Here is a 284,429-nt window from a genome sequence, read left to right on the forward strand (position 1 = left end):
GGTTTGACTGTAGACAGTGTTTAGTGCCTAATCCTTCTGTGCAATTTCCACTGGGAGCCGTCCCACATAAATATTTTTATTAAGCTATCCAAATTTAAAATCAAGACCTTAAAAATAAAATAGTTACTGACCTTTCAGCTCATTTATAATTAAAATCTGTTCTAATGTTGTTCACATAAATAATAGATAGCTGTTTTCACAGATCAATGCCTTCTCTTGCTTTATAAGAAACATTTTGAAGTAAAATTACTGTGCCTTTAAGTTTAATAGGAAAATTTGATGTGTTAGCAACTATGGGCTGATCTCTGCACATTTTTCAACTGTAAATTTCACTTTAAAATACAAACAATTATTAATATTGATTTGGACTAAAATAATATTGAATTTCAATATATTTTTGGCTCTTTTATGAATTACCCTGCACAGTCAGTGTGATTATGATGAAAGAGTATTTGCACGCTCAATTTCTTTTCAGCAAGAAACCTTGAAGAGTGCTAGTTGTGTTCAGGCTGATAATGATAAACACATGCATTCAAGGAAAATCAGACTACCTTAAAAATTTCAACCGAAGCATAATAAATTAATATTTCATCCTATATATGCAGTTCTTATATCAAGCTAGCTGCACTTTCATTATTAACAAATACTGAGCATTTGGTTAGAATGCAGCTCACTGCCTGAGCTCTGTTTTGGTTGTGCATCGCATGCAATTACAAAATGATGTCAATCCATCACTGCAATTTCCTACGACTAAGCAAAGAGATGAATATATTCATGTCCTAGGATGCTGTAAAACACCAATATATTTAAGTGCCATTAAACCCATGTTTCTGTGCTGTGGTTGGAATAAACATTTCATAGCTCCGGTGATAGAGGGATTGAAGCTTTTCTTCTGATCTCAGCTCTAATTTCAAGGCTGGTTTGTTAATTGCTTACTCAGCTACCTCAGCACCTCTGCAGAGGCCTCACCTCTGGGTCAGCCCTTCCCCATGGCCATGGCTGTGGCCAGCAGGGTCACTCAGCCACGTGTCCTCGTCACACCCACAGCAGTGGTGGCAGGGGGGTCTCTGAGAGCCTGTGATGCGTGGGCAGAACCATCTTGGAAACAGAAACTCTGTTCCCCAGGGAAAGCAGGTGTATTGAACTAGGACAAAATGTCAAAGTGACATTTTTGTAGAAATGGATTTTCAGAAAAATTTAATTTCTTGGGCCCTGAAGTAGTGTTTTCATTGTGGGTGGCTGCTATAACCTGGAGTGCTGTGCAGCAAGCCTGGGAACTGGCAAAGATTCACCAGGAATGTGGAGGGCTCTAATCCTCCCTAGTTTGTCCTGCTCCTCTCCCTGTGCAGCTGGCACATGCCAGGAGGACAGAGAGATGGGACTGTTCACCTCCAGCAGCCTGCCTGGGAAGCAGCAGTTAAACTCACTTTTTGCTCAAAGTGGAACTGGGGAGTGTGTAGCAGGCAGCAGCTGGGCCAGCCTTTGGTTTTGATTCTCCTAGGGAAAAATGTATTTTTAAAAATTTTCTTTTTCCACATAGAAAACACTGGTTGTGCGAAAAGGGCATTTTCTTGCTGAAAAACCTTCTGCTGGAGAATTCCCCAACCAGCTCTTTTTCTGGAACTTACTCCCACAGACTGAAAATAACCCAAACTTGGTACCTTTCCAGTCATGTTACAAAAGCTAATGTTTTGCTAGAGTCCCTGGAGACAACAGAGTTGTGCTACTTATATTAAGAAAGGGGTAGCAGCAGCTAGCAAGTGCCTGCAGGACTGGTTTGAATGCTGCTGGCCCTTAATTCAATCACAGGTAATGAAAGATTAATAATAAGGCACTTAACCTTAAATAGTGTTGCAATTACTTTGATTATGGAATAAAAACCAGAAAGCATTTATGACATTTGCTATTTTTAAACCTCATTATTTTGGAGAGTGTCATTCAAGAATTTTGAACACTTGAAATCAGTAAAAATGAAATGCCACTGATTTTACTTTACCTGGCTCAGGTGCTCTCTAGTGTGATTTCTCCCTTCTATGGGTAGAGCAGTAGGTAGGTGACAGAAAATGCCCTTGAGTCCCTTCATTTGAGAGGTCATATTGTTTCACCAATTTATGCTCAGATGCCCACAAAAGTGTAGTCACCTCTCTGTTATTTTATATTGTGTTTTATATAGTTTTGTGGTTTTGATTAGAGCAAGTCCATTTTCTTGGCCAAAATGGCTTTTTAATAAAATGATACCTTTTTCAAAATGTATTTTTACGTCATAATTTTGTGATATAAGGGATGCTTTCCTCCATAAAGATAAATTCTGTGTCCTATATTGCCAAAAGGAATATTGTGAATATTACTATAATTTCATAATACATACATGTTGCATGATAAATATATTGATACAAAACACTCTTAAGGGCACCAAAATAAATTGATACAGGACCCTCTAAAGAGCTCCACCCTCCAGGAAAAAACTTGGAGCTGTATCATGTTGCCACAATAATTGCACACCATAAAACCTCTCAGCAGAGAGAAGTCTGGTTTTTAAGAAGGAAGAGAATCCTTCCTTAAATTTGCTTTAGTTTGGTGCAGATCCTGCCCAGCCACTCCACCCCTTTTAGCTAGACTAAGTTAGAATCCACAGCATATTTTGTGTATTTTAATCTCAGCAAGAACGGCCGACAGAGCCAATTCTGGCCTGCCTGACAGGGGTTGGGGTTAAAGAAGAGTGACTGTGTGGGCTCTGCTCACACAGAGAGAGGGGCTGCTGACAGCAACATAGCTCAGCTTTTCTGGGGTGCATTCCCCAAGGAAGTCCTATCACTGGCCTGGTTTTCCTCAAGTTCACTGAAAGCAACTTCTGTCTCCTTAGTAACTTTCTTTTCAGACCAATGCCTCTACTCATCCTGGCAAGATGAAAACATCCAGAGCCTGAAATCCTGAAATCTTTACCTTTTCTGTTCTGCTGCCTCATCATGACTTCATGGTTTGCGTGACTCCGAGAGAGGAAAAACAGTGTAGGATTTGAGGAAAATACACTTTTTTTAAAGTCAAGTCAGGCTGCACATTATTTCTACCCCACTTGCAATTAGCAGTGTGTGGGCTGATCACTAGCACTAAGCAGTGATTAGAACAAAAACTTCACTGTGCTGTTCTGGGTGTCACATCTTGCTGTAAAAGTTTAATTTAACAAAGTGCAGAAGCCAGCAGAGGAACTCCTGTGGTTCCAGATAGCAATGTTGCAGCTCTGCAGCCCTCTTCAGGGCTAACAGTGACTAGAGTTTATGTACATGCACCACAGGGAAAAAGACAGCTTTGCCCAAATACTGTCTTGCTGTGTGTGCTTAAGAGTGGCTGGACCAGTGTCAGATCCCCAAAATACTCTGGTGTAACAGGGATGTTAAGTGCACTATTTCAGATTTTATTCAGGCTTTTCCCAGCTTCCAATCCCTTAATTTTTCTTCCAAATTTTTTATTGATTCAAATGTTATTGATTGTTCCTACAGGTGAATTTTGCACCCTTTTAAAGTAGCATCATGACTATATTATTGCTAAATGTTGACTGCAAAACAAGCAGGACCTGACACCTCTTCAAACCCTTAGTTCTGGTTTAAACACACTTGCAGTACGCACTGTGTGTCAAGAACACTTTAGAGCCTCTTTCCCACTAAACTGTAGCTACAAAATCATAATTGTGTGTAAAATATTGGAGATCAGTAAAACAAAGTAAATTGAGAGCACTGAGACTAACATAAGCAAACTGTGCATCTTATGGCTAATGGTTGTGATGCATTTGTGTTTCAAGGACCTGTTCAAACATAAAAAGAGCTATTTTGGTTTGAACCATTAGTGCTACCTTCTTTGTCACCTCCATTTATCTTTTATCCATCTTGCTTCATCTTTTTTTTCTGTTCTGTATATTGAGCAACTGTTCAGGTGTTTAATGTCAAAGCCATTAAAGGGATAACCCAGGGGACATAGGAGACAATGCAAACAGCAAGTGTAGGTAGTGAGCAGCAGCTGTGTGGTGGAGGAATTCTCAAACTGAATTCTCTCATTCTTCTGAGTGTGTATATGGACTATTTCTAAACTGTTCTAAAAATTATCTTAAAAAACAGCCTTATTGCCATAGACTTATTTATCTGTAGAGCTATGCAGGCCCTCAAACAAAAAATTAGGAGTCTCTTGCTTAGGAAAATAAAAAACCCCCCTAACTGAAGACCCATCTGATGTGTTAAAACGGTTGAGCCATGCCAGCAGCATCACCTGACCCTCCCTCCTGCAGCTCTTCCCAGTTAAGCTGCAGGAAAACATGAAGTTGGTCAAACAGATTGCTTACTGCTAAATGTGGCTTGTATTACACACTTGCATGAGTGGTCACTACTGACTGAACCAGTCACTCCTAACGATCAACACTGTCTCTTCCCCTCTCACTTAGAACAAGTGCTGAACCCAAACAACCCTATCAGAGAATACACAAGCTTACAGATGAGATGCTAAAGCATAGGGTAGCACAGAGTGCAACTAGAGCATGGTCCTCTCTGAACTGGGTGCTTGTTGTTTGGCTGAGGTGCCTGGCAATAACTGGAGGCTGCACCTCGCAGAATGGGAAGAAAAGAACTAGCAACTGTTTTCTTGTGCCTTTGTGCCTCTTGTGCCTGTGGATTTGCTGCCCTTCCAAATGTTATGACTAATGCATAAAGCATTGCTCCTCTCTAGACACTCAACTTTTCAGTAGCTCAAGACTTAAAACAAGCCATGAATCTGTCTGCTGCTGCAGGTCTCCAGGCATGTAACCTTTACTGGATATGCCATGCTGGCATTCGCTGTCTCGCCTGCGCTGTTTATCAGCCTCACTTACTTGCTGGAGTATTGCAGGCTTGCAGTCTCTGAGAACCTTCTGGGTTTACTCTTTGCCATCCTCCCTCATAGCTACAAATTAAATGGGAAAAGGATCTCTTGGAGAAACAGTCCAAAAGAGCCTAGCAATATTTTGTGCTGAATTTCTCTCCTTGGACCTTTATATATCATTGGTGTATCTTGCAAGACACCTCTGGGGTTTTGAAACTAATTTTCCATCATCATTAGCGAGAAACCTACCCTCAGCTTCTTTTCATTAATGTCTAACACAAGACTGAGAAGAAGTTCTGAATGTGTGCACTCTTTTTAACTTGATGATGCCGTATGCAAATAACTAAACAAGGCATAGCAGCAATGGTTAAAAATACTACAAAACTTCCTCATTAAGCTAAGCAATTATCTGCCAGAAGAGAGACATCTGAACCCTCTCACTCCACACACGTGATAAAATCTCTACATCTTGCAGCTGTTTAATTTTTCCCCAAGAGGAGAAAAAAATCACATTTAATTACCATCAAGGGTGAGGACAACATGGTGGGTGCATAGATGGTGACACTCAGTTTGTATCCATCAGTGAGGTGGCTGTGACTGCACGTGATCTGTCTGATATTGTATGCCAGGGCACAGATCTGTGACAATGCAGTGGAAACATTAATTGAGTTCCAGCTATGTCATGTGCTACTGTGCAAAAGAAATGACTCCTGAAACTCTAGGGCTATGATTTGCTGTTTGGTGGTGGTTCAACTCAAGAAGTTAATACTTGGAGCCATGTCATCCTGTGTGTTGCATGACATTGGCATAGTGTCTTTAAGCTGTCTTCTCACCATATTTTGGGTAGTGAAGTGAAGTGAGGAAATGGATTCAACAAAGGAACAGTGCATCAAAACAGAATGGCACTGAAATAAAGTCATATTCACGGAGATACATATATTTTCAAAGCACTAAACCAGATTAAATGCCTCCATGTTCTGTTCTTACAGTATAGTTTATCTATTCCATCACCTGCACCGTTCCTGTCACTGTAATAGCTGAGATTTTCACAATCTTTAGATGTTAAAACAATGCTGTTGCTGCCTTTTACAGAGGGAAAGCTGGGGCAGAGGAAACTGAAGAACTTGCCCGCAGAAGTGGGAAATTTGTGGACAAAAAGAACATGTACTTGGACCTTCCACAGTTCTGGTTAGTTTTCCAGCTACTGAATCATCCTCCTTTTCCTCAGGTACAAGAGAATAGTGAAAAAAATAGAATGTTTATCTTGTTTATTTTTGTATAAGAAAATTTGAATATGCAAATTGGAAAATGGGAATAGATTTTTTTTTTTAAACTTACGACCAGAAGGTGTTTAAATCTGCCAAGAACTTCAGTCAAGCAACTGTTTTGTGCTAGCTGGGCATGTAGGTTAGTGGTTTTAGCAAATACACAGATAATTAACTGAAACTCCTTTTGTTCTAATCAACAACATAAAAGCAATGAGAAAAAGGAAAAAAATCACAGGGGAGTTCTGTGCAAGGTTTCCAGTGCAATATACATAGAATTACACTGATGAGCTTTTCCAGTGCTAATGAGGGGATGCCAGACTGACAACACCAAAATCTGATGGTTTTGCTGAAAAGGAACAATATGAGAAGGAGCAGCAAAAATTCCCTTTTCCAGGAACCAGTGAACAGTTGTGAAGGGAAGGCCACAGACACTGAGTCCTTCTTTCCCTTTCAGCAGTGGCATGGCCTGCAGCACTGGGAGCCTGAGGTGGCCAAGGCAGAGGCTTCTCAGGGGTTACCAAGGCTGTGACACAGAAAAGCAGTTTGTAAGGAAGGGAATCTAAGCTGGGTAACTGCAATGTCTAGCACTGTATTAACATTACATATTATCTGCAATATATGACACATAATAGTTATGTATTACATGCAATATATAGCAAGAATATCCTGGACATCTCTCTGGAATGTTCCTGCAGGTGTAAATGTGTAGGAAGGGTCTCTGGTCAGTGAGGAGTGTGAGGTGAAGGGTCTTACCAATTTGTAAACTCCTCTCTTCCTCACTCCCTCCAACAGTTGGTAATGGATTACTAAAACACAGTATTAATTTAGTGCAATACTGAAACTTGTGGTCAGCAAGATGTGAATTAATGAGGAATCTCCCAGAAAGTAAGAAGAATCTTAACCCAGCTTCCCCAGAGAGCACATTGAATCATATCAGGTTATTAGTAAAATTATCATTGTCCTAATTGTAATGGCAAAGCCAAAAGACATTTCTTTAACAAGAGGTTTTATAACAGAAGAAGCAGTGGCCAGTCTGTGAGGTGCCCAGCAACCCTTTTAGGTGAGCTCCTGAGAGGTGTTTTATGTTTAGGAAGGTTAGCATGGCAGGGTAGACATGGTGCTGAAACTTCTGGAGAGGGTTGGGAGGTGGAGGTAAGGTGTGTTTAACAGGCAGCAGCAAAAATACAAAACCACCTCTGGCAAAGGAACTTGCTGAGTTATCTTGCTGCAGCCTTGTTTGCCAAAGAAGTTGTCTGTAAACCTTGCCATCATTAAAATTCTTCATGGTGATAACAGCACTTTCCCCAGAACACTTTGTTGAAGCTTGCAAATGGAATTATCTGCTATGACTGCTCTTTTGAGCAGTGTAAATCTTCAACAACAATCCTAAATAAACCTGTGATATACAGTGCATGGAACACCTATTTTTATAAATATCTCTGCAGAGGAATGCTAGAGATAGGAAGAATAAATTACAAGCAAGAAAATGGCAATTTAAAACATGCTCTAACCCCGTTTGCTCCTTGGCACTGCTCTACATTAACTTGGCTCCAGCCCCTGGAAAGGCAAAAGTCACAGATTTTATTTACATAACTCAGAGCTTCTAAATAAGAAACAACAAAGAAGTGAAGCTTTGCAGGAAAAAAAAAACATATAAGGTATGAACAAGAAATACTGCTTTAGCCTCTGTGGCCAGAAAGATACTGGTGTTGGGAGTATTGTGCCATTTTAACAGAGATACAAACATTATGACCCGAGTGCAGTACAAATACCAGGCTCCCCACTGGGGAAATCGTATCTCTTTTCAGGTGAGGGACACCAAATGACTCCCTGGCACCTTGTTAGGAGCCCAGTGCTCAGCACCTCACCATGCACAGGACAGCTGCCTTTCTGCTTTAGGCTGTGACTGCTCCTCAGGGATCTGAACTTCCCTGAATTTGGGTGTAATCCTAAGCATGAGGTACTTAATCTAATCCTAAACCACTACTGCATGTAAATGTCCAGAACTGAAATCTCTGCCTGGAAAGCAAAGAAAATATTTAGCAATGGCTCTTTAAACACTCTGTCTTATACTTTATAGCCTGGCCTCAGCTCAGTGGAATCTGGGCTGTTTAGAAAGGACCAGAAAGTTTTGCCATGTCCTATTGCTGTAACTCAGAAGACTCTGCTTCATCTTGCAGCATGTACAGGAACTGGAAATTATTGTTCCTCTTCCATTTCACCCCAGCCAGCTCTTCTCATTCTAATGCTGTTCATTCTGGTGAGTTCTAGGATGAGCCAATTTGGGCAGGCAAAAGAACCTATAAAGTTGGCCTGGGATAATGATGGTCCAGGTGTCTTCTTATAGAGCAGGTGACAAAAATAATAGATCTTGTCCAGAAGGAAAAGTTGCATTGTGCTGTCTAAAGGAGATTCATAACTACAGCTCAGCAGAGAGGCTGTGATACTGTTACACTGAGTTAGCCAGTACAACTTTCTGTGCTCTGCTATTGTACCTTCAAATTAGTGCAGAGCAGGTATGATCAATCCAGTCATGTGCCACAGAGCTCGTATCATTTTCTACCTGTCTGGGAGATGACTTTTGTCACCCTGGTTATATAACTCCTACACAGCTCTGTGCCTGCTAGATGTGCTGCTGGCAAGGGAAAACACACATATCTTTAGGCATTGGCCGTGCTGGAGGATGATTGGGATGAAATATAGAATTCTTTTTCAGGATCTCCTTCTATTTGCAGCAAATAAGCAGCACCCACGGATGTTTTAATTTTTCACACTATACTGCTGTCCTGTGTGGCCCAGGCTTTGGAACTACTGTCAACTCAAATGTCAGCTGCTATTTATTACACCAGAACCAGAGCAAGGAATTCCTAAAGACCTTAAGGAAAGCATATTTAGTTTCTCATGCTCAAGAGAAATTTTGGAATAATTCCAGGTGAGGAAAGAAGATAGAGTAAAAAATTTTAACTTTCAATGAGCCATATCTGCACATACACATTTCCTGTGCTAGAAGGACATTTGAAGCGGATGGGATGTGACCAACCCCAAATTCCCAGAGATGTAGCAGAGCTCTGACTCTCTTCTGCAATTCAGGGCTATAGCAATAATACTTGTATTGTGTGCTCAGTTAAATTGCCCTTCCCAGAGGCAGTGCTCCGGCCTGCTCCGATGGCACCAGCCGCCTGAGAGGGAGCAGGTGAAACACATTCAGGTCCACTGCTTCCCTCCTAGCAGCTGGTGGGTATTGCTGTTACTGAGAGCATTCAGAGCCCTTGCAAGGGCTGGGGTGAGCTGATCCCTTGTGTGCTGCAGCCCGTTCCCAGCCATGGGGGGCCCACTGCTGAGGCCTCGGGCATGGCCGGGGCTGCTGAGGGCATGAGGGAGGGCGTGAGGGCGTGAGGGAGGGTGTGAGGGCATGAGGACAGAGGGAGGGCGTGAGGGAAGGCGTGAGGGTGTGAGGGCATGAGGGCGTGAGGGAGGGTGTGAGGGCATGAGGACATGAGGGAGGGCGTGAGGGTGTGAGGGAGGGAGGGTGTGAGGGAGAGTGTGAGGGCATGAGGGAGGGTGTGAGGGCATGAGGGAGGGAGAGCGTGAGGGAGGGTGTGAGGGCATGAGGACATGAGGGAGGGCGTGAGGGAGGGCGTGAGGGTGTGAGGGCATGAGGGCGTGAGGGAGGACGTGAGGGTGTGAGGGAGGGAGGGTGTGAGGGAGAGTGTGAGGGCATGAGGGAGGGCGTGAGGGCATGAGGGAGGGAGAGCGTGAGGGAGGGTGTGAGGGCATGAGGACATGAGGGAGGGTGTGAGGGTGTGAGGGAGTGAGGGTGTGAGGGAGAGTGTGAGGGCGTGAGGGAGGGAGGTGGTGAGGGCGTGAGGGAGGGAGGGCATGAGGGCGTGACGGCATGAGGGAGGGTGTGAGGGATGGCGCGAGGGAGGGTGGGCATGAGGGCGGGCCGGGCCTGGGAGCACCCTGGGCTGTGGCCCGCAGTGTTGGCTGCACGGGCAGCTGCACCCCGTGGAAACAGCAAAAGCACGGAGGTGAAAGGCTGAGATTTAAAAAAGGAAAGAGAACCCGAGGTAAGGGAATAGTGCCCAGACAGTAAAGCTAGTGAGGGAGCAAACCAAGACTAGGGGATGTTCTAAGCAGGAGACTGCAGTGGTAGGAAGGCAAGGGGAGGGAAAGCTGTGGATATTGCATCCTGGCTGTGGATATTGTATCCTGACTTTGTCTCCCCAGATCAATCCCATTCCAGCTCTTTTTTTCTCTCTCTGGTGTGTGGAGTGTGATAGGGCAGGCTCAGCTCCCGGCCGGTGCTGAGGGCTCTGCACTGGCCGTGGGCAGCCTGTGCCTCCAGGGCTGGGCCTTCCTGCCATGGAGGGTTGTGGGGGTCCCAGTTTTGGTTTCTCTGGCTCTGGATTGAAGGCACTCCAGACAGCAGTTCATGTTCACACTCAGGTGTTTATTATTTCTTATCAGTAAAACAGTCTCACTACTGTGAGTTCAGCAGCTTTTCATTAGAAGGCACAAAATGGCCAACAATCTCTTGTTCCAAGGGCTTTTAAGACTAAACTATCCAATTAAGAGCTGACACCTGGATTATTTTCCCTTTTAACCCAATAACTGATCCCACAGAGCTGCAATGGGGACTTTGCTGCCCAATTACAAAATGCCACCCAAACCCATGGAGAAGGAGGAAGAAGCAGCATGAAGAAGAAACCCAGGACCACACCCTGTGCCCTCCATCTTGCTTCCATCCACAACACACTGAAAATCCCAAACCCTCAATTTCTCACCCAGTGACACACCCACACTGCTCTCTAGAATCTATTTCACACTTTTGTGGGTTCCAGTCTATCTTGAAATCTGGGAAACTTTCTCCATGAGTGAGGGTCAGAGTCAGTGCTGCCCCGGGGGTCAGGGCACCCCAGAGCAGACAGAGAAATATTCCCTGTGCCCAGAGGTTTTCATAGAGGATGAGCTCTGCTAACTGCCAGTCATGTTTTTGAAACATTTTTTAGTCTTTTGGACTGAAATGTGCAACACTGTATAATTCTCTGCTAGAAAGACATATCCAAGCAGGAGTCAATAACACAGCCCCAACACAATTGCCTCTTGTGTGGGAGACCCTTGAATCCTTCCCAGTGTTTATAAAGTGTGTGCAAATTAATAAATGGATTCGTTACTAATAATGACACAAACATATTAAAAACTTTAAACTAAATACTTGAAAGAGTACTAAGCCTACTGCCAGAATGAAGTCCAAGGGTTCTCTGCAGCAAAGTGCAGTAGAAAATTGTGGCTGAAAGGAACAGATGTTTAAAATGAATGCTTTCAGTGTGCTGAACTAAAATATAATTTAAACACGTACAGAAGACATATAGACTGGCTTTCAGCAGCACAACCCCCTGAAACACCTATACAAGTAACCTTGTTTTGGATCAGCAAGGCTTTTCTATTTATTAAATCAATAAGTGTAAAGCCCATAGACCATTTTAGTTATCAACCTTTTCCAAATGAATATCCCAAGCATTTCTAATCACAACCAACTGATTTTCATTATTTTGACCTCCTTCTTCTTTGACTGGATCAATAATGTCTGATGTAATAATTCATCAAATTATACTGGGAAAATTATTGATTCTTCTTGTACACATTAGCTGGAAGAAAAATATGTCAGGCTCTCACTTTAGCCTAAATGGCTTCCAAGATTTAAATTAAACTGCATTTGGTATTTGTGTGAAGGATATTAGCACTGCATGTAAAACAAATCACTGGAGCCAAAATGGATGTTTTACTTGCCCCAGTTCCCCTGACGCTTTTATGGCACCCATCACTGCAGTGTGTTTTTCATACCCTAATTGCTTTGTGAGATCTCTGCTCTGCCTCTGCCTCCCACCCCGTGCACTGGTGCAGCATTCAGCAGGGCTGTCTGACACTCCTCCTCCTGCCTCTTGGGGAGGCTCAACTCGAGGCCAACTGGAGATTTTATTTAGTTGAGAGATGTAGTATAGAAGTAGAAATTTTTAATGTAAATCCTGGGTGTTCACAAAAGGATCAAAAGCTTATGTGTATATGATGGTATGGGGCAGGATTAATATTTAGCCATGCCACGTTTTTTAGGTGTTTAGGGGTTTATTAGTGAAAGTAGTATTTGAAAGAAGACAGTGAAGAAAACTGTATGTTACAATACGCTGTATTTTCTAACAGTACTGAGCCCGTGAACTATCAGTGGCAATTCATTTACAAATATCAAACTTGTGGAAATGTAGCCAATTATATTTCTTAATACCTCTGTACTGATAATTTTGGGGGGGGAGGGATGTGAAGATAAAAATACTAATGTGCTGAGTCATTAAGCAGAATGAACCATCTGCAGCTGTAATCTGTCACCATATCACTTACCTATTGCATGTGTTGGAATAGCCAGCCATAGTTTCTTTTTCACCTTTTGTTTCAGATGAAGAGACTTAAAAATTGCAAATGTTTCTCCCCTTAGATGCAAGAGCATAAATCACAAGTAATACTGAGCTCTCTGCCTCATATTGATTCTTTCGTGAACTAAGCCAGATGGGTTCAGATATGAGCATGATCTAATATTCCCCTTAGCTTGATTTATAGATTTCTTTGTGCATTACCTGACCATAAATGAGTCTTGCATTATTTCTTGTGTGCCTGTCAAATTAAAGAAAAATACTCTCATTGACCTTTCAACCTGGGAGAAAAAAAATTAGTCAGAGACATTTTACTGCATGTATTACAGGGATCTTGGTGCTTACATGCCAATTAAGAGTGTGTGATTATGAAAGAGGTCTAGCAATTTGTGTTGTGTGTAATGATTTCATTTTCCTGTAAAGCACGGAGTGGATGTACTGACAGTAGCATAAGCTACATTGCAAATAACCCTAGAAGAGAGGAGAAGAAGAGGAGAACAATTTGGCACAATTCATTCCTTAATTTACAGAAACAAGCACTGATTGCAAGAACTGAAATGTTTTTCTGGAAGAAAATAATGTTCTTTAAAATGTGGGCCCAGCGAGCAGAATTGCTGAGCGGCCGCCGCAGCCGCGTTAATGCCAGTGAAGGGAACAGGAATCGGCGGCTGCTGACCCCAGAGACCTCTTCTGGGAGCAAAATGAGCTTAATATGTATGAAAAATAATGAGCAGTGTACCATGAGCTTATCATTAGGACACAACCTTGGGCTCTGGGCTTGCAACCAACTTGAATGGGAGACACTGAGCTTTGTCTGAGCAAAGGGCTCCTGCTTAACCTGCAGGGACTGACCTCAGTGACCCCTCACATCCTCCCACTGTTCTCAAGCATGTTTCTACAGCCTAATAAGCCTATTATCTTCTCTGTATTTATTTGCAAATAATGTTCAAATCTAGAAAAACTAGGCATTAAAAAAAGAAAATATTTCCATCTTTGCCATTCTTCAGTTTTTTGACCAGATGAAGTGTGGTAAACATCCTCTGAAACTGCTCAGCAGACCAAATCCCTGTCATGTTCCTTTTCAGGTTGTATCTCTATTCTGTATCAGGAGATGACATTTTCAGTAAGAATAAAATTTTAGCTTCTGCCTTCTAAGAAATAGAAATTTTTAAACAAGTCTTTCTTTGCTATGTGAGCATGCCACAAAACCTGTCTGGTAGCCCTGGTTCTGGAAACAGGCAGACCTGTTTGTGTCCTCAGCTCTATTTCCAGGTACCCCACCCCCATATGTCTGTGTCACCAGAAAAATCCTTTTTTCCCCCCCTATTCTTCTCCAGCTCAAATAGGTTTAGACTAGCCAACCTGCTCCTGCAAATAGAAATAGATGTTCAGGAATATTAATGTTCCTTTCCAAACCCTTTTTAAGGTCATTGAAACATGAACTACCCCATTTCCTAGACTACGGTCTTTATTTTATTCTTACGTGGCTCTGCTGTAGCAAGAAAGCTTTTCTTAACACATCCAATTGTCCAAACAATGAAGTGTTTTACATCTGCCCAGGGATGCAGCTGAGCAGTGCATCTGTTCTGGGGGCCAGCATATTCATGAGAGAAGGTCATAAGTATAGATTTTCTTTGGTTTGGATACTTTATTTTAATTCCCGTGGCTGATCACATTTGTTTACTTTTATTACCCTAAGCTTCCAGTCCCTGAGAATGGGATCTGTGGTGCTAAAGACACTTTTATTATATATGAGACTTCAAGTGATAGTCTTTGCCCCGAGGAGCTCACAATAAAAATAAGCAGGCAGAGAGATAAAAGACATGATTCAGCATCAGATGTAATTTGCTGTATGAAGCTGATCCAATTGTATTTGAAGGATTTATTTTACACATGAAGAAACTTAGGCACAATGAAATTAAATGACTGGCAGAAAATACCACAGAAGTCCATGGCAAAGTAAGAACTAAACTCTGATTGCCCCATAGCTCCCAGGACAGCCCTTCTCTTTGAAGCAGAGGGAACTATTTAAGCATTAAATTTATACAACTATACATGCTTTACACCCCAGTTTGTAGAATTTTTACTGGTCTACACAGTTCTGCCACCCAGCAGGTTTTTTTTGTGTTTTTTTTTTCTTTAATCCCTCTGCTGTGCATAAGGCTGGCACCATCTCTTCTTTGTGAGCTGTTCTAATTCAGAGATACTCTTGACATCTAGCACAAATGGTGCTTCAAAGAGATGTTTACTGCATAAAGATACAGAAAATACATGTAAATTTCCTATTCTGGTCAGTATATTTATATGAAAAGTATTGTGGTGATAGATCAAAATGCAGTGATTGCTATTCCCCTTCACATGGTGATTTATAATTGTGGATTTACATCTGACTAAAAGACTGTTCAGACTGTCTGGCTTGCATGGTAATAACAACAGGCTCTGCTCAATATCCTTTCAGTATGGCAAAGCCCCTTCACTTTAAACAATTCCATGAACACACAAAAGGAAAGTTAAAAACCTCTTGCAAAATATAAAAATAATAAAGCACAATCAGTGAAATCCTAAATCATGACAACTTTATCCAGTGTCAGCTACAGACACTCACTGACTACAATGTTTTAAGAGAAGCATTTCTATATCTGGTAAGCAAACCAAACAACAAACAAACAACAAAAAACCAAAACAAAAAAAATGAAAAAGGGAAAAGAGGCAGGAGAAGAATATTCAAGAATTTCTTAATAGAATTGAGGGACTAACAGCAGAAGAAAACTATTGACCTTGTGATACTAGGGAGTTTTATTTTACAGAAAAAAAATAGGATGCTGTAGGCTCAAAACATCCTTTTCCCTTGAATAACATTTCTCAGTCTGGGAAGTGTAAACATCCACGAGTCACCTTCATGTCTGTATACTATAAACAATTATCTTTGGTTCCCTTTGTTAAACCCACTAAAGGGTTTTTTTCTTCAGTTGCCTGGAAAAACAAATGTACAAGGCTGAGGGCTGGTACCTCGCTGATGTTATAAGCTGGACTATGGCATTCTTATTTAAAAAGTGAAACAACAGACTGACCTGTGAGACCTTTACTGTATAATGAAGAGGACCTTAGAAACAGACTGCTTCATGGAGGAGTTTTCTGCTGGCATCAGGACTGCAAATTTCTTCCTGTTTTGAGGTCATGGACAGGCTGTGAATGTGGTTCAGGCTTCTAGGGAAGGGAAAAGCTGTAATCCATGCATTTCCCCAGGACTCTCCTCCCTACTTCAGTATTCCTAGAGCTTTCTTAGAACACAAGTCCTAAGAATTTGTTCTAGAATGAAATATGTCCAAGAAAGGCTGAAAACAAAGAAAGCCAACATTTGCCTCAAGTTCCAGCTGATATTCAAGACCTGAGCCATCCACATCAAGAATCCTTGCCATCTGTGACACCCTTCAGGGGGAATATGCTGTGCTCTCCAGGTTGTCCCTGCACAGCAGCAAAATATCCTTTTTTTTGCTGGTCACACACTGCCCTTATGAGGAGATAACCTGAGCTGAGCTTTTTTGGAAGCCTCCATCACTGCAGTCCAAGCAATAAATCCTTCTCCTTGTCCAGCAGTTTATTCCATAGTAGAGACATAGATAGTGACAGAGAAAATCACTTGGATCATCTAGTTTATGCCTTGCTGGGATAAAGATGGCTTCTTGCATTCATTGTCTTTGCAGACAATACCTCACCTAAAATTATCACCTGACCTAAAGGCTGACAGAGAAATGGAATATTACTAAGACAATCTCTGCTTGGGTGCCTGGTTTATTGCTTGTGTAGCAGCAGACAATGAGTACAGTTCATAAGATAAAAAAGGGGGGAAGAACTGTAAACCTTTCTCCTTCCCAAGGATACCATTTCAGGGGAGTTGCTGAGGGAAGGGGAAAACAGAGCATTATGTGTCTGTGAGCAGAACTGTCCTGAGGGGGCACTAATCTGTGAGAATTGCTGGAAATCACTAGAGAAGAGTAAGCGTAGTGGTGGTATCTAGGAGGGTCCTAAAGGACTCCCCTTTCCCTAATCCAGGGGATTCTCTGAGAAAGGACAGGGAGGCCTTCCCCATCTCTTCCCCCATAGCACTCCCTATAAAGAGAAGAAGTCAAAAAAGTGTTACTGTATTTTCTTTTAAAAATTATAAAGAGGATGATGCCTCTCAAGGCTCTGTACAACACCTGGAAGCCCCAGTTGCTCCTTAGGACCAGACCCACTAAAACAAGATTTTGCAATGTCAGTGGTTTTTTAGGGCTTCCCATGTGCTCTTATACCACAAGTTCCAATTTCATTTCCAGGTGTTTGCTTTCATAACATTCAAGGTGACTCAAGGACAAGACCTAGAGCAGTGAGAGGGAAAAGCAAGGCTTTGCCATTCTTTGCCTGATTCAAGGTCCAGCCTGTGGGAGATTCATCCTGTCTCTGCCACTGGGAATTGCTGTGAACTGTTCCCATCCTCCTTGGTGCCCTTGAAAGGACACTTTAACAGCCAGGCAGCCTTCTGTTCTCCATGAATCCCTTGGAGCATGGATGCCAGCTCCCATTTCAGCTCATCTGGCTTCTTACTCCTATATTTGAGTCTTGAATTTATAGCTTCCTCTTGTACCCTTTTACCCCTTTGCCTCATATCTGTTGCCTCACCAGGGCCCCTGGACAGCCCAGATCCCTCTTTTCTTGCCTTAAGCAGGTGCATGGGCTGCTGTCTGCCTGATTTTATTTAGTGCATTTTGCAGTCAGTGTGGGGGCTGGGGAGGGATATGCTGAGAGCAATGTCAGAGACAGGAGGTCAGGAGAGGCAAAAGCAGTTAATGGATTGGTGTCTCACCATGGGCTATGTGAGAGGCTCCTCAGCCTCTCCCTGCCCTCTTCCACCCTGCCTTGCCCTCCTGCTCCTTCAGCACAGAGCACAGTCTGTTCCCTGGGCTGTGCACCAGGGCTCATGCTGAGGGCCCAGACAGGATAAGCCATTCCTGTCATCTGCTGAAGGATGGCAAAGACCTTTGTGCTCCTATTGCATCAACAACTGGGTTGGGATGGTCAACCTTTTAAACAATCAACTAAAAAGGTGGTATTTTGGCCCAAATAGGGTGGAGAAGGAGATGAGAGGCTCTTGCTCTTGGGACAGACACGAAATACAGCTTTCCAAATCAGTTTATTTTGCTTATGATTCACCACAGGATTTACCTTCCCTCTCAGAATGTTGTCAGCACACATGGACAACAGACATGGTATTTTGGTACACTGTGGTATTTAGAGAAGCCACAAAATATTAGAATCCAAATCACATCCAACTGTCATGTGATTATATGGCAAACATGCATAGCAGGAGATCCTCTGTGCCATGCTCAGCCCTTGACAGAGCTCTCACAAGCAATGTAAGTGATGAGCTCCTATTTAGGAACTGACAATCCACACAAATTTATGTGGATCAATGATTATTGAAAAGAAAATGTCATTAAAGAGGACAGTTTGGTGCAGTATCATCCAGGAACTGTCAATGTCTCTTCCGGGAAAATTAAAATAATCTTACAACACATATTTCAAGTATTTTGAATTTAATAATTAACTAAAAGACAGATGCAACAGCCCATTTCCAAAGTGCATTTCAGTGTCCATTAAAAACACTGATCCTCTAAAAGGCAATTACTTCATTGTAATTTTTGCTGAGGCTTGCTGGGATCTTTCATTTATTAAGCGTTTTATGAACTATTTGTTGGGTTTGATTTTTTTTTTTTTTGTTAATGAGGGTAGCAACTAATTAAACATGAGAAACTTTATTCTGAACTTAAAGATCCAAATGTTCTGTTTTGATACTTATAAGAAAAAAAGTAATTTTTGTATTGGAAGTAAGTTTTAATTTTGAAGATTTCTGTTTCAGTGATAAAAACTAAACACTTGAGTTGCCTTTAGGACAACTGAAGCAATTCTTCCCCTTACTGATTTTGGTTCAACCTCTGAAAATAAAAATTATTCAGAGGCCAATTCTTCTGGTAGGAAGGGGCTCTGCAGATGTTACTTTTTCACTTGGTATTGTCCTGTGAAGCTGTCATGGCTCTGCTGGCACAGTATGAGGTGAAGTGCCAGTGAAATCAGCAGCATTATTACAAATAAATATTTATAGAGTACAAAGATAGGAGATATTTTAGAAAGTTTGCCCTGTCCTTTATGTCAGCAGTCCTCCTGTGCATTGCCATTAATAGTTATTGGAGAGGTTTATTTCAGTAAGTCAATGTAGAACTATGGATTAGTTATTTTAAAAACAGTATTATTACAGGTATTCTTTCTCTCATGATTTTTTCAGAACTGAGACCCTCATTGCAAACCCATTACAAGCCCAGGACAAGAAGAGCCAGTGGTTTCACAGAATAAAGGAGTAAGCAAACCAAGGGACAGGTTACAAGTGCTGGGGGAGTCCAAGGCAGAGGTTGGGAAAGCAGTGCTGCTTGCTGGGTTCTTGTGTCTGATGAGGGACACCATGGGAATGGCACATGAGCAGAAATCCAATCCCAAACAAGTCCCCAGAGCCCAGTGTGCTACAGTGCAGGAGGCTGTTTCCAACTTTCAGATCTTTGGCATTGCTATAAATTTTAATATGGCCTCATTTTACAAATTTAGGTTCAAATTTCTCCCTTCTTCTCAACCTCCCTGTTGCTCTGGGGAGCTGCAATTCTTTCCCCATACAAAGATCTCACTCCCAGGCATGATCTCCTTTTCTATGATGGGATACAACCTTTTCCTGAGGCTCTTTGCATTTCACATTTGTCAGGTGTAGATTTGTTATCTAGGGAAAGCAACAGGGTAAGAGAGGCAGTGCTGGGTGGTGGAAGCTGGCTGAGCCCTGGGGTCTGCTAGGCAGAGCTCAGGGCAGGGTGGGCTGGGACTGGCAGCTCCTGTGGGAGCTGAGACAAGGGGAGGTTCATCAGTACAGCCAAATCATAGTACCCAGGCTGGATCAAAATCATCTAGGTGGAGCATTTCTGCTTTCACCAACCTGAATTTCCTTCCCAAGAATTTTGTATTTCGTGACAAGTTTTAAAACGGAGATTTTTTTAATCTTAAAGAAAACCCCAAACTTAGAACTTCCCATAGGACACAAATTCATATTTTGGTGATAAATCAGGAAATTATGTTACTGGAGAAACTGAATATCTGGGGAAGGTAGCTGATAGTACTTTCCAAAATGGCAGAGAGCCTTACACATGGCACAGGGATAAACCAGAGGACAGTCCTGCCTCTGTTACCTGTGCAGAAACTGCACTGAATTCCCACAAAGATTGTACTTAGGAGCCTCTATAACCAGTTGCCTTCTTTAGTCTTACTGCTTTCTGTTGGTACCTTGGCAGCAAAATGGAGAGTTGTTTCATACATTTTCATTTGCAAAATTAAATTTGGAGAGGAGAGAGATAATTTCATAAAGTAAACCAACATAAACAAAAATAGCCCTTCTGGGTAAGAAAATACAGCTAACTGTGGGAAGTGCATGTAAGTCAGTGCAAATAACAGCCATCTAAGAGCATGATGCTCTGTATTTCTGGCAACCAAACTTCAAAAGAAAATGAAAACAAAGCAGGACAATGGCATGTAGATTAGAGAACATAACATGTGGTGAGGCTGAGAAAGCCAAATTCAGAGTCCAATGAAAGAGATGGCTCAGGGTGACCATGACCACAGTCTAATATCAAAGGAACAACAGACATGAAGAAGTTATTCACAGTCTCAGAAAATTGTAGGCCAGGGAGCAATGGCCTGAAGCTAAGAAAGAAAAAGTTTAGGTGAGATATTAGAGGGGAAAAGAAGCACTGAGAAAAGAAAGTAACAGGGCAGTTGAACAGCCAGACAGGGAAGGTCCCAGTGTGGCATAACTGCCAGGCTTGTGCAGCCAGTGAGATGGTCTATGGCTGGAAAAAGCAGAGGGGCTTTGATCAGACACACAGGAGCCAGCTCAGATGGAAGGAGGATTTCTTGGTCTCACAGGCTCTGCTCCAGGTAATGGCACACAGTGATGCATGGAATTACAGGGCAGAGCTGCTTCTTTGAATGAGCCCAGCTGCTTCCTCTGATGCTCTCTCACATACCTCCTTTATCCATCATGCACCCTCCCTTCCCATCCAAATGTGGATGAATTCCACATCATCCCCTCTTACTGAGCTCAGCTTTCTGTCCTGCTGACAAGAGGTGTCAGGAGAACTGCTGGGAGAAGAAGCAGTTGTTACTAAGGCAAGGCCAGCCAAGAGGGCTGCTGATATGATGGATTATAGAAGGAAGTCTCAAAGTCACTTAAGGATGAGGAGCTGGAGGTGTGCATGAATAATGCCAATGGTCATACAAAAAACTCTGCAACGCTGAAAAGCTGGAAGAAACCACTGCCTCTGCTCAGAGCACTGCAAAAGCCAACACTGACTGGTCTCCACTGAAAAAATGAGGAGATCCTCAGGGCTGAGCAGGACTTTGCAAAGGGAAGACATTTCCTGGAGGAAATGATGAGCTCTGGTGGTGGGTTCCCTCTGCACAAGCTCTACCCACTACTTCTTTGCCCTAGAATTGCATGGGAATGGGGTCAGCTGGGTTGGAGAGAGGCTGATATTAATTCTCTAACATGTGAGAGAAAGGTATCTCTGATACACACCTCACACTTCACAGTGTGCTAATAATAAACAAGAGCAGTTTATAGCCCAGAAGACACCCTGGAGATGGGATCTGGTTGCTCAGAGAGTGTGGGAGGAAGCAGGAAGGCTGTTGCTACCCACGGGCATGAGGCTCCTGTGGCGAAATGATGCACCATTATCACAGAGCTCAGTGTTGGCTGGCTTCTAGTCAAACTCCTGGGCACACAGCAACCAGCACCCAGCGTGGTTTACAGCACAATTAGATCTACTGCCAGAATAAATACTCAGTGTAGAGCACAGAAACCTTTAGCACAGAAACCTGCCATCAATACTGCCGGTTGTCCTTTCCCATCAGGGCTCTGCTGCAAAGGTCTCTGCCCACACAGCACCACTGCCTTGGGGCCTTGCACACACCTCACCTCTGAGCACTGCCCACAGGTGTAATCATTGCACTGGAGTTGGGTCACAAGTGAAGAAAAAAAGCCAAACATATTTCTGCTGAAGTTCTCCAGTGGAGTGCCACCATTTTTAGACTGGTCCAGGGAGGGGATGAATGTTTTGCCAGTGGTGTCTTGGTGATGAGCACCTAGCAAAGGGAGTTTCTTGGGTTTGCTGGTTTATTGTTTACAAAGAACTACTTAACATAATTATTCTCTTATGTCTTCACATCAGGTAATAGAAGAAGCACTTCAAAACAGATACAACTGAGATACAACTAGGTTACAGAGAAGGTTCATTTAGGTAAGTACCAATCACAAAAAATGTCAGGTGCAATAGTTTGAAGACCAAATGAAAAAATGAAGAGTTGTTTTTCTTAGGTTTCAAAGCTACATCCATATCACTTGGTTTGCAGACAATCCATGGCAATTACTGGTGAAATAAAGTGTCTAAGAGACTTCTCTCATGATTTTAAAATTTTAAAAAATAATTTTAAAAATCATTATTTTAAAAGTCATCCTTTTTTTATTTTAAAATTATTCCCCATCCTAAGGAATCCAAATAGGTAAGCACAACAAATACTTTCAGAAGATATGTCCTTGAAAAATCTGGAAAGAATAAAGAAACAAAAGAGCTGCACGAGTCTACAGTACCTTCCTCTAAATTGCTTTCCCTCAGTAACTCTGCTAAAACAATTGCAGCCACGTCCATGAGCTCAAACACTGGTATTTCTGAATAGCTCTTTAACTGAAGGGAACTGCAGCCATTCTGAAGACATATCTCTTTACAATCTATAATGAATGTAATCTTCAAGGGGCAATAATTTCTCTCAATTACACAATTTTTCTGTTAAAAGTGGCATGTGTTACAATCTGGGTTGTCAGTTCCTCTGGCCATGGACACACACATTTCTCAGAAAAGCCTCTTAGGCACCCCCTGTATGCTATCAATAAGATCAGTATTTGTGTTAAAACTTTTTTTAAATTTAATTGCATGTTAACATAATCTTCCAAGTTATTTTTTCAATATAAATACATGGGGCACAACAGCTGTTTGGAGATCTCAAATTAGAGCTGTTTTGTGGCTGTCTCTGCAGAAAACGCTTTTGGCTAATATAATTTAAATCTCTTCTGTGAATGAATTCCATGCTTTGAAGCTACCTAATAATTTCTGTCATTTAAGAACAACGTTCCATGATTTGCTCCTAATAGTAAAAAAGAGGAAATGAGCACTCCCCTGCCCTGCTGCTCCCACCTGCCCTTGTGCTCCTGGATGTCCCAGGAGCTGCCCTGGGCTGCCTGGGAAGGGGGTGAGGGCTCTGGGACGGTGCTTTAGCAAAATGTGGGAGAACTTCCCTGTGCAGTCCCAAGGTCACAGCCAGAACTCAGAAGGAGAACTATAAATTACAAAGTGCTGGACTGCAGCCAAGCCCATGGGAAGCTGCATTTAGCATATCATTCTCTAAGCAGCAGGATGAAACCTTAACTCCCTTTCAGAGAGCATTTGAATGGAATTTGTTATAAGAGCACTGTGATTGAAATATCACTGACTGACTTTCCACCACAACTTGGAAATGGGCTGCAATCGTGGGGGGATCCTCTTCCAACCAGCCCAAAATGATGATGAGGATGATAGAGCCCCATCAAATATTTATGAAAACCAGATGAATTTCTGTGCTAGCAACACATGCTGCTACTATAACAGAGACCTCAGATAATCTCCTGACATTATCCTGAGCTGAGGTTTCTCCCAGTGTAAACTAAAGGTAGAATAACAAGCTGATTCTAGTATTTTGAAGTAAAAGTGCTGCAACAGAGGTTAATAATGTATCAGAAGAACACAGTGCAGGCAGGTGTGATGATTTGTTATTTATAGGTATTATGTACTGGCTGCTATCAGTGCAGTAGCCCTCCTGTGTAAGGTACAGAACAGAAGAGCTTTATGTGAGCTGCAGACTTGCATGTGTTAGGAGCATATACAACATCTAATGCTGTGGGGAGACACTAAAACCAGCAGGAGTGACAGCATGCACAAAACAATATGGGCAGTGCTATTCCAAAGCATTAGACAATTACAGTGTTTATGAGAAAAGGATTAAATAGAATAATTAATTAATTCAAGGATTCAAAAGTAACTTTAGATTTTAAATGTTGAAATAAAAAAAAAGAAATTGCTCACATAAATTCTCTGTGTCGTAAAATCTCTGCACACCTTGCTGTCACACCAAGAACTCCAAGACTGGTATTTAAAGATGTGAGATAATACTACTGCCAGTCTCAGTGGGAGAGTGGCATTTTGAAAGGAAATCCCTTCCCCCTAGTCTGCAAAGGAATACTGGCATTAAGTGCTGAAACAGCTGCCATCCTTTGTTTTGGCACTAAGTTAGGTGATAGAAAGCAGGGAAGAGATACTGGAGAGTTTGGGGAGCACTGTGTGAAGGCAGACAGTTCAGTAATTTATTGGACAGCAGCTTCCTTGGGTGGATCCCACAGCCATAACTAACAGGCAGATGTGAATTACTTTGCTAGTAAGTTATAAGTGACTCTTTAAAACATTGTCACAGGGCTTTGGTATTATTGGAAGAAACACTAACAATGGGATCTGAATAATGATTGAGAAGAAAAGCCAGAAAAGTAATAAATTAGCTTCTGTAGTTGAAGAGGGAGGTTTTTGAATGTGAGTGTGATAAAATCTGCTTTTGGGGAAAGATGGAAAAAAGCATGTAAGTGTTTGTATATCTTAGAGATGCAGGGAAGGAACTTTCCCTAGAACTGGTGGATGTGGAAATCTGTGTTGGATGGAATAAGTTCTGGACTGAGGGACGGAAGGATGAAATAATAGCTGGTCATGCTCTACCTTGCACCCAGTGCTGTGATAGCCCCCAGATGAAGGGGTTTTCATCACTGCAGATTAGGAGGGGATCCTCTCTTCTCTCTTCTCTCACAGACAAATACATTTCTGCTACAAGAAAGGGGCTGCATTCTGCCCGTTCACCCTTCTCTGAGCCTTTGGCATCTGCTCAGATGAAGAAAATAACTCCTCTTCTGAACTGCAGCACAAAGGGGAGATTCATGGCATCATCCTGTCTGTGTGCCTGCAGACTCACATGCTTTACTGACCAGGATGTCACTTGCACAATTTCTTTCTTTATTTCCTAGATCTTTTCACAAATGGATTTTGTGATTCCTGAGAAATGAGGAGTCTAAAGGTCCACAGAAAAACTCAATCTGTCTGCTTTTTGCCAATGAAAGAGCAACTTAGCTTTTAGCTCTTTTTATGCACCAGTCTAACTTCTGATGTACTCTTTAGAATTTTGAACTTATTTTACTAATACAGCTCATACTGATTTATATGCTCTAAGCAGATCAAGCAGCTCATGCAAAAAAACCTGTTAAAGTATATTAAATAATAATTTATGTAACATTTTCCATTAAAGAACTTAAAAGCAACACAAAAATTAATTGATCTTCTTTGAGCTAAGTAGTATCCCCATTTCAGGACATAAAAATGAAGGCATATTAAACCACATATTCAAATGTAGGTGCCTCAAGTCAGTCATCTTAATATACATGTGACCAGCTAACTACTGCTGTGATTCTCCCAGCTCTGAAGAGGATTGGGTCTGTATTTGAGGACCACACTGAATAGAAAGAGAAACCAACCTCTCTCCAAGTGTTTCTTTGCAGGTATTAAAGGAACCCAGATTTAAAGACCAGGATCTCTTGCAGCTTTGGCTAAATTAGCAACTATTAAAAAATAAAGCAACTTTTATTTAGCTCCTAGCTTTAAGTGGATGTCAGATGACAGGCAGTCAGGTTCAAAAAAGAACTCAGGAAGTTCATGCAGCTGATCCAGCCACCTTCCCCAAGGTGAGTAATTAGCGCTCTCTCCAGGATTACCGTTGACTTAACATTTCCTGACTTTTTCCTGGTTGGTTGCTGTATGAATGAATGGTGGTCAGCAGATCAGGCCCTAGCAGACCTTAACGTGGCTGTGCTTCTCTGTGGCAGCACTGCAGGGAGCATCAGGCCTCTCCTGCATCCTGTCTTCATCCCAAGCACAGCCACCAGCCCCCTCTCCCAGGACACTGACTTGCACTTTCAAGAGAGGGAGGCTTCACTCTGATGAAGACTGAAAGACCATTTGTGGGTGCTCTGATACACATTTCAAATTAAGTATTTTAAGGGTGGTGAAATAATTGCCAGGTTTGCATATTTAATGGACCTTGAGATATAAGCATTTCCCAAAAATGCCTAGTTAATACTGGTTTGACAATAATTGGCACAGTGCTGAGCTCCAATACATCAAATTAGCATTGATTTGCAAAATGTAACTGAAAGATCTCTTAAAACCTGCCAGGTTCCAAAATCAGTGTAGGAGAAGAGGGTCTCTCACCCTGACTGCCTTCTTAAAAGTCCTTTCCAGTTCCTTACCAGGGCTCCAAGGGCATTCCTTTCAAAATGCTTTAGAAACGATAATTCTTTTCAAACTTTGTATTTGCATCCTTGTACACGAGTGATCAATCCCTCCTGGGGTCTTTCTTCATGTTACAACTGGAAATCCTGTCGTGCTGGGTGAGGAGTGGAGCTGTGGCCGAGCAGTGCAGGTGGGCTGGGCAGTGGAGGTGCAGCTGGACTCTGCACAGAGGGTGAGTGTTGGATAATCTGCCGTGCAGGTGCTCTGCCACCCCTCGCGGATGGCTCAGGAGTTCCAGGTGGGATCTGAAGGAACTGGCACTGCCCCATTACGTTCCTCTATGGCTTCAGTCCTGGCAACTTCAGCAGCTTCCCCTGTCCCTGCACAATATTAACACAGCTGCGCTCAGCGGAGCCGACGGTGCTGGAACGGCCTCAATGAGCAGCGGGAAGCTGCCAGGCTCTGCTCCCTGAAGGGCTCCCGGCTCCCGGCTCCGCCTGCCAGCTCGGGCTGTGTTAACCCCCCTGGCACGGCTCTGCTCGGGGCTGCCGGGGCACTGCCCCTGCCTGGCCGCAGCCTGCCACCGGCAGCAGTATCAATTAGGTTTATGCTGCCAGAGGAGGAATTCTCCAGGGTAGTCTTGTCCTGGTTGGGATTAGCTCACTTTGCTTCCATTTTGCTCTATGGATTCTCAGTAGCTATGAAAATACAGTGTACATTGAAACAAAAGTATTAAGATATAATGGTGACATTTTTCTCCAAAATTTTTATCTTCACCTAACCAGGGATACAAGTGCTAGGGTAACGTTCTATTATGTGTTAACAGACATTTCCCTGAAAGTGTGCTGTCACATCTATTAAAATGTTTTACCAGCAAAAGTCATGCAACACCACCTGTGACAGAGGCTTGTGACACTGGTTTTGATCCCCTGAAAGAATAGAAAATGTGAATAGACTGTTTAATGGTTGTTTTCTATTAGAGATGCATACTGTGGTGTGGTTACTATGAGGTGGCACATGCCAGCACCTAGTGGCTATAAAAATGGCACTGTCAGACCTGGAAGGTCATCTCCAGCATGGCAGGGAGTGCGCTGCAACAGTGTCCCCCCTCGTTCCAACCTTTCTCAGCTGTCTTCCCTTTCTGCTCTTCACCTGTGGGGTCATGCTGTGAAGATGAGCTCCTGCTGGTCCTGCTGCCAGAACTCCAAGGTTTCAGTGGTGGCACCGGGAGCAGAGCCTGTGCCTGCAGAACATCTCCCACGGCTCCAGCTGCCATGGCTGTACCTCACAGAAACAGAAAACTCCAGCGAACATCTGTGGGATCTTGTTTGTGATTGTCCCCACCAGCTCCCACTCAGCTTCAAAAACTGGAGGCTGAAGGGTGCTCCTGTGGCTCAGCTGAAGCCAGAGACAAATGTCGGCTGCTGTATGATGACTAAGTCTCACATGCTTATTGCTCCTATCAGTTAGAGCTCTTAATCACTTTGTGCTGTTTCATCCTATAACGTGAATTCACTTCAAGCTGTGAAATTCACCGTTTTTGCCATGACTAATTTGTGAAATCTGCCACCTTTCTTTGTGGTTCACGTTGTGCCCTAGTTAGGCATCATCTGTCTGATTAGGGAAGCCTGTGATTTGTTTCTTGCAGTTGAGGCAATACAATTTCATTCCCCTCATTTCTTCTCTCTGCCCTCCACTGCAATTTTACTGTCACCCGTGCCCTTGGATGCACTGAGGCTGGAGTGGTGTGGAGGCCACCTCTGCTGGGGCTGGCACACAGGAGTCCTGGCTCTCCTCCTCCACAGAACACATGCATAGGGCTCAGCCTGGGCTTTAACCCTGGCTTTGCTTGAAGCTATCTAGGTCTGTTTTGTTTACCATCTTCCTAGATTTCTCCCAGCCTGGTTGCCGCAATATTTTGGAAATAATTTCCCACCTGCCTTGCCAGTGCCTTGTTTCACGATACATTCATCTGTTACTCTTTACATTGAATGTTGCTGGCATTACTAAATGCTATAAATATACCCAGTATTCCATAAAAACACACAAGCAGATGACTGGTCTTGCCTACAAGAAATACGATGAATTTTTCATTTTTTTCACATGCTCTGAGCAAAATTCAGAGGGTGCTTGAGGAATATCTCATAACCGAATCGGGTCCTAAATTCCTATTTTCTCACTAATTAGTTATTTCCTAAAAATATTTTCCCACACTCTTAATGTCTTAATTTTTCCTTGAAGACGTTGCCAGCTCATCCATCCTTTTTCACACCCTTTTATAAGCCCAGTGAAACATTATTTTAGTATTTCTGTCTCTGAAACACAGTGATAAATGGTCTTCTTTTAAAATCAGTGGGAACAGAATAATGGATGTGCAGGAGAACTTATTGACTTGCTCTTGCCAAAATGGAGTCCTGCCATGAAGTTCAGAAGGATCACAAGATGCCTTGGATATTCCTCATGCTCCTGTTTCCTTGATGGTAAAGCTGGTGGGTTTGGGCTACACGAAAAGCTTCACAAGCTAATGATGGAAAAGCAAAGGAAACTTTCTATTCCAACTCTTATTTTATCCATAACTTTCTTTTCCATCTCTCTTCCTATGTTCTTTTTTCTACCAGTTTCACTCAAAGTTAATCACCTCCCTGCCTGAAAAACAGTCATGTGAATAAGATCAATAGCACGATTCCTCTTAACAGATAAATAAATGGACAAATCTCTGAGAACCCCTGGCTGTAATTAACCCTTTATCAAAATCCCAGAAGAGGAGGTTAAGGAACAGCCCAAGTGCATGCTCATTACTTTGTCCAGCTATCAGAAAACCTAATGGGCCTGATCCTGCTTCTGCCCACAGAGTTGATAACATTTCCCTGAATGACCCTGAGAGCAGGATTGTGGCTGGTGCTCAGCATCCCATGCCCTTCTCTGTGTTGGCTGCATCCAGCACAGCAATCTCGCAGCCCTGCTGGCCCAAGCCACTTACCCACCCCACTGCAGCCTAATCAGATGGCAATAAAAGCTTTTACTGTGCCATCCTGTTTGTGCTCAGCAGAAACATAAAAAGCATATTAGAAAATTGATTTTCGGCATTAATTGTGAGCAAAGAACATTATACTGAGTAGAGACAGGGTGTTTTTTTTCAGGCAGAAAAATTCTATTTTAGTCTTCTAAAAGTGACTGTGGAAGATGCTGAGCTAAGCCCCATGGACACTCTTTTCAAATACCATAAGGCAAAGAGTAGTTACTGAATCTCCTCAGTCTTATTAGCTTACATAAACATAAAAATTTGAATAATGTTTAAAAAGCTAAATTCTCCAGATAATCCATAATCAGTAAATGTTCATTACTGAGATGTAGGAAATATGCATGAGATTTCCCCGGTGGTATTTTGGTTGCACGATCTAAAAGGTGTAGAAAACCCTCCTCCAAGTGGGGCTGGGCAAAAACTTCTATGGGCTCCTGAGGCCATTTGGCCACAGGGTGGACCTTCCTGGTCCCTTCAGGAAGGAGCAGGAGGAAATCAGAATTCACTGTCTTGTGTTACAGCTCTGGTGATTTATAAATAAATCATCCCCACAGGATGATTGATGTCTCCATATAAATAATTAAGTCTTGACCTTATGTTATGACACCTGCTAAATTTTTCGGCGCTTGAAACCAGTGCTCAGGAGAGATCCTTGACTGTGGATAAATGCCTTGACTGGATAAATGAAGGTGGGACTGCATTCAAGGGGGAGGGGGAGACAGGTTTTTGTTTACCCTCATTTTATTCTGTTTGATTCCATCAGCTAATTGATGATGATTATTAATCTCTGTTGCCATCTACTCTATGGATTTAATTCCTGCCTGTGATTGCTGTTAGAAAGTTAGCTCCATTAGAAGCAGACTTTGATTGGATTTCCAGTAGCCAGAGTTTCCCAGATGTCCCCCAAATCATTGTGTTACCTAGTCTAGGCACCTTAAAATTATTTTTGGTTGCAATTTACTTTGTTTGATAGCAGAGCTCCAGTAGCCTGGGTGACACTGTCATGATGCTCAGCCAGGCTAGGTAGCAGGTGTCAGCAAAAGTTTAATTTGGAAGCTCATGAATTCAAAAGAAGAGCTTAACAGTTATCCCCAACACAGAGAGCTGCTGTGGCCTGAGCCTGGAAAAGAGAAAATCCCAGGGACATGAAAGGAATTGATGAGACACCAGGCATCTGACAAAATGAAATCTTCTTGGGATAAACTGAGGATAGCTTTCTTGTCAAATGGTGAGCATCCTTGATAAACAAAACAGATTTAGTGGCAGCATTTCCAATTCTCATTTCTGAGACTGCTCAGGTTTGCTATTCACCCTCTCTCTCTGGTACTGTAGATACAGCCTATTCTCTTAATAGCTGGAACTTTTAAATCTTGCAATAAAATACAAGAATTTTCTATGCAGGTGTCTAACATTAAAAAAAAAAGAGCATCTTTGGGTTTTTAAAAATATGTCAATCTACATGCAACATCAGTCAGCTACAGACAGAAAGCAATATTATAACACAATTACAATAAGGGGTTTTCCTAATCCCTGAAAAATCTTAAAAAAACAATGACACAGCTACGACCAGGTATCACATCATTCCTAACTACTTCAACCAGCACCCGGGAATCCCAGACGTCAGCAGGGTGCTGTCCGGTTGCCCATCACCAGCACCCCGGGGCGAACATACTTGTACAAATCATTCTTTGCTGTATGCTTGCCGTGGTTTGAACACAGCAGTTCTGGAGGGCTGGGTGATGTGTAAAGGGGGCATTGCAAGGTCCGAGCTGCCGGTGTGGCCGAGCAGGGGCAGGGCAATCGGGACGTGCTGAAAAGCACTCCTGCGGGAGAGCAGCGCCCAAAGAAACCCCCAGTTCTCTAAAGATAGCTCCAGAAATTAGAAAGTGCCTCCGAGTCCCGTCATACCGCTCCTGCTCGCATAGACTGAACTCCGCGTGAACTGGGTTTCCAGTCTAGGGAGATGCCGGCATTTATCAACTAGTTTGCTTTGGACCCGTTATTTTCGTTACAGAAACCAACCCGCGAGCGTTCAGCCCGTCGAAGCCGGCTGCTCCATCCTCCCCTGGAGATGGGTCCCGGTGCCGGTGTCCCCGTGCCCGAGCGGGGCTGGGCCGGCCCCTCCCGGCAGCGAAGGGAGCGGAGCGGGCTGGGGCGGAGGGGACGCGCCGCAGCCCGGGGCGACCCGCACCGCGCCCGGCCCCGAGCGCCCGCTGCCCCTGCACCCGCAATTACCGGCACCGGGAATTACAGCGCCGAGAACGGGGAGAGCAGCCCCGAGGTCAGGGGGTCGCGCCGCCGGGATGAGGAGGGGACACGGGACGAGGGGCCCCAGCGCAGCCCCGCCGCAAGTTTGGTCACTTTCCCGAAGTGGTGCGGGGAAAAGTTGGGGAGCGGCCGGGGGATGCGGGGATCCGGGTGGCGAAGCGCGTCCCGGGCTCGGGGACGGGGGGGTCTCGCCACTGACCTGCGCCGCGGCCGCGCCGCCTCCCGCGCTCGCTCAGCGCATCCTCCGCGCCGCTCCCGCCGCCGCCCTGCGCGCCGCAGCCGCGGCTCCGCGCCCGCGATCCTCGGCGGGGAGGAGAGAGTGAAGCGGGACAGCCCGCCCGAGACGGGAGGCCGCCGCCCCCCTCCCCGCCTCCCGCCTCCCGCCCCGCCGGCCCCGGCCCCGCTGGCGGCCGCGGCCGCCGCCCCGCGCCCAGCGCGCACCTCCGGGAGCAGGTGCGGCGGCCTCCGGCGGGGAGCGCTCCCGGTCCTGCCGCGCCCCGGCGCATCTTCCCTCGCCGCGGCGCGGGCGGGGCCGGCCGGGGCCGCCGCCTTTCCTGGGGTGCTCTCGCCTCAAGTTTGACACGTTCTGGCGGCGCCGGTCGCTCCCCGCCGCGGCCGCCGGATCGTGCATTGTCTGCAGGGCAGTTCCAGCGGAGCGGGGCGCTGCGGGCCGAGCCTGTGACCGCCCTGCGCGCTCCCGGCTCCCGCATCCCGAGCCCGCGCGGCTCCCGGCCGAATATTGCAGCCCCCGAAGGGCTCGTTGCGGGGAGGGAGGAAAGAAAGGTCCCGGGCAGGGTGCGGGGGAAGCCTGTGCGCCCCTGCTGCCGGGTGTCGTCTGGGAAGAAAGGAGAAGGGAGGTTCCTCCATATCCTCTGTGTGGATACAAGCAGCCTGCCGGGCGTCTCCTCCGGGCTGCAATTTGTAGAATATAGATGTATTTTGAGACTGCTTGGGAAGATGGGTGGCCCATACTTGCTCCCAAAAGACGGTTGTGAACACACACCTCAAGGGCAGACACAGAAGTAATTGGAAGAGAATTGAAGTGATGGTGTCCTCGAAGAACAAACTGGAGCAGACACACTGTAGCCAGGGCATGGTGGGCACCAAGGTGCCTTATCTGGAGCCTGCATATGGACTGTGGAGTAACAGCACAGAAGGGGCCTCTTGCACTCTCTGCTGGCTATTTTCCACCCTAAAATACAGAGAGGCTTTTCCCACATAACTGTGCAGCAGAATAAAGAGTCTCATGAGAGCAGAACCGGGGCATGGCTGTAATCCCGGCTGTAATCCCCAAGAATGGCCTTGGTGGCATGCCTGGCTATTGCTGGTGTAATGAAGTGGCCGTTTAATCAGACTGAATAATGTCCCCAGAGCCTGCCATCAAGGGGTACACTGTGCTCTGCACCCACTCCTCAGTTTGGAGTGTGGGTCCCGGGAGCTGCCCCTGCTGCCAGGGAGCCACGGAGCTGAGCTTTGGCAGCCTGGGGGCAGTGGGAGCTTGCCAAAAAGCAACACCAGACATGCTGCCTTGAGTGCCCACCACCCACCTCCACCTGACACTGTGCCGTGTGAAATGTGTGTCAAGATGGATCCTATCCACAGCCCTCAGAATAATTTCAGGTGTGTCTTATAAATAAACTATGACATTTATCCTGTGACTAGATTAGCAGAAATATATTACACTTAGTCTGCTCCCTAGCAATCAATTGTTCTAAGTAGGTGTTATTTATTAAAGCATTGATTAGGGACCCAAGTCTGGAGCCCTTAAGCAAGCCAGCTCATTGGTGGTAGGATGGAATATTTAAATGAGAGTTTTGAGATCGGACTTTGTGTAATTCTATTGTCATAGGAAAAGAAGGTGCACGTGACAGCTTTCCAGGGGAAGATGCATTCATGCCACTTGGAGTTCAAAGGAAGAATAACATGTGAAAACTGCACTCATTGCTTTACCTGAGCACCTTTTGTCCTGCTCTCTGTGGTGCAGGGTGCATAAGCTGTCAGAGCAAAATAATAAGTCTGTAATTGGGCAAAGTGAGTTGCATACTATAAATGTAAAACATTGCTTGATGTCTGTTGCTATGGCAGGTGACCGGGGAGAAAATGTCCTCCAAGCAAGGGCCATCCCCTGGCATAAGGAACCTTTCCTGCCACATCTGTGGTGGGTGCCTTTGTGAGCAGGGTGAGCAGAGTGTGGCTCTGTATTCTTTATTCAGGTTGTGTTATGAAAAATGCTTTAAATGGATGACCTTGAAAACAAAGCCCAAACAAGAGTCCTGGCACTGGGTCCATTGACAGCGAGTTCTCTGCCCTGCTGCCTGCAGAACTCACAATTATGTTTTCCTCCAATTTTGGCTCCATTACTTACAAAAAATTCCTGATAATTTGAAAAATAAGGTATCTTAAACCACTGATTTCTGGGGGTTATTTTTGTGTTTGGAGGATTGATTTTTCTTTTTTTTTCTTCTCTGTCTCCAGTGGAACAGAAGGCAATGTGAATCCCTTTTGTTTACTTCTTTGTTTCTGCTCCTGACTGCTTATTAGCAGATATGTGTGTGGCTCTGCTGTGGTCTGGGGCTGCTTAGTGACTATTACAAAGTTAGGAGGAAGAGCAACAGCCACAAAACCTTGGTTTTGAGAGGGTGGAATGAAGAGGAAAAAAAAAAGGAAATATTTATCTAGGAAAACAATATACTTGGTAAATGCATATGCTAGAACAGTAAAAGATTTTTATTCTGTTATTTCTAGTAAATGAGATTTCCAATTATTTTGATATTAAAACATGTTAAAGCAAAGGCAATATTGATTGAAGGGTTTATTACCTGTTTTATTAGTTGCACGGACTCAGACACTCAGGGTGCAAAGAAACACCCCAGCATATAATCTAGTATTGTGATCTGGTGATGCTAGTACTGTGCTTATAATCAGGATTTCTGATTCCCATGCATTGCACACAGTCACTTAGAGCCCTATACAGAATCTAGTTTCTTTTAAGACTGGAAGGAATTGTTTACCTTTGCTTAGTCATCAGCAAATGCAACGTATATTTTCCAAATGTTTGCTGTGGAAAGATGGAGAACATTTGGGGGTGAGTGGAATTAATTGTAAAATTGTTTCTGGTGCCTGGATACATGTAAAATGTTTCTGGTGGAAAAGACTGGAAATTATTTATCTTGATGATTTGGAGCCTGATATTTATAGCAATACTGTTTGAATGCTTTAGGAAAAAGATCATTTCTCCCATCCTGCCAATTATTTGGGAAAAAAGGTCATTTTTTTTAAAATTCTATATATAGGAAAGCTTATCTTATACTGAGTCTTTATTCATCTCTCAGAAAATAGCACAGAGAAAAATGAAGAGAACATATGGTGTCTTCTATCAGTCAGTCATCATTACTGCTTCTTCACACTATGTCATCACCCCACAAATAGCAAATGAGTGTGAATTTCTCCCTGCTGAAAGAGAAAAGAAAAAACTGGTTAGTACAACCAGTAAAAATAAAAAAATATTACACTAGCATCAACTGGAACATTATATAAAATATTAATGACAATGAGAATGCAGAGGGAAAACCCTCTAAACTGTCAAACAATAGTATCAAACCTGAAAATGTTGAGCTGGAGCAGAACTCATGAATTTCTCTTGATTTGATAACCAAGCTTGAAATATTGATGGGACACAGTCTCTCTTGCCCATTTTTTATGAATGATTCCGTGCTACTTGAGGTGCTCAAACAGACAGAACTCAAATAAGAACAGCAAGGAATGTAATGTAATAGTTTGTCTCTGGGGCATCCATAAAATCTTGAATTTCCTTTTTAAGCAGACATCTAGGAAAAATATAATTTTATTAAATTCCCTGATGTTCCTATTACACTTTAGTATAAAGGTTGCAATTGAAATGCTTATCTGCAAAGCCCCTCTGCCATTCTTGGTCTCTTGCAAAGAAATGTATGACAAAGCAGCTTTGGAAATAGCTGCCACATGAACTTAATAAACCCCAACGCTGGAAACATCTGTCCCAGCTTTGGAAGGGATATTTCAAAACCATCCTTCTTGAGAAGCAGCAAAAGCAGTTGGGGTTTATGGGGAAAAAATGTATAAATATGTGTGTGTGTGTGTGTGTGTGTGTGTGTGTGTGTATGTAGTGCAACAAAGCAGCAAATTAAGAGCCTCATTGGAATGTCTAAAGCAGATCTGGGCCATGCTGTCTCTGAGATCTCTAATCCTTCATTTCCTTTGGATCCTTCCCTCAAAAAGCAGCTCATAACAGGGTGCTAATGCACCTGGAATCGAGCCCCACATGTAAACTACATGGCAGCAAGCTCATTTGCAGACTCCACTGACCCTGGCACCCAGCTGAAATAAACATGTGCAAGGTGCTTGGTAAAGCCCTGCCTCAAACATCTGCCCATGTAGGCTCCTGGGCTAGGGTAAAGTTTCTCCTATGGCCAGTTCCAGGATCTGATTGTGTTACTGATGCTGCTTTAGGGTTACCAGACCTGGCTGGGGGAACAGAGCTTTTCTCTGAAGGCCATTTTCTTAAAATTGCTTACACACAACGAGCCAGTCAGGATAAGCTGGGCAGGCTGGGGTCTGGGACAGAGCCAGTGAGGGTCAAGGAAGAGGGGAAAGCACAGAGTAATGCTAGGGATAGAAGAAAGTGGAGTGAATTTTCTGGGAGCTAACCAAAATTAAGAAAATATTAAATAATTCCATGCACTCTGCCCATGGAGCAATGCTTCTGCATAGGTATATCTGGCAAGGTTTCTATGGAGAGGCAGTGTCTTTTTCAGACCAAGAAATATCCATGGGACAAATTGTAGGGTACACAAACCATTCTTTAGGAACAAAATAAAAATCTCTGGAAAGATTATAGAAACCTCAAAAGACAGAACTGGAAGAGATGTATTAGATCATATGGTTCCTTGTTGGTAGAAGCAGTAATAAATTGCCCCCTGGAGATAGAGAACATCAGTTATTTCATAAAATATAGCCAAAGGGCCCAGAAGGAACAATATGGTTTAGACAGGGAAGCCTGAGAAACATTTGATTTAGTCTTAAGTGAGAGCAGCCTGGCAGACTCAGATTCCAAAAATGGCATTCAAAACTACTCTTTGGAAACTCCATCAATAACTTGGAGTAACTGGGAGCTGGAGCTGGTGTGCTCCTTACTGGGTAGGTGTGGGAAGGGGTTCTTTCCACTTGCAAAGATGTGTGTGTTGAAATATTCCCCAGAGCAACATATAAGGCTGCAGGGGTTTGGAGTATTTTACTGCTCCTGTTTGTTGTCCATCCTGGAAAAATGGTGGTTAAGATGGATGAATTGCTGATGCTTTTCCAAACCAATCCTGAAGGTGATGTTGTAATCTAAGGACTAACTTGTTGCAGGTGATACAAGGTGCTGTTCTAAGTTTGGGTCTTTAGGGGGTCTATTCAAATCTTATCCATGCTGGCATTTGGGGCTTGGGACTCTTTTGGATTGGCTTCATTGTCCTGGATGGATTTGCTTTGTCATTTCCTGAGACAGTAAAGCTCAGGGACAGAATTTGCATGTGCCTTGTATGCAGCTCCCTGTCTGTGTTTGGGCAAGAAATGAAACCATGATCTATCAATATAGTGATGGACTGTGCTGTGCAGCTGTTGTGATGGTGCTGAGCATGTTTTTCCAAGTGGCTGTGTGGAATAAATCACACTGGAAAGATGAATTGGAGAAAAATATGCTCAATATTGGCCAGTAAAAGTGATCCTAGTGGGATCATTCCATCACTGAAGGAATGTGTCACAGCTCTTTCATAGGTGGCATAAACAAGTTCCTTTTTAGGCTGCTGGGAACAGGGGCAGATCTCCTGACACTTGCATTCATTCTTCTCAATTTTATGTGTTTTGTAAGTTGGTGGTATGAGTCAGCAGAGAGGGAGCACTGTGCAGGCATTAAGCCTGCTTCTGAACCACTGTTCTGAGGACCAACCAAAGCAAAATAACTACAAAGTGAGGCTTTTCCCAGCCTCCTGTTAGGCCTGGCTCCTGATCCCTTATCATGGACCTTCCCTCTCTTCAGCATCTCTTGCCTTCTGCTTCTCTATCCCTGGGGTGCCCCTCTGCATCATCCGTCCCACCCACCTGCTGCCAAAACAAACCTGTCTTTGACCAGACCTCCCTGCCACCTCTTTTTTTCCTTTCCTGCCTCTGTCATTTTCCTCTCATGTTACTGTTAGCAGTTCAACTCTTTTTTTAACATATAATGTGAAGAATTGATTTTGTGTGTGGTTTGTGCAGAGGGAGCTGAGCCTGTGAATGAAGCCGATGTTTCTTTTCCTTTATTCTCCCTTAGTTTTGCATCTGTTATGCTGTTTTCAATAAACAATTAAAATAAGTACAAGTATTGTGGTCAACTGGGATTTCACCTAGTCTGCTTGCTTGAATACCCCCCTGTGAAATGGGAATGCCATACTCTGGAGCTGCTCTGTGATCCATGGTTTCATTATGTGGCACCACTCCTTGTTCCTCCTGCACTCTCACTGTTTGAAATACTGAGAGGAGCAAACCAGGGCCAAAGGGGAAGCCATAGATTTAGGCCTGGCTTTGCATGACCTCATCTGCTGGGTTTTGTTTGCAAACCCACGGGTGCTTGAGATTCAGGTCATTCCTCTGAATCCCCCTGCAGTGGTAGGCGTGTGTGAATGCATCAGAGAGGAGACATAAATGACTCACACTATGATCCATCTTTATTTCAAACAGTCCTCAGCAAAAGTGAGAGGCTGGCTTTTCTGCTGCAAAATCATGTTGATTTAATTTTTATTTTGCCAAGCTGGGTGTGGTTTGGGAAGAGATACTTTGTATCTTATCATCTATCTATCTATCTATCTATCTATCTATCTATCTCTCTATCTATCTATCTATCTATCTATGTATTATTTATCTATTATCTATCTGTCTATCTATCTATCTATCTATCTATCTATCTATCTATCTATCTATCTATCTTCTATCTATCTATCTATTATCTATCTATTATCTATCTATCTATCTATCTATCTATCTATCTATCTATCTATCTATCTCTCTATCTATCTATCTATCTAGTATCTATCTATCTATCTATCTATCTATCTATCTCTCTATCTATCTATCTAGTATCTATCTATCTATCTATCTATCTATCTATCTATCTATCTATCTATCTAATCTATCTATCTCCTAGAGGGTAAGAGCAGCACAGACCTGTGATTTTGTTTGGCCAGCTTCTCAGAGGAAAGCAGATCTGTTTAGAGGAAAAAAAAGTAAACTACCTTCGTCCTGTAGACTTCCCCCTGTTGTTTTCATTTCTGAACAGGCATTGCCATCTTGTCTCATTAGAGGTAACACAAGCTGAAGGTTAAGAAGGAAAAAATCCAGCTATTGACATATGTGATGCAAACCAGCTCTTATTTCCTTTGTAAGTCAGGAATTGTGGGAAACTCTAGCAGATGTCTTGTCAACTGGGGAATCTGCTGTTGTCCTTTAAAAGGCAGCTGCTGCCTAGGTGAGCTGGTTTTCCTTAGAGCTAGAGCTCTGATGCTTCCAGAGTCAGGCTTTCAGCCTTTGAATTTTGAATCACTAAAGCACCTGCAAGGTCACTTCCTGGAATACCTTTGGATTTTCATCACTTTGGGCCATCTGGACTAGATGAGCAAGGTGATGTCAGTGAACTCCTTTGTGAGCAACTATCTGTATGGCAAAGGGAAGAATGTGAACAGGGGAGGCAAAAATCTCAGGGCAGACTCAGGATTTCAGGTTCATTTTGAACCAAGAAATGTAACCTTTCAAATTCATAAATTCATAAATTCATTGTCAGTTCTTGTAATCCTTTATTAGTCTGCTTGGGTTTGATTTCTGTTTGTATTTTTACTATCTAGGGAAAAACAGATTTTGGCATCCTTTAATCTGAACGTTGTCAACTGTCATTGTAGGAATAGGGCAAGTAAGAATTCCTTATGTAAGCAAGATTTAATTGACTGGGCACTTCAGGAGAAGAAAAAAGGAGCAAAAAGAAAAAGGATGAGCTGTAGTTTGATTCAGGTACCCTGTCCGTTCTGGAAAGAAAGGAAAAGAGAACATAAGCTGCTACATTTGTGTGATTGCACTAAAATAGCAGCTTGTGTTTACATTTTAACTTTCCATTACAAGGCTGCTGGCTGTGTAGCTGTTAGCACAGATTTGGGATGTGGTGAGTACCTGTTTGGTGGGCTCTGTTACAGTGCCCCAAACAGCCAACACACAAATATTATCCTTTTGACATCAGTGCCAGCTTCTGAGGCCAAGACTTATGACACTGGGGATTTCAGAGTGTCCTTGCAAGTCCCATAAAATGACACCATGGAGAAAAAAAGGACACAGATTATGTTTGCTCTGTCTCTCTCATACTGATTTTCATTGTACAGTTAAAGTGCTCAGTGACTCTTTATGCTACTGTTAATTCAACACTGCAGTGAAATTCTCCCTTGGGTCATCCAGGGCCAGGCTCTGCCCCCAGGTCCATTTTGAGGGGTTTCTTGATATGTCAAGTGCCTCGTTAGGCTCCAAGTGTGATAAAACACAAAGCAGTATTTTAGAGCATGTCAGACCTGGAGCACCAGTTGCAATGTTAATGCTCTCACATGTTTGTATCTGATTCACTCACACTGATCCCTAATGTAGGTGATTCCCTGGATGGCTTCCCCAAATCCTGACAGCAGAACCACAGCCATATGCTGGGGGGGCCAATGGCCTTTCCTTTGTAATAATTCTTATTCTAGTTCCAAAGCTGTTCTCAGGGCTGAAGGAAATACCCTCCTTCCCCTCCCCTCTCCGTAGGCTTTTGGAGAGATGGAATAAAGACCTGACTTTTGGCTGTCACTTTGCAAATCAAGCTGTTTTCCAATCTCCACACAGTTATTTGCCCTTCTGTCCCTTGAAAAGCAGTGCTGGAGATCCCTGCCATGAATTCAGTGATGACATGTGAACACTTTCTCATTAAGCAAGCCAATTTGCACTGGAGGCTCGCTGTTCCTGCAGCTCTCAGAATGCAGAAAACTTTTTGTTTAATCCCACAGGGCCCTTGAAGATAATTTCATTACAGACTATAATATCTCCTAATGGCAACTAGGTAACAGACGTACCAAGAACTAGCAAACAGGAGATTTTGTGCCAAAAGAGAATTCAATTTTAATTAATCTTTTCAGAGTAATTCAATTGAGTCTTCAGGAGGAACCTATTTCTGCTTTTCCCTACAGTTCCCTACACTGATTCTGTGTATTTCAGTAGTCCAAGAGTATAGCTAAATAAACAGCAAAAGATACATATTAGACCACAAGCTGGGAAATTTGTTTGTATACAAGGATTGGGTCTTTTCCTTTTATCAGGACTCGTGTGTTTTGGTGAGAACTGTAAGATCTTTATGGTTTTCCTGTCTCATTCTCCCTTTCCCCCCCCCACAGTGCCTGCACAGGTGTATGTGTATCCACATCCAACTGTGTAAATATTCTGTTGTTTATCACTAATAAAAACACTTATCTTTTCTGACTCTTAATTTAAATATGAGCATTTCTTTGTCACTTCCTCTGCATCCCTTCAGCAGTGCCAGAGCCCTGTGTCAGCAGGACAGGTGCAGTATTTGTGTGTTTAGTCTCTGCCTGGATCTACAACCTCTAGAGCCAGATGTCAAAATTCACATGAGAGTCAGCCACTCTAGAAATTATTCTCTTTAAAATGGAAAGAAAATACATGGAATGTATAAACATGTAGCCCTTCTAGCTAGTTCTCTCCTGACCTCTGAACAACTAATTTCTCAGTTTTGATTTTGATTTTGTTTAAGGCTGAAAAAAAGAATTTCTTGCCATCCCTCTGATTTTTGATTGCTTTCAATTAAAGCACTTTTATTTCTTAGATGATATGCCATTGGCCATGAAGGGAACACATCACCCAGATGTGCTCTGCCCCCATCCAGCTGGGGAGGGCCTGTCCAAAAAGGATGTGGTTAGAAGGTAGCTTGGGATTCACTTGCTGTAAGTGTAAAAAGTACAAAATCACATCATCCCAGAGCAGTAGCTATTTCCTGACACCCATTTTATGCAGAGGTATTTGAGGATTAACCACAAAATGTTGGCCAAGAGTGTGCTGGGAGGCCCCACATCACAGCTCTGAGCACAGAGCCAATGCAGAACGTGCTCCCTCTCCCTCTCTGATTTCTGCTCTAGCCTGTAATAGAAAATAAATTAATGTACCCATTTTAATTTTAGGCAAGGGAGAGTGACATATATTGCTTATCTGGCAGTGCAGGGTGTCCATATCATCTCTGGCAGAGTGGGGAACATGCCAGCAAACAGAGACTGCTCTGCAGAGTGGGGGCCTGATGGAAGGTGTGCACTGCAGTTATTGAAGTGAGAGGAGCTGAGTGCTGCAAACCAGGCTTTAAATGCCCAATTTATTTCTCATTTAATTCTCCCCTTAGCTTTATTTAAAATTGTTTTGATAATGGGAGGCATTTGGCTCTGGGAATTTAGCATGGGGAGATGAGAACACTAAGAGTTTGATGTGCTGTTTCTGTAAGTATATCTGGTATTGCTGTAGTTGTACAGTGCAGCTTGAATTCAGATGCACTGCTTCCCCTCAGCACAGTGGGTAATACATCTAGCCAGAAAGTGTCACTAGAATGGGGCAGGGAGAAAAAAGAGAAGCAAAGAGCTGAAGGGAAGAGGGTAAAAAGAAAAATGGATCAATAAAAAATGAGGAAAAATAGGAAAGGGGGTAAGAGTGGTAAACACAAATGAAGGGATAGGGGATATGTTAGAAAAAGAACAGAAAAATGTGAAGTAGCTTGAGGATGCTGGGAAATCTCATCCTTTCAAAAAATGAGACTCTGGGAACCTGAGTAAGGCTTGATGTTAGAGCATTCCCTCACAGGCTGAGCAATGGCAGGGGGGAGAAGCCTGAACAGAAACTGAGGAGAAGGAAGAGAGAGTGTTTTTGACAGTGGAGGCTGTTGGTAACAAGAAGGCAGGTGGTGCTGCTTTCTCCTGAGGTGCAGAGATGCTGATTGTCCTGCTGGGGGTTGTGAGGGATGCAGATACAGCTGGACCTACCATGAGAACTCCCTGTTTTCCAAGAAACAGGGAGAAGTTCTTGGAAGAACTTGACTTTATTGTATTTCAGGGCTATTTATTTGACCTGCTGTAGAAACTTGCTTTTCATTAAGGGAAAAGGTGAATCTGAGGTAATAGCCTAATTTATAAAAGAAAGTATCTTTCCCTCAGCATTTTTAACAAAGGAGTCAAATGGAAGCAGAGAGGGCTGCAGGAGGAAGCCCCGTGTGTCCACTGAGCCAGCAAATAGTTTGACCCAGCAGCTATTAGTGTTTATTTTGGGGCACTTTGGAAATGTTTGTTTCAAGGCACAAGTCTGCAGCAGCAGGGGCTGCCCAAGCTCCCAGCAATGGCTGGCTGTGGTGGTTTTGCATGGGAGGTATTTATGGGAGTGATGCAAAGCTCCTAGCTACTGCAAAAGCTGCATTTGTTCTGTGAAAAACACATGTTAAAGATGAAAGAAACCCAGGAACTTTTTTCACTATTCATGAAGGGAAACACAAGAGAACTGTTTTCTTGTAGAGAAGTCTCCATAATATTAACAAGAGAGACTTCTCTCCCTAAGTGAACCAAAGAAAGACTGTTCTAGATGTAGTAAACTGACTAAAATTTCAACTTTTATTTCTTTACATTGTCATTGAGAAATAAAAGGTTGTAAGGGGAAGAGAAGTATTCTAAAAGTTTTGTTCTGATTCTTATTACTCTTTCTTTTAGTTACTGTTAATAAACTTTTCTTTATACCCTTTTAAAGTTTTAAGCCTGCTTTACCTTTCTCCTGGTCTTACCTGACAGCAAAAAATAGGTAAGTACATCCTAGTGAGTGCACTGGTGAGTAGCCAGCACTGAACCCACCACACTTATTAGAAATCTCAAATTAACCAACCAAAACTGTGGGAATCCTTCAAATCAGAGGGTTTTGGGAAAGCTTCAAAAGGCAGGCCTCAGAGAAGCAGAATTGTGATTGGAGCCAAGCAGTGGCCATGAGATTGGTCAGCAGAAAAGTTATATAAGAAGTAAAAAAGTAAGGATAAATAGAACAGTGGTCTGTGTATTAACACTTGTCTAGAAAAACTCCCTAAGCTGCAGAAAAATATATCTAGTGAGATATTGGGAAGTTCTAAGCTTAATAATGGAGCTCTGTGCATTGGGTTTAAGGCTCACAAGCAGGTGTTGTATTCTAAATAAGCCAGCATTGTTTAACCAAAGGTACCTGTGCTCATGGTAGTTGGAGGGAACCACTGTCAGTGTGCTTTGGCTTTGTGGGATTGGTCAAAAAACTTTAAAAGTAAGTTGTAATATAAAGTTCTAGATCTGCTGTCAGGGATGTGAGCTGCTGGCATCTTCCCATTGTCATGGCCATGTAACGAGGCTGATGCTGGAAAATAAAAGAGCTCAAGGCACGTTCCCATCAGTCCTGTCCTCTTGGTGGTTTGTACACAGACCCCAGCCAGCAACACAGAACCCCTACCCTGGCAGTGAGCCACAGAGTCACTGCTGGAGCTGTCCCAGCAGGCACCCATGGTGGGGAGTGTCCCCACAGTCCCTGCACAGCAGGACACCCTGGCACCCAGCAGGCTGTGGCAGCTCACGGTGCAGCACCAGGGACAGGCTCCTGGGGTGGGCCTGGGCACTGCTGTGCTGGTAGAGGCTGAAATTGGGTTTGTCAAGGCCTTGGGCTTGCCCAGGGCTCCTGTGGGCCCTGGTGTGAAAAGGAAGTGAGTTTTTTGGGAGGCTGTGGTCAAACCAATGGGCACTCAGATTTGAATACCTGACAAACCTGGTGTCAAACCATGGCACCAGGGAACCTATAGTAACATGCAGGGTGCCCCCAGCACAGGGAATGACTGGCATCTGGCTCCATGGATTCAGAAGGCTGAACAATGGCTTTATTAAACTATATTAAAGAGATAAATACTGTACTGTACAAAGATACAAACTAAAGAAAAACCCGTGACTGTCTTGAGACAGCCAGGACACAACTTTGAGCCAACTGGCCAAGGAAACAAAACAATCCTCAGCAGAATCCAATTGCCAAATCCCTTCAGGTAAACAATCTCCATAACACTTTCCACATGTGCAAAACAACAGGAGCAGCAAGTAGAGATAAGAATTGTTTTTTCTTTCCCTGAGGTTCCTCACTGTAATTCCCAGGAAATATCCTTGGGAAGTTGTGCCTGGAACCTGGCTGCCCTGTCTGTGCTCACGTGTGTGTGGGCACATCAAGCCTCACTTTCTGTCTTGGTACCACAGGGAGCTCAGCTAATGACTGCACAAGGAGTGAGGAGGATGGGGTGTGGTGTGCAGCAAACACCTGGGGTTGTCTCTTTTGACCACACAAAGAGCTGCATCTCTTGAAAACAAGACAGATCAACAAAGGTAAGGATTCTGTGTTCAGTTGCTTTAATTCCTGTGGGGATGCTTGGATTGAGGAAAACTCAGTAAAAGTATAAAAACTTGGAAATATCCCTGAATATTTCTCCAGAAATGTGCTTATTAAATTAGATAAATTACAGGGAACCCAAAGGAAGACCACAGCAGTGTTCAGAGCACTCCATGACAGGTTGCAAATAGGAGCCATCTTTTTCTTAAATCAAAGTGATGGAGAAATATTAGGAAAATCTGTATAGATTTGGTGCCATTGTAGGGTATGGCTAGCATCTCATCTGCTACCTGTTAAGGAGCAATGTTTAGTTACAGCTTCCTATTTACTGCCATCCTTTTCTATTTGAGCATGTGTAATTTAAAATCATTTGAAAAACTAGCCGAGTGAAACAAACTGACTGAAGCACACAAGGTTATTTCCTTAGAATTTGGGCTTTTATGGCATGCAGAAAGGGGCTTGCTTGATTTCCCACAGGCAGTCTTTGATTCTGCATGGCTCCTTTGAGTCCAGTTTCATATGAAATTGTCTTAGGAAGGTAAAAGGAATCCCAGTTCCTAGGAGGAGAGGGGCAAGTCCCCTTCTGTGTACCCCAGGGACAGGGGGGTGGCACCAGCACTGCATCTGGTGGCCCTGTTTGGGAAGGAACATATCTGAAGGTGCTGTGTGTACTGAGCAGGGATGAAATGAAGAACCATGTCAGTCCTGTAATTTTTGCAGAATAAAGAGGCTTTCCCTTCCCTCCACCCCCATCTCACAAGCATTTGGCTTAAAATGTGCTCTGACTCAGTAGCCAGGTGGCTGGTAGGAAGTACAGAGCTCACATCTCTGCCAGGGAGGGAGGCTGCTGCTCAGAGCCCTTTCTGTGAGTGCACAGAGCCTGGTGCAGGGCTGGGATTTGATGCTCTGGGATCTTCCCTCTCTCTGCCACAGACTTTGCCTGGTGTGCCATGCCTGTTTGAAAAACCTCTGGGTTGTTTTTTTATGTTTCTTGTTGCAGTGTGAACCACCAGCCTCATGCCTTGGCTTCCTGCTGAAGCTGTTAAACCAAATTCCTGACTTGTGCAAAATACCCTTTTCTCTCCATCTGATGCAGGGCTTAGCAACACACAGCTGTCCCAGGTGACTTTCTGAGAGGATGAGCAATCTCCTAATCCACTTTCCATCAGCATCCTGCAGTGTTGGTCATACAGCTGAAAGGCATCTGAATGTCACTGGTAAGGTGACGTGTCAGGTGCAATCTGCTGTACAGCCTTTGGCAAATGCACTGGTAGGATCAAAGACCTAAAGCTCTGGTAAACAGGACATAGCAAAGATAAATGGGCTTAAATAAAATGCTCTAACTCAGATTTTGTGGATGGGCTCATCCTCATCCTTACTTCAGGATTAGGTTTTTTCTTGCTCCCTTTATTCCCTTGTTTTTCAGCTGGCTTTGCTATGGGTTTTCAGGAACATTATTTCTGTTTAGGAGGTATGAAATAAGCAATTAAAACCCTTAGTCCTGTAATTTGCTGTGTCTTGGCAGAGCCTGCCAGTGTCCCCACTGAAGGCATTGCTGGCTCTCCAGTGCACATGCAGCTGGCAGAGACAGGGCTCTTGGGTGGGAACATAATGCTGGTAATGCTGGTGAGCTTAAAACTTGGATTTAACTCTTCTGAAAGTTGAATTTACTCTTCAGACTTCTCTGAACCTGGACCTTCCTGAAGGTGCCCCAGTAGCTCCAAGGGTGCCATTAGCCCAGGGCATGGATCATTTCACCCCACAGATCTGGTGTGTGTCCTCCCCAAAGGCTCTGACCCCACAGCAGCTGGAGGAGCTGTGCAGCACAGGCACTGTGTAACTGCAATAAGCTGCATGAAAGTAGGAAATAGGAAGAGAGATTTTATTTCCTTTGGTTTTTATTTTCAATAGCCTTCAGAATAACAGAAGTTATTTGTCTCAAGCTGTCAAGGAAAAAATATTGTGTTGAAGCAGAGACTGAGCTTAAGGCAACTTGGGTGGAGCAGGAGCATTCAGCAGTTCCTTCCCCATGTGCAAGCACCTACTCAGGCTCTTGGCTCTGCCTGCCCTGTGTTCCAGGCAGGTTTTGTCCAGGAGCTGAGTGTGCCCAGGCAGAAGAGGACTGGGACACCTGCACATCAGGAGCTGTTGGGAAGGGATCAGGGATCTGGACAAGCACTGCTCCATCACCTGGCAGTCCGTGGTGCCTGGGAGCAGAATGTGAGTATTTCTCCTTTCATGTCTCTGCTCAAGGAGCAGCAGGGAGGCACCAAAAGCTGTGAACTCACTACTGAGCAGTGTTCTGCACTTCTGCAGCAGCAACAAACACTGAGTAAGGTTCAGCTGAGGTTGGGCCTCCAGGGATTAGTTCCACTGTGGGAACAGAGGGACCCAAAAGTTCTGTCATTATAGCAAAAGGAAAGAAAGTGATGTGAGGACAGATGTTTGCATGATTTTGTATTTTGGAAAGTACAAAGGATCTGTAAACCTGCCAAGGAAAAGGGTTAAGCTGGGTTTTGCATCTTTCTTTGAGGCAAGCAGGCAGCGTGCATGGAAGCCTGCTTGGAAGCACACTTCAGATGGAAATGGCATCACTACCACTTGGCAGTGGCTGATCTTGTCCCTGTAACACACTGCAGTCACAGCCAGGCAGTGCTTCACGGCAGGATGGCAAACACAGCCCTGATTTCGTGTGAGAGGGATGGGGAGAGCAGGCACTGGGAGTGCCCCGAGCTGGGGCTGTGTCCTGGGGCTCCCCGAGGGCAGCTCTGCCCCAAGCTCGGGCCTGGCTTCAGTCAGATGCTGTTGTCTATCTGACGTGGGAAATATCTGAGTACAGTGCTAACAACTGGCATGTTAACAGCCCATTTGGAATCTCCAGGGAAAACAGAGCCTTTGGAGCTGATACAGCATGGGGTGGGGAGCACAGGGACATGCTCAGGGTTTTTATGGCTCCCAGTTCTCCTGTACCCTCCTACCTGCCAGTTTCTCAGTGCAGCACCATGCTGGAACGTGGTTGTAGCTCTTGATGACAATGTGGTTTGCTGGAACCTGAGGGGTTTATTAAAAACTGCTCTGTTTCACATTTTGTCTCCCCATATCTATATTTTGCTAAAAAAGCGACATGTGAAATGCAGATTTGGATATTTCAGAACTGCCTAGTCTCAAAAGCCTTGACTGAGATGTGAATGCCTGAATTTCATCACTCTTGAGGATACCTTCCTGAACACAGACACTGGAGAAAGTTAAACACAAAGAAGAAATAATTTCTTACTTCAAATGCTGCCAAGTGATGAATACTTAACAATGCATGGGGCTAAACAGACATCAATATTTTTCTAGCCATGTTTTATAGCTGGTATTCTTGAGACTGATCATAGTCTGAGGGACACGTATGACAAATCTCCTTGGTAAAAAACATAAGAAACTTTGGAGTTTGAAATAACTCTGAGTGTCTGCCCATTCCCTTGTCCATTTCCCCACCTTGTCCATCCCTGGCCTGGCCAGCCAGAGAGGAGCAGCATCTGGGATGGCAAAGGAAGAAGCACCTTCCTTGGTGCTAGGAGACTGAGTCTTAGTGCTCTGCTTTGGAACAGGTGAATGAGGAGCTTGCTGAGGAAGGATGAACACCCCAGGACTGTCAGAGTACCCAGCAATCCCCAGGAAAAGCCTGCCCAGGTGAAAGGAGCTGCAGTGTCAGCAGGGATGCCATGGCCATGTCCTGCTCTGAGTGGGACCTAGCAAGAAGTCAGCAGATCCTCCAGACTGGCATCAGCAAAATCACAGATGGATTTGTATTTTCTGAAATTTTTGAAGGAGAGTACAGCTCTGCCAGCAGAGTGAATGCAGTCAGATCCAGCCCAGCAAAAGTGGGGCTGGGACACCATTTTATTCTTTTTCAGTTTTTAATAATTCTGGGCTTTAGCACTCCCACTTATTATTGCAGTGGCTGACAGGGGACCTACGGGAAAATCCAGTTTTATTGAAATTGAAAAGGTCAGTTTTGTTGAGCATTTCCATGGTGAAAACAGGGAGTTCAATGCATTCAGGCTTCTCTAGCTACTCAGCTCCATGGTTGGACTGACCAACTGGAAGATTTTCCCTGCGAGCTATTGTAATAGTATCTCATTGCACAGCTTTTGTGGGGGGGGGTGGACTTGAGGTTTTTGTCAGAAAAATAAAAATTGCTGGCCAAATTCTTCAGCCTTTGCAGTGCTGTTCATGGCCAGACTGCTGCCAGGAATCTTGTGACAGGCTCTGAAGGCAATGGGAAGGCAGTTTTTCAGTGTTTCCATTTCTGTATCACCTGGGACTTCTGCTGACTGCCCCTTTAAAGGTTGTTTTGTGCAAACATTCCTTCATCTGTCTCTGGCAAATGTCACCTGTGACTCTGCTGTTCCCCTGAGGTCAGTGAGGTCTTTGCTCTGTGTGGGTTAGTCCATAACAGGATACATTTTATTAGGGCCCAGGCTGATTTTGATTGATTGTTCAGGCAAGTGTGATCTCTCTATCATTCCCTGAACATTGGATGGCATTCACAGCTCCATCCTCAGGAGATGCAGGCCTCCTTCTCTGAGGTGTTGCTACACCTTGAAATGTTCCTTTTCCTGCCTGCAAACCTGCAGGAATCCCAGCCCCAGCAAAGGCACACTGGAGCTGAAGAGGCTTCTCTCTGTGCAGTGACTCCTTGGAGGGAGCAGGAACACATTTCTTGTTCAGTCATTGTAACTAAATGCCCAGTCCTGCTCTATGAATTTTCAAATAATTCATCAGTCTCATATACTTTCTTTATTTCTTCTTCTGCTTGTTACTTAGGTGCCATGGGCATAAAATTGGAGATCTTCCTTTTTAAAAAGTTCATCTGCTCCTGCCACTCCCTGCTAATTAGTTCTTTCTTCCCACAATTTTCATAAAGCTCTCTCAGCAGCCAGGCATGGTGGTACCTCCTTCAGGGTTTCTTACCTTCTGTGGTGTAGCTGTCCCTGTGTGACCCCTCCAATGATGACAGGAAGGGGGTCCTGTCACCTCCCCTGGCTGTTTTGTAGACATCATCATACATGTGAATGATCAGAAAGGTGCAGAGAAGCAGTTGCACTGGGAAGGGAGTGCTCTCCTTCACAGCCAGCCTACAAACCCTGCCCCAGGGTCTGACCCCGTGGGTGGCAGCTGGGATTCTACCAAAGCCCTGAGTGTCTTGTGCTGGATTTCAGCTCAGAGGCTGTCTGACAGCACAGAGGAGGGGCTGGCAGTGGCCTGCCAGGCTGGTGGCATTGGTGGCTGTCCCCAGGGGAAGCTTGGGCAGCAGTGGGGCAGTGTGAGACTGCTGCCCCCCAGTCCCACTACCCCACTCCCTGGATGAAGGGCAGGGAGAACACGTCAGTCAGAGATTCCCTGCGAAGATAAAACAAAATTATTTTATTTTATAACTTTTTGCATGGATATTTGTACCTTGAGATTATCCCTGAGCAGGTGAGGCACTGCTTGGCTGAGCTCTGGGGCCCTGCTCATGCTTGTGGATTTTGGATGTTGCCAGACTGGCCTGTGCAGTTTGTACAGGCAGCAGACCCTCGAGAAACAATTGTCATGTTAATGGGAGACCTGCCTGGGGTTTCTAACCTTGGATCCATGCCCTTCACTCCCTGCTACCCCTGGCTCTTTATCACAGCTTCTCCTTCTGCTCTGTGCTCACCCCTGTGCCAATCAAGCAGCTTTTCCCTTGGTATAGCAAGAAGCTGGGAAGAGCTGAATCTTGTATTTTACTTGCAAGACACAACTGTATGTAAATTGAGTGAATTAGCTTTGGTTGGGTTTTTTTCTTTCTTTTTCCCCTTTCTTTCTTATTTTTCTTTCTTTCTGCCCACAGTGGACTGCAATATGGATACCAGGGTAATCCTTGTATAATATCCTCAGGGTTTTTATGGCTCCCAGTTCTCCTGTACCCTCATACCTGCCAGTTTCTCAGTGCAGCACCATCCACCATGCAGAGTGTGTAGCTGCTGGGAGGCTGGGCAGTGCTCCTGGCCTCCCCTCCATCCCCACACTCCACCACAGCTGCTGTTCCACAGTCCTCTCTCAGTAGGTTTTCCCCATGTTGCACATGGTTTTAAAATCCTGGCCTAATGCTTTTTAGCCATTGCAGCTGATTTCAGAGGGGATCTTCAGCCTATACATGTAAGAGCTGTTTATTTTGCATTCAATGTAACATAAATTGAAGAATGAAGGCCTGGAAAATCAGTAGATTACAAACTTTGCTTACTTTCATTTTGGTTTGCATACACATGCACATTCTTGCTTACTTGCAAGGGTTTGGCTGTTTATTTCTCAGGCCAGGTAGTTTTGCTATTAAAATCTGCAGAAGTTTTTTGGTTTTGAAAACAGATGAGCACTGACAAGCTGGTGTGCATGACTGTTCTCCCAGGGATGGAGGTTTAAATGCAGTCAGCAAACCTGGAAGAGGCCAAACTTCCTTAACATCAGTTTCTCAGTGAATATGGAGGGAGGGAGGGAGGGAGGGAGGAAGGAAGGAAGGAAGGAAGGAAGGAAGGAAGGAAGGAAGGAAGGAAGGAAGCTCAAAAATTAATATTACAAATCCTTGTTTTGTTTGCAGCTGGCCTGGGGCATCTCCTTTCACATGGGAGCTGTGCATGCTCACAGAAAGATGGCACAGCCCAGGACAGGGAGGGAAGGAGAGGAATGTCCCCATTGTGAGGGTAGAGATGAGAGAACAGGGACATTGAGGATGGAAGTCAGGATGAAGCAAGGAATCTGGCAGAGCTGGAGCTCACTGCAGAGTCCCAGCACACCAGTGCCTTATCTGGAAGATTGTTTTTCCCCTTGTTAATAGTGAATGTGATCTTTCAAATAAGATTTTATGTTTGTTTACATTTAATAGCTCATCCTTCAGGAAGGACTCAATCCTGTTTGGTAGTACATGAGTTTGGGCTGATTTAGATCTGTTGGGAGCTAAGGATGCTCCTCTTTTCCTAAACCAAGCCCTTCAAGAAGCTGATGCTATTGACAGATTACCATTTATAGCTCTTTATTGCTTACTGTAGGTTTATTGCAAACTCCTTTCCTGCTTAGTTTTCCTTTCCTCTCTCAGAGCAAACATAATGTACAGCCTATGTAAATATAAAGCATTAAGCAATTACTGGGTTATTTCAGATGCAGCACTAATAATATATCATTTCTGGAAAGCACAGCTTCCCATGTTGTCTGTTCAGTACTCCCTGAAAGGGAGCTCAGCCATTACTGCTGCATCCCTGAGCTATTACTCACCCACCCCAGGAAACAAAGGGGAGTCCCAGAGGTTAATGTGGTTAGTAAAGCAATTTGAGCAAGATGAGCTCGAATCTGCTTACACAGTGCACAGAAGATATTTAAAGAGCAGACTTCCATCTCCTGCTCTGCAGCTCCTGCATCTCTGTGCCTTCTGCAGGGAGTGCCAGGCTGCTGCTGGAAGGAGGAGCAGCACCTCTGAGAATCTGCTGTGTCTGAGATCCCCCAGGCAAATTGCCTGGCACCAGCTTTAAGAGGCTCTGTGTGGGTTCTTGCTGAAAATGAAGAGTTCTCAGTCTGCATGGTGTTGTGTGCTTCTGCCCTGCTCAGCCCTGGGACACAGCCTGGAGTGGCCTGGTCAGTGCCAGGTGAGGGAGAGGGCAGCAGGGCCAGGGCAGGAGGGGCAGCTGCCAGCTGAGCACCCAGCCCGCTTCCCTCTGCAGTGCACACCCTCTCTGGAAGGTGTTAAATATTTTAGCAGGTGCCAAAGGCACATTGGTCAGGCAGGCTCAGCAAAGTTTGTGCTGCCTGCATTGTGGCTGTTCAGTGGGTAAACAGCAGAGTGAATCTCCAGAGCTGTCAATCCTCCATCTCCACTGGCACTGCAGTGCCTAACAAAGATGTTTTTAGAGAAAGGTACAGATGCACTGTGCTTCCTTGGAATAGACAGTTGAAAAAAAGCTAGGATGTGCTTAAAAGCCTGTCTTCTTTTCTGTAGTCTTCTTTTTTCCACCTAAAAAATCCCCCTTCTGAACTTCTAAAGCTCATTTGGTAAAATATTGAAATGAATGCATGGTGGCTCCCTGCTGGAGGAGGCTCCGAGTGGCTCAGGACACACACTCACCTCTGAGCCCTGCAGATCCCCGTGCCCTGTGCTCTTCTTTCTGCTTTAACAGGTTTTGTTTTGAATGGGAGTGGGGCTGTTTCCAGCTCCCTGCTGAGCCCCCAGCCCCTGCTCTGGAGCCTGGCCCTGGCAGAGAGGGGCTGGCCAGCCCTGCCCGTGCCAGCCTGGTTTCTCCTTTAGCACTGAAAAATGAGCTGTTACTGATGGATTTTTGGCTGGCCTTTTCCAGGCATTTGGCTCACAGCTGAGCTAGCTGTCATGGCAGTGATGGGACTGCCCATGATCCTGATAAGGGGTTCATTTGCTGAGGATTATCTTGCCCTTTCCTTTTGCACTTGGGATATGAAGCACGTGCTTATGTTTTCTTAAGATATCTGATCCATAATTCCAGTTTGGGAACCATGGTTTATGGGTGTGCCTAGATATGAAGGTGTGGTAAGACAGAGAGACAAATCACAGTAGTGGGGCTGAGCTTTTTATCTTTGAGTCTTGTTCAATTTGGAGCACTGTAGGGCAGATCTTTGGTGCAGTGTCCAGATTTAATTTGTATTTGTGTAGGAATAAGCAGTGCTCACTTATCTCTGCAGCATTTGCCAATTACATAAACAAGGTTTATAATTATGATTCATTTATTTAGATTTTCTCTTTTGGGATTTCCACAAGCACAGAGAATTAGAGAGAATTAAAATAATGTGGCTAGATTACTAGCAAGGCATTATTTCAGGCTCGCTCTGGCTGTATATCATTCCCACTTGATTCAGTGGGTGAGTGCAATGGCCACAGTGTAATTCTTTATGGACATAATAAAAATCTCCCAAGCTGAACATTAATTGACAGCCTGTTTGGATGACCTGATTATAACCTGCAAGAGGACCAAGGCAGGTTTTGTTTCTGGGGAAAATGACTCAACTTGGGGCACTATGAGCAATTCCCCACTAGCCATCCCATAATGTGCTTGTCTTGGGAACATGGAGAAATTTCCATTGCCGGGCTCGTGCTTTTGTTAAATTCAGAATTTCAGTGCATTGAAGCAGAAGTGATCAATAGTTTTACACATCTTTCTCTCTTTTTGATGTGCAGGATATGCTGAGCAGGGCTGAAAGGCACAGTTGCTATTCATTCCTTTGGGAAACACTGGCCTGCTTTGGTAAAATGATTTTTGTTTGGAAGAAAATTTTTGATTTCTTGTAGAAGCCTTAGAAGATGCAAAAATAAATATTTTTAGTTCAGAACTGGAGAAAATGAAAATGTTTTCAACATTTCCTTAAAAAGCAGACTGCTTCAGTAGGAAACCCCCCCACATTCTGCCATTCCCTGTTCTGTGGTCTGTTCCTTGAACATCCTTCACAAAAATCCCCCAACGCATTCATAAAAGAAAATTAGAAGGAAAAATTTCAAGCAGCCTTGATATTTACAAAGGGAATTTTTATCAGCTCACAGTTTCCAGAAGAAAATCTCATTCCTGCAGAGGCAGGAACCCAGACATATCTCCTCTAATGAATTTCAGCCAGGAGCATCAGTGTGTGATGGATTGACCCAAGCCTGAGCAGGGAGTGGGATGCTGATAGTGCTGTGAGCAGGGCAGATTGGCAGATAGCCTTTCTCAGGTCCTGCAGAGGAAATGACAAACCCCTATTATTTACTAGCCTTAAATAACTTGCCACAGCCCAAAGCTCCCCTCTGTACTTGGCCAAAGCTCCCAGTGAGTTACAGAATTCCAGTGGGTTAACTGAGAGTGTTAGGGCTGAGCCTCGTGCCAGGACACCACCATTAAGCATCCAGTCCTGATGGTTTGTAACTAAGCCTGGAGAGGAGACATCTTTCTAATTTGCTGCTCTTCCAAGGGTGGCAGAACCACTGGGCTGCCCCTGTGGGCTCTTGGGGCCACTAAATGGTTAATTATTCTGCAGACAGCACACATGGGAGAAATGGGAGGCTGGGAGAGTTCCTGGAAAGAAGAGTGCCCACATCTTCTGGTCTGATTTCTGCTGGGAGTTAGGCAGGAAAGGAGCCTGCTTTGGCCATGCTGGCAGTCAGACACTTTTCAGGGAGCATTTTCATGACATAGATAAAGTTTCCTTTTTGGGGGAAAGTTGATTCATTGACATTTTCTGACAGAACATGTTCTGTCAGAAAACCCCTACCTATTCTGAAGTAGAGGACTGGTTCTGGCCTCTGTGCTTCAGGCTGATGTTTGGATATCAGATAGTGAATTTTTACCAGTGTGAGCAATTGCCTAAAATTCACTTTAGTATTCTGGCAGTTTGTGAGATGGGGAAAAAATTTTAAAAATGCTTAGGGGCAAATTTTCTGTGTGGTGTACAGGGAATTTTAACACATAATAACTGCAGCTAGGTGGGTAGCTCACTAGGCTGGAAATTTACTTCTTCATACCTTGAGATTATAAGTCAGGGGGTTTCTTTGTGTCAGCCTTGGGGATTTTGCCTTTTTTAGATCTCAGCTTTGTAACTAAGTGGAAGCAGATGAAGTTTGTAATGCACAGAGAAGGGAAATTTGCACTGCTCCTTAAATCAAACTGGGCTGAAACAGCTTGGGAGGGCTTCTGTGAGTCAGCAATGCTGCCCTTCCCTAAAAACCAAATGTAATGGTTGTGCTGGGAGCTGAATGCATTTCAAATGGAAATTAGACCTATGGAATGAAGATAGTGGGGCACAATTATGGCTCTTCATAACTGAGATTGATAGATTTGCATGATACTCTGACTTTCAAGGCATCTGCAACATTCCTCCCCTGTGACCTTAAGAAACTTTCCAATGATTTGGGACAGAGGTGTAGGAAGGGAGGCCTTTGGCACAGTGCTTAGGTAGGGCAGTGCTGTGATTTGGGTGGTGCCTAGTGTTGAACAGGACACTGGGCACTGAACTGCACCATGGACCAGGAAATTATTTTAGAGAGCACCTCTAAAATAGCTTTTTCCCTTTAGGAAGTTTTGATTTCCTGAGGAAAGATCAAGAACAATGTAATCCAAATGAAACCCACGATCCCCACATGGTGGAGATGTGAAGGGTCTTGGCACCTGCTGCTTTGCTCTCCCACTCCAGCTGAGCTTGCTCATGGAGTCCCTGCTGGAGGCATCAGCAGGACTGCCTCCCTTTGTGCTGCTCTAGCCCTGGGTAGCTCTTCCAGGGGGAGCAAAAACATCTGGAGGCTGCTCTGAGTGTTTCTGGTGGATGGCAGCCTCCAGAAGAGTACCACCACAAAGGACAGCAGGGCCTAGGAATGGGGACCAGGGACCTGGAGGGAAAACTGCAAAGCTTGAAGAAAAGCTGAGAGAAAATGTAGGTGCTATGCTACCAAGATTAGGAGGAATGAAATCCTGTCAGCAAAATGCTCTTAACTGGAGCTGACTGTAAGATCTGACATTTTTTAGAGGTTTTGATAGTGACTGAGACATGGATAATTTGGGGTGAGAGCTTTTGCTGACTTTGACTTCCAGATTGCTCTTAGCAATAGGAGCAAGCATGTGGGATGACTTATATAGTTCTAAAGGCTTAGATAGTTTATGTATAGTTTTGAAAGTTATCAGATTTCCACAATTTTTTACCATATTTTTAAGTTTCCTCCTCTTCATCATATCTTAACTTGAATACAGAAGCTGTAATAACATAAAGATTTCCTTAGCTCTTACACCACTCTAATCTGACAAAACAAATAGATCCACATTATTACACTCAAGATGTAAGGGAAAGCCAAAAACCCCAATTAGCCTTTCTCAATCACTCCTAAGTTGACATGGGAGGGATGAAGATAATACTAAAAAAAATGTTAGTTTTAAAAACCTTGTGTGAGCTGGAGAAATTGTTCTTAGCCAGCACTTGCAGAATACAATGCCAATGTCAAAAGAGTCTCTGCACAGAAAATTGTGCAAGAACAGAGAAGCAGAACTAAACATTACCAGCAGATCTCTGCAAAATGCATGTTTCACTTCGAAGCAGCTGCTGCAATAATTTGCTTCTGATTTTGACCTTTGTGAATTTAACATTACAAAGCTGTAGCTGTAGCTTTGGATTCAGGTGAGGACAAAAACCTAAAAATAAACCTAATTTGTTCCAAGACAGAAAACTGAGGTCTGAGTAACTTCAGTGTGCAATTACAGGTGTGCTGATGTTCACTTGACTAGTTCCTGTAGAGAATCAGTTGAGAACACTTGCAGTGTTAATTTAGAGCTAGTAGCAGAACTTGCCAGAAGACAAATCAGGCAGGTTTCCTGCAGCTTTATATTGCTCCAGAAGACTTCTTCCAAATGAGTAGTTTTCTCCTCCTGCTCATTCATTAATTCTGCAGTGCTGTGCCTACTGTCAGGATGAGATGTGGGGGTTTGTCAGGGGATATTATTATGGCTCTGAGCATGAAGAGCAGGGTGGCTGTGAGCCAGGCACTGGGGTGGGCTGCTGGCAAAGAGCTGTGCCGTGGTTGTGTCCTGCTGTCCCTCTCCATGCTGGTGGTGCCTGTGCTGGGTCCCAGCAGGCTGCAGGGCCAAGGGCTGGCTCCAGAGGGGTCCTGGTGCCTGCAGGGCTGTGCTGCTGTGTTTCAGATGAAGAGGCATTACTCACAAAGGGGTTTGCAGGAGTTGGAGGGTTTGGGATGGCAATGAAGGGCTCCTTGCCACTGCCTGTGCTTGAAGGAGCTTCCTTCTGGAGGTTTTGGAGTAGTCTCCGTGCAGCTAACACAAAAGCAGTGCCCAAGAAACATGGCTAGACAGTCAGAGGTGAGGTTGGGCAGGATAAAGGTCCAGGAAGGGAGCATTTTCAGGACAATTACACAAGCCTGTTTGATCTTAAATTTCAATTAGGAACAAATAAAATTATACTGCTGGGCAGTCAGAGATTTCTCTGATCACTTTAAGGCATTGCCTAAGGCAATCTATGAATATTCAATGTGATGACCTTTCTTTTAGTATTGCAATCACCTGAAAATACAAATCATGGAGGTTTTTTATCCTTGAAGTAGGATTTGAGCTACATTTTTTATTTTCAACTTGATTGACTGGCACACCTTGAACTCAAGTACTCAGTGGTTAACATTCCTTGATCATTGTATGTTGATCTTGACTATGCCTTTCTCATCATAGCATTGATTATTGAAGTAGCTGTGTGAGCCCTTGCTAACCTGGTTTCAGATTTTTCCAGTGGGTTTGAAGGTTTTTTCCCCTCTAATAAAACCCCTCATCTGCAGTGTCTGCACAAACTGGCTCTGATGCCTCTTTTTGTGCAGGGCTGGGGATGCTGGCTTCCACACTGCTTCCTATTCCATCAGCTGTGGACAAAGAAACCATTTGATTCCTTGTGTCTCTTCACCAGAGCTAGCTAGCTAGCTTTTATTTTGCATGAGGCTAGATGAAAATCCTCATTCACAGTTCCATGTGGGCCTGTTTTCTAGGCTTTGACCTTTCCCACTGTTCTCCTTCAGACCCTTCCTAAGTGGTGCAGGTCCCTCCTGAAGGACAGTGCCCCCCACTGCTAAGCTTCCCCAACAAACTGCACAACCTGCAGCCTATCCCTTTATTTATGCATGCCTGTCTCTTTCAGAATTGTGGCATTCCTGATTGCCACCCAGTATAATTTACTATAATTCTTAGATACTTTCCTAAAGAACTTCCAACTAACCAATTCTCCCATATCTTGTATTTCTGCAGTGGAGTATTTTTGCAGGCTCTTATTGAAATGCACCCTCTTGTTTGTGCTAGTTCCCCAGCTTGTTGGGGCCATTTGCAATTCTGATGCTGTCCTCCCACACATTTGCAGTCCCTTCTGGCTGGGGGTCATTTGTAAATGTACTGAGAATACTCTGTGTCCCACCTTCCAGGTCACAGGGATGTGGCACTGAGCAGAGCTGGCTCAGGACAAATCCCCAGGCAATTCCTTGGTTTTGTGCATCCTTCCATTTTGAACAGTAAACAATCAATAACTCCTCCCCAGCTTAAGTCACCCTGTCTTTCTTGCTTCCTCCTACAGAAGTTTAATCTACATTGTATATCTGTAGCTCATATAAAAATATGAGAAACAGTGTCAGACTCTTAGTAGGTTAAGTATGAGGTTTGCCCTTCTCCCTGCAGCACAAGGTCTGCTACCTTGTTGCAAAATGCAACGATTTTGTTTTGATATTATTTTTACATGACAGATTCATGCACAGGGCTGTTCATCTCCTTCATGTCCTCCCTGGCCTTACAAATCACTTGTTTATTTGTTCCAGCATTCTCAACTGGCCTTTCATTCCTCACTCTGCCATCCTCCCCCGTGCTCAGCATGGGCACTGTCACTTTCCAATTGTTTTGTGCCTCTCCATGACTTCTCCAAGGTGAATTCCCAGTGATGTCCCTGACTCGTTCTGTGTAATGCCCTATGAGCTATTTACCTCAGGAACTAATTGGCTGAGGCAATCACAGAGACCAGACTTACTCGAGCACCCTTGAAACTCAGTTGCTGTGTGTTTTCTTTCCCTCCATGCAGTTACTTTCATCATAGGTCCTGCTTGTTGTCCACCTACTGTGGACCTGTTAATGGAGATTATTGTTCACAAGAAAGCCTGGAAATCATCAGCACTCACCTCTGCCATACAGAGAGGTGTGGCACTCCTGGTTTTCCTCCAGTTTCCTCAGTTATGAGGGTTCTTAGGTCATTCCTTAGCTGACCTTCCAGCCCACTTTGCAGGGTGACAATGGCTGCCCTGGCAGGGCTGGGCACACCAGGTGACACAGCCCAGCTGGGAGCACAGCAGGGGACTCTGGGGTGGGCACACCAGGGCTTTGCTGCTGCAAACAGGCAGAGCTTTGCTGCCCTCCTGCTTGCCCAGGGTTGCTCAGTGATCACACAGAAATAAGCCTGTCTTAAGTCACCTCCATCCCTGGTTCTCAGTCTGTACTGAGTTAGTGCAAACTAATTACATCACAGAATCACAGAGCATCCTGGGTTGGAAGAGACCCACAGGGATCATGCAGTCCATGGACTCTCAGATGACCTGGCCTTCATTTTCCTTTTAGGAGGCAGAAGGCAGCTGGTGAATGTCACAGAGGGCCCCTGTCCTCCTGCTGAGCTGCTCTGCTGCATTTCTGTCACAAACACCCGTGGGCAGCACAGCCAAAGCACCACAGCTGGGAGGAAATTACACACAATGAAAGTCCTCTGGCCCAGCCAGTCTTTGTGAAATATGAAAGAATTGTGTTAATTTATATAAAGTGGCTTTTGCTAAGGCTGCTTCTACTTGAATTTGATTTTGAAAAGAAGAAATTATTCTGCCTGCTTAATGCAGACTTTGTAATGCTTATTGTATTCTTCGTTCAGGTCACTCGGTACCTGAAGGATCCCACTGCTTTCCTCCTGCAGATAAAATGGAGCCTTTTGTTTCCCCTCGCTCAGGCTTGACCTCTCCTCTTGCCCTGCCATCCACATCTCTCTGATGTCTCAATTTTTGTGGGCTTAACTGGTGCATGAGGAAGCCTTTGTGGAGCATTTCAAGGAGACCATCTTGTAGGTCCTGACATTCCCCCTTCTAGTTTCAGCCCTGGCCTCTCCCAGCTCCAGCAGGATCCTTCCTCCAGTGTCCCAGTTCAGTCTGATTCATCTTCCTTCCAGCAAATTTGCCATGGGAGGCTCCTAATCCTCTGGTTGGGGAATTTGCATTTCCCAGAGGGCACAGGACCAATGCCAGCTTTCCTGGCCAGCTGATGTGCTCTCCTGTCTGCTACTCAAAGCATGAGCTGAAAAATCTAATAACTTTCACAACTAATAAAGCATTGCTAGTCTCACCTGCTTTTCTCCCTGTACCTCTTTTGTATCTTCCCTTACTTATAAACCTGACACCTCATTTTCTTTCTCATCATTCTTCTCATGCTTGTCACTCGCCCATTTTAAGGTTTTTCTGTACCTGGTAGATCTGGTAAATGAGAATTGGATTGTTAATGATTAGATAAATTTCTGTGTGAAGACAGGGTTAGAAGGTCAGGATTAGCTAGTTAGGAAGAAAACTAGTTGGAGTTGATGTAGAAATCTGAATTTCAAGTCAAATTTCTTCCTAATTGCTGGTTTAAAAAATAAAAGGACATGAAAATATTAAATTGACAAGAGAAAGACAACAATTCAAAAACTAGTCAGTTTTTAAACATACAAGTGCCTGGAACTTGCTACTTTTTGTCTATCAACATATAGTAATGTTCATGAGAAAAGGCATTTGTTTATGTGGCTAATCAGAATTCACACAATTAGAGAAGATTGAATTAAGAGAAGAAATTTTCATAAGATGTATGCTTGAAGTATGCTCAGAGGTGTGTGAGTCCATTGAAAGAACCCCCCTGGCTTCAGAGCAGACAGCAGCCACTCATGGGAGAGTTTTGTCATAACAGAGGGGCCCTGCCCCAGCAGCTCCCCAGGCACCCAGCAGAGTTTCCTGGCTCAGGAAAGAGCAGGAATTTCAGACAGTCTGGCTGCACATGGTTTTCTACAGGATGGGTGAAGTGGCATCTGTGTTTCAGAAAAGTGTGATGAGATCTTTTACAAGAACACAGTTAGATGGACTTCAGTTTTCTACAGCTTTCAGATACAAATAAAAATACACAGAATATGGCTCTGAAGGAGTCTGTGCTCTTTGCATTCCCAGGGCACACCAGAGCCCTTCTGCATGGGAGAGATCACACCTGGCAGACCTTCACTGACCACACACCTTAACACATCTCTCTCCCTGAGATGAATGCACATGGATATGAGTATACATGAGCCCTAACAAGCATTTTTCCTACTGCCTTTTTTGAATATTAATGATCAATATTTTTGTCATCATTTTGCTTTTCATTACCTCTTTAAAGCTGATGTTAAGTAACAAATTAGACTGAAAACCAATCACAGAGAGCTGTCACTGGCTGAGGTATTTGATTGAAAACAACCACAACTATGGCAGCAATGGTATTGGAACTGGCAATAGAGTTATAAAGCCAGGCACATCTCCAGAGGGCTCTATATTCTGAATGATCTAAGACTTGGATATCTTTTGTTGTGCAGCAAAATACCAGTATAACTCACTCACCACAGACAGGCTAGGGCAGACAGTGTGAGTCAGGCCCCAAAAGTTGAAAAGCACTCTCTTCAGCTGCAGCAAAGAGCTCCTGTGGGTGTGATTTGTGTCCAGTGCCACTCTCTGGTGCCATGCTGGGCATTCCCTGCACTGGAGTGCACAGAGCAGGAGGGGACATCCCACCTGAGGTGACTGAAGGGACCTACAAGCACAGCTGGGGTGGAGGGGGGTGAGTGACCCTGCTGCTCAGCCCTGCTGCTGCTCCACAGCCTGAGCTTTGTCACCTCCCAGCAGTGCAGCCAGCCTGGGGTTTGGCTGTGCAGGCAAGCACATCAATAATGCTGCAGGAATAGGTATTACTGTAGGTCTTTGATAAATAGCTACAGCAAATAAGGGGCAGATAAGATGCTGTAATAAAAAGACAAATAGGTTACATGAGATAAGCTAGGAAGAAAACAAGTTAGATAGCTTTATAAATCACATCAAGGAGTTATGAGACATACAAGTTTGATCTTTGCTAGAGAGGCTAATGGGGAAGTATGAGCAGTATCTACAGACAGGAGAGCTGGACCCTGGTAAATGAGAGATGCTTGCAGGATTACAGGAAATGATCTTTCTATCATTACACTATTTAGATCTGGCAGCTTAGGTACATCTGTACTCACATCTATCCAGCTTTTATCAATGACTTTAGCTAAAAGAATAGCAAAAATGTTCACAAAGGCCTTGAGGTCTCCTCAGAAACTGCAAGTGATGTCAGTAGTCCTGGGAGCAGACCCAGTGTTTTGTTTCCCTTTGCTGTTGAAGTTCCATGTGCTTCCTGGTCCCTCTCAGTCTGGGATCACACCTCACACCATCAGGAAGCAGGGTCAGGGATTTCCTCCAGTGCCAAAGGATGTACTGCACAGCTCCATCCACATGGCAGCAGAGTAGAACTCTTACTAGGATCCTTTTTTGTGGGGATGTGGGGGCAGGTGAGCCATGAGCCAAGTGGGGGTGTTGTCAGAGTTCTGAAAGTCCCTCTGCAGCTGATGTGCTTCATCCCTTTTTATAATCTCCTTGAGCTAAATGACACATTGATAAACTGTCTAGGATAAATAGTGTTTTCCAGACATTACCAGACAGTGGGGACTTTTTCAATGATCCTTTGTCACCGTTTAAGATCAAAAAGGTTTGTACCCAATGAAATGGGAGGAAGAAAAAGCTTCTTGATATTGCAGCGAGTGTTTAAGTATCCTATTGTTTAGTTAACATGTTTTGACAGATTTGGTTTCAAGATGCATAAAAGTGTAAAAAAAACACTGTTATACAGCCCTCATCAGTCAAGGATTGAAATTTAGATTTACTTCTTACTGAACAGGGCTATTGTGTTCTACCATGGAGCTAGTGAAAATGCATAGCCATAACAGTGCTGGGATTTAAAACACAATATACCAGGTGGGCTCACGTGGAGTGATCAGAATACTAAGTGTCACTGGTGGGTTGCAATGAGCCTGAGAGATTATTTGTTTTAGGAAGAAAGATGAGTAGGCTTGCTGTAAAAGTGTGAGGAATCTCTGATTGGGGTACACAGGGTAGACAGGCCAAACATCTCTCACTATGATTAAGTGCTATCAGACACTGAAGCTGGATTGCTTGTTCTGGTGATGCTGTTGCTCCCTGTGTGCCACGGCAAGTTAATCTGGTTCAGCAGTAGCTGGGGGATGAATTTTGGCATTTGGAGTATGTTTTATCACCTGTTCCCCTTCTCTGATTTCTCTATTTGAAGTAAGGTCTGTGTGTGAGAGCAGTCCCTCTGAGCTTTGATCTGCTTCAGGCTTTGCCCTGATGTCACTGCAATCTCTAGCACACAGAACAGAATGCTTTGAACCAGAGCATGGCACAACCTTCACCAATTTTGAGCTGGGTTTGTACTGCTGTTTGATTTTCCACATTCTGCACGTTTCCACATGACCTGTACCGAGCACCTGCTGTGTCAGGGCTTCAGAGGGGAGTCTCAGGGGACCCTGCTGACTACTGGAACTCCAGCCTCTGATCTGGTCCTTGCCTTGCTCCCAGCAAAACAAAGGTGATGTGTGAGCAGGCCACGTAAACATGTCACTTGCACAGGAATTCATCATTCTGAGCCTTTCCCGTGCAGTGCAGACTTCCTAGCCTACAATGAGGAGATACAATAACAGCAATGCTAAACAATAATGTTTCCAAAATGGCAGGCTTTGGCTAACCCAGCTTCCCAGAGCTGTCCCTCCTTGCTGGCAGCAGTATCTCCTGGAAGGTTGGCCAGCCTTGGCTGCAGGGACATGCTGCTGGAATACACAGTTGGCAGAAAAGCCTACTGGGAAAAGCAGGCACAGCTACTGATTTGGATGGAGCTACACTTGTTTACACTTGAACTGAGCTCCATGCCCAGCTCTGCAGTAGTATTTAGATTCCTGGTGCTTTGCTGTGTCTGCCATTTGCTCAGGCCACCTACACACAGAGGCAGTGCTGCAGCTCCTCAGGGCTCACAGCAATCTTGTTAGTTAGGGTTCTGTACAGGGCTTGCCTTTTCCCCCCAAAATGTATTTAAACAAGTAGTACCACTATGTTCTGCTTTTTTACTGAGCCAGTAGCAAAAGAACAAGCACAATAAGAACAGCAGGAGAAATACAGCAAAGATGTGGGGGATTAAACAACAGGCATCTTCTCATCTTACCAGCAAAGCTTTTACTGAAAGATCTTTACAGAAAGAATTTGAATGGTTCTGATTTTACACACAGTGACATTAAAAATAAATGCAATCTTTTAAGCATTGTAAAATTTCTCTTACTGGACTACTTCAGGCTCTGGCAATAGGCAAGACTACACACTTTCTCTTGTTTGCAAGACTGTGGCAGTGGTTTGGGTACTCCTAGGGTAAAAGGGGAATGGTCCTGATGGATGGAGGCAGGGTTGCCACTGGTGTGCTGTAAGTCCTCTCGTAGCTGCTAATGAAGAGGTTCTTGCTGCTGTTGTTTGTAACCAAGAAGGATGAGGGCTCCCTGAGGCTCTGATTCTTGTGCTCCTGGCCATCCATAACTCTCAGTGTAGCAGCATGACATGAGCAAGAAAATGAAAAGGAAAACACATTGGTTGTCTATCAGCAACTTTGAAAAATTGATCCAATAAAATGTTCAATGAATATATTCACAAGTAATCTATGCAGCTCTATGAGTGGAAAATAAACACGGGGAAGAGGAAGGTCAATCATTATATACCTTGTTCCAAATAAATCAAATAAGCTGTCTGATCAATTATTTGTCAAATATGAATCGAGCAATTCTTGGTCTCCTCTAGTAGTATGTCAAAGAACCACATAATTAGCATTAGCCTGGCTCCCCAGTGATGTTGACTTGGCCTTGAAATTCTGTAGGCCACGTAATTAAGCTGCTCAGACTCTTCATGAATTTGTTTGTTTGGTTTGGCTGTGCATTGCCAGATGTCCAAATAGATGTATGTCATTGCTGGTTTGCTCTTCCAGAGTTCCATTTCACCTTCTGCCCTTGGCAGATCCTTCACAGCAAACTGCTGTGAACACCTTCTCATTTGCTTCCATTTGCTGTAGCTGATGCCTTGAGGATTTCTGTTCCTTGGTCTCCTTGTTACCCTATTTGATTCACTGATTAGCCTGTAAATGTCCCTGGGAACTTAGAACTCTTGCCTAGATGGACCAGTGACTCATGAATAATAGAAATACCTTTTGAGAACTCATTTGTATGTTTTGTTGGTGGGTTCTCCTCTATTCTTAAGAGTTCATGTCTGCTCTAATTTGAGAAAAGACTTTGATTCTTAATTTTGTGCTCAGGACTGGGATGCTAACTGACAGCACCTCTTTGCTTTTCTTCCCATTTTAATATACACAGCATTTAAAGCCAAATCAGGAAAAGTCACTGGCTGTTTAAGCTATGACTTCAGCATAAGCTTTGCCAAAAGAAGATGAAAGGTTTGGGCCAGTTACCAGTTTCAGTGCTACAGAAATACTGGAAGGCCTCATACTGTATGTCTCATGCCTTAGACAAGCACAATGGGGGACAAAAGACTGCCCAAAGGACAAGATACCAGGGAGTTTCATGAGCAGGGGTGGCAAAGAGGCTGCAGGATATGGGAAGGGAGGGCACACAGACTTGGGAAGGAAATCTGAGGACAGAAGTAGAAAGGAGACTTTGAACAAATGGAAAATCTCTCTAATTCCCAGCGCCCACAGTGGCAGCTTCTCATTTCAGTTGACTTTCTCAGAACTTAGACTCATGTACATGTAATATTTGATGACTTAGGCAGAAATAGGTCTATTTTCAAAGCTGATCTTTGCATTACATATTGAATCCATTATAGATTCTCTTCTACTTTAATGAAAAGCCTGCACGAATGGCTTAAAAAATGAAAAGAACTCACATCATAAATCGGACTGAGGCACTTGCTTGAGAATTAGCATGAACATGGAAAAACTTCCCCAATCAAATAAATGGTAATAGTAGAACTATTCCAATATCTCAGCATAAATAAAAGAGATGTAAGTGCACTCTGCATTCTGTGGCATTTTGTGCATCTTTGTCAGAGGTAATATTTCCATAGTATTTAAAGGACACATTCTGTCTTTTTATGCAGGGATGAGACATGAGAGCAAGTTCTGATTAAGCTGACTATTTGGATCAAGAATTTATGGCTTGTGTTCAACAACATTTGAAAAAGTAGTCCTGTGGAGGAGATCTGGATGTCCATGGAGCTCTCCATGACTCGTCAGCAAATGCACGGCAGCACATGCTGCAGTGTACTGTGTGCTCACAAGGAATTGTCCAAAGGATGCCTCACAGCAGCAGAGGGGATGAAAAAGTGGCATCATCCTGCTCTTGGGCAGTTTTTTCACTCCAGACTGTGGCTCTGTATTGTTGTTTTCAGCCATTCAAGGGAAAGATCACCAAGCAGAATGAAATAATTGGGTCAGAACTGTGATTACAGTGTAGTTCTGTTTTGCTAGTTAAGCTAGTATTTTACCCAAAAGATTTAAGAATTTTGGATTGATAACAGAAATGAACAGACAGAATGAGAATAGCAAACAAATTAAACTTGGAGCCACTCAATTTTCCTGTTTTATTTTCTTTCCTGGGGCTTGCTGGGCAGTACAAATGTTGCCTTGTTGACAGTCCTATAGCCAATAGCACCTTTTCTGTGCTTGATAAGGGAACAAGTCTTTTCCACTTACCTGGGAGAACAGCACACTCAAAGTAAAACTATTATTTATTTATAGAACAAATGGGAAGGTACTTAGAGAGGATCAAGCATGTAGAATGAAATGCCAAGGTTTTCTTTTACATCACAAATGGAAGTGATTTGCTGTCATCCCTCATTTGGAAGATCCTCATCATTGTGGATGTTCTAACCCATCCATCCCCATGCAGAATATCCAGGCCTCTGTGTGCTGGGTTGTCATGGGTACCTGTGTGTGTCCATGAACTCTCTTCAGATGGAGCCTAAACAATCACATTCCTACACAAAGAAAAATTCTCTTTTCATCAAAAGAGCTGGATTTGGGCTCATGCTTCTCTCTGTCTCTCCACAGAAGCTTGTTTTTTACTCAAAAGCAGCGAAATAGAAAACATTTACAAAAACGTCAGCATAGCTGCAGCTTTGGAGTGGGGCTGGGGGAGAGGAGGGTTTTTTCCCCAGAGGAGGGGTAGAATGACTGTTTTGATCTCATGACCTTGGAGAAATGAAGGACCTTCAGAAAATTTTGGAGTTAGGTCCTGCCTGTCGACTACTCCAGCATTTCTGGTTGTAGCCAAAGGCCTGACTGAGTGCCTAGCCCAGCTGCCATCTCCTCTCCCTCTCCTAGGAGCAGGGGAAGCAGCAGATTGGAAGTAAATCACCACAAAATGCAGTAGCAAGTAAGGATTCAAGCTTTCTGCCCCCTGTTCCACCTACTCTGGAGATATTTCCCAGCCTGTGGCCCATGGGTTCCCAATTTTGATGGAAAACACAGGCTGATTTTGAAATGTGACAGCGATTCAGAGGGAGGGAGGAGAGACTGCCAGATGGCTCTGCTTTGCACCTTCTTCAGTTTGCAGGATAACACTTTGTGATTTGCCATAAATTTATCATTTTCTTCTGTGCTGTGGAATGAAGCTAAACTTTTGGCCTCTTGGCTCCATCTTTCCACCTCAGACGAAAATGATGCAGTGTGGTGGAGGGAGGAGGAAGAATGTCCGCTCTGTGTGTGCACAGGGAATAAAAGGGGGTGTGCTATGGAAGGAAAGAGAAGCAGCTCAGGAAGAATGGAACCAGCAGAGCTGGAAACAGCCCCTCAGTGCCCACAGGGAGTGCCCACTTCTCATTCCTCTGAGAGTCTGGCTGGAGCTGTCTTAGATCCATGTGACCAGAAGGAACTGCTTACTGACATGATCATAATCTGAGGTGGAATTATAGCCTGAATTGATGAACTTTTGGAGGTATACTTGTTACTGTACAAATCCAAATATCACTTTCTTTGCTAAGATTTTTTGCTCTCCTCCTGCTGGTGCAGGAGAAAATGGTGAAGAATTCCAGTGGGGCATGGTGGCCACTAATCTTCACACCAAGTGACAGCGGGATGTGCTGTGCTTTCAGATCTGTGCTTCAGTGTCCTCCTTTGTCCTTCTGGCCTCTCTTCAGAGCTTCCATGGAGAACATTTTAACCATGTTCTAATTCACTTTCACACTGTAACTAGTAGGAGTGTGATCATATCACATTACATGATTATTTTTGGTAGTTTCTACCAGGGACTAAAGAGTAATAAGACTATAAATACTCATTGCATGACCTTAATACAAACCTTCTAGTTTATGAAAATGTCAATTTTCTTTTATGATAATTTTAACAAATATAGCATATAGAGCAGAAACTTGCAGTTGGGAGCTCTGATTTTTTTTTAAGTTCAAGAGAGAATTCAGTACAGAAAACTTGTCAATAGGAGGGGTTTGGAGCATGTGTCAACATTTGCAGAGAAACTAAGTTTATGCATGTAATTTCCATATTCTGATTGAATTCTCAACCAGACTTTTAAAATTACAGTCCTCAAATTTGCAGTGAGGTTCAGTCTCCTCCAGGTTCAAATCAAATCATGTGCATGCACTGGGTTGTTTGGCAGGACAGTGTGGCTCTATCATCCACACACAGAATGAAGAGCTTCCTACAGCTTGCCCCCCTCCATTTTGTGTCTGTTGCCAGCAGGAGTCTTCTCGTGCAACTGGTGGAAGGAGGAGCTCAGCCCAGGAGACACCTCTGGTCATCAGCTCCCTCAGTGCCCTGCTGCAGCTGAGGAAGGATGCATGGCCCTGCATGCCCCCATGCAAGCACCCCTGTGTCACTTCAGGGCAGTCACCCCCAAATCCTACAGGTCCTTGTGTCTCCCCTGTCTGTGCCTTTCCCATATTTTTGCTGCCTCAGCAGCAGCACATGAAGTGTTCTGTCCCCAAGGAGGAGGAGCTTTTGCAGAGCCCATTTTTCTGTCCATCTCCCAAGCTCAGGGGTGAGCTGCTCTGTGAGCACATCTCCTTCAGCCATGCCAGTCAGGCAGGCTGGAGCAGAGGCTGCATACTGGCAATGGTACGAGCACTGAGCTACACTTAATAGCTTGCATGTGATCTAGATGCATTTTATAATTAAGTAAAAGTGTAAACATCTGCTGGTTTTGCACTCTGGTGTCTATGCACCTTTCCAGTACAATGTTACCTAAGTGGCTCCTTCAGAGCAGCTGCCTGCAGCCACTTGCCCTGTGATAAGGCATTAAGTCCCAGAACCTAATGGCTGCTATCATTTCTGCCTTGTTCAGGGACAGCCAAACTTAGGTTTAGCTATCAATTTACTGTAAATGTGCAAGCAATTTAACTTCTACTCAGAAATGTATCTAAAGCATTAGCTTGCAAACAACTGTATGTGCAGAAGTTTGGTTTTCTCAAGAGAGCAATGTGCAAATGTTCTGAGATAAGATTAATTAAATCCTTTCTATCTGCTCCTGTTTTAAAATTTCTTCAATGCTGCTGCAATGGCTAGAATCACAAATCTGCCTTTTCTGTGGAACATATCTAAATGGAAATAAAGATAGCTACAAGTAAGTATATGTGCTGTGCTGCACATATGAGCTCCGGTCAGGATAATGTCTTTAATGTAAGAATTCATACTTTTTTGATAGCACCTGCTGTATTTTTGGTACTCCAATAGGGAATTCCAGACTTCTAGAATAAATCCTTTCTCGTTTCAAACCCTATTCAAATGAAATTTGTAATTTAGACACAATGACATGATTTAAAATAATCTGAGTAGGTTGTAGCAAGAGTCTGTCCTTAATAAAACATTGATCTCAGACTTATTTGTCACCTTTAACAAGGTTTTTCTTGCAAAGGAAGAACTGTCTCCAGAAGGTCTAGTTTAAACAATAAAGCAGGATGAAGAGGCTCCCTGTTTTCCAGACTTAGTTTGTTTTATGGAAGTAAATTCTATTAAGTCTGAATTTAAACAGAAACTCATCAGGAAAACAAGTATCAGTTTCAATCATCTAAGATTTTAGTTTGCTTGGGGGTTTTTGGAGGTTTGTTTTATTATGAGACTTGGTGGCAAATCCACTAGGACTAAACATTGGCAGGTTTTGTAAAAAACAAGCTCGATTTCTTTGAACTCTGTCTCAAAAGTGGTTTCAGGTCTTGGAGTGAATTAAGATGGGTCATTTAAAGCAGGAGGTCTTCTGATTGCTCTTTTCATAGTTCTGAGCAGTCTGTCATGGGAATCATCCCAAGTGTGCTTGGCACTGGGCAAGTCAGGAGTTTCCCAGGAGTCTCCTGCCACGTGTGGCTGACAAATCCCCAGCAGGGATGGTCCTGATCCCTTCTGGCAAGGGCCCCATGGAGCCTCAGCCCCTGGGCCTTGGACACAGACAAGCAATGCACACACTGGTGCCACTCCCCTTGGGCTGGGGTCAGAGCTCTGTGGTGCCAGGGTGTGATCTGGCAGTCTCAACACACTGACTTTGGAGAGGTTCTCCTGATGAACACCTGGGGCTGGAGCCCTTCCTCAGGGTGTCTCCGTGCTTGGAAAACTACACAAGAATTCACTTCCAACTGAGATGCTGCTAAAATATTTGCAGCAGAACGGACTGGTTTCAGGAGAGATGGGCATTTAGGCAGGATTTTCAGGCAGGTTGTCTCAACATGGGCCCTGGTTTCTTACTACAAAGATAGACAAGGCAGAGAGAGGAGGCCAGGATTGCACAGGTCTCCCCTGCTGCCATGAGTTGTCCCACAACAAATACATTCTTTTTTTATTTTTTTTTTTATCTGGTGATGGTTAGAAGGCAAGGGACTTCTTCACCCCAGAAAGGCTTTGAACTCACATTTCCCACATTCAAGAGGTTCAGCTGAGGCCTGTAAGATTAGGATCATAGTTTGAGCTGCTGTTCTCCAGATAGCTTTCTCTCAGTAGGTTCCATGTTTGTCCACAAGTGAACAAATAAATGTTGTGCTTCAATCCAAACCCCCAAAGCTCCCATGTGTGAAAGAAGCTGCTCTTACTGCTACACAAGCCCTTGGCTACTGCACTGCTGTGCCACCAGTTTGTCAGGATATATGATCATTTATATAATATAAATAGCAAGGAGCTTTCCTGTTTTGCAAATGCCAAGGGTAGGGGGAGGCTTGGAAATCACACAGCATTTTTGTGACAAAGAGATTGAGATTTAATACTTCTTAACCATTGTTGCATGTGAACAAAAGGACTTTATTTTATAGATTAAACAAATTCTGGTGAGTGGCATCTGTTTCCTGTTGGCCCTCAGGGCTGGTCCAACACTGCTTTTCCTTAAGCTTTCGCAGCACTGCTCTGTTGCAGTAATTCTGGATAATACTACACCCAATATTGATTGTTCCAGGACTACAAAAGGTAGTAGCTGTTGCAAATACTTTGATCATCTCAGTTCTCCATTGAATATATGCTACCTTCATGAAGGCTTTAAAAAATCCCAAATAAATAGTTCTAATCAAAGGAACACAGGTGAGAGTCAACCATGGTTATGTATGAGTAGGCAAGAGCAGAAATCTTGCACCTGGTATGGGCAGGCTTGAGCATTCATAGCACTCAGCCTGTCTGTTTATCAATATTATGATCACTTCAGAAAAACTGCATTTCTAAACTCTTAGTTTTGATTTTCATTGTTTTGTCAGCAATTTCCATATGATTGGCAGAACCTTGGATATAAAAGCCTACTTTAAGCACAGAAACATTAGATCAATCAAGAGATTTTATAGCTATTGCAGTTGTATCCTTTTCACTTGCCACTGAATGCTGAAACACTGGGGATTCCCATTTTCAACTTGTCTAGAAAACACAGCAGAAGACTTGCACAGATTTGTGTCGTTGCTGTACATTTTGTGATAACCTGGTACACACAGTCACCATGAGGAGCTCGAGGCCTACCTGAACCCTTGAATGAGTGAGTCCATGAATATTTTCAGCCAGCTGAGTTCCCCAGCTCAGCTGGTGTGTTGTGCTGGCAGTACCTGGAGAGTTGTGCAGCTCAGCCATGACTCCCTGTGTGGAACAGCCTTTTTTACTGTTGATTTTTCCAAGTGATAGCAGAGATTTTACACTGTGTGTCTGAGCACATCCTTAATTATATTACTCTTTCTCTGCTTGCTACTGGTACAGTGAAAATATATTTTCATTTCAGTGATTGAAGTCTCTGTGACATCTAACCAGTCCCTCACAAAATAAAACTGTCGCTCCCTTTATCTCTCCATTATTCCTTTAGCAATCTGATTGTCCATTTTTTCATTTCATATGTACATTGGCTGAAAACCTTAACAATATTGCACTGGAAGTTTTATCTTTTTTTATGAGGTAGATTGCTCCAGTGCCTTTCCAAATAATAGTTATTTCTTCTGCAAGTTCTTTGCTTGAAGACTTAAAAGTCTTTGTGTATCTACAATTACCACCTATTAATCCATGAGTATAATCAATCTAACGCCTCCATGGTATTAGAAATGGTTTGGATGTTTTCTCTAATTTAATCTCATCTGCAAAATTTGAAATGTGAATTTCAAGCCCATAAATCATACCATTTTTATACATGATAGTACAGTGGGAAGACTGAGTTCAAATGTTCAGTGTGGAACTTGTTTCTAAGGTCTTTTTGGGTTACATGTTATTAATGTTTCTACTTGGAGCCCCTCTTCGTTATGTTTGATACCTTGGAATTCCATTCTGCTGGATTTTTAGCTCTTCTGGTATCTTTTTTTTTAATAAAAGAAAATAATTCTTTTCCATCATAGTAACAGAAGAAATTAGGGTAAAAGGGTCAACCAAAGCCCTGGATCAGCTGAAGTCTTTCAATGAACCTCACTGAGTTTGAGATCTGTCCTTGAGAAAGGGGGATAAAACAGGTGGCAGCTCATTGCTCTCAGCAGCCAGGACTGAAGAAGGCTGAAAAAAATTGGCTCAAATCATCTATCTTTTATTTATTTTTCTAATCTGAATTTAAGTTTCTCTTTTTAGTGGGTTTTTTTTTAAGGTCAAACTGCTGCTGCCCTTGTAATGAGCATAAGTTTGAGAGGAAACATCTGTTCTTATGTTTGGATTAATAACAACCCTGAGGATATTAGGCAACCCTGTCACCCCCGGTACCTGCCTGTGGGCACCCACACAATGCTTGCTACTTCTTGCCTGGCTTTTTAAGGAAAGACCTATTGGTCAGATTGGTTTGGCTTAGATCACACAGCTTCAGCCAGAAAAGCAATGATATTCATGTTCTGTTCCCCAGGAGCAGCTGGAAATGCCTGTTTGAACAGAGAATACTGTCTGTACAAAAGCTGCCTCCAGCACAGGGTTGGCTGGGAGCAATTGCTGCTCTCAAATGCTCACAAGGAGATGGGAAGGAAAGGGGCACTGCTGCCTGTTTGGTGTCTGTGCAGCTGGGCTGAGGGAGAGGCCTGGGGAAGAGGGGAATAGAGATCCTTAAACTGATGAGGAGTTGAGCCTGCATTTGATAGTGTAGAGATTAAAGGTTATGTCTCTACATTCCCACTGATTTTACTGAGGTCACTGGAACCTCTCAGGGACTCAGCTGTCTGCCCAGGCACAACTAATTGCAGGATTGAACCCAGCTGATTATATTTGAAATTTATAATGGTTACTCCATTTTCTGAAGCTCTGTCATGTTAGTAGAAATCTAGCATTTTTACTAAATCTATATTTTGTGTGATCTTGGATTCAGAAGAGAGCTTGTTAAACTTCTATTTGTACTGTTCATCCCATTGAGGTTGCTTACCATTGTTGCACAAGAAAAGGAAACATATCAAATAAAAGAAATCCGTTTTATAGTTGGCAAATGCCTGTATTTTGTCTTTGTATGATGTGTTGTCATTCATCATCTAACCTTGGGGAAATCATGGGCACTCTAACAATGTAAGAGGCCAATAAAAAAGAAAATGATTTCAGTAAAATTTGAGCTAGGGATATGTAAAAGAGAAATGCCCCTGGGTAATAAAAATTACCCATGCATAATGGCAGTGGCTGTCTCAAGCAGGCATGCTGTGTGTACCCACGGCAGCTCAGCTGCAGCTGTCCCTGCTCACCAGGCTCAGGTGTACAGAGATGATGGGAGAGCTGGGAGAACAGGAGGTCAGGCAGGAAGCAAAGGACCGGGCAGCCAAGTGCTCGGTGAGTGCTCGCGTGTCTTCGCCCATCTCTGCTGCCTCTTTGTTAGAGCTGTCTCCTTTGATCTTGCCTTGCTCATTATTACTCTGCTACAGGATTTGGGCTCAGTTCCAAGGTTGAGGCCTGCTCTGCTGAACGTCTCCCATATCCTTTGCCTGTTAGTCAGCCTGTCTCATTAGAGCCTGCAAGGCTTGTGCTGTGCTGCAGCAATGGCATTGCTCTCTCTTGCTTTGGTGCACTGTAGGGGCTGTGCTTCTCTCCATTCAACAGCTGGGAACATTTTCTACTGTCATCCCCTTTGGACTTGGCTGGCATAGCTTTAGGAGGCTTCTTAACGTGCAGCTCCTTAGAGTTCACTTGCAGTTTTGTGAGGACCTAGCCCCAGTCTGTGCCTTAGCCAGGCCCTTAATGTTCTGAACAAGAAAGGAGCTTTTTCCAAGAAACCGCTTTGCCAGCAAGTCCTCTTCTGACAGACTGCAATCCCAGCAAATAGTGTGGCTCCTGCTGGGGATCTGAAGTTTTACTGGACATTTCCATTTTAAATTTTGCATTTTTTTTTTAATTGTACTTTTTATTCTCGCTGTTGCTCAAGCTGGCAAGGGGCATAAATCTCAGGTTAGGGCTAGGTCAATAGGTTATTGGGTGATTGGGCCATGTCCTTCCTCTTGGCCAGAGGTTACCACACATTTGACTGCCTTGGGCTATTTCTTGCCTGTCTGACCAGCCCCTAACAGGCAAGAGTCACATGCATAAAACAAGTCACTGTTACAAAGAAATTATTACAAAGGGGTGGTTCTGCCAGCTAGCACTGGGAATGTACCAAAGGCCCCTGAACTTTGACACTGGAGTTAGAAAAGTCTTCCAGAAGCAGTAAATCAGAGCTCTTGTAGCACATAAAGCTCCTTGCAGATAAGTCTAGACACAATCTCTCCTCTTCTAGTGCACATTACCCCAATGACTCCTTATTAATAGGAGCCTCCTTCATTTCCATGTGTCATTTTCCATTTGCAGTGACACAGAGGACTCACAGTGAAGGCCAGACCCTTCTCCACAGCAGGTTCTGTATTTACTGGCCCATGCCCCACCTTGTTGTTCACTATGGCAAATTCAATTTTTTATCTTCTTGTCTTCATCAATGTAGCCTGTCATAGCTCCTAGTGTGAGCAACTGTGTGTTTTCTCTTTGAATCAGACTGTTGCTGAATCAAGTCCTTTTATCTCCTTTTTCTCATTTTAAAAGGGTTTAGTTAGTCCTGCTGGCACCAATATTTGAGCCAAAAAGCTGGGTAAATGAATCTATGATGAACTCTGTGCTACTGTAACTGCTTTCCTCCAGTAACAAGCTAGTTGCTTTAAAAATAGCTGGGGTACCAGTGTGCTCCAGCACAGTCATTTCTGTGCCTGGAGCAGAGACATGCCTGAAGAATCTAAATCAGGAACAACTTGGCTGACTTGATTCCAGCTGCACCAGCTGTTTGTTTAGGTAGACAGCCAAACAGCAAACACCCACAAAGCTGTTAACTCTGCAAATCTTCAGGAAGTATTTCCTAAACTACTGCTGACAAATTTCTGATGGGACCTTAATCTCCATAAAATCTACTGAATGATGTCAAAGCACCATTAGTCACCATGTCACTGGGCCTGCTTTTCAGTGTGGCTCAGTGATTTGTTTTCCCATTCTTACTGCAGAAAAGTCAAACTGGGAAGACTTTACCCAGCAAGGGAGATGGGCACAGCCTACAGCAGTGATGAGCTGGTGGATGGTGCCCCAAGGTGTGCTTTCAGAAAGAAGCCTGACCCTGAAGAGGTTTTTCCTTCTCTGTTTTTTATGTCTTTGGAAACAAGAGAAAATTACCTCTTTACAGTCTTGGGAAAGCAACATTATTCCTTTTCTGCCCTTACTCATACAAGAGCAAGGATGGTATCACCAAAGGGATGCTGCACAGCTAGATGTGCAGTCAGCAGAAAGTAAATGCACAAAGCCATGTCCTAAATGAGCACTGTTAGATCAAGTTTAATATTGGAACTGTTCTGGTTTATACCTGCTTTAGACCTCGTGATACTCAGCATAAAGCCCTGAGAGTTATCACTGAGAAGAAGCTGAGGCTGGAGGGGAGCAGGCTGCCACAACAGCATCCCAGGGTGAAGCCTGCACTTTATTGCTGCTTGGCATCTCCCCAGTTCTGGGACTCAGTGAGAACCCACACAATTTTCTGAAGCTGAATCCTTTTTCTCTGGCCATCATAAAACATCAGCCTGGACTAGAGAAGTTATTGCTGTCAACAGTAATAGACAGAAAAAAGTTACCACTTTTTCTGAAAATGAAAACAAAACCAAACCAAAATAACCCACCACCTCTCCTGCCAGCCTACAAAACCAGGCAACAGTTCAAACAGGGCCCTTGCATACAAACAAAGATGCCTGACAGGGCTTGAAGCAGAAAAAATGGCACAGCTGTACCACCACATCAGTGAAATTGTATGAGCCTTTTTATTCTCAAGGATGCAGACAGATGCCACCTGAAACACAGTTAAACCACACACATTCTTTGAGCTTCCCTTCTGAATCTCCTCTGCACAAATGGCATTAACTCTGCTAGTGCTGACAGGAGCCAAGAGAAGCTGTCCTCACAAAAGCTTAAACTTGTACAGAACCAAAGAGTGGCTTAGCAAAAAGTTTTTTTGAGATGGCAAATAATAATTTCTTAGAAATCACCTTATATTCATGACTGCAAAATTAAAAACAGACAATGAGATTTGAATTTAGAGGCTAGGCAGCAGAAGATGTGACTGTAGATATTATTTTTGCTGCCCAAGTTGACTCTATTGAGCCTAATTTTCATGCATGCATCCAAATCACCTTGTAGATACCTGTGCCCAGTGTGACATGTGCAAGGAGGTGCCAGCTTCTACCCCTGAAGAAACACTCTGCAATAAGGGCTGTCTCTGCAATAAACTGAGTCACACTCTCATCAAACTGATAGTCTTTGAAAAATGCCTGGAAATGTGACCTGTTTTTAAAATAAATGTTAGTCAGTTGATTCATTAAAAGGCAAAGAGGCAGATAACATCCTTAGTGAACTTTGTGTTTTTGGCACAGTTTCCACTGCCTGGAGAGAGGCTGTGTAATGTCTTTAGGGGAGAGAGTGGTTGTGTAAAACAGGCATTTTTTCCAGTTCAGAAGATAATTGAACTCTCTGATTCACAAGCTCTAGTTTTTTATCCTTTCTGTCCTCTAGTATGTTATTGCACAGTCCTCCTGGTCCTTCCTAAGCTCCCAGGTTAAAGCTGGCTCATGAGAGGGGCCTTTGGACACTGGGTAGTGTAAGTGGTCTGACCAAACTGAAAAAGTGCTGAAGTCCCAGGACACAGACTGTGATGAGATAATCTGCTGGCCAGTTCCTTATCACTTGGGGGTTTTTAGGTTTAAATTGAAGGCAGGAGCCAGCTGGGTTAAATTTCCACTCAGATGCAGAGGAGATTAGATGAGTGGTTTGCAGGAAAAGGAAGTAATTTATCTCATCATCTGCAGTTGGCACGGAGGGCCAGCGCTGGGAGGTGCTTTGGGGCAGCAGCACTGATGACTTTTGGCCGGGAAGGGCTGAGTTCACGCCGCGGCAGCCGCGGCTCCATGGCAACCTTGCTGTCATTGCTGGACTGACTGTTGCCACTCCGCAGAGCAGCACAAGAAAGGAAAAGCTACAGGAGCGGTGGTTCCTGGCATTAGAGGGCAGCACCAGGAGATGCCCTTCTTCCCTAGCAAGGAGGGTAGGACTGCTCCAAGCAGAAAAAGAAATGCTGCCCATGCAAAGCCTGAAAGAACTCATTTCAGACAATTCTAATATGGCTGTGTAACAAACAGCAATTTCTTCATCATCAACAAATACAGATCTTGCTAAACCAGTGGCTTACAATTTTATTGTAAGATTTCAGAGTGGAAAATACCTTCCAGATAAACAATATTTAAAGAGGATTTTCCTACCAAAAAAAGTGAGAAATCTGACTTTAAATTGGTGTGAAGATATGGATCTTAATCTGCAAAAACCTGAAGGCAATAATCTTTTGAGAAAATATTTACATACGCATATTATAAGCTTGTTTGGGGATTTGTTATGCACTGGGTGGAGAGTATATTATGCAGACACTAATGAAAGAAAAAGTAAGCTTTGTAAACATGTTCTGTATTAAAACTGTACAATATATTGCAAGGGTGCAGGTAAGTTCAAGGTACCACAGGGAACTTGCAAGAGAAGTGGTGCTTTCCCATTGTACAAATGGCACATGTTCCTATGTGCAGGCCAGACAAATTCTCTGCAACACAGGGCAGAAGCTTCAGCAGCCTCTTCCCATGCTTCTGCTGGAGAAGGTGCTGCAAAGCTCCTTTGGTTGTGCCCTCATTGTAGAAAGAGGCTGTGCTTTTCAAAGTGAGAGATGCTGCAGGAACAGACCATGAGTAATGTGAAGGAATTTTGTTCTCAGATGTGGTGTCTGCTGTAACTTTGGTGATGATGTTGGGGTAATGGCTTCAGTGATACTGACTACATTCATGTCCCATACCACTGTTACAAAATTTCACTACAGGATGTTTGTTAAAGCTTACTTAGAATAAACAAAAACGTTCATCAATCATGCTGACTAGTATCAGTTATAAAAAAGGAGATACAGGTTAGTGGCTCATCTCTTATACCTTAATGGCTCATCTCTTATACCTGGCAATTAGCCATGACTGAAATGCACACATGTCACATTTTTAATGCAGTACAAGTACACCTGACCTCTTTAAAAACTAGAAAGGAGCCATGGTGCTGGGCACTAGGCAAAGGACACATGACAAACATAAACTGTGCCTTCCTGGCCTGTGGGTTAGCAAAAAAACATAATATATGAGCAAACAGACTGAAAAATCATTGGGACGTCTCCTTTTATTGAAACAAAGCAATATGTTGCAATATACAAAAATTGATTCTTTCAAGCTTCCAGAGATATTAGAGAAGCATCACAGAGAACATCACATTTGCTACTAATTCTTAAAAAATCCTGACAACTCAAACCTCTAAAAAAGAAAGCCTTTGAAGCAGTTTTCCTAGTGCTGTTTTAATACATTTTGATGAGATAGGACTTTCCGTGGCAGCGATTTATAAATAGTGGTGGGCAGATTGATTGAAATGAAACAATTACAGTCTATACTAATGGACCTAAGGAAAAAAAAATCATACATTTTTCTGAAGATCAAACAATAGATGGAGAAGCTACCTTAGACTGTCATCCTTGATGGGCACATTTTGAATATACTAAATTTTCTTATTCTTAACTGAAAGTCAATGGTGAGAGTAATGAGGTAATGTAATGATTTACCTTTCTTGTCTCTATAATAATTTAGTTCAAGCAAGCTTTAGGAAAATCACACTTTTATTTCAAGATCCAAAAGATCAATACAGCAGTATACATTTAGTGCTTCAGGGAAATTTACTAAAAGTCGTTTCATGATGAAAATGCCAAAGGCAGATGCTTTTGTTCAATCTGTTGCTTTGAAGGGACCTTGTAATCTTAATTCCACATTAAAGACTCATGGCCATTATATCAAACAAAGGCAGTAGGGGTCCCTGCAGAATGATTCTATTAAAAAAAAAACCCTCACAGTATTAAGACATTTTAGCCTAGCAGTCTGCATAATTACTTTGGACTAACAGCTGATCCTATAATGTATGAAAGACTTTGACTCAAATACATTCAAAATCTAATCTGTTGATCTTTGCCTAGCCAGTGTTCCCCCATCCAAGTGAAGAGGGTCACAGAGTGTTTCAGCCAGCAATGTTCTACCTTCCAAAGTTTTGGAGGAATAATCAGCAGAAAAGCAGATCAAGCTGAACTCAGAAAAACAAATCAAGAGGAACTTAGAACAATTCCTGTGCTGAAAAATCAGCATTTCCCATTTCTGTTTTCGTGGTGGCATGTATGATATGGAAGCTTTCTGGATATTTAGAAAATTGGTTGAAACTTGTGTTGAAATCATATATCAAGTAAGGGTTTACTAGGGAGGTGACCTTAGTCACTGGGCCTTAGACCCTGTTCCCCACTTCGTGTCATGGTACTGGCAGCTCAATACCTCCTACTGTGGTACCACATTCTCAGTGTGGCTCTGTGACCCTTCACAGCAGCCCCAGATGATTTGGTCTCTCAACAACTGCATTTTCCCAAAGCACCAAAGAAGTTCAGGCACTGCAGCAGACAGAGTATTTAGCTCCAGGATTTGACACCACTCTAGGCTGGAGGGCAGAAGGAGAATTGATGCTCCCCAAGCACATGCTGTGACTACAGCTGCAGCATCCTTCCTTTTCCACTGGTACATATTTGGACTGCATTTGCCCTTGTTAACTTTGGATTTTCATCTGTTGTACTCTAAAACCAGGAGCAAATGCCTTGACCTGTATTCACAACAGTTGTGTAATTTTCATGTCATAAAAGGAAGTCTATTAACCTAACATTATTTCTTTTCAGCTGAGATAACAGAAGCAATCAGCACTGAGGTGCTGAACTCTAAGATCCTGCCTGGACAGCAGTATGAGCCGTTGAAATAGAGAGGGCTAGTGCAGAATCCCATCACATGTTGCAGTTTTGCATCTCTTGTACATCCAAACTGCTACACTGGGAATTCTGAAGCTGCCTGAATTGCAAAATCAGGACTTCAGTACGAGAGAGGATGTTCTTGCTCACAGAGAGAGTCCTGCTGGGAGATAAGTGACAGTGATGGTCAGTCAAACCTTGGTGTGGAGGGAAGTGTTCTAAACTCAGCCTCTCAGATATTAATGTTTACTCCTCTCAGGTGCTGAGTCAGTTGCAGCTTAGAGACAATCAGAATTGTCTATGTGTGCAATAAAGCTGGGCTTGCTCCCAGTCTGGCAGCCAGTGCCATTTCTGTGGCTGCCATTTCAAGTACAGCCACCTTGCACATGAGTTTTCGTTGTGCACAGTGTAGCAGTTTCATTCTTTCAAATCCTGAGACAGAAGAACAGGATATTTATTTTTTCCCCTAATGAATGTAGTCTTAATTCCTGCTGAGATTTAATATACTGCAGGTAACTTATAGCTGTGGTGATTTTGGAATGCAGGTAAAATGACCAAGAAGGAAATTAAAATAAACAGGGCAGAGACCCAGAAAACTCATTTGAGAGAGCAGATACTACAATGCAGGAGACCTTTACTCTACAGAGGGCAAGTGTAGGGGGTAGGAAAGGGGAGCAGGGAAGGATGAATGCCCAAAGCCACTAATGACACTATCTGGAAGAGTGGTTCTGCTGGAACCAAGCAGAAGGAAGCCTCTCTAGGGGACTGAAAACAGTAACATATTTCACTACAGTTGACTTTTTTTTTTTTTTTCCTCCATTCTGCAAAAACTGAGGGAAGTTTCTTGAAATTCAAGAACTTATCAATTATTTCTAAAATGGGGCTTTATCCATGAATCTGGATAAAGATTTAAAATAAGTATTGTTACTTGTTGAATGTGCAGTTCATGAAAGAGACTTTTCATTATATATTTTGTACTTAAGGTCTCTGATTCTTGGATGTAAAAACATAAAGAGCTAGAGAATGACTGCTTGACTTTTCTAGTTTTATCAATTTACATGCACCTCTCCAGACTTCCTGAAATCAGTCTTTGCTTGTCATTGCCCTGCAGCTCTCACACACCACTCCAGAGCCAGCTCTGCATGAGTAGCTGCAGTTTTCTCACAACTTCTAGAGGACAATATGACCAAATGAGAAAAAGGGACTTAATTGTGCATGTGTCTTAGTAACAGTGCACTGATTTTCATAACACACATGAACTTTAAGCTCCATGTATTTTATGATCATACTCTGCCTTTGCACTGTCCTGCATTCCTCTCTTTCCCCAAGTGTTTGAGGTGGAAGCAGCTGAATATTTCAGGTATCACAGTATTTATTTGGAGATCAGTGCCAGGCCAGCAGAGCAGTGGCATTAGTGAGCAGCCCTAGAGCAAGGACTCGCACTTTGTTTCCAGGGAGGGAGGGAGGGTTCCTGCCCACCAGAGCTGCATCTGTCTCTGCACAGCAGCAGACCCTGTGTTCAGGTCACTGAGCAGTGCTCCAATCTCATTCTTATCTGGTGTTTCATGCTCCTCGTTATTTGCTTTTGCAACTGCATCGAGCCACTTGACATGTGAACCCTGGACTATGATAGTTCCTTCAGGTATCTTGTAATCTTGAAACAAGAGCAAGTAATTTTGAGGCAAGAACGAGTAATTTTGGGTTCTGACAAAATCTGTGTGAATAGGAAAAAACCAGCAGAGTGGAGCGAGCCCGAGGGCTGGCGATGGCTCCTGCACACCATGCCCCAAGGCTACTCTTAAACACCTTCATCACTTCAAAATGCCGGTGGAAAACATCTCTTCTAGGGATTACAGTAGAACTGCACATGAAGTGGATTTTTTAGCAACCGTTAATTGAGGAGAGGTCAGCGGTAGGGCAGCCATCCATCCCTGTAAAAAGTTGTATTTACATTATGTTATATTGGCTTCGAGGCCTAGATTGTTCCTTAGAAGCCAGCACGAGCGGAGAGGGCCGGAGATGGTCCCTCAGGAAGACACTTCCCGGGGTCGGGGGGTCCCGGTGCGGTGCCAGCCGGGCCTGTGGCGGGGCCGTGAGGGCAGCGCGGCAGGGCCGTGAGGGGAACGGCGGGGACATGAGGGGAGCGCGGCAGGGCCGTGAGGGGAACGGCGGGGACGTGAGGGGAGCGCTGCAGGGCCGTGAGGGCAGCGCGGCAGGGCCATGAAGGGAACGGCAGGGACGTGAGGGGAGCGCGGGGCGGCCGTGAGGGCAGCTCGGCAGGGCCGTGAGGGGAGCGCGGCAGGGCCGTGAGGGGAGCGCGGGGCGGCCGTGAGGGGAGCGCGGGGCGACCGTGAGGGCAGCGCGGGGCGGCCGTGAGGGGAGCGCGGCGGGGCCGCTCCGCCCGCCCCGCGCTGTGGCGCAGCCGCCACGTGACGGCGCAGGGCCGGCGAGCGAACATGGCTGCGGCGGCGGGGTGAGTGCGCGCCGGACCGGCACCGGGACCCCCGAACTCCCCGGCCCCCGGCACCGCCGGCAGCCCGCTCCCTGCGAGGGCCACGGCGCGGCCGGTGGGGGCTCGCGGGGGGCCCGATGCGCCAGCGGTGTCCCGGGCCGGCGGCGGGGCCGGGAAGGCAGAGCACAGGCTGGCGCCGGGCTGCGTGCTCCGGACCCGGGCTGCGTGCTCCGGACCCGGGCTGCGTGCTCCGGACCCGCGGTTCTCCGAAGGGATTTCGGGTTTTGCGCGGGGCTGTGAAAGAGCTGCGAAGGGTCCCACGGGCGGGTTGGCTCGCAGTGCCTTGTCCCCAGCCGTGCGTTATCCTTGAAGTTGTCTCAGGTTTGGAAGTGATGCTTAAAGGTGGCTTGGATTACAGCAGCACAAGGGTTTCCCCACATTTTATAGTAAAATTCGATCATTTCTTGGTGCTATAAGAAGGTGCCATTATAACAGTATCAGAACGAAGGGGGAAGTCTCCGAAGTAGCCGAACACGGGTCAGGCTGTGACCCGGGCTGGGGAGGTCGCTGCCCTGCGGGTCCCCTGGCTCTGCTGTCCCTGCCCGGCAGCTCCTGCCCGGGCCCCGGGGCCACCCCGGGCTGGGCTGGGTGGAAGGAGCGCTGGGTCAGCGGCGCTGGGACTTCAAGCTGTCAGCTTCACAAGAAACACTGAGTTGGCCGTGAAGAAAATCCCCATTTTATACCTTTAACAGCCGTAGTTGCTATTACTGTTTGGTTGTATCGCCCCTTTCCTTGTGCTAGGCCTCTTGAGCTTCACATATGGGATGTGGAGACAGCATTGGAAAGTGTTTACGCTTCAGGCTGGTGTTGATGAATCTGTTGCTCAAAACAAACAAATAAATAAGGCCTGGTCAACAAACAAGTGGTAATTTACTGAAAGGTAGTTTCAGTGGTTTCTCATCTTCATTGAAATCTGGATCCTCTCTGTGGGATCTCCGTAGAACAGAAATGGCAGTCCATGAATTTTCTGCTCAAAAAAACCCAGAAGCACAGAAAGTTAACTGAAAAATGGTAGGAAAACCAGAAATAAAATAGGAGTTTTAGTTACCAGTGTGTTCTGGTGGTTGTTTTACAACAGATCCAAAATGTTAGATGCATTATATAGCACCAGAATGTATGCTTTTTAAAATATAAAACTTCTGAAATAAGCATTGAAAATCAGGAGCTCCAGGCAAAGGAAAAATATCCTTTAAAGAAACAGATGTTGTTTAATGTTCCTAGCTATATTTCACTTGCAGTATAATAAAATAAAAGAGCTTGTCTGTGAGCTTGGGCCTAAGTGATCATAAAAATTGTATGTGACAGCCAGCAGGAAACTGTCAACTACTGTGGGAGGCCTTTACCAGACTGAGCAGTGGTTGAATACTGGTATCAGACTGGAGAAAACAAGGGAGCTGAGCTTCTCTTGCCCTGTTTTGTTCTTGCAAGTGTCCACTTTTGACAGCAGCTAAGGTTTATTTGCAGAAGCTTGCATAGCTTCTAAGAGGTGTGCACCACAAAGCAGTGCTTGTATCAAATACCCTTCTTTATCAAATGTGTAATTTCACATGAGAGTTTTGGGTTGAGTTTGTGGCTGGATGTGCTGGAGTCCTTGTGCTAACAGAAGAAACTGACCTTAAAGGACCAGCAGATGTGTTGTATTAATTAAATTCTGATAACTCTGCTGAAGCAAGTCCAGAGGAGGCCACAAAGTTTATCAGAGGACTAAAGTGTCTCTCATAAGAAGACAAGCTGAGAAAATTTGGGCTGTTCAGGAAAGGAGAAGGCTGTGTGGAGACTCTCAGCACCTGCCATTATCTGAGGGGGCTGCAGGGAAGCTGGAGAGGGACTGTTCATCAGCAGCTGCAGTGATAGGGCAAGGAGGAATGGGTAGAAACTGAAAGAGAGGAAGTTTAGGCTGGATATTAGGAGAAATTCTTAACTGTAAGAGTGGTAAGATGCTGGAACAGGTTGCCCAGGGAGGTTGTGGATGCCCCAGCACTGGCAGTGTTCAAAGCCAGGCTGTGCAAAGCCTTGAGCAGCCTGGTCTAGTGGGAGGTGTCCTTGCCCATGACAGGGATGTGGGACAAGATGGTCTTTGAGGTCTGTTCCAACCCAACCCCTTCTATGATTCTGTGATTTGTGTGTCTTGTGAGATATAACTGAGTGGTTAGAGATCATGGACCAAAATGAAAAGCTTGTGGCTTCTTCCCTAGAGAGAATTTTTGTGGCAGTTTTTTTCCAAGGCCAAGACCATAGTTTTACACTGCTTACACTGTAATTACACGTGTATTTCTAGGGTTGATCCACATGTGAGACAGTTACATTTGTGTACCCACTCAGTTTACTACAAGTCATTGAACAGCCAGTCCTATGTGTGACATTTTTTTCTTGTGCTGTTGACTATTATGAGAGTTCGGTATCCCAATTTTTATTTGCCATGGAAAGCTGGTTGTACAACCATACACCTTTTCATAAGACTTAAATGCCCCTGTCTGTCAATGACATGTTCTATGAAAAATCCTTTCCTTAGGATTTTTTCCTCCTGAGTTGCTGAGAGGCCTCAGGAACAAAATGCAAACAATTCTTATCTGCTGCTGTGGAATGCAGCAGGTGGATCTGGGATTGGCCTCTTGTGGTTGTTTCTCATTAATGGCCAATCCCAGTCCTTGTGTCCAGACTGTCTCAGTCAGAGACAAGCCTTTGTTATTCATCCCTTTTCTATTCTTAGCTTAGCCTTCTGATGAAATCCTTTCTTCTATTTAGTATAGTTTTAACATAATATATATAATAAAATAATAAATCAAGCCTTCTGAACATGGAGTCAACTTTCTTGTCTCTTCCCTCATCCTAAGACCCCTGTGAACAATGCATCACCTGTCAGTATTGTCTGAAAAGAGCTCTCTGTGTTAGCTGTGGAAAGCTTGGCATGGCTCATGTTGCCAAGTGAGTGGATCTCTGCAGGCAAAGCAGCACCTGTGGGTGTTCTGCCATGTTGTCAGTCCATCCAGGAGGTGCCATCAGTTTAGTGTCTGAGTGCTTGCAGGAGAAAAAAAGAGAACAAGAGCTGTGGAGGAAGCAAACTCGTCTAAGCTGAATATTCTCCCTAAAACCTAGCTGGTTTTCTCTGCAGAATTCCAGTTGTGAAAATCGGTGTATTTCCTGGCAAGCTCACTCTGTCTGAGGTGTGAATTAACATGAGTGCTCAGCAGGAACCTGAGAACTGAGCAGGATTTGCAGCAGCACTCAGCCCAGCTCATGCTGCAGGGCAGCATGCTCAGCTCCTGTGATTTCTACAGCAGCCTTAAAACAGAGACCAGGGCCATGCCTGTGGTATGCACATGCCCTCTGAACAGGGAGAAGCTGTGAGACAAGCAGAGAAGAAGGAAAACACAATTCTTATCTCGCCTCTGTGCCTGTGTTGTGCTAAAGCAGAATGCAATATGGAGATTGTTTACCCAAAGTGAGGATGCTTTGTTCCCTTGGCCTGTCAGGGCCAGGTGTGTGTGGGACTGTCACGGGACAGTCAGGAGAGAAGGAGAGATGAGTGCAGTTCTGTGCAGTTGTGAGCAAGAGTGAGTGCCTGGCAGATTCAATTTAGGTGAAATGTACATAGTGTAGTATAATAAAGTAATTCATTCACCTTCTGATGATGGAGTCAGATGCATCATGCTCTCTCCCCTTCGTTGGAGTCGCCTTTGATTTACAATACCATGCCCCTGACAAAACTGTGCCACTCTGAAACAACTGCAGAGGCCATGCTTTGCTGTGGCTTAATATTCAGCCAGGAAAGTGGGATCTGTTTTGTCCAAGGAAGAATATGCATTCACTTAGAGAAAACGTGCATAAGAACTATCATTTTGCACTAGAATGCAGTTCAGCTTCAGCGTTAAGATCCCAGTAAAAGGCACACTTTAGTGGCTTATTAAAACTACTGGTATGAATTGCTGCCTGGTGTCATTATTTCTCCTTAAGTGTCATTTGGATTGTCAAAGGTTTTAAGTGTAATAAAAGCATTAATATTAGACTTAAGGGAGATGAAAATGTGCCTTTGTAGCAGCTTCCTCTGAACTCCAGGGTGTAGGAATAGGCCTGGAGGAGAGAGGTCAGAGTTCTCTCTTTTTTCTTTTTTTTTTTTTTTTTTAAATCACAGAAAAAGATCCCCAAACTTGTGAAGTGAGTAAAATTGCAGTGAAGGTGACTTTTTTCCTTCCTTTGAAGCAAAAACATGAGACAGGCTCTGCTACAACCTCTGTCTGTTAGTTTTTTGTTGGTTTTTATTTTTTTAATCAGCAGATACAAAGATCTGAGAGAAACATGTGATATAAGGGTATCTGATGATGTTCTCTCCTCTCTTTTATAAATGCCCCATAAGGTGAGCATATGATTTCCAGGCTGTTCCATGTACTTACTCCAAGGGATGATCATGCTTGGAGAGCAGCATTTTCAGCCTCCTGTGCATTGCTGAATTACTGAGCCACAGCTTTGTACCTGCAAAGCCTTGCCTGTTTTTAGTTTGAGGTTCACTATCTGACTAAACTTTCAGTAGCTTTTGCTAGGAGTCTATGAACTTGCTTCCTTCTTCCTACGGGCATGGGTACCCCAAAACAAAAGCTTGTGCTGTGCTTCCAGGCTGTGCTGATGTGCTGCAGCCCTTGTGATGATTACCTGCCTTGGTGAGGGGTTGTCAGGTGTGTGTTGGAAGGAATAAAAATAAACACATTTGGGTTTTGTGCACCATCAGCTGAACTTGTAAGCAGATATTTTGAAAATTGGATTAGCAAGAGCAGTCCTTTACCTTCTAAAATTACTTACACTGTTACATCAAGTGGTTATAAGCAAGTAAAATAAAGTATTTTATTAGATCTTTTATGCTGTGGCTGCAGTAGGAAATTACAGGGTTTACATTTCTGAGGTTGATAGAGTCTTTTAGGAGGTTATGCAGCTATAAATCAAAGGTTACCTTTCAGATTGCCTATGAAAGCTATATAATAATTAAGATGTGGAGCTTTGCTCCTCGAAGGTTAAGTACCTTGGTGGTTGGTTCATTTCTTGTCATCTTAACATAGTAACAAGGTAACTGCACCTTTCTGGCATCTCCTGGCATAGCTGGTAGAAAGTGACTATCCAGTCAGGCTTGGAAAAGCTTAGGTGGAGGGACAAACTGGACTTAAATAATAAGATTTTATGGATAATTTTTATTGATCATCACTAATATTGAAGCTCCAAAGCACAGATTTGCTATTCAAGCATAAAAAACCACCCCCAAAACAAACTGCTTTTAGATTCTTCTCATATCATCTGGTTAAACTCCTCCCTCTGCTCCATACCCTAGAAAAGCTATAGGGTTTCTACTTGGAAGTCTCCAAAAGGTGCACTTATGGAGCTGAAACAGATGTGAATGAATCAGCCACATATTCCTGAGGTACTTTCAACATCTAAAATTACTTAGTAACACAAGCTCTCTGCTTTTAAACTGTGTCCTCGCAGTTCAGCTCTGTTGAGTACAATCTTGCAGAAGCTTTCTGGGCTGTCTCAGCACGTCTGTGTGGGACAAGTGGAGGTGCCCAATCCATGCTCCTGTGGCCACGTGTTTGAGTTCAGTCACTGGCTGAAGCTGCTCATGTGTGTTCAAGAATAAACATACATGCATAGAAAAGAGATTTGCACATCCTGTGTATGGGAAATGCTGTTGGCCTGTGTCTGCTGTCCATCATCTCTTCTCTCCACTCCCTATTTCCCAGAAGGACTTGCTGAAGTTTGCTAGACTTACTGTAAACTTCCACTTCTGTTTTCAGCACTAATTTTCTTCCCTCCTGCTTTGCCTCTCCTCAGCTGACCCAGGCTGTGGTCACTTTGTGTTGCATTACCCAAAGGGATGTGCTGAGGGACGTGCTGTGGGCTGTAGCTGTAGCTGCAGCCAGCCTTGTCTGCTGTTTCCACCTTTTCCTTTGGTACTTGTGTGAGCAGTGCTTGGTGGTTGCTTGAGAGCAATGTGTGTACAACATCTCTTCCCTAGGAGTGGTGAGCCTCTTGTTGGTAGAGTTGAATTAAACTAATGAGCACTGTGCATCTGAATTGTGCTGACCACTGTCTTTGCCATTAATTGCCAATTGAAAAAATCTCTTCCAGACCCTCCTTTTGGCTGGGGAATGAGACTTTGAAAGTGCCTGTGGCGCTCTTTGCCTTGAACAGAAGACGGCTGTGTGAACGCCTGAGGCAGAATAAGGATGTCCAGAAGAATTCAATTGTTCTGCTGCAGGGTGGAGAAGAAACCCAGAGATACTGTACTGATACTGGTATTGTGTTTCGCCAGGTAAGAGCTGAATCCAAACTTCAAATTAAGAAACTCTCTTCCACTGCATGGATTTTTAAATGATTTTAAAGTATTTTCTCTATCTTTTGGATGTGCATTGTCTTGCTTCACTTAAATAAATTGGCTTCTTTATAACATTGCTTCTTCAGCTTTGAATTGCTCTTACTTTCAGTGCTTTAGTGCAGGCTCATTATCTGGTTTAAAGGCCTAAACCTGCTCAAGGCCTTACGGCTCATCAGTGTTTGAATCTAATCTTGAAGACAGCAGTGGAATATTTCTTCATTTTTTCAGTCTTGTCTGTGACCCACAACCCAACCTTCTTTGTGTAATAAAACATGTTACAGTGGACCTCATTAATAGAAAAGTAGAATTTCATGGTTTTATAAAGCAGCAGCCTATATCTTGGAATTTACAACATGTGTCTTCTTAAATTAGACTCTTCTTAAGCACCCATGTGTCCTTCTGTCACAAATAGGACTTAACATGTTCTGGGGATGGTGGTGTAAAAGAATTCAAATTATGTATATCCCATACCCTGCATGGTTTCTGCAGCACTTTGTTTTGTGAACTTAATTGAACTGTTGTGTGATATGAAGAAACAAACCCAGTAAGTTCTAATTTAGATAGCACATATCTTAATGTAGTTATTAGTCTGGCTTTAGAGGATATGCCCCTTTCAGGGTATTACAGCATATGCTGTCCTTACCAAAATTACATCCTGTATTGTTAGGTGTTTTGTTTCTTGCTTGCTTGTTCTAAAAATAACTCTTGGCTGAGGGCTGTTCCAAGTGCAGCTTCCTCTTCTCTGGGGAAGGTTGGGGTTTCACTTCAGCACTCTGCCTTTGCAACCCAATGAAGCTGCACTCTGCTTTTTGCCTTGTCTCTTGTAAGGTGGTTGTTTCTCCCTGATCATGCATTCCCTAATTCTAGATTGGAAAAGAATGTTTTTTAATGTGTAGTGTATGTTTATTGTGCTGAGTTAACCTCTTTATGGTAGTTTATTAATGTCTGATCCTTTCCAGTTGCCATCAAAGGGATTTGTAGCATTCTAACCTAAAACTAACCAGTTTGAAAAGGTTTAGACATAAACCACTTCTCCTGCTCCAAAAGCAAGAGTTCTCTTGCAGATATGTGGAAATAGGAATTAATGTGTACTCTAGTGTATTTTTAAAGCTGGCAGAAGTGAGGTCTTTCTTCTAAGAATATATTTTGTTTTAATCTAGGAATCTTACTTTCACTGGACTTTTGGAGTAACTGAAGCAGGCTGCTTTGGAGCAGTAGATGTTGATACTGGAAGATCTATGCTTTTTGTTCCACAACTCCCTGAAAGCTATGCTGTTTGGATGGGAAAGTAAGACCTATCTCTTAACTGCATTCTGGTATCCAAGTACTTCATTCAGTGTAACTGCCTGTAGAGCTCCAGTGTTGTGTCATTTAATCAGATTCCACCAAATCCTGCCCTAGGAATGATATATACATAGAGTGATATATACAAACAGAGATACAAAACATGATCAGTTGGTATTGATCATGTGATATGAAATGATCCACCACCATTTGGAACACAGTACCCTTGGAATTGGAGCCCATGAATCTCTTGGTAGCTCTGAGAGGAAGATGAACCATAAAGAAAAGTCAGCATCTTGTGTTAAGCCCAAGCAAGTCAAATAATAAAGCAGGTTTTTTCAAGCTGCCAGTTTGCAGCAGCCTTAGCTAATGAAGCTTTCTGAATGGCATAAGGTAGTTTAGCCTCTGATAGGCTTTTTTAAAATGAACTCCCAGACAGGAAAATGTACTTTTAATGCTATTCTATGAGTATGCCATAAACATCTCTCCATCCACCTTGGTAGTAAATACTGCACAGTGCCACAGTAGTGGAGGAATTGATTTATTTATATGTTCATTTATTTTCTCAGTCTTAATTGTATTTATACCCTCTACCAATTTTTGTAAATGTTTGTATCATCGACATTGTCTCAGAAGATTGGATTGCTTCTAATTTAATCTTTTGACAAGCTGCTTCACTTCTAATTGAAGCTATCACTTATATTTTAATGCTAATTTTGGGAAAATGAAAACAGTTGTAACTGATCCCATGTGCTGAATTGTGTCAGACCATATGGCAGGGCATGGCTGCTGTCTTCTCAGAGAGTTTATATGAATTTGACTGTCTTAGACCTGTCTGGGGACTGAAATTGTGATGGCATAAAAATCTGCCTACTGCTCTCTGAAATATTTAGGCTGTGAGCCACTCCTGTCTGGGAGGGCAGGTTCTGTAATCACCCCATGTGTACTCTCTGAAATCTGTTTCCACTTACAGACAAAGTTTTTTCCTATCCTTCAGTTCTCTTCTGCTAGTTCAAAACAGCTGTTTCATACCCACACTGATTGTGCCTAATCTAAAAAAGCTTAAAAATATTATTGAAATTCCAGCATCTCATTTTGCATTCTCAAACAAAGTATTGTGTTGCTTATAACTAGTGGCCTTTTGGATATGTTGGTGCAGCATTTGTTATCTGTCCATTTACAGAATTAATTCAGTCTAGTTAAAAGTGGTTTATTGTCATTGTTTGTGTCTTCTTGTGGAGTATAACAAATGGTCTTTCTTGTTTTCTAAATTCTTCTCCTTACCCTTCTTGAATGCCTCTGTTTGAATCTTGTTTTCTCTTCTGTCAGCCGTGGTCATGTACTTTTTCTGCTTGTCAGAAGTAGGATGGGTGAATAACTCATTTGTGAGTCAGTAGCAGTTCTGCTTCATAAGTTGGTTGACAGTGGGTACTGCTCACAGCTGGGGATTGTGTTTCCTCTCAGAAGATTCAATTTTAACTCAAAATTAGCACTGAAAGAAAACCATAAGTAAACATGCCTTCCATCCACTGCAGTTCATTACCATAGTTTGCCTTGGAAGTGCTTGCTTCTGGGCCCGTGGAAGGCACTATCTGCCCACTGGAGAAGCAGTCATTTAACATCAGTGAGGCACAAATCACTGTAATGCTTTGTGTGGTACTTGAGGGGTTGGTATCTTACAGAGGTCTGCAGCTGGTCTGCTAGTTCATAGCACAGGGTGGAGTTGCTTTGCCTGGTGTTTATTCTGCTTTCTGTTTAAGACAGATGTGAATTTGGGCAGAAATACATAGATTCTCTTAAAATTAATGCAAAAGGCTCTTTACTACAGTTTCACTACTGCTGTATTACTAAATGCATCATTTGATGTGTTGTGCCTTCACTGAAGAACACATATTTGAGTTGCTTTTGAAGCACAGTGTGGATAATGTGTCATTCAGAAGGGTTAATCTTTTTGCCTTGAAGTAATACAAATCTGGGGCTCCTTGACTCCATTCAGACTGCAGGGTGACTGTGGCCAAAGCCAGTGCAGTCCCTGAGAGTGTTTGCTTGGAGATCAGCAGGCTGTACATTTGCAAATGAGACCAGGAACCCTGTGATTTTCCCAGCCTCACCACTGCACTTGTTTCCATGAGTGGTGCTGTGTGCTGAGGTGGTGCCTGGGCACTCTGCAGGACAGATGGACATGGAGGGGGGGTTGCACCACTCTGTGCTGGGGTCAGCCACAACTCAGCACTGAGCAGTACAGGTGATGAGAGTGACTGCTGCTTTGGAGGTGTCATGGATCTGGTAGGACTTCATGCTGAACGTGTGTGCTCTGATGATGTGTAAAAATAGTTGTAAGGCTACCTTTCAGAAGTCCTTCAGGCCAAAATAACCTCTGCAGTTTTAAAAGGAAGGAGAGATTTATGGACCTTCTCCAAAAAAACCCAAAGCCTCCTAAGGTGGCAGTTGCAGAATTGTTATGAAGATAATTGTAGGACTGGTGGTCCTGTGTTCATGGAAGTGATCACAGCAACACTGCTCTGGTTTTGAATTATGGGTGTGGGCCTTTCTCCAGATACTGGGCCAGCCAATTTCCTAGTTATTGGCTGGAAAAACCTTTTCAAGTAAGAGAACCACTTTGCCTGTCTCTTGACCTGTACCTCTGCCCCTGTCCCTCTGTCATTTGTAAGGCAGAAACACAGACTGAGCTTAGTGGGTGGCTTTTCTGCTCCTGAATATTCTTCTGTTTTTAGCTTTAGAAGGAAAAAGTTTAGAAATTAATATGGTAACATGGGATAGTAAAGGCTTCAGAAGTGTAAATGTTTTGTAAATGTCCCTCTTTCTTGGCACAGTCTTACCTAATCAAGTTTCTGGTGCAACAAAGCTGTTAGCCATCATTTCTGTTCCTAGAAAGCATTGAATTGGTATGACTGCATGCCTTCACAAAGACTTCAGTTTTGCTAATTAATGCTGCACCTGCCATTTACCTCCTTAATTATAAATGACAGAACTAGTCAGCGTGCTGATTAAAGATATTTTATAAAGTAAAACATACTGTACAGCAGCTGCTTTATGTGGAGAGCATGCCAGAATGACTTAATAGCCTTGCCACATAGAGTGCTTTTAATGGAAGACAAAAAGTATTTAACCCTTTCACACTCTAACTTTAGAAATACATATTAAATATATTAATGCTTCAGAAAAATAAAATGGTGCTGTGGTGCCCAATTAATGGTGCAATTGCCTGTGTTTTCTCTGAAGCTCTGCTGGATGACTGGCAAGCATTGCAGCTTTCATCTGACTTTAGCTGCACTCACTAAGTTGCAGCTTTATATTCACTCACTAATGTTTTTTTTATATTCACTCACTAATGTTTTTTTATATTCACTCATAATGTTTTTCCATGAATTTGATTGAAAGCTATCTGTGTGGTCAAAGTTGAACCTTGGATTAGCACTTGGAGCTGTAATAAAGCACACAGAGAAGTGCTTTGCAAATGTTAGTTGTTTCTCAGTGACCTAATGAGGAAGCTATTTAAAACATTGTCATAAATTTCAAGTAGGTTACAACCAAAATCAGCCTTTGGTTTTGGTGATTATACTTGACTGACATCAGCAAAACTGAATAGTTTTACTGCCTTTTGAAAAACTGCAGAAATATATGGTTGGGGTTTTTTTGTTTGTTTGCTTTTTTCCCTTAACACTTTTAAAAGGATCAGATACAAGAAAGGAAGGGATCTCAATTTTGAAAGGATCAGATCAGTATAAGAAAGTAGCCTCTCAGTCTGTGTGGGCTTTAACCTTTTTTTTCTTATAGACTTTCTGGGACTATGAAAATTAGAAGCTAAGAAATTGATTTCTTGATCTCTTCTTCTCAATGGAGATTGGTCAGATTTTGTGCCACTTGTATTTTGAATGATTGTGAGTATTAAACTGTGCACAGCATGGTATGTTTGACTGTATGGTGGTGAAGGAGACTGGTGCATTAATGACCCTTGTTCTGGCAAGCAGAGGGCAAGGTCTGTAGAAGGGAAGCTGACAGGGGGGGCAGCTCTTTGGAAAGGGAGTGAAGTGTGTTTGCAGGTTATAGGGAATGAACTCCAGATTACCTTAATTGCTCTTCTAAATGTACATTTTGCAGGAATGAAAGACATCTTCTACAGGAGTTTTATTAATGTGGAGCATACAGGTCTTCTTCTTCATAGCCTGCTCCAGAGATGTGTTTTTTGGTTTTACCTTCAGAACTGATCTGCCATCTCCCACTATTTTTTATTGTAATTTTTTTCTCTAAAATGAAATATGCTTTTATTTTTCTGTGTCTCTCAGTTTGATCCTTTTCTGCAGTTTGTCACTTCCCAGTATCCTCTGAATCTTTATTTTGCTGTTTAAAAAAAACCCAAGGTTTTAATCACTTTAGGTCATCTTATTACTGTGTTGTACCAATTGGCATTGCAACTTATCTGCAAAGTTTGTTACCATCTGGAAAGGTTCTCTGTGGATCTCAAACATCTCAGTTCTGCTTCTGTTTCTGAGTAGTGTCAGAAATAATTTCAATCTTTGCAGTATCCCACTAATCAAGACTTGCAGTCCATTTCTGTTTATTGCTTTAACTTCTGGGAACATTAGTCTAAATTGACACAGCACTTTTCAGTGTGGCAGTTGGAGGGTTTCCCAGCCAGGGGAATACTCATCTTTTTATCTATTTATTTGGTTTTATTTTCTGCTTTAGGCTTTTCTGTTTTCTTATTATGACTAGTCACTGGGTTTCAGGTTACGTTGTAGTGTTTCTGTCCAAGCCAATTTGAGTTGATTTTGGAGAGCAGCAGTCTTGAGAGGGTTTTTTTGTCAAATATTTTACTATTATTCATGTAGTACATCTGTTGCTTTGCCCTTGATCTGATCCTTTCAAAACTGCACGACAAAGCTGGTTGCTTTTGATTGACAACACTTACTAGTGCAATCCCCCAGGGTGCTTATTTTCCATGATTGCAGTTCTCTCCCTGGATTGTGATTTCTATTCCTTGTCCCCCATTCACTTATTACTGTATTTCATAGAATCATAGAATGGCCTGGGTTGGAAGAGACTTTAAAGATCATCAAGTTCCAACCTCCCACCATGGGCAGGAACACCTTCTGCTATCCCAGGTTGCTCAGAGCCCCATCCAGCTTGGCCTGGGACACTTCCAGGGATCCAGGGGCAGCCACAGCTTCTCTGGGCACCCTTTGCCAGGAACTCAGCACCCTGACAGGGAAAAAATTATTCCTAATATATAATCTAAACCTGCTCTATTTTAGTTTGAAGCTATTCCCCCTTGTCCTGTCACTCCAGGCTCTTTAAAATGGACTTTATCCCGCTTTCTTCTCCTTCAGGCAGTGGAAGGCTGCTGTTAGGTCACCCTAAAACTTCTCTTTTCCAAGCTGAAAAATCCCAGTTCTCCCATTCCTCTGCTCACCCTGGAGCCTCCTCTGGGCTCTCTGAGCAGCCCCAGGTCCCCCCTGTGCTGGCCCAGGCTGGGGTTGCAGGTGGGCTCTCCCTGAGGGCAGAGGGGCAGAATCCCCTCCCTGCTGCCCCCGCTGGGCCCAGCCCAGGCCGGGCAGGGCCGGCTCTGCCCCGCAGCTCCCCCGGGCTCTCCCGGGCTGCCCTTGGCTTGTTCATTCCCAGCCTGGATCGATCCTGAGGGTTGCCCCAAAGCAGATGCAGCTCTAGCACTTGGTCTTGTTAAACCTCATGAGATTCCCATGAGCCAGCTGTCTGATTTCTGTGTGGATAAAAATTACTTTTTCAGAATAATCAATGTCTGGATTGCTCTTGCCACTTTACTGGCAATTGTTTTCTCTGAAAGCACTGCTCAAATTCCCAGACTTCTCAAATGTTCAGTTTAGTCATTGTCTCAGTATTCTCATTGTCCACAACCTTGCTTGGTCTGGGATGAATGTGTATGGTTTTTATGACTTTTACTTCAGTACTTATTTTTATAAATCTTTGCTTTCTTACAGCTTTCTTAAAAAGCTAGTTTCTTGTTGAGAAGGCTTGAAACCATAATAGCAATTTGTATCAGTCCCTTGATTGGCCATCTCTACCATCATGCACCTTTAAGTGAATGCTCCAGTTGGTGGTTTTGTAAGCATTGAAGTGCTTCTTTTCCCTCTCATATTTTTGCTTCAGTTGTTTTGAGAAAAAAAAAAACAGCACTAAGCAGATCTGTTGGATGATGCAGCACCAGAGTTTTTTAATATCCGGGCGTGGCTTCAAACCACAGATAGAGATAGCATGTCTCATTTCAGTGGTGTGGCCAGGAATGCTGATAACCCCCACCAGGAGGCATTTCTTATTTTATACTTTATGTAATGTGCTGCCAGGAGTACTGAGTTCAGTGATATAAACTCCTGATAACATTTGGAAATATCAGAGAAGCCAAGTTTTTCTTTTTCTATCAGGTGTGCCATGTGTTTTTTCCACAAGGACTTGGCTGCTGCTGGTAGGAAGGTGAGCTGCAGCAAAAGAAGTGTCCGTGGGGGTTTGCCAGCAGTGCTCCAGCAAGGCTCTGCACCTCCACACTGCCTTCTGCTGTGCCACTGCCCAGCCTGAGGGCAGAGCTCTGCTCTTTGTTGCCCTGCATTTGGGAAGGCACTTCAGTGAGAAAAACCTCAAGTGAAATACCTACAGTAGTTCCTGTGTTCTTGCACTTCTGAAATTCCACATTCTTAGCTCTTGATGTTTTTTGTTTTCCTTAGGTTTTTTATTCCCTGTGACCTGTCTGTATGCTCAGGAAGGACTCTCTGAAAGAGTGTGGTCTCTCTTGAGAAACAAAAAAAGGAAAAACAAACCCAACTGATCTGCTAAAATATGCTAGGGAAGTGTGTCATTAATATTAACGCTTCTTAAAAGTTAAATGTGAGTGTAAAGCAGGCAGGATGTGTTTTACTGCTGTGTGCCCCTTGCTGGAGCTCTGGCAGTCAGAGCAGGTGGTCACAGCCCCAGTCCTGGGGGACACCAGATGCTTCTTTGTCTGGCAGGGGCAGTGTGACATCCTGGATACAGCGCTGTGTTCTGTGTTTTCTTTGTGCCCGTTGAGGAGTTGTGTCGAGTTCATTTAATTTCGTTGTGGTTTGGCTTTCCTTAAAAGTGGCGACATGGGAATGTTACACATCATCCCTTTCCTTCAAAGCTGTTCAGGTCATCTAGTGCTGCTGTAAAAATCACTGCTGCTTTGTCTTGTTCTGTTACTGATTAATATGGGAGCTGTGAGACATGCTACTCGCATTCCAGAGCTTGCTCTAGTGTTTTTATGTGTGGGATATTAAATGTTGCTTGTGTCCCCCTCCCCTTCCCCCCCAATACTGATGTTTTTCCAAAGTACAAGCAGAACATCAGCTATTGGCAGATTTGCTCTATAACTTCCTTTGTTAAGAAGCATGAAGCATTGACACCAGTGTTTGAGTGAAACACTTACTGTATATAGTGACCTAGAAATTACACTTAGTATCTTAACCACTATAATTCTTATGCTCTTTTTTTGAGAAGAGAGCTTTCTAATGCTGTCTCATCAGTTTAATGCTAGAAGAAATCTTTTGGGGATTTTGGTTTGTAAACATTTCCTAAGTCACAGTTCTTTCTGTACAGAGCCCTTAACTCCAAGGAAAAATTTTTTTTGCAGAGAGGAATAAAACAAAGGTTACCAATTGCAGGTTTCCTGTGTTTTTGATGGGTAGCTCTTGATAGTATCTCTAAAATGTCTAATTGAGACACTGCTGCTTGAGGTAGAATTTATAGAAAGTCTAAAGAGCTGCTCATCTTTTAGAAATGCCTGTGGTGGGAATAGCTGAGCAGGAGCAGTGAGACTGGATACTTGAAGCAGATGAAAAAGGGAGGTCAGTGTTTGGCTTTTGCTAAGACTTACTGTGAGACTCTCCTCAATACTTTAAGTCCAATGGCCTGTATTGCTGCTCCTAGTTATTCTGATTGTGCATGATCTGTGTAGCACTGGGAGTCCAGTATCACACACCCAGCACTTCGTGCCCAGCTGCATGCTTATGAACTCTGTTCTGCCCCTCAGACAGGGCTTCACTTACAATCCTGCTTGCTTCCCAGTCAGATCAGCTTGAGTTTTCATCTTAATCTTGATTTCTTCTAAAATCCATTATTTTCTCAGGATCCATCTTACTGCAGGCTGTATCTAAAGGAGCAGGCAGTCTGAGTTTACGTGTGTGCAGGTAGTTTTGTCTTTCAAAGAGTGTAGCAGTAATCTTGAGAACTGTGGAAAGGGAGTACCATTAAGGTAGTCAAAACATTGTTGGAGGTTGTCTGTGATACCAGCAAGCCCATTAGTGATGTTTTGTTTTAAATCTAGCTTGATGCCTTTTAATCTTCTTGTCTGAGATAGTGAAATTCCTTTTGGATATAGAGGTGATGGCACTTTTTTGGACAAAATCAGGAACATCTGCTGGTGTCTTTTAAAGTGTGCTGTGTTGCTCTTCCTAGCAGTTCTGACACCCTCTTGTTTGGTTAATGCTTTACCATCTGTTAACTTGATGATACAGTAATGAGAAGGGAGTTTATTGGTGAATCTCTGAGAGCATTAAAACATTGCTTTTGCATCCCTTTTCCTCTTTCAGCTCTACATATCCTGATGTATTTCTATTCTTCTGCTTTAAATTTTGCCTAGGTTGTTATTCTGTGTTTGCAGTCTCTCTGAAATTTATATTCTGCTTTAAGCTCATTCTAGCAAGGACTGAGAAGTGAGCTGTTGACTGTATAGAACTTCAAGTGCTGAAGATTATGCTTATCTAATTTTCTCCTTGTGCATGTGCATTCCCTCATTTAAGTGAGGAAAAATGTAATGTATTTCATGCCGTGTGCTGCAGTGCCATGTACAGGTGCTGCCTGCAGGATAATGTAGGCATTTAATTTGCTGAAGACAAAGTGATTTTGCCATAAAGTGGTGTTTTATATCTGTTACTCTGAATATGAAAGTCAGGGTTGAATGGAAGAAGCAGAAAGCTTTAATGTGAAGTGCACTAGTTTTAGCCTTTCTGTCTCACTGCATCAAGAATCATCCTCTCCTGATTTTGTGATACAAGCTTGGACAATTTTTTGTGTATTGTATGCACTAAAACTTGTAGAACCAGTGAGGAGAGTTCTGTACCCTGAACATTATTGTGTAGAGGTCTTTGTAACTGGTCTATTCTGTTATTGTTCCAACTGTGTTAATCCTTACTTTTAATTACTGCTTATGAAAACATCACTTTGGGTATCTAGCAGGAGCTGTGGCTCCTAAAGACAATAAGAACTGTGGGGAGAGAGTCTTCAGCATGGCATGCTGCTTTCTGTCAGTACTTGCTGTCTTCTTCCCTACATAGTAGGAGTTCCTCAGAATGGTTGTTGACTGGTTATTTTGAGATTCCTACAGCTCCTTTTTAAAAAACACATTAAGTTAATGCTGTTGAGTTTTGCTGGTTGGTTGGGGGGTTTTTTTGGGTTTTATTTTGTTTTTTCTTACTAAAGCCAGATACAGTGATTAGAAATGGTAGGTAATTCCCATTACTTGCCCTAATATACATTCAGTGGTAGCATGTGTGGTCAGCCATCCAGAATACTGCTTTGTTGTCTGTGCCCTTTGATATTAAATTAGTATTTCATTTTGCAGAAGAGCAGTTACATCACCTTGGTGCTTATGGTAGGCTGCACCTCTTGCTTTCTTTTACGTGTAACAGTGGAGTAAGGCACCCCTCTTCCAGAATAGCTGCAAAACACAAACAAGGCCAGATGGAAGGATTTGAGGAATTCTCTGAAACAATTCAAATCTTAACATGAAAGGTGTATAGTTTGTTTAATATTCACAGTGAACATACCATTTGGAATCTTTTTCCTACAGGAATATTCTACATTCTAGGCTATGCAGTAGGATAACTAATCTTGAACTAGGAACTCCAGCTGAAATGTTGAAGAAAAGCTAAATTGGGCTGCTTCAGGAAAAGCTGAATTTCGTTTTAGAGCCGATCCATTCTAAAAACTAAAAACTGAAAATCTGTCCTAGGAACATTGAAACATGGAAATACCAAGCAACCTTTAGGAATAAATGTTAAATATATTGAAGTTTGGATGAATGTTTGGATGCAAATGAAAGCATATACATAAAAATGTATATCAGCAATTAGGCTGCAAGTATATTAGCAAGTGGCTTAGATGTGTTGCTTTCAGGAAGAGCTATCAGCTGTTATAAATTCTGTTCACAGTTTTTCTTTGGCATTTGTGATTTAGATCCATCTCATTTTACCTCTCTTCTGAATACAGTTCTGAAAACTAGAACACTTTTTATCATGTTGATATTACAAGGGTATTGCTCCAGAGTCCTTTAGCATACAAAGAAATGTTGCTTAATGGAATTCTTACAGTAATGTCAAATTTGTACAGATCTCTTAAGATTTGTGTTATGAATTCTTGTGCAGTGTAATGAACAAGAGGTTTAAAATGTTTTCAGACAATGAGACCAAGTTTTTATTCAGTTTAAGGTAGAAACACAATGTGGTTGATAAACTGCTACAAATAAATTGTGATTTAAATTTTGTCCAAATATGTAAAAGCTTTAAAATAAATTTTTGGTATATTTATAGATATACAGAACTGTCATAGCTGTTCATCTTAACTGATGGATAAACAGAGGAGTCACTTTCCAATTCCAATCTGAGGATCACATCAAAGTGGAGCCAGTCCTAATAATGTGGTCTGGCAAAATCTGAACTGGTGTGATTTGGTTGGGATTTGATGAAGCATTTTGGTTTTTAAACATGTCATCATGAGCTGTGTGAATTTAGTTAAACCAAATGCATAAGATTATTCTAAACTGGATTTTTTTTCACCAAGATGAAAAACTGACTGGGATCTGTGATTACTCATTTTTAATACTATGCTCCCTTACACTTTTACTCATGGTTTTTGTGTATGATAAATGTGTGTTAGAGAAATGAAGTACAGGTATTGGAAGGTATTAATTTACTCTCTGATTTAATGTTTCACACTGGATTTTTACAGTGAAAGTTTTGCTGCTGCTCCCCCACCTCTTTTTTCCCATTGCTTGAGTAACATTGTGCTTAAAATAAAGCTGTCACTTGTTATCTTTGAGGGATGAGTCTCCAATATTTGGTGTTTAAATAAAAGCATAGCTTTAAAAAAAGGCAGTGTATAAGAATTCAGATCTTCTTAAAATATAGCTTCAAATCTTTAGGCCATCTTCAGCATTTCCCAATCCTCTTGAGAGTAAGAAACCAAGTAGGTGGTCTAGGTGAGGCAGGAAAACATGGCAGAGAGAGGAGTTTCATGGGAAGCATCAGCAGAAAGTAAACAGCTTAATGTTTAACTCAAAATAACTCAAACATTTTCCCTGGAAATTGGGATGAATTGTAAGTGATGAACTAGAGAAGTCTCTTCTTTAAGGGGTTTTTGTGGCTGAAAATGAGAAAAACTAGGACCATATTAATGTAAATCAGTATCAGTGCAGGATTCTTAAGGTTTTCTTTCTGATGGCCATGAACTCTGAGATGCCAGATTTTTGCCTAGATGCTTGGCCATGTGTACATGGGCATGTTCCAGGAGTTTGGAGTTGCTTATTTCCACTGTAAGAGAACATGATAATTCCTGTTATCCTGGAAGTTAACTGTTGACAATTCTAATTAACACTGGTATTTGGCTGGAGTCATAAAACCATAGGGAAAGGATATTGAGCCTTTTTAGGGCTGATATGCATTGTTATGTGTGGGTTTTTGCCAAGTTGTGTTGTCTGGCAATATAAACAATTTTGCATACCCCAAGCCCCTTCCTGAGCCCTATAAAAATTAGGTCATTGCTTCTGTTTACAAAAGGGTTGAGGGTTTTTTTTTTTAATAGATAAATAGGCATGATTCAATAATATCTGGGATCATATCTTCCACTTGGGTAGTCCTCCTAATTAATTTATGGCTTGCTGTGGGGTTTTTTGCACATAGTCTCTGCAGTGATTAATCAGAATTCTAAAACTGGCAGCCCATAGCAGTGTTACAAATGACAAAGCCAAACCTAAAAGTTGTAACCAGTTAACTTACTCTAGCTTCTTGAGAGTAATTTGTAGAGACAAGTACTCCTCATCCCTGGGAAGGATCAGATGTACTTGAAATGATGATAACTGAATGAAACTTCTGATTTTTGTTATGCCAAGTGAGCATTTCATGGAAGATACCCTGTGGCAATGCTGACCAGTGCTAGCTTTAGGCTGTTTGCATTCAAATTGGATAAAAATGGGTACTGAGCCCTGTATCTGCTCAGGAACTCTGCACTAGTACTTTTTACAGTAACTACCTTGTTGTGCATAATTATCTTTCATTGAGCCCCACTAAACTGGGCAAAAAATGGAAGAGAGTAGAGAGAATATGGAAAGGTACCATTGAGGATGACAGAATCATAGAATGGCCTGGGTTGGATAGGACCTTAAAGGTCATCAAGTTCCAACCTCCGCCTTCCACTATCCCAGGTTGCTCAGAGCCCCATCCAGCCTGGCTTTGTACCATTCCAGGGATCCAAGGGCAGCCACAGCTTCTCTGGGCACCCTGGCCAGGGCCTCCCCACCTTCACAGGGAGGAATTTCTTCCCAGTGTCCCATCTAACCCTGCCCTCTGGCAGTTTGAGCCCTTTTCTCCTTGTCCTGTTGAACCAGGCCCTTGCAAATACTCTCTCTCCACCTTTTCTGTCAGCTCCTTCAGGTACTGGAAGGTCACACTGAGGTCACCCTGAAGCTTCTCTTCTCCAGGCTGAACAATCCCAGCTGTGCCAGCCTTTCCTCCCAGCAGAGCTGCTCCATCCCTCTGCTCATCCTGGTGCCTCCTTTGGACTCTCTCCAGCAGCTCCAGGTCCTCCCCAGGGCCCCAGGGCTGGGGCAGCTCTGCAGATGGGGTCTCACCTGAGGGGCAGAGGGCCAGAATTGCCTCCCCTGGCCTGCTTTGCTTCTCTGGCTTCTCCTTCTCCCTGACCTCTGGTTGCTTTCTATACTGCTTTTCTCTGTGTGACAGCATAGTATTTTTTTGGCTCTGGTACAGACTTCAAGTTCACTTTTTCCTTGCACCTCTAAGGTTCTGCAACAGAGTTGGTCTTAGAAATCTTCCCAGTGGGAGAGGCAGCTCCATCACTGGAGCATCGTGGCTCCTGTGGGATGGTAGCTTGTGGGAAGTGTATATGAATTTATTTTTCCATCTAGTTGGAGGTGCTAAATGCTTGTATAAAAAAAGTGAGGCAGAGCTGTGAGTGCTTCACAGAGGAGCTGAGAAGTCTGGCTCTCAACTTCATGCTAAGTCTTGCTGACTTTTGAGTGAGGTAGCAAGAGGAAGATGAGCAGGGAGGTACACATCTGGGAATCATGGCAGCTTGTCATTAGGTGTGATGAAGACAAAAGTATCTCAAAGATGACCTAGTTTAACAACTGAGGGAGAGGGTGGAGGATTGTGGGAAGCTGCTGTTCTCTTTCTCTTAGAGAAAAATTCAGCCTTGAAAGAACGATGAGCCGCTTTTGTTCCTCAAAAGAGTCAGAGTGTAGATGAAAAGAGATGTTGGAGGGATTAAAGCTGGAACGGATTAATATTAACCAGAACCAAAGAATTGGATTAGTGCCTGTGTGCTGTAGGCTGCACAATTATAGAAGGCAACTAGCAACAACAAGAACAAAAAATTGAGAAAGAGCTTGTAAAAGGAAGGAAATTTTCTTATTGGAGTGATGGAAAATGAGACCTATTCTTACTTTAACTGCATTAAATGAAGTCAATAAAATCCAGCACACTTGTGGGTATACTTCTATGAAATATTTACTTTATATTAAACAGTTTTTTGATTTATCAATGCTGCTAATTATTAAAAGGTGCTCTGGATGTATTGCTCTAAGGAGCATATGTTACCATAAATTACCATTGGCCATACATTAGCTGCTTTTACAGTTGGGATTCTTCTGATACCAGATGAATTGGTTAAAACTGTAAAAGAGAACAAAACCAAAAGGTGCTCAATCTGTTCATCATGTTTCTGGATTATTAAAATACTTCAGTGTGTGAGGAAAGAAGGAAGAATAAGGAGATGCCTGTAGGAGAAACAGAGTGTGCAAAAGTTGGAGGTTAGGCTCCTATAATAGAAAGGGTATATAAAGATAAGAGGATATAGTGGGGCTTTTGTAATGTTATGTGAGATAAGCCAGGGAGAAAATATAAATGATAATTGCTTTGGAATCTCTGTCACTGATAGGAAGAGTCTACACCAGGAGTATTGCAAAAGAGAACATAAAATGAGATAGTTTTGTGTTACTTTTGAGTAGTACTTTCACAGATAATAAATTTTTTAAAATCTGTGATTTTCTGCTTGAGAACACCATAAACGGTTTCATATTGCTCATGTCCCAGCCCAGTACTGTTTGGAGCATGAAGAAATGTAAATGATAAAGAAGCACACAAGATAAAAAAATGGACATAAGGCAGTGCTCCAGCCTCCTGGTACTGCCAGCAGCTCTGGCACGTGCCTGTGGTGTGGAGCAGCTCCTCAAGGTGCTGTTTTCCCCACCTCTTCTGATGGTCCTTACTGCAAGGGTTAGAAATGCCCTTTGGCCTCCAGCCTCATTTATTTTTTCCCCAGGTGGTTTTGTGCTCTTGTTGTGTAATGTGCATGGCCAGAGCTTTGGTCCTGGCCACACCTCTTGTCACTCTGGAAGCAAAATGCACAGGATCCTCCAAACTCCAGCACCAGCCATGGGTTTTTTCCTCCCATTTTATTTACCCTGGAAATAAAGAAATGTTTTGTTTTTTTTTTTTGTGGAAGGGTATCAACTGGGGTGATTTTATTATCTCGAGATCACAATTTCAGGATTACAGAGGTTGTATTTATTTTGGTATTGGGGACATGGAGATTTTAATCAGAGATTGAAGTGTCCTGTATAACTGGTTGCTACCATACAGTGAAGGAATGAGCAACAGTACAGCCACTGGTACAGAAGACAGCAGGAGAGCCCTGGAGGGACTGACTGCAAGCAGATCCTTCACATTCTTCTTGCCTTTAGAAAAATGTCACTGGCTGGATATCAGGAGAAAAGAGTAGAAGAGATTTAGTTTTGAACATGGACCTGTAAAGTTGCCCACCCTCTTGGGTTAGAGGAGTGGATCTCTGGTGTCCTGAAGAATAGAGGCAGCATGGCCCATGTCTTTATAGCCCTCAGTCTGCTAGATGGTTACTGGGGTAAAAAATGAATGTTTTATTCACTCTTTGAATGTAACACAGGGCAGGCTGGTCTTCTGTCTTTTCTACATCCTTCCAAAGTTTGGTGAGTTAGAAAGTTATGTATAAGTGGCGTGGCAAAAGTCCCTCACAAAACTGTCTTGCATAGAATAGAAAAAACACTTGTGTTCTGAGGAGACTGTGCTATCAGCATGGACTAGATTAAAGCACACTGATTTTTGTACCTGTGGCTACTTTCTGTGTAATCTCCTGTTCTGAGAAATAAAGATAAGATTAGTAAAACATTCCTCATATCTGATTCTATTGCAGTGATAGTAGAGAATATTATTTCTTTCTCTGTGGCCTTATGAAATGTAAGAGCAAAGCTAAACCCAAATATTTATTTTTATTGTTTTCCAAAGGATTCATCCCCCTGAGTTTTTCAAGAACAAATATGCTGTGGATGAAGCCTACTGTGTGACTGAGGTGAGTTGTCTGTATCTCTGAATATTTTTTTCTGTGAATACAAAATCAATGAGTGGCAATGACTTTGCTTAATTTTAATCCCCTTCTTCCTGGATGTCTCCTGACTTGGTGGGATCTTCTCTCCCTTATTACTGGAAAATGTCCTTTTATCTTACAGAGCACTTCTAAATTTTTTTCAAGGCTGCCCTTTTGATCTCAAAGTTCTTAATCCAAAGGCAGTTTCGTAAACATGTCCTGTGCATGATGAGACCTGTCAGTGTTTGGCTTTATCCAACTAAAACAAGTCACTAAATCACTTTTTTGGAATGCCTTGGAGATTTGTGGAGATTGCTGTCAAGGAGGTTCCACGTCCTAGCTTGGACTTGGGAGCCTACATTCATTTTATGCCTCCAGAAAGCTGTTGGGAAAGGCTGCCTGCCTCACTCTTATTTTTTTACAGAATTATCTTATTACTTGAATAAGCAAATACATTCACATTTCTGGGTGCAAGTGTGCCTTGCTTAGTTAGGTTTCTGATTTAAATTCTGAGCAGATGTTTGTACACTTGTGCACCTGGCCAGCAATCGTTCCTGTGGTAGGAAGGCTCAGCAGGTGAGGACAGTATTCCTGCCAGGCTCTGTGTGTGACTTTCATGGAGAGCAGCTTGAAGAAGACTTCTCTGATTCTTCTGTTCCTGTAGAACACTAATTCTGACTCTCTAGACAAAAAGTTTTTCTCTTATCAGCTGTGAGGAGATTTCATTTACTTTTCGTAATGAGTCCAGCAACAAAGTAGAGTTTGATCTGCATGTCAGGAGCTGGAAGTGGAGGGAGCTGTGGAGAGGTTGATTTTTGCCATATGTGAGTTGGAGTCTTGTAGTGTCCAGGTGCTCCAGTGCTCATCTGTCATGTGATGAAAATTGCAAGTGGAAAATGCATGTTTTATTTTTAAAAATAACATTTTTAAAAATCACATTCACCTTAGTTGTTTTAGGTTACTTTCTGTCAACAAATGTTCTATTCTCTGCTTTTTTACTGCTTAAAAACTTCATTGATGGGAAAAAGAGCTCTTTATGTGGACCAGTAAATAAATTAAAAAATGAAGGCTGCTTTTGGCTTGGACTTGCATGTATTTGCAAGTAGGAAGCTGTTGAAGCTTGCAGCATAACTGTTCAGCTCTCAATGGTTCTTCAGCTTTTGACTTTTTTGCCAAGGAATTTGTTTTCCACCATCAGGACACCAGGGGCCTTTTATATAGAATAGCTTTACATCAGTGATTGCCCAACGTGTGTGTGTTATCCTGATATTTCATGGGATTAAGAAATGAAAAAAATAAAGGGTGGAATTGATATTTTTGAGCTTCACTGCCATACACTTTCTTTTGTTAATATTTTTGGTGTGCTGTTAAGGTGGTTTAAAGTTGATAGAATATTGCTCCATGCAGCTATGTCATGTGTTCATTGCCTCAAAATATGTGTAATTCAGCACCCACCCTTCTGCAGCTGCTCTGAGAGCCCAGCACTCTACAAGCCCAGTGATTTTGTTCCCAGTTTGTGAATGTTTGAAGGAGGCTGGAGGAGCCTAATAAAAGGATTAGTCGGTAGAAGTGACCCAGTGAGAATAACAGTAAATATTCTTTGCTGAGCATTTAGCACATTGTAACATAATAATATCAATGCAAATGTTTATATGTGCAGGATAGAGCACCCTGGTGTTCCTTATTTCTGTGTGACATTACAACTTTTTGGCTCCTATGTTGTGTCTTTCTAATGATGACAATAGACAGGAGCTATAGTTGGTATTTATGTCTTTAAAGGACACAATGAACTTGATCACTGTCAATATTTTGTATTCTGCTGTCTCTTGTTGCATGTCTCAGGTAATAATACAATATCTGAAAGGTATCAGAGGAACAGTTTTGTCTTTGCAGCTCACTTACTTTATATGCAGTGAATATTGATGAAATTGGTATCAATGTGGTTATGTGGAAGAAAAAGACAAATAACAGTAATCTAAACCCTCTTTTTAGCTATCCAGTGTATTGGCTTCGAAGAAACCTGCTGTACTTCTCACTTTGGTAAGTCATATTTGGAAAGTACTACATTTCTTCAATAAGGATACCAGTTTATGCAGCATTTCTTTGCACTGTCATTCTCTGTTTTCCTCCCCATTTTACACCAAATTAGAGGCCACCTGTGTACAACAATCTAATCTTCTGGCCCCTCCATGGCTTCAAGATTTGTAGCCTCTGGCCTCATCCCATGTGCATTCTGTCTGCCAAAAGCTATTTTGGTTTTCTGGTAAAACATGGTGAGCCTATTGACCATGATGGCCTCCAGCCTCCCTACTCTGACTCCAAACTCCCTTTCCTTTCATGCTGTTCTGGTCATGTCATGGGCAGGTTTGGGCCTTTCTGTGGGAATCCCACAAAGCTTCAAGGAATGCTTTTTTTCCATAGAGTGGTTTAGTAAGAACAGCTTCTGGGAGGAGTGAGGCAATATCAAATGCTTGCTGAGTATTTTGAATGGTGCTTGCTTATTTCTTGGGAAGAAGCATGAATGAATGGAGGTGAAGGCTGCAAGTTTCTCCTTCCCATCACCTCCCAGCTGCTCCCCTGCTTTACAGGTGTTTTGTAAACTCCTACTGTCTGTTTTAGTGTCTCTAATATTTATAAAAATTATTTACTGACTCTGAGCTTTCCCTTACAGCAGATGCAGTAGCAGCTCCTGGATCTCTTTTTTCCCCATGATAGAGACCAGACAGAAATCATAACAAAACAATCCCTCCTTAGGAAGGTACATGGCCTCAGATGTCAGAATTCTTTATCTATTAAAAGCAGAGGCCCTAAATAGTTTTCAGTCTTTCTTTCACTTATATTTGTATGCCCACATATACTCTTAAATGATGCCCCTATGGCCTAATTTCATGTTCTTTAAGTTAAATGAGAGAAATGGAATGTCTGACTATCTTGTGTTCTTACTGTGCATTTCTTCACATGGAGTTGTTGAGTGGTTATCACTCTGGGAGCATCCTGTTCTAATCAGGAATTTTCACATAATTTGTGGCTGAGAGGAGGGTGCTGTGGTGCTTTCACATTCCTCCCACTGCCATGAAGAAGCATTCAGAGAAGGGAAGAGCTCTTCTCTGTCTGCTGCTGAATGGAAACCTGGTCCTCTCCTCCTGTGGTCTCATTCCAGAGCTGCTGCTCTGCAGGGTTCCCCAGGCACATGTCAGAAGTGTTCATCTTCTGTGTAGCAGCCAAAATACTCTTGCTTATGCTGCTTGCTTGAATGGAAGGCTGTAGGGGAGCAGTAAGCAAATTTAAGTAGTAACAAAGCAAATTTAGTTTGCCAAGGCAGGGCATAATAATTTATTTTAATATTAAATTACCCTAGAAGAAGCTTTTCTATTTTTCATTCTTATGCCCTGTATAATTATATTATAGGTCTCACCTCTCCCTCTCAAGACATAAGGACATTAGAAATCCAAGCTTGTCTTTTTCCTAAGCAGCACATCTTGAGTTCCTGAGTTCTGTGCTGGTCTTCCATGGAACTGATTATTTCTTATATTAGACTGTGTTTGAACAGTCAGGGGTTTTTTATTTATAGTGATTCAGGTAAACTTATGTGTAAGTTTTCCCAAATACTTACTGCAATCAAGTTCTCCCCATGATTTCAATTTTAAATACACATGTTTAGCTCAGAATCACAGTTCCTTTTTCTTCTTTTTCCTCCCAGCGTGGTGTTAATACTGATAGTGGAAATGTCTCCAAAGAAGCTTCCTTTGAGGGGATCAGCCAGTAAGTGACACAACTTTTTTGTACATTAATTGTTACATGGTTATGTCAAATTCATTTCAAATTTCAAATTAAATTATGTTTTTTCTTGATGGAAGGATGTTGAATGGCAGATCAGATGCCAAACATTTTATTTCCAAAGAAGTTTTGATACATGTTTCTAATGACTTGAAATACAGTCAGAGTTTTTTTTAAATCTCTCTTGCACCTAAGTTAATCCAAATTTTCTGTTTGTCTGTGTTTATACTGTAGCTATATAAAACCAAATAGACCCATCCTCATAAATCCATTTCCACTTTTGTGATTGGAATATTTGATTTTCAGATGGAATAAAAATTAAGAGTAGCCTCTTTCTCTTACTGAGTTCCTAGTACATTATTAATCTAGATATTATGGATTCTGGTAATGCACAGTCTTCTGAAAAAATGTTACATTACAGGTGTAAAATATATTCACAAAACAGAAGAAAAAGGAATAATCCTTTCTCTGTCTAGATGTGAGCTTTTAGTGTCCTTAACTGTCTTTTTATGAAGTTTGGCTACTAGTGAGGTAAAAATATCTTCCTGCATGCAGTATTTTGAAAGGGCAGTAAATAGAAATAGATCACAGCTTGCTCTGGGATGTGAGGATGATGGCATCAATTTTTAATGAAACACCACTGTCTGTTCTGTTACAATATCTTTTAAAGAAGATAATTTTCTGGTTTTAGCTCAAGTGTATGGCAAAAACAAACAGACCCCCCTCATTAAAAGGCCTGCTAAAAGAAGCAGTTGTGCTGAGATGTTGCTCATTGACTCCCAGACACCTCACTATATTTTTTTCCATCCTCCTCTGTCAGCAGCATGTTAATTCTACAGTGAGGATGGTAGGGCACAGAATTTGCTGCAAGTCTGGGCACTCATTTGTGTAATCTGAGCATGCTTTCTGCTGGGATTGTTTCTTTGTGTCAAGTGATCTGAAATCTGATTTCATACTTATTTCATAATGTTCTCCCCTCTGTATCCTAAATGGGAGTTTAGTGGTTCTGTCAGGGATATTGGGAACAAGGTGCCAGGCATTTAGACATCTTTTGCTGCCCACTGTGTTAAATATGAAGTATTCCACAGTACACTCAGGTCACTTCTAACTAGTATTTGGTGTCCTCTCTGCTGTTACAACCAGTGTGAGTTCTGTTGTTTTGTCCAAGTAGATGCTCATCTTACACTCTCCACATACAGGGGGACTCCAAAATCTGTGTGGAGCAATATCTCCAGTTTTATCTGATACACCTCCATATGAAATACAAACAGTTATTAACTTCACCAGCAATTCTTTATTGGAATGATGTACAAAAGTCTGTTTGAACTACCAAAACCACCTTTTTTACCCTGAATTTCACTAAACTCAGTTTAAAGAGTTTAATTAGTGTAGCCCATTCACTAGTCAACATTAAGCTGTAAAGCCACTCCATTCAGCACTTCATTTGAGATTTTAAATGAGTGTCTCCTACAGCACTGAATGATATTTAAGCATTGGCTTCTCAGTGAGTGCTGAGTGTGCTCCCTGTGTGCTCCAGGAGGAGTGCTTCTCCATTCCTAGCAGGGATTTCCAGCTGTCAGCAGATATTTCTCTTTGAGACTTGGCACATGTTCATCCCTCTCCACCCCCAGGCCCTGGGTCATTCATTGTGCTGCCTTTGACAGGTCTGGTTGGTGCCTTCCCCTCCCAAGCTCACAGGATGGAAGAGCATGCACTGATTTTGTTGTTGGATCAACTCCTCTCTTCTGACAGAGACCATGCCTTCAAAGCACTTGGCACTCCAATCTTTCTTTGATTTCCCTGGTTCTCTTTGTGTCTTCTCCTGGGCTGTGGTGGCTCTGGTGAGCTCCTGCTTGGTCCATGTGCAGGGGGTGACTGATGGTCTGGAGGAGGGGGTGAGCTTCCTTTTAAACTCTGCTTGCCTCAGAATTTTGTAACTGTCTGTATGAACCAGTCCATTTTATATTTGTTTTCAATACAGACCCAAATCAAATTCAACTTTCCTGCTTTTCTGCTTCTCCACCTCTCCTGTAGCAAATGTTTCCTTTATAGAAAGATATATTTCAGATGTATTGATTGTTTCCAAGAGGATTTCACCCAGAGCAATGTGTTCCTTCAAAGTGTACTCCCTCCTGCCTGCCTGTGGCTGTGCCTTGCTGGCTCTCAGTCCTCAGCTCAGCCAGGCTCTGCCCTGGCCATGATGCTCCATTTTTTGCCTAATCTCCTGTTTGTTTTGTTTTCTGGCTTCCTGGCCGAGATCTATTTTCTTGCTAGGACCATTTTGTGTTTCTCTTGCTTCCATATGTCTTTTTTTCTCCTAGGATGACCTGGCCCAGTGGGGGTAGGGGATGTGGGTATGTTTCATGGTGGATAATAATGAAAATTATGTCTAATTTCCTAAAAAGGGTGAATCTTGATCTCTTTGCAGGCAATTCATCTGCTTTTGTCAGAAGCTGTCTTTTTCTTGCCCTTGTGATGTTGCTTCCCTGCCTTACTTTTTGAACCTTTTGAACTTCTGCTGGAACATTATTACTTAAGCTATTTGGTTAATTTTTCTACTGTCATAAATAGTCATTTGAGACAAAATGACTGCTGTGGTCGTGGGTTATTTCCGTGCCCTGAGGATCACCCTGAAGTTATTTTTGTCATGCTAGCAATAGCTAAGCTTGATTCTACCCTGATTATAGAATCTGTAGGGGTGAATTATTTCCTGGTTTCCATTAGTTTATGTATAGCTCTCTCATACAGCAAGGGATGTTGCCCTTCAGAAAAGCTGGTCTATTGCTGCAGGCTGTGGAACAGAGGCCAGTGGCACCTGGAAGGTTCCCTGCTCAGCAGAGGGGCACTGAGGGACCAGCCTGGGAGAGGGATTAAGACAGGAGACCTGGACCATGTCCTGGTGCTGCTCCTGGTAACTCCCCTCAGGTCAGCTCTGTTTGCAGCTCCTAGGAATCCTGCAGAAGGGGATTGTTCACTTGCCCCAGAAGGCTGAAGCAGATTTCTAAAGATTTCTAGTGCTTTCTTTTCTAGAAATTCATATTTCTATTTGCTAATAGAGGCCAGTTCTGTGTTGGCAGGTTTTTTCCCTAATTCATGGATCCATTCTTCAAATGTGCAGGTTTTCCTTTCATCTAATCATGTCAGTTATGTAGTCCTTGTAAAAATGCTTTGAGAGGATGTGACTCACCATACAGAAAATGTATTTTTAACCTGTGGGGTTGAACAGTAATGTACCATATACTTTAAATCACTGTTGAATAAATCTTTGTTCACCGTGTTGGCAGGGTTTTTTTCATCCTCAGAGTCAATTGAGGTAAATGATGGACAGTTTAAGCAATGTACCTACTGTTTAAAGTTTTGCAGTGAATTCCTCTTTTCATATTGGATAGCCAGATCAGTTCATTAGGACAAAGACTCTCCATGTTGAAGAAGAGAAGAAATTCTAACATTGTGTATCATTATGTTTTAGATTTTTATCACTGTAGACACACACAGTGTATTCATTAAACTGACAGAAAGAAGTCTCATTATACAGTGCTTTTATATGGGAGGTGTAGATTTCTAGGGTTGTTTTAACTAATGAATTTGTCTTGCATGTGAAAGGACAACTGAGTATGAAATCAATTTGGACATGCCTTAAAGTGTAGTATTTCTTAGTTCTGCATTGATTAAATGAGAGCATTAATATGTTACAGATTGCAGCTGTAGCAAATGCCAATTTGTTTTCTTCCTCAAGACCACATATCTCATCATCTAAGTATTGTCAATTTGCAAATTGCTGAAAAATGTAGAATTAGATTGCACTGCCTAATCCCCCTAGCATTAGGGTAGTACATGTTTTGTTATGAGTAAGTTGTTTGCTGTCTAGTGAGATCAAAACTTTGCAGGGAGGCCATGGTCAGGGGATTTTATGTAGGGTTTTGTGCACAAATTATGTGAATTAAACACCATTTCTGTACTCATACTGTTGGTGGTGAAAAGCTCTTCCTGTTGAGTTTTCTGCATTGGTCTGCATAAGTGATAATTTTTGAGGTGGTGATGATTAAATTGAAAATATGCCCTTCTGATACTTTGCTGTTTCCAAGTGACCAATTTTGGTATGTAGTGATGCATTGTTCTGTCACTGGTGGGTGGCTTTTTGTCTTGAGATGTTTTTACAGTGATTTCCCTTTAACACCCATAATATTGAATACCATACAACTTGTCCTCGTTGAATGTTATAAGAAGTTTTTGGTTTGAGCTACTAGCCTTCTCCTTATTAGGGTTTTATAAGTTTATGAGCATCTGTTTCTGAAAAAGAGAAGCATAGGGGTTTTTCCTGCTTTTTCAGGACACAGGAAGACCCTTACACAATTAAAAGGGACTCCTAAGTAATTTTTTTTTAATTGGATTTGTGCTTTCATCAGTCCCTTCTGGGGTATAAAGAATGGTTAATAACCTGGAATAGATTTAATTTTTTCCTTCAAAAATGTGGGAAAAGGAACTGTTGCCTCATGGCAATCTTTTGAAGAACTGTTGGAAGCTTGCAGCATTTTAATTCTCTTAAATACCCTAACTGGAAAGCCAACAGTCCTGAGCAGACAAAAATATCCTTGATGCAGAACACTCCTTAGGCATTTCAATTGTAAGCAAAAAAACCCCTTTAACAATGCTTGAAAATCCATTTGTGTTCCACCTAATTACTCAGCTGCTTTCTCTATTTGCCACTGTGGTGTTATTGTTTAGAGAGCCTCAAAATCATTCCAAGAATACATGAATTGCTCATGTAGAAAATAAACAGAAAAATAGTGAAGTGTCAGAGGCCAAGGCGAGTTGGGAGCTTCTGCTTTGCCTCTTCTGCAGATTGGAAAAGACATGGAGAGGTCATTTTCCTTTTCACCATCCTCTAAAGCAAGCTTGTTTATCACATGGCCACCTTCTGTGCACTCAGAAGTGGGAAAGCATGAAACAAAGGATGAAATCTGCAATTTGCTGGGTTTGATTTCATTGAAGTGTGTTTGAAGAACAAAGCAAAAATCACAGAATAATTTGGAATGAATGCCTGGAGGTCAGTCTGGTCCATCCCACAGTCACAGCAGTGAACTGATAACCCAGCATTTTATTGTTGCCAAAAGAAGTGTGATAAGCACGTCTCAACCATACTGTTATACTGGCTGCACATTCTTAAAATTATGTATATGGTTTAGTCTAATGTATTTAAAAATTAAAAGCATCCTTCTCACTGGGTTCTCTGTTGAATTCCCATACAATACTTGTTTTCATTTTACTTCCTCAGAGAAGACATGGTTAAAAAAGAAAGAGTATATAGTCTCTGCTGTTGTGGCTGGCTGCTTTTTAATATTAATATCTTTGGGTTTTTTTAGATTTAATGTGAACAACAAAATTCTTCATCCTGAAATTGCAGAATGGTGAGTAACATAAAATCTTTCTCTTTGAGTAGTGTTGAACATGCTTATAGTGTACCATTGCTTCAGAGAGATTCCCTCAGCTGAAGCCTCCTACTTAACCACAGGAGTTTTAATTTTAAATGATTTCATGTTATGATATGACTGGAAATAATTGACAAACTTAATAATAGGGCAAGGTAACAGCATTGAAAACCAAAGAATTTATGTATCATTTCTTAAGCATTTTATCTGGATACACATTTCTCTAGGATGTGTTAGGGTTTAGGACATGTTTGTGTAAATATGAATTTGTATGAATGGGAAAAGCACTGAGGAGAATTTATGTTCTAGCAACAGAAATCAAACATAGATCAAAACGCTGTCTAAACAGGTAGTGTTTAATTAGGTGTTATTTCTTCTCCAGGATTTATTTTAACAGCCTTCATTCTGTTGAATAAAATTCAGATAACTGTACTTTGTAATTCTTGGGGAATTCTGCTGTAGCCTACCTGAAACAAACAAACTAGATGTGTGACTAAGTGCAAAGCTGCTCCATTTTATTAGTTTTCCTCTTTTGGTCAACATTGCTGACTTTGTCCACATGGATTGCTCCAACTAAGGCTCTCTAGTTTTCCATTTAGAAAATTACTGAAGAAACATAGTAGTGGATGAAAGAACATAGTAGTGGATTTTTGTTAATGAATTAGGTTTTTATCTAAGCTTTTTTTTTTTGTTTGTTTTTGTGCATTAATCTAGATATGAGGAAGCAAATCCTTAGTTAAGACAGATAAGCTTGAACTACAAAACACAGGTGCACCCTCTGGCTACCACTCTTGCAGGGTATTGTATTGCATGCTACTGCACATTATGCTTTTAATGCTTATTTTCAGCACATGTGCTGGGAACCATCTTCTGCTGTCTCCATCTACAGCTAATTGCCAGCTTGAAATCTGGGGAGATTTTATTTGAACATCAGTGATTTTGGAACATTTAGAATTGTTAAAAGGTCACATATCTGTTGTGGCAGATAGTTTTCATTGCTTGGCAGCACATAGAGCTGCAAAAGGGAAGTGGGAAGTGGGGAGGCTTTGTGTAGACATTGTTCCATCCCTGAGTTGTGGCTGGGCCTGGAGCTCTGGTAGGGGACTCATGCCTGCTCCTCAGTGCCAGGGGGACTGATCTTTAGATGCTGCATATTCTGTCCTTCCAGAATTTGTGCCATTCCTTTTCCTAAACAGAGAAGTTATGTTATGGGCTTGACTTCTGAATTTAAGAGGGGGAGGACCTGGAGAGGGCCCTGTCTGACTTCCAAGCTTTGCACTGAAGAGACAGCAGGACAACAGGGACAGAGAAGGCAATTTTAGCTGCAGAAGGCTTTGGAGTAGGGCTGCAGACTTTTTCCCAAGGCAGCTTTCAGCTTGTTTCCATCCACCTTACCATAAGGTGCCATAAGCTTTTCCCCTCTGTGGCTTCAATTAAAGGGTGATTAAATCTTTAGAGAGCTCAGGTAAGGACAACCATACGGTCAGTGCCCTGGAGGTTGTGCTGAGAGAGGTGTAACATTGAGGCAGTGAAAAGGCAGCACCTGGAGCTGGGGTGGAAGGAATCATCTCTTCAGTGAATTGTGAGTGGCAGCCTGGAATTCTGATTCAGTTCTTGCTGCAGCCTGACTGAAGAGGGATGCTTGGTATGCACCTTCCCTACACCTGGCTTTCATGGAAAGGGAATTCTAAGTAAAAAGAAAGTTCAGATTTGTATTCAGAGATGTTTTAAAAGGTTTTACTGACTTTGGAGGCTTTCATTTTAAGTCAGAAGTATGTTAAAGATGGTTGTTAGGATTTAAGTGTCTGGTGAAATTAACATGTGAATGACAGGTCATGTATATTAAAGCTTACTAAAGTAGAAATCTCCTTGGAATGTCAAGTTCCCAGCCAAGAAAGTTTGTTTGGAAAGCAATATTTTTAGAGTTAAGAACATTTTTCTTTTAGGAAGATGAATTCTTGTGGGTTATATTCTGGGGTAGGAAATTGCATCCTTTGAATCATCTCCTTGCAGGGATGCATTTCATTTCAGATTTGGCAAGCTCTGAACTACTGTGTTTTACATGGTACTTGTCAGAAAAACTTTGCTCTATGCCATGCTGTCAAGCTGCCAGCTAGAGATGAAATGGCTGAGCTTTCTGAACCAGCCAGGGGGAACTGGGAGCTACAAAAGGCAACTCTAGTATATACAGTCTTCTAATAAAATGCAGAAAAAATGACAAGAGGCAAAGTGTTTGTGGTTAAGGATCTGTTGCCTCTCTTGCTTACTTTTTCAAGATCTCATTATTTTCTGACTTGGTATGGAACTTAAAGAAAAAACAGAAGAATTCCACCTTACACTGGATTTCAGCAGTTTGCAGATGGTGTTTTATTTATTTTTTTTCTCATTTTATGGAGTGGGTGTATTTCCAAACAAATTTTAAAACTTTCATTTTAAATTTAAAGGCTTCCACTTCAAATTTCATAGTGAATGGATATGCTAAGTATTGATTCCAGTGTTTTGAAAAGAAAATGCCATCTAACAGAAGAAAAAAAATTCAAACTTGTCTAAATTATCTCCTTAGCAATCAGGAGTTTTTTTGACACCAACACTCAGCCAAATGGCCTTTTGTTCCTCTAATTTGCTAGTGTCTATCATAATCCTGCTGTTGCTAGAAGTAAACATTTAGTAATTTGCAGCTTTGTGCCTGTATATACTGTATTTTCCTGTAAACCCAGTGAAAATGGGCTTTGATATTTTTATGTGGAAGATTTCAAATGTTCTGTATCTTGCATTATTTTGATGGAAAGCTATAAATACTTCTTTGTGAAAACTGATCTGTGTGTTAATATCTTAAAACTCTGCATTTGCTTTTTGTGTTTTCAGAGGTTTTTCTGTCTATGCTGGAAACCCCTTAACATTTTTTGAACTCCTGTCTTTGGTGTTCCTGCACCTGTCTTTCAGAATTGTGCTGTGATGCCTCTCCTTTGCACATGTGCAGTGCTGTGTTTGCTGGCTTGGATGCTAATTCAGTTAGCAAGTTTTTATGCATTGCAGAAGAGCATAAATGTATCAACTGTGATAGAGAAATTTCTATAAATAAAACGTGGAAAGTTACAGCAGGGGTGAGAAAGGGTAAGAATAAGGCAGGTCTGTGAAGTCTGCCCACATGGGCATCATCCTTATGTATTAGGAGGTCTGTAAATCTAATATTTCCAGAAGGAAAAGGAGGAGTGGACATTCCCAGGTGTTCTCCATGTGTGTCACAGAAAGGAGACATTCAGGTTGCACACATGAACCAAAAAGCAGCAAAAGAAGCCAGCTGATAAAGCACTCATCTGATCACTGGAAACAAATACTTCTGGCAGCATTATCAGAGCTGCAGAATGCACATGGAGAACCAATGTATGTATCTTGGAGGAGAGCACTGGTTTAGGAAAATACAGTTGAGTTATGTGAGTTTCAGCCTCATAATTGCCTCAAATTCTATATGCTCTTCACCACTTGATTAGGTCATGCATGTAATTTGGTATCTAGACATTAAAAATGCCCAAATGCACTTTCAGGATTGAAATGATTCTTGTTTATATTAAAGTTTCTCTGTCCTGCTAGATGACTGACATGGGTGAAAAGACCAGCTGCTTATATGGCTAAGTGAAAATAAAAGTAGAAAATGTGTGTAAAAGGAGAATGAGAAAGAAGAAATTCTTTTACACTGGTAAAATGAGGAGGGAAAAAGGTGAAAGTTATAGGTCAGTCCTGACACTCAGAGGCTTGTGCTTTAATTTCAGCTAGATTGCACTGAGTGGCCCCCCAGCTAATCTGAGGAGTGCCTTACGTGTGCAATCTGTACATTGGGGCAATTTGCATTATTTCCAGCTGGAACCTGGAAATTATTTGTTCCAATTAAAATATTAATGCGTTTGTGCAGAGGCTGTAACTGGTCTAAGACCTGTTTTTAATAGAATGTTGAAGTTCATATTAATGAAAAAAGGTGGGATTTTCTTCCTATCCTTATTTTGGAAGTGGGGGAAAGCTTGAGAACTATGAGCACACATCACAAGATTGCCCTGAAGTGCCAACCACTGCTATAACCTGGCTTGGGAGGGTGCTGCCTTTTACACTGTCAAAGCAGTGAGAAGGTGGTGAAATCCTGGCTCTTCTGCTAGCCAGAGAGGATGTGGGAGCTCCATCAACAGTACCACTGTAACCCAGGAGCCCAGTGTCTGCTGTTGGGTAAAGGTGATCCTGTTCCCTGCACAATCCTCCCTCTCCTTCCTCCTCTCCTTCACTCCTTGGATAGTGGTTTTTGTTGGTCTCAGAATGACTAAATATCTTCTGTAAAGTATTTCAGTGCCTGACCTTGTGTAAAGGAAGGAGCTGCATTGCATAAATAGTCAGTCTGAGGCTGGGCATGAATTCCTATTTTTAAACAGATACCTGAGAAGTTGTGATCTAATGCAAATACTGATCCTGAAGCCTTATGCCCAAGCCCAGGGCAATGGTTTCTAACACGGTTTGCACTTGCTGTGGAGCAGTTACTAACTTTTATTACCAGCAGATTGCAACAAAGAGATCAGACAAGTGAATTATGAAACAACCTATTTTTTGGGCAATTGCAGATCATGGATATGTACTGTGTACTGAAGGTAATATAAAGGCACATCAAACAAGTATTAAATTATCCTGCTAGCACATGGAGTCTTCCAAGGAATAGGATTAAAAAAAAATTTAAAAATCTATAAGCCTTTGCTGCTGCCTCATTCTAACTGAAATATATTTGAGCCACTCTTTTTTATGTCTTGGCTGCAAGACAGGAGTGTAAGTTTGTTTCCTCACTCACAGTCAGCAGATTTTACCATCCCAGTATAATTTTTTCACCTGGGTGTGCATTTTAAAACCTTGCACTTCTCATTCTCAATTGCATAGTGATTATTTTATGTCATCTTCTGTTTGACTAAGAAAGTCAATCCACTCCCCTCTACAGTGTTTCTGTTTGTAAAAGCATTCTGATCGATATCAGGATTTTACAAAGGTGCCTTTACTCTTGCCAGAGGAGTTGTGTTTGAAGGGAGTGGCTGTGCTGAAGTAATGCACTGTCTCTGGAAATGCAGTAATCTCACATCAGAGGCACTGATGGCTGAGAAACCTGTTTCTGGACTCATTAAAGCAAACTACAGAGCAGAAATACAGTAAATAGTTTTCTACAGCAGTGTGAGGAGGAGCATGTAACAATAAAAAGAGGGGTCTTGGTGGCAGTTTCAAAGTGTAACAGTTATGGTTCTTTGTAACTGCTGCAAACCCTGGAGTGCAGCTTGAAAACATGATTGAAATATTTTCATGCAATTCAATAGATGTAGTTCTGTACTTTGTAAACAGTAAGTATGTACTTCACAGCTGCCTTTGAAATGGGCATGAAAAATACCAGGAATTCGGTTTGTGTAACGGTGGAAGGAGTATGTGGTGTTTAATAGAGGTTATGGAACTGTGTCTGCTTTACTGTGTGTGTCACACTCAATAGCTGCTTTTATTTGAAGTACATGATAGAAATACATGTAGAGAAGAGTTAAATGGTGCACTTTTGACATGAGTTCAGAAGAGACTATCAAGACTCATAAACATACATGAATTCAGTATCTCATAAGGCACAAAGAGTAGGATGGGGTTTTTATGTTTTTTATCTTCAGAAGCATGTGGAAGAATGGACATCATGGCTGTAATTACTGCTGCTGTGGTTTCTGAATTCGTGGTGTGGGTTTTTGAATATCAAACAAAAATAGCATTTTTCACACCACCCCTTGCTCACCTTTTGAGGTATTGCAAATAGGTGGGAGTTGGGATTGTGCTGAACAGAAATTCTGGAGCTCAGGGAATTTAAATATGCAAAATAGTTTTAAATTGAGTTTAAAAGGAAATCGAGCATGCTTGTAGAAATGTTCCATTTGAAGTAGTGTTAGAGTTATGACAAATGCAGAATTGCATTGGTTTTGTTCCTAATGTATTGCAGAAGAGTTGAAAAAGTGTTGGTTGAACCACTTGTTTATAAGTATTAAATAGGATAGGCTGATATTTGAAATTCTTGTGACTTTCCTTTGTAAGATTGTTTTGCTAATGCTGAATCAATGCCAACAATACTTTGCTGTCATGAATACTGTAATAGCTGTTTGCTCTTGAGGTGTACTTGATCTAATCTTATTATAGGTGATGCATGTTATTTTCAGGGTTTTTTCATTTTGCATTCTTTAGCTGTGGAGTTGCAGTCTAACTTGCTGTCTGTTGTTCTTCTCTTTAAGTCGTGTCATTAAGACAGACATGGAGTTGGAAGTTCTGCGCTACACCAATAAAATCTCCAGTGAAGCTCATAAAGAGGTAATGGATCCTTTACTGTTAATAATTTTTGCTCTTAGTGTAGCAGTGGTACTCAGAAAATGTCCCCAGCAACCCAGAATTGCTTAGTAATAAAATAATGGAAAGGCTGGATAGAAATAAGAGGATAATATCCCTCCTATTACAGCTCAGTAATGTACCTTGCATTGTCCTTGAACTCAGCGGTGCGTTTGTGATCTGTGAGAAATGAAGTGTGGGTTTGGGCAAGAGCTCACCTCAGCAGAAGGTGACCTGCTTGCAGGCTGTCTGTTCTGTGTGCACAAATGCCTGTATCATGATAGAGAAATAAAAGATGAAGATTGTTCAGGCCCATGTGCAGCTCTGAAAAGCTTAACTAGCAGGTAACTGTCCCCAGATCCTGCTGGACTGGGGAAGTCTTTCCATGCACAGTGTAGGACAGGGAAAGGATTCCTCAGAGCTGGGTGAGCCCCTGGGGCACTGCTGAGCCCTGCTGCTCTGTTGCCATACCAGAGTGGCAATGACAAGTCCAGGCTCCCAGCAAGGCTACTCAGGTTGGACCTGGCACTACACCAGGGGAGCTGCACCCCTTTCCTGGTGGTCATGACAAATCCAGCTTGGGTGTCAGTCCTGTGCTCCATACAGTGATGCAGATCTGCCCATGAGCTCTGAGACTGGTGATGACCAGTGGGAGCTTAGGTAAAACTAGCTGATGAGGTTAGTCTCAGCTTGTCTTGGCTCCTGCTCCTCAGATATCCAAACTATGAAGGGTAAGAATGTGCTAAAATGAATATTGTAAAATTGAAAACTCAAAGGATAGTAATTTTGCATTCATATTCCTTGGTTTTTTGTCATCCTTGAATAATCCTATCACATCTGAGAGTATTTTTTTCCGTGGAGCAGCTGCCTAGAACTTCTATAATACAGAAACAGACAAAGTAATAAAACTTAGCAAATCTGAGAACAAGGATCAGATTTATGACTTGTAAACTGGTGTTAACTTTAGTAATTTTCTGTTGATTCAGATTTCAAAGTATAAAAGAGACTCTCCCATGTAGGATAATCCAGTTCATAGCTTTGTTTTGCCTAAGGAGAACACAAGGACTTGCTGCCATGTTCACCACAGCTTTCACAATTGAACATTGGTATTTTGATGAGCTGCACTTCATTGGGATATAGTAGTTTGGCAATTAAACTTGCTTTATTGCTGGAGACTGCAGGCATTTTTAAAGATTTAAGTGTTTGATTCCAGTGTAGTTTTAAAATGCATGTACTGATGTAAATTTAAATGAAGTACAGATGATATTTTTGTAATATAGGTTTCTCTGGAGATAGTCATAAGTCATACATTTATAAATATGAGATTTCCTCCTGCTTTGATGGTCCCATGCTAATATGTATCTTACAGGTAATGAAGGCTGTAAAAGTAGGAATGAAAGAATACGAGATGGAGAGGTAAGAATTCTTACACTAATTATAATAAAAAAGATAATATCTCTGTAGCAGGGGGAAAAGCAATAGCTGAGACAATGCAGTAGCACGGATTCAGTTGAGACTGAGAGTTCATTGGTGTTTGAAGGCCATTGTAAGTATTATTTTGTTATTTTGAGGTGGTACTTCATCTGTTTCAAACATGCATTTGATGAGGGGTGATTATTTTTTGGTTAAGTGTAGCATATCTGTCTTGCTGGAGTTACAGTAATTTACAGAAGCTTGATGAAATAGCTGTTTTTGTTGTTTGAAGCCATCCAATAAAACTGTGTTTATGGTTAAACATTGCCTTTAGTCTGGTTGTGTTTGAAGGCTGCATGAGTGGGTGTTTAAGTGTCTTATGAAGGGCTGTGTGCAATTACATTTTGCCTGCAATTACAAGGCAGCAGTACCTGTACTCAGCCTGCACAAGGGGCTCAGATTACACTTGTGATGGGTGTTCTACAGCTGCTGAGAAGTCAATAAGAAAGCAGATATCTCTAGTGTTGAAAAGAGTGTGCTGTACAGGCATCCGTGAGGGGTTTGCTGGTCCTAACTGATACATTCATGATGTGTCTAGATCTAAGGAAAGCATTGCCTCCTCTCTTGAATCAATATTTACATTAGATCATCAGCATTTATCATATAAAGCATGGTTTTGATCATCAAGTCCATTTATTTTTAGATTGTATGTGGTATTTTCAATTTTTAAAGTATTTGCATAATGAAGAAATAGAAAATAGCAATCATATGTCAGTTACTGTTGTTTCTTGGCAGTAATTTTTCAAAGGCTTGTAAGCAGGCTAGAGCAGCACCCAGGGAAGGGAATATAAAGAGAGCACAGTATTTGTCATCAGGATTTCAAGCAGTTTAAATTTCTGAAGATACTATAATCTCATGCTATAATTCATCAGTGCCTCAAACTGCATTTACATATACCACCAGGTAACAGGGAAAATAAAATATTGTTTACACTCTGTCTTTATTTTTGAACTTGGTGTTTGTGTTTGTTTTACTCACTGGCCATGCTATACATGCCAGTAGTGAATTTTTGGCTCTGGAAATCATTAGCAATCAAAAATTTCCTTAGAGCAGAATTTGTTCTCAGGTGCTTTTAAATGCCAGTTTGATTTAAATGTCATACAACAACATATGTAAACACTCTTCTGTATATCTACAAGGTATATTACCTTTTTTCTCTAGGACTTTCATTCTTCCCTGGCTAGCTCCTTTCACACACATCAACCATTTGCAAAGATTATTTGTGTCTTTCAATTGAGAAAAATAAATAACTTAAACAGCTACTACACCTATTTAAACTTGCCTTCTATTCTTCCATAAATCTTGGTGGATTACACTTCTTGAAAGAGTTTGAAGTTATTTAGCTAATGAAAGAGGTCTTGGCAGACTGCTCTACTGTGTCTGCCTTGGAGACTCTAATTAGAATTTCAGTTTCTTTTACTGAATTCATCCCTGCACCTGTTCCTTTAGGGGAAAAGGGCCCTAAAAATTTAAACTGTCTGCTATTCTTCTGTCTGCTAGGAAGAATAATGGCAGAGATCCCAAAAGCAATTAAAATTGTCTGTTACTGGATGTAGAACCTAAGTGTTGCCTTTTCTTTGTCCATTTGGTTAAACACTGGTAAAAGATTTTGAACCAGTAATGTGTTAATGCTGAGATAGATAAAAAATAAATGCATTTAACTGCAACTCCAATTGGCTCAGACTTCTTTTCTGGTTTGATATTATTTAACTTTAATGTGTGGTCGGTTGACTTTAAGGAGACAGCCAAGGCAATTATCTACAAACCATAATTCACAGCATGTGTAATTGCATATGAAGTCATTTTGGTAGGTCAGATTCTGGGTTTTCTCTGAAGCAGTTTGTTTAGTATTTGTGCTTATCTCATGTTTAATTAATCTTCTTTAATTAAAGGGTTTTAATTATGAAACTGTTCTGTAGTGAATATATTGTTCAAAATATAGCAAAATGGTAAAAAAAGTCTTCAGCTTGAGAAGTGTGTGAATAAAATCTGTGATTCCAGCAAAGCTGATTGTGAGCATGTAGACAAAGAGGTTTTGTGTATATAAAAAACCACTGAAAGTACTAATTAGGACCTACAGTTATCTGTTTCAGAGTTCTCTGAAGGCCTGGAGATAACTTCTGTAGATCAGTGTTTATCAATTTCTAGATTTCATGTCTATTATCAAATTAAGTGTGGAATCTTCTGTTCATTGCCTCATTCGTTCTCTTTTTATTAAAAAGAACACTTGTAAGATTGGGGTGGCTACTTGGAATGTCAGTTTGGTTGGGCAATGATGTGATAGTGTATGCTGTAGCAACAAGTGAGTGACTTCCTGCACCAGGAGTTCTGGACACACAGCTGTTGTGTGCATTGCCCATTTTGTGGGGGTTTATCCCCTTCTTGCTAGCTCTGAAAGTCCAAATGTCCAAAATATCAGAATAAGACTCTCCAACAATAAAGCTGTCTTAAAGAGGGCATCATTTATTCAGAACTGAGGTTCATGCTGGACATCCTAACCCAATGTGGACATGTGGTTCTATGTGTGTTTCTTATATACAGTTACTACATGCATATTAAAATTTACCCATTACCATGAATCCCACCCCATGTTCCCAGAGGTTCAGTCCTTTGTTTTCTCTGTCATGGCATTCTTGAGCCAGATGTCTTCTTCCAACTGTCCCTGCTGAAAGCAGCTTTTGCATGCCTTGTTTCTTTGCTAAAAGCTTCACAGGCACCTTAGAATGAATTAACCCTTTTGGTGTCACTGTGATAGGAGTGTGTGCACAGTCCTGGGTTCATTGGATGATTATGTGTTTGTTTCTCACTGCCTTGAGGATGCCAGGCAGCATTAAACCAGCCCTAAACAGCCATTCCCTTGTCCCACACCCCCCTGGATTGTGTGACTGTCTCTGAAACCTCTGTGGCTGCTGAACACGGGAGCACCTGGGGGTTACCATGCAAACAACTGGATGGCAGTGCCCAGAACCTGGGGCCTGATCCTGCACGTGGAGCCTTTCAACACAGAGGAGCATTGGCCAGTGTACCCCTGTACAGTGCACAGGGGGCATTGGCTAGTGCACAGGGCATTGGCTAGTGCACAGGGAGCATTGGCTAGTGCACAGGGCATTGGCTAGTGCACAGGGGCATTGGCTAGTGCACAGAGAGCATTGGCTAGTGCACAGAGAGCATTGGCTAGTGCACAGAGAGCATTGGCTAGTGCACAGGGCATTGGCTAGTGCACAGGGGCATTGGCTAGTGCACAGGGGGTATTGGCTAGTGCACAGGGCATTGGCTAGTGCACAGGGGGCATTGGCTAGTGCATAGGGGCATTGGCTAATGTACAGGGGGCAGTGAGTAGTGCACAGGAGGCATTGGCTAGTGCACAGGGGGCATTGGCTAGTGCACAGGGACATTGGCTAGTGCATTGGGGGCATTGGCTAGTGCACAGGGACATTGGCTAGTGCATTGGGGGCATTGGCTAGTGCACAGGGGGCCTTGGCTAGTGCACAGAGAGCATTGGCTAGTGCACAGGGGGCATTGGCTAGTGCATTGGGGGCATTGGCTAGTGCACAGAGAGCATTGGCTAGTGCACAGAGAGCATTGGCTAGTGCACAGGGGGCATTGGCTAGTGCACAGAGAGCATTGGCTAGTGCACAGGGAGCATTGGCTAGTGCACAGAGAGCATTGGCTAGTGCACAGGGAGCATTGGCTAGTGCACAGAGAGCATTGGCTAGTGCACAGGGAGCATTGGCTAGTGCACAAGGGGCACTGGCTAGTGCACAGAGAGCATTGGCTAGTGCACAGGGAGCATTGGCTAGTGCACAGGGGGCATTGGCTAGTGCACAGAGAGCATTGGCTAGTGCACAGGGGGCATTGGCTAGTGCACAGGGGACAGTGGCTGGTGTACAGTGTGTAGGGAGCAGTGGTTACTTCACAGGGAGCAGTGGCTAGTGCAGACGGGGCAGTGGCTAGTGTACAGAGAGCACTGGCTAGTGCACAGGAGGCATTGGCTAGTGCACAGGGGATAGTGGCTGGTGTACAGAGCAGACAGTGTGGGCAGCAGGGAGGGGATTCTGCCCCTCTGCCCTCAGGGAGAGCCCACCTGCAACCCCAGCCTGGGCCAGCACAGGGGGGACCTGGGGCTGCTCAGAGAGCCCAGAGGAGGCTCCAGGGTGAGCAGAGGGATGGAGCAGCTCTGCTGGGAGGAAAGGCTGGCACAGCTGGCATTGCTCACTGCCCAGGAGAAGCTTTGGCTGAGCTAATTGTGACCTTCCAGTACCTCAAGGGAGCTACCAGAAAGATGGACAGGCACTGCTTACAAGGGCCTGGATTGACAAGACAAGGGGGAATGGCTTCAAACTGACAGAGGGCAGGGTTAGATGGGATAGTAGGAAAAAATTCTTCATTGCAAGGGGAAGTAATTGTGGGGATTTTGTAGCAGTTAATACCAAACTTAAACTGCACTCTGCTCTAACGGCAATAATTTGAAGAATAAAATGGCAAGAAAGCAGCTACAGAGGTTTTTTCTTGTTGGTGTACAATGCTTACAGACTATTTTTACACCTTGTCTCTCCTGCCAGCTGAGGCTGATAAAAGTTCTTTATCCATATTCTTTTCAGTGCTGTCCCTGATTCCAGAGCAGAGCTGGGGCTCTGAGATGAGTTGCTGTTGTATCTGCCAGTGTTAAATTTCACTATCTGGGGAAGTCTGAGAGCACTCTCACAGATTATGGCTCTCATCTTTCATTTTTCTATCTCTCCTCTGCTGCAGTGGAACAAACTGAAAATAAAAAACACATGTTATTTCACTTAAACAGAGAAAATAGCCAGAATAATTTTATTTTCCTTTGGATATTTCCTTTTAGTGAAATGCTGATGATTTTAGCTAATCAGTATTTGCCACTTACCATTTCCTGATGATTTTGCTCTTTGAATGTATATGAAAAAGTCACTGACTTCTGCAGCAAATTATCTCCAAAAATGCTTCGTTTTTTTCATGAGGCTGCATAGATTTTCAGCTCAATTATAACCTTGGTAAGTCCTTCACATATGTGTGCATAGATAGTAAATAAGAATGCCCACTGCAGCTGCCAGAAATACACAGGTGAATCTTTCACAGTTGGTTTTTGGTGTAGGAATGGTGTTGAATTGTGTCCTGACCCTCAGTGCTATTTGTGTATGTTTATTAAACAAGATACCAGCACTCCATTAGTCTCAAGCAGCATGTCAGTCTGCTCAGTTACTGATACATCTTTCATGTCTTTTCTTTTCCTTCTTTTTTTTTAACAAGTAGTGTTGTGTAGCGTGGATATGCCTTGACTGCCTCATTTCCCTGCCTTGCAGTTAGAGGTGATGTGTTTTTCAGTGTAGGGTTCTGCTACCAAAAGGTTAGTTTTCCAACTCTAAAGTACATGAGAAACAGAGAGAGAGATGTGGAAGGTGACCTTTTCCTGCATTTTAAAAACCCCACTGCAGTCCAGTAATTTTTCCTTTGTTTCTGCAGGCCTGTGTGGTAGGACAGGAGTCTGCCTGCTGTCTGGATGTGGTTTCGTGTAAGATGATCCTGTACCTGATATTATTTATTTGTCTATGTATCTCCTTCTAGCACAAAGGTTGAAGGAAGAAGTGGATCAGCCACAATCTCTGTTTTTAGCAAAAAATCCTCCCCATGCAGCAGCTTGGGAGCTTCTGTTCAGCATGGATGCACTGGGGCTGGCAGGGAGGGAATAGCTGAGCCAGTGCTTTGTACCTGTGCCAGGGGCAGCAGGGGTCATCCAGGGCTTCCTGAAAATGGTGATAGGAAATGACCTGCAGTGTCCAGGGCCAAGTAGGCAGCTTAGTGCTGACAGCTCTGACAGCAAGTGCTGGGTGCCTGCTAATTGCTTTGTTTGAGTGAGCTGCTGAATCTTATGTGTTCAGTGCCCAGAGGGAAGTCAGGGATAATGTGTTTGCCTGGAAGAGCAAGTGGATTCAGAGAGACACTTCCTGCAGCTTCCCCTCCTGCCCACCTGCCCTACGTACAGCTGCTCCTTTGATGTTAGGAAATGAGGTTGTCAGCACTCATTTCCTAATCCAGCTGAAGTAAGGTTGTAAATAGTCTTTAAATTAATCTAAATTTTAAAATTGCTTTAGAAAACCCCTGAGCATTGTTTCTCTTCTGTGACATACAGAGGCACAATTGCAAATGTGTGCACACTCGACTCAGCAGAAATGGGGCAGAGGATTACCTGTGAGCATGGAGACCTCCTGTCTCAGCACCTCATCTGCTTTAGGAGATGTAAATCCACTGCAGAAGGTTCAGCTGCCCCAGCCCTAGCAAACATATGCCCACTTCTGCCCAGCTGAGAGGAGAAATGTGGGAGTTAGACAATTCTTGTGGCACTGAGACCTGTTTTACCTGAGCTGCTGGTCAGTATGTTCATGGTGGTTGGTGATGGACTCCTTCAGCTGCTGGGAGGGAGCAGGGCAGTTTCAGTGTATTCCCAGTAACCTCTCAGCATTTTCCCCTGGCAGGAGGTCCAGGTCCTGGGGGAAGCTCAGATGTTCTGTCTTTCAGTCACCTCCAGGTGCAAGAGAACTGTTTAATTGCACAGGCCACTCTTGTGACTTGTGATTGAAATTCACATATTTGGGGTATTTTTTTTACCTTCTACAAAAAACCTGTGAACTTGGACCCTGTGAGAGATTTAAAATAAGCAGCTCTATCATCACAGAGATACCAAAGAACAATTATCATGCTCATATTGGAAAATGGTTGATGTACACCATGTGTGTGTGCATACAGAACTTGGCTCATGGCATAGCAGGAGATAACTCAACTTTGAATGCTGTGTCACTGTCCTCACAGGGTTAGTAATGTAGTAAATCTGAGAATTCATAATTATCCTTTGATTATCTTTTTGGAAGTTAAAAAATAGTAGCATTTTTATTTTAATTTTGTAACTGATTGAAAATTGCAAGCATTATTAATTTCTGTGTATATTTTCTACAGTGACTCACTATTAGTCACTGCAGCAACTATTACTATGTTAAAGGAAGGAAAAGCTTTCTTCTCAAATTAGCAGTGATCTCAGTTTTTACTGAATCCAGTGTGGTATTGAGATAGTGAACTAATTAACATTGCTAATGACAAGCTAAGATAAGAGATATGTGAAATGGAACTCATTGTAAAAGACAGCAGGCTGAAATTATTATTTGATGTGGATTTTGTTCATGCTTGTTCAGACAAGTCAAAAGTAAAGATTCTACCATATGTGAAGCTTTATCTCCATTGTAAGCTTTACCTTAATAATTTTTGCTAATTACTGATGAAGCAGAGAGAGGAGAGCTTTATGTTTGTTGGCCATCTTTTGATAAACAGAATTGCTTGTGATCATGATCAGAGACCAGAAGCTCAACTTGAAGGAAATAGGTAGAGTACCAAAACTGTCCATTAATGTCATGATATCACACACTGACCTGAAAATTAAACCTATTTTACACACATGAAAAGAAAAAACAGATGTTGTTCCTTGCTGCTGGCATGCCCGCTGCATAATTCTTTTCCAAATTTGTTCTCAGAGCATCCTCATCATCATAGTGTGCAAGTGACACCTTACAGCTTATTAAGCAGCATTTCTAATGTCTCTTGTGATGGCTCTTTTTTTTTTGTTTGATTTTTGTTTGGTTTTCTGTTGTTGCATCATCTGTCTGGGGGATGAATTGTGCAGAATTGTGTACTGTTTTGGCAGGTGGTAGTTTTTTGAGTGTGTGCATTATCAGCAGTATTGAAAAATGCAAGATCAGGGTTGTCATCACAGGATGATATGCCATCATAGAATCAAGGTTGGAAGAGGCCTTAAAGATGAAGCCCAGCCACCAACTCAGCACCACCACTGTAAACCTCACACCACTAAACCATTTCCCAGTGCCAAATCCTGATTCCTTTTCATCACCTCCAGGGGTGGTGACTCTACCTTCTTCCTGAGCAAACTATTCCACCACCTGCACAGTGAAAAATATTTTTATGCTACCTAGTCTGAGTCTCCCTGTCTCAGCTTGAGGCCATTTGCTCTTGTCCTCTCACTGTAAGCACAGCAGAAGGGATCAGCCCCAGCTCCCTGCACCCTCTTGTCCAGTAGTTGGAAAAAGTGAGGTCTGAACCTTCTCTTCTCCAGACTGAACAAACCCAGCTCCCTCAGCTACTCCTCATGGGACATGTTTTCTAGAGCCTTCGTGAGCCTTGCTGCCCTTCTCTGGACACACTCAGCCCCTCAATGTCCTTTTTCCTGAGGTGCCAGAGCTGGCACAGCCCTCGAGCTGTGGCCTCAGCAGTGCCCAGCACAGAGGGGCAGGCACTGCCCTGGTCCTGCTGCCCACACTGCTGCTGATCCAGGCCAGGTGCCATTGGCCTCTTGCCCCCTTGGGCACACTCTGGCTCACACTGAGGCAGCTGGTGACCTGCAGGATGTGGCACTTGGCCTTGTGGAACCTCACACCCTTGCCCTTGGCCCATTGATCCAGTCTGTCCAAGTCTCACTGCAGAGCCTTCCTGTCCTCCAGCAGATCCACACTCCCACCCAACTGGGCATCTGCAAATTTACTGAGGGTGCTCTCAGTCCTCCCCTCCATATCACCAATAAAGATGTTAACCAGGACCAGCCCCACAGCTGAGCCCTGGAGAACACCACTAGCAGCCAGCCCCAGCTGGAGTTAACTTCATTCACCACAACTCTCTGGGCAAGGCTGTCAGCCGTGTTTTGTACCCATCAGAGTCCACCCATCTAAGCCACAGGCAGCCAGTTTCTCCAGAGAATGCTGTGGGAGACAGTGTCAAATGCTTCACTAGTCTAGACAGACACATCCAAAGCCTTCCCCTCATCTGCTAAATGGTCACTTTGTCATCAGGTTGGTCAAGCAGGATCTGCCTTTTATACACCCATGGTGGCTGGCCTTGATCCCCTGGCTGTCCTGCACATGCCATGTGGTGGCACTCAGGATGATATGCTCCATAACTTTGCCCAGAACTGGGGTCAGGCTGACAGGCCTGGAGTTCCCCAGGTCAGCCTTCCAACCCTTCTTGTAGGTGGCTGTTACATTTGCTAATTTCTAGTCAGCTGGAAGTTCTCCAGTTAACCAGGACTGCTGGTAGGGGATGAAGAGAGGTTTGGCCAGTTCTTTTGTCACTCTGGGGTGGATCCCATCAGGGCCCATAGACTTGTGAGTGTCTAACTGGCAGGGCATGTCACTACCTCCTTCTGGATTATGGGGGCTTCATTCTTCTCCCCCTCACCAACTTCCAGCTCTAGGAGCTGACCATCCTGAGGACAACTTGTCCTGACATTGAAGACTGAGGCAAAGAAGGCATTAAGCATCTCTGCTGTTTCCTCATCCCCTGTCTATGCACTACCCTCTTGCATTCAAGAAATGATGGAGACATTCTTGACTCTCCTTTTGCTGCCAAGGTTTTTATAGAAACTTTTTTGTTGTCTTTTACTGTAGCAGTCAAATCAAGTTCTAGTTGGGCTTTGACTTATCCTCTACGTGACCTTTTGTCATTCTTGTAGTCCTCCCAAGTTACCTGACCTCTTCCAGAGATTATAGATTCTCTTTTATTCCCTAATCTCCAGCCTAAGTTCTCTGTTTAACTAGGCTGATCTTTCTCCCCAGGAACTTGTGTTCCTACTCATGGAGACAGCCTGCCCCTGAATACTTCACAGTTCCTTCTTAAAGCATGTCCAGCCTTCTGGACTCCTTTGTCCTTCAGGACTGACTCCCAAGAAACTCTGTCAGTCAATGTCCTAAGCAGGTCAAAGTCTGCCTGCTCTAAATCCAAGGTGGAAATTCTCCTGGTGTCCTTCCTTCCTTCACCCAGTGTAGAAAATGCTGACATTTGATGGTCACACTGCCCAAGATGGTCACTGAGCACCGCTCACCCACCACTCCTCCTTTGTTCACAAACAGGTCTGGCAGGACACTTCCTCTGGCAGGCACACAAAAGGGGTGGAAAATGCTGGGACTGGAGAGGAAGGAGGAATCTGGATGACACTAGACAGCAGAGGTGATGTTTCTGCTAAAATCAAATGGAACCTTCAGGCAGTTTTGGCAAGTGAGAGCTGCAAGAGCTTTGCTGACAGCTGGCTCTGGGTGTCCCAACTCATCTATTGAAACCTGTATCTTTAAAAGAACTAATGAGATATGTGAAGGCCCCTTTCTGTCAGTGAAAGGTACAGTTGCTATCACTCCTTAGTTGGTACAAACCTCTTGTAAAGTGCCATATCCTTCAGGAGTGTTGGGCTGGATTTCTGCTTTTCTTATTTCAGAATGAGCCTCCTGTGTGCTCTTGGTCAGTACTGAGTGGCAGAGGTGGGCAAGTATTCTTCTGTCTTTGGTTGGCAGAAGAAATTGTGTGGGGTTGTTTGGGTGCACAGTGTAACTGTGCTTGCACTGTGTGAAGTTTAGGATGTTACATGTGATTTATTAATAGCCTTTTGCCTGTGTAACCTCTAGGTTTGCTCTGTGATGGAAGGTTTGATGCTGGATGTAATACATTGCATTGGGTCAGTTTTCCATTTTTTGGGGATTTTTCTTTATTGTGTGTTTGAAGGAAGAGAAGAAGAACATGTCTGTTACTAATATGTTGTTTGGGTTGGAAATTGCAATGGCATTCAGGAATTGGCTTCTCAATCCTGCAAGATTTGGGGACATTGCTGAGATGTTTATGTTGAGGAAGGAGTCATCTGCTTTTCATCAGTAATTCTGTCTTTGTGAGAAGCAAGTGGGTATGACAAGAAATCATTAAACTGGGGAAGGTCCTGGCCAGTGCTGTTTCTGTTGCTGCTGCAGATCAGAGACTTGTGTCCATAAGACCTCTGAGGGGGTCTAGAATCTGTTTGGATCAGGTTATTTGGGGCTGGTGGGGCAAGGAGGCCTCTGTTACTTGAAGGAGTTCTTGGGTAATTGATAAAACTTCTTTCTGGTAGTTTTCTGTTTTATTTTGTGCTTCATTTTCATATTGGCTCTAATACCTGGGATCAATGTAGTGATTTTGTCACCTATGATAGGCCCTTGAAGCTTGATTTGGGTCCCTTGTGCTGTTTAGAATAAAAATTGAAAATTAATCCTGTTTCAGTCCCTCAGTGTGCATTAACCTCTGGTTTCCACTGTTGGTGACTGTCTCTGTGCCCTATCCTTCAGGTGCTGGAAAGCAGCCTGAGCTCCAGGCAAAAGGAGCAGCCTTGGTCCAGATGGGAGTGGCTTGAGGGCAGTGAATGGATCAGGGGACCCTGTGAACAGGGTGCAAGGTGTTTATCAGTGATGGCATGTGCCAATTTTTTGACCTGCCTACAGAGCACCTGTGTGGCCATTTGAAAGGAATATAGACAGGAATGTTGAAATGTTCCCAGGAACTGGAGAAGGTCTTATGGTAGACTTAGTTGCACAATGTGTCTGGGTCTTCCTGAACGTGCTTCCTCAGCTTCCCTTCCCTTAAAAATTCTGACTTCTGCACCTGCCTAAATTTGGTCCAGACATTGGCATCATAAACTGAGTGCTATAATCTTTTATTATCCTTTAGGTAGTAGGTTTGCATATCCCAAATGACAAATTACTGCCTTTTCCTCTCAGAATAGTTCAAGTATTCAAGAATCTATTGAGTACAAATTAAGCTCTATGCTGGGACACCAAGGCCCTTTTAACCTAAGCCCTTACTGCATTTCTGCTTGCTCTGGGTTGTTGAACACAAGTTCAAACTTCAAATATTCAATTTGAAACTGAAAGGGAGATTATGAGGCATTAGTGATTATGTTGGCACTCTGTCACTGAACAGCACTTATGTGTTGTGTGCTATGTGGGTGGCTGTGTATTTGCTAAGAAGCATAACTGAAGATGAAAGTTTAATTATTTCTTCAAGGCAAATCCTTTCTCCCATGGACTTAAACTTGCATAAGAAAAATGAAAATTCATAAGGAATTTAAAAATTGGCTAAAATTAAAAACCATTTATTTTTACCCTATTTATTCTTCTGAATAATAAAATTTCCCCATGGGTTTTTGGAACATATGTAGAATAATTATACTGTAGAAGTGGTGCTTTAGCTCAGCTTCTGGAGCTAGGGCAAACATTGTGATTATGCTGCAAGCTTAAATCTGGGTCTTACAGAAAATCTCAGTCAAGGCTCTGTTGCCATCAAGTGCAAAAAACTGTGACCCATGGATTGGTCCCTGTGGGAGCAATTACTCTTTGCTGAGATTTTTTTTCCAGCACTGAATATTATAAATGTCAAAAAAAAGTTTAACCCTCAGTACCTCTAACAGAATGTTTTCATTCCTGCTGGCAAGAATAAAAACTTGTAGCTCATATTTGCATGTTTGAGCCAGGATTTTTTAAAAGGCTTTTCTTTATAAACAACTGAAAGGTAAAAGTGCTGTCTTTTAAGTGTCAGCCTGCCTGCCTTGGTGAAGACAGAAGCGGGGCTGGAGCTGCCTGATGCTGCAGTGCTGTGCCCAAGCCTCTCCTGATGGGGCTGGTGCTCGTGTGATGCAGAGTGAATTGATGATTAAAACCTCTCTGGTGGTGGCAGCAGGGCCAGAGTGTGGAGGGAGTGTGGGGTTGCTTAGGAACAGGGCTGGATGTGTTCTCTGCTGCAGCCCAGCACACTTGGTGTTCCTCCTCAGCCACGGCTCTGCAGAGCCCGAGGGCAGGGGGAGCTGCTCTTGCCTTTGGGGCAACCCCCATCCTTTGGGGCAACCCCCATCCTTTGGGGCAACCCCCATCCTTTGGGGAAACCCCCATCCTTTGGGGCAGGTGCAGCTGGGTGAGCATTTCTGCTTCCTTATTCTGGTGCTTGTGTCATGTGGTAGTAGGCTTCTAGCTGGGTAATAATTAGCATTGACTCTGTGATCTAGAAGGTATGAAAGACACTTTATTATTAGAAATTTACAGTTCTTACAGAAACAACTTGATTAGTCTCAAGTGAAAACCTCTCAAACACTATTGGTGCTTATCAATAATACACTCTAGAGAAGTATATCTGTAAACAATGGTTACAGAAAGAGAGATAGTAATTGTTTGAATCCTTTTCCTCTAAGTTTCTTACAGCTTCTACACAGCTTCTCAGGATTTTTCTGGGGAAGTCTGTGGCCAGAGAGCTGCTGCCACAGTATAAGACTTACCAAATCAAAGAGTGTCCATTATTCCTGGCAGAAATTAAAATAATATTTTTCTATTACCTAAGTAACAGATCCAAACCCAGGGGATTTCCTGCCCCTTCCCTATTTTCTTTTATATGTTCTTTGGTGCTGGATACAGTCTGCTCATTAACTGTGACAAAACTTTGAAAAAATGGATAGAACTTGAATCATGTGTTCAAAGACTTCTGCAAAGTGACACTAGTTGTGAGATGCTGAGAGGAATGTTAGGCAGCCTTGTAGCTGAAGTTTTAGTCATTCACTCACCCTAATACTGCAGTGAGACATAAAGACAAATGGGTCCCAAATATACCAACCCTGAGACAGCCCCAGTCACCTTTCCTTGTACTTTTTCTTCTCAGTTAGTGATTTGTGTTTATCACGTCATTTTCCAAATATAAAATATTGATGGTTCTTAAAATAGTCTCAGGCAGCATTAAGTGAAGAACTTCTGGTTTTGAGATATGAAGAGAGGACCTTGTAAGTAAAAATCCATTAGATTTTTGCTTTCTAAGGCTGCAGATTTCATTTGTGTGGGTAGACGTGAGTGATATCTTTTAGTTAATATGTAGAACTTCCAGTGAAATTTAACAAGTTTTTTCTTTCCTAGATGTTACATTTTGGTTCAGTTTTGCTTAGCATGCATAAGTAATTTTAAAAGTTTTTGTGAGGCCTTTCAACAGTTCAGAATGTTATTTCAGATTCTTGTGACAAGCATTGAAAAATTTCTTCCAAAATATGGGGAAATGGACTGCTCTCCTTTTATAAACCCTGTTCTGTAGGCCAGGTGACTTTGCCAGATCTCAGGTGGAGCTCTGTGACCTCCTGCATGTTACCCCCCTTGATCTACACAGAATGCATCTGTGAGCAGGATCCTTCTGGGTTATTTTTAGCTAAATTTCTTTGTTGTTTGCCAGGTGTATTCATTCCTTCAGGGTGCAGTCTATACATTTAACCTTGCTCCACTTTCCCCTCCTGCTCAGTGACAGAGGAGGGGCAGGGTTATGCCCTTTGCCTCTGCTTTGATGCTCTGAAGACAGCTTGGAAAAATCAAACATATAGTGTTAGTTCTTGGCTTTTTAAATGTTTTTGTTAAGGTTGGGATTGAAAGCACTTGAGATGATATTTTGTGTCCAAACTTATTATCTTTTATTATATTACAGTTTTATTATCTTTTATTATCTTTTATTTATATTTCAGTTTTATAAGTCATGAGTTCTAGAGCTTTCTACTGACAAGTTACAAAATGGTTAACTATCTTTCTCTATAAGGTTTTTAAAGTTGAGCTGTCTAATTAAAAAATGACACAAATTATTTTCACTTTTAACTTAGAATAACTAATCTTTTGTGCCTCGCAATGTGGACTTTTCTAATTATAAAACACTTCCTAAACTTGTGAAGGAGAACTACCTACTGCCTTAAAACCTCTATCTTGCCCCATATATATTGCTACATTTTTAAACTTTATAAGTTTTCTACTTTGTGATATTACACACTCTTATTTAAACTGTACACTTGCGATTTTAGTGCTATCAATTAATTTTGGAAGCTTTCTCTATGGCCTCAGGTTAAATGTAATATTCTCTTGTGGGTCTGTGCCTTTCAGCACAGAAGGTTTAAAATTCTCAGCATCCAGGGTTCCAGCAGTGTAGGAAGAGACAGCTCAAGGATCTCACTTGAGGCTGTGCAAGACAAAGGCTGTGTGTCCCAGGTTTGTGCTGGGCCAGGTCACTTGGCTGTGCTCAGGGGGCTCAGGGGGAGTGTGGGGTGTCAGTGGGACCAGCTCAGACAGGGGGTCCCTCCTGCCAGTCAGCACTTTGCACCACCTTCATCCTGACTGTCTGCTTATAGTATCTGCAGGGCACCCCCAGTGAAGGAAGGAATGATGAGGAGGACTTCATCTTAGCAGAAGGCTAATTAATTACCTTATTAATTACCTTATTACACTATATTATTCTGTACTTTATTACATTATATTACATTACATCTAAACTGAATCTGCCAAGCACTCATCTGCACTTCACTGCACAGCACCTGTGACTGTCAGCTGACAGTCCCAGCACACACCCCTGGATCCAACTGGTCAGTGAATCAAAACACACCAGAATCCAAGTATTAATTCCCTTTAGGTAAACAATCTTCCACAATGCATTCCACTTGTGAATGACACAAGAACAGTAAATAAAATTTAAAAATTTTTGATTATTTTTGCTTTTCTCATTGCTTCTCCCAAGTTCAGAGAATGTGAATCCCACATCTGCTGGTGGCTTTGCCTTAATCCTCAACACCTGAATGGGGTGTAGGACACCTGGCTTCTAGCTACAAATCATGGCAAATCCTAGATGTCCCCATTGTCACTCCAGATAAATGCCAGGTCATTGCCAGGTGCCATTCATCTTCCTGCAGTGCTTCCACCCAGGCTCACTAACCCTCTGCTAGCATCCAGCATTGCTCTCAGCACAGGTCCCCAGATATACCCATATCCCTTCAGGTGCCTCCTGTAGCTGGTAGGGCTTGGCCAGTCAAGGCTGGGTTGCTGCCAGAGACCTGCCATTTGGAGCTGTGTTCACTCTACTAAAACAAGAGGCACAGGGCTTCTCAAAGCTGGTAGTGATGAAAATATTGCTTAAAGTCTTTGCTTGGATCTAGAAAGAAAATGACTGAAGGACTGAGTGCACTGTTGCATGCTGAAGGACTGGAAAATGGAAGTGCTTTGTTTGAGTAGTGTCCTCCAGCAGTAGCAGACAGAAGAGACTTGGTGTATTTCAGAGGTAAAAAAATCTCAGAAAATGAAAGTTTCTCTGCCATCTTTCATACATCAAGAAGAAAGTTGGAAGCTGATAGGGGTGAGCAGGATGCTTGTGTCCTTCAATGTTGGGTTTTTTTTTTTTTTTTGCTGAGGGGTAAGTTTTACAGTGGCAACAGTACTTTTAAATTTTCTTTTTCTTGAAGAAGAAGAAAAAGGCATTACTTCCCTTATTTTTCAGGTGGACTGTAGGTAATCACAGCTGGGCATGTTGGTGTTCACTGGTAGACCATGCACCTTCTTTGACTCTGGCTCACACTTTCAGACTTCTTTTTTTTTTCTTTTTTTGTTCACTCTAAACAACTATTTTGAATCCATGATTCATATGCCTTGGTTGTTCTCTTTAGAACTGGAAGCAGGTGTAAATTCATCAAGCTGTTGAAAATGGATCTAGGAAAAAATGAGTCTCAGCTGCCATGGCAGGTAGTGCACTCATAGCCATTGCCAGTGGCCTTTGGATCAAACAGCAGAGAAATAGCTTCACAGTAAAGAGCTCAGAAAATTCTAACTAGGTAATGAGTAGTGGCTTCCTTTTGATTTACAGCATAGCTTTGCAATCAATCTATAAAGCTTTGAAGAGAAAAAAAAAATCTCTAAGGAAAAGGAAAGGGCCATACAATTAGTTGCTACTGTCTGCTTACTTGTCTTCCCTCATTCCAAGAGTGTGTGCTGAGAATGGATGATAGTGTGCAAAAATCTCAACTATGGCCAATTCCTTTGTAGTTTCAAGCTGAGATACAGCTCACATCATGCTGGTTGTTGGAGAATATTCAGTTTCATCTTAGCTGTAGATTATGTGTAGATGGGTGTAGTTGGAAGAACTTGACAAGTGTTGCGTGTTTGTTGTAACTTCCAGCTCTTGTATATCAAATTCCTGCTCTGATCTCTTCTTCTTTCATCTCCAGTATGTGTCTTTACAGAATGGGATGCTGAAGTGGATGTGATAACTTGCAGAGCCACATTCAGCACTATTTCTTTTACTCAAGCAAATTACTACGGTTCAGAAAACTTACTCAGTAATCTTGCACTGGAATTTGGATTTAGAATTGCAGTTTGTAATTGTCAAGACACCATTTGGCTGAGATTGCTCAGCCATTAATTTGTTTGAAGTCGACACTTGAGTTGAAAGACTAATAGCTGCCTTGGTGCATTGCTCAATTTTAAATCTCATCTGTTATGGAGTTTGGGTGTGCTGCAGCTGGGGATGTAGTTTGTCATTTTAATGGCAGGGGGGCAGAGCTATTGTTTGGGGACCTGGGGGTTTGCTGTTCACATGCACAGGAGGGTTTTTGTGGTACTTGAGTAAAACTTCAACATCTATAACAAAGCTGATCTTAAAGTTTTAATATGTGTATTGGAGCAATTGTTTCCACTACTCAGAACAATCTGTCTAGGATTAAAAACAAGACACACTTGTGTTTTCATCATCTGAAAAACTGAAAGAATTGTTCAGATGTATTGGTGTGACTCTTGTGGTGTGCAGATTGCTGTCAGTGTTCCTGTGTTGGCATACAGATAGTATTGGGGGATTTTACTGCATGGGACAGACTTCTAGAGGGACTTAAGCAAGGATTTGTGTGCCACTTTAAAAAAAATGCCTACTGACTTGCAGATATGATCTTCATTTCCAAAACTGGTAACTTGTGAATTGAGGTAGGGTTTTCATTAATAGCAGCAATCTATCTAGCTTTATTTCCTCCTCATATTTCAAACTGATTGATTATTTTTAGTCATAATAAGATAGTTTTTCTTAGTTCACATAGGAATATTAATTTCAATGTTAATGATGGTATAGTCATGAATTAAAATGTTTCTCCACCCCAGTACTAGAAATCTACTATTTTTTTATGCACCTAAATCTTTTCCTGGTCTCTCAGCTCTTAATGTTTCCCCAGTCTGGCTCTTGCTTTGCTCTGGAATGATTCAGGCTGGCTGTAGTCAGCAGACAATTCTTTTTTATTCACAGAGCAGGCTGAGTTGGAAGGGACACCCAGGGACCATCCAGTGCAGCTCCTGTCCCTGCCCAGACCCCCCAACAATCCCATCCTGTGCCTGGCAGTTCTCCAAACCCTCCTGGAGCTCTGGCAGCCTCGGGGCTGGGCCCATTCCCTGGGAGTCTGGGCAGTGCCAGCACCCTCTGGGCAGTGTTGTTGGCTGGGTTTTTTGTTTGGGTTTTGGTTTTTGCTCCCCCTGCCCCCAGTACTTTGTTGCCTGCACCAGTTCATTATTTCAGTGTCAGGAATAATTGAAACTCAGAGCATAAACTGTGAAATATCTGGTGTGCTGTGCTTTACTTAGCTAATAGATGTACTGGATCCCCAAAATATAAATCAAATCATGTAGTCTATTAGACTTTACATAGTAGAAACAAAATATGAAATACTTTACAATGCAGAAAGTGCTTTGTTGCTCCTAAGGGATACAATTTTGACAATTTTATGAGGTTGCAATTTATTTGTGCGGTGAGTTGGCACATGGTTTTGATAAAAGGAATGTTCACAGAGCATTTTGCTAACAAGAATACTTTTTTAAAGCCACTGGTCTTGCTGATTTGCATTGTACAAACAAAGTATCTGTTAAACTCCCTGGAAGTGTGCCTGTCTGAGATATTACAAACCCTGCATGGTAATACTGGTCTGAGTGTGAGCAACTGAATAAGCTTTCAGCCTGTGCGGAGGAACATCTTTTAGGAATAATAGAAAAGAAGAAACCTGTTAAGAATTGGGGAAAGCTGTATTACTTTTTTTCTGATGCAGTCTTTATCTTACACAAAAGACCCAGAAAAACACATTGGCCTTGAGACTTTCATGCTACCCCCTGCTGTGAAAAAATGGTCTGATGTGGCTGTTCAGAGAATGGTGCAGTTGACAGGAATGACATTTCACTGAACAAATGCTTCAAACTGTTGTCTTGCAAGATATTCTTCTATAAATACTTGTGAAACCATACTGCACACTGGACTGAATGTACAATGCTCAAAATTCCAAGTATGGCTTTTTCTACGTGCATGCTGCATGCTGGTTTTTTCTGAATGGGATGTGGAGAAAAGGTGACATGGAAATTCTGTGCCAGCTGTGACTGTGTTCCCAACAGCTGACAGGGACTGCAAAGCAGAGAGCAGACTGGTGAGGCTCCCATACTCATGTAGCACTGCAGAATCATGGCTGAAAATACAGCTCCCCCACTTTCCAGACTTCAGGTGGGATTAGACATCAGTTTAAACTTCCAACTTCATTTTCAGCATAAACGTTTTCATATCTTGTTTCTTTGAAATTGCTTGAATATACTAGACTGGAATTTTTGCTGTTTAAGTTACACTGAAGAACAAGTCAGCAAGCTCCTTCCCTTCCTTCCCTTCCTTCCCTTCCTTCCCTTCCTTCCCTTCCTTCCCTTCCTTCCCTTCCTTCCCTTCCTTCCCTTCCTTCCCTTCCTTCCCTTCCCTCCCTCCCCTTTTTTTTGAATTGTTTTTTGTCTCTCTTCAGCCACATTCAATAGGAAGCCAATGAGAAGTCTCTTACAGTATCTGTCCCACTATTTGAGATATATGGGTTGTATGTTTAGTAAAAATGTTCTGGACAGATTACAACAGGCAGTAATGAACCTGGGAGAGGATAGTTCAGAAAATAGTGGTGAAAGGAGTGTGTTAAACATATCATTTATACAGTAGAGAAACTTTAAAAAATTGAGATTTGAGTTGAAATTAGAAGTACCAGAGATGAGAATCTTGCTTGTTATCAGCCTGATCTTTTGCTTGTTCCCATAGACTGTTTTGTCTTTCTAAAACCATCAAGGCGTGATGATATCTTATTGCAGGGACAACTTAAAGCCTCTTAAGACCTGAAAACCTGTGGGTTTTGAATGGTTAAATTCTGAAATAAATGAGGTTGTCAGAAGTGTTTTCAAGATCTGTGTGCTTGGCTTGGAGCTCTGTTCAGTATTGCAATGTGCTGAGAGATTCAGAAGGGCTTCCTGCACATACAGGAGCTTGTCAAAGCCTTTTCTAAATAGGATTTGTACCAGCTAGGTGGAAAGACATCAAAAGGAATACTGTTACTTTTAAAAAAGCCACTGGTTTGCTTCCAAAATGCATTTACTTCATTGGGAAAATTATTAGATTATGGAATGTCTGAAAGGTGTGATATGATGAAACCAGCTGCATGGGTGAAATAATGAAACTCAGTACTACAGTTAGATACTGTGTATGTTTAAGATATTATTTTTACATATTTCAGATTTTAGAGGATTTAAGTGTGCACACACACATGCATATCTCTCCCTGAAATATTTAAAATTGCTTTAAATAAGCCCTGATGAAACACAGCATCAGATATGCTTTAGCAGCTTCAGGAGTTGTTGTTACAGCTATAAAACACATCTCTCTCAAAAGACTGTTTGAGTAGCAGTGCCCTGTGGGGTTATTAGCAGCTTCTGAAGATTCTTGCATTCCTCATCCTACAGTCAGAGTTTTGGAAAGAGAAGACACATGAACCTGTTCAAATTCTTCTTGCTAAGACCCAATATTCCCCTTTTATCCTCCTTGATCTGCATGCAAAGCTGGCAGAGGACTGTGAAACTCTGAAGCATCTGTACCTGCAGAGATGAGGAGAACACCAGTGACCATTCCAGTGCTTCACTCCTACCCAGGGTTTGCCTCACATGTCCACAGATGTCTGTACAGCCTGGGAACACTGGGTGGTTCCCTCAGCACAGGGGTGAGGAGCACTGAAACGAGAAGTACCAAGCAGCACATGCCAGATTTCAGTATCAGCAGCTACAGGTGGGCATTGCATATTGCTGGGTGTTTGTTTGCCTCAGCAGCACACAAAGGTGGAGTGTGTGTTTGGTGTGTAGTTCTGATCTCTTGTCACAGGAGTCTAGGCAATATAATATCAAACTCAGTATTTATAATGCCATTCAAATGTCTTGATTTTCAGAGTAATTAGAGAATGGAAGTGCTGCTCTGAGTTGGAGTGCAGGAGTGCTGAGACTTGGTTGAAAGGTGCAGAAGTCCAAAGGGATTAGGGAAGATGAATGCTTATAAGGCTACTAAACATAAAAGCAAGTAAAAGTAAATGTAGATATGAACTTTAACCAACAAAAAATTTACAAAAACTTTGACATGACCTCACTGTTACTGCAAAAATCCAACACAGAGTAAATCAAAAACTTGCAAAAATGAAAACAGATTCCTCATGTTATCAGGGTTTTTAGGAGAGTGGGAAACAGGAGGCAAAAGGATAGCATTTTAATTATGAGAGCTTGAGAAGCCACTAGAATTTCATCAGTGTGGTAATTTCTTTTTCTTGTCTTTCTTGTTGATTTATTCCTCCTTTTTCTTCAAAGAAGATTTATAGCAAGGTAATAGTTTGAGAGTTGTAGATAGCAAACTCAGAAGCCTTTAAATGGTTTATACAATTATCTGTATTCTGAATAAAACCAAATAGTTCTTAGAATATTGTGTTCTTTATCCTTTTTCAGCTAGGAGACTGGATCAGATTAATTTTCTGTGAAGTCCATTGGTATTCCCTGTTCAAGGAATATATTTGTTACTTAGGAGAGTCCTTATGAAAATTAATTATGAATTGGCCTGAATGTACAATTTTGTCCCAGGCTAAAGAATCCTGTTGTTTGGGTGTGGGGGCATCAAAGCACAGGGTGGATAGAACAAGAGGAAATGGCCTCAAGCAGCACATGGGGAGGTTCAGGTTGGACACCAGGAGGAATTTCTTCTTGCAAAGGGTGGTCAGGCATTGGCAGGGGCTGCCCAGGGAGGTTTGGAGTGCCCGTCCCTGGAGGTGTCCTAGAAATGCCTGGAGGTGGCACTCAGGGCTCTGGGCTGGGGGCAAGGTGAGAATTGATTACAGGTTGGTCTCAGTGGTCTTGGAGGGTTTTTCCAACCTCAGTGATGCTATGAATTGTAAAAAATCATCACCAAGTGCCAGTGTGCCAGTGCATAGCCTATGCATCCTGAGGTGTGAAAAATATTTGGGTTTTTAATCCTGTTAATGCACGTAATTCATTTATGAGGCTAGATGAACTTGCCTTGCACTGAAGTTCTCATAAGAGAACAGAACAGAAAACTAGAATTTTAATAAATGCTCATTAATAAATGCTCATCTAATAGCTGAAGCTGAGAAAGGTGCCAGCTGAGACACTGCCAAGTCAGCCAGCTGGGACAAGGATCAGCGTGTCCAGGGGCTGAGGCTTGGACCAGAACTTCAAAATGTGTTTCCATGCTGAGCTCTGCTGGGAGATGCCAAACAAATCTGTTTGACCAACTTCTGTTTTTCGTTTCATTATTTCTTGTCTCTGTGGAGACAGAGAAACTCCAATTCCCCCTACAGGACCTGTAGCAGCAAATGACCATCCTCAGCTGGAACTCCTGTTCTTCTGTGCAACATTCAAGTGTGCCCCCAAAACCACCCCAGGCCTCCTTCCTGCTCAGGTGCTTCCACAGCTGTGCTCCTTTGGAGTATGAGAGTCAAATCCCAGTTTTCTGTTGAGCTATTCAGATTGCTTTTGTTATGAGGTAGGGTTTAGATATTGTTAGTCATTAAGAGGTGAAGTTAAAGCAGAATACAACTCAGGAAATCACTAATTAAAGGAGTGGTACACTTGCTTTTAAAGATTCTCAGCACGGGTTAGTGAATATAAGAAGAAAATTAAACTGCTGGTAAATGATGGGGATAGGAACATGAGTCTGGGTAGTCTCTAAACTGCAGTTCACCTCAGTGGGGTGATTGCTGCAGGTATTGGAAGCAGCTGGAGTAAATAGGTGAAACTTTTTTACTATCTCCCAAAAGCTGGGAGTATTTGTAAATGAGTTTGGCAAGTTTCTGTAGAAAACTCACTCAAGAGAAACACGATAAAATGTATTATAGAATTAGTAGCACAAAGAAAATTTTTTTTCCTGTGGGTGAGCTTTGTACATAATGGTCTTGTTTTGGCTAGCTGTGATCAAAAAGATGCCTACCTGAACTTGGTAAAGATGACTTGTAGCAGTTTGAAGAGCTTTTATTGCATTGATTTTTTGGTAGGAAAGTAAACAAAATAGCTTGGAGAACTGCAGTTTGTTTCCTCACTGTGTGCATTATAACAATGGCATCCCTTTCCAGTTGCAAGTACTAAAAATTCAAAAAGAGAAATTAAAAATCTGCATTCTTCCCTGAAAATAACCACAATTGTTTAACATTAGCCCTAAATCACTCCTCTCCCATTTTTCCTAATGAAGAGCAATAGAAGCAATTCCATTCACTTACCTGCAGAGGCCTGGAGCAGCTGTGTTTTCCCAAAGGCAGCTTGGGCTGTGCTGGGGGCTGGTGAGCTCACCTGGTGCTCAGGAAGCTGCAAGTGAAATGGATTCATCTATTTTCGTTATCCAAGCTAACAGGGTATTAAAAGTAAGACTAGGGAGTAAAAAATGTATTGGATTCCTTTCAGCTTAGATTATCAAAGGAGCTGCTGTTAATGTAAGGAAAGACTTAGGTTTCAATTTTAAAAAGTGCTCTAGTTCCTCTTCCATATCACCTTTTCAGTGGAATTTAAAGTTTTAAAGGCTAGATTTTTAAGGCCAACTGGCTCTTTTTGGATAGAGTAGAAATCAGTCTATAATATTTTGGGGATTTGGGCTTAAATTTCCAAGATACTTAAGTGCTTCTTGAAAGAAATCCCCTTACCTTCTTGGCTACTCTTAATTTAAAAAGATGCAAGATGGGCATGAAGAGATGCTCCTGTTGAAAAGGAGCAGCAGAAGTGTGTGCAGTCTGTGTGCCACCTTCCTCCCTAGAAGCCAGCACAGAAACTGGTGAGCAGCACTGGTGGCTGGGCACACAGGGCACCAGTTTGGTGCAGTGAGTGTGGGGTGGCGCAGAGGCAAGGGCAGCAAGAACCTCCAAAAGGACTGGTCCTGCCTCTGCCCCTGAGCAGGGCTGTGGCATGAGGAGATGCTGCATGAAGTCTTGAAGGTCTCCCTTGAAGTTCATGGAGGCAATTAGCATATACTTGAATAAAAGTAATTTTCTCATTGTTTGTTCTATTCTGGAGCTACAGTGCTACAGAGAACAAACCAGGAACTTGAGAGAGCAGTAAGGGGGATCTGAAAATATTGATGGTAGAAAAGAAAAGACAGACATTTCTGTGATCATTTGAGCTCTTCACTAGTAGCTGTTTTGGGTTATTTGGGTTTGGAGTCTTTTTCTATTCTATATTTTATGGGGTTTTGGTTTAATTTTTGAGATGGATATTGGCAAACAGAAATGGCATTAGAAATGAAAGGAAAAAGAAAATTAAATGCTAGGATGATCTCTGTGCTTTTGTTAAACAGGATTAGGAACTGCTGTAAAACATACTGCTTTCATTCCTTTCTTAATATGAATAACGCTGATGTCCTGTCTTTGGCTCATGAAGACTGGCTATTTATCCCCAGTGATCATGGAACTTGGGTGTCTTTCCAGTTAAAAGTTATTTCCATTTGACTAGTCTTTTTTAAATACAGGTGGCATAAAACCAAATGTACTAATTAAAAAAAAAAAAAAAACAGTGGGAGATCAGAGAACTACAATTTATTAGGAAAATTTAAAAAAAATTAGGCAGAAAACACTGGCTTAAACTGCCAGAGTCAGGATGGAGCCTGGCACCCTGTGGGTCAGGGTGGTGGTAGCAGTCACATTAAATGGCCTGTAGAAGGGTTTGATCTTCCTTTGAAGGTCCAGTAGTGATCATGTAGCTCTTGTCTTCTGGGAATCCTGCAGATAAGGCTGCCTGTGGTGTTCCAGTCCTCAGATTATATCCAGATAGGAATACTCAGTTCCTCCCCCTGGGTGGAGCATCTCCCAATGGGATGATGTAATTTTATCAGTTGTGCAGTGACACTGGCCCTTTGACAGACATAGCTCCCAGAGTTATCAGGGATGAGTCATGGAAGAGATGAAGAACACTCCCCACCTGCTTTTAACAGCTCATGAAGATAGTGATAGAATACATAGTTTTGGTTACATCTTACATTGTAACCTAAGACACCAAAGAATGATTTGATAGCATGGGGAGAGGCCAAAAATATTATTTAAAAGCTAGTGAACTTTCTAGCAAAGCTGCTGTATTTTCTGCTCTCCTGTAGTGATTTTCTGATTAGTTCTGTGTCAATCTTCTTTGCCTCACTTGTTCTTGTAGACCTTTGTTCCAGTACCTGTAGTAAGTAATTTTAATTTATTATGATAAGCCATATACAGTTTGCAATTCAGCAAAGTCCTTGTCACTTTGCTGTAAACCATCTCATGATGTGACCTAACCAATTCTGACAGCAGAGAGAGTACAGCCACAATGTAGAGTTTTAAAGTTATTTACAGTGCTTGAAGGTCTGTCTGAGTACAGTATCCACTTAATCCAGCCTAAATCTAGGAGCTGTCTTCTGGTCCTGCCACTCTGTCTAACAGCTGTTAATAATAGCTGTTCTGCTCACCCTGTCTGCTGACTGAAAATCTATCTACAGCTCTTGCATCTTAGAGGCAGATCAAAATTGACATTTTCTTATTGATGTTACTGGTTTCTGCTGAATAATTGAGGACAAATAAAAGTAACTGAACTCAAAATGAAGCGAAAAAGGAAATTGTTTGGTAGAATTACCATTCATGTGACATCTGTAGTTAAATAAGTAGTCCTTTTAAAAATGTAGGTTTCATACATACATACATACATACATACATACATACATGCATGCATACATATATATATAAACATAATTTCAGTATTAACTTGATTAAATGAAGCCATGATGTAGACAGATCTCCTTTAGCAGTTCCATGTCTTCTGCAGTGATTATTAAAAGGGAAAAACTGCACATTTGTTCCATGAGGAAATGAATTAATATGGTGGCTCTTACTGTCCTAAATATTTTACTATCTGTATGTGTATTCAATATAGAAATTCTAAAACATGGTTTACATTTTAGCAGATCATCTGGTTCTGATTTACACTGGGGCAGGAGGAGAGGGAGCAACCAGTAGGAGCATACTAGGGTTATGGGTGGTGTCAGGCTGAATTCATGAAGAAGAAAGCTTATTTGGCAACTGCAACAGTGCTGATATGAAGTTCCAGTAGTGGAGGACAAGTATTAAATTAATTTGAATTAATGTGGTGTTGTGAAGGACATCTTATTGAAGAAACCAGGATTTAATTTTTTATTTAGTTTACATTTAGTAGATAAAGTTAATTCCATGGCTTATATTTAATATATTTAGCCTTCAGCAGTGCATTTGACTTATTATCACACAACATGGGGATTAGCTGTATAACCATATTAATAAGGTACACATTGAGTGGATTTAAGCCTGGCTAACTGACAGAAGTGGTTGTCAGGAACAAGTCAGCTTCCAACACTTGTTCTTTTTTCACAAGTGGAGTTACAAAGGAGATGATGTTAAATCTGGCAGTATTGACACCTCAGGAGAAATTTCTAGATCTCAATAAATCATGTAGATGTAGACCTTTGAAAGTCAGTAGGTTATCAAAGTGATGGGAATTGGGCAGGAAGATCTGGATCATCTGATGAGTTGAGCCTATCAATATAATATTTTTAAAATATAAACAAGAAGGAGGTTATAAGTTTAAGAAGAAAGAATTTAGATGAAAGCTAGAGAACACTGCACTTGTGATCTGGAAATAATTGAGATGTGAGAGCTTGCAAACAACTGAACATGTCCTCTGTGTAGTAAGCTCTCAGAAAGAGCTAATGAGACGTTTGTATATACATCAGAACAAAGGCTTAATTACCTCAGGGGGAGAGACTCTAATCTAAGGTAATGTTTTTTAGATGTCTCACTGTATTGTTTCTGTGCCTGGTGCCTGTGTGGAAAGTCACAGCTAATGTCTTCTAATGTCAGCTCCACTTTGAAAATGATGGGAAGGAACACTTCTTTCTTGAGAAATATGAGGGCCTACACACAGCATTATCCAAAACTAGCCATTTTGGTAAATACAGAAAATGCTTTAAGGAGCATTCAGCTTCTCTTGGGGGCTACTTGGGTGCTTGAACAAAAGGCCCCACGTGTTTAGTAACTGTATGGTGGGGCCATATGATGATGGCTTTGAATAGATGACATTGAATAGAAACTGAAGGGCACAGATAAGATATAAATTATAAAGAAAGGAAATGGTGAATTCTGCTGTTTACAGAATCAGCACTTCTTAAATGGGGAACCAGCTTGTTTTGGCATAAAATATTTTAAGGAAGGACCTAGAAGTGCAGTGTAAAAATGCACGTGTCTGAGCAAACCAATGGGCAGCTCCTAACCACCCTGAATTCAGAGAATTCAGCAGCCCTCACTGCTTCCTGATGTTCCATGGTCTTCAACAATCCTGGTCTTTTACCATCCCTCCTGCTCTTGGTCCTCTGCCTGGTGCTCAGAGCATCAGCCAGATGAGCCTTGTGTTTGTGGAGACCTGTGAAATCTGATGGTAAGAGTGACTGCATCCATAGCCTGTTAGTGGGGTTTCAGCACTGATCTCCTCTGTTCTCACTTTGAGAGGAATGGCAAAGCCCATATTTCTGTTTATATCTGCTCAGTTTACTGAATACAGTGGAAAATGTTTACCCATTCTGCATATGGCACCTCCAGAGGTGGTGAAAGGTAGTGTGTACTAGTGAAAAGGTAATTGCCAGCTGAATCAAGAGGTATTTTGACATTTATATTCCTGGCAGAGTTAGTGGCTTGTAGGCATCCTGAATGACCTGTTGCAGCCACTCACATTCCTGTTGCAGAGATTTACATGACAAGAAATAAAAGTTGAGAATTTCTGTAGATCAATCCAATGTTGCTTGGATGTGGCCTTAGACACTGGGACATGGTTTGAGGCAGTGTGACTGTGTAGAGCTTTCTCAACCATCTTTGGGGATGTGATTTCTTCTCCAGCAACATCAGCAGGAGGCACAGAAGAGTTTGTGGGGTTAAGTCTGGGAAACACAGTCCTGCAAGTGCTGCCTCTGTCTCTTGCACTGTTTTTCTGTGTGCCTTCATCTTCCTGTAGGGAGAGGGAACTGGTGTTGGTAACAAATCTATGCAGAGAGAACAGATTATGTAATTTTGGTGCAAGAGCTGGACTGTCCCTCCCCACAGACTCTTCTATGGGCTCTTCTATGCAGTTTTACACCTTGACATAAACAGTTTCAATCTTTAAGTAGACATGCAGCATCAGGACAAAAGTTCTTTCATTCTTTCACAGTTCTAGACATGGTGCTGTTAGCTAAGGACTGGAATTCTTGTTTTGTTTGCTGCTTGTGGAGGCTCTGCCATGAATGGAGTAACTGAAACACTCTCAGAGTTTCAGGCATGCAGTGAAATTGCAATCAAATGTTAGATTCATTTATAGTTGGTTAATACTATCTTTCCAATCCTTACAGCTTTAATGCTTTCTAATGAGATCAGTAGATCTGCAGAAACTGATGAGCACCAAGTCAGGAATTTTCTGTGTGCCACTTTAAAGCAGGCAAATGGATTTGTCAAGCCTTGTGTGACAGCTTGAATTGATGAAAGTCCTGTTGAGGGTGTACTTTCCCTTCACTTTCACCCAGATGATGATTTGTACTCTGCAGCATGGATTAAGGGAATCATCATCAGTATTATGGATTTCTTCTTGAGACTGCAAGAGCTTAAGAGCTGTTGGAATCATCTCTCCTGAATGCATTTCATTCTGTTGCCCGGGTCTTGCAGTGGTATTTGTTTTCCAAGTTGCATATTGTCTCCTTAGGAGTTTAAATCAGTTAAAGTGTCTTTAAAGCTTTATTCTCATGAGTTCCACTTTGCAAAACTCTCCTGCATGAGCAGAGCACCATGCACGTGGGAGTTTCCAGAACAGCATGGAGGGGGTGTCTCTTGATAACACTTCCTACTTCTGTTGGATTGGATTGACTTGAATTTAGCTTCCTGGGGTGTCAGGACAGAAGATTGTTGGAGACTCAACAGATTAGTCTGGACACTTTTTGCCATATAATGTTGAAGTGTTGATACATGTTTTCTTTACTCAGAGTCTTTTGCAAAGACTTATAGGTCCTCTCTTGATTTTTACAGCAGATATTTCATAGCCCCAAGAGTAGATCCTTGGAGTCATCTATCTCAGGCTTGGCTCTCAAAAGAGTAATTCCACTGGATTGAAGAGGCAAGTGTTTGAAATTCAGGAGACTATAAAATTGATTCTTCCATAAAGAAGTAATTTGTGGTAAATGGTGTAGTCCTCTGGACAGCCATTCACTCATTTTATGCGACTGGGACCCTTGAAACATGGTCAGAAAGATTAGAGAAGGACATCTCTGATCTGTTATTTATCAAGCCAAGAAAACTTTTTTTTTGACGATACAGCATCTGGAAGCAGACCCAGCCAAACACACCATCTTCCTCAAGACTGCTGGGACCAGGGTAAATGCAATTTTAAGAAACATTTGGATAGTGTTGTGAAGTTTGCTAGAAGATTCTGAAATACTTAACCAGCTTTTCTATATTTGGTTGCATATTCTCTGCTGGGGAAGCAGTCAGGCACTGTGTTACTCCAGAAAGCATGTGGGAGATCTAGGCAGGGTTGCAGGGATCTGAATTCTGGCAAGGAAAATTGTCTAGTGTGAGCCTTCTCCAAGAAAGTATCCTCCCAAGAAGATGTTAGTCACCTCTCAGGTGACAGCTGGCATTTAGGTGCTGTGTCCTTGCTCTGGCAGTCTCTGTAGACTGAGGAGGAAATCAGAACACTCAGTGGCCAAGGTGCTGTCTTCAAACAAAAGCACTTACACGGTTGGCATTTAAATGAAGCAGAGCATTAAACTGAAAGTAAGACAAGCTGTCAGTATACATCTGATTAGCTTCTACCATAATGCTGTTTCTAGTATTGGCCGTATTACTGTCCTTCCCCAGGGCTTCAAACAGCTAAAATATTTCTTCTTGAATATTTCATCTTGTTGAATATTACTGTGCATGCAGTCCCTGAGCATGCTTGTCCTTGGTCCCACACTGCCAAGGCATCCTGAGAGACAGGAAAAGCAGTAATGTGGGTGGCAGAGCAGTGCTGTGGGGTGATGCTGTTTGGGGTGTCTGCTTGTCACTTCTGTTGGCACTGCAGGGCTCCTGGGGAACAGCAACCAGGTACCACTCATAATAAGCTTTGAGGTATGGTGATTTTTGGAAGAGTTTTGAATGAGTTAGAGATGGGACTTTTGAGTTGGATTTGATGATGTGGTTTATTTTTTTATTTTTTATAGAGGTAGGAAGGGTGGGTTTGGTTTACATCGATATAGCATGGTTTAGAAGGTTATAAGACTCTTAGCTGCAGGACTTTTTAAAGGAGTTATTGATTAATAAAACACTGCCAACAAGGATATTTATGTTTTTGACCTAATCTTTAAATATTTCATTTTATGGACTCATGCTACAGTGTAAGTTTTCTTAGCTAATTATGTTATGACACACAAACCTGCAGTACTGCATTTTAATTTCTCTATCTTTGTAGCTATTTTTTTCTTTAATATCTTAAACTCTAAAACTCTAAACTTTCTTTTATTTAGCTTAACATGTTTCTGCTTTAAACTATAAATCTACATTTTTGGTTTTAGCACTTCAATTTGGAAGCTTTTTCTAAGGTCTCATATTAAATCCTGTGTTTAATTTTAAGCTCAGGCCTAAAGTTCTGAGAGTTTCTTGCATTTCAAATTCAGTGTGTTTTCTCTTCCAGGCAGATTTACTGCAATCTCTGAAAAAGTGATGAGTGCTCTTGATAAACCTTGATAAAGCCCATGGCTACATCAGCAGTTGTTCTTGTTAGATATGAGCCCTTAGATATTCCAAATGACCTTCCCAGACATGTTCTTTTGAGGAGATACAGCTCAAATACTCTTCATAATAAGCTATTGTTCTTATTATTTCATCAGAATATAAATGGACAATGCACTTTGTAAGGTAGTAAAATATATTCTCTGCCCCCAAGAGCTTGCTTATAAGCAGAAATAGTCAAAAATGGAAATGAAAGGATGGGATTTATGTAAATCAAACTAGGCAGTAGCTCAAGTCTTGTTTTGTGGTTATTCCAGTATTTGTATGCTCACTGACTTCATGATAGGTGCCTGTGATGAAAACATCTTAACCATCACAGTGTTTTAAATGTTAAATAATTTAGAGAAAACTTAAAATAAACTGAAAAACCAGCGATTTCACTAACATATCCAAACAGTAGAAATCAACATGAAAATTCAATTTTTACATGTCTGACTTAGAAGAAATAACATCATCTACCTTTTTTAATATTTGTAAAAGACAATATCATGGGTGAACAGGATTCTCTTACAGAGTTACTGGTTTCCTTATGTCACATTCAGATCACTGCAAGCAGCGAAGCCATAAAACAGTTTACAGTGCTGTACAACTTCTTGGAACATGGAGAGCTCAGAAGCATGTTTAAAACCTGTAATTTATCACATTTTAGTTGGTCTTAGCTGAACAAAATCTATTGCAATAACATGCAACTTTAAAGGTTGAATTGCTATGGGATATTGAGTTTTCCTGAAGAGCTTTAGAAAGATTTGCACTGAAAACTGCCTTAGCCATAGTGAAGAACAGTTAAACTTTTATCATTGTCACATTGATAAGTCTCAGCCTCCCATTAATGCAGCTGATGGGGAGCTGGCTGCAGCCATGGCATGATGTTCACCTTCCACCCTCCCCTCCCAGATGGAGGCAAGGGGATGCCCTAAAGAAATGAAAATTGATGGCTCCTCCAGTAGCTAAAGTGTCTCTTGGCTCTTGTTGTTTCCTAAAATTAGGAAGGAATTAAATAGGAAAATTGGTTAATTGTCACCTTCCCTAACGAGCAGGCTTTTAGTAGCCTTGTGCTTTGAGCTGAAGAAACTTGAAGACTTGCTGGTGCAATAATAAGGATAAAGCATTTCTCTTTATTATGGTCAGTTACTGCTAATCTCCTTTTAGAGTTTTAACAGGGATTTATAGGGATTCATTTGTGGTTTAGATTTGGAGATAATTAAGTACCTTTCTGCTGCAAAGAAGAAATGGAGAGAGGATTGGCTCAAAGCTAGAAAAAGATTCCTGTACTGTCACATGTATTAAACTTCCTTTTATTTGGTTGTCACCCCAATAGGAATGATTAGTGGGTTGTAAAGAAAGAAAATGTATTGCATTACATCTATTAAAGCATGTTTTATATGTAACAGTAATTAAAATATAATTGAAATCATGAGTTCTTCTAATTATTGGCTTTACATAATGCATAGTTAAAGAGAGAGCATCTATAAATGTGTCTTTTTTACACATCCAGAAATGGTTTGCTGGCAGCATTTTAATTAAAGATGGATTAGCTAAAATGCAGTTTAATCATTCTGTCATCAAAGGATTTAGACCTCGTTAATTAGCTGTTGATAAATAGGTTTAAACCACAAAAAATTTAATTTAAAATATGCCAGTTGTGATCTAGAATTATTAGAGCTGGAAATAGAGCAATGAGTCTCAGAAAAATCTGTGCCATCTCTTTCCTTAATATTAAATTAAATATGAAATGTAGGCCAGTGCAGAACTTTGTTCTGCCTTGTTAGTAATGGATGTGATTCCAAGGGGTCTTTGGAATTGGTGAAGAATTAAACCAGAGACTCTTTTAATGATCATTGCCTTGCAGTGCAGCACTGGGATCCACTTTCCATTTATGTATTTAGTAAAGACTGAAAACTATTTGAAAATCCTTCTGCCCTGGAGAATGGATGAAAACAAATCCTGTTGAAGAGTTTCTAGCCCCTCCTTGCTGCAGAGGAGCAGAGCAGGAGGAGCTCTCTGCATTGGTACAGCCAGCCTGGCAGAGGCAGGAGCAGCCAGGAGCACAGGACAAGTTCCCACCTTCCACCTGAGTGCTGAAGCTGCCAGTGCAGAGCAGTGAGGTGACCCCTGTCCCTGCTGTGGCTCTGCAGGCAGCACGAGGTCATTCACAGCAGCTGGGTTTCATCCCCTGGCCTGGTCTAATCACAGCTGGAATTCCAGCCATGGCCATGTCCATACTAGGCAGGCTTTTTCTGTCCAGCACCTGGTGGGGTTCCTGGCCTGGCTGGAGCCCTGCTGCATGCAGGGCTGTGGGTAATCCTTGCCTGTGTCCCTGTGACAGCCCCTGTGCTGAGCTGGCAGCTCTGCAGGAGGCAGAGCCAGCAGAGCACACACCTCCTGCCTCTGAGCCTCTGCCTACCAAAAACCAGGGCAGGTACACCTTGACTTACAAGTCTGTCAGAGTTGACATTAAACTTTGTTATTATGGATATCTTAATCAGCTCAATTACTATGAAATATGAATACCAACTGAATTTCAACAGGATTGATAGTTAAAGATTTCTGTAGTGTAATATTCATAATATTTGAATCCACAATCAGCTGGGTTTTATACAGATTAATCAAACACTTCTGACAAATGATAGGTGAATTTTTTGAGTAGAGTTAAAAGAGTTTCAGGAAAATAGTAATTTGACAGTCATAGCTGAAGACATTTTTGAAGCCTTCTTAAGTGTTAATTTAAAGATTGACTTATTGAAAAGTGGTATTTACAGAGCATTCTTGGTAACTGTCCTGTCTCTAGGGTACCCATTCCGTTGTCTTGCCAATCTTCTGGAAAAGCAGCAGCTGAGTAGGAGGTTACAGGCTTACATAATCATTGTCTGCATTTGAACATTGGTAATGAAATGGCTTAGCTGAACTTCTGTGAAAAAGCATAACTTGATGAATTTTCAGAGTCAAAGAGATGTGGCACCAGTGTAGAATCAGATGAAAGGCAAATCAAGTGAGAGTGTCCATATGCATTTCTTTAAAATCACATCTTTGAAAGCTCTTGCCCTTTCCTCACACTGGAAAAAGAAAAAAATTGGACTAAACTCCAGCAGTCCTGTTAGAAAATACTTATGTCAATCTGTCTGGAAGGGACAAGAAAGGGAGATTGCTCCACAGGAAATCTTGAACTGCTGCTGCAGTATCAGAAGTCATGTTCTCTGACTCAAAAATCATTCAGAAGTTCTAGATTTGCAAATTGATGGGGGAAAATTTTCTTCATGTGGAATAAGTAAAAAGAAGAGCTATGAAATTTAAAAACTAAAAGGAAATGTCTCTGTGTGTGAGGAAAATGCAGTTCTGGATTCTCTAAATTCTCCAACCCATTTAGCTTAGACAAAAAGATGAATTATCAGCTCATGTTATATAAGCTCTTCAGTTATTCTTTACATAAGACAGGTAATTTATAATTCCCAATTATGCAATTAAAATGTTAATTACCCCTCACCTAAACTCTCTGTTCTTGAACTGATATTATCAATTACCTTCAATCATTGCAAATCATATATGACATATGTGACAGTGCTGAGTTCTGTATTATTTATGGACTTTCTGTTTCATGTGTCTCTGGTTTCCAGGTAGTATTAATGGCTTTACCTTGATGGGTTTGGCTTCCTGAAGGAATGGTATTCCTTCTGATCTCTTGTTTTGTATCTTACAATATATCTGCATTTTAGGGTAATCTTACTCTCTGTTCCTGCCCTGAGCTCTGGCTTGTGATCCATTTTAGCACAGAGAAGTAACACACTTAGAAATCCCAACATGAATTATTTATTACAGAGGTGAGCCCACTTACTTCTGTGCTGCTTCTGCACAGCTCTCCCTTACTTCATAAATGTATTTACATTGATGGTCTGCCAGTTTTCTGTGTCATACCTGCTTGCCAAAGTTACACTTCTGTCCCTGCTGAACTCAGACAACACTGGTCACTTTTAAGCTTCTATTATTATGCAGCATTTGCTGCACATAAAGAAAAATTACTCATTTAAAGAAAACACAGCAAAAATAAGAACAGAATCTAGCTGTTAGAATTCAGAAGGATCAACATTTTTTAAAAAATCATATATTATTTCTGCTTCTGCATGATACAAATTAGGACAATTGTAAATAGAGATGCTTCAAAGTATAGCTCCTGTCAGTATCTCTGGTTGATAGTAAGCTTCAGCAGCTCTCCTCTCTGAGCATGCAAAATAACCCAGCCAGGGATTTTAAGCTAAAATTTTCATTAGGAGTAGTGTAACCAGTTAGTTTAAGAAGTCAGTGCACAGAAGTGGTTTTATTTCCTGTTGTTCATGGATCTGCAAGTTCTGTTCTAAACAATTTCCAGACAGAAATCATTAAGTATATTGTCTCCAAGGTGAAGAATAACTTTGCTCATCTGCTCATTGTGCTATTTTTCTTGTTTGGCTGCAAGTTACTAATCCATTGTTTGTTCATTAATAGCAAGTTGGATTATTCCTCCTAGACTTCTCCACTCCATTTTACCCTTTTGCAAAGAAGTACTGACTTTTTTTGTTGTTGTTGTTTTTGTATTAAAACAACCTCAGAGATGTTCTGCAGTACTGCTGTGTGCTGTTGTGAACTAAATGAAAATAGGATTAGATAGGCTAAGCCTTTAAGCATCTAGTTGCCCATGGAAAATAAATTACATTAGCAGAGTAAGTAGGTTAACAAAGAAAAATGTTCTGTTTTTAAGAGCCTCACTGTGTGTAGTGTGGGATTAAAGGAAGCACTGCTCACCTTGCTCCTGTATTCATTGATGGGCTGTTACTGACTCCTTATCTTCTTTCCTCTGAGCATGTGCTTTCAGTCTAGCTTGATGTTAAGTATAAATGCTTTAGTAATCATTTGCAAATTATATTTACTGTGGCTCAACAATTTTGTGGGGTTTGGGCTTTATAGCTTTCCTATGTGGAGATTTTAATGTGTCTAAATGAAAAAAACAATGGCTCTCAATCCTGGTATAACTGGAGAGATCAGCTTTGGAGTATCTGGCCTTTGGTGAATGCTTTAGAAGGGCTTTGGATTTTAGGTTATATCATGGCTATGCTTCATATTTACACCATACAAAAACATCATGGCACATTCTAGTTGAAATTCAAAAGCAATTCAGTGCACAGGTAACTAATAAATACTCACCTGCATCTTCCAGCTGTAGTCATAAAAAATAAAAGAAGGAACTGCAGAAAATCCTCTAAGTTCTGTCCAGAACTCCCTTAAGTTACTGTGGTTTCCAGTTTATAGTTCAAACCCTCCTGCTTGCATTTCAAGGCAACCCTCAAGGGCTATGTTCAAAGAATACTATTTTTGAAGTATACAAAGGTTTCTTTTTGTTAGGAGGCAACTTTCTCAAATATCTGTTTTCAAGATAAACCCCATAATGAGACACTGACCCACAGGTGTCCTTGACTCTTCTGTACTCCTGCTCTTCACAGGGCAGCCTGACAGCAGATCCCTCTGATACACAGCCCAGATCTGGGCTCTTGAGCTACCATCATCCACAAGTGTTCTAGATGCAGTACCTGGCAATCATGAACAGGATTATTCAGTGGTTTTCTCTCTCTCATCAGAAACCTTGGGATGAGGAATTGTCCCTCCAGCCTCAGGTGATGAGCATGTCTCATTCTGCAGCACTTGGCTGCAGTTACTGAGGGTGTGGGACCATCAGAAGGTCACTGAGGAATCTATTGGGCAGTGTTACAGAAACTTGGCAAGGTTTTAATTTTTTTTTTTTGCTCAGTTATTCTTGCTGCTTTTAGTTCCTTCTGTATCTCTTTTTTTCCATGTTTATTACACTTTCTGTAATTGCATTTCTTACTGGTTTAGCAAGATCTAGGTCAAAGTGCTCAATTGGATTTTTTATTTAAAATTGGAACCTTTTTGATCTAGAAGTGTTTTGGTTTCAGGAGTGAATAGCTGAGAAATACCAATGTTGTTTTTTATAAATATTTCTTATAACTCAAGAAGAGCTGATGATAAGAATTAAAATTAGACATTATTTATGTACTTCTTTTGGAAATAAAAACAATTCTGCTGAGTGTGCATGGATGTGTTGTATTCTAGTGTGAGGAAGAACTGAAAATAAGCAAAATGAGAGAGCAATCAATACAGATAGTTCTATTCCTCCTGCTTTATGTGTCCTTGTCCTGTAAATTCACTTAAATTAGGAAACATTAAACTACCTTAGTTAATGCAATTTCCATTCTAAGCACACACATGATTGTAATTGTCAGTGTGCATTAGATAGCAGTAGAAGCTGGACCAAAGATGACCATAAAACACAAACATCATTTTCAGAGTGATTTTGGTAATTTGTCAGAAAGACTGTTCATAGAAAGTTTCACTTTAATGGCTTTTTAGGCTGTTTTGAAGTTGAGGCTCTTTAAGCATTCAGGAGATTTGTGCAGTACTCCATAGGATCTGAAACACAGCAAGTATACACTTGTTCTGTTATTTCTACTGGTGAATGACCCATGATTTCTGAGAGGGGAGTTTTCTTCTCTCAAGTCAGCACAGTCAGTGAGACAGCTGAGTCTCAGCAGAGCAGTGGGGTTAACATCATCTTGTGCCTCAGCAAATTTGTGAGGAGGAGAAGTTCACTCATGTCATATTTACATGAGTTGATGGTGAGTAATACTTGGGTTTTTTTAAATTGATGGAAAAACCAGTGAGTTTTTAAAACTTCCTTCACTCTCTGCATATTGTCAGTCAAAGAAAGTGATAGTTTTGGCAAAAAAAAAAGAGCACCAAACCCAGGATGTTCCCCTACACAGCAACAGGAACAAACCAGTTGTGTCCAAAGCAATGCACAGCCCATGCCAGCTCCAGCAAAGTTGTCTGCATTTGACAGGTGACATGTGACAGTGCTCCAGTGGTTGGTCTGTGTAGACCACTGAGGCCATCATTCCATGGTAGGTGATACACACACAACCACTGGAGAAATACTGCATAAAAAAACATGGCATGAAGCTTTGAAACCCATGCAAGGAGAAGAGGAAGAGCTGCTTCATTTCTGTACCTGTGCTGGTTGCATCAGCACCAGCACAAAACTGCCTGAACACACAAATCCTCCAATCAAAATCACCAGGAGAAGCTCAGGATACAAGATTTGCAGTGTATGCAGAGTGCCAGACTAAATTATATTCCATCCAACTATTTCAGACTCTGTACTTTCATGTTGCTCTTATGGAGAAGGATTCTTGCAGAGTGCAGACAGTGAAATCTTGGTGAGATGAAGTCAAGTGCAGAATGTGCATTAACTTCAGTGGAGCTGGGACTTCACCTTCCAAGTCCTGGCACTTCTCTAATTCTACATACATACTTCCTAGCTTTGAAAAGCCAGCCTTTGTCATCAAAGGGACATCCAGTCCTTCACTTATCTGTGCCATGTCATACAAGGATGTTGGCTGTCTCTGATGGAAATTTTGGATGTTTTTTTACCAATTGCATGAAGTCATACCCTGGAAAAGTAAATTCAAAAAAGTGATGGGAGTAGTTTTTCTAGCAGGAAACTCATCACCTGGCAGAGCTGTACCATCATCAGCTCAATCACACAGATAGCCCTTCTTTCTTAGTCTTAAAAGGAAATCCATGATGTTTGATGAAAACAGAAGCAAAATTCAGGCAACAGCTGGATTACACAATGCATGTCTTAATTTATTGCTTTTTACTGCTAGTCAGGGAGTACTGCAAGAGGTGGCTGCACAGTTCCATATTAATTGCAACTATGAATATGTGATCAGTTATCATATGGAAAAATAAACCTTGCTAGCCTGCATCACTGATGATGGAAAGATGTTTAGGGCCTTCATATTTCACTTTTACATTTCATTTTTAAGATCTTTATAAGGTTACTGGAAGTTGCTGTCTAGAGGACATAGTTTATTCAGTCATTTAAGGTGAAGGGTCAATAAAATACACTAAAAGTTGCTTCCTAAAATGTAATTATACATATATAACAGTAGAATTATTGTGCAAAATGTTTCTGTACAGTGTCTTGTCTTAGAGAGTAAAGCTTGCCTGCAAGCAAATGTTTTCATATGAAATGTCCATTTCTGTGAAAGGATATCTGTATCAGAAAAAAATGACAGTTTAGGTGATACATTTTATCAGCTCAGTTTAGCAATATCTCTGCTGGCTTCTCACCATGTCAAAGTTTCTCCATAGTTTCTCTGTCATTTGACCTACTGATTGCCATCATTAATTTATGGGCCAAAACAAGCTTAGTGTTTTCTGCCTTGTAAACCACCACAGTATTTTGAACAGAAAAGAGATCTTGTAGACAGGGTGTCCCTCTACTGAGTCTCTAAGTGGAGGCTTTTCTTTTTTCATATGTGATTGATTTGTATGTTTTCTTTTGTTTCTCTTTAAATACTGTCATTTTGTGTAATTTTAAAATCCAGTTTAGATTTACAAGCATGTAATGTCTTTAATATCTTTTGAATGTGAATTGTGTTCTGTGGCACACTGCTGAAGAAGGGCAAAATCACAACATCTCTATTCTTTGAATAGCACCATTATCATTCTATGTTAATGAAATTATTTCAGTATTACAAGAAATGAGGTTTTGGAATTCATTCAGTATTACAGGGAATTGGATTGTAACTAGAGCATATTTCAAAAAGAATAAAAGGATCCATGATATGTGCTTAGCTCGTAAAGCACCTAATCCTATATTAATTGTGCTTTGGGCAAATCTGCCCTCATCTGAAGGGGACTTTGACAGTGAAGAGGAAAATATTGTAATGCTTTTTAAGGCCAAACAGCTCCTCCAGCAGGATGGCAGTGTGGCAGTGAAAGAGGAGTTCCACAGGCTGCTCTCCCCTTCCCTTCCCTTCCCTTCCCTTCCCTTCCCTTCCCTTCCCTTCCCTTCCCTTCCCTTCCCTTCCCTTCCCTTCCCTTCCCTTCCCTTCCCTTCCCTTCCCTTCCCTTCCCTTCCCTTCCCTTCCCTTCCCTTCCCTTCCCTTCCCTTCCCTTCCCTTCCCTTCCCTTCCCTTCCCTTCCCTTCCCTTCCCTTCCCTTCCCTTCCCTTCCCTTCCCTTCCCTTCCCTTCCCTTCCCTTCCCTTCCCTTCCCTTCCCTTCCCTTCCCTTCCCTTCCCTTCCCTTCCCTTCCCAAACCTTCCCAAACCTTCCCAAACCTTCCCAAACCTTCCCTTCCCAAACCTTCCCAAACCTTCCCAAACCTTCCCTTCCCAAACCTTCCCAAACCTTCCCAAACCTTCCCTTCCCTGTCCCAAGCACACCCAAAAGCAAACAATGCTGTGTTGTACTGTCCTGCATAGGCTGCAGGAGACTTGGCCTCATGTTTCCACATGATCTTCTTGCTCTTGGGATCGAGTTTGTGTTAATTTTTTTCCCCATGTTTGAACAGGGGAAGATCATAGAGGTATTTAGGTACCACAATCTGAAATTGAGTAAGAGTTCTGTTTTCTCTGTGTCTGTTGTGCTACAGACAAGAAAACATGAGAGTGTCCATTCCAGCCCAGCCTGTGATGCAGAAAGGACCTGGTTTATGTGAAGGGAGAGCTCTGCTGCCTTGTCTGGAGAGGAGGGTGAACAGCACAGGCAGATGCAAATCAGGGTTAGGAGATAATTAGTTCAGCTTCCACCCCAACGTGTCTGTGAGGTGGTAAAAGGAGAGGACCTCAGCTAAAATTATTTTCAAAAGCTTTGACCAGTCTGGCAAGCTCCTTCCTCTCTGAAGGGCTGGTTGGACTTCACTTTTGCTGAATCTACATGACATAGATTGAGGGCAGCAGGATTGAAAAGGTGAGCATGGATGTGATTGTGTGCCTGAAATGCAGCAATGCAGTGATTTTCTCAAATCCACTTTGGAGAGTTTGGCCAGCTTTACCAGCTTCAGCATTTTAACTGTTACCATCCTGTTAGTTCTGTGGTCAGATGAAGTCTCTTGCCAGCAGTAATTTCCCTTTTGGTATGGAGCTGTAAGGAAAGCATTTGCCATTTGAGATCACTGAGCTGCACTTGAGCCCCTCTTCTCTGCTGCAGAGTTGCTTAATGGCTCTGTGGAAATCACCTGCAGGGCTGCTGAGCTGTGCATGTGGGGCAGTAGGAGTGTTCAGCTGAGCAGAAATAGGCAGAGAGCCTCGTTGGGCAGCTGGGGATTTACACCAACACAGCTGTACTCAAGCAGAACTTGTTTTTCTACCTGTCTTGGGGTGGTTTTGCAGAAATCAATAATTACCACCTTTGTTTCTTTGCAGCCTGTTCCAGCACTACTGCTACACTCGAGGTGGCATGCGCCACACCTCCTACACTTGCATCTGTGGCAGGTAAGAGGATGATTTTCACTGAACTGAGCAAGCTTTATAGTCAGCTTCCCCCTGGATATTTGTAAAATTGGTCCTTTTAGGCATGTCATGTGTTTGCAAATGCCACCAGAGTGAGTTCTGACCTGTTTTCACTGGGAAAGACAAAGAGAGGTAGGTGGCTACCTGTGTCTCTTGAAGACATAACTTGGTAATAGAGCCCTCCAGAGGTTCCCCAATGGTTGCTCCTGCTGCTGCTAAGATCATGTTTATGCTCACCCCTGTGCTGCACTTGGCTTTTTTTAATAAATAGCACCATGGAGAAGGGCTTTACAGCTATTGTCTGTTGCTCAGAAATACTTTCTTTGAAATACACTTTAAGTATTTCTTATCAACCTCAAAATTCTTTGTCTCAAAAATTAGGATGCAAATTGAACTAATCTTTTTGGAATTTGGAATTTTTTGCTCTCTCTGCTTCTTGCTGAACAGCTAGTGTTGAAGGTTACTGTATTTGGGAAAGTGGTGTAAAAGTTCTCCCTGCAGTTGTAGAAATGCACAAGAGAACAGTGTGTGACACATGCTGAAGAACAGCTGTGTGCTTCATGCAGAGATTAATCTTACTTAGTGGAATTAATCTAATCAGAAATGTATGACAGTGAAATGAGCCATATATGTTGGTATGTATGTTCCACTTGTTCTGCTGCTACTCAGAAACATTTGCCCTACACTGAAGTCACATACACTTGAAAAAGATAATTTTTATGTTAATGACAATAATTCTGTATTGCTTTGAAGGTAATAAGAACAATTAGCACCTTCACTTCTTTCTGCAGTTTACTCAGTTGCTTATTTGTAAATGCAATTTTCCAATTTATATGCAAAATTGCAGCAGGAGCATGAGCAGTTTTATGGCAAATTGTGTATCTAAATTGTCTGAAAAGTTTCCTGGTTTAAGTACCATTGTATAACTTGAGAATTAACATCCCAGTGAAATGAGACTCCATCTCTAAGCTTTTGTCACAGACAGTGATGATGTGATTTTTCACAGCCATGCAGACTTCACATTCACTTAGAGTGGATCAGAACCTGTGCTGCAGGATCTGGTTTGGGTGCTGGTGGCCAAATCACTTTGTTAAACCTTCAGAAATGTCTAGTCAGTGTTGGTGTGGTGGGTCCTGGTGAGCTGTGGGAACAGGCTGAGCTCCCCACAGGACTGAAAACCCAGGACCTGCATTACACCCAGCAGGAGGAAAGCTCCAACAGTAGCTCAGAGTTGGGTGCTGACAGGAGCTCCCTGGGTGTCCTGTCCTGCTCTGCAGGGCGTGGGGGTGGAATCAGAGCTGCCTCTGAGCTACTGGAGGATTTAAATCACAGAGAAAGGCTGTCCTTGGAATGCCATATCCAAACAACATTGTGACTCACTGGTGTGGTTAGCAGCTGCCATTGTATCCCACCACTAGAACTGCAGACAAACCTGATTTAAAAAAAATAGTTACATGAGACAGCAATTTACAGACAAAGGTCTTTGTATTCTATGTTCTGACTATGAGTGATGAAGTAAGAATGAATAATATTAACAGTTTTAAGCTAGCTCCTAATAAATGAATGAATTCAATTAACATAATAATGGCAAAAATAATAGACATTTTTTAATACTGCGAAAATGTCATGCATTGTAAATATTTCACTTAACCACATTTACAGCTAAAAATAGCTTTTGCAATTAGGATTTTAGAATGTTTTAGTCTAGTCATGCTGAATTTTATATTTTCCTGATCACTTAAAATGGGCATATTTTGACAGGATCTTTCCTTTTTAGATTTTGGGCCTGATAATATTTTCTGTAGAAAAGAATGATCCTTTTAAATAAAAAACAAGTTTTGGTTTTTGTTTTTTTTTTTTTTTTTTTTAAATACACTGATTAAGCTGGAAATCAGGAGTAATCAATACAATATTTCAGTACAGAAATAAATCCCTTGTCATGTGATGGGTGCATTTAGTTATTGCTGTCCCTGTGCAGTGTTACATTCTTGAGGAGATGCTGAATGAATATTTGGTGTGACCAAACGTCTGAATGTGTTGACTGTTACTATGAGAATAGTAACACACACTGATGAGTGTGACAGGGTGTTACCTTTTGAGATTAGTCCTGCAGGCAGTGATACTTTCAAAAGCTGCCAGCTGGGGAGTGGTTTGAGGTGCAGACGTCGCTGAGTGTCATGGAAGGAGAAGAGGAGCATTTGTTAAGCATACTTGGATATTTTTGGCACTCATCTATAAAGTTCTACTCCCCAGCAGAGTCCAAATGCTAATGAGTTATTCACTGCACTGTCCTAGGATACCAAGGAAGAATTTTCACAAATGGGAAAGCAGAGGTAATCCATTCCCAGTGTCCTGCTGATGCTAGGGTGGGTGGCATCCATTGGGAAGCAGAGGCTCCAGCTGGAGTTAGGTGGTGGTGGGGGCATTGGTTTCTCTGGAACCACCACAGAGGCCACCAGCAGCAGCTGCTTGTTACTCTCTTGTCTTAGGCTCAGGTTCAGATCTTGTCTGATGTCTCTGAGCAGATGCCAGCTCTCATCAGGTGCTGTCAGTCATCAAGAATAGCACTGTGCAGTGGAATGTCTTCTTCTCTCTGAGGGCTGCCAGAAGTGAAGCTTTTTGGACCAGATTAGGATATTATTGAATCAGCTTTTCTTTCACTTCAGTACAATTTTTTTAGATTTCATGCCTTAGAAAAAAAAGTGTTAATGCTTAGGAAGGGTTAATGCTTTCTTCTGGGTTGATTACATGATGATTTAAATCATGATGGAAATAGGTTCCAGTTTTAGTCAATGGTCTTTTGTTTTTTCTTTAGATGTCCTTGGTACAGAGCTACTAACTACACTTTCTTGTAGTGCTGATGTTCAGCATAGTCCTGTTCTTAAAATATTGCTGAAACTTTTCCTACTTCTTCTAATGATTTATTTTCAGGGTGCTTTCAGATCTCAAATGCATCTTGGGGGATTGTTTTCCTTTGCTAGTACTCAGAGTCTCTTACTGCATTTTGCATTCTCAGTGTTAATTTGCAGCTCTTCTGCTGCTTCGTGCAATTCTTTCTGTAACAAACATGTCTTTGACACCAGTTAGAAGCAACTTATTGAAGGAATAAAAATGGATACACAGGAACCTCTTGGAGGACTTTTCAGGTTGGCTGCCTGAAGGTGAGCATTGGCATCCTCATGTGTGGTGATTTTCCCAGGTGCTGACCAAAAGGAAGGCAGCGAAGCCAGTGGTCCTCACCTCCCACGGTGCTTCATCATAAACTGTGACTTGGCACTCCAGTGCTGGACCTTGCAAGTGTTGCCTCTTGGAAAACAAAGAAGTAGCTTCTATATGAGGCTCATTTGCTTTCATTTGCTTGAGTGATAAAGTTCTGGAATGGCTGCCCAGGGAGGTGGTGGAGTCCCCATCCCTGGGTGTGTTTAACAGAGCCTGGATGTGGCACTGGGTGCCAGGGTTCAGTTGAAGTGTTAGAGTTGGGTTGGACTCAATGATCTTGAAGATCTCTTCCAACCTGGTCATTCTGTGAATTCTGTGCTTTTCCAGTGGCTGGGGGTTTTGTTTAAATTGTTTTAAAGCCACCTTGAAAGGCTTACTGAATCAGTGTGAACAATTTCTGGCTAACTGTAGCATTTACCTTGTGGCTACACATCATTTCTGTGGCATTGCTCCAGAAGCATCTTCCTGCCTTCATCTAGGACAGTAGCAAAGATGCACCCTGCAGGGGAGATTGGAGGTGCACCTCTTAGCAGGATCCCACTGGAGGTTTCCATATCTCTGTCTTAGTTTGGGTCAGTAGTGCATGTCTGAGTCAAGCTCTCCCACTCATCCTCAGCTGCAGGGCCTGCTCAGAGCCAGGGATCAGTCCTTCAGTGCACGTGCTGGTTTTGTTTTGGGGGAAAAGCAGTTGGGGAGCTTTCAAGAGCAGGTTGGCTCTGCCTGGCTGCTGATGGGTGTTGAGCCCGGGGTACCTGCCCAGAGGCAGCCAGGGGAGCAGACCCTCTCATGCCAGTAAATCCCTGAAATGCATATGGTGTGCAGATCTGGTCTTCAGCACCAACTGTGCTCTGTGTGCTGTGATCCCCTGTGTGTGACAGAGCCAAGATGTGCCTGACAGATCAGGAGTCTCCAATGCCAAGAAAGATTGTGCCTGCTTAACGCTTCACCAACGGTGCTGAAAACCAGATCCTTCATGCAGCTCCCCTCACAGTTGGTGCTGAGCCTGACAGAAATATTTTGTAAACTAAAACCTTTACATTAAAATGTGCAAAAGAAACCCCATATCTTTGTATTTGCAATGTGTTTTGTTGAAAGCATTTGTGCAGTTGTCAAATTGGAGTATATGACTTATTTATGCACTGGTATGGTATTTGTCACTGAGGGTGCCAGCACATCTTGATAAATAAACGAGCTGTCTGCAAATACACAAGCATGGAGTCATGCCCTTAAGGTTCATGATAATTTTTTGAAAGTTGATCATAAATATATGCATGTGCTGTTTGCTTCTCCTACTTTATCCCCAGTATTGGAGGGAGATAAGGAATGGTATCTGCAGCTAAACTGCTGTGGAGTGTGGATGTGCACACCAGCTGTTGGTTGTCGTAGTTGAGATGGAGACAATACAAAGCAGCATTCCATTTTCAGAAGGCCTCAAACCTGTTTTTATTATAGCATGGATGCTTTTTATACATTCTTACAAACTCATAAGTTTACACTTTACTCATTGGTCAGAAGAGGCAGACAAAGTGCTCATTGGAATAGGCAGTTGCAGGTTTCTCTTATTTATCCTTCTTCTTTCTTGGTTTTTATGTCAATGACCTTGGTAGAAAATTCTTTCAGGGGTAAACATGGATCCTCTCATCAGACTTCTCTCTGGGTCACAGAAGTCACTGTAAAACCTCTTCCACAGTTGGTGCTTTTTATTATTTCCTGTGTTTTTCCTTCAACACCAAACAATGTCATGCAAGGTCATTCCAGTTATTTCCACATGCCATCCTCCCAAAGTTTTAGCCCTGACCTGGGAAGCAGTTCCTGAGGCAGGGGGTGATGCTGCCTCCCCTCCCTGTGCTGACAGAGCAGGGCAGGGGCAGGAGCTCTGCCCCCCTGTCCCCTGCTGGGAGAGCTCAGCTGGAGCACAGCTCCCACTGCACACCCTGCCTGGCCCAGCACACCTTTTCTTTTCATTGCACTCCATTGCTTTATTACAGATTTTTTTCTTCAGATAGAGCAAACTAAATTTGAAAGTGTCCTGGTGTGGAAAATATTCCAACAGTGCCCAGGAGACAGAACATCTCAGAAAGAAGTTCATGTCTGTCTTCATCTTGTATACAGGCTTTCTGGGTCCATTTTTAGCTATCTGCACAGCTGCAGAGCTTCTCAAGTCCAGCATCCAGCAAGGGAAAAGCATCCAGCCCATTGTCAAACTGCTTAAGCCATTGGACCAGCATCACAAAATTAATGTGTTGCAGCCTTACTTCTGTGGGGCTTTTTAACTTGTGATTTAACAATTTTTAATTGTTCTAATTTTTCTGTTTGGAGTGTTTATAATTTTATGAAGTACACTTTGTATCAGAAGATCATCTCCCTGATTCTGAAATATCACCTTTCACTGTCTTATTACATAGTGATTCTTATATGCTAAAAAATACTTAACAATAAATACTTAATGTCTTCAAAATATCAGTGTGGAATTATTCAGGTTGTAAGAGCCCTCTGAGATCATCCAGTCCATCCTTTAACCCAGCACTGCCAAGTTCACTGCTGAACTGTGTCCCCAGGTGCCACAGCTACATTTCTTTTTAAACACTTCCAGGGACTCAGTCCAGCCATTTAGACTGAGAGCCTGCAGAAACTTGCTACTTTCTACTCCATAATCATTGTTTATGAAATTATCTGTCTGACTGATGATCTGGTAAACATCTAATATCACAAGTACTTAATGTATCCTGAAGGTAATATCTTTTTGGATACAGTGCATGCTTACTGTTTTTGTAATTGCACACATCAGAAGTCCAAGATGAGAAGTATGTCAGATGTCACATTTACTCCAGACACAACAAAAGATTGATTGAAATTGAGCCTCAGATTCCTGACATCCAAGATACAAAGCTGTTCCAGCATCACAGCTTGAAAGAACCAAGTTTGAGCAGGGTGACCAGTGAAAGGTTTTGATTACAGCTGAGGTACAGACTGGCAAGGGAGCTGCAGGGGTTGGAGAGAAGCTGCAGTAACCCTGTCCCAACGTGTGTATTTTTGGATGTGATGTAATTCTTCCAGCTTTTGGAAGAGAAAAAGCAAGAGCATCTATCTGAAGAGAACAGTAAAAGAAAAATAGGTAGAGCTTGAGATCTTTATCAGCCTTTTAACTGACATTTTATAGACCCAGAGGAATATCAGTAGGCAAGAGAGGATGCCAAGGCCAAATGTAGGTCACCTAGTGGATCATGGAACTTCAGAACCACAGAACAAGTGTCCATCCTTCTCTGGAGCTGTTTTATTCTTGTGAATCAGCAGTTTACTCTAAAAGGTTTCCAGGAATAAAAATCTTTTCTTTGCAATGTGATTTTTCAACAGCAGCCAAGAAGAGAGTGACAGGTTTCATCCCTGCTCCTGCTGCTGGAATTGTGAGCTGGGAATGTTCCCCAAGCAGTGCATCCCTCCAGGAGAGACCACCTGTGGCCATGCCAGAGGGCAACTGAAGCTGTTCCCTCAGACAGCTCAAGTCCTCCTGTCCCAGTGATTCCTAAAGTGTTTCAAATGTCAGATTGTACCCCAGTGGAAGGTAGTTTGTTTTATGCCTCAGACTACTTAACCTTGAATAGGGAAAAATAGCACTAAGTAATTAAAAAAACAAAAACAAAACAAACAAACAAAAAAACCAAACCAAAAACCAAAAAAAAACCCCACCAGAAAATATTCAGTGGGTATAAATTGAAAAATTACTTGCACAAATTTCTTTCCTTTACACTGTCATGGACATAGGAAATGTTCATGTGAGCTGTGCCATGTTCCTTCTGCAGCCAGGTCCTGTCTTACAGCCAGAGTAGCAGAATTCCTGAGCCATGCCCATCTCTCCTTACAGCCAGAGTAGCAGAATTCCTGAGCCATGCCCATCTCTCCTTACAGCCAGAGTAGCAGAATTCCTGAGCCATGCCCATCTCTCCTTACAGCCAGAGTAGCAGAATTCCTGAGCCATGCCCATCTCTGCTGCACAAGGGGTGGTGTGGCTGCTGCAGCCCACCCCAGGCAGGGATGGTGACAGCTCTCACAGGCTGCTTTTTATGTGAATACACTGATGCTCACAGAATTCCTTCTTATGTCATATGAATGTGTGTGTTAATGTTTCTTCTTCCACTAATTGTGCTAATTTTCTGTTTGCCCATCAGTGGGGAGAACTCATCTGTTTTGCACTATGGCCATGCTGGAGCCCCAAATGATAAGACTATTGAAGATGGAGACTTATGGTAAGTAAAGGGTTACAGTTGGTTTGGTATTTCTCTTTTGCCACTGCTGTTTCCATACAGGAATTGTATGTACTCTTAGAAAAAGGATAACTGCATGCTGATAAAAAGTCTAAATCTTTAAAATAGAAGGGAGCTTTGCATGCCAAATTATTCTGGTTTCTTCCAAAGGTTCTGTACATCTGCATCTCCAGCTGAAAGGGAGAAGGAGGTATTGTTTCAAACACTCCTGAACCAGAGGCAATTAGAATTGAGTTTAAGAAATTGCTGTATTCTAAGTACAAGGGCAGTTAGAAAATTCATCATTTGAGTTTGCTCTTGTACCTCAGATCCAAACCTCAGCTCTGGTGGTGGAGTGGAGGATCACAAGAGTGTTGGCTGCTTTCAGAGAATTGCATGGAACTGCAGAATGGATTAGATATTACAAATGCCTGTGTGCACACAGACACCCCCACAAGGAAGCAGAGATTAGAATGTGTGAAGAGATCAAACCCAGTTCAGGTCAGGGAAGGTGCTTCTAGTTCTGTGTTGTGCCAAAAACTCCCTCTAAAGATTTATTTAGAGTTTAGTGATGTGTAATACAGCTGCAAATACCATAAAGCTTTCTCTGTCTACCTGTCCACCTGCTTTGCAGTATCACTGCAGGTGGGAGCAGAGTGAATAGAAACACCAAATACATTCCCATAAGTTGAAATACAGACCTATTTGTCTGATGTGTAATTGATCAGATCATAACTTTCACACTTCACCTCCAAAGACAGCCTTTGTTTATAAAAATGCAAAACTAGTTTTGGAGAAGTTAATCAGTGGAGGAATTGTATAGAATTCAGTGGAGGAATTGTATAGAATTTCCTCTGTAGCCTGTTCAGGAGGAGGGTAGGTATGTATTTTCACAGTGGAATGTAAATGTATAAAGAAAAGCAAATTAGTATTATCATCGATAAGCTCAAAACCTATTATGGAAAACAAATTGAATCTCAGAAGTTAAAAAATATGCCTTGTTGGCTAAAGTTCCAGGCACATCTTCAGGTGCTGCACAGTGAACTTACGGAATTATAGATAGATAATTTCTTTATAATACTGTAAAAACTTTATTCAAAGCTTCTTGTGCAATAGTTTATGTATTATCTTCATCTGTGGTTAATATCTTACTAAACCCATCAAATACTAAAGTTAATTTATTGCAGGGCAATAGTTTTGATTTATGATTATGTTGTGTTTAAGTAGATAATATGCTATGAGCATTTTTTGATCAGGAAGGACATACCAACATAAAAGTGTATCAGCTGTGTCATTCAATTAAATTTCAAAAGGAAAGTGTGTAGCATACAGGAAATCTCAGCCTGTGCTACTGAGAGAAGCTATGCCACAGTGCATTTCCATATCCCAGATTGAAAACTAAGGTCTTTAAACGGTGAGGGAGACCTCAGGGTGAAGGGTGTGTGCAGGAATCTTTCCCTTACAGTCTCCAAGGACAATTTAGTGGATGGCTGTAGTCCTCCTTAAACCACAAGAGTTCATACAAGACTCTTTGCAAACCCTTCTTTTCTGCAGTACTGGGGAAGTCTTTAAAATATGTTTGGGTTTTACTAGCCTCAGGTATCTCCGTGTCAGGAAACCATAACCTACCAAACACACCAATCACTTCAGGGTTTCAAAACTGCTGAGCAGCACCTGTGCCTCAAAAAAGAGAGCAAGGTTTAACAGGGTCTGGAATAACCTCCTACTCTTGCTGAAGATGTTTTCAGGTGCAGGTGGTGTCAGCCAAGGCTGCTCCAGATGCAGGAGTGTTGTATTTGTGGGGTGCCCCATGGCAGGGAGGAATCTGACTCCATGTTCTCAGAAGGCTAATTTATGATACTATATTATATTAAAGAATACTAAACTAAACTATACTAAAGAATACAGTAAGGATACTTGCAGAAGGCTATAAAGATAATAATGAAAACTGGTGACTCTCTCCAGAGCCCTGACACAGCCTGGCCCTGATTGGGCAAAGAGTGAAAACAACTCCCAGCAGAATGCACTGGAACAATCACCTGTGGGTGAACAATCTCCAAACACATTCCACATCAGCACAGCACAGGAGAAGCAAATGAGATAAGAATTGTTTTCCTTTTCTCTGAGGCCTCTCAGCTTCCCAGGAGAACAATCCTGGGCAAGGGATTTTTCAGAAAATGTGAATGTGACACATGAGCACCTGCCAGGCTCCAGCCACTGCCCTGCCCTTCCCTGGCTGGTACTCACAGAGCAGACTCTGCTCCACACTGGCTTCTTAGTGGTTGTCTCAAGGGAGAATAAAAGAATAATAAGAAAAAGTGATTTAATTTCTGTAAAGACAATTTAAAAATGCACTCATTTTCCAGAGTTAAAAATAATGATTTGGAAAAAGTCTTGAGGTGTAGCATGCATGAGCAGCATACAAATTCTGAGTGGTTTCACTGTGGGACTGTACAAATGTCTAATTTGGGTGTAGAAGGGTGTGTGTGTGCATACAGAGGAGGCATTATAATGACAGTGTGCTGATTTGTCTGTGTATATTAGCATTTGTATGTTGGCTTTCAATTAAGCTTTTTAATAGCTATGGGGAGCCCTCTGTTGGATAGTGTTAGGAAGCCCTGAACATGGGAAAAAATAGACTATTTATGGTGAAAAAGAGGTAAGAGTATTTTAAGGGTTATTTTTGTTTCTGCCAGCGTTTTGGCATAACATTATTCTAACTCATAAAGTTGTATGTAATAGAATTGGGAGATTGGGTATTTGGTATGATTTTTAATAAATTATTCTGTAGAATTTCATGCCTTTTTCTTAACATTACTTAGTGGATATGAATAACATTCATGGGTTTTGCAGAAATGTGCAGCTCAGGTTTTTTAGGTACAAAGCAGTACAGTGCAGGAAGTATCATAAATAAGTCAACTAGGCACCTGAATATTAGAAAAAAAACACATTTGGCAAACTAAGGCTTTGCTTCTGTGAAATGCTTGAGTGCACACATTACTGGCTTTTTCAAAAGTGTAAGTAACAAGGATTTAGTTGTTAAAAGAAGATCATAGGCCAAAATACTTGTGCTATTGCATTTTTATATCTTTTTTAAGGCTGTTATTCTAACTTCTTTGTCAAAAGCTGTGGAAGCTTTAGAAAAGCCAGGCTTTATGATGTTTTTTTCTTAAATTAACCTGTATCAAGTGGGTTTATTGCTTCTCTAAGAAGCTGGTATGGAATTGTATCTCTGATACTGCATCATAATCCACACTTTTTATAGGTAGAGCTTCTGCACTAAAAGATCCCAGTGCAAAACAAAGGGCTATCAAGGGAATTTCTGACACTTCTTGTTAATACACATTGTCTTGCTAAGCAGGGCTATCCTTTTCAATCTGTTAAATATTGAAATAGCTTTCTAACACAAAGCACTGTGATTGACAGAGAAAGAAAGCAGTATTTTTAGGGAGGTTTAGGTGTTCAGGATACAGATCTTTAACTAGTATGGGTATTAAAAGCAAATATTGCAAAATCAGCAAATCAGTGATTTGTATAAATGATTCATGTACTATAGCATTCTGTGGTGAACACTGAAATTATCAATTTGCTCTAAACAAACACTTTCCCTAAGCAGGTGTCTGTTGTCTCTGTGGTCAGAAAGGTCATCCAGATAAATGGGGTAGGCTGAGTCACCATTGTGGGCACTTGGCCCTTTTACTCACTATTAACTTTAAATAAAATCTTCTACTTGGAATGTAGCAAATCACAGCTGGCAGTGATGATGTATGGCCAGGCTGTTGACAAATACTGATTTTCTTCTGTCATCTTAAAGCCTCTGACAGCTTGGATTGGAGCTGAGCCCTGGACTGAGGTTCACTGCATCCTCTCCAGGTATTGCATTACTAATGGGATGCCAAGACCCTTTTGTTTCTGTAACTGCATTTGGTAGTAGGGGAAGTGGAGTCATAAGCTAAATACTTGTTGTAGTTTGCAATCTCCTGCCTTGCACACAAGAGACTTCCAGCATTTTGGAAAACCAAAGGTCTTTCAAAGTTTGATGAGGAGTTGAATGAAATTAAAAGCTGCTACTCAAGAAGGCAATAACCCAGATAAATGGAAGGAGTAGAGATCTGGGTCCTTTAGGCACAAATCAAGAGCAAATGTGCACCTGGGAGTCCTGCTCAGAGCATGGCAGCCCCCAGGTGGCTCATTCTCCTGGGCAAGTGTCTCATGAGCAGCTGGCTTTGTTCACACTGCAGGAGGATGCTGGTTCCATGGTTAGAGGGCCCTTGTGGCAGGTGGGAGCTCTGGTTTCAGCTCTCCTAAACTGATCTCTGACTTTGGCTGGGAGTGATGACCTGACCCTGGGAAGCAGCACCCAGAACAAGTTCAGTAAGAGCCAGTGTGCTTCTCTGAAAAGTGTTGGCTCAACAAATCAGCACCTGCCATCTGGGAAATGAAAGCTTCCTTAAAAATAATGGAGGCCAATTGCCCTGAGTCCTCCTTTCTGCCTGCTGCCCTTGCCCTGCCAGTGCTGCAGTGTGGAGCCACACCATGGCTGGGGAGAGAGGGGAGAGCACTGAGCATCAGAGCCACCTGCAGCAGAGGAAGGGGCAGGGCAAATGTGTCTGCTCACCTCTGTGGTCTGCTGGTTTGTTCTAGAAACAATCCGAGATGAGAACCTGAGGTGTATATTTTGTGTTTGGATTTGAGAAGGTGCTGAGTAAAACTGGAGTTTATTGCATTTGATTTGCAGCCTGGTGGCTCTGGCAGCCTGACTTTGTGGGTTCCTGGCATTGCCACGTGCCAAACTCATGGCAGCAGTTGATTGTTCTGTTGCAGTTGATCAGCAGGGCTCCTGCAGTGTTTGGCAAATAAAAATGCTTCTGTGATCTTAAAATAAACATTGATTCTTCATGATGTGGCTTACACTTAACAGAAATGTAAGAAAATCAGCCTGACCCAAGGTGTAACTGAATAGAAACAGCTGTTCCCTGAGGTGCTTTCCTGCAGGTGTCACAGGTTGCAGGTCTTGGTACTTTTCTGGCACCTGACAAATGTACCTCAGTGAAAATTCAACATTTTTTAAACAACTCTCATTGGCAGGTTCACTGACCTTCAAGCACTTAATAACATGTTGGGGGGTTAGTTGGTCCATTTTGGCTTTGCAAAATAATGAAAATAATTGTCTATTCTGCTGGGAAAAAAAAATTAACATTTTGAAATATCCTCCTCAGTTACAATGTTAATGAAGAGCAGACCCTGCTGCTCCCCACCCCAAGGAACACAGGCACTCCCCTGGGCTGGGGCAGCTGCAGGGGAACCCTGCTCCTCCCTGGAGCCAGGGCCAGAGTGTGATTTATTAATAGGGCTGGGCTGAAAGCATAAATAAGGGGAGTACAACCAGCATCAACTGCTTGGGAAGTGTAGCAGACCTAAGAGAGAATCCATTAACCTTGTATTCACAGTGAGACTATCTATTATTTATAAAATAAAACTAGCTTTTAGAAGTTTAAATAGAAGCAGGTTGGATCATTGGAGGATGGCTTTCATTTTATTTGACTGTTTATTTTAACACTCACATAATTGCTTATTGATTACTTATTTCATTGAAATAATTTACAGATTTCAGTGGCAGCACTGGGCAGAGTCCAGTGTCCTTGGTGACACAGAGTGTCTCTCACTGCTCTTCCCATGGTGTGCCATCACTGCTGTGGATGACAGTAAAACAGGTTTTACCTGGAAATAGTTTTATTGCATTCAGGTACCAGAAAACTTTGTTAGTGTCACAAAACCAAACACATCTGTCATAAAAGTACAACCTTTGCATGATGTTAAATGATTTAAGTGTGTCTTGCCTGTATCAACAAGCATGGTTATTTGCTGAGTCAAATGATAGAGCTGGGGATATGGAAAACTGTCTAGTATTGCAAAAAGCTTTTAGCTGAATAGTTTAACTCTGAGGCATATTTTTGTTTCTACTTCTTTCCTTAATATCCCAGTGCAAATTTAAATCATCAGAATAACACTGACAGCAGGGGGCACTAAAATAAGAGCTGTGGAAAGAAGGGAGCTTTGCCCAAGTTTTCAAATTGGTAACATCCTGCCCTTGCCAGAGCAAACACTCAGCAGCCCTCTGGGAGCCCTGCCTTTACATGCATGCATTCTGCTCAAGCTGCCACACTTGGGTTTGTTTCCTTCCATTTGGCACTTGGACGTAGCTTTTGGTGTTTTCTTTTTATTATTACCTGTGGTGCTCTCAAAAGATCCTTCTAGCACCTCTCCTGTTGTCATTTCAGAGGCTTTGTTCATCACAGGGAGTTTTTCCTGGCTGCAAGTACAGGTAGTTGGGGAAGGCTGTTCTGGATGAAGCAGACAGGGAAGATGTTGAATGTTTGGGGCTGTTTATTTTTAATGGCTGAAGGGGGACAAAGGACAGCTTTCAGGTTCCCTGGAGTGGCTGGGCACTCCAAGATGTGTGAAGAAGGGCAGGGTTAGGCTGGAGATCAGGGAAAGGTTCTGCTTCCCCAGAGGTGCTGGCACTGCCCAGGCTCCCAGGGAATGGGCACTGGAGGATGCCAGGGCTCCAGGAGTGCTTGGACACCAGGGGTGCCCAGGGGGGATTGCTGGGGGGTCTGGGCAGGGCCAGGAGCTGGACTGGGTGATCCTTTTGGGTCCCTTCCAACTCAGCCTGTTCTGTGATTCTGTGAAGAATATCACAGAAGGAAGTTGCTTCTTGCAAGAGCCTGCCAGATTCAGTTGTTCATTCAGTTGCTCAGCCTTCTATCAGCTAAAATAAAATTTACTTTGCTGACTTTAATTCTTTGACCTCAAAGTGTAATACACAGTTTCCTATGATGAAAAGAATTGTCAATTCATGTATAATCCATGTGTATTTATCTTTTATATATGCAAACACTATGCATGTGCAGTATACATATTGCATTGAAATTGTATTCACATATTTATTGTAATATTATACAGTTTTATTTGTAGGAAATGCACTATTCTCTTCTTTGGAAGAATGAGTAAGTGTAAGACTTTCTGTGAGTACTGAGTCATTATTTCAGGAAAATACTTTCAGGCTGTCATTTATTGCAGGAAAATATTGGAAAATTTTCAATAAGTCAAGAAAAGATTTAGGTGAGCTTGAAAAAGGTATGCCAGAAAGGATGATCAAAGTTTGCTATATTTGTTTTCCAAACTTTTTTTTTTGAATTCTCAGTATTTTATCAAGTTGTACAATACTAATATCAACCTAGAACCACAACTCATTTGTCCAGGTGGGGGCAATGTTGTATTTAAAAAGCAGGAACTGACCCTCTTTTTCCATCAGATAATAAAAGTCCTTCCTTTTCCAACCCAAGTCCTTCAGTGTCTGCTATTAAAACCATCTATCCTGTGGTACAAAATATTGTATTTATTACTTCTTGAAAGCACTGATTGTCAGATCTCAGGATGTTCATGTGTCAGATGTAAATGCTCAACTATTTTATGTGGGTGGGACTAGTATTTTCATTTGGCCTTGTGCACTTTTTTGCATTTTGAAGTTCAGTGCTGTAATAATATGCAAAAATTATGGTTAGCTTTAACTTTTCAGTCTGCAGTTTTGAAACAGCTTGTTGGTAGTAATGGTTTTGTTTCTAATAATAATACAAAGTACATTGCTGCTACTTACTGGTTGATTGCAAAATTTACTGGCTATCCATTTCTGAAATAATTCCTTTGGCCTGATTCCTCTCGTTTGATTAATATTTACTGTTTTCATCAAGTGTAGGAATTTTTCATTTTGTTGTACCTATGGACTAAATTAATTTTATGCTAATTCAGAAAAATTGAATTTGATTAAAAATAGAGAAATGTATTTGCTAGAATTAACAATAATTTTGCTGTAATTGAATGGGTTCTGTTGGTACTGGTTAATTCAGGCTGTGAGGTTGCTTACTGCCAGAAATAAGAATAAGCCTATTCACCAAAGCTCAGATCACTAAGTATTAGTAGTGTGCTTGCTGTAACAAATTTTAGCTTTCCTTTAAGTGCTGTATTATGGACTGCCTTGTAATTTTTGCTGTCTGTAATGTATTTGAAATGTCTTTTTAATTGTCAACTGTGAGTTTTATCTGTCATAGTCTTAGCATAGCATTCCCAGCATATTCTGAAAAAAAACTGGCTGCTGTTGGACTTTGTGGTGGTCTTTAACACAAATGTACATGCAGTGTGATAGAAGCACTCTTGATGGATGTTGCTTGTGTTGGATAGAATTCAGTGGCAAAATCTTTCTCATTGGAGTGGGGAAGTCAATTGTGTAGGTCAAAATGCAGTTTTAGTGGGAGCCTGCCTGGCTTCTCAACCACTCAGAGCAAAGTCCCCAGCACAACTCCTGTGTGCCCCCCCTGAAGCAGATGCAATTCCCAGCCCTTGTATCAGGTCAGTGGTAGTTCTTCCCTTGTGTCTGCCCAGAGAATCTCTTGTTCCCCACGGCAGGGGCACAGTCTGGCAGAGCCCCAGGGGGAGTCCTGCTGCTCTGCTGCTGCTCCACAGCAGGGCTCAGCCCTGTTCAGGGCAGGACTGCTCCTGATTGCACTTGCCTACAATCCACTTCAGGGGCTGCCATGAAGAGAGGGTGTTCCCTTCAAAAAGGAAAGAAATGCTCTTACAGGCAGAATAACCCACTCAGCTGGGGAATGGGCAGCCTCCTTTTTGGCAGTACTAGTTGCTACCTTCACTGCTGTGCACTTGGTTTGAATTTTTGGACATGTCCATGGAAAGGCTAGCAACTGTCTTCTCAGGGGTTTTTCATTCTGTTTTCAGCTTCTGTAGAATATTTAAAACTCCTCTCTGTTGTGTTCTGTTTGAGAACTGATAATTTGGAGGTTGCTTGAACAATCAACAAAAAAAACCCCATAGGCTTTCAAAAAAAACTAAGTGAACCTGTGCTGTTGGACACTGGCCCAGTTTTCATCATGGAAAGACATTGGAAGTGTTTTACTTTCATGGACACATGTGTGTGAGCATGCCCACACACGTAAGAAAACGTGACAATATTTACAGTAAAATCATGAAGTAACTTCTGCCCCTTCACCTGTTCAGCTGCTCTCCAGTGGTTGTTTGTCAGGGCAGCACAGGTCAGAGTGTCCAGACACAGGTGCTGGAAGCTAAGGCTTGTAGTTCTCAATGCCAGCACCCAAGAATCCTGGCCTGTTTTGGAAGTATCAAACTTTTGCAATTCCCTTTCAGTACCTTCCACTTCTCAGCAGACATCTAGAAATGGACTGGTTTAGTCAACTGCAGCCATTTAGTAGCTTGCAAATGGAGCTGTAGTGTTCTTCCCCTGTCAGGTGAGACACATCCTGGTGAGGAGCCAGTGAGCTTTGCTGTTGTTGTGTTGATTGGGAAGCAGTCAGCTGCCAATACAGGTTTCTCCCTGGATGCCCCCCTCTCCTCCCTGCAGCTCTGGCTTCCTTGCTCCTTGTTTGGGCAAGTCAGCTGCAGCCATGAATGCCCCAGCTACTGCTTTTCCAGTGGGGAGGCTCCTAATGGATGGAAACTAGCCAGAACTTGGGGTTTGCTGCCACCTCTGCTGATTTTTCAGCAAATTGTCTCTGCTAAAGAGAAGGAATACTCTGCTAAAGAGAGTACTGCTGAAGAGAGTGAGCTGAGAGGCTTAGTAAATATGTCTGTTAAAAAGGGATAATAATTAGGGTAGTAAAGACAGAAAAAAAGAAATCAGCAAAAAGACAAGTCAGATAGGTAACCCTTTCATCAGAACTTCTCCTGAGCCTGCTCCTGGTCTCTGGCACACTGTCAGCAGGGATCTGGCTGAGGTTTTCAGCTGCCTTCTGCATCTTGTGGAGCCCTCATTGCTCCTTCCCCCAGCCCAGCAGTACTGGCACGGTGTTCCCAGTACTGGTGATTTGTGTGCAGCCCCTCTGTATCAGAAACATCCCTCTGCTTTAGCTGAAACTTTGAGAATGGCACTTGGGGTGAATTTATCTGTGAACAAGCCAGTCAGAAGATTTTTTGGCTCTTTGGGCAAACTTAACATTTTTTAGAAGGCATTAATGCAAACTGCACGGGGATAGAAGAGGGCTTCTATTTGGTCATGGAAATTGGCTGGTTTAGGGCAGAAACTTAAGCATCTCACAGCAGATTTCTTCAAGACATAAATGCTGTAAGCAAGGGACTCCTTAGCCTGTGTGTGAAAATAGCAAGGTGTTTACTGAACCAGCTCTTGCATGCAGCTCATCTGGTAAATTCAGTGAGATTTAGATTTCACATCCTATGGGAGGAATGGATCTGAAGGTCTGCTTGGCACAAACCATTGTAAGAGAGGACACTCCCACACTCTGTTGTTGGTTTTCTCTCAGCATCAGGGCTGAAGCAGCAGAGCAGGGGCACAGCTCCCTGCCAGGAGTACAGCACACTGCTGCTCTGATTCTGTCAGCCAGTGTCCTGTGTCTGTGACACTGAGGGGAAACCCTGAGCAGTGCAGGCACCAACACCCACTGAAGCTTTTGTGTTTGGTTGCTTTCTTTTCTATTTTTCAATCCAGCCAGCTCAAACTTTTGTTTATTCTTGCTGCAGCCACTGAAATCTCTGTAGTTGGAATTGTAGAGATACAGGCAGGCAATCCTCTCTCCTTCAAAATTCAGTGTAGACAGAGATATTTATTTTTATTGCACTCTTTCTATCTGAGCAAAGCTTAGTGGTGGATTTTGTCATCTTCTGTGAGAAGAGTTTGAGACAAGACTCCCATTATCTTTGAGGTAGTTTGGGAAAGCCTGGGAAGTGAGACAGTGGTACAAGATGAGCAATGATAAAAAAGTCATGGAGAAGGTAGACAAGATGAAAAGACAGTTGAGGAGAAACAGCAAGTGTGGGAGCCCATGGTTACCTAACTTGCAGCTGGGTGGAAAGTAGTCATGCAGCTGTAAGTACATTTACCTGTGTAGCTACAGCCTCTCTTTTTGAAAAGGTGGCTTAAACAAAAACTTGATTTCTTGTGAATACTCAGAATCAAATTTCCTACACAAAAAGTTTTTTAAAGGTTATTCATGACTCTGTGGGTGCTGATGACAAAAAGCTGGCTTTAAACCAGTGAGCCAAGCCTGCCTTCAGGACAGAGCCAGTACAAGTTCCTTGTCTGCCATGTCAGATGGGAGCTGGTAAGAGCAAGGCTTCTCTTAAAAAACCTCTTCCTGAGCATGGTAGGACTATACCCTATGCTGTCCCAGTTCTCTCTTGGGGTTTGTGATCTTATCTTACCTTGTGCTGCTTTTTTAATTGATAACTCTTGGCTAGTTAAGATGCAAGTGTATGAAAGAGTATGTGTCACTTATCTCTCTGTTTTCTTCCTTGTCATATCATTTACATTAATTCATTCTTGTGGTCTCCTGTTAAACCACCCTATTTCCACATCAGCTGGCCTGTTTCCAAAACATATCTCATAGAAATGCTGATACCTAGTTCCCTTAAGCTTGAAATTGCCTTAGAAGTGTTTAACCAAACAAACAGTTGGGTTTTGTTAGTGTGTGAATACTTAAGGATTTAATTGCTGCGTGAGGTGTAAAGCACAGGCTGCTCTCTGTGAACTCAGAGCAGAGTATGCTGAGATCACACAGCATAAATCTCCAGCTGGGGATGACTTGCTTTTATGGCAGTAAGAGGAAGACAAAACTGGGTGCACCTTTATTCCTGCTGTCCCAAAACTGGCTGGCACCAGTTCATCTGTGTGGCTGCTCATAGGAGTGTTGGTTAGTAATGGCTCAAACCCCTAAAACCTCAGTAAATGTTGCTGAGCAAAGTGCTTTCAGTTTTCACATCTGTTTAACCTGAGGAGCAAGGAGGGCACAGTAAGTAGGGCAGTATCAGTTTTCTAATTGCTAGTCTTGCAAACCCACCCAGGGGAAGGAAAGATTTTGCCCTGAGAATAGACTGGGGAGGAGGTGGGCTGCAGGTGGGTGATGCTCAGTGGGACACTGGGTCGGGGTGCATTGCACAAGGACATCCACCTGGGTTTCACCCCAGCCATTGCTCTGCCACATTAACTGCACAAGAGTAATTCTTTTATAACCATCATGAGGAGATCCAGTTCTGAGTGTGCAGATCAAGCAGCTCTGTGGAGCAGGAAGGTGACAGCTTTATGTGTTAGCTCGTGGGAGTAGATGCAGGCTTCCCAAAAAATGCCTGCGAGAGCTTGTCTTTGGGTTGGGTTGGTGCTTGGGTCATAACAATTCCTACACATGGCTCAGATATCCCAAATAAAGTATTGCTTCCCATTGTGATATTGGCCATAATTTGCTTCATTGCCTGGCAGTTTCAAATTATTTGACAATAAAAGTGTCAGCAAGCCTATAAAAGTAAAACACATGCTTAAAGGAAGATGATGCTTTATTTTTGAAAAATGGTATACAGTGACTTTATGAAGAAAAGAACTATGACTTTTTATAGTCCTCAGTGTTCAAATTTAAAGTGTTACGCAAAGCGTTCATGGTGCTTCAGTCAAAGGTTAAGAAAGCTAAAATCAATATCAAAATGCATATTATTTTTCTTGGCTAGAAAGCAAGAAATGTAACTATAAATCTGCATTTTGTGGTGCCAATATTCTGTGAAAGTAACACAGCCATGTCTTACTCATCCATTTTGTTGCAGAGGGAAAGGAGGGGAAAGGAGCTTTTGTGCATCACGTTGTGTTTCAGTTCCAGCATTGACTTACAAACCTGTGTTCATTTTCAAATTGACAGGACTTGAAATATTTCCTCTAAACTTCCCTCCTGGGTTCCTGCACGGGGAGCAGAGCCCCAGTTGTGTTGTACATGGCAGAATGCTGCAGGGACTTGCTGGGAAGGGCTGGGGAGCTGCTGTGAGGAGGGGCATGTCCAGCCAAGCCTTTCTGCAATGCTGTGGCATGTCACACACGTTTCTCCTTTTTGACTATGATACTGGTTTATGTGCAAAATGATTTAAACCTGTGGGTTTATGTTTTTCCCTGTGAAAGTAATTAAATGCTCTTAGTTATTTTTGAAGGTGGTTTATAAAGCAGGCAGAAGGCACCTTGTATTCCAATGCTGTTGGCAAATGTTGGATTACTGGTTCATAAGCAAGGCATTCTGTCAGTAGAACAACTGGCATGTTATCTGATTTTTCTTATATTTTGCATTGTTCAGTTTTAGTTAGTAATGTTTACAGTATTTTGCAATATGTTTTGTAGGAAAGATTGTGTATACACACAGAACTGAAGCCTCCACTGGGAGAGCTGTGTCCATAATTCCAAGAAGTTTAGACTATTTTTGCTATGCATCTTTTACTTATGGTATGGCTTCCTGGTCATTCTAGAAAATAAATTGAAACAGTGGCATAGAATTTTCATGGAGTGCTCAGGTCTTCTGACTGTTAAATCTGCTTTATACATCATGCATTTTCACCCTGAAATGGGTGTTTGTTGCTTTTGCTCACAACAAAATGATGCAAAGCAAGATAAGCTTTCTCTCAGAAGGCTTTGAAAGAGATTGTGCTGGCCTCCTCAGCTCCAAGCTAAATCAATGAACAGTTTGACATAAAACCTAATGTCTCTCTTTGGTCACAACACTCCTCTGTTCAGCATCCCTTCCAAATGGCTCAGAAACCTGACAGCCTCAGCCTGATTTCATCTCATTGAAATCAGCAATTCACAATTGTGTTCTTGCTGCAGAAGGAGTGGTGAAAGGGTGTTTTTAGAATGAAGTTTTCCATCATTCAGAAAACTGAACTCACAGTTGTTTTGTCATACAAAATGTAAAGTATATGCAATGTGTATCTAATGACAACATAGACAGTCTGCTGGATGTGTAGCACTTAATTCATCTAAAAGGGAAATGTGATGGGTTTGGTGAATGTTTATGATATTATTGCATATGTTGTTCTGTTTTTAAACTAAGAGGTAAGCTATAGATCAAGATGCCTGCAGGCCTGTTTCCATTTCTGCATTTAATTTGTTTATATTGCTGCTACATTTGATAACAGTCCAAACAACATTAAGTAGTTGTTTCTGTGTGTGACCCTTTTAAGACTACACTATCAGACAGGTAATTTTGTACATGCAGTTGAGAACCCACTAGAATGCACTAGTAGTATCTTTTTCACTAGCAATTTACCATCTAATTTCAGGGTAAAATAAATGTGTTTTTTATAAGGAGCCTTCTTTTAGAATTTTTTTTTCTGGTTAGTCAACAGGACAAGATAGTAGCTGTCATACATTTTATTTGATATAAATGTGCTTCACCATTAATTTTGCCTGGCAAGCAAATATATGAACCTGGGATCTTCTCAGGCTCCCATTATTTTCTCAGTATAACTGCAATATTTTGGCTATTTCCATGTCTTGGGCAACATTTTAGCTAATGCATATGTTCCCAACTGAAGTTAAATGGAAGAGAATTCCTGATAAGAGCCAAAATTTCTCCCAGATGTCCCATTTGGTTTGGATGCTTTCTCACTGAAGCATACAGGCTGGATGGTCCGTGGTGGAATTTGAGAGATCATCTTCCCTCATGTCTCCTCTTGTCTGCAAGCCAAGAGACCTGAACAAATGGTGCTTCCTAGCTTGTGAGCCTTGTTTTGGTCTACCATCAGCTTTGTGATATTTTTTTTTTTCCATTGCTCAGTTCTTCTGTAACTCAAAAATTATTTTAACAGCCACTGAGTGATGAAAGGGGTTGAGAAAATGCTGATAATTGTAAGGTTAAAGACATAGGTAAAATTCTGCCTCTGGTAAGTTCAGAATAACTACTTTGCAGGGTAAAATATATAATAAAAGATACAAAGCATAGCAACTTCCAGTAGACATGTTCAGGGAGTTCTCAAGTTGTTAGTCACAGCTTTAGTGTCACCCTGCTGAATTGGCATTTGCACTGGTAAGTGCAACAGTTGGGCCACAGAACTGCTGCAGAGCCCACAGAGCATCTTGAAGCTTGATTTGTGACTTGGAAAGGGTCAGTCTGGGGTGGGTTCAAAGGTTTAGAAGTGATCTGTTTCTTGTTGGTACATTACAGCATGTAGCAGCTTCTTCCATGATTCTCAGTTGCTGCAACTACTTTTCTGTATCTGTAGATTTTTTATTAGCTGCATCTTTAATAATTTGAGAAGCGAGTCTAACCATAAAATCAAAACTTAGGCAGTGTTGATGGCACTTCTGATTTTGAGGTTTGGCCAGGCTGGTTTACAGTTTCTGTGCTGATGTCCAGTCGTGGTTTTTTCACCCTGACATTTGCTGCCTGTTTTGTATCTTTTTTCAACTAGCAGCTCTCTGGTGTAACATTCCATATTCTGTATGTAGGTGAGTGATGTGGTGTGTAACACAGGCAGCTTTGCAGTTCTCTCTGCAGCATTCTCCTGAGGAGCTGCTCCTGCAGCTTTCAGCCTCATGCAGCTCTGCAGCTGCAGCCACGGGGGCAGTTCCTGATGTTCCAGTCCTGCAAGTCTCTGCAGCTGAACCTTGCCCAGTCTGGGAGGCTGGCAAAGACTCTAGGCAGGGCAGAGAGTCACTCAGGGCAGAGATTTGCTCATGGAGGAAATTGTAGAGTGGATTTTAAAAGTTCTCAGAGTAAATCTTCATGTGTCTTGTGTGTCCAATGCAACAAGAAGAGTCCTAGCCCTGCTGAAATATTCTTCAGTTTTATCATGATTGCTTTGTTTTTTCACTGCCCATTGCTTTCAGTAGAGTTGTTTGGAAATGGTGATGAGCTACAGCAGAGTGTGATAGCAATTTTTGTGGTAGCTTGTATTTATCCTTACCTAGTCACACATGCTGCTTGGGGACAGAGCCACTCTGCAGAGTTTTCCTAATTGCTGCTGTAATTAGGACTCAGAGGCAGAGAGGGTGCCTGCCCCATTGGAGTGCCCTGCCTTCTGCTGGTGCTGTCTGACTGACCCTGCTGTGAAAAAGCAGCAAGAGGAGGAAAACTCCAAGGTTTTCAAGCACAGTGAAGGAAAATCATATTTCTTATGGTGATTAGCCTCTCATAGTTGTTTGAGGTGGTTGGGAGAAGACTTAAATTCACAGGTTTCAACTCTGACTCATTACCACAGAAATCAGGAGGTCACACAAACACTGTGTCAAGATCAAAATCTTGTATGTAAAATGTGCCTTCCTGCAATCAACACATGATGAACCAAGGGGGTTATTTGCTCAAGTGTTGTCTGGTCCAAAAGATTATTTGGTTATTTACTGATTTCTGATCCTGCTGAAGGCAGTGCAATGCCTTATCAAGCAGGCTGGAGAAGCATGGTACTGCAAATGTCTGACATGGTCCTCACAAGGGTGTTGAGTCCCACTTGCTGTTCTTCTAGCTTGATTTCTGGTAGCTGAGCAATCAGTGGTGAGTCATTTATTCATGTATAGAATGAATATACTTCTCAAGGGGGAAGCCAGTTTTTTTTCCCCCATAAAAGAAAGCACTTCATAATTTCTTTCTTCTGCCTCTGATGCAGAAAGCTGTACTGTGTGTACTTTTATGGTTGGCTCTTTCCATAGTCCCTATTCCATTAACATTTCTTTGTTAAGTGGGATTCTGTTTTGGATGCTGGATGCTGGATGTGGTGCTAGCATTTTTCAGGAAAGAAAAAAGAACATGTTTTTTCTTCTGAGAAGAATTCCTAGAAACTGGAACTGAGGAGCTTAAAGTGGATTCTTTTTATCTTCCTTTCTGTGTTCTCTGAGCATTCCCATCCTAACCAGCACAGCCCATGAGGGTGTCCATTTAAGCCATAGGGAATGCACATGCCCTTCTGCCAGGAGATTCCAAGGGACTGTCACCCTGTTTTACTTAGAACAGGGTTCAAGCAGTGATTTTACTGGTGACCCACCAAAATGTAGATGCTTTTATGTGCAGAGCAAGACAAAGATCCACTGTGTTCTACTATTGCTTTGGAACTAAATTTTTCTTTCCCCTGTGTTTCCTTTTCAGCCTGTTTGATATGGGAGGAGAATATTACTGCTATAGCTCTGACATCACCTGCACCTTCCCTGCCAATGGCAAGTTCACAGCTGACCAGAGGGCTGTCTATGAGGCAGTGCTGAAGGCCTCAAGGGCTGTCATGGCAGCAATCAAGCCAGGTAAAAGATCTGCCAGCAGTTGAGAGCTTTGGTTGCAGCATTCAGGCTGTCAAATCAATTATGTTTGCATTTTAGGAAGTGTTGGAAGGGAACAAGATGGTCAAATTAATTTCCATGGTTAAGCAGCTTCTAATATATGGTGGTAGGATACTCAACATTTTCAATACACTTTTAAAGACATAACATAGAAACAATTATTAACACAATTAATATTAACATACTTTAATATTTATTTATTTTTAATTCCCTTCATCTACTTTCTGTTCTTATTGTTGTCTTGCCTGTTTGGAAGAACGGTGCAGATGCATTTACACTCTTCATGAGACTAGCAATGATGACAGTTGTTGCTCAGATGTGTCTTTCCACAGCCAGCCATCTTTTCAGGGAGCTTCTGACAAATGCTGAAGTCAGAGTTCGTGTGAGCACATGTTGTGCTTCAGTTTGTTTCAAGTATCTTCTGCATTTTATGTGTAGGCACAATAGAAAGCTTCTGTTGAAAAAGGGATGGAGTGTGCATCTTTGAGAAGGATAATTAGCCTTAAAAAGTTTTCAAAAGCACTGGCTATTGGGTACTTCACTGTATGCCTTTAAATTGCAGGCAGACTGATTCAACAAATACACATTTTCATTTGAAACAACTGTCTGGCTTAATGAAAACCTTATTTTTCTCCCATTCTGCTTTCAGGCCAGCAAATAAATGTCTTAGAGCTAGCTGCTGCTGTGATTTTGTCACTGGTGAAGGTACTTGAGCATTTCTCAGTATTACTAATGGAACATCTTCAGGAAGAATGTACTCCATGCACAAAGCACACTTATCCTTTAAATGTGCTCTATTAGTCTTCAGTCATCAGGCCCTGAGTGCCTGAGCTTTCTGGATTGCCTGTTGGAACAGAAGCAATTTTCCTGTTACACAGGCTGGCAGCAGCTCTGTTGATTTGAGCAGTTTGAAAGGGAGTGATGCCTTGAGTTTTAGCTTTCATATTTTCCAGATTCTGCATTAGTGCAGAACTCTGAACTCCATATAGAGTGTTAGCAGGTTCTCCTCACAGTTCAGTCAGACCAAACAATCCTTTCCCAGCCTGAGAACTGAGGACACCAGTGCAGCTTCAGGTCTAAAATTGTAACCAACAGTGAATTGAGGAGAGCAGTCTGTGAGGATGGGACTTCAAAACCTGAAGCTGTTATTGACAATTAACCCCAATATGGAAATGGACCAAAACTTATAAAAGTGTGAAAATGTGTGATCCATTGTCCATCTTGGGTGTAGCCTTGGCCAGGCTCTTGTACTGCCCCAGGTGTGTCCTCTGAAAGCCTTTTTAATAAATCCCTATTTATTCCTTTAACTCTGTCTAGCCTCTCTTCTAGGTAGCCTCTCAAGGCATCAGGAGAAATAACAGTTGATGTTTATCTGCAAAATGAGACTAGATATTTTGCTATTTTAATAACAATATGCATTCTTCATCATCTGCTGTTCCTCCCCTCAAGACTCATCCCTGTTCCTCTTCACAGTTCGTGTTGCGTTTCGTGTCACCTTTAATTCTCTGTAACATTTTTAGCAGTATTTTATGCTAATAAGTTGCAAACTGTCTTCAGAATTTGAGAGTTAATATGATGTTGGGCTCAGGGTGGTGTAGAGCATTTTTCAGTTTGCTGAACACTTTATTTACAGTGTCAGAAAGTAAGGACATACTACATTGAGTATTTCTGGGAAGTCTTTGCAAGGGTCTTTTACTAGCTTTGGGAGCTTGAGATCCACAGACAGAAAAATCATTCTTAATCTCTGGCAGAAAAAGGGACTGAACTTTCTGTTCTTACTGTTGTCCTGCCTGTTTGGAAGAACAGTGCAAATGCATTTACACTCTTCATGAGACTAGCAATGCTGAATTTTGTATCTACAGAAAATGGGCTGTGGACTGGTTCATTGGTTTCATTCCTTTTGTACTTCAGAGTGCAGTGAAATGCAACCTGGACTCTTGAATTACAGATCCAGTTAAGAGTCTGGTAACATGCAAAAAGTTATCTGAGAAGTCTGCTCTTTGGGTCCTTTTTAAGATCTTCTGGAAGACCAGGATTCTGATAAAGAAGAAAGGGAAATGCTGACCTTTACAGCATGGTTAGTGTCATAGACTTGTCAGGCTGCTGAGAAAGCCCAGAGCCCCTCAGGGGGCTGCTGCCATTGTCACTGCTGTCCAGAGGGACACCTTGCAGGGAGAAAGGCTGCAGCCTCCTTAAACAACCTCATTTGGGAGCTCCTTGGCTAAAGCACTGGGATCTGCCCCTGGGGAAGCCAGGTACAGTCACAGAGGGGAGCAAGAAATGATGCTGTGAACTCACAAATCTCTTCTCCCTGTAATACTTTGTGTCTCCAATAGTAGAGGCAAAAGAGCTTGCAGGGTTGGAGGCACTAAATTTAAAATCCAGAGCCATCAAGTTTTAGTGAGATTTTCTGGATTATGGAGCCTGTGTTAACTTTGCTATTATTTTTGCTAGTCTTCATTTCCCAGGGTTCCTGAAGGTCCAAGCCAGCCAAGTGACTGGTCAGGTGGCAGGAGCATTCCTGGAGCAGGCTGGGTGGGAGTGGGCACAGCACAGTCAGCAGCTGCAGGAAAAGCTGTTTGTCTCCTTAACTGCAGTTGTCATCAGGATGTTTGTGATTCCTGGGGTCTTTCTGAGTGCTAGACAGGGAGTGAGTACTTCAGGGAGAGTCACTGACCAAATACTGGGTTACATAACTGTGTTTATGGAAGGACACAGCTTGCTAGCAACCTTAAACATTCTGGACAGGTGTGTTTAATTCAGAGATTTGCATTTCTTTTTACAGTTTGGCTCTCATGTGATCCTAATTAACTTTTGAGTGCAGGTATTTTCTGAGAGATAATAGACCTCCTAATACATTCTGTGCATATTTCTATATACAAACAGGTGTTGTAATTTTAAAAATACTCCAAAACATTGTACTTCATTATAGAGAAGCATTCATCTGCTACATTCTGTGCATGAACCCAGTGTACAAACAGCTCTGATCATATATGTGGGTCTCCTTACCTTACAACTCCAAGAACAGAATTCCTTCTGCAAGGCAAATAATATATTCTGAAAGTTAAGAAGCACTCTGTAGGAGTACAGCCCAAGTTCAGTGCAGTTGTCACAACTTCTGCCACAAACAAAATCTGTTTAAAATAAAAGGGGAGGAAGACTTACTCAGTCTGGCATAATCAGCAGATTTGAAACCACTGAACGTGGAGCACTGATGAAGACAGTGATGCTTGTCACTGAAGAGAAAGTCAAAAAAGTGTGCTTGTGTGGCAGGGGGCTGATTTTCTTTCCTACAAAGTCAGGCCTATGATCCAAGATGCCAGAGAGGAATGTTGCATTTGTGCTTAGGGGATATTCTTAATTGTGTCAAGTCCATCTGCATTAAATTTCCTCTTCCACAGAACTAAAATACAGGGGCAGATGTGCAGAAAATTGACACTTTCGTTTCCTTCAGTGGCTGAGGCATCATCTGTTTCTTTCTCAGAACAGTGATTTGAGAAACAATTTTCATATTATATTTTCAGATATATATCAATTTTCAGATATATATCTGCTTTACAGATATATGCTACATAGAAAGAATAGTTTAAAAAGAGTGAAATTGTAAAGCCACATGTCTCAGAATATTCCAGAAGTTAGTGTCCTAATTTGTCTCACTTCTGCATTCTTTTTTAATCTCATTGGATTTGCCAAAGGTTGAGGCACATTGAATGCAGTCCTGGAGCTCATCTCCCAGTGTACTTTCATCTGAAACGAATTGAATTCAAGCACTTCAGCATTCCACTGTGTACACAAAAACACAGTAAGTGGGGACAACCAAGAGATTTCACCTCCAAGGATGATTGGAATTAAATGTTTCTGTAGATACATTCATTGTTTCTCACTCTGCTGTCTTCACACAATGCATGTAACAGTAAGAGCTGAGCTAATGAGCAGCTATTCAGTAATTTAGTTTAACCTTTTGTTCTGTGCATGGCCTGGAGCTGTTTATGGCCTACTGTTCAAAACCTGCTCTGAATCCAAAATTATCATCATCTTCACCAGTTTTTTCTCAGAGTGCTCATCATAACAGTACACAGTGCTGGGCAGGCAAGGAAGTTTGCTTGCACTGCATCTTAATGATGTGCAAGTGTGCAGCAGTCCCCCTTCTGCAGGCAGGAGCCAGCAGGCTAGAGAAGTTAATGTGAAAGGTATTGACTCATTTGGGATTCCAAGATGGAAATTCTTCAGACTCAAGATCTTTTTTAAGAGAGTTGAACATTGCTCTTGCTCAAACCACAGCTGTTTTGACCTCTGTTACAGCTGCTGAGAGCCCAGCCTTTCTGCAAATTACACTCCAGATTGTCAAGCCAAACTCTGGTAAAATGAAAGAAAATGATTACTGAAAAAAGATGTAAAATAAATTTTAAAAACTCCCTGTGTTTGAAGCAAGTTGCTTAGCATCCTCCTGGGAACCTGAGTCTGGTGCAAGAAAGGTTGCTGATTACCAGAGGCAACTTCTAGGTGCATTTGCCATGCTTGCCTTCTTGTGAAGTCTCTTGGGTTTTTTCTTGCTTGTTTTCAGCTTTTGTTACAGATGGAAGAGGAGTTATATAATGAAGAGAAATCTTCAGTGGTTTATCAGGAGCTGTGCTTGCCTTGGTAGTTGGAGTCTTCTGGAAACTGGGTACCCCTAGAAGTAAATTAACTTGGAGCTTCCTGTGGATTTGCATCTTGTGGTTGGTGGGAAGCTCTGCATGGTCTGGTGGAAGCTTTTCCACTGGTACTGCTGAGGCTCTCCTCCATGGCTGCAGTAACACATGAATGGATGTTGCAGTTTTGCTTGCATGAGGTCTTCTGTCCTTTAGCCAGCTGCCTTCAGTGCAAAACGTAGCCCTGGGTCTCCTCCTCTGGCAAGTGTCACTGAATTTTTTTTTTACATTTTTACAGATTTTACTTCAGGGCTGGAATAGGCAGCAGCCTCAGAAAGGCCTAGGTGATTTGAAATCCTGTGTAAAGGAGTAGATGTTCATGTGAGTGAAGGACTGAACCGTAACACATCAGCACCAAGGGGCCAAGCAGAGCTCACACAGACACTGTCAGTGGATATTGCTCAACTCTGGAGTCCTTGATGCTATAACCATAAAATTACTGCTTTTAGTGGAGCTCTCCCCCACCCCCATAATTGCCCAGGCTTAAAAAAGCAAACTCTGGTGGAAAAATAGTATTGTGTAGCACACCCTCAGTAGGCATGAGGCTGCTGAGGGCAGTGGTGAAGGGCAGGGTGGGAGGTCTCAGCTCTGGTGTCTGGAGCACCTCTCATGGCAGCAGTTGTAAACCTGAACTGCAGAGTAGATTAGACTCTTTTGAGAGCACGTTGGGCATGTTGTTCATAGTGGAGAGGTCTGAAGGGTTAGAAAGGGCAAATGTGCATGGCTCCCAAATCTGTCTCACTCCATTCTTTACCCTAGTTGCATAAGTTAGATCCAATATCCATATGTTAGCTTTGTTATCCATCATTTACCACTGGTTTCACCTGGGAGACCACTATTGTTTGCTCTTTGGAATTAATATCAGTCTGTTGGGAAAAAAAAGTGTGAAATAATTTGTTTTGCTGTAAGTCTCTCTCTGAAACTTAAGAAAACAATTTGTTGAAGAAACATGATCTAACTTTCAAGTTAACCCTCCGCTGAGCCAGGGCTTGGTACCCTCCTGGTATCCCTCCTAACCTGAACCACTCCATGCTATGCTGAAACCATGACACATGCCCATGGAAATGCCAGTGGTAGAGGCCAGGGAGATGCTGCTGAGGAGCAGTGCCTGTGCTCTCAGCTGTGGCTGTGCCCAGGGCAGGGGGTGCTGCCAGCCCACAGCAGGGCAGGGCTGGATGGCTCTGTGAGGTGTGACCATTGCTAGCCCAGCCCTGGGCACCACCCTGCTCTTGGACCAATGTGTTACTGCCTGGGACACAGAGGGTCCTGTGGTGTTGGGGCAGTCTCTGTGCAGGGGCTTCTCTTTTATTCTTCAGCAAATTACTCTGTATTTATACCATGGGCAGCCTCTGAAGTGATTTCTGCTATTTGTTGGTCGGGTTATTATCTTAAGCATTTAAAGAATATTAATAATTTCAGTTCTGTACATTTAATTCCTAGTTGATGAGGACAGTATAGTTGCTACATATCCAGTTTCTGTTTATAGAAGCATTGAAGTTTCTGAAATATAACAAGTGGCTGCTGTGTTGAGAAGAACTAAAAAGGAAGTATGCCTATCTCAGCTTTGCAATTAGAACTATTTTGCATTAATGCACTAGAGCATAAACAGAGTCTTTAAGATTAATGAGCTAAATATTGGAGCAATCACATACTTTCCATCTTCATCCTTTTGCAATTGCATCCTGGGACCTCCAAGCATTACTCTCTGTCTTTTTTGTAGACTAATGGAAAATCACAGGAGAAGGGGAAGGAAGAGAGCTGGTTGTGCTTAGCATGCCTGGTACTACTGCAAAATCTATGTTTAAAAAAATCTTTTTTTTTAATCTTTAAAGTTAAATACATTAATATTTGGGGTGCAAGGAAGAAGGAATTTAAATACCTCTCTCTGTAAGGTCCATTGTCCTAAATTCCAGTTTCAAAAAAGATCTCCTTGTCTAGCAAACTGCTCCCAAGGAACAGTTGAGTAAGGCAAGGTTGGCAGCCACTCAAGTCCCTATCTCTACATTTTTATGATTTGAAAAGCTTGTGTATACAGAGTCCCCATTGAATCAAAATTGCATTCAGACATTAGCTATGCAGCTGGGAATATTTGCTGATTGATGTTTGTTTGTTTCAATAAAACAAAAAATAAAAATTAGTTCCAAATATGCACAGAAGTTGTTGTTCATCACATCGCTTTATGTGCAGCATGAATTCCTCCTTGGGATACTGACATTACCACAGGGTTTCCCTATAGGATTTCTATCTCTGCATTTTTCAAGTTGGAGCTCATCTTATATGCATATCCCCAAGTTCTGCATTTTACTATCCAAGACAGTGAGTATTGCCTTGCCTCTGGCTTTCAGGCTTTGCTTTTCCAATAAATGCATTTGAGGAAGGTTTTGAAGAAAATCTCTGCCCCCAGCACTAACATCTCTGATAACACCAGATGGAGGTTTCTCCATGTTAGGGCTGGAAGGTTCCTTGTGTATGGCTCTCCCAGAAATCCAGTTTCACTTAAAGACATGGGTTCTTTAAGCTCTTAAATCCTGTCTCCCAGGGTCAAAGATCAGACTTTGCAGATTATGTTGGTGCCAGGATTGCCATATAATCTTTGACCAAGCAAGTGCAATCAAGTACACTTCAAGTGCAGTCAAAAACATTTCAGGCAAAGAAGTAGACCTACATACCAAGCAAATAAAAGATCCTTTTGTTAATCATGTAGATACCAGCTGATCCTCAGAGCCTACAAGAAATGGGTACCCTTTTGCTGTAGATGCTAAATAAATGCCAAGTAAGTAGTTCCCAAAAGACTCAGGTGTTTTGAGATGGAGAGGCCAAGGGGAGCAGGCTGGAACAGCCAGTGAGCACAGGCCAGCAGAGTTCAGAAAGTTCTCTGTAGCTGCTGGTCCCTCCTCTGTCTTTGCCTCACTGGGTCAAGTCTTGCATTTTGCAGTTGAGAATGGGTGTTTGAAGGTGTTTCTCTAATGTTAGGAGCTACCCTCCCACTCTGTCATTTCTTTGTCGTGTTCAGACAATTTCAGAATGAACAATTTGAGAAACAGAATGATTCAGGGGCCCTTCTGTAGGTCTGACTCTGAGGACTTCCTTTGAAGACCAGGAGGAACAGTCCTTGGGACTTCTCTAGGGTGGAACATCACAGGTCTGCCATGAGCCACCTCCACAGGCAGCCTGGGAGGCAGGCAGTGTGTTCCTGTGGGGGACTGCTGTGTCCTGCTGCAGTTTGAGTGCCAGCCACTCCTGGTGTCCCCTTGCTGCAAGAGGACGTGTGTTTGTAGGTGCAGGATGCAGAACAGAGTTAATCCCACGTGGTCTTTGTCCTGTGGGCAGCTGTAACTGCATGAGTTGAGCTGCTCTGTGAAACTCTGACCACTTTTTGTGCATTTCTCCTGATTTCTTCAGGGTTTTTTTATTGTTGTGACTTCCTCACTGCTTTGCAATGAAGGGGTTGTCTTAGCTGGCTTTCCCATGTACAGCCTTCCAAGGAATGTTGTGAATTAGAAGGACAAAACAAAGGGGCCACTTTATTTTCCAGTGTTTTGCCTCCTCCCTGTTTTCCTGATGCTAAAGGATTGAAGTAGTAAAGCTGATGGGGGTAGAGGGGTGAGCCCAGGGACTCTGCAGGGTGAGTGGTCTCTATTTTAGTACAGCAGGATGTAGATCTTGGGTGGTGGCTCCTCCTTTGGTACCTAAATACTGAGGCACAGTTCTTTCAGGGAGACTGTCAAGAGGTCAGTTTAGTGAACCACTGCTAGTTTCATAAATAACCTATTTAAACAACAAAAAATGCTGTGATTTGAATTCAAAACAGCACTATGATTCCCTGTTCTTTTTTCTAGTAAAATGCCTCTAACAAAGAAAGAAGAGTGGAGAATCCAGCTCAGGTAGAATAGTACCAAGAGCAAAGATTAAAATAACTCAATTAAAGAACTGTTTAATAAAAACAATTTAATGAAAACTAATAGCTAGGGTATATATTTGGCATAGCAGATCACATTACCAGCAGGTGTTTCTGTTATTAAGCTGAGCAGAGTTGTACTTGGCAACATATGCAAATTCAAAATTTGCAGCTTCACAGATTACTGCTTCTTTTTGTCCACAACAGTTCCATAACTTCTTTACAATTCAGATTGATTTTTGGTTTCTAATATTGCTTTAGAGTAATTGTCACTGTATCCAACTAGGACTGAAATCTGTTATACCTAAAGAAAATAACTGTAACTGTTACCAATATTTATCCTCCCAGGTAGAAAGTTCTCATTCACCTGCAATGGGAGTTTTTTGCATGGAAGTATTTTTTATGATGTGTATCCAGAGCTGTACTTAGTGGAACAGCATGTGGTCATGCTTCTCTGTTGTGCTGTATAAAAACAGTAGCTGACTTTGGTGACTTTGTAAAAAGAAACTGGACTGTAAACTGGAATTTTTGACAATAGCACAACAGGGAAGTGTATGAGAGCACAATCTGTTTTACAGTTTGTATAATTTCAAGATGCCAATATGAATTATTCCCATTCAAATTGTCATATTTTACTCAAAGCACTGCTGATCTTTATTAATCTGCTGTAATATCTGCAGCAAAACAATTCTTCTCAGGAATAAAAAATTAATGACAAAAGTTGAAGATTTTATTCTAGTTCCTCTGAAGAACAAATGCTTTTAGGGCTTATTGTAACCAATATTTGATATTCACAAATCTTGCTGAATGGCACCACAGTATTATTTTTCCCTCCTTGTAGTTCAGAATGTATTACTGTGTTGAAAGACAGATTTGAATTAAATCTTGTCAATATATGTTTTTAAAAGCCATTTGTAATCTGCTCTCTCTTCTCTATTGAATGGAGTGGACTGTACTCTCTTTTGCTGGCATTAATGTTCATCAATTGATAAACAAACAAAAAATTCAACAAAAGTTGAATAGTGCCTCCCTGAGAGGGACCCAGCAAAGGTAGAACAGCTTTCTGTGGTGTGTTGATTCTGGTTTTTGCAGTGTAAATGGTTGAGGCATTGCTGCTACTTAGGGAATAAAAGCAGAAGGCACTAAAGCATGCATAGACAATGCTGTCAATCAAATTGAACTTCTTTATTCTTTCAAGATATTAATTAAAAGTGGTATGGTTGATTACTGGAGCTCTCATTGTTGGTCACCTGTTCAGTACAGCAGTGACCCGTGGCAAGAGGTGAAAGAAAAGGCAGTTTTCTGCAGCTTCAGCAGGTGCTGCAGACCCTCTGTGAAAGCAGCAGTCTGTTGGAGTGTGGGGGCTCTGACTGCAAACCTGGGAGCTGCTCCTCCTGCTGTGATGGACAGGACCTCTGCAGCAGTCAGAGGCTGAAATAATGCTGAGTTACCCCCAAGGGTACAAAACCAGGCACTTTAAACTGTTCCTGCCCTGAAATCCCTCTCATCTCAAGGTGCCTGAGCAGAGTCTGCAGGAGCTGCCATGGCTCAGGGGTGGATTTTTTCACTACTTTTGGGGATTCTTCACAGGTGTGGCTTGCACAAGCAAATACATTTAGATATCTCTACAGACTCAGCCTAAATTGGCTGCAGGTTTTTTTGCCTTTCTATACTGAATGGGGTTTGGTTTAAGACCTTTCTTTTTTAAATCCTCTTTTCCTAATTGTAACATGCTGTTATCGTAACATTGTGCAGTTCTGGTTTTAGTAGTGACATTGGGGAATGAGCTGCCTGTACCTTGTCTGATTTTTGGTACCTGCACTGATGTGCTCACAGCTCAGTATTCAGGAATTGTGCTTGATATTTGCTGTAGTTTGAGATGAAGTGCAAAGTTCACAAGTCCTTCAGTCTTGACACTGCATCAGCTGTAGCTGTCAGAGTGCAAACCTGCCAGACATCAATTGTGCTGTTAGCCCTGAGTCTTATCTAAACAGGGTCTTTTCTGAGCTTCAGAGATTGATAAGTTTCCACACTGCAATCACTCCCTCCAACACTTCCTTCATTCTGTCAATCCTTTTCCTTTTTTCCTCTTTGACATAGACCTATTTTGGAAGGAGCATGCTGTAAAATAGTGTCTGCCAGCACTGCTCAATCCCAGTGCTGCATCCAGACATGCAAAAAATCCCTCCTCTTGCTCCACACCTGCATCTATTCATATTGCTTTTCCTCATGTTTCTGCATGGCAGAATGTTATCCTCATGTTGCTTCTGATGCCTGACAGCTCACTTTGTGCAGGGTTTGTGATTGGGAGGATGGATTTACTGCTGAAAACCTCCATCACAGTGATGCAAAAGGAATGTCACAGTACAGCTGGGTAGCACAGTGCTGTTCAGCCTTTTGAAGAAGTCCAAATTTCAGAGGTGATGAGGATCAATCTGTGTTTCCCTCCAGTAACTCCCATGCCTGTAAGGCAGGTGCACCTTTCAGGGGAATAAAGGGATGGGTTTATTGCCCAGCAATACCATCCTGGTGTGGAGCTGTGCCACTGGGGCTCCAGGCACAGGGCAGGGGCTGGTCTGGCAATCCCTGCAGTCAGAACTGAAGGGATTTGCAGGTGTGACACAGCAGCAAATTCTGTCCAGTTCCCTTTTGGGCTGGGAGAGTTAACAGGCTCTTCTCCTCACATGGCACAGCTGTAAAGTACAGTCAAAAATTGCTTCCCTGTATTGGGCATCCATGAGCCAAATAATGCTCACCCCATGAGCCACGTGGTCATCCACACAGCTTTGAGCAGCTTCACTGCTGCCCAAACACTGGCAGTGCCAGAGTCCAGCTTTTGGGGGTTTACCCCTTGGCAGAGTTGTCTTACCTGGTGCTGCAAGACACCAAGTTCAAAAGCAGAGCAACTACTGAGTGTTTCATGGAGTGGGCCAAAAAGAAAGCATGAAAATCACAAATAAGACAATTGTTTCTCTAGCACCCAAGTGAAGAGGGAAAAGATAATTGGTTTTTAGTATTTAAATTATGTTTTGGTTTGTTTTTTAAACTGGGTCTGATTGAATTCTGAAGACCTATTGTTTTGTGTCTGATATGGTCTCTGCCAGTTGGCAGATTTAATCTGTTCCAGTGGGTTGCTGGCTGGACTGGGATTGTGTGTTCTGTCTGCATTTCAGTGGCACTGCCAGGGGACATTGGGCCTTTTGCCCTTGTCTGTGGACACTTGGAAATTAAATGTAACTTAACCTTAGCACAATTTGGGGAGAAGTTACTAGAACCTTGCCATACTCAGTTTTTTTAGTAAGATTGTGACATCTGTGTTGGCAAAAAACCCGCACCCAACAACAACAACAAAAAAAACCTGTTAAATCATTTGTGGTTTAATCATTGTCACATTACAACCACAAAGTACCCTAAGTAGTGGCCAAAAAAATCCTGTTAGGCCTTTTCAGAGTACTTTCTGACCAAAGTGGCTAAATACCATGCAGTAATTCTAAATTATTTTTGTATGCTGTTTCTACTTTATGTTCTCAAATGGCTTCTAATAAAACTTGAGATAATAATCACTGGGATAAAAATACCAGTGAGTTAACAGCAGCTGAGGAACAGTTTATAGCGTGATGTGTTATAGCAACTCATCTTTTTAATTCTACTGTTTAAAAATTTATGGTATATTCATCAAAAGATAGGAATGCTTTTGATTTCTGGTTTCACTAGAAGCTTTTCTTTCTTTTTGGGGGGTGGCAAAGAGGGCACAAAAATCCCCTCCGTTGGTGTGATCAAAGAGGTCACACATTATTGCAGAGATCTTTATGATTGCAGAGTCCTTGAACCCGAAATTTTGTGTGGTTTGGCAAGCAGATATCAGAGAGGAAATATTTTCAAGGAAGTAAAATATTAATAATTTTTTCTTTTTCCTTTCTTTCACAATAATATCCAAGAGTATCAGATATCATTTAGCTTTATGGGGATACCTTTAAAAAAAAGACTTCAGGCAAACTTAATGCACAAAGTTTGCCATTTTTAAGTGGTACCTCACACATCTGCAAACCTCCACTGTACTGTTTGCATTCTGTCTGAAAACTAATACCATGCCTAGATTTTTGTAATTAATGCATAGTCTGGTTTATTTCATTACTGGACATCTCCAGTGTCTGGTTGCTGCTGTGTAGTTCATTCACTCTGTATCTCCAGGAATCTGAAGTTGCTGGAAGAGGTGGGTTTGAGCTGAGCTCTCTCCTGAGCACATGCATGGCAGGTAACAAATCCCAGCCTAATGAGCCTGGGGACTGAGCTTCCCTGGGGAGCCAGGCCCTGCTTCAGTGACCTGTATTACCCAGTGTCTCATTTGGCAGAGAATTAGGAAGGGAGCAGACACCTCATCAGCAGATTTTCCTGAGTACAGACTCATTTTGTACAACTGTCAAAGTCCAAGGACCCTCCAATCTGACTTTTTAAACCTCATCTGTCTCTGGACTATAACTGGTTTATAAATTGGCTTAAAGATAATAACAGAACTAACCTTTCTACACAAAAGCACTTCTGCAACTATCATAAAAGTTCTTACACAAAAAGCATATCTGCAACTGTGATAAACTTCACCAAGGTTTAAAAATAATAATACATGAGTCAAACATGCTGGTGAGTGATTGGTGGTGGGAGTCAGTGCTGGCCCACGTGTCAGAGCAGCCAGCCACTGAAGTAACTCACACACCCAGTGGCAGAGGCACTTGGAAGTTGTTGTTGTGGGCTTTGGTTGGTTTTTAGCTGCTTTTTCTCCCTACAAGAATGCTGATAAGGTGTTTGACTTCTCCTGTCAGCTTGCAGCAGGTACAGAGGTCTCTGCTGGGCCCCCAGTAATCCAAAAGTTGAGGCACCTCCACAAACCAAGGATTCTTTGTACAAAATGTTCATTCAGCACTGCTCAGCCAGTGTTCTTCTTCACACCTGCAAGTCTGCAATCTGTAGGGCAGATTGTTCCCTGGCTGCCTGCAGACTCTTCTCTGTTATTGGTTTAACATGCTAAAGCTATCCACACAGATGTGTGCACAGACATCTGAGCAGAGTGAGACACCTCTGGGCTTTGACAGAGCAACTCACATATTCTCACTGCAGTTCCAGATTGCTGAGTTTTGGTATTCTCATATCATATGAGAATACCAAAAAGTTCTGCTCATGGCTTCTTATCAAGTTGTCAGGTTGATGAACCTATCAGCTCTGATATTCAGTTTCTCCTCCTTTCTCTGCTTTTTGCAATTATTGAAGTTCAGGATCTACAAAGGAAAATGAGATTAGCAGAATTTAGGGATTTCAACTCTTTGAGTATACTTACCTGAGTGCAGGGATGCCAGGCAGTCCCAGAGACAGCTGGGCTTGCACAGGCCATTGTATTATAAAGATTTCAAGTGCCAGATAAAATTAATACAATTTTAGTTTTAAAATCACTTTAAAGCATCATATATTTCTGTTTACTCTGTAATAAATACATGTGAATATACTTTTGTATAAAATGGACAAAGACATCTTCCTTGAATTATGGTTGTTCCTTTTTTCAGTGGATTTTTTCTATACTTTTAAGTAGTTGCCTTAGTACTGTAAAATAGTGCTTTCTCTTCACAAAATTAATGTTTTTAATATTACAAAGGCAGTAGGAAATGTTTGAAGATTTGCATTTAGATCCTCTTTCTTTGTCAAATTACCTGTTTAAGAAATGGGTAGAAATCTGTTTGAACCTTATTATTAAAGTTTATTCCTAGCATGATGGGAATCCTCTCATATCAAACAAGACAAGGATATCACCATTTTTTAAGTGAAGTCCAAAAAATCACTCCACTTATTTCACTATCTCTAGTCAGCTCAATATCTTCCTATTTTGTCTTAGCACTCAAGTAATAGTCTGTATATGGGAGTTTTATCCAGGGCTTGTAGGTTAAGTGTCTTGGAGGGGGGTGGCCACCACCCCATAGTCATAACAGAATAAAGCATGAAGCCAGACAATAAAATAGAAAGTGCAATCTATCTATAAACCCTTTCTTTTTAATTAAGACTATTTGAATACTTATTTATTTGTAAACCAAGATTTGTATTATTTAGCAGGGGGCCTCCAGCAGAAGTTTAATTTCCCTGTGCCCAGAGCTGCCCCAGTGCTGTCTGCAGCTGTAGCAGCATCAGGGACACAACTGGAGCTGACATATTTCATATCTCTAGCAAAGCTCATGGCACTGGCTAGATGATAAAAGAGTGGTCCAGAGTTATTTTGCTGGGCTCTGTCTGAAACACCACCCTACCTCCAAGAGAGAGCCCAAAGCTGCAGATTTTCCATCCAGCCTCATTATTTATTTCACAGTAGAGCTTTTTGTTGTCCTCAGTCTCTAATGGAGCAGATAAGATGAATAAAAACCAAAACAGACAGGGAATTAAGAAGGAAGAAGGAGAGGAGAAGTATTTGCACTTTCAGACAATGAGAGAAAAAGAAGAAGGGATGAGAGAAGAAGGAGTTCTAATGGATTTGCTCAGTGCCTGGAAACACTCAGGATTTACAACCATGGCAGCCTTTTCAGTTAGGGCAATAGTGTCATTAATTCACTGTGTTCAACTTCTGCAGACAAATGGATATGTGGCTTTGGTGGTTTTATTTCTGATCAATTTGATATTTGTATCTCCTTTTGTATCTCTTCCTCAGTTTGATAAAGGTGACTGTGTCACTTTGAGTGGAGTCTGTGGGTGTGGATCGAGACCAGCAGTGCCAGCAGAGCTGCAGAGGGAAGCTGAGCTGCAAACAGCAGACACCTCAGCTCCACTTCTCTCAGACAGCTCAGCTTGCTCCAGAGCATCCAGGCTATGGCTGTGTTTTGTCTTCCAGCCATGGAGTTCTGACCTTCATTTTTACAAGAGAGGGTGAGGCTTCAAGCAGTTGACCAGGGTCAGATATTGTTACGTGTGGCTTTGCTGCTATGGTGGTGAAAATAGGTGACTTGTAGTAATACTCAGCTAAGAAATCATGGGAAAGATCTTGAAAGAACATCTAGTGTCCTCAGAAAGAAGACTGAACACTTTTAGAGCAGTTGGAGTTAGCTGCAAACTGCAAAAGCTGAACCTCGACTTAGACATAGAAATTCTGTATTTCCATAGCTATAAAATAAACAGGAAATCAACTGTGATTCAGTAATACTTTTAGTGTGATATGTGCAATATTGGTGTGAGGGATTGTAGTGATTTCAATTTATCATTCATTAGAGTAGAGCATAATGTGAGAGAGCTGTGAAACACAGGCGAACCTAGAGAAGTGAAAATTGCAATACAACCAATATTCAGAAAGAGAAATAATTACAGAATATGTTGAACAGTTGTCAAAGAACAGCTGGTTATAGTTGTATTGGTTCGCATTGAATGAAAAATCTAAACTCCTTTTTAAAGTAGGGAAGCCATAAAGATATCACATTTTGAGCAGGAAGACTGCACACTCTTTGTGGGTGAGCATCACACCCTTGGGCACTGTTGGCTTTTGTGAGGAAGCAGCAGCCAAGGGTTTGTCTGGGGCTGTGCTCTGCCCTGTGGCCTTGCTTGGCAGGCAGGAGGCTGTGTGCAGGTTGGGTCCCTGGGGAATCTGATGGCCAGGGGGTGTCTGCTCACTGCTTGCACACCCAGCTGTTTCCAGAGCTCATGGCAGCATAAAGGTGCATGGGTTTGGGAGAGGATGCACAGGGCAGAGCAGCCACTTGCTGCTCAGTCTGATTCTGATCTTTATATCAGAGCCACAAAAGACAACTGAGAGCTTTCTCCAGGCACTCCCATAGGATGGTTTTATTTCTGCCTTTGAAGCCTCAGTACTTTCAGCAAAAAGTGATAATGTAATTAAGAGATGACATTTATCTTCTCAAGACCCTAGAGCTGCATGTTTAACTGGATTAAAGCAAACGGAACTTGGTGGGAGTTTGGCCTTAAAAATTGCTCAGTTCTTATGTGTTTAATCATGCCAAAATTGAACAAGGAAAATATTCTTCAACTGTACCTTAGCCCTAGTTGTCTTGACTCTGCAACTGCTGCTCTGTTGATGATGACTCAATGCCATGGTGAACTAATTAGGACAGTACTTTGTTACTAACAAAAGAGCTGCTTTCTTCCTCCCTCCTCTCCCCAGCAGTTTGTCAAACAAAATTGTATCCTATACCAAAATAATAGCAACCTAATGTATCCTGGCACTCTGTCTCTAGTCAAACAACAGTATTTTGTAATGCTGTTTCAGTACATGTATTAGAGGAGTTGTGTTTTACACAGCCCATTAACACAAGGGAATCATTAATTTCTGGAGAGTGTCTCTGCCAGAAAGATGTGGGCTTTAAATCTTCAGTGTACGTAGAAAAGTAGTGTCCATGTCAGATGTTCTAAATGGGGATGATCATTCTTGAAAATAAAAGGATGGTAATGTTCTGTGCTCTGCATTTTAAAAAGCTGCAGCCTACAGCTGACATTCTTTTAGGAGACCCAGGGATGCATTTCCATCTGTGTGGGCATGCTTAGATACATTGTACTAACATCTTTTCATCTGGCTCTGGATTACAAGGTGCTGCTGTTTCTCTTGTCGATATTTTTCTGTACTTCACAGACATCTTAAAATAGTTTTGTCTTGTTTAAAGGGTTTTTGTGAAAATGTAGTTGCTCTTTCCACCTTTGCTTTTTATATAAACAAAGGGCACATGCGTTACATCTGGTTTTTGAAAGCTGTTGTTAAAATCTTGTAGCAATAGTTAACTGAGCTGCCTGTTTCTGCTCTCCAAGGGGTGGCCTGGCCTGATATGCACCGTCTGGCTGACAGAGTCCATCTGGAGGAGCTGACTAGAATTGGCATTCTGAAAGGCAATGTGGATGACATGGTGAAGGTTCATCTGGGTGCAGTATTTATGCCACACGGACTTGGACATCTACTTGGAATCGACGTGCATGATGTTGGAGGCTACCCAGAGGTTAGTGTTAGTCCATGCTCAACTCCCCTGCAGATTAACCCCCTCACTTCCATCAGCATTGCTCATACTCTGTGTGGTTACCCAGCTGCATCTTCTCAGAGGTACAGCAGATGTGCAATTAAGTGTCTGCATAAAATACCATATCTTTTTTTCTTTTTTAGATGTGGTTTTTATGCAGTTTACTCTAAGGAAATCTATTAGTTCATTGAAACATAAATTGTTTATGGGAAGAAGTCAACTGATGGTGCTCTTTGGGCATTCTTACCTGTTCAATTTCTACATACACTGTGTTGTTCCTCCGTGAGTCACTGCTCTGGCAGGCACCACTCAAGTACCCTGTGCTGTGGCAGAGCATCTCAGTCTACCTGAGTCCTGTATTGGCAAGATTCACCTGCTCCATTCCAGATGTGAGGCAGCTGCAGGAGCCCCCTGCTCCTGGCAATAAATCCCAGTGGCTGTGTCATGTGGAAACAAGCTGGCTCATAGCCCTGTCTGGAGCTTTGATGTCCAGCATGGGCATTGGTGAGGATGTAGCAGGAAAAAAGTCCATCAAGTCTTCCAGTCTTTGCAGATGTGAAAGCATAACCTCTTGTATTCTGAGTTTCTGCAGAAAACACAGAAGGTTTGTCCTTTTCCTTGAATTAATTTGGTGATTCATGGCTGTGATCTGAAAGCAGAATAGGTAAAATTCTGTAACCAGTTAATGGCAGTAGGTCTGCAATGATAACTAAAAGAATAAAATCTCTAAGGCAAATTGTTCTTAATGTTTGAATAGAGGAAGTTTGCAGCAGCTTTGGAAAGATTTCAGAAGGATTGTGTTTGTGTTAGGTTGTGGTTATTTGAGGCTAACTGTTTAAGGATTTTAAGTAATACAGTAAAAAAATGGATAATTTTTCTCCTCTCATATGTAAGCTGTTCTTTTGCAAGAATCTGCAAAAGAAACAAGGAACTCCATAGGTAAAATTTAAACATATTTTGGTGCTTGTTCATGTTGGGTGACCAGGCTACCTAACAGCTGCCATTGCTGGTTCAGTTTTGCAGGCAGGGGAGAAGCAGTATATAATATTTGAGGATACATATTACATTCAAAATGTAATTATGGTTGAGATACAATATTGTGATAATGATGTATTAGCACCAGCTAATAAACTTACATGTAATAAAAATGAAACAAAAATCCAAAGCAGTGCTATTCTGATTTTAAGGTTTCTGCACTAGCTGATACAGAAGGGATGGATGCTTGTCCCTTTGTTCCTCCCAAGTGCATTCTCTGTGCACAAATAGAGACATCCAGCAAAGCACAGGGACTGTGGTTACTTGGAGAGTTCATAAACTGCAAAATCCAGGACCCTGCTGTTGCATGGCTTTGCTTAGATTGGTTTCACTTGTGTTGTGAATAACCTCTCTGAATTTGGTGGACTTAAAAAACAGCAGCATGTGTTCAGGACTTGGTAGGGTGAAGAGATAACTAAATTTGAATTCTCAGAGTGCAAAGTGCCCTTCTTGGTTTTGCCTAAAAACTGTATTCTTTGAGGTTAGAGCAAGTACCTTGCTGTCAAGGGAGATTTCTAGACCTGATTTTGTGTGAGTCTGAAGCAATGGACCCTGTACACCTTCCATCTCTCAGCAGATTTCAGCAGTGTGGCATACAAGCTACGAAATCATTTCTTGACAATAGTTTTTGTTTTCATGTGAATGAATTTATAATTGTTATTGTATGGTATTTTATATCATCTAAGGGTCAATTTGGAAAGCAAACTGATCTATCCAAAATTTTGAAAGAGCAGCCTACAGATAAAAATGGATATAGAGACTGTATTGTCAAATGAGTTAGGCTCTCCAGTTTTGTATTTACTGTGTGTAAAAATGCCAGAGCTCTACACAGAATTTTATATCTGCAAATACTGAAATTGTTTGTTTGTGTTGGCATGCAACTGCATTCTTACATGAAGAATGCTTGCATGGCTAATTTACTTCAAAAATCTAATCCTAAATAGCAAATTCCTTGAATATGAAGCATGTATGAAAGCTCACTAACAAATAGCTAATGTTCTGTACTTGCATATAAAAGTGCACATAGATGAGTGTATGGCATCACTTTGAAAAATTAGGAGTTCTGGGTTCTGCAGAAGAGCAATTCCTTTAAACTCTCTGTGTGGCCTTAATTTCACCTCTGGTAGACCCTTCACTTCCCTCTGACCCAAAGCAGGAGGCCCTTTGACTGAGATGAGGAACCTGGGTGTGGGAAGGACTCTCCAGGAGCCTCTCAGGGAGCTGAGAGGGAGCTCCATCAGCCTTCTCTGGGCTCTCCTCATGGGAGCCTGCTCCCTGCCCAGGGAGGATGCAGGGGATGTGCTTCTGCCCAAGTTCATCTAAACAAGAGCAACTGAGCACCTTTCCTACAAGTGTGGGACGTGTCTGTATTAAATGGGAGAAGGCTTATTATCCATTCCTCATTGTTTCATGAAAAAGCACATTTTGAAGACATCTAGTACACTCTGGAGTGATTTGTGGTGCATTTTAAATCTTTACCAGCTAGCAAGATCTTCACAAAGGTCTTTATAAAGCCATTTTGGTGTTTATTGTACACTGAGCCCATGCCTGTAGTATCATGGCCTTTTTTCTAGCTGGTTAAAAAGCAACTTCTTTGCTTTTGGCCGAGGGAATTTCTGGGAGTATTACAAACGATTTTTTAAAAATAAAAACTTTCCAAGTGGATATTATTCCATTATTTTCCTCAAGTGTAAACAGTTACATTTGAAATAATACAATAAACGTTAATTTCCTAATTTTTATCCGTCAGAAAGTTTTGTGTGTTCCAAAAAAACTATTTCCAGACATTGTTAGCTTAGATTAGTTATTCATTGGTAGCCAAAGATTTCTTTTTTCAAAATTGGCAATAATAAGTTTTCATCTTTTCCAGTAAGCTGCTTTCGCATGCAGCATTGAACCAGCACTTTCTTCTTCTTTGACAAAAGTTGTAAATACTTGCAGATTTTCTGTAAAGTATACTCTGGGATATTAGAAAATATAACATTTCCCCTTCCTATTTCTTGCTGTGATAAAGAACAACTGGTTTTGGCCAGCAATGAACGTGTCTTGGCAGCTTTATTTTAGGACAACACGTTCACAGGAGTGTGAGCACAGTGTTTCCTGTGAAGCACACAAGTGAAGGTGCTGCTCTTCAGGAGGGCTGAGCACCAGGAGCTCCCTGGGGACGGTGTCTCCTGCTGGGCACTGCAGCTTTCCTCGGGGAAACCGAGTGCTGCGCATTTTGCCAGCCATGAACGTGTCTTGGCAACATTATTTTAGGACAACACGTTCACAGGAGTGTGAGCACCATGATCACAGGAATGTGAGCACAGTTTTTCCCAGTGAAGCACACAGGTGAAGGTGCTGCTCTTCAGGAGGGCTGAGCACCAGGAGCTCCCCGGGGACCGCGGCGTTCCTTGGGAAAACCGAGCACCGCGCATTTTGGCAGCCATGAACGTGTCTTGGCAGCCTTATTTTAGGACAACACGTTCACAGGAGTGTGAGCACAGTGTTTCCCCATGAAGAACACAAGTGAAGGTGCTGCTTTTCAGGAGGGCTGAGCGCCAGGAGCTCCCTGGGGACTGTGTCTCCTACCAGGCACCGAGGCGTTCCTAGGAGAAACCAAGTGCTGTGCCTTTTGCCAGCCATAAACGTGTCTTGGCAACATTAATTTAGGACAGCACATGCACAGGAGTGTGTGCACCACATTCACAGGAGTGGGAGCACAGTGTTTCCCAGTGAAGGATGCAAGTAAAGGTGCTGGTTTTCAGGAGGGCTGAGCACCAGGAGCTCCCTGGGGACTGCAGCTCCTGCTGGGCACTGCAGCTTTCCTCGGGGAAACCGAGTGCTGCGCATTTTGCCACCAATGAACATGTCTTGGCAACATTATTTTAGGACAACACGTTCACAGGAGTGTGTGCACCACGTTCACAGGAATGTGAGCACAGTTTTTCCCAGTGAAGCACACAGGTGAAGGTGCTGGTTTTCAGGAGGGCTGAGCACCAGGAGCTCCCTGGGGACTGCAGCTCCTGCTGGGCACTGCAGCTTTCCTCAGGGAAACTGAGAACCGCGGTTTTTGCCAGCAACAGACGTGCACCGTGCATTTTGCCAGCCATGAACATGTCTTGGCAGCCTTATTTTAGGGGACAGCATGTTCACAGGAATGTGAGCACAGTGTTCTCAGTGAAGCACACAGGTGAAGGTGCTGGCTTTCAGGAGGGCCGAGCACCAGGAGCTCCTTGGACACCACGTCTCCTACGAGGCACTGCGGCGCTCCTTGGGGTAACTGAGCACCGCACGTTTTGCCAGCCATGAACGTGTCTTGGCAACATTATTTTAGGACAACACGTTCACAGGAGTGTGAGCACCACGTTCACAGGAATGTGAGCACAGTTTTTCCCAGTGAAGCACACAGGTGAAGGTGCTGGCTTTCAGGAGGGCTGAGCACCAGGAGCTCCCCGGGGACCGCGGCGTTCCTTGGGAAAACCGAGCACCGCGCATTTTGCCAGCCATGAACGTGTCTTGGCAGCCTTATTTTAGGACAGCACATTCACAGGAGTGTGAGCACAGTGTTTCCCAGTGAAGAACACAAGTGAAGGTGCTGCTTTTCAGGAGGGCAGGAGCTCCCTGGGGACTGCGTCTCCTGCTGGGCACCGCGGTGTTCCTCGGGGAAACTGAGAACCGCGGTTTTTGCCAGCAACGGACATGCACCGTGCATTTTGCCAGCCATGAACATGTCTTGGCAGCCTTATTTTAGGACAGCACTTTGACAGGAGTGTGAGCACAGTGTTCCCAGTGAAGCACACAGGTGAAGGTGCTGGCTTTCAGGAGGGCTGAGCACCAGGAGCTCCTTGGACACCACGTCTCCTACGAGGCACTGCGGCGTTCCTTGGGGAAAACTGAGCACCGCACGTTTTGCCACCAATGAACGTGTTTTGGCAACATTATTTTAGGACAACACGTTCACAGGAGTGTGAGCACCACGTTCACAGGAATGTGAGCACAGTTTTTCCCAGTGAAGCACACAGGTGAAGGTGCTGGCTTTCAGGAGGGCTGAGCACCAGGAGCTCCCCGGGGACCGCGGCATTCCTTGGGGAAACCAAGCACCATGAATTTTGCCAGCCATGAACGTGTTTTGGCAACATTATTTTAGGACAACACGTTCACAGGAGTGTGAGCACAGTGTTTCCCCATGAAGAACACAAGTGAAGGTGCTGCTTTTCAGGAGGGCAGGAAGGGCAGGAGCTCCCTGGGGACTGCGTCTCCTGCCAGGCACCACGGTGTTCCTCGGGGAAACCGAGTGCTGCACATTTTGCCAGCAAAGAACATGTTCTGGCAGCCTTATTTTAGGACAGCACTTTGACAGGAGTGTGAGCACGGTGTTTCCAGTGAAGGACACAAGTGAAGGTGCTGGTTTTCAGGAGGGCTGAGCAGCAGGAGCTCCCCAGGGACCACGGCGTTCCTCGCGGGAAGTCGCACGCCGCTTTGAAAATCTGCCTGTTCCTTCTGAGGGTCTGACTGCAGCTCAAGCACTGCTGAAAATTCAGCCCCAGTGGTACTAATCACTTCAGAAAATCTGGCCCTCAGTCAGACTGAGCTTGCTTCAAAGGGTGAAAACCCCACTGGGCTTAGCTTGTGCTGTAAAATTTAATCATGGAGATGGTTTTCTCACATTCTTTCAGTTGTTTCTGGGTAAATTCGATATGGGATATAAATGAGGGTTTGTGCCTGTTGCAATGAAGAAGATGTGGTAGGTGGCCCCAAATTTTCAGGCCCTGAGGTAGATGAGGCTGAAGTTTTCATTTAAATCTAGGTTCCATGTCTCTAGATGCCTGAGTTGATTCAATTTCATTCTATATTAATTGACTATAAGGCTCTAAAGAACACTAAGTACATTTGATGACTTTCTGTAATAATAAGCCAGTTAATTTAAGTTAGGTTAATAACTACTGTGATTTTCACATCTTATGAATTAAGAGTTTAATTTCATTTTGTTTTTTAAAATTATAAGATTTACCTTAGTTTTAATTTTTAATTCAATTATCATGAAAAGCTGCTCCTTTTGTTGCTATTCTGCATCACAAATGAAGTTTGGAGGTCTGTTTTGGAGTTACCCACATCCTTCCATCACTGTGCATGCTTGGGGAACATCTCTGCTGTGCACAAGCTGTGTCTGGCTTTAACAGAAAGCTTGCTCCCAGATCCCAGATGACTGACTGGGAATTTAAGTACTGGAGAACACAGGAATAATCTTGTTCTGGCAAAAATTATTTTCCTTATGTATCCTACTTTATGTTGAAGCAGAAGATTTCATTTTTCTTGTGGTTAGCATTGCAAATGATGCATTAATGTTTTTTCCTTTAAGAATCAGAGGATGCAGTGAATTTACCAAGAAGCCTAAAGCTGTTGTGAAGGGCCCTGGTGCTGCAAATTGCTTCACTTGCCATAACTTTGCAAAGCCTTGCTCCAGCTTTGGTTACCCAGGCCCTGCAAACATGAAACCTGCCTTCCTGTATGGAAGGCACTTAGAGTGCCTTTACCTTACAAAGAGTAAAAGGACATTTCATTAGGTTTAACTTTTTGTTCTTGCAAGTGATTGTACACCTTGGGAAAAGATGAGGAGAAAAAACTTGCTGCTTCTGCTTCATGGGACCCCCTTGTTTGTTTGTTTTGTTTCTTTGAATTCCTGCATAGCAAGAACAAACATACAGGCACTGAGCAGGCAGTGTGCAGGAAGGAAGCAGATGAGTGGAAACTGCCTTTCCACGCAGAGCAGCACTGAAATCCATGGTGCTTATTGCTACCTGCTGGGTCAAACACCAACCAGGAGAGTTTCTGCAACCTAGGACTCTTCTGTGGGGTTTAAACCCCTCCCAGAGTCAGCCTAGGACTCTTCTGTGGGGTTTAAACCTCTCCCAGAGTCAGCCTAGGACTCTTCTGTGGGGTTTAAACCTCTCCCAGAGTCAGCCTAGGACTCTTCTGTGGGGTTTAAACCTCTCCCAGAGTTAGGCTAATAGATCTCACTCTGCTGTGTCCTCTTGTGCTCAGAAAAGTTGTGATCAGTTCCCAGCAGCTTTTCCCTGTGAGGACAGATGCTGGAGTCTGGGGTTTATGGAACTTAGGGCTTGAGCAGAGGCAGAAGAGGGGGAAGGCTCAGGTGCCATGATGCAGACATGCCCTGCCATACCACAGAGTTCCCCTCCTCCACTGAGAAAGAAGGTGTTAAGGACTTGAGGATTTTAGTTGCTTGGTTGGGTTTCATTAGTTCTGTTTAATTTTTTTTTTTGATGGAGATAGTTGCTTATGTTTCTCTGACTTACTGAAGTTTGTTGCAAAAGATTTTGTGTGCTAACAGAGTTTTTATCTGAATATTTATTGTCCAAATATTTCTGAAATTTTAGCAGCAACTAATGGAGCTTGTGTGTTTTTGAACAATTCATTCCAGGTGCAGTAGGAGACAAAAACCAAAACAGTAGAGCTCTGCTTTCAATCACATGAAAAAAGTAAGGTGTCATTGGTGTACTGTGGGGCTTTTGCTATACAATTTTCACTCATGGTATCAAAAGGTCACAAAAGACAAAGCCCTTTCATTTAAGAGAATTGCCTATGTCTGCTTTCTGTGTGTCACAAGAAATTTGTTCATTAGATTTTAAATGGTGCTTGTCATTGGTTTCATTTTAAAACAGTGTTCTTGGTAGCTTTTGCAATTCTTTCTCTTATTTTTTATAAAACTCTTATAAATTATTCTAAATATTCTCCTCATCATCCAGGTTAATGCTGTGGTTCTCAACTTGGTGATTTTTACTATTTGCTATCTCTTTTTTTCTCAAACTTAGGTTCTAAGAAAAGAGAAAAAATACAGTCTGTATGTTTTGTTATTTCCATTATGATAGCACTGGAGCTTGGTAACATCAGAGGATCAGAAAGCAAAAATTATATGGGGAGCTCTGCTCAGAGCCATGCTGTAGTGCTGGATTGAAATCCAGCTCCAGCTGAATCATGAGCCAGCAGTGCCTCAAATAAGTGGCAGATGATTTTTCCTCATTGCCTCCAATAACAGGAAAGTTATTAGGTAACTTAAACCTGATACCACAGTTAATACTTAGAAAAAGAAGAAAACACTTCAAGTAAAATAGACAGTTAAACATCATGTGTCCTCTATTCCCCCAATATTAACTTTGAGCTGTGTCCCAAAAGCTCCAGCTAGTAATTAGATTCTCCTGCAGAAGTGGGAGCTTTGATTTGCAAATGCCAGGAGTGATCTGTGGTGCTTGGGGCCCCTTCTCCTGTAACCTGCTGCTGATTTCAAAGGCAGGACTGCCAGCACTTCCTGCAGGTGACTCTAGGCAGCTCAGGCTGCTGGGGGAAAGCAGCACAGATTGAATAAACTAATCTTCATTAGCAAACTCAGCAAGTGAAACAAGGGCTTAGAGAAGGGACCAGGAGACACGTGAAATGGAATTTGAGACTTTTATTTTCCTGGCTGCACAGAGCTCTGCTCTTTTTACATTAAATGAGCTAATTAGAAGTTAGGTATATGCAGTGGGAGGATAGGGAAGAGTAAAAGAGCTGAGATTTCACTTTGGTGCTCATTTCATATTATCTAAATGTAATGTTAGTATTCTGATTAATTTAAATACTTGATTGCACTTAGCTTGGTAAAGTGGTTAGGACTTCACTGTACTGGATGTGTTCCAACTGGGACAGTCTGTCAGGCTCCAAAAAGTTCTGTGATGATTTAGCTGGAAAAGAGAATGTGAAACTAGATTGTGTCACTAATGAGCCTTTTACTGTGGTTCAGTATTTGCATTTATGAGTACCTCAGGTGTTCTGGGCCATGGCTGGGGTTTGCTGCCATCACTGGCTTGAGGAAACTTTGGGGTGATGCCAACTTGCAGCCCCTGGTTTTGGCAGGGAGGGTGCCCTTGCATGTCTCTGCACTTGTGCTCTCCAGCTGCTGCCAGGGCCCTGTGGGTGAGCAGCAGCCAGCACAGGGACATCACCTGTGGTTTTCTTCTGTTCTGGTCCAAAAACAAACCCAGGATCAGGCCCGAGTGGGCCTGGAGCTGTCTCTGCTTCTGATTGCTCTGCCTGTGGAACAAGATCCAGCATGATACACAATGGAGCTCTTCCATGGAAAAAGCAACATGTTAACTGTTGAGTTGCTAAGGAGCAAGCAGTAGTTCATCTTTATACTGAGATAATCTGGGGATATTGCAAATTCTAGTCTTCCACAGCCCTTTTTCTGGGAAATGGGCAGATTTGCATACTTCCTAATTCCCTGCTCATTCCAAAAATAGTAATATTTTGTATTACTGTACACTTAATTTGAACTTTTATTTTGCTTACATAGTAATAAAATCAGTTTACATAATAATTCTCTTGTTCCCTTGACAGTCCTTATTGCTTAGCCCTGCTGGTTTTTGTTACCTTAGATGAACCATTAATTCGAATCCAATGTTCTTGGCAGGAGTACAGTCACAAATGACAGTGTCATACATCTGTGCTTACTGAGGGAGGAGTGTCTCAATCTTAGAATGTGATCAAATTTAAAATGTGAACTCCAAATAAAGTCAGTCTTAGAAAACAATTTCAGATATAGTCTGTTGTTGCAATATACAGGAGAATAAATTCAAAATTTAGTTTTCACTGAATATAACTGCAAGGCTCTTTTTAGATGCCTAGGCATTAATATTTTCTAGACTATTCTGTACACTTTTTGGGGGCAAATTATCAGCTTATACTTTCTCTCTGTGCAGCACTGTGACAAGGGTCCTGCTCAGAGGCCAGGACTCCAGGATATAATGGTGATAGGAACAGGTACCCCCACAGCTGCTGTACCAGCACTCACATTTTCATTCTTCATTTCTTCTTACTGAAAAAAAAAAAAAACATCATGGTCATTGTTGAAAACAAAGCTTGAGTTGTTCAGCTGTGAGATGTAGGGAAGGTTCCTCCTGACAAAGAAGGAAATCCATTAATGGCAGAAGAGTCCTACTGAGGGATGACAGTGGGAGGTTGCCCTGTCGGGCTTTGGTCCCAAGAGAGTTTGGCTTGATGAAAAATGACAAGGCTTGTTTCAGACCTGTCATCTTCTCTTTGGGGATTGTGGTGTTTCAGTCATTAAAAAGGTCCTCAGTTCATCCTACTTTTCATAAACAACCACAGCAGAGTGAGAGCTGTCAGCCCCTGGACCTGATGGGTGTGGTGGCTACCAAGGTGGTCATGAGTGCCCAGAGATCAGATGTCACTTGGGAGGCTGAAGCCGTAGCCTGATGTGTGTTTTAATCCAGCACTGTTCTCAAAAGAAGGGATTTTGTCATCCACTCAGCTTGGTCACTGGTCCCTCTTTGCTTATTTCCTGTGCCAGCTCATTTGTCCTTCAGCCTCACAGCAAATTGGGCTGGGGCTGTCCTCTGCTCAGTGTGAGTGGCCACACAGAAGCCACAGCCAGAACCTGTCTCTCTGCAGCCATTTCACACCTCTCCTGGTGAACACCCTGCTAGTCTCTGTTCAAAGGGACAAGCCCACCCACTGCTGTCCTGCTTGCTTTTCAGCTCTGAAAAGCTGAGCAGTGTTCCCCTTTCTTTGAAGGCCCACTAGAGATGCTTTCATGGTAGGGATAGAGCTACATCTACAGAATCCAAACACCTGGAGATGAAACCTAGAGCCACACAACCCAGGACTGAGACAGGATGGAGGGAATAGCAAAAAGACTGAATTCCTTCCAGAGAAGTTAGGATTGTACTTTTGGGTGAGGAGCAATATTCAGGTGCCTTGGGAAGTCTCCCTGCATTGCTGAGAGACATTTTCAAATGTGTATCTTGGGTCTTGTTGCTGTTAGCTCCTTGGAGGAAGAACTAAAAGCAGGATCAGACTGCTAGCAGTCTAGAGAAAATGCCTACCATTGCTTTAGCAGCTGTACAGAGGTAAAGAAAGGCAGCTACTGAGGCTTTATTGTCACACATGATGTTAAACACCATTTATTTCAAGTAAAGGCAAAAAAATACGGATGCTGTGCCAGGGCTGCCTTCAGAGGATGTTTGCGATTGTTTTCCTCGCTCTGCATTTGTCTTTCTAGCATCTGTCTTGGATTGACTGCCTTGGAAAAGGCATTTGCAAGCAGAATTGAGAAGTGTACTTAAAAGCCAAATCTGGGCTGTTTGCTGTAAAGTAGCCGATAGATAGTTGGCGAGGCACCAAAAGGTCCAGACACTAATCTAATTGTTTACAGCTCATGGAGAGATTAATCCACAAGATTGGATGCCCTCGTTTCCTTTACACATTACAATGAATGTGTGAAATGCCAAACCCCAAAGGGCAGTATGAGAGAAAAAAATGGCTCCATTTCAGTGCAGTTATTGTTTCAAGTTTAGAAATATATTGATTTTCTTTGACTTTTGATAAGAGTACAAATTCAAAATGCCTTGCTTAATATTACAGTATTCTTGTTTCCTAGGCTCAGTAAAACAAAACCGTGTTTTCTTTTTTTGGTGTAATATATAGTGCTCTGCAAAGTCCAAATCAAACATATGACATAAAACACATGGAACACACAGTCAGAAGGGGCAAACCTGTGTCCAAATGTCCAGGCTGGTCAGCTCTAGAAATCTTGGCTACTGTAAGATGCTGTGCATTGGAACAGAATAAGCTCTGCAAAGGGAACAAAAGCAACCCCAGCCTTGCTTGGGTAACCAGTGGGGAGAAAGCAAGGACTATGGAGGGGCTGCTGCAAAGCAGTATTTCTGTGAAATAGCCTTTCTCTGAACTGAAAATGGAGCTCAGGAGCAAACAATACTGCAGGGCTGTGTCCCCTGTGAAGAGGGAATGATTCAGGAAGATGAGAACATGGGTAATGTGTGCTCCAGCCTCATTATGGGCAGGTGTGCTCCAGCCTCCCTCCATCCCCTTGGCAGGACCACGGGAGCTGGGCTGTGCCAGGACAGGGTGCCCCACACCGAGGGTGCTGCTGGGCTGGGTTTGTCTGGGAGAAAGGGGAAGTTTCATCCTCGTGGCATCAGTCATGCTGGGAGTGATGCTGACACCAGCTGCCCCTCCTGCCAGCAAGGGAAAACACCGTGGCTTTGGGCAGATGCAAGACTCAGGAAAGCTGCAAGGAGACCAGATAAACAGTGCTGTGGTCTCACAGATGTGTTAACCTCTGGTGTGCTGGCTAAAGCAGAGGAGGTTTCTTGAGCAGAGTGTGTGTGCAGGATTGAAAGCTGCTGGGCCTGTGAGCTGTTCACAGGTCATTACAATAGTTTGTTGGGGAAATTTTGCTACCATTGCAAAGAATTTTCAAAAAGCTAATGGGATTGAGATACATTTATTCTGATATTGCAATACCTGGCACATTTGAGGGGAAGAAAATTAATACCCAGAACTAGTCTTTGCAGTGTTTCTAATTCCTTGACTAAGCATGTCCTCGTATATCATTTTATTTTACCAGCTTTTAGGAAGAAGAGAATATTTTGCTAGTTCAGACTTGTTTTGACTTAACTTTTAATAATACTAATCAGCACTGTGTTGCCTGAAAGTCTGAATCTGACAAAAGTTTAGTTTAAATAGGCTGCTTTTATGAGGTCATGTGTAGACTCATTGCTCCTGAATCAAGATCATGAATGTGTAATTTAAATAACATTTGGTGAGAATAAGTATTTGCATATCCTTGGAGAAATTGTTCTCTGCTGCATAGTTCAGCTGTTTCAGCCATGACGTGGCAGGGGCATTTCAAGATTTGCCTGTCACTTACAATACCATACTTTGCAAGGGAGGGTAGGGCAAGGAATAGAGCAAGTGATTATTTTGGCTTTGTAGTGCAGTATTTCTCCCAAGGTAGAGAGTAACTATCACTACAGGACACAAAATGAAGCTACACACACACTGGAACCTCCAAGGTAAAAAGAAGGGAAGTTTATTTTCTGACTCCCAACATTTATAGACTTTCAGAAGTGACAGTGGATTGGAGGATGAAAGTGCCACCTCTCCAATGACACTGGACAAACCAACGGTCCATCAAATTTCTCCTCCTCCAGAAAAGAATGTAAAACAATAATTATTTACATAAAAGTGCGTGAGAAACTTCATTACAAGAATGTAAACATCAGAAGGCTTAGAAGAACTTAGAAGAACAGGGCGACAAGTAACAGTACCAGGCATATCCAAAGCCAAGATTTCTCTGGTGCAAAAAACACTTGGGGCATCGAGTTGAAAACTGGTCATCACTCTGTGTGAAAGCTAAATGAGGGCTGATGGGAGGGAGGTAATTGCATAGCTAAGTTTCAGTCCTTTGTGATTATTTTTTATATTTTGTGTGTCTTATGGAGCAGTCAGCACAGGAGGGCTTGCTGCAAGGATCTCCATGTGGTGGTGTCCGTGAGAGCGGGTTATAGTATTTGCAGGCAACCCCCGACGAGGGGAGAGCTTGATGCACCTTACTCCATCTTATCAGAAGGCTAATTAATTACTTTATTATACTGTATTATTCTATATTATATTAGATTACATCTAAACTGAGACAACTGCTCTGAATCTCGTGACTGTCCCCTGACAGTCCTGACACACACACACATGACAGGCCAAGGAACCAAAACACCATCACTGGGCAAACAATCTCCATATTGCATTCTACTTTGGCACAAACACAGGCACAGCAAATAAGGCAAGAATTGTTTTGATCCCAGCAATATTCATGGGAAAGTTGCCTTGTTTTTCTGTGTGAGGAGGAGGGTGACCGCAGCGGGTGCGTGTCGCGCAGGGCGTGGAGCGCGCGGAGGAGCCGGGGCTGCGCAGCCTGCGCACGGCGCGCCGCCTGCAGCCGGGCATGGTGCTCACCATCGAGCCGGGCATCTACTTCATCCAGCCCCTCCTGGAACAGGCCCTGCACGACCCTGCCCAGGCCTGCTTCATCAACAGCCACGTCCTGCAGCGCTTCCGGGGATTCGGTGGGGTGAGTAGCTCTTAGCAGATGGTTTCATTGATTGGTTTTCTCTTTGTCCTTACTGTGTATCTGAGGAAAAGTCTTTTGGGACTTCTTACAACTCCCAAAAGTCTTACAACTTTTGGGAGTTGTAATTTATTGCACATAGGGCTGTTCCTTGAAGCAGCACCTTGAGTCATTTGGACCATTTGACTCTGCAGACAAATTGGGGGGTTTTATTCTAATTTTTTAATGTGGTTTTTTTACTAGTGATTAATGATAGACCCGTTTTTTCCCATTGACTGAAATATTCTCTGTCAGCACCATACAGTGGCTTGCCAGGTAAGTGTTTTGTCTAATGTGTGAAACATGTATGAAACATGTTATGAAATATGAGACTGAGTTCTGTAGTCCAGAGTTGGATTCCTTACAGCAGCACAGTCCAGCGCTTCCTGACGGGGCAGAAGAACCGGAGGCAGTAGATGGAAACAGCAATAATTGCTCTTACAGGATTATTGACAGAATGGCATGAAACTTGTGCCTTGGGGGAGCCTTCCCTGTTTCCAGAAGAATGGCTGATGGGGTTCCAGAGCCCCAGTGCCCAGTGTGACAGGCTCAGGCAGCAGTGGGCACAGGAGGATTGCCCAGGGGAGGTAGAGGTGATCTGGGCAATCATTCCATGCAGCAGCTGCTGGGCAAGTGGAGGGGCCCTGGTTGTGCATGCTGTCCAGGGCACGTTTCCCATTCAAAGCCACCACCCTCACAGAGCATTCAGCAGTTGCACTGCTTCCAGTGGGCTTTTATTTCAGCAGGACAAGCTGAAATTTGTAGGGTGCCACATTGTTCCTGCACAGAGCAGATAGAGCAGGCAGCTGCCATGCCCCCTCCTCCCCGTGCCTCTTCTGCCAAGTCTCAATACAGCGAGCAGTCCCTGCAGTGGCAGTGATTTTCTGGTAGGAAAAGTCACTCATTAGGAATTGTCTGCTGCTGCCATTGACTGATTTATCACTGTACCCCAGCCTTGAGAGGGTGATTACTGTAGCACTTTGGTCTGAGCTGCCTTGGAACCACGAGCCCTGACAGAAAAGTTGTGTGTCCTATCCCCAGTCATGTGAGCCAACCAGGCTCGAGGGCAGCCACCCATGGTGTGGGTGCAGCCTTGTTAAGAGACACAGGACTTTACCCTTGCTGATATTTAATTCACTGCTGAGGTCTGGGACATTATCTGTCTCTGTGTTTTTTCTTTATCAAGATTTGCCAGCCAGACAGCTGAGGTACTGGTGAACAAAAGGCAGCTAATTCTGCATTTTCTAGCTGTGAGCACATTCTGTGTGACAACACACACTGAAATGTATTTTTAAAGAACACTGTGATGTGCTTGTGTACCTTCACACTGCAATGGAAACAGGTCTAACTGTCTCCATTTTCCGTGTACACATGCTCTGTGGGAGTTTTTCAGCAATTGAATTGATTCCTGGTGAGCTTTCCCTGAAACTGCTCGGCAAAGCCCACATTTTTCCCAAATGGCTGTGAATGCCCACTCCATTTCTGCAGCCTGAGGTGTGCCTGTGGCTTACCTTCTGCCTGTGGTCGCACACAAGAGGAGTGACAGCCTGGGATCTCTACCTTGGTAATAAGTTGCTGGATCAGGCACTTTTGTTCCAGAGATTTCAAGCAAACTTTGTTCCCTCATTTTTGTTTAGCTTCCTGTAATGATGACTTGTAAGGAGGGCTAGCCAACAAACTTTGCTAAAAGAAGGGGCAGCCCAAAAACGATTGAGCAAAAATCTTAATCTCTGATCCCCCTGTGAACAATACATTTTACTTAGAGAGAGAAAAATAATAATACACACATACCCTGAGCCAGATGTTGTCACTTGATTTTGTCCAGGAGAAGAATGAAAATAAAATCTAAGACTGGAATACATCTGAATATTTCTGAATTCTTCACAAAAGCTGAATTATAGAGCAATCAAAATAAGTTTTTCCATCTTTATCATTCTGACTTGATTCTCCATAAAAAGAAGATGCAATTTGTGCTGTGTAGAGTGCTCAGTTATGAACAAAATGTTTCATTCTAGTTTATCCAGAGTGAGTGAGTATTTCTCACAAAAGCATGCCAGAAAACTTTCCTTCTATGGGAAAAAAAGATATTTTTTAATCTTTTTTTTTAAAGCCTGTTTTTTTACTGACAAATATTAATAGGGGCTAGTATTGGTGTCAGTTGTAGCTGAAGAGTTCACTGCAGCCAGTCCAATCTTCCTTTAAGTGTAAAAGTAAAACACATTCTACAAAAGGAAATCAGTTGTCCATGTCTCTCTGCAGAGCTCAGCACAAATTAAAATGTTCTTAATTTGGTTTAGTGTTACTCACTTCAAAAATGAACTAACATTCACTGAAGTAACACCACTGGAAGTCTAAGTAAGTCTGTCCACACAGGGAATTTGGGGATTTTTCACAAATTCACCTTGAATTCATGTCTTTTTTGGGCTTTCAGTAGTTTTCTTGACTGTGACAAATCTCTTCATTGAGAAGCAAAGCTCTTGTAGTGTGCCAGAAAGGGCAATCCTGCAGCCATTTACTGTAATTTGTGCTGGCTGGAGTTAGCCATGAGGAGATTGTGGAAGCTGCAGGAGCAGGGAAGAAGAGGCAGTGTGAGGTGTCTGGGGCAGGTCCATCAGCAGCCCTTCCATCACAGCCTTCTCCTGCTCACCCCAGCCTTTGGGGCTGTCCCTGCTGCTCAGGGACCTCCTTACTGGGGTTTTTTACCTCCTCTGGGTCAAGGACAGGTCCCTGCAGGGGGAAGCAAGCAGTGCCCAGGGGATGTTGCCTGTCTGAAGCCCTACACTCTTTACTTGACAGCTGTTGGGTTCAGTCCTTCACAAACTTCCTTGGCCAATTTTGGGACGTTTCAGTCACATGTACTTCAGTTCTCCATCTGCAAAACCAAGGTCCAGTTTATCGAGGTCATAACTCCTGTGGGACAAGGGCTGCTGCTGGATCTGGCACAGTGCCTGGCCCAGGGCACCTTTGCTCTGCCTGGACTCTGCCCCAGAGGCTCCTGAATAAACACAGATGTGCAAATACAGGGATGTGCATACAGTTGTATGTATTGCTCAGGGAAAGCAGCTGAATCCTCGGGGAAGGGGAAATGCTGACTCCAAATGCTGCCCTTTAGGGTTTGACATTTCCATTCTTCATAAGCTGATTACTGATTCATGCAGTTCATATGATGTTTTCTCAAAGACACAGTAAAGCCATTCAGTCTTTCTTTGGCCTTACACATTCAGTCTCTGTTCAGGCTTTATTTTCCCTAGGATTTGTAGAACTAGCACTAGACTTAATATCTGAAAACTTTGCAACTTAGAGAAAATGCTGAAAGACAGATGGGTGGTAAATGCATTACTTTCTTTCATTTACAGATTTTTCTCATTTAAAAATTAAACAGATTTACAAAGCCCAGGAACTTGAAGATCTGCTAATATTACAATATGTTTCAAAACAATAGTAGCTCCCTTACTCAGAATAAATGCTAAACCAAATAAAGAGCAAGATATCTTACTGCTTCTACCTTTGGTTCAGAGAGCCATAAAGTTGTCTCTGTCCTGATTTTTATTTTTCAGAAGATTAGGCTCTGTTTCTGAGTTTATGGTGAATTTGTATTGTGAACTGAAATTGTTTACTAGGCAATAAACATTATGCTCATCTACTTTTTAACACTGCTTATTGTATCACAGTAGTAGTGCTACACAGCATTTCTTCAAAAGTTTTCATAGAAAAGCAGTTTTCACAATGCACATACTTAACGTCCCTTAAAAGTTCTCCTAAGGGAAGTGATAGGTGTAGACACCCCAAAAACTACTGCTAGGTGCTTATAAACCTTCTTTAGCCCTTTTCTCTTGCCTAATTAACATAATTAGGTTAAAGTAAGACCAGCTGTTTCTAACCTGTATTTAGCTTGTAGTTTAATGCTTCTTTTTGAGCCTGGATGAAGGGACTGGGCACCTGAGGCTTTTCTTCCATCTGTATCAGTTGATCTAATAAAGTACATGGCCTCACCCTACTGCTATTGATCCTCTTCTATTAAAATGTGAACATTTAAATGTGGACATTTAAAATAAAGGTTCTCTTGACATGAGGGCTTGGTTGTGAAGGAAACCTGCTTGTGCCAAGAAGACTACAGCATGGGATGAGATTCCCTGAGCACAAAGCCCAAGGGCCTGCCCCTACAGCAAACACCTCGGCACAGCCACTGTGTGGAACAGCAGCAAAGTGCCTTCCTTCCCTGCAGCCTGGGCTTGATGCAGCAGCTCTGTTTCCTACCCAGTCCCTCTGAGCAGAAGTCAAACTCTGCTCAGGATAAGTTTGCTCTGTTAAAAATGATTGGGAAGTCAATGGCTGAGTTGCAATAAGTTCCCTTGGCTGCACAGCTGCCTCTGTAGGACAGCAGCTGTAGGAAGAGACCCATGGATCCTCCAGCCAGACATGTGCTTGTCTGCTCTGGATGGTCCCATGTGTGGCCACGTCCTGTCATCATTTCCAGGCAAGTGTCCCACTCTAAGGTCTTGCAGTGATAGTGTTGCTGCTTTCCACAGCCATAATCAAACAAATAATCAATAGACTTTAAAAAAAAAAGGGGACATTTCATCACTTGCCTTTTTTGACATCTGGGACCTGTCATCATGCAAATCTGGATTATTTAATTGGCCAAAAGAGTTTCTTGATTGTCAAAAGCCGTGCATATGTATTATCATCCAAAAGAAATTAGTAAGAGCTTCAACCCTGTTTCCCTTGGAAGGTAACACAGGAGGCTCTGGGGAGCATGACTGTATTAATAAGTCAGGACAAAGTGCGAGGCTGTACAGAGCTGACAGCAGCCCTGGTATTTAACTCCTGTGCTGTCCTTGGCTGTGCCCCCAGGCCCTGCTTTGGGACACAGTTGGGACCATTGAGTGGAGCCACATGATGGCCTGCTGCTGGTGTTAGGCAGTTGTGCAATCAGGTCTAGCTAGACAGATCATGCCACTACCCTTGATAAGAAAAAGGCAGTTTTGGAGCAGTCCTGGCATTCCTGGCCACTGCATCTTTACAGGAGTGGTTTTTTGAAGTCTGCCATTTCACACCAAGAAAGTAAAGCCTCCCCTAGGATTTTGCAGAGCACCCTGAAAGCTGGGCGTGCAGTGAGCCTCACACTTCAGTGCCCAACTCCAAACCACTCTGTAGCCCTGAAACAAGCAGTGCTGATGAACAAAGAGCCTGCAAACAGGGACAGCTCTGAGAGCAAGTTTCATAACCACTGTCCCCCTCTGGGAAAGGCAGTCCCAAACCAGTCAGCCTTGCCAGAGAGATCCAGCATCTTTTGTCCATTTGGACAGAAGACAAGACCAAATGACAGGCTCTCCTGTGGGGAAGGTTTTGCAGGTCCTCTGAAGCTGCTTCTTGCTGCTGCTGAGTTTAAACTCAGGGTGAAGCATGAAGGGTGTGAAGGAAAAGAGCAAATGAAACCATTTCCTTCCCCTTGAGAGCCTATTCCTCTGCACTCATATTGCTTTTAGGCAAAGGTAAAATTATGCACTGAAAGTCCATTTCAGGTGATATTCATCCAGCAGAGGAAGGACTAGATTCTGGGGAAAGAAGAGGCATGTTCCTAGGGAGTGGTGGGTGGTCCCGGGGACCAGTGGTTCTGTGTGCCTCCATCCACATCCCAAAGACCATTTGGATGTGCTGATGCTGAGCAGGCTGATGTGACAGTACTGGCTCTCCTACTTTTCACAGCAGATCTCAGCTGTGCTGTGACACAGATTGTGGGATCTCCTAACAATTGTATGATCTCCTAACAATGTTCCTGCTATACAAGGAGTCACGGGGCATGGCCCTCATCCTCCTCCATCTGGTCACAGTTCCCTGCCTTTGGCAGCTCCAGCCCCTGTGCTCTCCTCATTCAGGATGTCTCACTTCTCACCTCCACCAGGATCTCCCTACCTGGGCTCCTTAGCCAGTCCCAGCTCTCTTTGTCCATTATTTGTCAGTCCTGTCTCACCTCACTGTACCTTCTTTTCCCTGGTTCTTGCATTACTCTTACCTATTTCCCAGCTCCTTCCCCATCCTGATTTTCTCTTATGGCCTAGATAGAGAACAGTAGACAGACACCTTTCCCACTTGTTCTTCCCCACTGTAGTCTAGCTTTCATCTACTCTGCTTTTAAGTCAGTCCATCCTCCCAAGGAGTGCAGAGGTACTGTGAAGTCATGAAACACTGAGCTGGAAAGCACAAAACACTTTTCTTGGTTTTTTGCTAATTACTGGTCATGAGGCTGAATTGTGGCTGATACATCACTGCAGCTGGGGAATTTCAGCTCAAGCAGGTGGAGGTTTGTGGAGCTGGCAGTGCTTGGGAAAAGGCTCTCTCTGTAGGCAGAGCCAGTTCTAGCTTTGTGTGGCCTTCCCTCTGCTCTCAGACCTACTTTTGCACTGACATTTTTACTTTCCACATCATCACTGTGTCCAGCTGCATTTACACTGGCTAGGCTTGCCAATGTGATGCTTTGGCTGTTGCCACCTTCCCAGGTCTGTCCCTGGATGCTGGCACTCCTGCAGGGTTAGCCTGGTACCATCAGGATTTTGGCAGGGACTGATCCACCCAGGGAGGCTCTGCCCAGGCCCAGGACCCAGCAGGACAGGCACACAGCAGGATTTGCCTTTGGATGCAGTGGGGCCCTCCTGCTGAATCCTTGGGTTATGTTTTGCTCAACAGTCAAATTTGAAGCAGTGAATCAAAAAGCCCATCCTGATAAATTCTGTTCAAGTGCAGAGTCATTGCCTGTGTTGCTGATCTCTTCTGCAGCAAGGCACCAGCCTTTCAGGCACACTGAGCATACAGAGCCTCACAGCTTTCAAATTTACAGCTGTCCAAAACAAATGTGTAAACTCAATGGAGTTTGTTTATTTAATTCTGCTTTATAATACACTTAACTTGATACCAAGTAAAAGAAATAATCTGGCAAAGACATCATTAAACAGTTTAATAAGGACTGGATGACTCATTTTGTTTGAACAAATGGATTATTTTGCAATCAGAAGTACAAATGTTAACCAGCTTTATTTTTAGTTGAAAATGTCAAGAGGTCAGAAACAATTAAAGCAATTGTAAGGTGGGAGTACCCAGGGTTTGTGTTCTTTTGGATTTGCACCTTACTAAAATTGCTTTTATTGCAGCTTAGCAACTTAGCAACATTTTTCTGATAAGATAATGGGAATGACTGTGTAGGCACATTTACTGGTAAGAAGAGATTAGAGACAAACAGAAATGGAGCACACTTTTCATTTCAATAGCAAGAGTTGAAAAACTGAGAGGATCTGCTTTTTCCTTCCAGGATTTGAAATTTAGTGATTGTATTTTAAAAGAAATGTCTGATCTGCTTAGGACTTTCTCATCAGCTCAAAATTCAGTGTTTGGAATATCAGCCACAAGCTATTTAATGTTCAAAGTTTTGCTTTGAAAGTTTATTGTGTTAAGAGAAAAGTTTCAAGTGCAAAGAGAAACTTCCTGAATTTCAGCTCAGAAACAGGAGAGCTTTGAGAGCAGACACTGTGGGCATCAGGGAACTGTCCCTAGCAAGGCATGTGCTAAGAAGGCTGGAGGCAAATCCAGGGAAGAATGTTCTTTTTACTGCTCCTGCTGTCAGGGGGTCGAGATTTACTGGCCCCCTGGAATGACACAGCATGAACTCACTGCTGCAGCACCTTGCTCAGACTGTCCTTGATGTACCCACTGCAGCAGAGGCACCAGCACACTGGGGTCACCCCAAGCCTGGGTGATCCCAGGAGGGTGGCAGGGGCCAGCGGCCCAAGGGCAGCCGGAACCTGCAGAGCCCCGTGCCAAGGTGCTGGTGGTGACAATTCCGTGCTTGCAGTGGGATGCTCTGCCTGGGCTGCAGCAGCTCCTTGTGCCCTCCCTGCTGCTGCTGCCTGAGGTGCTCCTCATGCCATCTGACCACCCTGGTGACCGTGTGCTCCCTGTGCAGGTGCGGATCGAGGACGACATCGTGGTGACAGCCACCGGCATGGAGCTGCTCACCTGTGTCCCACGGACTGTGGAGGAAATTGAGGCTTTCATGGCAGAAGGCCAGAGCAGTGCCAAATCATTTGGCTGCCTCTCCAGCCAAAAGCAGTAAACTTCAGGGTGATACTTATTGCCTCAGCTAATCAGTCATCATTCTGATTTAATGCTGCAGCATAGAAAATAAAATGCATCCAATTCTTAATAGCAAGAAAATCAGCAGTTTAGGTGACCAGGTGGCAGCCAAATAACCCTGCTGCCTTATCAGTGTGGGTTATACTTCTGTCAGATCTCAACTCAGATGTATCTTGCAATTAAATCTGAATTTTGATGATTGGGACTCTAAAACACCAAATGGATTATCTGAAAGCTATGAGCAATTGTAACACTCTTAAGTCCTTTTTTAAACTTCATCACAAGTACTGTGAAAAACAGAAATAAAAATCAGTTGTTCTCAGTGGACATAATGACATTTTTCATATGGATCTGTATCCATGTACTAAGCAGAAACAAATTTTTATTAAAATTCACCTTGGCATCATTTGTCTTCACAATTTTGTGGTTATTTTACTTTTCTGCTCCAGTTCCTGCTTCTTTATCTGACCCTACTACCAATTTGTGCCCTGCAAGCTTTTACCCTTCACTAGCCAGAGTTCTCTGCTCTGGATAGTGGCTGTACTGATCCTTCAAACACATCCCCATGCTCATTAGATTTGTTCATCTATTTGTTCCTTAAAAACACAGATTGCTGTGGTGTTCATGACCCTTAAAAGTTGAAAGAAGGAAATATCTTTGCTGCAGGGCTCATGGTCATTCAGCAGCATATGCTGTGCTGCATGATAGAGTTATTTTTACTGTTCAGTGTTAGACAGTTCAGAATGAAATAATGTAAATCTCTCTCTCCTGGGGGGCTTGGGTGGTGTGAGGAACCACTGCCACTGCCTTGCTGCCTGTCCCCCAGTATAGTATTGCAGGGAACACCCAACAGGGGGAGAGAATGATGCGTCCAACTCCATCCTATCTGAAGGCTAATTAATTTCTTAATAATCCTATGTTATTCGATACTATATTACACTATGTTACATTACATCTAAACTGAATCTGCCAAGCACTCAACTGCTCACACTGCCCAGAATCTCGTGACTCTCAGCCGACAATCCTGACATACACACACCCCTGGCCCTGACAGGCCAAGGAACCAAACACCATCACTCTAGGTTAACAGTCTCCATATTGCATTCTACTTTGGCACAAACACAGGCACAGCAAAGGATAAGAATTGTTTTTCCTTTCTCTGAGGTTCAGAGAATGTGGAACCCAGAAATATTCTTGGGAAGAATTGGGCCTTGCTTTTCTCTGTGAAGAGAAATGTGGTGACACCCCAGCACTGGATTTAGGCCTGAAATCATTTCCTCCAAAATCCTCATATACATTGCTCCAGGAGAGCTCCTTTTGCTAAGTGGGTTGGTCTGTGTGACAAGAACCTGCCCTTTATTCCCAACAGCCTGGTGATCCATTGCTCTGTAGGAAACTTCATGTGGGAGACCAAAGAAATGTCGTGAAACAATCCAGAGGACTTCATTCATGCCACTCAATTAATAAATAAGCCTAGTTACATTTTTCAGAGGTTTCTTGACATTGGTTTGTAAGAGGCAAGTGCAGGAATTGCTGCACTTCTTGACTGTGAAGGGAAACAGTTTTTCAGGAGGGGAGGTTGTGAGATGAGGAGCTTGGATGTGCTGCTGCAGTGATGTTCCTGCTGTGGTGACCGGAATCTTGCACCTCTGAATTCTACTACCTGCACCAGGACATCAGGCTTTGCTTTGGTAGCCTTGAAGATATGAGACCACGGAGACTATACTGGCATTTCTCTGAGCACATCTGCCCCCAAACCCATTTTTTTTCAGTGCAAAGCAGTGCTGGGGCCCAGCCCCGTTCCCTCCACAGCCGAGAGCTGTGCTGTGGTAGGATCTGAGCACGCCAGGGGATGACGGCTCCCTGCTGTGGGCACCGACCCTGCTGCTGCTGCTGGGCTTCGGCAGTGTTACTGCTTTACAGTAACACTCGCAGATTTGGAAAGGAGGAAGCTTTGGAACTGTTCCAAGTAAGCCGCCAGCCCGGAGCAGTTGGGAGGCCGTCCCTGCCGGCGGGAGCGGGCCCGGCCGCAGAACAGGTCGGGCCGCGCCGGGCCCGGAGGAGGCAGAACCGGTTCTGGCCTGGGCGCGGCCCTGCTCCGCTGGGCATGGGGCACCCTCCCCCTGCCCTTCATCATCGGGCCCACCAGCTCGGGGAGTGTCAATTTCATCCTTCGTTCCAGAAGATTGTTCTGTAATTATGATCATTTTTATCCACTTAAGCAAAAAGTGAATTAGACCTTTTTTCCCAAATTGGGCAGGGGAGGGGGAATAAACCTTTTTTAAAAAGGCAAAGTGATATTTAATACTTTAAAAAGTGGTGTTTAATAATTTTAAGTGTATTAATGGGGTGAAAGTACAGGTTATGGCAATTTTTCTTTTTGACTACATCAAGATATTTTATATTCTGTCCTGTTTTCCCAAATGCCTTTTCCCCTTGGCACAAACAGACCTGAATAGCATTGGCACCGCAGTAACAGAACGTGTCTTATGCTGAGCAAATTTGTGTGTTTAGAAACGTCTGAGCTCTTCTGAAATGATACATGTAAATTGTTCCAGCAAATTGCTGGAGCTCCCTGGGGTTGGCTGCACTCTGGATTTACCTGCCGATTACCCTGCTGCAGCTACAGGGGTTGTTCAAGGCGTGCAGCCTCCCAGGGCTCTGGGGGCTGGAGCAGACCCCTTCCCTAGGGGGACAGTGAGAAAATGGCAATCAGGTCTCCTGGTGAAATGTGCTGTGACCCCTTGTGTACTGACAGGCACTGGATTCTGCCTCAGACTGGAGTTAAGAATCATGAGTCAAAAGGAAAATCTTAACTTTTATAGGTCCACAGTGAAATTTTCTGTGCCCTGCAGCGGAGGGTGAGATGGAGGTACTCTGCTGCCACACAGACTGGGCTGCTTCACCTTGGGGGAAATGGCCCTTGCTCCTTGGAGCTGCTTTGGCAGGGGGGCTTGGAAAAAGCCTGAGCCCTTTCTTGCAGCCCTCACTGGGGCACGTTTAAAACACGGATTTGTTACAATCACGAGTGAGGTGCTGCACAGAGCCATTGCTGCTCCCAGCCCTTGTCCTGCTGCCAGCTGAGGACAAGGATCATTGTCCCGGTGCCAGTTGAGGACAGGGATCCTTCTTACAGTGTCAGCCAAGGCCAGGGATCCTTGTCCTGATGTCACCAAGGTCAGGGATCATTGTCCCGTTGTCAGCTAAGGCCAGGGGTTGCTGTCCTGCTGTCCCCAAGGCCAGGGGTCCTAGTCCTGCTGTCCCCAAGGCCAGAGTTCCTTGTCCTGCTGTCCCCAAGGCCAGGATGTCTGTACCCTGTGTGTAACCAGCGGGGACAAGGCCAAGGTGCTGTGTGGAGGCTGCGCCGCTGTTCCGGTCACTCCTGGCCCTGGCCCTGTGGTCCAGTCATTCCTGTCCCTGTCCCTGTGTTCTGGTCACTCCTGGCCCTGTCCTTGTCCCTGTCCCTGTGTTCTGGTCACTCCTGGCCCTGTCCCTGTCCGGCTCCGAGCGCTTTGGCCATCGCCCTCTGTCACACGCTGCTGTCACTGGTGGTGTCACTGTCACTGATTGTTTTCTCATCTGGTTGCTGTTAAATTGGAAATTGTCCCAGTAGCAGTAAATTGTTATCTCAGCCCCTAATCTGCGTTTCATCTCTCTCACCTGAGGGCTGAGGGACAGGAGTGGCTGCGTGGGGTTTATTTTCCAGTTGGGCTTAAACCACAGCATCAGGAAAAAAAAAAAAACAGTGCAGAGGCTGATAAACCAGAAATTTCATTTTCCAAACAAATTACTTTCATAACTCAGTGGTTTGGTTTTAAACATGAAGGAAATGGGATCAGAGCTGTCAGGAGCACCAGGCAGAAAAGTCACCCATGAGAGCTTCGGAAAGAGGATCCCCACCACTCACGAGAGATCTAAGAAATCACATTCACCAAAACCACAAACAGCCAGGATTTGCAGCCCCTGTTCAGACTTCAGAGGAGGGCCCCTAGCAGCCTGGCAAACCAACCTCAGGACAGTGGGGCCAGACAGCCCCAGTGCAGGTCAGAGAACCAGGGAAGAGATCAGCGCTGGCCTTTCCACCAGGGGACCTGCAGTTAACAAAGGAGATGCCTTCAGGTCATCTTTTCCCTTGGAAATTTTGGTGTTCTGCTTCTCTCCCCACCCCCTGTCTAAATGCAATACATTTTCAGTCTTAAATTTCTTTTTTTTTTGCCTTTTTTATTAAATCAGACATTTGGACAAAACTGTAGTGAGTTTCTGATGGCTTCCATGGAGCAGAAACCTGAGTGAAAGAGGGGAACAGAGACTACTGCACTGATTTCTCCAAGACAGCTGTGTGACTTGGGCAACTCTGCACTTGAGGGAGATAGAAAAGGGATGGGAAAAATGAGGCCACTACAAGCAAAACATTTTTATTAGCTCCTGGTATTTCAACCCTACCAACTTCAGATGCAGTTAGAATGAAAAAACATATCTGTAAAAAGTCTAACATAATCCAAAACAATCCATCAAAGTTTTCCACATGTATTAAAAGTTTAAATTCAAAAAAGAACTTTTCAAGGTTTCATTCTCTAACAGTATCTTCATAGAGATAACATCCAAGTTTTTTCCTAAGTGCAGATACAGAGCAAACAAGCATCCTCCAAAATAATCTGTGGACAAAGGTAGTGTAAGAGGGAAATTAAGAGACAGTGTAGTAATCTACAAGACAGACACACAGGTTAAATGTAAAATAACCATACCATCAATGAAATATTTAAAAATTAAAATAAATTAAAGTTACATCAAAGTTCCTGCTTTACTTTGTTTAAATCCTCAGTATAGCACATAGCACTGCATTATGGATCATGGCAAAGACTAAGCAGCAGCAATAAAAAAGTTGCTACAGAAAAACTTCTATGGAAATAAAACAAGGCTAAAGACACTCCTTCACACAGATGTATGATGGCTGTAGAAATTTCACTGAATCAGTTACTAGGGCCATTTATTTTCAAAATCACTGTAAATCTCTGTAATGTCAGCCAGCAGTGATCCATACATCCCAGTTCAACACCTGCTGTCCTGCCCCTTCCACTGCTAAGCCAAGCTGCACTTTTTGTTCTCCCCAATACTTCCTTCCCAGCAAGAATGCAATTTTGTAGGGCACAGATTTTTGGTAGCATTTTGAAATTTTCTGAAAAGAAAGCTCTTGTTCTCATAAGGCCCCAGTCACTATGTGAGCAATATGAAATACAAGCTTAAATAAAAGGCTTTGTCAGTGTGCTGCTTTGCCTCTTGTACATGATGCTTCACGTGCCATTTGGAGACCAACTGCCTGTACATATCATCAGAGCATATTGTTATTCTTCTGGTGAACATTGGTAAGCATCCCAGCTCACTACTACTACAACCTCCCCATTAACTATAACTGGGCAGGAGAGACCTACGTGGTGCTTCACAGAACTTAAATTCTACAGATTTAAAGTAAAAAGCAAAAATTCTCCACAGCCTTTGCAGTTTGTAATATGTAATGGAGAAAACAAAGGGCTAAAATACTCTAACAGGTATTTTAAAAATGTTCTATTCAATCAGAAGTTTCTGATACTACAGTGAGCCATCCTGCTGGATTCCTCCCGTTATGCAAAGTCTAAAATGGTAAGTGAATATTTCTGTGAAAATGTTATCTCCTAAATATTACATTCCTTGTTAGCTAGGAGTTCAGATCTGCATAAATCTTTGAGGAGAAAAATATTTAAAACAAACAGTTAACCAGTTTCTGGTTTAATTGTTACAAATCTTCAGTGTTAAATCTCAAAGAAGAAAATCTCCACAAAACAATGACTAAAGGTACAGTTTTTGCTGGGTTACTGCACGGGCACTGCAGACAAGCTGCAGCTCAAGAGTTTGTTTCATAAGGTCGCAGGTTTCTACTGTCCACTGTTTTCTGGATTTGTTGTGGTGGTCTCAGTGCCAACAGGCTGAACGTTATCTGCAAAATTGTGGGCATGCTCAAGGAACAAGTCTTTCAGTACGCTCAGCTCCTTGGTCAGGAGTTTAATTTTTGCCTCTAAACGTTCATTTTCTTCTTTAAGCTGGTTGACCCTTTGCAGTGTGTCTTGTGCTTTCTGCTTGCTTTTTAAGCGGCTCTTTTTCACTGCCATGTTGTTCCGCTCTCTGCGCTGACGATACTCATCACTGTTTCTATCCACAAAGGAACTCTTCTTTCCCTGTTTGCTCGGAGGCACAGCTTTGCCTCCACCACCAGGACTAACTGGCACCAGCTGGGGAACCTGCTGCAAACCACTGGAGTGTGCTTGAGTGTGAATCACACTTACTCCGCTCGCATCTGTGGTGGGGTTCTGTTGGGATGTCTTGCTCATTTGGGCAGGCTGTTCTTGGACACAGCAGAATTTATAAGGAGACTGAAAACTCTTGGGTTTCTAGAAGGTGTTTCCAACGGATCTTCACATGGATTAAGAGCAAGGTGAACCTAGTAGGGGAAAAAAAAGCTATTAAGATTCAGCTACAATCTTATACATCACTGACTTTAGCATAAAGTACTGATGGTACATCTGGCAGTAACACATCGTAACTGTGCTGGAAGTGGACAAGCTGCCAACTACATTTCTGAAGTCTCCAACATATTTGGATTGGATGGGACTATTACTGGGTCATCTAGTCAAGCTGTTTGAATTGTTCACTGGCTTCACTCAGTTATTCCAAAGCCATCCCTGATGGATGGGTGTCTAGCCTAGCCTCAAATATCTCCAGTTTCACAACCTCTTGTCTTGGCAACATGTTCCACTGTCTAACTTTTCCTCCAGTTATACAATTTTCTTAGTTTTCAGACTGGAGTTTTCCTTCTGTGGCTTAAACCTATTAACAGCCTGACTCTTGACCAACAGGGGTATTTGATCCTTGTCCTCTTCGGACCACATCTCTGGGTGTATCCGCAGACAAATTCCTCCCTGATCTTTTTTCTCTGGAGCAAGGGTGCTCAGCCTGTCCACCTTTTCTCAACCACCTTACAGCACTTGTTGTTTTGAAGATGATGTTCAAATTGATGGCTGTCATAAGGTCTACTGGTACTGAGTGGAAGTATAAATCTATGGAAAAAGTAGAGCATTGCAAAGGCCATGTCTGGGAGACATTCTACCACAAGCAGCTGAGCCTGTAACAGTATCACTCAAGCAGGTGGGACAGGAGCACAGGCTGATGGCAGTGTAGATCACTACAACAGAGGACTGTCACCCATTGAAAGACAGCAACCACAGCTGACTCATCCACAAATAAAGCCACCTGCGTGGTTCGTGCACTGGTCATTGTCCACTCTCCTGTGCAGCACACAAACCATCCTGATGAGCGAGACATCCTCTCACCTGACTCACGTGCTCCCGCTGCTGAGGTCAGCCTGCTCCTGGCCCTACTGGTGGCACAAGGAGGATTCCACCACAGCTGCAGGGCCATGGCCCTGGCAAGGCTAACAGCTGGTCCCCTTCTCTTCTCATCTCACAGGATGACTTCCTGTATGGCTGGGAGAGAAGAGGGGAAGGACAACAGGATGGTCCTAAGCTCCTGAAACACCTACCTATGGCTCCCATGAAAAATACCCAGTGATCAGTCAAATCAGTGTGGATTGTCATGTTGAAGAAAAGCATTTAAGTGGCACTAAACAATCCTACTGCAAGGTCAGACTGTGGCAGCAGTGCTGCCCAGCACTGTCGCACAGACGTGCAGTATCACACAACCAGTGTGACACATGCTCCAGAGGGCTGGGGAAAAGCAAGCAGCTGCAGCAGCACTGGGCAGAGCTGACTGCCAGGATGGGCAGTGTCCAGCCCAGGAACATCTCTCACATCCATAACAGCAGATGGATGGCTGAGGAATGGAGGGATGTGTGAGAGGTCTGTAGTGAGCTCCCGTGTGTCACTGGTCCTTCTAAACTCACAGGTTCATCAGCTGTGTACTGTTCCTGATTGTTTTTCTCAGCAGTCTGTGTTGCTGTTTTACTTTCAGATGGGCTACCATTAAAATGTTAAAATTCAACTGTGCAGATCAACTGCATATTTTCTTCCAAGATGAAGGAGCCACAATGACATGCAGCTGCAGAGTGTGGTTCAATAACATTCATGGAAAAGCCCACTAAATTTGGCTTGAATGTTACTCAAAATTAACATTCTCTGTCACCAAGAGGTCTTCCCACTTGTGAAGATGTGTGAGTATACCCACACCCTTCCTATCAAGAAATCTTTTCATTTTCCCATTTCAGGGCAGAATGAGACCATCACCACTTTCTGACATCTGTGGAGCTGAATCTAAATACATAGTATCTAACACCTTTGTGTTAGTATTTTCCCCAACTGCAACCCTTAAAACAACTTCTGCATACCATGTTTCAGTCTCAGATGCTGACCTAACAAGCAGTTAGGCTGGGCAGCTACACTGAACACCCAGCTAACAAGGTGTTCCTGTGCCCCAGCACCAAACTGGCAGGGCCGGTTGTAGCAGCTGTGCATGTGTAATTGCACAGACATTTTTAGTCCAGGTGTAAGTGCCTGCTCCTCTTAGAGCATACACTGGCCTTGTCTGCACTATATTTTACAACAGAGGATTTCTGCAGCCCTCAAAGTGTATACAGTTCTCTTAGGTTGTCTCTGACAAGTAGATTTTTGACACCTTTTCCAAATCAAACAGAATGCTCTGCTGGCCCCTCTGCTTCAAAATATTTCAGTGTTTGCAAAGTTCACCTGGACAGCCCAGTTATGTAACCCACACCATTTTCACAACCTGATTTTTGTGCTCCTACTACAGAGGAAGGGGTGGCTCCTGCCCCTAAAGAAACCCCACCTGACACGTAACAAGTTTCTTCACATCACCAGGTTCCATGTGCTACTTCTCTCTATGCTATCAAAACTATTTATACTGCATTAACACTTCTTTCCTATCTCTATTAAATTTCCCTATGATTCAATGAAAAGACTATTTGTTCCATTAAACCTAATATTAATGAAGTAGTTTAGTTGGCCAGTACGTGGATATAAGCAGAGAAGATAACCAGTGTCACACTTCTCAAGCAAGAATTCCAGCCCTGCCTGCTAGAACAGACCTCCCTCAGTTCCTTCCCACTGGAACTGATTTGTTTTTTATTAAATTGCTCTTTCTTGAGTGAGACATGCTCTTATCTGGCCTGATGATCAGAACCCTTAACTGGGACAGGTGACACCTGGATTCCTGTCCTGCTCCAAAGAATATGCAGAGCAAGTAGCACTAATTAGCACTGAACTGCATCACAGAGCTACAGAGTGCCAGCTGAGGCTTGGAACTCGTTTCCCCCTGGTATTTGGAGGCTGGATGCCTATCACCATCTGTCAGAAGGCTGTCCCAGGTAGCAACAGGTGCTATGGGCATCCTTCAGCAGAGACTGCAAGGAGATTTAAAGGCAGCAGGTACAAGACACACAGAGGGGACTCTCAGGAAGGGTGAGGTGAAGGACATGGTCACTGGGAGAGGCCATGAAGGGGAGGCAGATTGGGCTCAAACCTCTCAGAACCCGTGCACACACCCGCAGCTGCTCCACGCCCTCCACACAGGTTGCTTTCCTGCGACTGCTGACAGCCCCAGCACAGCAGGAGACAACTCCTCAGAGAGCCAGCCCAGTTTCCCAGCATCTTGTTCCCATAAAGCTGCTCATGAGCTTCAGCTCAGCAACAGCCCTAGGCTGGTTCCACCCAACACATGGTACTGTTTCCAGTGGCCAGTTAGAACTGCCTGGTTCTCTCCTTGGGCCACCAACTGGCCACCCAGGAAACCAACTGGCCACCCACTACAGCATAATAGCTGGTAACTCAAGAGGTATCTTCTCAGGCAGAAAGATGTTTCTTACTGTCTCACAGTACTCCTCAGGGACCAATGAAGCAATGAAGGCCCTCATTTGCTTTCACACATACAAAAAATAAAAGTAAAGACATTAGACTTCCAAATCTTTGCTTGGGAAAAAAAAAAAAAAAAAAAACACCACCAACAAAAAAACCCCAATACTGTTTTGCCAATTCAATCAGTATTTGTTTTTTTAACTTGGTAGCAAAAAATACAAAGTATTCTCTCTGCTCCATTACTGAGGTGTGACTTTGGTGATTCTGATCATCAGTCAGAATAACTTTATTGCTCAAATTCACAAAGCTGTCTTGTCAAATGCAAAACCGGTCCCAATGTGAACAGCAATAGGGACCTCTCTCAGACTCCACTAGGAATACCGTGATAGGATCCGAGTCTGGATTCCAATGACCCCTACTACGGACAGTGGCACGGAACTCCAGGCACACATGTGCTGAACAACCGACTCCTGCGTGGGTGACACTCACAGGTTTGCAGGAGATGGTGCTAACTGGGACACAACGCTTTTGACACTAGGTAGCTCAATCCTAATTTTTGTCATAGCTGACAACATTACTTTTCCACATTTATTTCAGAATCTCCATTTTTAATACACATCTTAAAAGACAAATACACTCTGACATTCTTAACGGACTGGAACAGAACACATAAACATGTATTTTAACATGACAGAACCCCAAACGCTGGGAGGCAAGGAGGTATCAAAATACTGTCTTGCGAATTAAAACGACAGCTGTGACTTCTAACGATAAACCAATTCCTTAAAACCCAAAGTTTTACAAATGACAAGCGCTTATACTTTGCGAAGAGGCTCTGCACGGCACCGTTAGGGAGCTGGGGCTCTTCCTGCCGGATGTCAGCGCCAAGGCCGACGCGGAGCTCCCTGCCTGCCCAAGCCCCGGGTTCGAACCTGCCCCTGGAGCTACGGACACTCGCGAGGAGCCCGACACGTCTGCCCCGACGCGCCGCGGGCGGTACCGGGCCGCGCTCCCCGGCTGCCCCCCGGCCGGGCCGTGAGCGGCAGCCCGGCCCCGCCGCCGAGCGCCCCCGGAGCCGCCCCGGCGCGGCCTCGCTCCCCCCGCCCCCGGGCCGCGACCGACCGCGGGGACCGGGACCGGCCCGGCCCGGCCCTCCCCGGCGGGCCCATGGCGCCGCCGCCGCCCTCCCCGGGCCGCCCGCCCGCCGAGGCCGCGCCGCTCCTCCCCCGTCCGAGCGGGGCGCGAGGGTGCCCGGCGCTGCCAAGCCGTGACTTCACCGGGGGAGGGGAGGGGAGGGAGCCGGGGCCGCCCGCCGATTGCATCACGCGCTGCCGAGCGGGGCCCGGCGGGCGGGGGCGGCCGCGGCCCCCCGGCCCCGGCGCGCGCCCCCCGCGCTTACCTGAGCGGCGCGAGCGGCGGGAGGGGCCGGGCGGGCCGCGCTCGGTACCGTGCGCGTGCGGCGAGCGCCGATTGCGACACCGCGCGCGGCGGCCCCGCCCCGGGTGATGCAGCCGCCGCGGGATCGGCAGCGCGCGCGGCCAATCAGCGCCCGCCGGGGGCGGGGCCGCGCCCCGAGGGGTTTGTGGAGGGCGGGGGCGAGGCCCTGCGCGGCCTGCGGGCTCCGCGCCAGCCCCGCCATGGCCGCGGCCTGAGGGAGCCGAGCACGGACCCGCGGGAGCACGGCCACGGCCTGAGGGAGCCCGGTCACTGCCTCAGCCGGCTACGGCCGAAGCGAATCTGGTCACGGCCGCGGCCCGAGGGAGCCGAGCACGGGCCCGAGGGAGCTCGGCCACGGCCGGGGTCTTGTCACGGCCGCTCGCAGGGTGTCCCTGCGCTGAAGGAAAACGCTGTCGCGGCCACGCGTGTCGCCGCGCCGGCTGTGCCCCCAGAGCCGTCTTCCCCTCTCCGATGGGGGGGGGGGGGACGAGTGGAGAGGCCGCCCTGCCCGGCCCGCGGGCTGGCGAGGCGGTGGCGTGCCCGCCCCGGTGGGAAGCGGGGGCCCGACCGTACTTCCAGCACCTCCCTCAGCCCGAGGCGGAGAAGCCGAAAGCGCGTTTCCCGGCCGAGGCTCCGCACGGGCAGAGCTGGGAGCTCGTCCCGGCCCCAGCGGGAGGCACAGCGCAGCCTCGGTGCGCCCGGGCCGGGCGGTGTCCTGGGCGTACCTGGCACTGCCCCTGCGTTCGATCCTCGTATGCGCCGCTCGCCTAGGGGCTGACTCCATGAGCCCTGTGGGTCTCCTCCAACTCAGAATAATGTTCTGTCATTCTGGTGAAGTTGGCCAGTGCCCCACAGGCATCGGAGTTGATGGCGGTGTGCCTCTGTACTGATTGGCATCTTCTAATTGTTCCCAGGCTGTTAATTAGCACCTGGCAGTGTATTCCCATCTCGACCCTAGCTGCCGTGTGGTTTGCCTCCTTAGAATGTTGTGAGATCAAGGGGAAGAAATGCCAAAGACATCCCAAAAAAGTATCAACAGTTCTCTTGACAATTAGAATTAAGGCAAAATTCTAAATTTCATAGTTTCCTGGTTAATTTTTCTTTTCTAACTTACTATTGGAAAAGAAATCCTAAATGCTGGCAGACTAGGAAACATCTGGATCTTAGAGTTAAATGTCAAAGGAAGGTTTTGCGCTATTTCATTGGTGTGTTTGTTGTTATAAAATACATCACTTTTTGCGGAGAAAAGTTCTTTTTGCCCTTGATATTTTCCAGACCCTTTGTTTTGTATCGCTTTTGTTCTGCCCAAACAAGCATATACTTACTATATATATCTACACATGTGCTCACATCTCAAGCTGTGTGGGAGCAAGGTGTGTTTGCAGCTCCCTGAGTGGGAAATGTACACTTCAATATACAGGTGTGTGTGTTTGCAGTGGGCAGGTCTCAAAATCATCTGTTTAATAAGGCAGGCAAGTTTGGAACAAGTTCAAGTGTGCAGGCAGTGAAAACAATACTGTTGGAAAAGTGGGATTTTTTTAATGTAGAGAAAAAACAAGTTAAGGCCCTATGCACATAGACCTGCTTGAAAATGTTTTAGATCTGCAAAAGACTTGTGAATAATTAGATTTGTTAATACAGTTGCAGAGCTCAGTAATGTAGATACAATTATTTATATTTACCATTTTTATGGCTGGCTGATGTTGTGGAGGGGTTTTGTTTTTGTAAAGCCCCGAGGAAAATAAATCATATTTGCAGAAAAATTCTGAGGGTTAGTCTGGGCAAACAGTTTTACTCAGCTCATTTACCACAAAGATACTTTTCCTTGTCAGTCATCAAGTATTTTCTTTAACTTCTCTAATGTTTTTCTGTTTCTTAATTGAAACTGTTACATTTTCTGTGACAGTGACTCATCCATTTATAGCTGGAGTGGAATTCCAGGTAAGCTTTGCTCACAATAGTTAAGTGTGTGTGCTCTTAGTATGCTTTCGTAGGATTTTAGAGCTCTTTATGACCATTCATTCATTAATCCTCATCAAAGATAGCTGAAGAAAATAAAATGCAGACACACTTAGCTCAGGGAGTCTGACTATTTTAAACATTAAAGCTCACACATAATTCCCTGCATGCAAGACACTCCAGTGCTTGGTTGGCATTATAAAGGAAACCATCACCCAGTGTACTTCAGTTTTTGCAGGATTTAAAATAGAATATCATGGAAGCAATCTAAAAAGTAAGCACAGAAATATACGGACAGCTGGGCTGTGGCACTGAAATAGACACCTTCCCTGCTTTTGTACAGGTTGTGCCAGAGGAGCAGGAGCTCTGAGTGGGGTGTCACGAGCAGCCTGATCCCTGCTGGGACAGAGCCCTTCTCCCTCTGATCCTGGGTGTGTTTCTACAGCAACTGCTTACCCATATATGCAGAGCATGCTGGAATAGTGTCTTACTTTCACATGCATTAACCAGTCTCACAATTGTTTAATGACTTAAGTCCTGGAAAAAAATTACCCTAAATTCAGTGTCTTCAAGTAATCTACAGCAATTCCCTTTTAGAGGCAGAAAGGCCATTGAGGAAATGGAAGCAGGAGGTACAAAGGGGAGAGGAGCCTGTAGGGACAAATGTCCCTGTTTACTGCCCACGCAGTGTGTTCCCTTAACACAGAAACATTAAGAAGTTCCCTGGTGCCTTTTACTCAGAGTGAAAACTGCTTTGTTGCCCTTGGAATAGTTTCTGTTGTGTCTGATTCCATTGTTCACCCGTGTTTCCTCTGCCTTCATGGGCAATTATTTTTTTGTCTTAAAATAAAAACCCTACAAACTCCTGGACTGCAACCTACACATTAAAAAATGTTTATTTCCATAAGTGTTTGCCTCTGTTTCCCTCATGGGTACACCTTTGCTGGTTTTTTTTTTTTTTTTTTTTTACTTCAGACTTGCACATTTCAGTTAAAATTTACTTTTCATACATGATGCTGCTGTGTACTTTTTCACTCTAGTCTAACAGCCTGGCTTTTGAATTCTGGAGAAGAAACTACTTATTTCTCTCCAGTGATTTAGAAGGCATAAGAATAAATATATTTGTATATATAGTTTACAGGTGGAAATAAACAGGCCCTTTAAGTAAAAAACACATAATTCCAGGCTGTGAGGAGCACTCAGATGTATTTAAGGGTAAATGCACTGAATGATACCAAAATATAACCTTTTCTTGGTAACTGCTACTCCTTTTCTTGGTAATCTCAACCTAGCTTTACTCAAAAGTGGAAAGATTCAATATGATTACATTCCTTATGATCACCAAGCAGATGGCATTCATTCAGGAATATCCCAGAAATACAAAGTCTGTCATAGAGGTTTTCTGTAATCTTATTATTGCAAATCTCCCTTCTCTTCCCAGCCCTGCATTTTGGTATTACAAGAAATACTTTTCGTGTTCAGGACTGACCTGCACCAAGACCAAAATCCTGTTGTTAGAAAACAGAATTTTGCAGAGCTGAGGCTGTTAAAGCTTCAAAAAGCTAAAGGATTGCTGAGTTTCTTTTCTTGGGACTCTGGCTATATAAAAAAAAAATTAAACACAAAGAGAAAAAGCAATATGAATAGCTCTGCCTATTGGTTTGAAAAAGCTTATACTTCCTAAGCACAGAATTGGGTTTTTCACTATGATTTAATAATTTAAATGACAGAAACTTATCTAAGAGCTGATTTGTCAGAGGCATCCTTTGTGACTAGGTGAGGAGAAAGGAAAGACTGTGTAGTGGTGGTCACTATTTCAGTATCATACTGCTAATTCTAGCACTGACTCACTACAGCCTTGGAAAGTCACAGTGCTTTTGTTCTAGCAAATAGTAAGTAAAGCAAGGAACCAATCTGTTCTAATAGCAAACATCCATTTTATTGTCACATTGCCTGGAGTTCATTTGCAGGAAAAATCGAGTGCCTTTGTTCTCTCTCTCTATGCAGCGAATAAGTCTTGTAACGAAGTATTTCCAGTTTCTAGTTCTGCATCTTCCAGAACTACTCCCCTTTATTTGCAGTTATCAAAATATCCAGGTTATCTAGATATCTGGAGTTACTTCTACTGGTTTCTGAAAGTCAATTAACTCAATTACACGTGCAAACTAAATGCAGTGATTCTCAAATGGAGGAGGACAAAAACCCCACAATAGACAGCTGTTCCCCACAGCTTCAGCAGGCTGTTGGGTGATGGCAAGAGGAATCAGGCTAACACAGAAGTCTCAGAGAGTCTGAAAAAACTAACATAGCAGAAAACTAATGCATTGATGATTTGGATGCTGTTAGAACAAACCCAGGCAGTCACTTCTACAGGCGTTACATGCTGTACTGCTGCTCACCTTTCCCTCTACAGCTTTGGGGGACTGAGAGGTTTGGTGCTTTGAGCTTAATGAACTGGTTTCATCTAGGTAGGGTCTGCCACAGTGGTGCCCTGAGATTTGATTTCCTAATTGCCCTATTTTTGTTTCATGCTGTTATCAGGAAGGCAAATTTTTAATCAGAAACTGTTAGCGAGCACTTCAGAATCAGCCAACTGCACAGATAAAGGTGTGCCCACTTTGGCAAGTTTCACTTTTTTGTGTGGTATTCTGCTTAGCAGGTTGGGTTCTTCAGCAGTCACATAGCAGAGTTTTCTCTTTCAGAGCTACAAAATACTGTGGATTGTAATTTATATTTTAATAGAACCCTTACTCAGTCTGTGCTGTCATGCTATCAGGAATTTGTTCTTCAATCCAAGGTTCTCCAATACCAATATCCCATTTCACCAGATGGTACTTAGACCTGAGCAGTGTGCCATTTCAGCCGTGACTTCTTGAGGGATTTGAAGGTAGAGGAACATCTTGTTACCTTTGTGACAATTCTTAGCACATAAAAATACTGTCACAAAAATGTGTGCTATTTCAAAATTTAGCATTTATCATCCCATCTTCACCGTATTCCAGAGGACTGCTTAGGAGATGACCAACATATTTTAGATGTAGAAAGATGACCAGATATACATTAGTGTCCAGTAGCCACAAGTCCCTTTGGAGTGAATGAAGCAGCTGAGGTTACTATCTGTGACCTTTGGAAATATCAGAATATGGAATTAGAAGCTTTCTTGTCAGCATTTGAGTTTAAAAATATCAAATATGTCCCTGAAGAATGCCTGGTCTGTGAGGAGGCTTCTAGGTGTGTCAACCTTAAAGAAGATCATCTAACAAAAAGAATGAACACTATACTCCTTTTTTTTTTTTTTTTTTTTAAGGATTTTACAAACGTGTTCATGTTTGAGTGTTCTCTGATGTCTAGTGATCCAATAAAAATTAGTGTAGTCTTTGTTGTGAATTTCACTGGGGCTTGGCTCGAGTTTTACCCGAGCTTCTCTAGTAATTGTACTAAACAATGCAAACTGCAAGTCTTCTGGTATCTACAGAATATGGCAGGGATTCGTAGACTGCCACTGATTGTTTGGGGGGTTTGCTGCCATGTGTATGTAAAATGTTAGGTAAGATGAGGGCTGCATAGCTAAAGATAAACAAAACCAGAACAGATAAATTGATTGAAAGGAAAATGCTGTTTATTGTGTGAGTATATGTGCATATATAAAATCTGGTTCAAAAGAGACTTGTTAGAACTGAACAAGTCTGAGCGAGAATTAATGGCCCACACCTGGGAATAAGAGGTGAATTCTCAAGTATCCAGGTTTAGTAATTGCCACACCTGTCCTATATTCCCAAAAGCATAAATGAGGCCTGCAAGGATTTAGATAGCTTAGCTTCTGAATGCACAGTGCCATGGCTCTTTTCCAAGGCATCATCAGTCACCGCGTGAAAATCCCCACCCATAATTACCAGGGCATTATTTATCACAGGGCATACTCTCGTGAAGAACTTCACCTTATTCCTATGATATCAAGAAGAGAGAATAGTTTTAGTCAATAATTTTATCCAGACTTCAAAATGGTTCAGAACAGAAGCCTAAAATAAATATCCTTCCAGAAAAGCAATGAAATTGGAAAGACATTGCTTTGTTTATGGTCTCATGGTTTTGGAAAGATGAGGACACAAACTGCATTCTTATAAATGGCTTTATTATTCCCTGCAACCAAGATGACCTCTGAAATACCATGAAAAGCTTAAGGAATGGCCATTTGAAACACAAAACTGAGAGTCTGGCACCTGGCAGAGGACAGTCCACCTGATTGTTTACTCCACCTCAATTCCGTTCATGAACATGAATAGAAAATGAATTATTTATCATTGTACAAAATATGGGGGAGGACAGTTTGAGAAAATGTTCTGGCAATTGCAAAACATCTGTCCTTGACCTCCTGCTGCTCACACTGAGGAGAATTTTAGATGAGATAATCAGTGACTGATACTTTGGTCAGGCAAGCAGACTCAATTTTTTTCCCCAACATAAAAGAAGGTAAGTATTCAGCAGGGCCATCTTCCTTCCAGAACATCAATTCCTTACATTTAGTGAGTTAACTGTTTCTAGTTCTGATGCCTTAGGATCTAGCTTTTCTATTTTTCAGATCCTGTACTGCTTTAGTGTATAGCTCTAAAACCTGTCAGCTACTGTTCTCCCATTTCATTCAGACAAAGCAATTCCTCTCTAGGAAACTCAAGGACACCTTACTGTCTCAGAGAGACAGAGAGATGTAAACAACAGTGAATTGTGGGGGGGCAAACCTGGAGTAAATTACCTCATTACCTGAAACTGTAATTGGAGGATTAACCCCTGATATGTAAAAGGACAAAACTTGTAACTTGTGACCATTGTCCATCTTAGGTGTAGCCCCTCAAGGCTTTGAGTGCCCAAGGTGTACCTTTGGAAGGTCTTCAATAAATACCCACTTTTATTCTCTGAATTTTGTCTAGCCTCTGTTTTAGGTAGCCACTCCAAGGCATCAGTTCTCTTGCTTCCTGAAACAGAATTTCCAAAGAAACTGTGGGGCACAGCTTTCTGCTTTGGCTCTGCCAACCTTCAAAATTAATGCAGGCTCCCAGAAGAGCAAAGCAATTGCACTTACAATGCAGGCATCTGAATATCTCTGTCACTGTGAACTTACAAGACACAGTCTGGGTCTGTATTGAATATAAACATTGCAGACAAATTTGTAGAAAGAAACGCTTTGTAGCATGTTCCAGGAACAACCATGTCAGGTTTTCTCTCCTCTCAGCAGTAAGTAGATCAGACTTCCCTCTGACAGGAGAAGCTTTGTACTCCCTCCATCACTACATATCCTTTGCATTCATGTTTGTGCACCTCAATGGCTGTAAAATTCGACTTGGCAAATCTCTGTACAGAGGAGTCTCCTCATTCTGAGTTCTTTAGCCATCATGTGGGGGTTTCAGGCAGCAGGCATGACTTATTTCAGAAGTTCTCCCACAGTCAAGACACCTTTTGAAGTTATCAGGAATCCTTCCCAAGAAGAGAATTCAGGCTCAGCAATATTACAACAATGTTGATGTCAGTGACTTACAGTGGAACAACCTGTTTGCAAAAATATGGGGCAAAAGAGAGTAACATGCAAAGGAAAAGCTGATGACAGCACAGAACACTTCAAAACATTGAAGCTGCTCTCACAGACTCCCAAGTGCACTGGCAACCAAGCACCTGCACCAGCTGGCAGAGACTGAGACCTACTCTATAAAAGCACTGCTGTCCCTCAAGTCTTTTACTGCACACTCAATATTTGCTGAGCATACATATTCTAAAGAGGGCTTCAGCAAGGTGCACAGAAATTGTAGAAAGTGTGTAAGGGATATGGTAAAAGTCACAATCATTTGTGCAGCTTTTTGAGGCTCTCCCCCAGGGAGTACAGGCTTTGCTTTCAAGTCACCTGCAGTCCTATTGTAAATGTGATTTGGCAGTCAGAGCAAAGGACTTTGCTTACCAGGAAAAGAGATTCTTCAAGGTATGTTTGTTTATGTGTACTTTTGTATCATGTCCTCTTTTTCTTCTTGTGTAAAGTCCTTTGACATTAGGGGACTCAGCAAGTGGGACAAAGGGTCTAATGCACATGGTCTTTTTCCTTCCTGAACAAAATGATGACAGGATGAGTGCACTCAGGTGTAGTGTAGTCCTGGCAGGAACAGGCACATGGGCAGCCACTCCAGGAGAACTCCAGCTTTGGGAAACTTCTGCCCTGCAACTGAGGCAATGTGGGATGTTGTACTTCAGGTAACTGAAAAAACCTCAGCTTTTCAAAACAAATGTCAATGCCTTAAACACAAAAAGTTTATAACACAATATTTATGTGAACACTGATTTAATGTAGGGGCATTTATTCAACACCAGTGTATGACATCAGTAGAGAGCACTGCAGCAGTCTGAAACAGCCCACGTGTCTTTGGCTTCCCTCACATGAAGGCTGTAGCTCTCAAGGCAGCTCACCTCATGCTATAGCAGCACTGGTAGCTGAGCTATGGAAACTGAAGAGCTGCATGCTTTTACTTTCTTTCTGGCTGTTTTTTAGTAGATTTCTGGAAAGGTTACCACTGAAAATTTGGTAAGTCACACATTCAGATAGTCTCCCACCAGATGGATGTGATCAAAATATGTAGATCCAAGGACATAGAGGTATTTCAGTGCTGCAAGGGAGCTTTGGCTGTGCCTCTCTGAGCCCACTGAAACAAGCTGTAAGGGGCACTGGGGCAAAGCACCTTCCTGGAGGCTGAGTTTGCAGTTGATATGTCACAAGATCTGAGTTCTGCCTGCACGTTTTCCATTGTTTGAACATACAGCATTTTTCTTAATAGGGTCACATACATTTATATGGGTTGTCTTCCATTAACACTGGCACCACTTTTTGTATACCCAGTGGAAACAGCAGCTGAACTTGCACAGATATGTACAAGGGACAACTCCAGGCAGGAGTCCCACAGTGTCTTCAACTTCCATGAAAGAGAAGGAAATGGGAGGCTCAGATTTTATTAGTGGCATCCTGACCTGGGTAAGTGGTGCTTATTTCAGTTTATTAATAAAGGAGAAAAGTAATTCCCATGTGGTCTAGACCCTACCATAGATGCAAATGATCTCTTGATGACTTAAATTAAATGTAAATGGTCCATAAGCCCTGCACTTAGTCACATAAATGCTTCCATCTACAGAGCCTTCCTAAAGCATCCCAGAACATTCATGCTGGAGGGGAATAGCCCCTTTCTAAATGGAAAATACTGACCCACTATCAGCTGTACTCTCTTACCCAACATAAATGCCAGCTGTGTTGGCTGTGGTAACTGTCAGCAGTTGTTTCTCTGACAGGGAGCAACAGGTTTCTGTGCCAAAATACACTTTCCTGTCCTTGTCTTTTGCAGCTGAGTGTCAGATTGCAGACAACCAGCATGGATTCAGCCTTCCCATGCTATGGGTTCTGTGCCACACAGGTTTTTAAATCATCATTTTCCTTTTAAAGTCATATATTTCAGTAAAATAAAAGCAAGAACTGTAGCACCCAACACTAAAACATGTTGCATGAATTCTTTTTAGAATCATGCAACTCGTGTAATTAAAAATCTGGAATTTTTGCCTGCTTTAAAGAAGACAGGAGTTATTTTTCTAAAATTAAATTTTAGTTTGCCAAGGTGAAATTCACTTTATATTTACCACATTCATGTCATAAACGTGAGCAGCTTGTACAGCTCATATTCCCCATTAATATAATTATGTAACATTAATATAACCTTGGTGTTTGTCAAGGAATGTAGGATTTATACTCATATTAACATATTACATGTAATTTGATTAAAATTAACATCTAGCATAATTGTTTCAGCTTGAAAGAATTATTCAAAGTGAATAATTTAGAGTCCAAAACCTTATTCCCATTTCCTATCTTTAATTACAGCAGAAGAAAAAAAATAGACTTTTTTTCTGTATGGGAGCCCATTTCATAGTTTGTTCCTTTTTTTCTTGAAAACACATGTATTTTGCATAGACTTTTTGTTTGGAATTAGAAACCTCTTAGCCCTGGGCTCTTGCTGAATGATTAGCCTTGATTATGCTTAGCTCTTCTATTAACTATGGCCAGGTAAGTCACATGGCATTGTTGCTCCCTCCTATCTGAAGGGCAATGTCTGTTCAGCATTGTTTATGAGCTTTTAGATACCCAAACCTCGCAAAAAAACTCATATTGCCACTGGCTTTTTACCTTCTGAAATATTATTGCAAACAAAATACTTTTATGATTCCATAAAATGAGTAAAAAATATAATGGCTTCCATCAAAAGAAATCTTCTGATTGTATTTGTATGAATTCTCAATATATTTATTTCAAGTATTCTGCAGTATTCTGTAGTATTCTGTCAGCTGCCTTTAAACACTAAGCAGAAGGAATGGTTTATTCCAGGCATCATCAGTCCTGTTTTCCTCCAAAATTTTGAAACTTTGGATTCTAGATTTTTATATGTCTGTGATCTTTTCAGGAAAACCTTACTGATCATTAGACTCTCTTGCTTTGTGATTAAGTCTTATTTCACTTAAGACTTGTTTTACCTAAAGCATAAGATTCCAGTGGGAACAAACAAATGTAAATCTGAAGGTCTGGAGGAGCTCCTGTGGTGGTGAGCAGAGTCCTTATTTCAATTAACAGGACTGGCATGCTGAACGTTACTGTGGGCAGCTTCTCCTCCTGGAGGAAGAAGTGAAGTGGGAAGTTTCTGAGAGGTCAGCATAGGTGTTATGCCAGCAGTGCCAGGTTCTCTGGATGTGTTCAAGTGGAAATCCCTGCAGGAAGGGAAGGGCCACATCTCCTGTCACCTGCCAGTGGCTACAGGAGAGCTGCTGCTGCCCTGAGCCTGCTGCAGGCCAGTGTGCCACAGGGGGAACTTCAGCACTGCCAGCTCCAAAGGATGAGCTCCTCCTCTGTGCAGGGCTTACTCTTAGGAGAGTCCAGGAAATCCTAGTGCCACTATGATTAGCTTGAAACTGATAACAAAACTGTGATCCTTTTCAAGCCAAGATTGCCTCTGACTTGGCTCCTTTCTCTGTGCACCTGTCCCCCCATGCTGGTGGTTGGTTTGATCATGGCTTGGATTCATTGGTGGTGTCACTGAGTGACTCTCAGAACTTTGGTGAGCCTCCTTTCTTCCTCAGCTCCCTTTCCTCTTGCTGCCATTGACATTTTTTATTTAGTAGACCAGCTCTTGCTTGGATCACTCATGCCAGTAATCCCTGGGCTAATAGTGGGATAATTAAAGAAAATTGAATTTATCTCAACAGGGCGGTCACATTTTAAGATCCAAGATGGCATCTGCTCTGAGCAGTAAAATTGCTTCCTCTCAGTTTAGAGTCAATACTTACAGAACCTCACATTTTAAAATGTGAGACAAGTGTGTTCCCAAAACTTCCTGCCACTGAAGTTGAATGCTTTATGGCATTAATAAAAGAAGGCTTGCACCAAAAGTATATTATCTTCATATTTTATCATCTTAGTGCTTAATTCCATAGGTACTTTGACCAACAAGTATTTTCAGGCTGGCAATCAAAAACTGTGAGGTCATGGGTCATCCCAGTGTCCAAGCAGTCAATCTCACAACAGCTTCACTGCAAGAGGAGGGGAAAAAGCCCACCAGACCCTTGAGTTCTCTGAGGGCTCTCATGCTGGAGTCTGACATGGATTTAGTAATGTCTTCATCTGTGAGACAACAGCATGAGGCTTTCAGATCCATTATGTACTACAGAATGAAAACTTTTACCACATTTTTACTCTTTAGCCTAATCCTGATCCTTGTAACAATCTCTCCTAAAGGGGAGTAAGTGGGATGAGAATATAGAATTTTGTCCATGTCAAGGACTAGGTTTTATGACAGGATATGTTCTGATTGTGCATTCTTTGTGTAGCAAAGCATCTCTTTCTATACTTCTGGAAAATTCTTAACATTTTTTGGTATTTTTGTCATATATTTTTTTTTTAGAAACTCAAAAAATAATGTCTACAGTGCAACTACCTAGAAAGAGTGATGAAGCCTGAGACATTCTGTCTCATCTTCTTTTTGAGTCTTTTTAGAACAGCAAAATGTAACATCCAAGTCAGTGGCAAGAGTCTTCATTATTTAAGCAGCCTTCTCAAGTACTAGCTCAGCTTTGTAGATGTACCTTCTCAAAACCAGATGGTTTTGGATTGACTATGGACTGCCAAAGTTGTGCTCAAAAACAACCTTTTACATTAAAAGGTATGAATAATGTTGCAGAATGACTACATGAATATTTTCAAAGGATTAATGCACAGTCATGTATAAGAGACAAACAAGGGTATTTCCTTTGTAATTCAGTGTTACCTCCCAGTGTTCATGTAGGTGTGCTGTGTGTAGTTGTTGGGTCTTAGATGCCACTTCAGGTTAATATTGCAAATTGCTGTTTTATGGAGAAGCTCATTATCATAATGTACTTTGGGTATCAGAGTGAATTACTCACACAAGTGAGGAGATGCTACTCTGCTCTAACTGGCAGGATTTTGGTAAATACTGATGCTAACCCAGGTGTGCAGGCCTGCTGACAAGACTATTAAGTGGCTGTTATTTCAGCATCTAGTTTCAGGTGCAGTTCAGGACACTGAGATTTGTAAATCTGAGTTCCATGCACAGCTCATGTAGGCACTTTGAGAGCATCCTAATTGAATGCTGGAAGTTGGTGCCACCTGAGTGGCAAAAAAGAAAATTAAAAGTATAATTTTTCTGGATTTACCAGGATTTTAAATCTCTGGGTTTGAATTGCTGCTTGTATAACAGCATGAAAAGTAGCTAGCCAAAGTCTGAGAGCCATAATGTTCAGGGACTATTCTGAGAACACTTCCCTGAAATCACAGCTGGGAATTGAGTTTGGGGTGGGATACCCTTTTACTGTTCTGCTGCATAATTTGTATGCCAGGTAAGGGTCTGCACAGGTTCCTACTGAGAGAGATCAATGAGAGCCTTCAATCAAGTAGGGCTAGGGTCTAGAAGAAAATAAGCTGTACTTTCCAGATTTCTTGGCAGTTCACCTCAGAGATAAATTTATTTCAGATAAAAATTGATCTATTTCCATTTAAAAAACCAACAAACAAGAAGGCACTGTATGAAAGGATTTCCTTTGTAGGAGTGCAGTGGTCAAACTTTTGCATGCTCATTGGTGGGATTAGGGCATAGGAGAGATTAAATGCTCAGCTTTGTTATGTATTTCTTGTATGGCCTTGGCAAGTCATTCATCTCACAGCTCTCTAGTTGAGAAACAGAGAGTTATAAACTGCTCCATCATCCAGGGAGATGTAGCATGAACAAATTAAAGATGATGAGCCATTCATGGTGAGAGAAACCATTGATGTTTGTAAGGTAAAGACAAACAATTGGAGATTCAGGTGTGAAAGAAAGGAGGTTATCATTTAATCAGAGATGAAATACTAAAGAGAGAGAGAGCATGGGTGATTGTGGATAGGCCAAATACTGAGCAAAGAGATAACTGATGCATCTCATTAGAACTGCTGGTAAACATCATAACATCATTTGTGAAAGTCTTAAGGCAAAGGTGATGGCCCAGTACAGCAGAAGGAAACAGTACACTGAGAGGTGAGGAGCAACAGTGTCACTGGTTGGGTTGTATTTCAACTGTACAGGACTTAATCCTGTCTCTGAAAAACATCTGCAGTGTTTTGGGCACTGTGGATGTGGTCAATGAAATATGGTCTTAATTATAAGAGAGGAATTGTGTATGCAATGGCTCATTAACCATGCAAAGATTGTGAAGGGATAAAAAAACCTTCACAGACTGATTGGTGCAAGATTACAGGTGACAAGCTGGAAACAGATTGGGCTGTGAGGGTCATTTGAATGGAAGTGAGCATTATCAGGTAAATGGAAGTGAAAGATGCCCTCAGTCACCTCGCCTGGAAATTGCAAAGGGCTGAGCTCTCAGTAGAAGAGTCAGAAGTCAATGGAGCACAAGGATAGCAAGAATTGAGGCATGGTCATAGAAAACACCTGAAAACACCCTGAAGACAAGGGGAATGGTACAAAAAAGGAAGAGGAAAATAGCATGGATTTGAGTTGGTTCACCTTGGAGTTGTGTTTCTCCAAAGGAGAAAAGCTGTAACGATAAGTCATTAAATTATGTGTTGTTGGACCAAAATGCACATTAAAAAATGATAAGCAGTCCCCAGCTGCCTTTCCCAGCTGAAGGGAAGGTTCTGGTTGACTTGTCAGACACTGCTGCACACTGATCTACAGGCCTCCAAGGCTTTGGCATATCAAGTCTTTTCCTTTGAAAATTGTCATGTGTGGCAGCTTTTATGTGCAGTATCATGTGTCTCCTCCCTGGGGCAGAAAACACAACAGGAGAGGGGAGAAGTTTGTGTTTCAGTGTACCACAACAAGTGAGATGGTAGATTGCCAGCTCTGTGTTTGCATAGGAAACCACTGCTGCTCCATCCCTGCCTACTCCCCAGGTGCACTCAGGAAGCAGTGAGGATAATATCCTCTTGTCACTCCCACCTCAGCTCTGCCATCCTTTCTGCTCCACAGTGCCCACCCTGGTCTTCTTTCTCCCCCCTCCCAGTTTTCAGGGGGGAGAGAGGAGAGGCTGGGCTGTTGCTGCCATTCACCCCAAGAAGTTTTGCGTGCAGACTCCTGCCTGGAGCTTTGTCAGTAGCAATGAAATATTCTGGTTTAACAAGGTAGTAAAATAAATGTGCAGCTGCACTCCAGCTCCTAACAGGGCTGCCACATGCTATGCTGTGTACAAACTGCCAGGCTGTTGGATCAGCAGGCAGAGCACCATCCTGCCCACAGCCTGCAGAGCCAGCCTGCATCCTTCCTGCAGCCAGTAACTCATTCTGGAGCCCAGAAATGGAGTGACAGGCCTGAGAACAACACAGGAGCAGAGTTCAGGTGAAACAGAGACCTCAGTGTCCAGTGCAATTAAAAACTCTCAATAGTCACAAATGCACTTAGTCACGTTCCTTCACAGTTCTGTTTTTCTGATCAGTTTCCTTCCCTCAGCAGAAGGGCGTGCAGCCGGCTCGGCACAGACGACTCTTGCTGCTGTTTGGAATTGTGGAGCACTTTACTCGCCCTCCCTGAGCTTCTGGACAGCAAAGTCTGCTTTGGGATGGAAGAATAGCACCCTCAAGAGTTGACAGTGCTGCTTCAGGAGCCATAGTATGCAACATGCATCCTTCCTCTCAGTTAAACCAGCTCCCTGTTCATGTAACTTAAGCAACAATAATAATTCTCTTTAATATTTGAAATATTTGGTATCAATCACTGTTGATATGAATGGGGAAATAAGCATTTGTGCTTGTTTGGGGATGAGCTGGTTCTAAATATTTTATTTGTCTTCAAACAGGGAGGGAAAATAAAAAGCCAAAGATATGTCTTTTTGATAAGTCTGGGAACTTTATTTTATACTATATTAAAATAATTTAAACAGGAATTTAGGTTTCTGTGTAAAAATAGAAGACTTAGAAGTTCTTAACTTAGATAAAAGGGGTCTATGTTAAAAAAAAAAAAAAAAACTGAGCAAACCAGTCCTTAAATTGTGGGGACTTGTTCGTTAATTACAGTAATTAGGAATGGAATCTGATCCTAAACGTTCTGATTTACTTTAATTTTTTTAAACATGTAGTTAGGCCTTCATTTTAGAATGATTATAAAATGTGAGTATGTTTTAAAGACTAAAGAGGAATAGGTATTGTTATTAAATCACAAACTTAGTGATACAATTCTGCTTAACCTTTCTTAGTTATCCTGCTGTTTTGTGCAGCACTGACTTTTTATTTTTAATGTTCATGGCCTATTCTTGTTTCTGCTGACTTCAGAGTCAGACAAGCCCTCTTGAAAACTCTGAGCATAAACTGCTTACCAGCTTTTATTCCAGATGATATTTCTCCCAGCAGGCAAAAAGTCCAGCTCTGGGTTTGTCCCATTTCTGGAAATGGGTTCACTTGAGTAGAACAAGCTGAATTTGGACAGTTGGGTGCAGTCAGGGACATTTTACTCTCCACTCTGAAACACCTAAAACTCACTCCTGTCCCAGACTTGAGGCTTTTCCTCTGAACCTTGTTCAGGACTTTGTTCAGAGTTTTTATGAGTGTTTTCATTGTTTAGACAGTGCTGCAGCTCCCTGTGGAAGCAGCCCTGTGAGGCACTGCTACTGCATTGAAACCATGACATATAATTTTAGAAAATACTGACTGCATATAAAACTATTTGGGATTAATTTTTTTCTATTGATAGTGAAAAGTATACTCTGTAATCTGTAAATTAATGTTTCCCTGCTGTAATTACAGAATCCATTCTCCTGAGAGGACACTGGAGTATGCCAACTGACTCTGCTGGCCTTGCATTTGCTCATGAAACAAAAGTTCACACCTGCACTGTGTGAAACAAAAACATGGAGGTTTGGTGCATTGTCATTTTTGTTTCCTGTTGAATCCTTTAAATTTTTAATTGCAAGAAATCTGTCAAACCCCTTCTGAGTAATTTACTGTCACAAGTTTCTGTTTTACTAAAACACTCAGAACTAAGAATTGCATCTTCTTTTTCTCCAGCCATCACTATGTTTGATTCATTTTCCCTGCAGATCTTTCTCTAGCAATTTTAAGCCTGCACCTGCTCCAGTGGGCTTGGCTTGTCCTTCCACAGGGACCTTCAGGACCAGCAGAGCTAAACGCCCGTGGTGCACCTGGGCGCTGTGCGAGCGATAGACACATCTGTTCTTCGTATTGCGAGTGATGGCAGCAAGAGGAATTCTGTGCATCCTCATCCCGCCCGAAGTGAAGCTTGAGACGGAGCTCGTGGGGAGGCTGTGGCCCGGACACAGGAGCCACATGCAGGCGCACACCCCGCAGACGGGAAGCGGCGGCTGGGACACGCAGCTCCTCTCCGTCCCGCACTTGCGGGAGCATTGATCGCCTTCAAAAGCCGCAGACAGCGGAGGCTGGGAAGGCTGCTAGGCTGCTCCCGGGGCCGGGCACACGGCCGCAGTGCACAGGGACACCGGGCCACTGCAGCGCTGCGCTCGAGGGTCCGGGCCCCGCGGTTATCCCGGGTCAAGGCCGGGAGGCGGCCCGTGCCCGGCACTGGTCGAGATCGCTGAGTGTGCGTTTGGGGAAATCCGTCATTAAATTTACCTGCTCGATTCGTGCGGGGAATGAAGCGGCCCGCAGGTGACCCGACTGGGGCTGTTCCGTGCAGGCGGGGCAGCTCCTCCGGGCTCGGGACCGGCGGTGACCACCGGAGACGGCAGGGCGGCCCGGCCGATCGCCTCAGAGCAGCCGAGCCGGGGAACCTCCGCGGCCATCGAGCTCTCCGCCCCTGTCCGCCGGGCGCCATCCCGGACAGGTCCTGGCGGCGCTCGCGGCCGGGCTCCGCGGGTCCCGCTGTGGCCGGGCGAGCCCCGCGGGTCCCGCCGGTGCAGCCGGGCCCGGCGGAATGCGGCGCGATCGGCCTCGGCCGGCTGCTCCGAGCGCGGCGGCCCTGCGGCAGGTAACCACCGCCGGTGAGGCAGCACCTTGGCTCCCAAGCCCGACGGGGCGAATGTTCCCGACCGGCCAAATATTTGCAAGTTTGAGCAGATGGTGAACTTTGAGACTGTATGCGAAGCGCGGCCGGGGAGCGCCGGGCCGAAGCTCTCGGCGCAGAGGCGGGAGCGGGCGGTGGAAAAGCACCGGCCGCGTTTGGCCGCACTGCCCCGCGAGCGGCCCCGGCAGCGCGGGCGCAAAGTCCCCGCGCCGTCCCCCCGGCCTCTAATCAGCGCGGAGTTTCCTTGGCGGGAGCCGTCCAGCGCTCAGCGCCCGCCGAGCTCGGGGCGGCGGCGGGAGGGGGAAGGGAGGGCGGAGGAGTGTGGGGCGCTCTCCCCGCGGAGCGGCGGCTCCCGGGGGTGGGCGGGAGGTCGGCTGTGCCCGGCCGGGGCGCTGGGCGCCGGCTGCGCGGCGGTCAAAGGTTCCCAGCAGGAGGTTGGACACTAGAGGGCGATCCCCGGCCCTGCTGCGGGCTGTATATATACGGCACGCAGCACCGCGGCAGCCCACTAGCAACAGGGCAGGCAGCGAGCGGAGCGGGGCTGGGCCGGGGGACGGGCTCCGGGAGCACCGAGCCGTGCCGTGCAGCACCGTGCCGCGAGATTGCTAGAGTCGCCGCCGCTGCCGCCGTCGTCCCGTTCGAAACCTGGATTGCAGGAGCCCTTCACCATGCCCGGCAGACTGTAGTTGCTTCATGGAGCAAGCCAATTTCTACGAGGTCGATTCCCGGCCCCCGATGAGCAGCGGCCAGCACCACCAGCTCCAGACTCCCCTGCCCGGCAGCACCTACAGCTACAGAGAGGCACCCTCGGCGGCGGCACCTGCTGCGGGCGGCGCGGAGCTCGGCGATATCTGCGAGAACGAGAACTCCATCGACATCAGCGCCTACATCGACCCCGCCGCCTTTAACGACGAATTCCTGGCCGACCTCTTCCAGCACAGCAAGCAGCAGGAGAAAGCCAAGGCCATCCTGGCCGGGGATTTCGACTTCCACACCATGCATGGGGCAGGCGCCGCCGCCTCGGCGCCGGGGCACCAGCCGCAGCACCACCAGCAGCCGCTCTTCGGCTGCGTGCCCGGCTACATGGACGGCAAGCTCGACCCCCTCTACGAGCGCATCGCCGCGCCGGGCTTGCGGCCGCTGGTGATCAAGCAGGAGCCCCGCGAGGAGGAGGAGGTGAAGTCGGCGGCCCTGTCGGCCCTCTATCCCCATCACGCCCCGCAGCAGCACCCGTCCCACCTCCAGTACCAGATCGCCCACTGCGCCCAGACCACCATGCACCTCCAGCCCGGGCAGCCCACGCCGCCCCCCACGCCCGTGCCCAGCCCGCACCATCCGCACCACCCGCACCCTCCCGGCGGCCTGTCCGCCGCGGGCACCCTCAAGATGATGCCCTCGGACCACCGGAGCAAATCGAAAAAGACAGTGGACAAGAACAGTAACGAGTACCGGGTGCGCCGGGAGCGCAACAACATCGCGGTGCGCAAGAGCCGGGACAAGGCCAAGCAGCGCAACGTGGAGACGCAGCAGAAGGTGCTGGAGCTCACCACCGACAACGAGCGGCTGCGCAAGCGGGTGGAGCAGCTCACTCGGGAGCTGGAGACTCTGCGGGGCATCTTCAGGCAGCTGCCCGAGAGCTCGCTGGTGAAGGCCATGGGCAGCTGCGCCTAGCGCCGCGCCGGGACCGGCCGGGCTGCCCTGCCCGCGCACAGATACTATATGTACCGGCGTGCGGCAAGTGCCGTGTGCCGGCGGGAGGGGAGCGGGGGGTTGTTTTGGTTTTGTTTTGTTTCGTTTGTTTTTTATCAATTCACGACCTATACAAGAAGTCAGGCAGCTCTAGTATTAAAAGGTTTGTGCCTTAGAGATGACACACGAGTAAGCTGAAAACATGGTGGGTTTTCTAACGAGAAAGGCAAGGGGAAGAATTAAAAGACCACGTGTCTACACAGGGTAAATAACAGTAATAATAATAATAATAATAATAACAAAAACAGTAATAAAGCACACATAGCAACCCAGATGTGCCTTAAAAGCTGGCTGCAGGAGCTCTGGGGCTTACTATGCCCTCCAGTCTTGCAGGGTGCAAGGAGAAGGAATGAGGGACGTGCAGGCTTGAGGGCTGCGGTGTCTGGGGTGTCCTGCCAGACCCCTTCCAGCTGGCCTGCAGTGCAGCAGGCAGGAGCAGCTTTGGGGAAGCCAGCGATGAGAAGAGGATTTGAGGCTGAGAGATGTGCAGCACTGGATGCCCGTTAGGAGCACTGAGGTGTGGGGCAGCCACCAGACTGCTGCCAGGACTGTCACAGCCTGGCCGGGCTGCCTCTGCCGAGCCCTGTCCCCTGCCTTGGCTGGGAGGGGGACAAGGGGCCAGAGCTGCTGCAGGACCGATGGACAGCCTGGGACTGATGGAGCAGCAGCTTGCAAGAGTGTGGTGAGCTCTCTCCATCGACAGAAAGAGCAGCAGTGTCTTGTACTGTATGTCACGACGTGGCGAAGCACAAATGAATAAATACCTATTGATGCGGGTATTTACTATGAACTTTCAGTGTATTTTGCTTTATTGCAGGACATTTTGCTCTTCTCCAAGTCTCTGTCCACCCAAACTGTGCCTCATGTAATGTGAAAGCCGTTTCATGTACACTAGCTATACTTTATTGCCTTACTTAGATCTTTGCCATCACACAACTTTCTTATCTGGTGACAGAGACTATGCCCTTGTGCTGCAACGTTATTTTATTATTTGTATGGGTGGGTGAGTGTGAGTGTGTGTTGCCTTCTTCACATTGTCCTGTACTGGTTGCTGCCTCCTGACCCCAAGGCAGGAGTGCCTGGAATGGGGCATGGGTTGTGGGGCTGCACGATGCCTGTGGTGGGGCAAGGAGGCTTGTCCCTGGTGCTGCTGCACCTTTGGACTCTGGAGCTTCTCCCAGAGTGAGGGAAAAATAAACAAACAAACAGACCCCCTGGGCATTCTGGTAGCCATGCAGAACATTTCTTCCTTGTGTTGTAGCTGCATAACAATTTGTCCAACTGAAGTAAGTCTTGACAAGAGAGGAGAACAAGGTGGATGGAGCTGTTTGAAAGCATGACAGTGAGAGCACAGTGCTGCAGCGTGTGTATGTGTGTGCAGTGTGTGTATGGTATGTATACGTATGTATATGCACACACATTGGTGGGCTTTTTTTAATTTGGGGGGGGAGGGAACCGCATATAAAATTTGTCAGAAGTCCTGGTTACCTTCATAAATAAACAGCATATATTCTACCATAACCATCCGCCTCTCTGCTTGTTTCCAGTCCTCTTCCTGTAGCAGGAATGCCAAAGCTCTCCTCTTCCTCCAGACCATCATCCAGCTCTCCACCGACTTCTGCATCCCCTGCCAGGGCTGGTGACTGAAACGCGTTAATGGAGTGCAACTCCTCGGTTTTCACCCCAGAGAAATAAATACACGGTTGCCTTTAAGAGAACGGCAATTTCCTAAACGCTTGCGGTGGCAGATGTGAGCCCGTGAGTCACGCCTCGCTTCACCCTTCACCCCGCCGCGGCCGGGCCGGGGGCCTGCGGGCGGGCTGCGGGGACGGGCGGCCCCAGGGACGGGGGAGGCGCCGGGTGCCGAGGACACGCAGCCCGCCCGCTCCCCCGGGCCCGGCCGGCCGGGCAGCCCGCGCTCCGCCCGGGACGCCGCGGGTCTCAGCGGGGCGCGGGGGCAAAGCCGGGGCGGGCAGGGCCGGGCCGGGCCCCGCTCGCCCGGCAGCACTGCCGCTGCCCGTCCCTTCCCGGCCAGGCGCAGCCCTCCCGTCCCCGGGCACGCTTCGCTCCCGCGGGGTCGGGCCTAGAGGCGCCGCCCCGGCCCCTCGGTGCCGGCGGGACGCGGGGCAGGGCAGGGGGCAGGCGGGGTCCGGCCGAGGGCCATGGCGGGGAGGTGGCGCGAGACCGGGCGGCGACGGGGGCGGGCAGGGGCAGCCGTGAGGGGGGCGGTGGCTCCGCCTCGGCCGTCCCGTCCCGTCCCGTCCCGGAGCTCTGCCGTGGCGGCGGCCGGCCCTGAGGTGAAGGAGCCCCCGGCGTGTGGCGCAGTGCCCGGGTGCCCTGTGAGGGGGCAGCGGGGTCTCTCTCGGGGCGCCGCCCGCTCTTCTCTCCGGCAGGCGCTTGGGACTGCGCCTCAGGCGTGTAAGGGAAAGCGGCCCAGACCCCGACCCTTCTGCAGCGCCTGTGCGGACCTTTCCCGTGGAGGGGAACCCACCCGGGGAGCCGCGCTCCCCACAGCTCGCTGCTCCCCGCCGCTCAGTGCTCCATAGTGTGCCCGTTGCCCTCATGCTGTGCGTGTCCAGCGCCGCACATCACAGCAGAAATTAAACCCCGCAGAGGGAGAGAATTGGATCCGCAAGTGTGTGACCCGTGATGCGCGAACTCTGGGGGGAGATTGGCTCCCGAAGCGCCTCAGCCGGGGCAGGTGCAGCCCCCCAGGCCTGCAGGGCCCTGGGCTGGATGGGGCAGTTCCGAGGGGCTTTGCCCTCTCCCGGCGAGGTTCGTGCTGGGCCGGGAGGGGCAGGGAAGGCAAGGCTGCTCCTCTGAAATCCAATGTGATGGTGATTCTGCAAGCACTCGCTGCTTGGGATGGTGAAAGATGAGTGCAAATCCGGATCAAGGATTTCACTTTTCAGTTAAATGCGAGTTGTAGGGTCCAGAGCTAGTAATTTTCCAAGGAGAGAGTTAAGTTCTGGTGGTGTTGGGCAAAAATAATGACTTTTACTTGTGCTTCCTTCCTTCCTCAGCCCTGCAGAGCTATACACCCGTCGGGTCGGATGTGCCTAACTGAGTAATGCTGTCCAACGTGTAAAGTGGGGAAATGCTGTTATCATTTGAGCAAAGATTATTGCAGGGTATATGTGGGAGGGACTCTAATCTAGTGGTTAGAGCATGGGAATACAGTCCTGGTTGTTTGAGTTATGTTCTGAACTGTGACTCACCGTGTGTGTGTGTGGTTTCAGCAAATCATTTATGGCCTCACAAAGCAGATTTTTCCATTAATTTAAATGAACTGTAGATTAAACTAGTCTTCAGTGGCACGAGAATCAGCCATTCTGTGATTCAAAAGTAAGATCACCTGTCTACCACATAGGTGTTTCAATAGTTATATAAACACAGAATGGCCTGGAATAGTACGAAGGGTAAATTATTGATAGCATAAAAGTGTTTAGAGACACTTGCCTTAAACACAGTGCCAAAGTGAGCAGCGTTCTCTAATCCTAACCCTAACTGTAGGCTGAGCCCTCGACAAGGCCCTCAGTCATGGCTTAGACAAAACAGTTCTCACAGCACAGAGCTTTTTGCAGTCTTTACATGCTCTTTGCGGACTGCCTTTTGCTTTGGCAGCCCCCTCCCAGCCCTTCCCAGCTGCAGATCTGCATTTTCTCTTCCTTTCAAACCAAACCCTTACCCTGGCACACAGCTGAGCCTTCAAAAAGTCCCTAAGTCATTGCCCAGATGACAAAAGTTCTGAGAGCAACACGTCCGGGAACGCGTGCCTGAGCCCCGGGGTCGGAGCCTGCAGCCCTGCAGTGCTCCAGTCTCACACGTGGCCCCATGCATTGCCTGTTTCAGCAGCATTTAGGCATGTACTGGATGGTGGACAGGATTTTATGCACTGTCCACTCCAAATATCACGGGCCATAGAGCTGGAGGGGACCTCTGGGGATTGTCTGGAGCAGCACATGGCCATGAGCACAGCTGCCAGTCCGTGCTGCTGCAGAGGATGGCAGGCACAGCTGTGCTGTGACACACAGGTAAGTGTGACTGTGGGCAGGGACTGTTCTCACATGTGGCACTTCCACTCACATGTTCTCACATGTGGCACTTCCACTCATGCCCTGCACACAGGCACCCTGCACTCAGGCTAGCCTGGCATGGGCAAAGGCTTGATCAGCTCCAGCTCTGGGAGGGTGCTGTGGGTGTATGTACTCAGCAACATTTGTCTTCATGACTGCTGGGTGGTTTTTTGGTTTTCCCACTGAGCTTGTTCCTTTGATACACAGCACTGCTGCAATGCTGCCAGCCTCTGCCCGTCCTGCCACGCTACTGGGGCTGTGCAGTCCTTCCTTCTCCACCCCTGCCCCTCACCAGTCCCAGACATGGGGCTGGGGACATGGAGGGGGTGAGGCGGGGGTTGGGCTGAGCAAGTAATCACATGTTGAGGATGAAGGGAGTAGTTGTCTGCTAGCACTGTGTACAGAGTTGAGAGATTGCTCATGACCATGGCAAAGTCCTGTAGCAGGTTGGGGGTGGTGGAGGAATGTCATGATTTCTCAGGCTTTTTATTGCTGTGACAAGAGAATTGCCCCTGAGGAGCTTTCCTCTACCCGCTTCAGGAGGTTGGAGGAGAGGAACAAATTTCTGCACAGAAGTGGGGCAGTGAGAGATGCTTTGCTGGTAAGAGAAAGCAGGTGTTTTGTGCTTATTGATTTGGATTTGCTGGTTGAATTGGCTTTGAATCAATTCAGTGGTGAGAAGAATGGCAAATGCCTGAGTAAAGAGTGGAGAAATAGGCCCACTGCCCTGTCTTGGTATAATGAAGTAAAAAGTTATGTTTTATACATTGACAACTCTGGTTTTGGGTGTGTGTTTCTTCCCCTGCAATGAAATCCATGTTTATACACATGAAATTGCATACAAACATCACACAGATATCACTGTTACAGTGTGGTTTGCTCTATCATACACAAAATGCATACTGCATGTTAAAGCCAAGACTTAGTAATAATAAGCATGTCACAAGAAACTTCAGAAGAACTAGAAAGTCTGTTCAGATATTCCTTCCAGTTCATATTATATTATTATTATTATTTTATGGTACTACTACTTAGTCTATGGATCCAAAGAGAGAAAATCAGCCCATATCTCAAAGAGTTTACACCTTTGGTGGAAAATCAGCATATGCTTAGCTGGTTGGACACCAGCTAAGTGTATATCCTGATTAACCCAGTCTGTGTATGTAGCCTGAAATAAAAATCAGCTGTTTGAAACACAGATTTTTTTTATGTCCTTTCCATTATTGGGTTGCTCCTCAGGTTACCCCTGGTGGGGTGAAAGCAGAATGTTTACACTACCTTTACTGCCTCGTACTTTGCTAGAGACTTCCACAAACTCCCTCTCTATGCAGAAAGGAGAAATGGGCTGGTGCCTTCAGGACTGCATGGGTATACCTCTTTAATTGGAAGGGAATCCTCACAAAGGGAATCTGATTCATTTTACTCTCAATAAGTGCAATTTTCTTAGTTTAACACCATCCTATTTTACTGCAGTATTGCATCTTGCCTCTGAAATTAATAGTCAACCACAGAGAAAGACAGGTCTGGCAGAATGGAAGTTAGGCATTATATTATCCCATGAGTCACATACATGCAGAGAACCAAACAAGTGTCAGCCAATGGCTTTGAGCCCAAAATGTGTCAAAGAGGAGATGAGTATCTTCATTTGTATTAAGTAGATAGAAGGCTTGTTGCTGTTCCCATTAGTCGGGTTGGAGTTCTGCCATTGGCTTCAGCAGGAACAGGATTGGGCCCATGTGGTAGAAGCTGGCTCTGCTTACCTGCCCTGACTGTATTTTATGTGTGGCAGGGCAACTTACATTTTAACAACAGTTCTTAGTCAACAGAGAGATTCAAGACCTCCCCTAGTTTAAGGCATGACTCTTTATTGGTGTGATGACCTGACTTCTACAAAATGTGAGAATGCTCAGTAGAAGGCAGCAATGAATGCTTTTCTGAGTGCAGCTTCACTGACAAGTAGAGAGGAATTAGCACAGAACCTTTTCTGAGAGGGGTTTTATGATTTTTTTAGTTGTTTACATTTAAAATAAAGAACAACATTTAGGATTTAACCTCAGTTTAGACATGCAAACCACTTCCTCTAGCAAAATCATTTTGAAGTCGGGGAAAATCTTGCCTGAATAGATGCCTCAAAAGGTTTCAGAACTTTCTTGAATACTGTGGAAATTTTGTGAATCAGTTTTCTCGCTCTGGGTATTCTCTCTGCAGCTCCTAATGCATCTGGCTCTAGACTTGCCTCAAGAACCAAGTGAATCTTGAGCTGCTATTACATATTGGATCCTCCATATGATTTGAATTCACATCCCTCAGGGAGGGAAGACTCTGTGGATAACAGTAAGTGCACACAAACCAGCAGCTCTGAGATCAGGGCTGAATGCCAGGTCTGCTGTGGTCACTGAGTGTCACATATTCTAGCTCTTATATTTCTGTCATATAAATTTTCCTTTCTTATATTGTTGTTTATACATTACAGTTTAATTTGCTGTGGTGGAAACATGTTCAATTTGGTGGACTGGGAATGTATTTTCCCAAACTTTTTGAAAGTTATGTTCATATTTTTATTGGTATGTCAGTTCAGATAAAATGCTGATGACAGAGTCAGGCTGAAATGAATGTTGTTGATTCATAATTGTGCAAATTAGCATTTAGACTTCTCGTAATCTAATATAAAATTTGAAAGGCTATGTGCCACTGCTGTTTGCTTCATTCCAGTCAGCAACCCTCCTGTGTTTACTGGAACTCATTTTAAATATCAAAGGAATGGGATTGACAGAGTTTCCATACCAAAAATTTCTAGACAAAGCTTATTATTTGTTACAGAATTGACTTATTCAAATTGTTTCTGGAGGTGAGGGGAGACCCTGTTGACTGGGATAAAACTGGGATTTGATTCCCTAGACTGCAGTTTTAAGAGTAACACTGTGTATTTGGTTTGCTAAGTGAGGAATGTATATAACAACTCTACTGGCAACATTTATTTGAGAAAGTCAATCTATGATTTCCACAGGACAGCATCAAGTTCTGATTTTAAGTGAACATGTAAGCTAGGTAAATAAATAAAGCTCTAGGTATACTACCTTCTGTTTGCATTGTGAGTAATAACATTTACAGATATCACATCAAGAATTCTGAGTTGATAAAAAGAGTGTAAAGGCAGCCTTTGCTAAGGCAAATTCCAAGTGGATATTTCACGAGACCCATAGCAATATATAGGTCATTATATAATATGTGAAGAATGTCATTCATGTTTTTAATTTATCTCATGTAATATATTATGTAATGGGATTACTAAGTGCTTTAGGAAATCTGATTTTTTAGCTATCAGTAATATAACTAGTTTTTATTAGTTAATTTGTATATGGTTGATTTCCTTAGCATTTTAAACAGTGGCAGATATTTCTTGATATGACTGATGTTCATCATGACTTTTGTTCAGTGGCTGGATGTATTCCTCAGTGACCTGAATTCCCTGCAAGAGCTCATCAGCAGCCAGCTGAGAGGGTTTTCATGTATTCAGTTAGTAGAGTGAAATTTGCTCTTTCCCTTTCAGTAGCCAATAGAAGATTTTAAGTAATGAAAACGTTTTGGGGCTCAGCTGGACACTATGTGTTTTGGTATTTGTATTCTGTGCCCATAACTGAGCAATGATTTTTAGAGGCTTACATACTGTATGTACTAATTACCTGCACCATACACACACAGCCATGGAAATGCCACCCTTGGGCTTCACGGTGGCTTGTGGGACATGTTTGCCAAAATGGCAATATCACAGGTAAAATTCTGCATTTTAACAACAAGCCCACTTTTACTGATAAATCTTCCATAAAAGCCTGTTTCCCAGTTTTGAGTTATGTGCTGATGTGATAGCTTCTAGTCAGTCTGATATGTTTAATGTGTGGAGGAAAAAACACCCATGTGTTTCCTCCTCTGCTGGGAGGATATAATCCATATTGTACATCATAAAGCAGTGCTCAGGATGTGAACACACTCCAGACTTCAATAACCTTACTGTGCTCTACCACCACATTGGAATTATGGGTGGGACTCTTGTTGATGAAAGAAATGGAGGGAAGGATTCCCCTATGTTTTCAAAAATTTTCTACAACTTTTCTTGTTGTTCTCACATTTCGCAGTACTGGAAATTACTCTGTCTGGGGCAAAAATATGCTTTTCTAAATAAACAGATTATGTTATATAGCGTGAAAACTAAAAAAAATAAAGTAGGCTCAGCACGCCTACACCCTGCCTGCCATCACCAAGCACTCAAACATGCCCAGGCTTTGGCTGGATAACATTTCAAGTGCTAGGCCCTCCAAGAGCAGCTGGCTGTTTTCTCTCTCTCGGGCCTTTTTTCTCCTTTTCCTGGATTTTTGTCCTTGAACATTTGCTCCCAGTCCAGGTAAACTCGATGCTAATTTTGCCACTGTCAGAATTAAACTCTAAACAGCCTCATATCCTAAGGAGCAGCCTTTTTTCTCCTCTCTTCTCCAGTCTTCCCTCAGTATCACATGCATCCCTCCTTGTCTCCAGTGACATTTTTGCTGGCTGGTGGGTGCCTGTCACTGCCTGCAATGACCCATGCTGGTGAAGGGAAATCCACTCCCTCATCCACCCGTGTTTTACAGGTACAGCAGCCCTGCAGACAGCCCTGCCAGACTCATGGGAAGCTCTTTCCATGCTCGTTTGCTCAGGCCTGTTTCCTCAGTCACTCCTGAGCACAGCCCCTGCTGCAGTGTGAGCAAGCAGGGGCAGGGCACCAGCAGAGCTTCTGTCATTGTCAGCTGCAGCACTGGCAGAGGGAGAGCAGAACAGCAATATGTAAACTTTCTCTCTGTTAACAGCATATCCCAGAAGGCAGGCACAACTCCATGTGCTTCCAGGAAGCTCCTCCCAAGCCAGCCAGGAATGCCCAGCAAAAACAAAGATACCTGTACTCCATAGTGGGCATCTCACACATCATTGCAATGCAGCTGTTGTTGCAGTTCACATGAAAATTATCCTAAAACCTGGCACCTTGTTACACATACAAATTGAGCTGTTTACATCTCTGTTAGCTTTTCTGATTTGTACACACAAAAACAAGTTTTCAGGAAAATCTTGCATTATGATTAAAATGCAGGTCAAAAGATTGAAATATTTTCCAGCCAAGTTTTATTTTCTGGGGATCAAAATGTATAGGCTGTACTAGAGTTCTTTCTAAAATAAGCCTTATAAATTTCATGGGTGACTGCATTAGTAGAGCCTATAATCTGTTGGCAGTTATTACTTATAGACCTTTGTAATTTCAGTAATTTTATGCAGTAATAAATGGCTCATAGGCAGCTCCCTCTTCTTTGCCAAAGTAATAATGCTGACTGTAGAATGGAGAGAGGAGAGGAGAGGAGAGGAGAGGAGAGGAGAGGAGAGGAGAGGAGAGGAGAGGAGAGGAGAGGAGAGGAGAGGAGAGGAGAGGAGAGGAGAGGAGAGGAGAGGAGAGGAGAGGAGAGGAGAGGAGAGGAGAGGAGAGGAGAGGAGAGGAGAGGAGAGGAGAGGAGAGGAGAGGAGAGGAGAGGAGAGGAGAGGAGAGGAGAGGAGAGGAGAGGAGAGGAGAGGAGAGGAGAGGAGAGGAGAGGAGAGGAGAGGAGAGGAGAGGAGAGGAGAGGAGAGGAGAGGAGAGGAGAGGAGAGGAGAGGAGAGGAGAGGAGAGGAGAGGAGAAAGAAAAGAAAAAAGAAAATAAGAGAAAGAGGAGAGGAGAAAGAAAAGAAAAGAAAAGAGAAGATAATTTTTTCAAAGTTTTTGTCTCATTCCTTTAGCTTAGTGCACTTGAGCTAGGTTTTGAAATTTTGCCAATCTTCATAATTTTTAATAAAAAAGGATTTTTTTCAGGCTAGGAAAACATGGTTTGCCTTGAGAACTGTGATCACATGGTTAAGTTGGTGATGTTGCTGCATATCACCTTGAATAGCAAGGCAGAGCTGATGTCTGAGTCAGGCAGTGCAGATGTACCTGCATTGCTGCACGTGCCCAGGGCGTCCCCAGGAGAATCAGTGTTCATTCAGTCTGTGTGCCTGGATGGAAAGGTTCACCTGTGTCAGGAAAACTCAGTATTTCCAAGGCAGTTCTTGTTTAGCAGTGTCCAGGAGTCACTGGGAGTCAGAGCATGGGGGGAGTGTGCCAGACACCATCCAGGGGCACAGGAGAGAGGAACAAGCCCAGACTACCTTAACTGTGAAAGAGTGACTCAGCTGTTTCTTCCAAGTTTTGAGTTTCAGCAGAATATTTTCCCACTATGCTAACAGCTTTTCCACCCACATATTGTATATGCGGCTCTGTGCCACAGAGGTATTTTAGGATTACAAAGCATAGTGTAAAATTATAAAGTTAAGTGTGAAAAAAGGTGCCTTCTGGATCTTAAAATATATAGATGGTGTGTAGAGTGTAGGGAGTAAGCATGCCTTTGAAAAACCCAGGACATGAAGGAGGTATATTCCCATCAATCATTTATCTGTTTTTTTTTCATTCACCAGAACCTAGTCAGTTATGTTTTCAGACAGCCTGTATCAGCAGAAATAGAATTACTGAAAAGTCACCCCAAAGTTATGGCATTGTTTTTCTCATGGGGTATATACATACTTGGTATATACTAGTCTATTTTTGGTCCTGCAATTGTATGACATTCCCAAACAGTCCTGCAGGGAAAACAAGAGTGAAAAAAGGGAATTAAGCCTAATAAAATAAAAAAGGTTTCTTAATCTGTCAAGCGTATTGCAATATTGAGTGAATTACTGTACTCAGCTGAAGGTGAAATAGGATGGAGTGTGCTTGTAATATTATTCCAGCACATTGAACCATTACATGCAAATCCATCCAGTCTGCTTTGAGCAAGTCATTTGTCAGTTCTTGATGCAAGACTGTAACCCTTGCTGTCACTCTGTGACTGCTGCATGAATCAGGCTTGGGAGGACAGACTGAGGAGGAGGACAGTTAGGGGCTGGGGTTGTCCTTGGTCATTTATGTCTTCAAGCAACATAGCTGTGGAATCCAAAGTTTTGCTCTATTGTCACAAATTTTTTTTTCATGCCAGAAATGCTGATGCAGCAGCAAAAGCCTCTATCAGGGGCCTCACCACATCATGGGACTGGAGAAGAAAAAGAGCAGAAATCTAGGGAAGTCATGCTGGTGACCAGTAACCACCAGTCAGTGGCAGATCATGTTGTAAAGCAGGGAGGCCTATGGCTTCTTTTGGCTCTGCGTCAGTTGGAGGAGCAGTAATTCATGTGTGATGTCTGCAGAACTCCTCAGTTTTCTATGCTGTTTGGATTCTGGGGTTTGGGATTGTGTTTTCTTTTGGTCCTTTATGAAGTTACTTCCAAAGAAAAGCTATAATACAAAATGACAGCATATATTAAGCATAAAAGCATCACTGTCCTCTGGGAGTTGTCGGAAAAGAAAACGCAGAGCCACTGGCACCCCATCCAATGTCAGAAGTGCCCACTGGCATGTCAACAAATCTCTGAGATCATTGCTGGACGGATCTAAGAGAACCAAAAGGACAAGTGACTTTGTCCCTGGCTAGCTGGAAGACACCAGCCAGGGAAAAAACTCACCCTTTGTTTCACCCTCAGGTTGCAAACAGATGAGAAAATACATCCTCCCAACATCTCACACTGGATGCTGATCATGTTTTTCCTGTGTCACAGGAGGGCAACTTGGTTTCATACAGAAGTGTTCAGAGGAAGGGGAACAGTCCTGCTCCACAGCTGGAGCTTGGACTTGGCATAGTTTATATCTGTAGGCTGAGTTTGGAGATTTGTGATGCTGAAATGAGTGAAACTCAGTGGATGTGCCATGGGAACCACAGCAAGCAGGAGGTTTGCACAGATCTCCATAGGGTTGGAGCTGCCAAGTTTCGTACGGTACTAAAAAAAAAAACCAAAACAGTGTCTCTGGAAAAAAAAATCTGTCTGTGTCTTGAGGCAACTGCAGGCACCTTAAACCATCCCCTGATTCACTAGCAATAGTTCCTTCAAGGCATTTCAGCTGGCAGACACTTGTCCCAGGCGCTCTAGGCCATAAGGGCTGTTTTCAGTTTAATCTACATTTAAAGTGGCACCTTATTGCAGATTGCTGAGTTCTGACATTCCTGAGCTGTCATGGTAATAGGATTGTGCAGTCTCACTGGCTAAAGTTTTCCACTCCAACTGCTGTAGGCCAGGTTCCTAAATCCAGTGGGAATTGGCCGTGGTCTTGGACAGCAAGCCAGGCCATTAGGTGCATCAACCAGTTCTGGCTGCAGGCATGCACTGTCAGATGTGGGCCATCATAGGAATGGCCTGAGCCCAGGCTGCAAACAGGTATCCCCAAAGGTCAGAGAGGTTCAGGTGCAGGGTTGTGCCCCAGTGGACCTGTTTATGAGGTGAAACTTCATAGCGTGGTGACTGTGTGAGCTCTGATGCAATGCACAGGGCGGCTTTCAAAGGGCAGCTTTTAAAGCAGATGTTCCCCTTCCTGTCATGGCTGCTTTTTTATCCAGAATGACTACCAATGCTGATATGTAGGCAGGAGCAAGGTTAATGCAAGTGGCAGTTTTTTCAGAAGTTTGGAAATAGAGTGCATTCAAAATCTAGCAAGTGGCAGAGAGCAGCAGCATGCCTGTTGCTTTCATTGGCTTCCTGTCTGTGTTACTTCTCCACCCGTGATCTAACACTGCATATTTTTGCTCTACTACCTTCTTCTGCTATTTCTATTTGTAGCACCCTGCTAGACTTGTATCCAAGCCAATCCAAAATTATTCTGAAACTCCCTGTGCTAGCAGCAACATGAAAGCAGAACTCTGCAGTGGCTTCAGCAGCTATAGCAGGGTTTAACTAAAGTTAAGAGTGGTGTTAAGTCACTTCAGCCTTTACACTGGAAATGGAAATGACATCTGCCAAGGGAAACAGCTTGCAAAAATTGTGTCATTGCCTTTTTTCATGGGATTAACAACCAGCACTTGCAGCTGATGCACTTCTATTGCTTTGTTTTATATGGAAAATTTTGTTTTCTTATTGTTGTTGTGTTATTATTGCAAGATAACAGATAAGTCCATGAAAGTACACTGTGCACAGATGAGGCAGAAGTTAGTACAGTGTAAAGATTGTTTTGCTGCAGTATTAAAGTCAAGTCATTTTTTCTCCTATATACTATAAGGGGGAGGGAAATGAATTTTCAAAGTGTACTGTCCCACCAAAAGACAACAATATAGAAGAACCAAAACAAATTCCCATAGAACTTGTCCATTCACTAGCCAAAACCCTATAAAGCTTCAGTGAAGCACATCCTTTCATCCAAAGAACATGGATGAAAGACAAGCCCCTGGTGCTAGTAGTGCCAGCCAGGCACCCCAGTGCTGCTGACTTACTGCAAGTCAGGGTGTGCAAGGCTCAGGGTCCAAAGAGGAGGTGCCACTGTCTCTGGTCCCAAGAGCCAGACCCTGGTGCCAAAAGCAGCACTGCTGTGCCAGGGCTTCCTAGCCCATGGACAGGGAGGGGCCAGCAGGCCAGGCTGCTGGGATGGGCTGAGGGGATGGTGGTCCAGATGAGTGTGGGCTGCCAAGAATTGGAGCTGCAGTGACATGGCACTGCCTCCCTCTCGTTGTCCCTGTTCAAGTAAGGACTGCTTTCAGACCTAACCCAGATGTTTGAGACATCTCACTCCCAAACAGAGACCTTGTTTGGTGTCTGAGGGCAGACTGAAAACACAGTATTTCTGAAATCTACTCTCCCATCCCTGCCATTCCATCAGAGCACGGAAACCTCACTCAGGACTTAGTGCTTGAGTCCTGTAAATACTCTGATGGCATGCATCTCCCCAAGGACAGTGCTCTTGGAGATAAGAGAGTAGTGTTCCTTCCTTGTGGTTGGGGTCTAAGTCACTGTCTTTTGTTTTAGAGCATTCACTGAGGAAGTGCAAGACCTGAGTTCAATGCCTTCCTCAATCTGAGAGTGTTTGTCTCACTTCCCATGAGACTGTCTAACTGCCAGCTGATCAGCTATTCTGAGTGAAGGTCTTCAGAGTGAAACCATGCCCTCCACTAATGGGATGGTTGCTCTCCCTGTCCCACTGTTGGTGGGCAGCTTCTGTTTGAGAGTGAAGGGATTAGAGCTCCGTGGTTTGAGGAGCCTCAGGCTGCATTTGGTGTTCTTGGAGCTGATTTACCAAACCCCATCCCTTAGGGCATTCAGAGAAGTGCCACCTCATCTCTGGATGCCCGTGGAGGATAGTGTAAAGTGCATCTCCTCAGAGATGCTGTTGTGGCCAGGTGTGGAAGCACAAAACTGGAATGTGAGCCGAGGAGAGACCACAGAGTACAGGCACATGAGAGCAGGACCTCTGTGACTCTGCACTTCAGTGCCTGAGTACTGTTAATTCTAGCTTAATGCACTTGAGTCCTTTATTGGTGGAACTCCTTAAACCTAGCCTACATTTGGCTCTTTCATGTGGACAGATCCAGGCAGATCAGTCAGGAACTTTACTGCCACTTTGATAGACATTTCCAAGGTTTATTCAATATATTCTGTGACTTTCTTTTGTGGAGATGGTAATGTGACAGTCATCATGTGAGAAACCAAGAGTTTGCCATCTGGCCTGGCAAGACTTTTTTTCTTTTTACTATTAATTAAACTGTGGTTATTGCAAAATTTTATTATGATGGTTTTGATTTGTCCTATGATAATGCTGGGGCTAATACTGAGGTGTGCAAACCACCTTCCACGCTGGTGAGATTGATGGGAGGTGCAGCTGAGCTGCACTCTTTGGATTCTGGTGTCAGATCTAATAACAAAGTTTCAGGGCCAAATCCTGCTGGCCCTATTCAGGCATCTTACCCTGGAGTGAGTTCTGGTTCTTAGGGGATGGTTTCACAAGGAGGAAGATGTAGCTAGGGGGGAGGAAGGGGGCAGTTTCTTGGCCACAATAGTGTCATATAACATGCACTGGCAGGAAATCTTACTGACCACAGCTTTGCCCTGCTCAGTGAGACTGTGATCATTCATGGGAAAGTAGATGGGCAGTAACAGATCCTTAGAGCACAATGAGAAAAGAAATGAGGCAAAGGCGATAGGACTAAAGCTGAAATCATCTGCAAAAACAGCTGCTGCTGACAGCTGAGGTGAGAAGGAGGAAATGAAGCTTTTCTGGTGATGTGACAGAAGGTGGCTGTAGCCTGTGTGGGATGGACAGGTGCAGTATTTGACAGCTTGGAAACCTATTTCCAATCCATGCACAGACACAGTTCAGGGCCCTTGAGTGTCACAAGTTCTCATCCATCCTTCCATGGTCCCAAGCTGTGACTTGGCAAATATGCTGATACTGATAGGTTTGAGGAAGCTGGCTGGGTGTGAAGTTGGTGAGTAGTCTTCTCCCAGCACTAACTCTGGATACTATTCCCTTCTCTGTCAGAGACTTGAGTGTTTCACTGCTCAAAAGTAACCACTTCACAAGTGTTTCAATAAAATTTATTTTTACACAAATCCCTCAAAATCTGAGGGACTAGAGACAGTATCAGTTTGTGATGAACAGCCAAGAGAAATAAATCATTCTTGGGTCAGAGTGAATGATTTGAAGCAGCCAAGATGGCAAAGATGTTAATGAATCAGCAATTTTACAGATCTCTGCTCATTCAGAGAGTAATGTGTGTAAAGAGATGAAAAAACAGCACTGGGTCACAGAGCTTTCCAGATCCTTTCTGTTTCATTTTACTGCTGAGGGGGACCTGCACAGAGAAGGAGAGGGCTAAAGTTCTGGGCACTGAGCTAGGCCTAGGGATGGTCATCCCACACCCTCTGCTGCAACTGTGTGAGAGCCAAGGAACGGGGTGATGGTGAGCCACTGCTCCCTGTTCACCTGACATCACTCCCAGGTGTGCTCCTCAGTGAAGGACACAGCTACCAACAAACCCAGGGCTTGATAAAATGGAGGGGAGGGGAAGGGAAGGGAGGGGAGGGGAAGGGAAGGGAAGGGAAGGGAAGGGAAGGGGAAAGGGTGGGTTAAGCAAGGGCGTGATGTGTTGCACTGCTGCCCTGCTGCAGGTGCAGAACAGCTCCTGGGTATTTGGGTGGTGTGGAGCAGGCATACCCCATTAGGCAGCTGCTCTTGGCAGCTGATGGATTCATGGAAGTGAGGAAGAATGATGCAGAAAGCTGTGCCAACATGATCCTTCTCTTTGATGCCTGCACTGGGCTCGTGCCCATGAGTCTGGGACCTCAGCAGCCCATTTCCTTACTCTAGTCCCACATTATGGTCCTGTTGTCTGCCTGTAGGATTGTCTGTCCTTCCCTGCTGTGGGAGGGAAATGGGGCCAGCAGTGAAGGCCAGCCCACAGCTGGGTGAGACAGAGCTAGGAGAAAGTGGGGTCCACACAAATCCAGAAAGCCTCTGCTCTTAGCAAGTGGAGGTTATACACAGCTGTCCCCAGGCTGTGAACAGGAAGTTCTCCCACACAAAGGTGTCCTCTCAGGTTGGCAGCAGACTCCCCTTCAGCATCTTTCCCTTCATCCTGCCTTTGCTTTTGTTTTGTTCCTATCCCAGTCACAAAAGCTCTTCAGAAAGCTCTGTGTAATTCCATGGTTCTGTGAATGACTGCAGCCAGGGGTGTGTAACTGGACAGTGCCTTACCCTGCAGAAACTCCCAAAACTCCTGACAAGCTTGGGGGATGGGGTGGGGGGTGAGGGTGGGATTCCTCCTGCCCCTCTTTGATGTTTGCTAAATGTTATACCTGGAGAGTGCAAGACCAGTGGGGTGTGCAGAGGACGCCCACCTTTGCTTGGGTTGTGTATTCTAGGATCTGCTGGCTAGCAGGGCTCCCAGAGAGATGCAGCAGCACTTCCATTCCTACCTGAGTGTAGCCCCAGAAGCTGCTTCTGCTCTAGAATGAAATGAGGGTGGAGAAAGCTGGCCAAGCCAGAGACTGTGCCTGAATTGTTTGCAGTAGTTTTACAGACTGTCTATCTGGGTGAAACCCAGAGCCCAGATCTTCCAAGCACTGTGTGGGATGGCAGCTGTGGGGTTCTCATTTAAGTTACCAGGCATCACATGGCAAAGCTTCTGTGGCACCAGTGGGTTTGGGCAGAGGAACTGCTGAGGCTGGGGCAGCTGAGACACAGGGAGGTGGAGGGAAATGAACTCTGCCATGCCTGCAAAAGCAAGACCTTACAGAATTTCAGCCACAGCACCAGTGTCTTTTTTGTGAGGAGCAATTGGAGTAGGTATCACAGGGGATGTAAAGGAACATGTGAAATGTAAGGATGTATTGTCAACAGATGAGATGCTTCAAATTCATTGCAAAGGTGGAGAGCTTTCAAAAGAACTTGGGGACATAAATGGAGTAAATGGGATGAATTTGATGGTGAAGTAGAGCATCCAGCTTTCCAGAGAAGAGAAGAGGTTCTCAGAGAATGTCTTCACAGGGTGTGGAGCATGGGGAGAGAGCACAGTCACAAATTAGGGAATTGCCCACCTGTCTAAGATGAGTGATTGTATCACAGACAAGAAAATTGAATCAGTCTGGTCACAATGCTTTTTCTCTTAGAAGACACTGATGGGTGAAGACTCAGTGTAGGCAAACTTTGGTTTTTATACTGTTTTGACATGAACTAACTACGATTATCCTAACTTTATGGCTGGGGACAGACAATTTATGTGACATGCTCAAGATCACATGGGCAGTCTGTGTCAGAGTGAGAAGCTGCACCTGGATCTCTCACTTGTGAGGCTGCTGTTCTTAGGGCTTTGTCCTTCTGACTTCAAGTGAAGATTGACTTTGTCTGTGTCCTTTCTATGCCTACAAATGGTAAGTTTTTTGAACAAAACAACAAAACAAAAATGTCACTCCTCCAAATTGTGCATCCAATCATCCAAATGCCATGGCACAATGTACCTTAGAGGAGTCTGCAATTAGTACAAGTAATTACCCCATGCTACAAAATCTGTTGGACATCACCAGTTAAGAATCTAGATGAAACTTACTTTTTAACAAAGTATCTGATGTTTTCCTTTACTAAATAGATTTGGGTGATATCTACAGGATAAATTAACTTAAAATCAAGATGAATTCTACAAACTTCTTGGTGCTATTGTCATGTTTTGGCCACCACTGGAGGTCTCATACCAGTAGAGACAAGTCAGGGAAATAATTAGGTAGGAAAAGTAGTCGTGAGCTTTGCAGAGGAGTTCCTTGTGGTTGTCAGAGTTTGCCTCCTTCATTCAAAAAGTTTAACATGAAAGCTGCCAAAGGAGTGGATAGCCATAGCTTGTTGGGACATTTGCAGATTTGTAGGCATGTTCTTGATCTTCAGCTTCACTGAAGATCTGCAGAATGGGATATTCCAAAGGAGCCTTTCACCATGGATCCTAAGGCACGAGATACCCGGGGCATGTCCAGCACTCCCACTGAAAACCCAGCTCTCAGTGGAACAACCTGTCCTTTTGATTCCAGTTCCCAAACCTACTGCTGACTTCTGCTGCTCCAGATTTCTGCTGTGGGCTGCTGTTTTTAACCTGGCAGTGTTGCCAGAGGCACTGTGTACCTGGCATTTCGTGACACCAAGGGAGCAGCCATTAATTGAAATTCATCAAGCAAACTGCCACTTCTGCTTGCTGGTGGCTGTTTTCAGCTCTGCAGCTCTGAAGCAAAGCTGACAATTTCTGCTGGTTTCTCAGATCTCCTGTGGAGTTTTTTTAATTAATATTTGTGAGGTACTTAGATGTTTTCAGGTTTATGGTGATCCCAATAAGTATTATTACTGTTGTATTATTAAGACTAATAATACTGCTAATAATCTTGGAGAGCCTGGCAAAATTCAATTTGACTAAAACCCTTGCCACAGATGAAAAAAACTAACTGCAGGGATGTGAGGGGTACGTGACTCAGTTACCAGTAACTTCTGTTTACAAGGGGTAGGAAGAGTATATTTGCTCAAATGAAAAAGGTCAAGGCAGAGGCCCATTTGCTGTTTGTTAATAAGTAATCTAAAGTACAGCACAGCTTTACTGTAACAAAACAGCCTGGCTTAGCTTTTCTTCCATCACCATTATTTCCAGCTCTGGACTAAAATACCAGTTAAAAATGATCCACATTCTCATAGATGATTCTCAGTCTATTGAGAGGGTTTGTAACCGGGGACAACAGCAACAATAACAACAAAATCTTTTCCATATATCTTCCAGTGTTTGTCTCGGGACATTGCAGGCAATCAAGGTTGAAATATCAGATAGGGCATTATTTATCTCCTGGGAAATTCTCCTGTAGGCTCAGACCTGTGCATCTTCCCTATGGAATTGTGCCAGTCAAGAGCTGTGGTGCAGCTGGCCTGCTTACAGACACCCCACTAAGTTACTAATGTAATTTTCAAAAACACCCACGTCACCTCTGGAGCTGGCTCACAGTCAACAGTTAAAATTCAAACATGGGTGCTCCAGCACATCCTTCTTCCAAGTGACTGAGCATAAGTGCACTTTATGCATTGTGACCTGTGTTCTGTCGTTGTCTTTTGCAAAAAAAACCCCAAACAGGGGGGTTTTCTAAGAAACAGGGTCATTTTCTAAGAAACACTTGTCTTTAGGTACCAGTGTTCTGGAAAATAGCTGGAGTCTGTCCTTTGTGGTTCACCTGCTGGCTGTAGGTAGGATTCCCTAGAAAAGGTTTTGCCATTAGAGCCACTGATCATTAAAGTAATACTCATGGCACCTGCCAGCTAACCACAGCTGCTCAGCCTAGTGCTCCTGTCCTTCCAGTGGCCTGGCCTGAGGCACATCTCAGTCCTCAGAAGAGGGGATGTGATGCACACAGGGCTGCAGCAGCAAAGTGCAGCCAGCAGAGCAGGGCTGGCGTGGCCCCCCAGTGCTGCTGCCTGGGGGTGGTCTGCCCCAGGCAGGGTTACTTCCCAAGGGAGGGTGGCACACACACAGGCACACACAGGATCACCTTTGGACACAGACATCATGCAGACTGCAGGTTATAATTCCTATCTCCCTGAAATGCAGTTTGGAAAGGCAATGATCCTTCAACAGATCAACAACCCCTGCTCCAGCAGTCCCAAGTGCCTGTTAACCCAGGGCCAGGGAGAGAGGTGGGTGAGGAGAGGTGATGTCTGCAGAGCAGGTCCTGTTTGGCTGTGAACTCAGAGCATCTTTCGAGAGCCAGACTTTTAACAGAATCTTCTAGAGCTCTGTAGTCATAGAGGGAGCAGGGCCTGCCTCCATCCAAGGCTTGGCCACACTGGCAGGAGAGGAAGGAATGGCTTTGTACCTTTGTACCCTCTGCAGCAAGCAGAAGACAGTGAGGCTGAGCAGCAGATTCTGATGTGAAGGAACAGAGTATCCTGGGAAGAACATATGTGGGATGTGTTGTAGGGTCTTTGTAGTGGGAGGAAAAGAAGAGTCATGCAACTGAGTGCTCACAAACATCAGGAGGCAGCACCTGCTGCCAGGAAAAGGATATTTTGGGTTCTCCAGAGTCCTCATGTTTGTCTTACTGTGTTCTGTGTTCTTGACACTAGGATGGGAAGGAGGGGAGTGGAGGACACACAGTGTCCTGGGGAAGCAGGCACTGCTGGTGCTGCCCTGTGTGTCTGTGCCTGCAGGATGGCTTTCAGAGGGTGGCTGGCAAGCAGTACAGCTCACAGATCCTGGAACTGACCTGTGTGTGCAGGATGCTCCTCCCAGAAAACCCTGTGTCAGAAACAGGGAGTTAAGTGAAATTGATGCTCACTTTTATGAAGTCTGGCTGAGCTGGGGATTTTGGCAAATATCTTGTAGCTTAAGCAAGGCTAGAAGGAGGGCAACAAAAAGTCCAGATCCTGTGCCTCCATGCTGCTCTGGAGGAGCATGTGGCCATGCTGTACATCACATGTCATGGCAGTGAGAGCAGTAAGTGTTACTAGATGGCAGGCTTTGCAGAACTGGGATGCCACATGAAAATTCACCTTACACATGAGATACACATTTGCTGCAGCAGTATATACCTGGGGTGATAGCTTTTTCTGCTCCTTTCCCTGGATTGTGTGCTGATTCCTCATGTTGTGCAGGAGCCTTTAACAAGTCTGATTCTCTGCACTCTTTTTTCTAAAAACCAGGTGATGATTTAATTCTTCTCCTTACAGCAGTGGAAAAACTGGGGTACCAGGATGTGCTGCCTGAAGCAGTGGGCTTAGCTAGAAAATGTTAAGTATTCCCTGAACCTAAGCCTGACTGTTATTCATCACTACCATGTCACCCCTCAGTGGCATCATGGCAGTGAGCCTCTGCACTGTTCAGTCTCTTGCTCACAAACGTGAGGTTTTTGATGAAAAGTGAGCCCAATGCTGCCCACACCACTGCAGAGATATACACTTTGTTCTAACTGGTAGCCAGGATGCCTGGGAAAAAATGCAGGTGGTTTCAGACAATCATAAGCAGCCTATTACCACAGAGGAGGGAGGAAGAAACCCTGGGAATTTTCCCCATGACCATCTGTTGGTTTTCCCCTGGGGCTGTGACTGATTTGCAGGGTGGCCCTGCACGCAGTGCTGCGAATCAGAGCTCTGCACTGCCATTGCTGGGCCAGGTGAGCTTCACTGCACTGCTGGGGAGCAGCACAGCCACCTGCTTCCTCAGCTCCTCTGCTGCAGCTCCATGCTCCCTGGCACTCACCAGCCTCAGAGAAAATTCTTTTCCACCCCTGTGGTATCCACAGGTCTCTCTAGGTCACGGTGGCCTTGGGCTTGGACCCACCAGGGACTTGCTCTGCTTCTGCCTTGTGCTGGAGGAGCCCAATTCCCCAGAGCAGCAGCCATGGTGATGTAGAGCTCAGTCAGCAGTGCTCCAGCTGGGCAGTCACTGGTGCTGCCTGTGATGGCAAAGGCAGTGGAAGTCCAGAGATGAGCTGTGGCATTAGTCATGAAGTCGTGGTGGAGCTGGCTTTGGCTGAAGTGCACAATTCAGGAGCCCATTTCCAGCTTTCTCTTCCTTTCTTGTCGTTCTTCTGAGGTATCAAAAAGAGGTTTTGCCTCCAGATCCTGGCATGAAAGCAATGTGAATAGCTTTGCTCTTTATCATGTCATCTCAGATGGAAGCCTGAGAGCATTTATGAGAAACAACTTGGCCTGTGGCTCTGTCCTGGTATTTTTGGTGTGTGTACTGGGTGTGCTGAGTGGTTTCCACAGGAACATCCTCAGCACTGTAGTAAATAGGGAAATTCACTATGGAAGAGTTCTTGAATAAGTGAAACTCAGAAACAACCTCTGCTTTGCATTTATAAGCAGGATACAGCATTTTTCAAAGCATTTTTGTGTATTTGCTCCAGGGCAGAATTATCAATTTTTACCAGCACAAGTATAATTTTTATAGTAAAAATGGAAACCAACCAGACCAAGCTGCACACTGTCATGAATTTGGTCCAGATGGAAGCTGGATTTCCTCAGAGAAATGCAATAATTTGTGCATTTTTATGGTAAAATAATTCTTCTATGAGTAATTTAAACAGACACAGAAATACTTTTGCTATTTAAAGATGTAAATGCAATTTCCCCCCCATTTTTAGAAGAAACAAAGCTGTTAGCTCTCCCTCTCAGTGGTCCTGAATGAGACAAATGCACCACTAGTTGTTAGGGAAGAGCATTATCAGGGGGAAGCTGATGTACATTTTGGGTAGGGGAGGACTTTGTTTCCCTGTAGCAATAGCAGCAGCACAGATTTTCCCCATGGCTTTCTCACTTAGCACAGGTTAATTCATGACACACCTCACATCAAACACCAGGACCTGAGTGCCTAGGCTGACCATGTGGTATATCCATTTGCAGATGCAATTGCAAGTTTTTTAAGTTATATCATACTTTCATGTCTCAGTATTAACTCTCTGTTTCTTATTACTATGCCCAGCTCCTGATTTTAGAGCCAGCAATCCCTGCAGCATGCCTGAGCCAAGCCTGGCACTTCCACACAAGGAGCAAAACATTCAGGGTGGTGACCAATCAATGGGGAAATTGTAAGATTGAAATGCTGCTGCTGCCATGATCCAGACTTCTGGAAGCAGCCTTCTGTCACAGCACAAAAATGTAAAGTGAAATGTGGATTCCCAGCAGCCTGGAAGTGACAGACAGGGTCACTGCTCTCCAGAGGCTGTTTGCTCTCACCTCTAGCAGAGCAGGGAGGCCACGAGGCTGGGAGCTGGCTCAGGTGAGCGTGGCTGTCCTGCCTGCTGGCTCCAGCACTTGTAAGGCAGTTTGAGATCCTGGACTCTGCTCCCGGGACTGTTTGTGCATTTTACACGAAACAGTCACCAGGTAACATGTAATCCCCGATCAGAGCCCGCAGGGGGTTTGAGCTCAGCACCGCCTCCTGTCCTGATCCTGATCGGGCATAGGTGTGAATTGGGCTGAGCTGCTTGGCCTCGTCAGGGCTAGGGCAGTTCTGGGCATGCAGGAAGGTGCAAATCGAGATCTTCTGAGCTTGAAAGTATTAAAGTAAGTTGGAGACTGAAGGGGCCAGATAGTGGGAGAGACCTAGGAGCTGCAGGGGGATGTATTCAGTGTTTCAATCCAAAGTGCAGATTTCAGGTAAAACATCAGGTGCTCCAGGAACAAATTCCTCTTACAGGGGAACCATTGTTCTCACAGATTCCTGAAGTGGAAGCTCATTTTCATAGCCATCTTATGTGCTTTTTTGAAAAAGCCCCATCCTAGGCACTGCATTTGCTGGGGTGTTTTTACCCTGGGCTGCATGTGCTGAGCTGCACAATGGTGGCTGCCAGCTTGTTATTCTTACCAAGCATGACGACTGCTGTACTGAAATCAAGAGCAACCTGCTCTAATGTAAACTGATTTCACATTGCTCCTGGCAGTCCCAGCTACCTCGTTACCTAGCTACCTAACATCTCTTTTTTTTTGGCCAGTCTTTTTCTCTTTTTCCTTTTTCCTTTTTTTTTGGTTTTTTTTTTTCCCCACAGAAGACACACCCTGTGCTTTTCTATAAGGGTCACATTATATCCCCTTGGCTGTTGCACTAGTGTCTGTGACCAGCAGATGTGCTTCTCTGGTATTATCCTTTATGCATTCCAAAGCCACCTGGGCTCTCCAGCAAACAGAGATTCCAGCTGCCTGTCCACTGCAGGGATAAGGTCTGTGGTGCCTCTGATGATTGCACCCAAGCCCAGCTACCTGCAGAGCACCACAGATGTGTCTGCTCTTGATGTGGCTGTTGCATCTCTGATACCCCACCACACGTTTGGAGTGCTGCAGGGCTGGAGAGCTGCAGCCAGAGAATGACACTTCTGCCAGGCTGGAGACATGCAGGCACCCAGGGGGGAGCAGTTGTGCTGGTAGGGAGTGGGGGACAGGATTTGGGCCAGAAGGGCCATGGCAGAAGCAGTCCAATTTG

At 43.3% G+C, this 284,429-nt stretch overlaps 3 protein-coding genes across 7 annotated transcripts; 2 read left to right on the plus strand and 1 right to left on the minus strand.

The window, feature by feature from the left end:
* Positions 1–83,600: 83,600 nt before the first annotated feature.
* PEPD (peptidase D) lies at positions 83,601–229,846 on the plus strand. 4 transcript variants are annotated; one of them, XM_059857803.1, is made up of 15 exons: positions 83,601–83,657; positions 89,808–89,991; positions 91,215–91,342; positions 106,956–107,019; positions 109,027–109,074; positions 110,735–110,796; positions 116,175–116,219; positions 122,513–122,588; positions 123,973–124,019; positions 165,091–165,159; positions 172,563–172,640; positions 189,563–189,711; positions 207,112–207,296; positions 221,086–221,277; positions 229,271–229,846. In XM_059857803.1, the coding sequence occupies exons 1-15, from the start codon at positions 83,641–83,643 to the stop codon at positions 229,418–229,420; spliced, it is 1,494 nt and encodes a 497-aa protein (XP_059713786.1). In that variant the 5' UTR covers positions 83,601–83,640; the 3' UTR covers positions 229,421–229,846. The 4 variants fall into 4 exon arrangements, with proteins under 4 accessions (XP_059713786.1, XP_059713787.1, XP_059713788.1 ...); XM_059857804.1 differs by having other exon boundaries at positions 221,051–221,277; positions 229,271–229,440; XM_059857805.1 differs by having other exon boundaries at positions 221,054–221,277; positions 229,271–229,440.
* A 3,993-nt stretch (positions 229,847–233,839) lies between these two features.
* CEBPG (CCAAT enhancer binding protein gamma) lies at positions 233,840–240,813 on the minus strand. Of its 2 annotated transcripts, XM_059857814.1 has the most exons (3): positions 240,694–240,778; positions 236,802–236,954; positions 233,840–235,912 (listed from the first exon to the last, which is right to left on the minus strand). In XM_059857814.1, exon 3 carries the CDS (start codon positions 235,800–235,802, stop codon positions 235,350–235,352), a length of 453 nt encoding a protein of 150 aa, XP_059713797.1. In that variant the 5' UTR covers positions 235,803–235,912; positions 236,802–236,954; positions 240,694–240,778; the 3' UTR covers positions 233,840–235,349. The 2 variants fall into 2 exon arrangements, with proteins under 2 accessions (XP_059713797.1, XP_059713796.1); XM_059857813.1 differs by lacking the exon at positions 236,802–236,954 and having other exon boundaries at positions 240,694–240,813.
* A 17,933-nt stretch (positions 240,814–258,746) lies between these two features.
* CEBPA (CCAAT enhancer binding protein alpha) lies at positions 258,747–261,502 on the plus strand. The gene has a single exon (XM_059857815.1). It carries the CDS (start codon positions 258,926–258,928, stop codon positions 259,901–259,903), a length of 978 nt encoding a protein of 325 aa, XP_059713798.1. The 5' UTR covers positions 258,747–258,925; the 3' UTR covers positions 259,904–261,502.
* The last annotated feature ends 22,927 nt before the right edge of the window (positions 261,503–284,429 follow it).

Source organism: Haemorhous mexicanus, chromosome 12, assembly GCF_027477595.1.
Source record: "Haemorhous mexicanus isolate bHaeMex1 chromosome 12, bHaeMex1.pri, whole genome shotgun sequence".
Classification (NCBI taxonomy): domain Eukaryota; kingdom Metazoa; phylum Chordata; class Aves; order Passeriformes; family Fringillidae; genus Haemorhous; species Haemorhous mexicanus.

What these genes read in the sequence shown, in the direction of transcription:
- CEBPG (XM_059857813.1), bottom strand. Translation starts at nt 235,802, where the DNA reads ATGAGCAAGACATCCCAACAGAACCCCACCACAGATGCGAGCGGAGTA.
- CEBPA (XM_059857815.1), top strand. Translation starts at nt 258,926, where the DNA reads ATGGAGCAAGCCAATTTCTACGAGGTCGATTCCCGGCCCCCGATGAGC.
- PEPD (XM_059857803.1), top strand. An exon ending in CTGGTATTGTGTTTCGCCAG is followed by an intron (nt 89,992 to 91,214) that starts GTAAGAGCTGAA and finishes GTTTTAATCTAG; the next exon opens with GAATCTTACTTTCACTGGAC. An exon ending in CATGGCAGCAATCAAGCCAG is followed by an intron (nt 189,712 to 207,111) that starts GTAAAAGATCTG and finishes CTGCTCTCCAAG; the next exon opens with GGGTGGCCTGGCCTGATATG.